At 40.2% G+C, this 287699-nt stretch overlaps 16 protein-coding genes and 2 long non-coding RNA genes across 30 annotated transcripts in view; 9 read left to right on the forward strand and 9 right to left on the reverse strand.

Annotated features, from left to right (window-relative positions):
• The window catches only part of LOC113162343 (vasorin-like), a 23203-nt gene extending 15206 nt beyond the window's left edge, over positions 1–7997 (reverse strand). Inside the window, 1 exon segment of the mRNA XM_026360422.1 lies at positions 7754–7997. The gene's annotated coding sequence lies outside the window, so the exon portion shown is untranslated.
• An 8505-nt stretch (positions 7998–16502) lies between these two features.
• LOC113161659 (beta-1,3-galactosyltransferase 5-like) lies at positions 16503–29378 on the reverse strand. Of its 3 annotated transcripts, XM_026359404.1 has the most exons (3): positions 25118–25294; positions 24699–24746; positions 16503–19589 (listed from the first exon to the last, which is right to left on the reverse strand). In XM_026359404.1, exon 3 carries the CDS (start codon positions 19582–19584, stop codon positions 18580–18582), a length of 1005 nt encoding a protein of 334 aa, XP_026215189.1. In that variant the 5' UTR covers positions 19585–19589; positions 24699–24746; positions 25118–25294; the 3' UTR covers positions 16503–18579. The 3 variants fall into 3 exon arrangements, with proteins under 3 accessions (XP_026215189.1, XP_026215188.1, XP_026215186.1); XM_026359403.1 differs by lacking the exons at positions 24699–24746; positions 25118–25294 and adding an exon at positions 29196–29378; XM_026359401.1 differs by lacking the exon at positions 24699–24746 and having other exon boundaries at positions 25118–25292.
• A 4132-nt stretch (positions 29379–33510) lies between these two features.
• On the forward strand, positions 33511–38480 carry LOC113161660. Of its 2 annotated transcripts, none has more exons than XR_003298765.1 (3): positions 33511–33650; positions 35385–36858; positions 38051–38480. It is a non-coding gene; the product is annotated as an uncharacterized LOC113161660 (long non-coding RNA). The 2 variants fall into 2 exon arrangements; XR_003298764.1 differs by having other exon boundaries at positions 35385–35443; positions 38051–38478.
• A 2605-nt stretch (positions 38481–41085) lies between these two features.
• Positions 41086–47210, reverse strand: LOC113161278 (beta-1,3-galactosyltransferase 2-like). The gene is made up of 2 exons (XM_026358769.1): positions 47027–47210; positions 41086–42860 (listed from the first exon to the last, which is right to left on the reverse strand). The coding sequence occupies exons 1-2, from the start codon at positions 47068–47070 to the stop codon at positions 41729–41731; spliced, it is 1176 nt and encodes a 391-aa protein (XP_026214554.1). The 5' UTR covers positions 47071–47210; the 3' UTR covers positions 41086–41728.
• Positions 47211–50882: 3672 nt separating this feature from the next.
• Positions 50883–72399, reverse strand: LOC113162120 (zinc finger protein GLIS2-like). The gene is made up of 7 exons (XM_026360135.1): positions 71929–72399; positions 60309–60498; positions 59253–59446; positions 58450–58635; positions 57722–57855; positions 56739–56857; positions 50883–54042 (listed from the first exon to the last, which is right to left on the reverse strand). The coding sequence occupies exons 2-7, from the start codon at positions 60472–60474 to the stop codon at positions 53369–53371; spliced, it is 1473 nt and encodes a 490-aa protein (XP_026215920.1). The 5' UTR covers positions 60475–60498; positions 71929–72399; the 3' UTR covers positions 50883–53368.
• Positions 72400–79198: 6799 nt separating this feature from the next.
• Positions 79199–90186, forward strand: LOC113161360 (B-cell receptor CD22-like). Its single transcript, XM_026358898.1, has 10 exons — positions 79199–79433; positions 79612–79926; positions 80005–80238; positions 87606–87710; positions 88067–88285; positions 88621–88938; positions 89174–89431; positions 89571–89664; positions 89758–89823; positions 89910–90186. Exons 1-9 carry the CDS (start codon positions 79382–79384, stop codon positions 89777–89779), a joined length of 1617 nt encoding a protein of 538 aa, XP_026214683.1. The 5' UTR covers positions 79199–79381; the 3' UTR covers positions 89780–89823; positions 89910–90186.
• Positions 83088–85387, forward strand: LOC113161361 (sialoadhesin-like). Its single transcript, XM_026358899.1, has 5 exons — positions 83088–83561; positions 83836–84093; positions 84420–84513; positions 84605–84670; positions 84757–85387. Exons 1-4 carry the CDS (start codon positions 83423–83425, stop codon positions 84624–84626), a joined length of 513 nt encoding a protein of 170 aa, XP_026214684.1. The 5' UTR covers positions 83088–83422; the 3' UTR covers positions 84627–84670; positions 84757–85387.
• A 1463-nt stretch (positions 90187–91649) lies between the features above and the next one.
• On the forward strand, positions 91650–99384 carry akap8l (A kinase (PRKA) anchor protein 8-like). The gene is made up of 13 exons (XM_026360073.1): positions 91650–91768; positions 92589–92627; positions 92955–93195; positions 94560–95163; positions 95711–95825; positions 95937–95986; positions 96298–96328; positions 96448–96553; positions 96838–96979; positions 97238–97343; positions 97434–97564; positions 97816–97911; positions 98141–99384. The coding sequence occupies exons 1-13, from the start codon at positions 91744–91746 to the stop codon at positions 98555–98557; spliced, it is 2103 nt and encodes a 700-aa protein (XP_026215858.1). The 5' UTR covers positions 91650–91743; the 3' UTR covers positions 98558–99384.
• Positions 99385–100911: 1527 nt separating this feature from the next.
• Positions 100912–114813, forward strand: LOC113161889 (bromodomain-containing protein 4-like). Its single transcript, XM_026359703.1, is given in 23 exon segments — positions 100912–100986; positions 105225–105296; positions 106472–106712; positions 106796–106888; positions 107309–107446; positions 107611–107743; positions 107918–108237; positions 108345–108713; positions 108962–109090; positions 109474–109695; positions 109869–110074; positions 110154–110254; positions 110356–110607; positions 110837–110929; positions 111052–111429; positions 112000–112611; positions 113072–113089; positions 113092–113171; positions 113347–113467; positions 113769–113902; positions 114048–114232; positions 114415–114658; positions 114740–114813. Coding segments are annotated over 21 exon segments (4026 nt in total). The 5' UTR covers positions 100912–100986; positions 105225–105296; positions 106472–106583; the 3' UTR covers positions 114809–114813.
• Positions 114814–123321: 8508 nt separating this feature from the next.
• On the forward strand, positions 123322–138158 carry lpar2b (lysophosphatidic acid receptor 2b). 5 transcript variants are annotated; one of them, XM_026360730.1, is made up of 7 exons: positions 123322–123471; positions 123650–123757; positions 124071–124149; positions 129768–130237; positions 131081–131575; positions 133193–133452; positions 135964–138158. In XM_026360730.1, the coding sequence occupies exons 4-7, from the start codon at positions 129991–129993 to the stop codon at positions 136054–136056; spliced, it is 1095 nt and encodes a 364-aa protein (XP_026216515.1). In that variant the 5' UTR covers positions 123322–123471; positions 123650–123757; positions 124071–124149; positions 129768–129990; the 3' UTR covers positions 136057–138158. The 5 variants fall into 5 exon arrangements, with proteins under 5 accessions (XP_026216515.1, XP_026216512.1, XP_026216514.1 ...); XM_026360727.1 differs by lacking the exon at positions 124071–124149; XM_026360729.1 differs by having other exon boundaries at positions 123325–123757.
• Positions 136707–139558, reverse strand: LOC113162547. The gene is made up of 2 exons (XR_003298825.1): positions 139422–139558; positions 136707–138745 (listed from the first exon to the last, which is right to left on the reverse strand). It is a non-coding gene; the product is annotated as an uncharacterized LOC113162547 (long non-coding RNA).
• On the forward strand, positions 138784–155147 carry LOC113162545 (calmodulin-regulated spectrin-associated protein 3-like). 4 transcript variants are annotated; one of them, XM_026360722.2, is made up of 20 exons: positions 138784–138817; positions 140845–141435; positions 144501–144778; positions 144884–145024; positions 145121–145207; positions 145339–145374; positions 145906–145953; positions 146996–147134; positions 147452–147591; positions 148049–148142; positions 148261–148312; positions 148799–148860; positions 148952–148982; positions 149154–151632; positions 151709–151830; positions 151932–152218; positions 152310–152409; positions 152914–153026; positions 153113–153231; positions 153372–155147. In XM_026360722.2, the coding sequence occupies exons 2-20, from the start codon at positions 141306–141308 to the stop codon at positions 153708–153710; spliced, it is 4797 nt and encodes a 1598-aa protein (XP_026216507.1). In that variant the 5' UTR covers positions 138784–138817; positions 140845–141305; the 3' UTR covers positions 153711–155147. The 4 variants fall into 4 exon arrangements, with proteins under 4 accessions (XP_026216507.1, XP_026216508.1, XP_026216511.1 ...); XM_026360723.1 differs by lacking the exons at positions 138784–138817; positions 145906–145953 and having other exon boundaries at positions 140388–141435; XM_026360725.1 differs by lacking the exons at positions 138784–138817; positions 140845–141435; positions 144501–144778; ... (1 more) ...; positions 145906–145953; positions 146996–147134 and having other exon boundaries at positions 145162–145207.
• Positions 155148–155714: 567 nt separating this feature from the next.
• On the reverse strand, positions 155715–160268 carry soul5l (heme-binding protein soul5, like). Of its 2 annotated transcripts, none has more exons than XM_026359256.1 (7): positions 160099–160268; positions 159294–159353; positions 158670–158751; positions 158467–158587; positions 158235–158374; positions 157657–157820; positions 155715–157249 (listed from the first exon to the last, which is right to left on the reverse strand). In XM_026359256.1, coding segments are annotated over exons 1-7 (1056 nt in total). In that variant the 5' UTR covers positions 160101–160268; the 3' UTR covers positions 155715–156762. The 2 variants fall into 2 exon arrangements, with proteins under 2 accessions (XP_026215041.1, XP_026215040.1); XM_026359255.1 differs by lacking the exon at positions 160099–160268 and adding an exon at positions 159966–160092.
• A 1282-nt stretch (positions 160269–161550) lies between these two features.
• Positions 161551–171817, reverse strand: LOC113161583 (protein GPR108). Of its 2 annotated transcripts, XM_026359258.1 has the most exons (18): positions 171274–171815; positions 170177–170296; positions 167637–167687; positions 167410–167501; positions 167258–167319; positions 166918–167111; positions 166785–166847; positions 166589–166690; positions 166379–166512; positions 165836–165911; positions 165664–165737; positions 165463–165580; positions 165241–165371; positions 164778–164821; positions 164650–164699; positions 164193–164276; positions 163591–163712; positions 161551–163172 (listed from the first exon to the last, which is right to left on the reverse strand). In XM_026359258.1, exons 1-18 carry the CDS (start codon positions 171367–171369, stop codon positions 163085–163087), a joined length of 1701 nt encoding a protein of 566 aa, XP_026215043.1. In that variant the 5' UTR covers positions 171370–171815; the 3' UTR covers positions 161551–163084. The 2 variants fall into 2 exon arrangements, with proteins under 2 accessions (XP_026215043.1, XP_026215042.1); XM_026359257.1 differs by having other exon boundaries at positions 164650–164821; positions 171274–171817.
• Positions 171818–175374: 3557 nt separating this feature from the next.
• LOC113161584 (NACHT, LRR and PYD domains-containing protein 3-like) lies at positions 175375–181105 on the reverse strand. The gene is made up of 3 exons (XM_026359259.1): positions 181049–181105; positions 175929–176208; positions 175375–175822 (listed from the first exon to the last, which is right to left on the reverse strand). The coding sequence occupies exons 2-3, from the start codon at positions 176197–176199 to the stop codon at positions 175668–175670; spliced, it is 426 nt and encodes a 141-aa protein (XP_026215044.1). The 5' UTR covers positions 176200–176208; positions 181049–181105; the 3' UTR covers positions 175375–175667.
• Positions 181106–181931: 826 nt separating this feature from the next.
• On the forward strand, positions 181932–185792 carry LOC113161410 (hemicentin-2-like). The gene is made up of 7 exons (XM_026358982.1): positions 181932–182069; positions 183361–183574; positions 183958–184033; positions 184283–184421; positions 184504–184833; positions 184926–185156; positions 185352–185792. Exons 1-7 carry the CDS (start codon positions 182015–182017, stop codon positions 185420–185422), a joined length of 1116 nt encoding a protein of 371 aa, XP_026214767.1. The 5' UTR covers positions 181932–182014; the 3' UTR covers positions 185423–185792.
• A 1242-nt stretch (positions 185793–187034) lies between these two features.
• ubn1 (ubinuclein 1) lies at positions 187035–191632 on the reverse strand. Its single transcript, XM_026359004.1, has 13 exons — positions 191347–191632; positions 190793–190897; positions 190543–190638; positions 190110–190256; positions 189872–189963; positions 189251–189803; positions 189083–189153; positions 188621–188750; positions 188397–188521; positions 188124–188234; positions 187841–187984; positions 187683–187733; positions 187035–187587 (listed from the first exon to the last, which is right to left on the reverse strand). The coding sequence occupies exons 1-13, from the start codon at positions 191572–191574 to the stop codon at positions 187050–187052; spliced, it is 2391 nt and encodes a 796-aa protein (XP_026214789.1). The 5' UTR covers positions 191575–191632; the 3' UTR covers positions 187035–187049.
• A 13391-nt stretch (positions 191633–205023) lies between these two features.
• Positions 205024–210004, forward strand: uncx4.1 (Unc4.1 homeobox (C. elegans)). Its single transcript, XM_026360343.1, has 3 exons — positions 205024–205377; positions 205932–206107; positions 208538–210004. The coding sequence occupies exons 1-3, from the start codon at positions 205116–205118 to the stop codon at positions 209696–209698; spliced, it is 1599 nt and encodes a 532-aa protein (XP_026216128.1). The 5' UTR covers positions 205024–205115; the 3' UTR covers positions 209699–210004.
• The last annotated feature ends 77695 nt before the right edge of the window (positions 210005–287699 follow it).

The following is a 287699-nucleotide window of genomic DNA, read 5'->3' on the forward strand; positions in this document are numbered from 1 at the left end:
ATGTAATGTTCAAAACTCAGTTTTCGCACTGCAAGTCATGTAAAGTTTGAGCTTGTGCAGTACTGTAAATCGTTGTTAATAAACCCACCAAATACATAAATAACTGATTTCAAAAAGTGATAGTTTGATGCTGAGGTCATCGTTGATGTTTACCTAAAGTGACAAAGCAAAGTGGCATCAGACAACTGATGACAACACACACAGACACATCTGAACACACAGAGTGGTTATCTCTTCGACAGACCAGTCATGGAGACAGAACCCAGGCTCTCTCTCCGTTTGCACTCCCCCTGGCTGTCTATAGTGATGATATCAAACTTGTGAATGTCCGTTCCCAAATAAGAGACGATGTATTAAGGTCCTGATTAAAAACATTCTTATTTCAATTCACTGTGTTATGTTGTGACTGTAACACTGCAGGAAAACAGCTCGTGTTACCCTACAAGTGATTTAGTTGAATAGGGTCAAAGGTCGTGTTAAAACACTGTCTTGCTCCTACTGCTTGTTTGGTTTTAAGAGTCGTGTTTTTTATTCGGCTCATGCCATGTTGTTTTCCCCTCCTTCTTTATGGTTTTTCACAAATAGCAACTGAATATATTTACTCGTGACTTATATATCTATTTGATTGAACAATACACACTAGTATTTGTCACTGAAATTAGAAATTTTCAACAACAAATCCATTTTGAGTGACACCAAAGAGCAGCCACAGTCAGTTATTTAACTGCGCCCTGCTGTTGTGTGGAAAATAACTTATGAGTAAGTTCTGTAGCATTAAATTAGTCATTAGTTTCAATTACCTGTGTTTGGCTGCACTGTAAGACAAACTTCTATTGTATTTTTGAAAGTAAGTGTTTGCTGTAGTATTAAACCACACTTGCTGTTATTAAAGTAATTACAGGTGGTGCAACCTGGAGGATTATAACTTTAAACTCGATGGTGAGTTCACAGAAAACCTGCAGAACAACATTTTCTAAGATAATGATCAAAGTTCTAAAAATCAAAGTTGTATTATGTCCTACAGAAACAAATCAAGCAGAAATTACGCACAGCATAACCACTTACATGACTTTGCAGCAACAGATGCTGTGCATAGTTCTAATATAAGTTTCTGAAAGCTTAGTTGTGCAGCTTCTGTGAACCTCACTGCACCCTGCATGTGGTGTAACTGGACTCTGAGGCAGAGAAATGTGAGGGAGCGGCGACGACATGCTTCACTGCAGACCGGGCGCTGACACACGACTCTGACAAAAGCTCTGAGGCTTGTAGATCTTTGGGGAGGGAACAGGGAGAAAAAAATGATGTTATTGTGTTTGTGTGGATTAGATGGAGTGCCTTTACACGCAAAACACACAAACACACATGCACAGACTCCCCCAGGAGCTACAAATGACCTCATTAGACTGAGCATCGATTTAAATTTTCATTTTATAAGAATTGACACAAGCAACAGATTCATCATTAAAAAGTCATATGTTTGTACGACTATATATATTTTTTTTTTATATTTTCATCTTTGTGATAGACACAACCTGATGCTCAATACTTATCAGTGCATGTATATCACACTTCCACTGTTCACTCCTCTGGCCTTAAAGCTGCTGCGGCGTATCTTTTGATCTGCTCGCCATCTCTTTGAAGTGGCTTTTGGTTCTCATCTGTGAACAACATGACCAAATTAAAAATACCACGGGCTGACCCGAAGTCACAGTTCGCTATGCCGGGTTCAGTGGCCACAGGATGTGTAAAGTGCAGAGTCAAGTGCAAAGCAACTTGGACTAATGCTTCATCTGAGAGAGCAGTGACTCCAACAAACAACTGGTTGGAAAGCTGGACGGAATTAGGATCAACTGTCATGAGCATATTTCCACCAGATAAACTTAATTTATTTGTGAGGGTCTCTTTTGTGCTTAGAACACAACCACACTAAAGCTGTCTTATTCCTGAAAAGCTCACATTTTGCTAAAGAGAGCACATGTGGGAATGATGGAAATAATATGGGCCGTGTCGACTCAACAACAACAACTCGTGTTCATACTAAAGAGCCATTTGAACTTGATGGCAGTTTTTTGTTTTGTTTTTTTGCCCGGTATAATGATTCTCAGCTTTCGACACATTTTAATATTTGCATTCCTGTTTTACAGCAAAGCAAACATTGCAATGTCACCCACAAACAGTAAAATTCAGAGCTTTGTTGTTGCAGTAGGAGGGAAGAGAGACAGCACTTTAATACACTAATCTTTGTTACATCTATGACACTACAAGCCACCCGTTGAAGTCATGATCTTATCTTGACTTATCCTATCTGCTCTCATTAAGATAAACAACCAGTTGAGAATCTTCCACTAGCTCCAACGTGCCGGTTTGATTTGCTTGTCTTTCTTTGGTGGTCCCAGCATCTTTACACTCAGCTGTGAGCCAAGTGGAAACATGGTGAACCACAGAACATGCTCCACTGAGGTACTCACTCAGCAGGGTCGATTTCTTCTTATTTGGATAATCTGGAGCTACATTCTCTGATTCAGGGCTCTCTTTGTATGGCACCTTCTTTCAGTGTGTGTTTCTCTTCTGCTTTGTCAGCTTCTTGTTGCGGCCTGTGGCTTGACTGGTCCCCCCTTTGACTCATGACCTTTTAATCTCATGCCAGGTGCAGCGAGGCCTCAAAGGACGACTCTGTGGGAGTGTGTGTGTGTGTGTGTGTGTGTGTGTGTGTGCCATATGACAGAAAGAAGAGAAACAGTCTGTGTACGAATTCACATGTGCAGGTACTGTATACAGTTTGTAACTGTACTATTTAGGTGCTATAAGTTTTATTCTAGTCACATGTAAATTAGCGTATCTCTACATTAGCGTGGGTCAGTGGTGAGTGTGCACTGACCCTCTGCAGGATTGTATGAAAAACTGTGTCTGCAAATCCACTTGAGGCTGTTATATAACAACAGAGGAGTGATAATTCCTGTTGTGCGCAAACACTGAGCGTCTGGCTTGAGGCTAAATTAAAAATTAAGTCAATAACAATTGTCCTACTTAGTTTTGTTGAGGAACAAGCAAATCAAGGCTGCAATTCAGTTGTTCAAAGTCAGCAGGCTTGTCAGCTTGGAGAGCTGGATTTTCTTCAACGCGGTTTCCATTGTGTTAGCAATTACTCTAGCTCACCAGTTAAGTGTGTGGTTTGACAAAGCCTTTATAGAGGTCAGTGTGCAAACTTACATGTGAAATCCTTGTGAATGGTTTTCCATTATATCGATTAATAAAGCAGTTCACTATATATAATAATGTGTAACAGCAGAAGAACTCTCTTACATTTTAAAATGGCATTTAATAATGTTGTTGGCTAGATTTCCTGAGGAAAAATCACACAAATTCTCTTTGTTCCTGAAGAGAAATTTGCACAAAGAAGATTTGCACTTGCACAAAAGCAGGGCTTAAATGTCAATTGTACAACAAAATGTCAGTAAAAGGAAACATGACACTACATGTACACCTGAATGCAGACACACAGAAGGACAAACCACACTGCCCTGAACTTACACCTGAGGCAACTTCAATCTTTCACACATCCTGACACATACACCGTGCTTTGCATAAGCGGACACTTCAGCACACGCGTTCATGGTAACCAACACGGCTGGTTACCTTCGATTTGTAAAACGGCATCTCTCTTCACCTTTTGCGGCTTTCAGTCATTCAGAGTATCACAGGTCAGGACTTCAGTCCTTTTAAGTTCCTTTGTGAGGCCCCAGACCTGTGTGTGTGTGTGTAGGGGAATGAGGGCCGCTGAATGGGGATGAAAGAGTATGGGTATGTGCACAGCCAGATTATGTGCCCTCAGGAAAAAAAAAAAAAAAAAAAAGAGGGACTCAGAAGAAGGGAGCTGGAAGGCGGGGTTCCTCTAATCTACCACACAACCCCCACCCTAACACTCACCACCCCTGCCCTCAGGTAGTGGTGAGGTTGTTATTGGGGAAAGAAGCGGCAACGATGTGTTATCTTAAAAACCTGAGACAGATGAGGTGTCAAGTGTGAATATGAAGGTTTCAGCAAGTACAGACGCTGCCTTTCTGGGTCCAACAACAAGAAAAAAATGACCTTAGTGCAAATTTGTTGACTGAACTAATTTTCATATAAAACTTTTTTTTACCAATAGATTTTTAATAATGTGTTTTTATGTAATGCATGACATGTTTACATTGTGGAAACAGAATTATCAGTCAGTAGTATATCATCCGAGGAGCTTGAATATATGTAGCACCTGTGTTTTAAAGGCACCATGAACCCAATGCAATACCACCGTGGTTGTGTGCATAAATAAATGAAAACAGACTTGAAGTTCAAATATAACATATTAACATGTGTTTAGCAAAAGCTCTCCAGCAGGCTGTATTATTTTTTCTTTTTGTTGTTAGATCAAACTGCAGATACCAGAATTCAAAAGTTTAATCTTTGGCATAATCTCAGCCTGATATTTCCACATTAGGTAATCTGACCGCTGGTCTGTTATTGGAGGCATCCTTCTCTGCCAGTACATCCTGGTACCACAGAGGAATGTTACGAGGAGTCTATAAGTGTCACACTCTTTACCTACCTACTGAACCACTGTGTTTATACAACACACTGTGAGGATGAGGGGGGAAGGTACTTAGAGACACGCTTCATGGGTTAGTAAAGGAGTAGCAATCCCCCAGCATTTCCTCGAGGTGGAGGGGCTAGAGATAGGGATTGAGTTCTATGAGAGTAGAGGTTCCCCTCTGGTGAGCATGTTAAGTCTCAGGCTGTTGTAGGTTTAAGTGTAGGATTCCTCTGGTGTCAAGGATGCTTGTAAAGATGTAACGTGAACCTTTTTATGTGACTGAAAACAGAAACCAAATTTAGCAAAGAACTGAATGTTCACCGAGATTTGGCCGAACATTTGGCTTAATAATGGTTTGGTGTCTGTCACCTACATATCTTGGAAAATGTGATTTTCAATCACTCATTAATCAATAATGATAGTGATCACAGTTGCACCTCTAAACACTTCCAAGATTCCCTGATTTAGATTTCTAGTCCTGGATAATTTGGAAAAATGCGTCTGCCAAGTGTATCAGCAAAAGTAGAGCAAACCTTCTGTCAGCATATATTAAAGCAGCTTGTTACAGTAAATGGTTTCAGTATGTCTGCCCTGAGCAGAATAATTACGGAGCCGAGAAGAATGATTTATCAGCACTCAGGGGCCTGATGCTGGTCGTCCACTCCGTCTGCATGGTCCCCGCTTCCTTAAACGTTCCCAAATGAGCTGACAAGCTGCATGGCCCACTTTACCGATGCATCTGCAGCGCGACACGAGGAGGGAAAGAGATTTTCTGTTCTTATGTCCAATTTGATTTGAGACCTAATGACTGAGGAATAGCTGGGGCTAAAAATGCCAAATCGATAAAGAGCAAATGTTTTTACTGTATCTTTGCAGTTTGCTTATATTGATTCAGGGCGCTTCTAGAAATGGTCTATCTACCACAAACAACCTTTTTAACCATAGTTTATTTTCTATAAGTGGTTACTTGTTGGTTATTGCAGAACTTTAAGTGAAAGTGAGTCTGGCACTTTGTTCTACATAAAAATAAAAATAAATTAGGGCAGCAGCAGAAAACCAAGGAAAGGTGTTCGAACAGAAAGCAGAACTAGAGATCAGAAGGGTGAGGAAAGAAACGAGCCTCTCTGCAGTGGTAAAAAGGTCACATGTGCACGGTTCATGTAGAGAACAGGAAAATCTAACAATTTGCAAAAGTGGTTGAGACAACAGCAGCAATGAGAAACATTTTTGTCTCTGAAAGTCATGAAAAACATCACAGTCAGCACTTATTCCTCATTCAGTTACAACCGGTTGTGTCATTGATTTTATTTGCCTATAAAAAAAACTCTGCAGCTAGTGGTACAGTGACCGGAATCTGACCTGAAGGGAGGGTGTGTGTGTGTGTGTGTGTGTGTGTGTGTGTGTGTGTGTGTGTGTGTGTGTGTGTGTGTGTGTGTGTGTGTGTGTGTGTGTGTGCACACACACACACACACACACACACACACACACACACACACACACACACACACACATCTCAATCCCCTTCACCTTGTACCTCTTAACTTCTTTCATGGGGTTATTAACTCCTTGATTGGGGCAGCTTTCCTTTGGGTTCCCCCCTATTTAGTTGTCATGGTGGCATGACACGAACACTTATTAGCTGACCCTTGGGATTAGTCCAAGCTGGAATTGTGGGGAGCCGAGGGTTAAGCCTTCACCTCGAGGTGCTCACTGCAGCATCTCACAAAAACTTTAATTAAATTGCTAAGACACTGAGTCAGGAATGTTTGCTTTGCTCTGCCTCTCTCCCGTTCATACTTCGGTCCATCCTTCTGTCTGCACCTTTCTTTGATTTTCCCATACTCATGCACCATGTTGGGTTTGTCTTTCTGCCCACTCACCAACCAATATTGACTTTGAAAGGCTTTATTGCTCTCATATTCTTCTTGGAACTCCAATATTAGGTAAATAGAGCAGATCATGGTCAGTATATCACTCGCTGCGTTTATTAGATTTCTCTGAACAGCTCATCCCTGTATAAAAAACTCTCCCTAACATGTTGCTAATGTTAATACCTATAAATGAGTGTGGTGTGCAGGTCTGTCTGTTTGAAGTCTACACATCATCTCAGTACTATATGTGCATTTGCTCATGCACTTGCAAACATAACATCTTGTCCAGCTACTTATTATTTTCATTGCTGATTAATCGCTGTTATTTTTGAGGATATCTGGTGAATTGTTCATTCTTAAAAATGTGAAGCAGTGAAGAATGTTCAACAGAATTTCATGGTAAGTCATATGTAATATCTTCCATCTCAACTCAAACCAGCTCAAAAGCAGTACTGTTACAAACCTTTCTAAATGATTCATTATGCAAAAGTTGATTAGACAACACACTAATTACATCACTTGATCAAGGGTTTGGAATTGCAATGTCACAGAACCTCACATATAAAATTAAAAACACTTAAAATGACACACGATGAGTCTGTAATTAAAACATTTATGGACTGTTTGGGTTTTTGTCCATTGACTAAATCACTAATCAATCAATCGTTTCAGCTCCAGCGGATGGAAGTGAACATCAATTGCGGTTCCCACTAACGCACTCTGTAGTATGTTCACGCCTTTATGTCCCCAAACACCACATTAACCCCACAGACAGCCGGTGTGTCCAGTGGTAACTCATGGCTCTGTCTTTGGGTGATGACCTGATTATAGTGTCCCACATGAGGCGACAACAAACAGAAAGTGGAGAGAAAGCAGGCTTCTAATACGATCCTGAAGCAATGCCAAGGATAAGACCAAATCTTTCCACAGATCTGTGGGGGTCGGAAACCTGTCCGTGCCTCCCCCCCTGAGCGCGTCTGGCCGGCAGATCCTGAGCCGAGATAGTGATCCGTGCGCCGGGAAAGGAATGCAACGATACGCTGACACAGTCACTGACCACAAGGCTTTCACATGTGGACCAGTCTGGTTAATGGCACTTCAGGGAGCTGAGGCTGAATCAATTATCATACTCTGCAAGTTTACAGTCAGGATCACAACATGTGAAAACTTCATACACGAAGGGGGTGTCTCTGGTGTAAAGGGTGGTCAAATCTCAGCTGACGACTACGACTATTGCCGCTCGGTTACTGTGCACCAAACGCACAATTCAAGTTTAAAAGTTACAGTTAAAGTCAGTGAGAGAGAAGCTTACCTTGGCAAAGTAATCCAAAATCCGCAGGAATGCGCTGGTGCTGATTTTCCCAGACGTTTTTATCCACTTTGTCGCCGCGTCTCTCGATGCAAAGTCCAGAGCTTTTTCATGTAACGCAGCAAGTTTAAGAGTCCACACATGGAGTTGAAACCAAAAGGTGTATCACTGCAGCGCACTCCCTGTGCACCCAGACCGAGGTCCGCCAGCGTTCAGGCTCGCTCAGACTTTTTAACAATAGCGCTCATTGAAGCGAAGGAGGCGAGAACTTAAACAAGCTGGGGAAGTGGGAGGTGCTGCGTAAAGCCGGAGCGCGGAGCTGTGCGCGTCGCCGAACCTGAGTGCACCTGCAAAACACATCCACAGCAGGAAAAGCTGTTCATTCTCCAACCGTGAAACATGACTGCGGACTGCTGACATTTTTGCAGATTGCAATTAGTCGTTCGTGCTGCTTAATTAGGACTTTATTTATTCACGTTGGATGCTATTAAATGATCTCTTCTCTGTTTTGGATCTGTTTGAGAACTGCAGGACTGCATGAGCGACTGTGAAGAGGTGCGTTTCTGCAGCAATGTATTAAAGCACAATCTGGAAAAGTGTTTTATAAGTTTATTTTGTTAATATTTTTTAGTTTTGGCCACTTGAGGGCAGTGCGTTGATGAGAACTGCGTTAGGTTGGTGTTGTTTTGCCAGATGACAGCACTGCTTTGAAACTCAAGTGGCACCACTTTAATGATTTCTGCATGTGATTCAGTTTCCCCCCAAGTTAACAAAGAGATTTATTGGAAGTGAGAATGAAATCTCTAATCAACTGCAGGAAATTGCCTAACAACCCAAAAGTGAAAAAGCAGACAGATGCTGATGTATGACAGTTATTACACTTGGAGGCCTCAACAAAGCAAACAAATGTGATCCTGAAAGGAAGAAATAACACAGACACTCGCTGCGTTTAGCTCATGAACCAGAAAAGGACCCAGTATAGTTTCCACTACTGCAGCTATGGCTACGTTTTTAAATGAATCCACTAATTAATCTACTTGTATAATTTATCAAAAATGATTATTATTATTATGATAAACCACTAGGCACACAGGGCCAGTTCCCATACTGAGCAGGTGTTTCTTGTGTAGGTGAGAGGAATTGCACTGGACATGCTCACTCATCAAAAGCAGCTCTAATACCATTTAAATGTATAAACATATGCAGACCATGCATTGTAAATATCATGGAAAACAACTGCAGACAAAAAGATCATGAAGGTGTCAGAAGAATTTAGCCACATAGACCTTTCATTTACACTTTAGTCTGCACATTGTTTGTGTTTCCATTTTAAGACTGTGTATTTATACACAGTCTTGGGAAAGTTTCTATAGTTGCACCACTAACCAACTACATCCATTTGTCACCTCAGCTGTGAACGAGCCGTGGATAGTGAAACTGGCACTGAGACCTATGGCCTGACAGGTATAACAACATCGCTGAGCAGTGACAGTGAATCGTATGTGCTGGTGTCAGTCACATGTGCACACAGATTTAGAAAGATATTAATAATCCACCAAAAGGGGGAATGCAAAGCACCCATATACTGTATATAGAAAATGTAAATATAGTGTTTAAATATATATAATATATGTATAAACATGTGTAGCTGTATCATCCAAAACACAGATGCCCACACACGCATTAACACACTGACATCTGAGAGTCTAAAATGAGGTGGTCAGTGGGACGAGCCACAACATGCATAAGGACTGTCCAGATGGGATCCTGTTTCCATCCACATGACTCACACACAATAAAAACACAAAGTAAGGTCACAGTTAGCCAAAGCTGATTTTGTTTTAAAACTAGATCTGTAAAAAAACAAATCTATTTAAATATTCCACCTGGAAAGCAACAAATAGATTCAGTTAGGACCCTTTAATGCATTTGAAACATTTAATATTATAATGATTTGAATGTGAGTTGACAACAATGTGATCATTTGATGTTCAAAGTAGAAAGTAGCTCCTGGGTCGTGGCACAGTTGTTTAGTATGGGTCTAACTTATAGAGTGGTCTAACATGTTAATAATTACCACGAACTATCAAAAATCTTTTATTTTATTACTTTCCAAAATGTTCCAAATATGAAACATGTGCAGAATACGTTTAGAGGAAGACGCTGGTCTAGTAGGTGAAAAGCGTGAGAAGTCACTCTGTATTGGAATCAACTCGTTTGTTTACTGTAAGCTTTGCAGTCATCGGTTCATTTAAAGCCGTGCAGGTAATAAACACCCCGTCACATACATGCTGATTATCCAGACAGTGTATCACAGATTGCTTATGTGCTATGTTTGGTGTTCTCTAGAAGTTGATTTGAGGCTAGTGGTTAAACTTTTGACTCAAAATCCAGATAACTTCCCTAAGAAGGGCTAGTCTTTCTTTCCGTCACCTCACATGGAAGAGCGCTAATTGAGTTATGCTCTGTTATCAACTATGAGCCACGAGTTAAAATATTAGGGAGACATTATGTTTATTGGCATCCATTCTTCATCTACTGTATGTACAGTAGCCACCATCAGTGGACTTAACTCCCTTAGCAAGACCAGCTGGGCTGCGGGATCAGTCAAAGGGCTGCTTTGTGTTATGTGTGTTTGTTTGCTTCTGTGCGTGTATGTTTGTGTTCTTGCAAGGTTGAGAAAGAGGAACAAATTTTGACAGCGGTGCGAGAAAACAAACACAAGACCCCGATCCTCCACACTCATGTTTGATCTGCTGCTTTACAGTGAAACACTAAAGTGGGATTTTCTCATGGGAAGAAATCTGTACTCCACCTGATGGGCTGCTTAGAGTATAGAATAAAGTAGGGCAGATCATTAAATTTTATTTTGAAATTGGGACATTTAAGCAGTACAGGTTAAGACTACTGTAAATTACAGGGGTTCTGTTAGTATTTTTGATTGGCCCTTTTTAGATTTTTTTAGAGATTAAATATTAAAAACAATAAAAGCAATATTCAATTTTAGGACACTCCACCACTTTAAAACGTAGATTTATTGAGACTTTAATTATTCTGTATTATAGTGTTTGAAGGAGAAGCTCTTTTACAAATAAAGGTCAAAGAGTGGGGTTGTACTGTGGAAATATGACTGTCTCTTCTATTTATCTTTATATCCATAAAAGGTCCAAAAACATTTCCAAAACAGTCTAATACTTAAGTATAAAATGTTTTGTAAATGTGTGGCTGGGGGGGTGGCTGTGTTCGGGTAAAGAGTGGGAGTGTTTCAGTCCAAGTGTTTATGTGATTCACACAGTCGAGGCTGAGGAAGGCTTGACCTTTCACAGACCTTCCCAACACAGCGGAAATGACTTGTGTCCATGTAAGACCCTTGCTTTTCCCCGTCAGTTCCTCCCAAACTTGTCAACTTGCAGATTTAGAGGAATGTAAATAAGACAGGAAAACAACGAGGGATGAAGCAGTGGGAGTGTCAGTAGTGTGTCTGTGTATTGGAGGTTTTCACAGCAGGCACTTTCCCTGTGTGTGCTTTTGTGTGCATGCCTATGTTCTCTTTCATGCTACCTACACAGTGTTTTACAACACTGCAAACATTGGCAAAACCCTTTTAATGAGGCTAGGAACACAGACTGTGTTTCATGCATACAATGATGGCGCAAAGAGGAAAACATGAAATAACACAAAGGAATTTAGGCCTGCAGTTAGTCTCCCCAGGGGAGGCAATCAGACTCCCCTGTGTGTGCTTCCCACAGCGTTTGGTCTTCATCCAGGAACTCTAAAGAAAGACAAGCACAGCATCCATGTCAGCTATTTTTAATGCCTGTCTCTGTCTTTGCTTGAATTTGAGACACTGGGTAACATTTCTCTTTGTTTAGTCATAGGAATGTGTTCCTTTCTCTCACTCTGTTGTATATTAATAGAGCCTTTCTCCACTGATGATAAGAAAGTTGCCACCTGTACCCTGTCACAGCCACCAGACCAGCAGTACAGGTTTGACAGTAGTACTACAGTGGAACAGAAGATGGAAATTCAATATTCAAATAAAAAAAAACTGATTAAAACAGGTTTAGACACGTAAATGTCAATATACAAGGGGAGTTGCAAAAGTCCCGTCACTTTAATACATGTAGAAGAGATATCCACCAATTCCTCAGAAGCCATCTGTAGATCCATTTGTCCAAACATGAAATATTTTATCAGCTGGAAAGTCCTTTATTCACTGCCTTCAATCCTTGTAGCGTTTTCTGTGCAAGTTGGCAGTGATTTTGAAAAACAAACCAAAAATCACAAGGAGCCTGATCAGGTGAGTAAGTTGGGGTATTCAAAGGGTGGATCTCAGACACTATAAAAAAAAAACAACTATAAAATAAATAAAACCAAGAAAAAGCTTTGTACAGCAAATATGTACATAGATACATACAATAGATGCATACTAATATTACACATACATACTACCTACTGTGCACATATTCTTTAACATGTTGCATTCAATGCCTGTAGCACAGACTAGTTGCACAAAGTAGTACAGTAGCTCTGACTTGCCAGTGTGAGCAAACTGTTGTTTTTCAACTTCAGGGTTGAGCACTGACATGATGCTGCTGTGGTCCACTTCGGGATACACAGTGTCTTGTTCATAGGCACATCTGCCTGTTGATGTCTGAGGAAAGGTCTCTTTCTTATTTTGTCCGTCTCCTGTTGGAATAACCCATATCTTATCTCTGACACAGAGAACAGTTATGCTTTGAATGGAGAAGGAGGGGGAGGAGAAGCAGAGAGGAGAAGATGCAGAGCAAGTGAGGACAGCATGAGACCAGATGTAAGAAACAGGAACAGAGGCATAGAGGAATAAGGAGGCCTAGAGGAGAGCTAATAGGGAAAGGGAGGCAGGACAGAAAACAAAGCACAGTAGAGAGATGTGCAGAGAGAAAGTAAAAGGAAGCAAGTAAAGATGAAGAAAGGGTGAGATTTAAACATGGACAGTGAGTGGGAAGAAGAGATGAGGAAAAACAGAGGGGAGAGGGGGTGACACATCCATGGGAACCACATTCTACAGTTGTTATCCTTGTCAGTGTCATTGTTTTGTTTTCACATGGCCTTCAACCTCGCCGTGTGGACCGCAGGCAGATGTTAATGACGTTTCTCACAGCAGTTTCTGCTCACATCCATCAGCTCTGCTAATGAACTACGGTGAGAAACCATTTGAGGACAGACACTATTGCAGAAGTAACAAAACTGTAGCTGCAGAAATATTGAAATTACAAAAACAAACAGAGAAACGGCTCCAGTGGTGGTAGCGGGAGTACAGCATGTGTATCATAACTAACACACACACTGATCAAAACCTGGTTTGCCAGACCCAAAAAGTGGCACTTGAACACGTCACAGAGAATACAACCAACAGTCAACGAACACACACACTGTATCTGCACGAGATGAACTATATCTCCCCACAGCAGCAGCCAGTGGTAGTGTATTCATCATTCAAATAGGAAAAGCAGATCTGAGACTGCGGATGCAAACAGAGCAGTGTTCACGTACACACATTATACTTTAACTCCATATTCTTGTATGAAAATGTGTAGATGAGATAAACATAATGTGTATGACCACATCATTTTCTTGATTTAGTTATTTCTGTTTCTCTTCTCGTGCAGTCATTTGCTAAGCTGATGGGGATCTAACTAGGCCAACAACAAACACGATACTGTCTAGAAGTTTGATGATGAAGGTGGTGACTGTGTGGTGTCTGTTTTCACCACAACATCACTGTCATCCTGATGAAACAACTGTGAGCATATGAAAGTTCTTACATACATTTATAATATTTTTTCCACTCCAAAACATTAAAACTACAATTACCACATTGGGGTTGTAAGCCTCCATTAATCAGTGATGTTGTAGTTTATACGCATGTCTATCCAGACTCGTATCCAAATAAGTTAATGCAAGCGGGCGCTCCCTCCAGGAGTTTTTGAGATGCATTCATTAGGTTACAGTGACTTTTACCTTTGACCACCAAAAGTGGACGTATGAGTCAAATCTGAAGGTGAAAGTGTTCCTCAGATATCAAGTTCACAAGAATTGGGTAACGGTGGGTGCGGAAGCATAAAAATAACGCACTATGCTAACAGCGGAGATTAGCAACATGTGGAGTTGCATAATCTCTGTCTGGCCTCAATTGACTGCTTGTGTTTCTCCAAAGCAGATTTACAGTAAAGACAACATCAAGGGAAGTTCAAGAAAGGCTCCAGGCTCCTCTTCTTTTCAGTGACACCATGTCCACATTGAGTTCTCATGTTTATAACTCTCTATTAGAGTAAATAAAATTATGTAAACACAGCGTTTGTTGATTCTCATAATATTTTTATATTACATAAGAAAAATCCATTCCTACACTGGTGTCAGGGACCGAGCTGGAAGACACATAAGACACATAAGTTTAAATTCACCTTTACTATCACTAATGTTGCTGTTACTCCAGTTACAGTACAACTAACACCATTCCTGCAAAGATTACAGTATCACAACTGTGAGTATATACATTATAACTACAATTGCTATCGCAACAGCAGGATTCAGATTATGTGTGATGCCGGTTTGCATTAAAAAAATATAACATTCTCAAACATTCTAAAACATATAAATCTGTTGCTTCAACTCCACTTCCCATATAAAATTTCTCTGTATCGCCAGTACATGAAACGGCACACATTCACCAACACAGCACACAGATTTTTTTTTCACAAAGGGTAAATGTCTGTCTGAACATGCCCTTAGAGTATCAACAGTCCTACAACTACTTTATGACGTTATCAAAAATAACAAATGATTCCAGTTACTCAAATGCTGATTGACAGGATGAACAAGAGTACTTTGTCATTTTTAGTATCTGCAGCAGAGAGGCCTCAACAGCTGGGTTTGTTTTAAAGAAACACAGGAGAGAGGAGTGAAAGCAGGAAGAAGAGACCATGTTTGCCATTGTGGACGCTTGTCTGATTCTGTGTATATACAACATATGTCGACTTGTGACATGTTTGTGTGTGTTTTTGTTTGTGTCTGTGTGCTCGCGTCAAGGGAGCGGATCGCAGCATGAAGCCTCCGGCAGTCGGGAACACCGGTAGTTCTCACAGCCCACAGAGTGACTCTCTGACAGGGATCGTGAGAACCTGAGTGGCAGGGGTCCTTGCGTATAAGGGGAACTTGGCAAAATGTAAAGAGCAGGAAAAAACAGCATTGTTCATGGGTGTCATCGGTGGGACATAGTGGAAGAGAAGACTGGACACCTCTTTTGACAGCTATTACAGTCATTGCCAGTGGAGCATCCTCGTGTTTTTACTTCTGGATTTAATGTCTGAGAAGTTTTTCCCCTGTTTTTACGTCACGTTACAGTACATATACAATATTACCAGATTCAGTGTTTTATCTAGGTTTAAATTTCAAAACCAGAACTGGAACAAGCAGGGCATCTGTATTACTTTTTTCATCCCCCCACACGTCTTCTTTCTTTCATCACGCTGTTCTGGTCTCTCTCTCGGTTAATCAAACGATACCTCTCCCTCTTTCTCCTTCTGTCCTTTATCTCTAACTGCAGCTTCCCTCATGTGATTATTTATGGCCTGGTGAATGCACAGACACAGTATGAAACGCAGAGCTTGGCCTCTAGCCTGTGTCTGCTAACCTTAAATCACCACTTTGTCTGGCTTACTTTCACATTAATGGTTTGTTCATGGTGTGTGTGTGATGGAGAAAGTGTCCACGTATAAAACAGTTCTTCTTTGTTCTGAAGATAGTGAATCACTCCAAAATAAAAGTTTTGAATTAGTGTCTTTGAAAACAAATTAAAATTTAGTTTACTGAAATAGGTTTCAGTGAACTTCAACCTTGACCGTAACTTTAAACCCCTCCTTTACAACCCTGGTAAAATTATCCACACCACATTACTTGACATTTACCATGCACCTCGAGAGCCTTTCAGTTTAGGAACCAGCCATGAACCCGAAGCACCAAGATGTTTGCAATATCAGAAAATATGTCGAACAAGTACTTTGACATGACAACGAGGAGTTTGACATGCCTGTATCTAAAGTCCGTAGAATCTAAAATGTTCAGGCCCTCACTCCTCTTTGAAAAACAAAATTGAGTGTCCATCTTTTGTTTTAGGTTAAAACAAGAGTTAAATGTCTGCTACATGCTCCACTATATTTTCTTGACCAGTTGTGGCCAAAACATCAATCACATTGTGGAAACTTAGTGTGGGTTCATCGTTCTGACAGAATATTACAGGATGAGACTGTTGATGCAAAAGATAATCTGTGTCTTTGTTCTTATGTTAGCAATTTTATTGATAAATATGAAAAAATGTCAAAACATTGCAAGGTACCATTGACCAAACCACACCAAATCTACACCAAGGAGAAATACACACTTGTTAACTTACATTTTCATACATCAACCAAAACAATAAAATCCCCACCAGTCCGGGTCAGACACCTGCCTTCCAGAACCTAGAGTCCAGATGTGGATATTCCACCAAGCAGGATTATTGGATCACTTCCCAAATAGCACACAACAACTCATCTGAACATTTATTCATACACAGCAATAATCAGTACTTAGGACTTATTGACCCAGATTACATTCACTGTTAGTTTTACAAATTCAAACGTTAAAAACTATAACTAAACATCTCTCACACATGACCTGAGGATCCAGCTTCCTAGAATATTCCTGAGAAACCTGTGTTTCTAAATAAATATCCAATCACTTGGATTGTATATTCAGTAGATAACCCCCACACAAAAAGGCACAGAGGTCATTTAAATATACAAATATAAATGTTGCTGAGCTACCAGCAAACTGCTGCAATTAGAGTTCAGCTGCTTGTTTAATTATATGTTCACCATTCCTCTGGAGGCAAATGACAGGTACTACATGAGTAAAAAATATATTGTCTTGACCAACAAAGTAGCAGAATCACCTAATGCAGTTCATCGCACATTCAATCATCCTGTTTATGACATTTAATTTGTGGGGGACTTCATCTGTGCAAGCTGCTTCAAATTGCTTTACAATCCCAGTCAATTTCTCAATAATAAAACATTAGATCATACATATTTTTGCACAATGTCCATCATGTTACAACTTCAGATTTCTAATATGAATGGTAAGATGGTATAATTGTATAATTTGTCCTATTCTTCCCCTATGAATAAATTATACTGAAAGTTTTATTTCAGTAATGTTCAAGTATATTTCCCAAGTATACTGTACTTCATGTACTTCACTTCAAGTATACTAGTGGGCTTTGACATTTGCCATTAGTTGACAAATGATATATATTACTAGCCTCTTTTTAGTTGATTACAGCATAGGTTTGAGTACAGTAGTGTTGCTTAATTTTCCATACTTTTAATTTTTTGTCTTACCACTGTGATGTAGCTTAGCTGTGAGTATCATAACTATGTGTTGACTTCTTACCCTTCTTACTAATGGTTTAAAATAGATAACAAAACAATTAATTACCTACACCTAATATTTCACAAATTATTGTCAAAGTCAAGCCAATGTCCACATACTGTACATACCCATAGGCACATGTTGTACACACTTATGGTTCTTGTTGCTTTAATGTATTATTCCTCTTAGTATTTTTATTATTTTTAATTTCTTATTTATCTTAAATCTTTGCTACTTTTAGCATTCGGATATGTACTTGTACTTTACTGTTGCACCAATGCGTGGACAAATAAAGTTTTTTTTATCTTATCTTAAAGTATACATTTGTTCGAAGATAAGATAAGTGCGTAAAAAGTAAACTGAAAATTTACTTACTTATCTTTAGTGCAAAAAAAGTAGGCTATTCTAATTTTACAATTAAATATCTTTATTTTTCATAGGGGTTCTCTTCATGACGACGTCTATAATCAGGTTTCAGAATGAAACAGACTCCTATTACGGCCGGATACTGTCATTAAATCACATTATCAACTGGTTGTAGATTTAACTATAGAGACAGTGGCTCAGTTAACTGCAGTAGTGAATTACACTGTTTACACGTTCTAACCTGAGGTCTACAAGAAGGGGGAAATATGTTTTACCAACACCATCTATAATACAATTAAGGCTCAAGATTAAAAAAAAAAAACTTTTTTTAAGACGCCAAAGCATGAAACAACTTCTATCCAGCACCTCAGATTTGACTGTGATGGAGCTGCTCATAATTTTTCTGAATGAAGAGGACAATTTCAGAGGTTTTTCTACATAAGAGGCCAATTATAATTATATATTGGTTTTTGTTCGGTGGTTCTGGTCATTCACTTATCTCTATGGCGAGCAGAGGATTCTGGAAATTGTGGTGACTGTTGTTGAATCAGATCAGATGCTTTAATGACTATCAGAGGAGATCAGCATTACTCAACTGTACTAATTAAATGAGTATTGAGTTATAAAAGAACCCACCCTTGCTTTTGTGCTTTACTAGCAAGTGAATCTGGCAAATGTTTTTATTCCTGCCAACATGGCAGGGTTTCTATAGGAGCATGTTATGTGTTCATTTATGTAACATTTTGTTTTCTAGTTATATGTATTATAGCTTAGACACATTATAGCGTTACTGTCTATTGTACCACAGAACTCCACATGTATAAAATCACTATTCAAGTTTATTATAAAAGTTTATTATATCATCCATTTAACCTAACTGTGTGTGAGCTGATGCAGCTCAGAGAGTTTACCTAAGCTAATTTAAAAGCACATTTGATAGCAAAAAGGTTTTGAGTTAAAACATTTGCTGTTGTCAGACACATATTAACCTGATTAAAACCTGATGAATCTCAGCATTTAGCGTCTGGCTGTCTGCTCCTTTCCCAGTAACTCGTCATCTGTGGGATGCTTGTTGTAGTCACAGCGATCACTTTTGAAAGGCTGCAGCTGCTCAGAGGATGTTTGGGGTCAACAATAAACATGGTGTCTTCAGGAGGGTCGGTGGGGGAAACGCCCAGGCGTTTTAGGCACATACCCAGGTAGGCATCTTCAATGTAGAGGGGTTTAATCTGAGGTGAGATTTTTATAATCTTTGCAGGCAGGTCCAGGGACATGACGTAGGACATGCCAAGAGGATAGGGTGGGTACTCTGGCTCAGCAAACACATGAGTTGGAATGTAGAACTTGTTGAGGGGGTTTCTTAAAACTGGGCTGTGCCACCACACCAAACCGGTCATGTAGTTTTGCTTGGCCGTGCTGGGATCCAGCAACAGTTTGACCAAATTCGGGACATGGAGCAGCATATCTGAATCAATCTTTATGACGTAGGAAGCCTTAACACAGTGAAGAGCTAGCCACTCTAGCATGACCATAGTCTTAATTGTCAAATTGCGGTAGCTGTCCCGGAAGTTACTCTGTATCAGGTCGTGGTGCTGCTGGTTTTCCTGTTTAAGCTTCTCCTGCTGCTGCTCAGCATCAGCTCCTCCAGGTAGGCCCACAATGAAAACAGTTTCGACCATCTGACCCAGAACCGATTTCTCATTGCCCCACGTCTTCCGGATGGAGTCTCTTGCTGCTGCGTTACTGGGTGCAACCGGAACCATCAGAATCAGAAAAGGAGTCGTGGTCCTACATGTTGGTGTGTCATCCATAATGAATTTGTAGTTTCGTGGATATGCCACATGATACGGTCCAGGATCCTCCCATTGTGGTTCTGATTTGGATAATAATAACACTGCTTTTTGACCTGAAGCATACCAGCTACTCAATCTCCAGTGAAAGTTGAGATACAGGAAGAAGGCCACCACTACTCCCACGACGCAGAAAAAGATGAGTCTGATGTGCATGTTCTCCATTAAAACTGCACAGAAGAGAGACATATCAACATGTTGTCAACATATATCATATGTTACAATAACTGTTTTTGTTACTCAGCAGGCATATGTTCTAAAACCCTGCGGGCCTTCCAGACATAGTATTGTGCCCAACTCAAACAAGCCTAACATTCCTACATATTAGAATGCATGTTGGCACAGGTTTTATTCTATGCTTTAAAAATGTTTTCATACTAGGTCCAACACAATCCCCTTATTTGGATTTACTATTTTACTAACCACTTTGAGAGACCTGCTTGGACAGCAGTAAATGATGGCGGTACCACAGGTTTTCACTGTGTTATCCGAGGACAGCTTGACACATGGCCAGGAGGAACACGGAAGCAAACCACCAGTCTTGAGATAAACAACAGCCACCCTATTATTAATACGGATAATGCACCAAAAAAAAAAAAAAACGTCACCTGGATAAGTAAGATAACTACTGCATGGATAATTATTTTTCCACTGGCAACAAGTTATTTAACCCTAACTGATACAACCATGTCTGAAGACACATCCTATGGTTGTGGAAAAGTTTCAGAAGGGTCAAATATGTCTATGTTAGAATAAAGCAAAGAAAACATCTAAGGACATTGATGAAACTACTAAAACTGGGTTAAGAACTGTCCAATGGAAGAAGGTCATGTGGTCTGATGAGTCCAGATTTAGCCTGTTCCAGAGTGATGGCACATCAGGGTAAGAGGAGAGGTGGGCGAAGAGATGCACCCATCATGCCTATTGCATACTGTACAAGCCTGTGTAGGCAGTGCTATGATCTGGGGTTGCTGCAGTTGATCAAGTCTAGGTTCAGCAAAGTTATGTGTCTAAAGAATGAGGTCAGCCGACGACCTGAATATACTGAATGAACCGGTTATTACATCATTGTTTTTTTCTTCCCTGATGACACAGGCTCTAATTGTAAAAGAGTGGTTCCGGAAGCATAATACATCATTTTCCCACATGGATTGGCCACCACAGAGTCCAGAACTTAACCCCATTTGGGAATATGGATCGTTTTTTTCATGTACACTTTACTCCATAAGAGAGTTTTTCAGTAAGAAAAACAGAACTTTTGAAATGTTAACTCAAAACACAAGTAGTTGTAAAACAAATATAAGCGCCTACAGAGCATTTCATACCCAGCCTAACCTGCAAATGGCAATATAACATCGAACAAGTGGATGTCAAGAGCTAAATGCCAAGCTTGTCACACCTTAAATACTGAAGCACTCAGCAAGTATCTCATCTCTCTACAATTGTTGTTCTTTTTTCAGTCAGAAGAAGTACCTAATTGGAGTAGTTCATACTGAGTAAATGAGCGATGGTAAAAATAAATGTAAAACCATCATGTTCTGTCAATAAAAACTCTAAATTTTAAGTTGAATTAGCTTTAGAGTATAAAACATAGAAACAAGAATAAGACATTTAATACTTGCTGATTCCACAGAATCCCTGAATGAGAATTTACAGTGTTTTGTTAATTAACTGAATCAGCCCCCAGATGAACTTAAACTACTCCTTTAAAATACAAAATGTACCTAAATCATCTCAGATATGTCAAAGTATATGATTTTCCTGATGTAGCAAACGTCAGTTTCTTGCTACATCTTAGAATGTAGATTTGTTTATACAGAGGTTTGGCACAGGCCACCTGTTGCATATACATATACTAAATATATACCATGAGTTATGAGTTAGTTTTATAGTATTTTTTTATATTTAAGCATGTCAAGTTCAAGAATTTACCTAAAATGGAACAAATGTAAGTTGCAAAGATGCAGATGTTAAAACAAGTTACTGAGAAATAATGTACATGTCAGTTATTAAAACAACTGATTCTCTTCAGTAATCAAGTCATGAGTTAACTTTATGCTTTCCTAGAGTAATGGAAGTAAATTAAGTAGCTACAAAATGTAGTTCAACTGCTGGTTTATTTATACAGTATGTTCACCCCTGCCCTGTTTCTTATAAGGTGAGGGTTTAACTAGCTGAAATATTTATATCTTGACTAACAACACAATCTACGCCTCCCATCTACCCATTAGCCACAAAACCATTCAATAAAGGTTGTGCAACCACAGGTTGCATAACCAGGTTCAGTGGTACCTACGTGAACTTATTCACGTAGGTATAAGTTACAGTTATTAGTCACCGTCACACTAAACCTGAATGAGAAAAAAAATTTCTTATGGACCTTGCTACATTTTATTCTCTATCATTATTATTGCTATAATTGTAACTAGGGGACCACAGACATGACCTATACTGTGTTTTGGAGTGTGTCATGAAAATTACCTTACATTGCATGCAAATATTACAGGTCATCTTCCTTTGCTCAAATAAATAGTATATTCAGTTGGTGTTAATGTCTGTTTTACCTGATTACTTTTAGGGTCATAATAACACAAATTGTATTGCAATAATTTAATAATTTAATCCAGTGTATAATAAAAATAAATACATCAAGACACTTTATATAGGAAGATTAAGACCATATAATTATACACAAAACCCAACAAATTCCCAAAATATATGGGGACTGTTGGGTTTTCTCATAAATGTAACTTTTAGGAAGCTTTGTAACACAACAATAACCCCACCTTTTGCCCCCAGATAAACTTAAACTAATTATTTGAAATGCAAAATATATCCTAATCATCAAGTATATTATTTACCTGTCATGGCAAATGTTTTTATATATTTCTTTTTTTTTTTTTTTTTTTACTTACGCATGTAAAGTTCAATAATTTACCTAAAATGGAACAAATGTATGTTGCAAGGTGCCAGATGTAAAAAAAAGAGAAATAATTAAATATTAATTAAAGTTATTAAAAGAACTGATTCTCCTCAGTAATCAAATTATGAGTTAACCTTTTGCTTTCCTAGAGTAAGGAAAGTAAATTAAGCTTTGAATGGCTCCTACAGAGGTCATGACTTGAGATTTGTCTGTATGAAAGCAGTGTTAGTTTAGACTGTGCTACCTCACCCTCTTTGTAAACAGTAGTGCACTACAGGAATTAGTGCAATAAAATAAAGTCAAGAAAGTCAGTGAACAAAGGTGGAGCAACAGTTTTTGGAAGTTTACCACTTATTTTGTTTCTTTTCAGGTCATTCACTGCACTTCACAGCAATATGGTGCTTGACCTTCAACAACCCAGAACAATGGGGGTGTTTTAAGACTTTTGATTAGTAGTGTACAAGCATGTAAAGACATTTTACAGCTTTACAGTTTATCACAACTCTGACTGGCCACATACAGTAAATCCTTATTAAAAAAGTTTTTTTTTAACATCTGCATCTTTTTTTCTGACCGTAACAGTGTTTGAAATATCAAAAGATTAAAGCAAATGCAGTTTTCATTTATCGAGTGTCTGAAATGCAAGTTTGAGTTGAAAGAAAGTCAAGATACATCATAATTTGACCAATTAACTGTGACATTTAATATGATTATCTTGTCATATTAAGGGAAATTTGTCCGCAGGAGCGCGCACAGCTTATCAAGCATATGACAAGGTAGGGAATCTTAACAAACATAAAGACACAATAATGTGTCGTCTTCGTGTCTTGAAGAACACATCACAGTTAAGATCGAGGACTGCTTAAAGGCCTTTTTTTCATGACATTGCGTACCTGTGACTGTTACTAGGAACCATCAAATTTTACATAGAAATACCATCCACAGGGATATATTTAATGTACAGTGTTTGCACTTTATGACTGTTTGAGACAGTGTTTTTTGATTTTTCATTTTAAATTGCAAAACAAATAAACAAAAGATTCACGGATTTAACTGAACTACAATCATCCTTATCTTCTTCTTGCTTGCATACATTAAACTAAACACGTATAACCAGCCAAAGGACTCAGAACACTCCAACTTTCTAGTGCTGTTCATATTTAAGCACACAAAGCGCATGTCATATACATGAAATAATACACTATTCAAATAAATACTGTATTATAAATATGGTCAGGACAACTATAGGTGAACAACTGCTGTGACTGAGACTGTATTTCACACAAAGACGTCACCGACAAGGATGAACAGTAACCTGGTAATGTTTAAATACAGATACACTTGATGTTTATTTATTATTCCATTTGTTCACTTATTGAATTATTTTTATGTTTCCATCTGGGTATAGGATAAATTATATAATTATCACACTTGATGATGACACAATTAATCCCTAATTCACACCACAAAGAAGGTTATATATGCTCCCATGACCTTTTTAGACTGCATTCTTTGTAAACAAACCACTATAAAGTAAATATTGATGTTATAAATTAAGAATTTGACATCTGTTTTGTGTTTTAAAGACATTAGGTTTAGTAGGTAATTAATTGTTATAAGTACATTATAGTCAGAAAGAGAAGCAGTCAGTAAGCAGAGCCCTTCAGTGGCTTGTTAATGTGACATATTATATAATAACTGTGCTATCGTCAAGTACATGTCTGGTTTTTATCAGCAGAAACCAAGACTGGTCAGACGGTACCCCTCAGGATATTTTCTAAATTAAATGTGTTGCTTAGTTATTTGTAAGGCAACCACTGTGGTCACATGAGACGTTTTACGCATGTCAAATCTAAACAGACATTTAAACCCTAAATACATTTTAATAAACTAAAAAGTGGGCCAATTCAGTCCCAAAAAGTGATCAAAATCTACGTTTATAAATATACTACAAGTGCATTGCCATTGGTGTGTTTGCTAGTAGGCTGCATGTTAATATAATGTTTGTAATAAAAAGTGTCGTCTGCTAATTGATTTCTTAAAATATTCACATTGCTTCTTCATAAACAGCTTCCTGCTTTCTTATTCCCACCTTAAAAAATTTAAATATCCTGTTGGTAATTAAGAACATTTGAAATACAGTTTTCACCGAATCAGCATAATTTAAATAAGAAGAAAACAGGAAAAGCAGGTTGAGTGTTTGAGCTTCACGACCACCACCGAAGAATGAGGAACCAGTAGGCCTAAGACTCTTATTTCTGTTCTCACATTAACCTCAAATTGGTTACTATAAGGTGAAATGATCCATTCAAACTTAAAAGGGAAATCCAAATAGAAAATTAAATAATGATAATACCGTGTCATATGTTTAACGCTGCGTCCTCACACCGACTTCTACTGCTGTCTGTCAGAAAAGCTCAAATTAAATATGATCCAGGTTCAAAACACCGTTTAAAAGCACTTATGAACAGACTGCATGGTCAGGTAACCCCAGTAAAGATGATTATGTCTCTTTATTAACTCTCTGGTTAACGGATTAGTGAAGCGCTGCAGTTGGCGGAAGTGGACACAAATGACACGCAGATAAAACCTCTGAAATTTAATCTTTGCAGATCATTTGCTTCAGGTGTCGACGTCTTATCGTCCCCTGAACTAAATAATGTGCTGATTTCCCTCAGCCTTTATGAAGAGCGGTAGTATTTAAACGACTGTGAGGTCACTATGTCTCCAAACACACGTCGCCCTCTGCCCCAGAGTTTTTCCTTCTTAACTCACCTTCGACTTGTTCTCGTCCTAAAACTCCAGACAAACCAGTGGCCACATTACCACAGGTATGATCCCCGACGCATCCCAGATAAGTTGGCAGCTTCTGATCAGCTCACCTTCACATCACACTGAACACCGCCCACATAAACCTGTCAACACCTCTGTGCTCAGCCAATCCGCCGTGCTCCTGGGTCACCAAGCAAATGAACGTATGGTCCATAGATCGTTTATTTAGATCCAAAACAATCAACCAACATCAAAACACGACATCGGAAGATGTTAACTTGGGCTGAGCAAAAATAATATGAAGGTTAATATTTCAGAAAACAATCAACAGAGGTTAGTCGCAGACCTAACTGCTTTAATTGTCACCATTGTACACACATATAGAGACAAAGTAAAGTTCTCATTTGGACCATAAATAACTGCTTTATAAATTCTAGTTATAAGACATTTGGTTGCTTACAGCCTGAAGTTAGTGGTATTGTTGTTAGTTGGCCTTTTCAAGGCTCCGCTTGGACATTGCAAAACCTTTGCCACATATTTCCATAAATGAAAGTAATCATTTGGATTTATGACATCTGACCTTCAGTATGTCCTTCACATTAGATCTCCAATTTCCAACCCAGTCTCAAACCATTACACAGAATGTAGTCTATTAATTGGTGCGCACTGACACAAGTTTTTTGGTGACTGACTCATTTATTTCAGTTGGATTTGTCTTTCACCCAACCCAATTACACGATAATATTAATAGAGAGGTTTCTAGAAATAGCTTATTAAATTACTACTTAAGAGTTAAAAGTCTGTCGATTTTAAAAGAAAGGCATTTTATGGCTACATGAGACCATCTGCTGCTCCATATATAAGACATCTTTGGACGTTTTTACTGTTGTGGGATGTTTTCCCCACTAGATGTCACACTGTGTTCAAAGTAAACTACTTCCTACAAATTACCACAGGATAATTAATTCTAACATAAATAAACACAATTGGTGCCATTGGTGTGTTTGCTAGTAGGCTGCATGTTAATATAATGTTTGTAATAAAAAGTGTCGTCTGCTAATTGATTTCTTAAAATGTTCTCGTTGCTTCTTCATAAACAGCTTCCTGCTTTCTTATTCCCAACTTAAAAAATTAAAAATCATTTATCCTGTTGGTTATTTTAGAACATTTTAAATGACATGCAGGTAAAACCTCTGAAATTGAAGCTTTGCAGAAGATTTGCTTCAGGTTTCGACGTCTTATCATCCCCTGAACTAAATAATGTGCTGATTTCTAAAAAATAGTTTTCAACTGAAATGACCCAACTTCCAACTAAACTATGTCTGATAAGAAAACAAACTTCATAACAATTATTGTTGAACCTGGTTGCTATACTACTCCCAACCCCAAATATATTCAATGACAAATTAAACTGCCACAAGAAATTAAATATAAGCATTTAATAAAACAGAGGCAAATAAAGTTTTAATAAAAATTTAAAAAAAAAAAGCTGCTTTAACACCTTTAAAAACTGAGTTTTTCCTGATATTTAACAGGTGAACATACTGTATGTGTATAAAGTTCTGCTGATTGTTGATTCCTGCTACTAAATATTCACGTTGGCAGCAGCTGCACTCTTGTTGTGCACTGGTTAAAAAAAATACAGTATTCAAAGAAATATTGCAGCTTTTATAAAATGTGTAAAGACTGAGACGTGTGACCTTGCGATGTCACAGACACAGACAAACAGTAAGGTGATCGTGTTTGAATCACTATAGTAGCAGCCTAGTAGCAGAACTAGGTCAACATTTCTTTGAAATGTATTTTTACACTGTTCTGAGTCGTTGTGCTCTAATGTCTAGAAGTTACTTACTTTTCTGTGCTGTCAGTTGTTTATTAGTCTATTGTGTAGTACTACTGAGTAAGTACTCCATATCTGAACTGCTGCTTATTTTACAATGTTGTACTTTTTATAATCTGTGAAATACTAGTTTTCCTTTTTTAGATTTTTATGGTACTTATTGTACTTTTGTTACCTTTTATACCGACTGAAGAGGCCGTTCCACATTGTGTAGGTACAGTACCTTGCAACAGAGTTTATGCTGTGCTGACTGTGTTTTTTGTGGTGCACCTCTCTTGCAGTAAGCCAAAGATCATGTATGCGTACAGAAGCATCAATCTGGACAATCACACTGATCTGTTGTGGGTTTGACACCTTGCAGCCCGTGACCCTATTTAAAACCTGCATTCTCACAACACGAGGGGGACATTTTCCTCTAGAGATCATCACAGACTAATATAACAAAGTTTACTGGAGCTATCGTTTTCTTCTTCAGGTCCTTCTGGCTAGGCCTGCAGATACAGATCTCATATGTGCAAATACTAGTGTGCGCGGCTCACAAGCATCCACATTATATGCTCACATCTACATATTCAATTGGTAAAGGGACCTCCTACTTCCCTGTTCCTACATCTTGTAATAACATTTAAAAATTCTAATAAAGTAGTGTTGTTGGAAGTCATGTAACAGGCCAGTCACATGTCAAATCTAAACATTTAAACCCTAAATACATTTTAATAAACTAAAAAGTGGGCCAATTCAGTCCCAACAAGTGATCAAAATCTACATTTATAAATATACTACAAGTGCATTGCCATTGGTGTGTTTGCTAGTAGGCTGTATGTTAATATAATGTTTGTAATAAAAAGTGTCGTCTGCTAATTGATTTCTTAAAATATTCACATTGCTTCTTCATAAACAGCTTCCTGCTTTCTTATTCCCAACTTAAAAAAATTTAAATATCCTGTTGGTAATGAAGAACATTTGAAATACAGTTTTCACCGAAACGCAGCATAATTTAAATAAGAAGAAAACAGGAAAAGCAGGTTGAGTGTTTGAGCTTCACGACCACCACCGAAGGAATGAGGAACCAGTAGGCCTAAGACTCTTATTTCTGTTCTCACATTAACCTCAAATTGGTTACTATAAGGTGAAATGATCCATTCAAACTTAAAAGGGAAATCCAAATAGAAAATTAAATAATGATAATACCGTGTCATATGTTTAACGCTGCGTCCTCACACCGACTTCTACTGCTGTCTGTCAGAAAAGCTCAAATTAAATATGATCCAGGTTCAAAACACCGTTTAAAAGCACTTATGAACAGACTGCATGGTCAGGTAACCACAGTAAAGATGATTATGTCTCTTTATTAACTCTCTGGTTTAGTACGGATTAGTGAAGCGCTGCAGTTGGCGGAAGTGGACACAAATGACACGCAGATAAAACCTCTGAAATTTAATCTTTGCAGATCATTTGCTTCAGGTGTCGACGTCTTATCGTCCCCTGAACTAAATAATGTGCTGATTTCCCTCAGCCTTTATGAAGAGCGGTAGTATTTAAACGACTGTGAGGTCACTATGTCTCCAAACACACGTCGCCCTCTGCCCCAGAGTTTTTCCTTCTTAACTGTCATGGTTTCAGCCTGGCATCAGGCCAAGCTGAGGATTTCCCTCACTGCTCCACCTCACTCTCCCTCTGCTCTTGCCAATCAGCGGCATATTGGACTCACCTGTGTTCCCCTCACACTACTTAAACTCTCCTCAGACCTTCCTCCCCTGTCAGATCGTCGTCATTTCCCCCCTCTTGTTTCCAGCGTCGTTTTCCCCAACCTGTCTCCAGCCTGTGGTTCCTTGCCTGTGTTCCTGCCTGTTGCTTTCCCTGACTGTTGCCCAACCTTGCCTGCTCCTGCTCACTCCTCCTCAGCCCTGTCTGCCTTCCCCCCTGGACTCTGGATTTTGGACTCTCTTGACTTGTTTTCCCCTCCTGAATCTTTGGACTTTGTTACCCTGTTTCAGTGAGTGTTTTCCTGCCATCGTGCAGTGGTTTTTGGTTTTGTACTTTGGAGTCTTGTTTTGTTACTTTGTTCCCAGTCGCACTGATGGTTTTCTGTTGTTACTTTGTCCTCGTGTTTTCCCTGTTTTTGTAGTGTCTGTTGACACCCACCTTAGTTTCCCTTGTTTTGGTACTTTTTGCTAATAAATCCTGTTTAAGTTAATTCCTGCCTCGTCCCCCTCCCCTTAAACCGTGACATTAACTCACCTTCGACTTGTTCTCGTCCTAAAACTCCAGACAAACCAGTGGCCACATTACTACAGGTATGATCCCCGACGCATCCCAGGTAAGTTGGCAGCTTCTGATCAGCTCACCTTCACATCACACTGAACACCGCCCACATAAACCTGTCAACACCTCTGTGCTCAGCCAATCCGCCGTGCTCCTGGGTCACCAAGCAAATTAACGTATGGTCCATAGATCGTTTATTTAGATCCAAAACAATCAACCAACATCAAAACACGACATCGGAAGATGTTAACTTGGGCTGAGCAAAAATAATATGAAGGTTAATATTTCAGAAAACAATCAACAGAGGTTAGTCGCAGACCTAACTGCTTTAATTGTCACCATTGTACACACATATAGAGACAAAGTAAAGTTCTCATTTGGACCAAAAATAACTGCTTTATAAATTCTAGTTATAAGACATTTGGTTGCTTACAGCCTGAAGTTAGTGGTATTGTTGTTAGTTGGCCTTTTCAAGGCTCTGCTTGGACATTGCAAAACCTTTGCCACATATTTCCATAAATGAAAGTAATTATTTGGATTTATGACATCTGACCTTCAGTATGTCCTTCACATTAGATCTCCAATTTCCAACCCAGTCTCAAACCATTACACAAAATGTAGTCTATTAATTGGTGCGCACTGACACAAGTTTTTTGGTGACTGACTCATTTATTTCAGTTGGATTTGTCTTTCACCCAACCCAATTTCACGATAATATTAATAGAGAGGTTTCTAGAAATAGCTTATTAAATTACTACTTAAGAGTTAATAGTCTGTCGATTTTAAAAGAAAGGCATTTTATGGCTACATGAGACCATCTGCTGCTCCATATATAAGACATCTTTGGACGTTTTTACTGTTGTGGGATGTTTTCCCCACTAGATGTCACACTGTGTTCAAAGTAAACTACTTCCTACAAATTACCACAGGATAATTAATTCTAACATAAATAAACACAATTGGTGCCATTGGTGTGTTTGCTAGTAGGCTGCATGTTAATATAATGTTTGTAATAAAAAGTGTCGTCTGCTAATTGATTTCTTAAAATGTTCTCATTGCTTCTTCATAAACAGCTTCCTGCTTTCTTATTCCCAACTTAAAAAATTAAAAATCATTTATCCTGTTGGTTATTTTAGAACATTTTAAATGACATGTAGGTAAAACCTCTGAAATTGAAGCTTTGCAGAAGATTTGCTTCAGGTTTCGACGTCTTATCATCCCCTGAACTAAATAATGTGCTGATTTCTAAAGATAGTTTTCAACTGAAATGACGCAACTTCCAACTAAACTATGTCTGATAAGAAAACAAACTTCATAACAATTATTGTTGAACCTGGTTGCTATACTACTCCCAACCCCAAATATATTCAATGACAAATTAAACTGCCACAAGAAATTAAATATAAGCATTTAATAAAACAGAGGCAAATAAGGTTTTAATAAAAAAAAAAAAAAAAAAAGCTGCTTTAACACCTTTAAAAACTGAGTTTTTCCTGATATTTAACAGGTGAACATACTGTATGTGTATAAAGTTCTGCTGATTGTTGATTCCTGCTACTAAATATTCACGTTGGCAGCAGCTACACTCTTGTTGTGCACTGGTTAAAAAAAATACAGTATTCAAAGAAATATTGCAGCTTTTATAAAATGTGTAAAGACTGAGACGTGTGACCTTGCGATGTCACAGACACAGACAAACAGTAAGGTGATCGTGTTTGAATCACCATAGTAGCAGCCTAGTAGCAGAACTAGGTCAACATTTCTTTGAAATGCATTTTTACACTGTTCTGCGTCGTTGTGCTCTAATGTCTAGAAGTTACTTACTTTTCTGTGCTGTCAGTTGTTTATTAGTCTATTGTGTAGTACTACTGAGTAAGTACTCCATATCTGGACTGCTGCTTATTTTACAATGTTGTACTTTTTATAATCTGTGAAATACTAGTTTTCCTTTTTTAGATTTTTATGGTACTTATTGTACTTTTGTTACCTTTTATACTGACTGAAGAGGCCGTTCCACATTGTGTAGGTACAGTACCTTGCAATAGAGTTTATGCTGTGCTGACTGTGTTTTTTGTGGTGCACCTCTCTTGCAGTAAGCCAAAGATCATGAATGCTTACAGAAGCATCAATCTGGACAATCACACTGATCTGTTGTGGGTTTGACACCTTGCAGCCCGTGAGCCTATTTAAAACCTGCATTCTCACAACACGAGGGGGACATTTTCCTCTAGAGATCATCACAGACTAATATAACAAAGTTTACTGGAGCTATCGTTTTCTTCTTCAGGTCCTTCTGGCTAGGCCTGCAGATACAGATCTCATATGTGCAAATACTAGTGTGCGCGGCTCACAAGCATCCACATTATATGCTCACATCTACATATTCAATTGGTAAAGGGACCAATAAACAGCCTCCTACTTCCCTGTTCCTACATCTTGTAATAACATTTAAAAATTCTAATAAAGTAGTGTTGTTGGAAGTCATGTAACAGGCCAGTCACATGTCAAATCTAAACATTTAAACCCTAAATACATTTTAATAAACTAAAAAGTGGGCCAATTCAGTCCCAACAAGTGATCAAAATCTACATTTATAAATATACTACAAGTGCATTGCCATTGGTGTGTTTGCTAGTAGGCTGTATGTTAATATAATGTTTGTAATAAAAGTGTCGTCTGCTAATTGATTTCTTAAAATATTCACATTGCTTCTTCATAAACAGCTTCCTGCTTTCTTATTCCCAACTTAAAAAAATGTAAATATCCTGTTGGTAATTAAGAACATTTGAAATACAGTTTTTAGACTGAAGTCTAAAACCACTATAAAGTAAATATTGATGTTATAAATTAAGAATTTGACATCTGTTTTGTGTTTTAGAGACATTAGGTTTAGCAGGTAATTAATTGTTTTAAGTACATTATAGTCAGAAAGAGAAGCAGTCAGTAAGCAGAGCCCTTCAGTGGCTTGTTAATGTGACATATTATATAATAACTGTGCTATCATCAAGTACATGTCTGGTTTTTATCAGCAGAAACCAAGACTGGTCAGACGGTACCCCTCAGGATATTTTCTAAATTAAATGTGTTGCTTAGTTATTTGTAAGGCAACCACTGTGGTCACATGAGACGTTTTACGCATGTCAAATCTAAACAGACATTTAAACCCTAAATACATTTTAATAAACTAAAAAGTGGGCCAATTCAGTCCCAACAAGTGATCAAAATCTACATTTATAAATATACTACAAGTGCATTGCCATTGGTGTGTTTGCTAGTAGGCTGCATGTTAATATAATGTTTGTAATAAAAAGTGTCGTCTGCTAATTGATTTCTTAAAATATTCACATTGCTTCTTCATAAACAGCTTCCTGCTTTCTTATTCCCAACTTAAAAAAATTTAAATATCCTGTTGGTAATTAAGAACATTTGAAATACAGTTTTCACCGAAACGCAGCATAATTTAAATAAGAAGAAAACAGGAAAAGCAGGTTGAGTGTTTGAGCTTCACGACCACCACCGAAGAATGAGGAACCAGTAGGCCTAAGACTCTTATTTCTGTTCTCACATTAACCTCAAATTGGTTACTATAAGGTGAAATGACCCATTCAAACTTAAAAGGGAAATCCAAATAGAAAATTAAATAATGATAATACCGTGTCATATGTTTAACGCTGCGTCCTCACACCGACTTCTACTGCTGTCTGTCAGAAAAGCTCAAATTAAATATGATCCAGGTTCAAAACACCGTTTAAAAGCACTTATGAACAGACTGCATGGTCAGGTAACCCCAGTAAAGATGATTATGTCTCTTTATTAACTCTCTGGTTAACGGATTAGTGAAGCGCTGCAGTTGGCGGAAGTGGACACAAATGACACGCAGATAAAACCTCTGAAATTTAATCTTTGCAGATCATTTGCTTCAGGTGTCGACGTCTTATCGTCCCCTGAACTAAATAATGTGCTGATTTCCCTCAGCCTTTATGAAGAGGGGTAGTATTTAAACGACTGTGAGGTCACTATGTCTCCAAACACACGTCGCCCTCTGCCCCAGAGTTTTTCCTTCTTAACTCACCTTCGACTTGTTCTCGTCCTAAAACTCCAGACAAACCAGTGGCCACATTACCACAGGTATGATCCCCGACGCATCCCAAATAAATTGGCAGCTTCTGATCAGCTCACCTTCACATCACACTGAACACCGCCCACATAAACCTGTCAACACCTCTGTGCTCAGCCAATCCGCCGTGCTCCTGGGTCACCAAGATCACTGTAAACAAATTCATTAGAGGAGGGGTAGGATGGTTGAAAGAAGGGGATGGTTGTATTATCGCTTTCACTGTGAATTGATGAGCCAAGAATCAACTCTACCATTATGTTCCTCATCTTCAAGGCTGTGTACAGAGATGTTATAACCAAACACAAATTTTACAGGTAAGAAAGAAATTTCCTCCACTAAAACTAGAATTGGAAAGATAAAATAGAGAAACTTGAATTATATTAGAGTGTAGTCACTAGGGATAAACATGAGGCATTTCATGTCTCACAGTTTAATTTTCCTCAATCTCACACAGTGAATTGTGTAAATCAGATGAGGGATCTTTATGTATGTGTCTGTGAATGTTCTTGTCCTGCCCCAAACTTCATATCATATCAGGGATACTATTTCAGGTTGTCTTCTTGCTTCGATGGCTCCAAAAGAGTCCCAGTAGTGCCTGACCCAGCAGACCGTACTGTTTGAAGTTGTGTTAGCTAAAAGGATTATACTGCCAGACCAACCGGCTACCCCTCCTTGTTTTGAGCACTGCCTTAACAACACAATTGAGTGCTTTTATTTGAGGAGGTTAGATCCTTTTTGTCTGACTCACACAACAAGCATGCAGTCTATTTGTTCATGCACCACAGGCAGACCTGGATGTCTTTGCATAAGCATCATGGGCAGTACTAGCGCTTTATGGCATGAATAGCAAGGTTTCTTGTTAACTATGCCAATTCAGATTGTTGTTGTTTGTGTGTTGTATCTCAATTTGTATTTATAATTTACTCCATATGGAAAACACTGAGCATCCAACAGGTGCAGATCAGGGGGTTAGATGCAATGGGCATTGGTTAGTATGTATTAGTAATTTATCGCTGCGTATTCTGATACTCTTGGTACTTCCTTTTATGTCAGGATGTTTGTACATCAACTTGCAGTGACGTATAACACATAATGCAGTGTGCGCAGATTCATATGGCAGGTCCTGACAGGTTTTTCAGCCTTCATGAAAAGCCATCCTGTTTTATTGTTCCAAATTAGCTCAGCTGGTTGTGGCACAACTTAATCTAGTTGTGGGGCAAGTTGTAGTTAGTAACAAAAGTCACTTAAATTTAGGTAGGTCATAATGTAATTAGGGATGTAACAAAAAAGGCTTTTGATTAGTTAAAACATAACTAACTGAAATATAAGTAACTTAAATATACATGAGTGGCACATCCTCATGAACTGGTGAAAAATAAATGGGTACACATTGCTAATACCTACTGTTTTTGGAAGAGGACGAGGTCATGGTGGCAGTTTTCAGGCTCAGCAGTTTTCTGTGTCTCCAATATCTGCTTCTGGTTTCAGCAGAAAGCTTAAAACGTACCACCATGAAACGTTTCAACCTAACAAAGTAAGTCCAGTTACCAAGACTCAACTTGCATATAACTTTTACTGGACAACTGAGAATCTTCACCGACACCATGCTTTTGTCCTCGTGGAGTAATTTTACTTCTTTTCTATATACTAACGATTCTAAAGCCAGTTCTTTTGGGGTTAAAGTGTAATAAACTACCTATGAAAAACTAAAACAAAAAAGCAACCCCCACACAGTTATACTGTTTATTGCACCTGTGTTTCTGGCCTTTGTTAGTTTCTAAATGGTGCAGAATAGGGGAACTTTGTGGTTTCTAAATTCACACAAAGAGGAAACAGTTAACCGACCTCTACTGAAAAATAGTCGCTACTGAGACACACTTTCAGACTTAAATACTCACAACACATTTCAACTAAATCCAATCTTAATTATGTATATTTAGATTCTTAAATAATGTACCTTTTTTTTTTTATTTATAATTATATGTAAATCTGATAATGTGGAAGAGAGAGTGTGCATTTCAGCTATTTTCTTTTTTTTTTCTTTTCAGTGTCAACAGCCAGAGGTCCTACCATCAGAGAGAGTTAAGTACAGCCTTTGAAATTTATGGTAAGTGACTAACTAGTTGATTAGTTTATGGCCCTGCACTGCTGCTACTCTGATTTTATTTTATTTTTTAAATAAATAAAAAATAAAATGTTGTATCCCAACAAGAAATGTTCAACAAGAAAAAGCTTTTTATGAGAAAGGTATCCAGTAGAAATATTTTAATGGCATGCTGAGCCGAATCTGTTTTGTCTGGGTGGCAGGAATACAGTTCCATATGTCTCAGCAGTCTGTGTCTGTACGCAGCCAAAGATTATCTTGCATGATTTAATTGCAGTTTGTGTATAATGACAGTAATGTCAGCCAGGCTTTTTTTCGCCGTGCTACAGTTACAAGAAAAAGAAGCGGAAATGCGTCATGCGTCATGCGCTGAGACGGTTGAAAGACAGTGACACCAAGTGGACTTATATATTACACAGCCACAAACGTGTCTTTTTCAAAGCCTCTTTGTTGAGCACGACGTGTCTTATTTGCACAGAAAAAGTTGCGGTGCACAAGGAATACAATTTGAAACGTCATTACACAACTGGACATGCTGAGGAGTATGCAAAATACCAGGGAGGTGAGATGGCCAACCCGGTTGGCAATCTTAAAACATGTCTGCTGAGGCAACAATTCATTGGAATAACAACCATTCCAACAGTGCCATCAGGGGAGGAAAAATAGACTGGTGGGACCTGTTAAAAAAAAATGGAAGAGGAAGGTGTGGAGGAGGCCATTGATCTGCACTGCATTATCCATCAGCAGGCCCTTTGCAGAAAATGCCTGAAGTTTGACAATGTGATGTCTGCCGTTGTGAAATGCATCAACCAAATCAGATCCAAGGGCTTAAAGCTCCAAAGGTTCCGTACTTTTTTAGAGGAAATGAAGTCAGAATATGGGGATATGCTCTACTTCACCGAGGCACGTTAGCTCAGCAGGTGAAACGTATTGAAAAGATTTTTTGAGTTAAGATCAGAATTGAAAGCCTTCATGGAGAATGATGGAGTGGCTGTTCCTGTGCTAAGTGATCGCAAATGACTCATGGACTTAGCTTTTCTTGTTGATATCACACATGAGCTTAATGTACTGAACAAGAAGTTACAAGGCCAGGGGCAACTTGTCAGTGCTGCTTATGACAATGTGAGAGCATTCTCCACAAAACTTGTTTTATGGAAAGCCCAGCTCTCTCAGACAAACCTTTGCCATTTCCCAGCATGCAAGGCACTCGTGGATGCAGACATACCATTCAGTGGTGAGAAGTATGTTGAAGCTACAGGAGGAAATGTGGTCACAGATTTGGAAACTCCATCTTATTTTGTGTTAAATAATAATAATAAAGAGATTTGAGAAGAGTGGAATTTTTTTAATAAAGTTTTTTTTGTGGAAAACCTGATGCGGCCCAGCCTCACCCAGACTCTGCCTCCAGCAGCCCCCAGGTAAATTGAGTTTGAGACCCCTGCTCTAGAGGATCCCGTCCCGTTTTTTCATATGTAAAAATAAGCTTTTAAACTTATTATTCTTTATCCAAAATGTTCAGTATTTAGATCAAGTAGCTTTTGAAAAATAAGCGGTGTCAGGATAAGACAAATACAACTGATATTCCGATGTGTGAGTAAAGAATGTGTGTGCCACCTCTTTATCTAACTTCTAATACAGCTTTCATTAAAATATTTAGTAGATAAAGTATGATCATCTGGAAGATGTTAAACTAGACAACTTATCAATTTTCACTTTCTAAACAGGTAAATTAAATTATTTTCTTTACAGCTGATTGAGATGGCAATAACAAAACACACCACATGAGGGCAACAAAACACAAAACATTGGGACTGATGGACACAAAAGAATAGTTAAATATAAAATCTAATTTGAAAATAGTTGTAAATAGTAGAACGCAATATTAGCTCGGCTCTAAGTAACCAGATAACATTTTCCTAACTAGTAGCATTTGTTAATGATGATTTGGAGCTTGCTTTTTGTAATAGAGGCCTAGTTGCTTTGCATAGCAACTTTATGATGGCACAGGAATAATAAAAACACAGTTACACAATGTTTATCTGGTTTAGAGTGTTATATACTTGATACTGCACCCAGCTCAGACTTTTCAACTAAATTATGCAAGAGTGTCTGCAGAGTGCATTTACAGCTAAGACAGTGTGGCTTGCCTTATCATCTCACATTTATTTTGTATGTCTTCATGACAATTAAATCCCTAACCCATGACACAAGTTTTTATTAACATCACCAGTAGCTGCACTTTACAGTGTTACCATTTTGTGTCCTAACCAAATAACAAATACCAGGGTTTTTAAAACCTGATCCTCAAGGAGCCCCTGCCCTGCTTGTTGCTCTGCCCACAGCTCATTACCTAGACGTGCCTTGATTGCACACACCTGATCCAGATAATAAGCTGTGGGGAGTTCAGAGATAGAAGGAAAACTAGGGGAGCAGGGGGTCCTTGAGGACCGGCATTGAAATCCCTCAACATAGACAGTGCTTAAATCACTAATTGTACTAAACCAAAAACAGTAAAGAGCTGGAGACTAAAAGAGTTGACACAGTTTTGATAGATCTTTACATGACCTAAAATAAAAACATTTTTAACCATATTTAATTTGTTTTTCTCAGGTTTCCGATGATACAGAGTCCTGTGGTCCTGGTGCCTCCCTTGATGTATGAAAAAAGCTGTTATTCCAGTCAGTGTGGTTTGTGGATTCACAACAAGCAAGATTACCCCCACTGAACCAGGAAACTCACTCTGCTCGTCTTGTTGCTCATGTTGTGCACTCAGATCCTCTGGTGACAGGTTTACAAAACATTTCTTAAAGATGATCCATGATCCACACACTCTCTGTAATCTGAGACACACACAAATAACTGGTTGGTATTTTTAATTCTCTTTATGTGCTTCATAAATCAAATAATGATTGTATGTAAAATTTACATTTATTTTTTTATTTATTATTTCAGACTAATTTATATATTTTTTAGATGTTTTTCAGTTGTTCTGAAGTTACAGTAAACACCACATGTACATTACAAAGATGTTGTTTATTAAAAATAAAGGAATATAAAACTCAGCTCAGCATTCTTCCTTCCTAGTCTCCAGCTGATTTTGCTTGTGGTCAGTGAACATTGCCACTGTAATCGAGAGTGGACCAGGGAGTCATGAAGGTTTGATTTCACTTCATTGCTGGCCTGAATAGGCTCGTTAGGTAAAACAATGGAAGGGGAGGATTTGAAGGATGTAACAGTCACACCCCTGCCTGCCCCTCTAAACATTTGAAATGGGTCGTTAGGTGTGTCCAACCTAGTGCAGATGTGAATTGAGCCTGATCGTTCCTAAATGGATGAAAGGACAGCATGACAAATCGAAGACAGGTTGTGGCTAAGACCTTCATCTCTGTTGAGTGAGGGCCTGTTGATTTGCACATGGAAGGCTTCCCTCACCCCTCTCTCAAACCACTTGTCGTCTTTGTCCAATAAGTGAATTTGACACTTTGACACAGGATTATAATTTTAAGAACTGTGGCTAAGATTTCAACTATAATTTACTATAATTTATTAACAAATAAGCAAGTCAATCACACCATTTTGAAATTACCTCCCACATTTATTTTGCATTTCTGCAGTCTGTCACAGATCTATGAGAAAAGCTTGGCTCAGCTTACAGTAGATGGTAGAAATATATATACATACATTGGAAAATATAAAATATAATTTTGCAATAGTCTTTCCTTTTGAAGGTTTGACAAACAAACATGGACTAGATTTGCACATTTACCTTTGCACATGTAGTTCATCTAATTCAATCCAGTTTAAAATGCATTGTTTTATTAGTGGAATGCTTGTGCTTTGGTACTTTTTAGGTTTTACTCGAGTAATGACTCGTCTTTTATCTAAACTCTAAACTTGAGTTTTTCAACTTTATTTGTCTTATTATTTATTAACACTGAAGCTCTGTTTTAAGTTGGTGCCGCTTGTTACTTAGTTTTTACCTTTTCATCCTGGTAACACAGGCGACAGTTTCCAGAACCCCCATGCATGCAGGCCCTCGGATTCTTCCGTAACTTATTTGCTTCGTTCCAGCCTAGAAACTCAAGTTAAAGTAAAAAAATCTTGAACTAACTGACTAACACGTCAATCATTCTCCTATACTGATCACAGCAACAAGACATGTCAGGGTCATGAGTGAGGGAGTAGAGGGGGAGGGAGAGATGGAACTCAATCACCTGGTTTCATGTCAAAATGAGCATTAACATAAAGGAAACATGGAGACAGTGGTGTTTGCACTAAATTAAACAATCACACAGAGGAATCAGCAAACTTAATCTTTCATGTGTTTCGGCAAGGGGGACATACCCCACCCCCTACCCCCACCCACAATTGACTAAAACTGACAACATGGTTTATATAGGGTGTGATTAGCTGCATCCTTACTGCATCCAAGTATAAAGTACAGAGTATGTTGTTGTTGTTGTTTTCTATAACTATTGAGGGTTGCCCACAAAAGTTTTTTCAGACACTAGTGGTGAGACACTAGTGCTACATCTAATCTAATTTTTGATCAGCCAGAAAGGCAACACGTTACACCACTTAGTTCCTATAGCTGCCCACATCAGGTTCAAGGGCCTGATCACCTACAAAGTGGTCAAACCAACAGCACCAGCCTACCTGAACTCCCTTATCCTGCCTACAATCCCTCCCATTTACTGCCCTCTGCCAGCGAACAAGGTCTTGTGGTTCCTTCAACTCACCTCAGAAAATCTCAGGCTAAACTTTTCAGGTTAGTGGTTCCATGATGGTGGAATAATCTACCCACCTCTGCATTGCTCACTGATAACGTCTTGGCCTTCACCTGGCAGAAAAGCGTAGCATTTCCACTAAGGCACTGGGATATTAGCATGATAAAGTATGTAGGAACACAACACACATGTTCCACATTACACATGATCATTTACTGAAAGCAATACAGGCGTAACACTGTTTTAAATTAAGCCTGAAAAAAATAACAAACTCATTTCGTTAAAATTAATTATAGACAAAATGAATGCAATTTATGTGCAAATTTCAGCACCAGGGCTAAAATTAGCTTACCGCTCAAACCTAGGGGTGTGGTCATATTATCCTTTGCAGACTGGACGATCTGTGGTCTGTGACCTCATCACAAAGCATTGCCAATAAACCTGGAGGTCTGAGCTAAAAATTTTTACGTTTAAAGATTTTCGATTAGTCACTGAGTCATCAGCCAAAATTAAATTTAGTTAAAATACCCATAAATGGATGTGTTCGATTTATTTAGAATAAGTAAATAAAGAGCATGTAATTGATTAAAAAGTTTAATTGACCCTCTTGACAGTCTTCTTTTAGTAATTTAATCTAAACTTTATAGCAAATATGTAATAATAATACTAAAACATGTGACTCTGACATCAAATTGCACTTACTGCAGCTTCCTTCAGTTTGTTTTGAGAGGTCTCCCTTCAGTCATCCTCTTAGCAGGTCAGATGTTTGTTATACTAAGTTAATTTGTCCGTCTATACTTGTCTTTAGAAAGGAAGGTTAATCTCTATGTCACAAAAGGTGAACACTATAGTCTTCAAAACCTGTATTTCATATTCAGATTTCTATAATATTCACTATCTTAAGTCTGGAATCCAGGTATGACAAAACCAGATTGTGATTACGAGGGAGAGACATTTTGCACAGTAAGTGAAAAGGTGGCTTCAGTAGTTTGGTTTCTTTGTTTAATTTTTAAAATCAAATTTCAAAATAAACCATGAAACAGACAATGATAGCTCATACAGTAATATATGACCCGTTTGCTGTGCTGTTATAAAGATACCCTGAGTAAAAGTAATAGTCATGGAAAGTTAGCATTCCTCAAAATGTATTGTGCAACATGCTAAAGATTTTCTTACATCTGAGTGTGGTCTTCATCTTTGTTTTTACTCAAAATTTTACTCAAAAATTCTACAAATTCTGCCTCAGATTGTCATACTGTCATTCATACTGTCATTTTAATGGAAAAGACATTCAAGATAAAAAACATTCTTTTTCAAAGTTATCTTGGTAAGAGTTTTAAATACTTAACATGCAACACTATAAAACAGTTTCATTTTCTAAAATGAGGAATGTATATAATATTTACTGTATATACATATGCGTACATAAAAAAATACATACTGTCCTAGTGCAAAAGAAAGAAAATATAAATAAATAAATAACCCCCTAAAACCCTGCCACCCATTCCCTGATACCTTCACACCCAAGTCATTTTAAAGTGCAACTGTAGTAGTTATTGTTTTAACAAGGGGGTCCTGGCTTCTTCAAGTCTGTCCAGTATTTCACCAGCTCCTGTGAAGACCCAAGAATGTAGGTTATGACTTTGGAGTATTCGCAGCGATTATACCCCGTGTTATAGGCCCTGAACTGGGAGGGATCTGGGGGCGACGTGACCTCGAGTCCTAGCTTTTTCATGCACATTCCAATGTAAGCATCCTCTATGTTAAAGGGCTTGATCGATTTTGAGATTTCCACATATTTTCCTGGGAGGTCATTGGAGAAGACATATCCCATGCCCAGAGTGTAGGTTGGATATGTGGAGTCTGGGTACAGCTCCTCAGAGACATACCACTTAGAGTTCTTTGAGCGTACGACTGGCCTGTTCCACATAAGCATTCCTGTGAGGTAGTTAGTCTTGGGGATGCCAGGCTTCTGCAGCATTATCAACAGATTGTCAATATTCAGGAACATGTCTGAATCAATCTTCATGGCGTAGGCTGCTGTAGGGCAGCGGGTGGCCAGCCAATCCATGATCACCATGGTTTTAATGGTCAGGTTTAAATAAGTGTCCCTGAAGTCACTCTGGATCAGATCATGATGCTGCAGATTCTCCTGTTTGAGCCTCTCCTGCAGCTGCTCAACATCAGCTCCACTGGAGAGTCCCAACATGAACAGAGTAAGCACTACTTTGCCCTGAACCAGGCTGTTGTTGCCCCATGTCTGCCTGATGGCGTCCCTAGCTGCCACATTATGTGGTGCTACTGGGACCATCAGGACCAGAAAAGGGTTCATGGTCTTGCACACTTCTGTGTTTTCCATAGTAAAGTGGTAGTTGCGCGCATAGGCTTGGTGGTAATAAGCATCTGTAGGTGCTACAGTAGGTAGTACAGTGGATGGAGGTGATGTAGTCTGTTGGATTTCATTTAGTATTACTTTGTGCTTTGGATGAACTTTATATGCAGGAGGTAGATTAATTTGATTGGTCCGACTGAACCACCTCTGATAGTGCTTATGGAGGGAAAAACTCTCCCACCTTGACGAAGATGACAGAGTGTAAAACAAGACAAAGAGAACCAGACAAAGCAGGAGCAGGAACTGGAACCAGAAGTGGAAGAAAGACTTCTTCTGATGAATCGACTTGTCAACGAGTTGTCTGAAAAGACAAGAAAGAAGGAAGAAAATTAAAACGGTGAATAGACCTGCCCCACATGAGACACTATCATGCTTTGCTTAGAAAATAAACAGATACTGTAAATGTATTATAACTGAGCAATGGCTGCCTGGTGGCTCAATGGGTAAACCATTGGCCTTAGATGCAGAAGGTTCAAACCCTGTCACCGACACCAGGTGTGTCCTTGAGCAAGACACTCCCCGGGTGCTGTGTGTGACTGCCCACTGCTCTTCCCAGGGGGATGGGTTAAATGCAGAGGACCAATTTCATTGTAACATGTAAATGTGACATATGAGATGAGTTTTCAAAACGATCCAGACTCACTGAACTCTCACTGACTCCTCCTGGCAGCAGTGCAGAGATTTGTTTTGTTTTTGATCGAGGAAACCAAAGACAGGTTTTTCCCGATTGACTGGTTTTGTAGCTGCATTATTTATTTTGGTGAAAATTCTCAGTCTCCCAGGTGAAGTTATCTGGAAGTTGAGTTATGGCAACTACTTGAAACATTTCGCTACTCATCCAAGTAGCTTCTTCAGTCTGAAGATAGTTGGTTAGAGTATCCTGGGGAAGCCACTCCTTGCCTCTATGGCCTTCTCAAGATACACAAAGAACAAGCCCCTCTCAGACCCATAGTCAGCAGTATTAACTCGGTCACATACAACATTGCCAAATACCTGGCCACAGTATTAGCTCCACTAGTTGGACACACGGACCACCACATACATAACTCAAGAGGATTTTACGGCAAAGGTCAGGGACCTGATATTGGATACTGATGAAACCATGGTATCCTTTTATGTCACGTCTCTCTTCACCAGCATCCCCACTACGGATGCATTAACATCGGTGAAGAGAAGACTGGAAGAAGACAGTTCCCTCAGCACCAGAACCTACCTCAGCCCCGACCGGATCTGTTTGCTCCTGGACCTGTGTCTCCACACCACATACTTCACATACGGAGGTGACTTCTACAAACAGAGACACGGCTGTGCCATGGGTTCACCCGTGTCACCCATTGTAGCAAACTTGGAACAAACATGGAAGAGGTAGAGAAGAAAGCCCTCAACTCCTTCCCAGGGATGACATCGACCCACTGGTTCAGATATGTGGATGACACCTGGGTGAAGATCAAGATCCAGGAGGTACAGACTTTCACAGACCACATTAACTCAGTGGACACCAACATCCGTTTCACTAGAGAGGACACCAAAGATAACCGTTTGGCCTTCCTGGACTGTGCAGTCATCATTGGGACAGGCAGAAGACTGGAAATAGAGGTTTACAGGAAACCCAGGACTTTGAACCAAAAAGTGCAATTGGTTTGAGAGAGGGGTGAGGGAAGCCTTGCATGTGCAAATCAACACTCCCTCTCTCAACAGAGGGGGAGGACTTAGATATACAATCTGTCTTCTATTTATCATGCTGCCCTTTCATGTATCCCCAATAATGCCAGAACCAGTTCACACCTGCACCAGGTTGGACGTACTTATTGACCCATTTAGGTGTAAAGAGGGGGTGGGTAGAGGTGTGACCATTACATCCTTCACATCCCCCCCATCCTTTGTTTCACCTAACAAGCCTATTCAGGCCAAGGGGTGGAGTGAAACCAGTCCTGGAGCATAAATTTGTGGTCTTAGATGCAGAAGGTTCAAATCCTGTCACCGATACCAGGTGTGTCCTCGAGCAAGACACTTCCCGGGTAGATGTGACATATGACAATTAAAGGCTTTCTTTCAATATACTATACAAATCAAGTCCAACTCCACACATACAGAATAAAACCGTTATATTGGTCTCTAACCAACTATCTTCAGACTGAAGAATCTACTTAGATGAGTAGCGAAATGTTTCAACTAACTAAAGGAAGTCCAGTTATTTATTGTGATTTCATAGTCTAATACCTGAGGGACTGGTCATAGTGTGGCACAGTGTGGCAGAACTGGAAGAAGGATGACTGTAGGGCAGGCTGGGTGGATTTTGAGTCACTAGCTTAACACCCTAAGTGTTCAATTTGGACCCCCAGAAAAATCAGTTTCACATGCAGGACATAAACAAGAGTTTGACACAATTGTGTTTATTCATTCAGCTGCTTTAACAGCTCTTTTTAATTTATGGATTTGTACACTGCGCACATGTTGATCTCGCTTCCTTCTGTTTGATGGCGTTGCTTAATTTGACTTTTTGCCTAGTAATAATCCTGTACCTCTGCTTTGGTCTCAGTATATTGACACAGACTAGCTCAAAATACTAGTCATTAGTAGGTTTTCTTTCTAGCCACCGGGCGTTTCTGTAAACTTAGACAGAAAGAATGGTCAGACTTGAGAAACCAGTATTTAGTTGTTATTTCTATCTAATAAGGTCTGGTTTTTTTTACAACTTGCTGCTTGTCTAGTTTATTTTTGCCCCAATGAAAACCTGTTTTATTTGGCACCAAAGCTTTACAGATATCATTTTCCAGTATGTGGACAATGAGCCACCATGGGAACTTTCTTCTGACCAGCATCTGTTGTTTCACACAGGTAGGAAGAACTATCATAACTACAGTTTAACATTCAGGACAAACTGTAGTGAACCGAACACAAAATAGACTAGTGTGTAAGAGACTCTCAGTATGGATGCATTGTCCCCAGTGGAAGTTATGGTTTTTTGGTTTTTCAGAACTGATGATAACGACATATTTTGTTGATCACCTTGGGTAAAATTGTGGTTACACTACTTCCAGAGAGCACAGCACAGCTGAAGTTGACGTGACAGTTCTTATACATTTCACAGTGGTAGCTACACTAAACAACACATGGTAATGTTAGTATGCGTATTGTCAGAACCATTAAAAGCGAGTTCCAGTTACAGTGGAGACCTGTATAGTGATTCTTTGGTAACGTTACATCTTTACGGCCTAAGAAATTTATTCTGATCTAATGTGCAGTTTAATACTTTTTGTCTGGCCAATCATTAAACAGCTATTTGGTGGTTTAAGCAATCTGTTATTTGAATTTTTGAACTGTTAATAATCAACATACCTGTTACTTACTAACGTGTATTAACGAGTATCCATAAAGGAAAAGGCATGTCTCACCATATGACACCAAAAAATCACATGTCGTGATAAAAATCATTCCACAAAATTTCCCAATGTATTTTTTTTTACGTTTCTCTAAAACCTGGTTTTAGTGGTTAATGGCCCACGTACTTTTGGATGACTGAAGTAAAGCACCTTATTTTTAATTTTGTTAGGACTTACCTATGAAGTGTTCTGAGTATTGACTTTGGCTACCAAGCCTGTGAATTTCCTAAACCTTTTTAAAGGTTGCCCTTCTCTTCTTTAATTTGTTCTAAAACATTATTTTTCCCTGCTTGTCTCACCTTTGCCTGCACCTCTGTGTTAAAATATGATGATGATTTTTTAGGCTTTGCAATAAATGAACGGGACCACTTAATCAATAACAGAGATAAAAAATTTACCCCATAACAGATAAACATTTTTCTATGTTTTTAACTGTATTAGTGGAATTATAAGGGCCACAGTTGTATTGTTTTATGACTTACTACCTCTTTTCATCTGTCTGGTACAGTCATCATAATTTATGCCATAAACCAAAACAATCCTCTCCTAAGACCAACCTCTCATTATGTGTATTTAACTTCTCTTCTCTTCTCTTCTCTTCTCTTATGTAAGAACATCTCTTCTTACATTAGCACAAACTCCTGCTCTATTAAGATTTTTGATTCATCTTCAGTCTCAGGGTGATTAATGCTGGAATTGAGCCAGGTTTCACAGAGACAAACCATTCAGACTTTGGTTTTGTGTAGAAACGGGCAAACATCGCTGGTTATTCAGTAACAGGCTCTTCACAGTCAGGTGCATGAAGTGAGGACCTTTTCAATTAAAAACATCCAACATCCTGTCAGGGTCCATTCAACAGTTGTCTGTTGTCTTTACTGTTGTCTCCGCTGCAGTTTTTACAGTTCTAGTAGTATTTTTATCCTTTTTTTAACCAAGTCTCTGCAGTGACATATCTGTTTCATATTTTTCTCAGTTATTATAAATGTTATTTATTCATTTTCACTTTTTATCTTAATTTCAGATTCGCCCGTTTGTAGCAATGAACTATTCAGTCCTGTCTAAAGCTGATGACACTTGTCCTTACCTTTTGAACCATTTAACACGTACGACAGTTTCAGGATCCACCATGACTGCAACGACCCTAAATTGTTCCTTAACTCCTTCGCTGCGCTCCAAGCAGTTCAAATAGAAAAGAATCACCAACTAATTGTCTCTCCAGCGCCTCACACTCTGTCATCCTGATCAGAAAAAAGCCATTAGGGAGGTTCTACGTGAGAGAGAGGTGGAGCTGTCCCGGTTAAGCTTTGGGGAGAGGCCACTCCAGCGCTCACCTGGTTTTCTCACATTCGCAAATGCGCACGAATGCAGGAAACAGAGACCAGGACGTTAACATGGTGACAGTGAAACCCTGCTTTGGTATTTTCTCCAAATTAAAACCAGCTCATCCTTCCAACACAGCTAAACTGTAAAATTTATTACATGGGGTCTTGCTCTTAATTTCTGTGTCTGTTAAAATAGAGAAGGAATGAGCTTCGCCACAGCAATTGAGAACAGGGTGGGGGCGCATTCCAGATGATATCATGGCTGTAAGAAGACCACAGAAAGATTCAAATCAACAAACCCACTCCTATGTGTGTTTGCAGGTTGCACAATATACTGTACTGTTCCAGCACTTTAATGTTAGCTATGATGATCCAATGTTTGCAGTTGGCAGTTTGACTGTGCGCTGAATAAAATCGCTTCTTCCTCATTTTCCACAGTAAGTTTAGGAAGTTTTCCGTCATGCTACACCGCAGTGTGGAGACAGCTGTTAGTAATGCAAGGATTTGTATCCTAGTTTAAGGTTCTAACCTTACTGACAGTGAGGAGGAATTTACACACTATATCTGTATGACAAATATTAGGTGAAAGTCGGTTGGCTCAGTTTAACATAAACACTAAAAGGGGAAGCATATTATTTGTTAATAGGAAATAAAATTCACCTACAGATCAGTTTCCCGAAAAGATTAAAGAGTCCATAGAGTTACTGTAATTCTCAATAAAATGTAGAACTGCTTCAACTGCAGCAGTAGCTCTAATATGTGAAAGGCTGGGATGTTTCTGTATAGTCTGTAGCAATATGGGTTTCTCTGTAACTACATCTACAATTACTCTGTCATTGAGTCTTGTCTCTGCCATAGCTGTGCTTCCTCCTCTCTCTCCCTCTTTCTCTCTGTACATTTCTGCTAGTATCCTCTATATCCAGTTGTATATCTCCAGAGTTCAGTTGACCTGCCCAAATGTTTTTTCTGCTTGTTGTTGTTCTTTGTTCCCCACGCTGAGCCTGGTTCTGCTGGAAGTTTCTTCCTCTAAGGGGAGTTCTTTCTTAGTTCCTAGTGAGCCGTTTTTTCTAGTGCTGCTCAAGTGGGGTTGTTGGGTTTTCTATATAATAATAATAATAATAATAATAATAATAATAAAATAATAATAATAATAATAATAACAAACACTGTAAAGGGCGTTGAGATGACATTTGTTGTGATTTGGTGCAATATGAATAAACTGAATTAAATTGAAAACAGATGTCTCCACAAGTTGTGGCCCCTCAGAACAGTAATGCTTAATGGCATGAAGTAAAACGCTGCCTACCTAGCTAAACACGAGCCTGCTGTTTTTTTTCTACACAAATGAATTAAAGGCTGATGAATAATGTTAATGTTATGGCTACAAAATCCAACAACAACTCAGGAAGACGTTTGAAATGAACAAACCCGTTCTTTTATGTGAGCAGGTTACACAATGGAGCTGTGCTAGAATGCCAAGTGTCAAACCCCAGCTCTTTCAAATGCTATAATTTCATATGATTGATCTCTATTGTATCCAGGTTGAAGTAATGGGAATGTACACTATACAGTCATTCCTCTAATTCTCCATACCACAGAGACAGATTTATTGTCATCACTGACTACAGGTGCATAACTTTCTATTTTGGTTCTTCTTTTTCTTTCTTTTATAGTATTTAAACATGTCCTAATCCAGAACGTATGAACTCGACATCTCTTTTTAGGATATTTTGTAGAAGGATGAGTCAGTTTCTGTTATCATCCAAAGCATTTGATTAACTGACAGTCAATCACACCAGTGTGACTGTCTGTTAAATGGAATATTTGGCGTCTTGTTTTAAAACAGCTGTGGGCAATAAGGCTACAAGACAGAGAAGCTGAGATGCTCTGTTAGCTTTCAGTATGTCTAAAGCAGCTAAACAAGAAGATGTTATTGCATAACCCTTAGATATCAATCATTAAGTATGTCGTTTGGCATCTACATTCATTCTTTGAATGTTTTAATTTATGCAGCACCTAGGTGTGTGCTTTGCATACATACATTTAGGCTTACTGGTTTAAGGATGACGTTACATGACTTTCCTTTTGCATTGCAGTTCTGTTAGTCACGTCATTTTCTCTAGGGGACAGCACAGGTGAATCCTCTGGAAGTCGAGTCATGGCAACTGGACTTCCAGTGAAATTGAAATGTGTCACTACTCATGCATGCAGTCTCGTCAGGCTGAGGAAACCCTCCATGTTAGTTTCACCTTAAACATGTCCTGAATAGACTTGTTAGACGGAGAGAAGGATGACGGGCTCACAATAGGGGACACAAAGTAAACAAATTGGTGTAGAATCATAAAGAGACAGGTCTTCAAATGCCTTCACACCTAAACAGGTTTCTGTTGTAGACTTTACTACAGCTACAGAATCCATCAGCCCTCAGCAGGGACGAAACAATCACCATACTGCCTGTGGACAGAGGACGATGTCCTGAACGCTGCAGATTACCATAAAAAAATAATCTCACCTTCTCACTGTTGTCACAACTCAACCTGCAGATCACTATGATTATAACAGAGTTAGAAAATATTGTTTGTAATGCCTTTTTGTTGTGAGGTCACCATGAAACTCTAAAAATGTAGCTCACCAGCCTCCATTTCTATCACGATTTAGGACCAACATCAAATTAAGGGAATATCTTTTGGACGAATGAGGTTCCATCTGTCCAGCAGACAGCAACAGTGGAACTGCTGCTCTGCTGTTGTTCTTCTCTCCCTCAACAACCAGGAAGAGAATCTGTTTAACCTGCTAAAAAGTATTTATCTTTGCAGTGTTTCTTATTTGCACACAAAGATAAAGAGTTATGCCACTTTAGTTAGTTTATACTATACAAAAGAGTGCAACATGGAGTACTGGATGCCTTATTGTGCTCAACAGTTTTCAAGTGACTATATTGTGACAGCAGGTAGCAGGGTTGTTTTTCCTAAGAGGCTCTCCCATGTACTCTGGAGGAGTAACAGCATTTACAACATTGTGTACAACTTGTTAATGATTCAACACTATTCTAGGGAGACTCACAAAGAATTGACAAGGTGTTCAAGAGGTTGGATTGTTAAAAAAGGCTTTAATGACAGGTCATATATTACGATGCTTAACCAAAGTCCAGTCTTACTTCAACCGTTTACAGCTGTACTTGTCTTGTCTTGTCTTGTCTAGCGGTCTTCAAGAGTGGATTGCTGGAAAATAGGTGGGAACATAATAATTTACGTTGATGTTACACTGGATGCATATCAACTGTGTTTGAGTCAGAATCATGTCTTCAATAAAGCAATGTGCAATGTATTTACAATAAAATAGAAAATGTTTTTTTTTTGTGTAGTACATTTACACTTGATAAGTGTCTAATATACTTTAGATGCCGCTGTGCTTTAATATAGACTACTCAGAATTACTATTGCAAACAATTCAGTTATTTCAAGTAAAATATAATTTGTGTAGAAGTAGACATTGTTGTTAACTAAAGCCAAATACAAAATGTAGTCAGCTAAGCTAAGCTGTACAGTGTTTGTTTCTACAGTCAAAATTAAAGAAGTAGTAAGTTCAAATGTAAAGAAATGTCACTGACACAGGAAGGTAGATTTTCATTTTAAATGTGTTTATTGACATAGAGTCATTGTCACAGTAATCAAAGCTTGTGACATCCTTGGGGGGGGGAAGTATTGCAGTGGCACTGATGTACCAAACACCTCAGTGGTCAAATTCTCTTAAAATTCAGTTTTCCAAAATGTAATTAAAAAAAAAAAAGTACATTTATACATTTGCGTAAATATTTTCATATATTGTGTAATATATTTCAGTTGAAACACAAGGCACTTGAACACATTCAGAATACTGATTAGGCTAAATCAATGTGCAAACGAAAGTACAGGACAAAACAACACAGATACTGGCTACATGTGGCCATTGTCAAACACTTCTCCTTAAAAAAATACTTGAGCGATTGCTTTAAACCATTATTTAGCTTTTTTTGTGTACGTGTACCTTTTTATGTTTTAACATCGACCTGACTGGAGCAAATGTGTACCCACTATCGCCTTATACACACCTTTGTCTACCTTGTTCCCAGTTGAATGCATTCTTCAGTTGGTCTCGCCTAAAAGGCAGGGCTGATCCTGTTATGGACCATTGTCAAGATTAGTTGAGCACAGAATTAGCTAAGATAAACTGCAAGCAAAGGTATTATTAACCGCAAACCTACATTCAGTTACGTCAACACAGTTTTTTGTTTTTCATTCACTTGCGACTTGAATAGAAAATCACATGGTCAACAAATCTGTGTGATTAGAAACCTTTGCCACCACAGCATAAACAAATTCTGAGCTAAGGCATCTCTGAATAAAACAAACAGAACAGTCACACATAGATAAATTAGCATGTGTGGCAGGTTCTTATGTTCTTTTATTTGCTGTGGACCTGGAATTAAAGCAAATACGGGGTCATCTCGAGTGCTCATTGCGTCTCGTGATAACAAAACTATGAGTCAGAGCTTGAAGGCCTGATTCCAAGCCACCTCAAACCTATTCTGTAATCTGGTGATTGTGCAAAAGCTGTTTTAGAAATATTTCTATTTTAAAATAAACTTTTAATATCAGCAACCATTTAATTTCAGTAAGTAAGTGTCCATCAATTTATTGCTATATTATTTTAAAAGGTAACTCTTTAACTGCACCCACTATGAACTTTGCCTGAAAGACAAATATAGATGGGTGTGACATAAGCAGGTCTTAAAGAAGTCCACAATGCAGATTCTTTAAGGTTACATTAAATTATGATATATGGACTGTTTCCCATTGCACCCCATAGTCCTGCTGCAAGTCCCCGACTTTTATTTACAAGTATACTTTATGGGTCAGTGGAGGCAGTTGGTAGGGATTGTCATAAACTACAACACAGTTAGTGCACCTGCTATTTTCTCATGACCCACAACAGGTTCACTGCACAATGCTTTTTCCATCAAGGTATAAAATAATGGGAGGGTATGGGATTATTAAAGGGTCAGTTCACCCAAATTACATGCTGATGGTAAAAAGATGTATCAGTTATCTTTTTAACCATCTTAGCTGAGCATGTGGGAGGCCATGGTTCTCTGTCAGAGAATGGTGTCTGGCTTTGTTTGGCTTCAGAGTGAGTTTCTGCCTGACTGTAAGGTGTTAGTATTTTGATTCTTCTTCATCAGTGAGGGTAAAATGAAGCATGAGGCTGACAGGCAGATGGGTGTGGCATTACCAGTAATGCAGACATTGGACCAGACTGGGATAGTGATGGTGATAAGGGACCTGAGTTGGAAGGTAAAGCATTTGATCTATGTTCAGAACACAGTGGAGAGACTATATATGACTTTTAATCTGGTAACACAGTCAAGATCCTGACCCTGCTGCCTCCACAACCCAGATAAATGGCAGAAAATGGATAGACACGTGGAAAAAGAATAGCTGAATGGGTATTGCAGGGGATGTTGTTAAATTGCAATTGATATTAGCTTGGGGAATACCAAAGTCATTAGGATTAATTGTTTTTTTAATGTCAACCAATTAAATACTTGTTACCTGAGTCTGGACTATAGTGGTTTATCAGTTATCCAACCAGCGTATGAAAATCTCATTGCAGAGGTGTTCCAATAAGGAGACTCTTCACAGTAACAGGTGTTGATTATCTATTTGCTGCAGATTTTTTTAAATGTTCAGGTATAATAGCTCTAGACAACTAGGTAATTGATGTTTTTGGTTATTTGGATGAGACAGCTGAAACAGCTGCATGCTGCAAAAACCGTACACGCACAGTTTGTTTGTTTAGGTTGTGTTTGTCCAAGGCAAAGACTTGTATCCTTTTTCAGTCTGCTTGGTATTGTTTCTGGGCTGGGACAACAAGTGCTTTATTAGCTCTGCTGTGAAAAAGATCCCTTTCATCCTTCACATGCACAAACACTCTTTCAACCAGTCTGTCATTACATGCACCCATATATACATGTATGCAAATACTGACACAGTAAACACACAAACACACACACATACATACAAATTTCCACACTACATAGTTCTATTCTTCATTGTGTACACATCCTAGCTGACAATAGCTGGTTTAAGGAGGAACGGCCTAGAGGGAACAACCACCCAGGACAATGGGTCACTTTTTCTGTAACCTACCCCCGCAGAAAGGTTGAGCACCTCTCCTTCCTCTTCTTCCTCCTCTTCCACTTCGCCTCCTGCCCTTTTCCCTGCTATTTGCCCTAGACCTCCCAGACCTCCCAGACCCAACACTGACGCAGCTGAAAGACCAAAGTGTAATAGAGGGGAGTCCGTGAGGCTGAGTGGTCCAATGGTGCTGCTTCCTCCAACGGAGAACAGTGGGGTCCCATGGTGGCCTAACGCTCGGGCATGGCAGAAGGCAGAGAGAGGCAAAGAGGCCCCAAGACTGCCAAGAAGAGCTGCAGTAGCCCCTGGTAGGATGATGTGGGCTCCGCCTACAGAGGGTAGATCAGCAGGGCTGTGGTGCCCGGCGGGACTAAGCCCTGTCCCCAGCCTGCTCGGAGCCCCGTGTTCCTGGGCAACAAAGTGCCCATGGGCTTTGATGTGCTTGCGTAGTGAGCTGGGATCTGTGTAGCGCTTCAGACAGCCTGTCATCTTGCAGTAGTAAGGCTTGTCAACATAGTGGGTGCGGGTGTGCTTGAAGCGGTCACTAGAGTTGGAGTAACGTTTGCTGCAGCCTTCATATGGACAGATGTAGGGTTTTTCTCCTAGAGAAGGTGGGGAACAACAAAGGACAAGAGAAACAAGAGAACCTATGTGAGTCTTTAGTACGATGTAAACTGATTATATTTGGTTAGTAGCTCTCAGTTGAAAATTGCTTGTTACCCAATGCTTCTTTTGGATCCTGAATGGCTTTACAAGGACTTTAAACTGTCAGCATCAAGGATAAGAACAGAGAATATCTACCAAGTCCTCAATCCCACAGTTCTCACTTTTCAAGGCTTTATTAAACTCTCTAATATGGGTGAAACATTACCTACGTCTTTTCAAAAGGGAGGCAAAATATTTTTTTCAACTAAAGTCTGTGCCCTTTACACACTGTAAAAAGAAAGAAAGAATAAAAACTATTAGAAAACAGGATATTAACCACTGCATAAACCTGTAACTCTTTCCTTAAGAAAACAAGAAGTTTATCAAAGTCTGCATGCAACACCCTGACAAACAGAGCACAGACATGAACAGAAACCACAAAGTCACTGAGGCTAATCATCCTACCAATTGTCAGTATTGCACAATTTTACAAGGCTGTATTGTTCTCTGGGTGCAGAAATACGATAAGAAAACCTCATTCCCAGGAAGCACCATTAGTACTTGCATGTCCTGTTCATGCAGCACTTGTGCACTTATCATCTTATTCAAAATTCAACTTTTATGGTCTTAGGAACCATCTGCTCACCTGGAATAACTCATATCTTAGAACTGGTAATAAACATCAAGTGACACATTTAACTATATGGCCAGTAATAGTTTTCTGTAAAGGATTCATTCATTCATTTTCACAAAGTATGTTTTATCTTTTCATGCTCTGTCTCTCTGTTGTCTTGTGTTTAGCTACTCAGACCCTGCAGGCACGGTTTTGGTTTTCTTTGATAATCCCCAACCATGGTTATCTTTAATAATAATTGATTAACAGAGGGTGGAAGTGTTTATCTTTGTGTTTAGCAGAGATACAAACAAGGTGAAAGAAATAGGAAATGACGTGATGTTGTGATGATGATTCTTCTTGAAAACACTCATGGTAGAAACTATAGTACATACATTAGGCCATGGTGGTTTATTTTTAATTCTAGTAAAAGCGATGTGACCCTCGAGGAAGGTTGCATTCAGTCCCTCCCAGCATACACCTCATCTGAAAGCAGCAGAATGGTTTGCACTGACTCTAGTCATCATGTTATAATATTAACTGCAGAACTCTTTTCTGCAGTTTGAAGAACTAGCTGTTCAAACATTCATTTTTATGGGTGGGGTTGGTCATTGTGTATAGTGTGCAGAAAGCATGACATGACGCAAAAAGTACACCAGGAAAATCAGTTGTGTTTTCTTTACAGGCCATCAGTAGAGCAAATCTCATTATGAAATGACTATAACAACATAAAGCCTGGTTTATATCTCCTATATTTGCTGATGATGTGCTGTGCAAGTCAACTTCAAGGAGGGGCTCACAAAGACATTATGCAGGCTCACAGGATAAAGTCCGGGTAATCGATGAGAGAGAGAGTGTTCAGTGAATGTGTGAAAGAGTTTAGTTGACATGATGCGCAATATTTAAATAAGATAACATTTATTTGTATTAGAAAAACAAATAGGAGTTTTTGTCGTGACGTAAAATTTTACGTCAAGTCAGATTTTACAGGCAGCCTCTTGACTCATATTTCCCAAAAGGGATCCATTAAGTTTGTCATACATTGTGAAATTAAAACAAGTTATATTTTACTGTGTACATTTGAACCTTCATGGCAAAAAGCATAATATTCTCATGAAGTGAGAATTAGTATTTCATCAGCCCAGGTATAGAATCTGACAACTCCTACACCACATGAACTCACCACCCAGCAACGATATGTGTTACAGAGTCACAGGTCAGTTTAACATAAATCAATAAAAGTGATTAACTGTTCATAAAGCTGATAAGCAGCACTGAAATAGTGTATGGGTCCTGGTTCAGATTACTGATTAATAAGAAAAAAAATAAACAACACCAACAAAAGAGTGATGACAGTTGTGTTAGAGTTAAGAAATACCACACCTTACACCCTCTAAGTTGTGTCATGACATGCAGGAACATTTAAATCTCCACCAGCTGAATCTACTAAGATCAGTTTGCTGACCAGGGAGCACTAGCCAGCCCGTGAAAACATCTGAATAATGTTGGTGGCTCTGGATTAGCATTTATAAAACCTGAGGAAATAACCCTGGTGTCATACCTGTCCTGTCATAAACATACAATAGAAAGCATAGGTTAGGTTGCTTTTCAGTTGCATTGTGGGAAATTATATGTAAAATCTGATCTACACACCTGTCAGTTACCACGTTAACACCACCGTGTGGTTCTAATGTGCATCTCAGCTTCTTGTGTTTGGGGCTCTGTGCCCAGTATTAAAGTAGTATTAAAACTCTGTCCACCACAAAATTAAAACCAACACAAGTTAAATGTTGTGGCTGAGCTCAGCTTCAGCTTCTTTAGTTTGTACAGATCATTTTGAAATGTGAAATATCAAAGTTACTTTTACATACTGCCATGAATGACAACAGAGAGTATGGGGATACATTTGAACACTATTATACTATTTTAATTTAAATGTGAGAGCTAAAAAAGAGAATGTGAAAAGTAAACACTTTGTTTAAAATAGAACAAAAGGAACATTTAAAATAAAAATTACACTGCTCCACTTTGTGAACTCACCTGTGTGTGAGCGGGTGTGTATCTTTAGGTTCTCCAGACGGGAGAAGCTCTTGTTACAGGTGGGACAGTGGTGCGGCTTCTCATTTGTATGTGTGCGGATGTGAATCAACATTTTATACCTATGGAAAACAACAAATCACATGAACTTGTTGTATAAAATACCTGTGCACATACACATATACATTAAAATGCTCTGTTTTCAGTGATATTTTAATCAGAACTCATTTTAGTGGAGTGTCTGAAATCACTGAAATGCCATATTATAGCACAATAGACCGAAGCTGATAATGGTCTTGTTTGTGTCTGTGACATGGTATTTCAGGTATTTGCTGTTTACATTGCTGCTGTAGTTTAAGTGTTGACACTTTACACGTGTGTGCTTGAGCAATCAGATGGCAACAAGACAATCTTCATATTGCCTTGAAAACTTTCACAAAAAGCACAACTGATTAAAATTAATTCATCCAAATGAATAGATTTAGATTAAAACTGATGGCTCAGTCTGTACAATCTCCTGTTGTGCGGCCAAACATTGTCATCGAAGCACTTTGTAACCTCTAGTAAATGCTATATACAGAAAATGAAGTTATTATAGCTGCTTAAATAATTTAGATGTACAGTAGATACTCACAGTTTGACATGTTGCTTAAGATATTTGACAATACAAACCACAGTCCACCCCTAAGCAGGATATCTTAGTTTTATTTGTCCTTCCAATTAAACCAAATATTTACATAGTTTGTATGTTTAAGTTATAAGATTTCCTACTGATGAAGTGGTGAAGTCAGCAAGTGTTGGGTTTAATAGTTAACTCCATCATGAAAAAGGGGATACAGTGCAGTAAGTAACGCCTTCAGACAGTGTGGAATAAGATGAATTTAACAACACAAAACCTCCTTAAGCAGATAAACACTAAGTCTGGAAAAGTACATGTTAAACACTTTAGTCTGAGTTATAGCCATGTTTCATCCATTCAAACTCACCTGGCATTGAAGCCCCTACCATTTCGCGCACAGCCCTCCCACTGGCAGCAGTATCCAGAATCTTTTTCAGGCTTGACGTGGAAGTCGTTGATGTGATCCACCAAGTCCTGGAGCGTGTCGAACAGCAGGTGGCACTGCAGGTTAGAGAAGGAGGGAGATGAACTAACTACTAACAGAACCAACGGATCAATAACGAAACAGCATCTGTTGTAAGTGAAGCACCATTTGACCATGTTCATCCTCCAGAAGTAATAAGGAACTAATATATTTACTCAAGTACAAAGATTATAACTAGATTTATTTGACAGTTTTGGTAACTTTGCAGATTGAAATCCTTAGAACAAAATAGAGTCAACAATGTATTTTTATTATTATTATTACTGTTATTGTCCACCATCAATGTCTGCAACCAGGTCCCCTAGACTTCTTCCACCTCTCTTCTCTTTTTGACTATAAACTTTTATTACATTCTCAACACTACCTAGTGGTCAGAGTAACAACTTCAATCTTTCATCTTTCTAGGATGCCTGCAGAATCCGAACATTGCTGTTATTAAATGACACCTGAATTGAACTGGTTGTTCTTTTATATGAGTCCATTGTAAAGCATATTTAATGAAGCCTGTGGTAAAATTCATTTTCAGCAGAGCTGCACTTGTAATTAATTTGTTTAGGGTATTAATGCATGCCCCTCACTGTGCACAGTTTTGTTCTTGTTGTTATATTTACATTCATCCAACGACAGGCCAGCTGACCATCCAGTGAGGGCTCTGGCGACACTTGCTTTTCTCTGTTCTGACTAGTAAACATGGAGGAGGGGAAGCTGTAGCCCCTCGGTGGACTTCCAATCGGCAGGTAAAATGGATAACCCTGTGGTGAAGTACCGGCCTCCACACCTCGATGACGAGCTGCTTCCTGAAAGAAAGGGAGGAAAATGTCACCAAGGTCAAAACCGACTGGATTTGGTTTAGCAAGAAATGCAGTAAATCAATATGCTGTCTTATTGATATGTTCAGGGACAAGACACTATCAGTAATAGTTTTAAGTATCTAATATGAACTGGGAGAAATAATACATTCTTCCAATTATCCACTTTAAATGTTTAAGACAATTGTAAAAAGTTATTTTTTGAGGTAAAACATCAATCAGGACCAACAGGGGAGCTCTGATGTCCTAAAAAAGAAGCTGTGTGTTTGATGTTTTACCATTCAAGCATGGGTAAAATTTGATTTAGGCAGAGCCACTGTGTGGTTGTGTGCTGGGCGCAGACACAAATTAGATTCACTCCCTGGATCCCAGTTCAATTCAATTCTGTTGTAGAAGAGTGAAGCACATTCAGCCCAATCAGTCGCTGGCAGGATTATACTGAATAGACTGGTCATTGCTGTGGATACGCTCAACTGATCACATTAACGTGGCCACTGTACATGGAACAGTTTTCACTGATATGTACAGCTCCTTCATAAAACAGCAGGCTTTCATAAGCGCAGCACACTCACTCAGGCCACATATTTGCAGAAACCTGAACTCACCCGAGAGAAACGATGTGGCTGAGGGCTGCTGCTGCTGTGAGGGGACCCCAGCGGAGAGCAAGGGGAGGGACAGGAGGGGGAGGAAGGAGACGGAGATAGCGAGGAGGCATGGCGAGAGGAAGGTGACAGGCTGAGGTCCATGGCTGGAGGAGTGAAGCAGGACCCGGGTCGTTCTTGAGAGGAAGACAGGGAATCTAGATGGGAGATGAGAGTTAAAATGTGACTGATACAGCACAGTCTAACTTGGATTTAATGAAATATATCAGGACAGTTTCCCACTCTGTTTTGTCCTGGCTTGGTGAACAATAAACTGAACATGTTGGCTTTTAGGTGATAGAGTGATATTAAAGAATAACACAGTTTACCAGCCAGTTGCTAACTTTATCTACTGTGTGCTGTTAAGCAGCTAGAATACAGCAGGTTGTGAATAAAAGCATCTGACAACTGACTAAATGTGAGACACAAAACCTGCTCTTTCACTGGCACCTTCTCATTTTCCCTGACATTGTTGACTTTTAATATAAAGAATATTCATTATTCTTGCTCTAATGCCATTATTTTCTGGCACAGCCCGTCTTGCAGCTCTTGTTATCCCCGTGCAATCAATTGTGAAAATTCACAGAGCCACATTTCACTACATAGAACACAGGAAGCACTCAAATGAGAGGTGGTGATTAAACAACAAGAAGAGTAGACAATGGCAGCCATACACTCATGTTATACATTATGCACGTTATTAAGCACTTTGGCAGTTTAAGGAAGATGTTGTACGGTCCATTCAGACTGTCACAGAGGACATGTTGTGGCTTTCTTCGAGTCACTGTCATGCTCCTCTAGTTATGAGCCACACTGACAAATTTGGGGACAATATGTGTCTATGAGGACTGAAGAGAGCCATTGGATTCACAATATTAAGTTAGCGAGAGAGTGAGAACCGGAGCAGAGAGTCCAATTATTATACTACTACATTAACACAGCAAATGTGAGAGCCTGAGAAGAAGAAGTGGGAGATGTACAGTAGGAGTCAAGTATAAGTTAGGTGAAGTTATTTCTCACCTGGAGAGGAGGGTGGTGAAGGAAAGGTGGTGCATAGCAGGCGTGGCCGTGTGATACTGAGGGGGGCACAGATAGAGGAAGAGCAGGCCCTCTTTCCTAATCTCACTGGACCGCCAATTCGTCCTGAGGGAAGCTTCAAGTCCAGCGGCTCGTCCAATGACACCATGGCTGCTGGTTTAGTGCTGCCCTCCTGGTGAGAGAAAAACAGGTTCATCTGCCTCGTCAAATGCATCAGACACTGAGCAACGCTGCTGTTGTCAAAGTTGTGGGTCTGACTACCTGATAAATTCAACTCTTGAAGGAGATATCTGGTTGCTAAATACTGTAAGAGTGAATCAAAACAGTAAAGGTGTGTGCCATAAAACTAAAATAAATGTCAACGCTGGTACTTTAAAAGCACAGACTGGTGATTGGCGCCTAAAGTTGATGCTTCACTATTGCTAAACTAGCCTGTGGCTGGAGCTTTACTTGCAATACTAGCTTTTCTGTTTCTGTAAAGCATCTTTTATCTGCAGTGTAATTTGTTACAATGAAACATGCCATTAGGCCATTAGAACAACACTAATAGTGCAAAGACATCTCCAAAAACCACTAGCCACAGAATAGTTTCAACCAGTGGTTCATGAATATATTTCACAAAGAAAATTTAACTTTTTGGAAGGTTTATAATGCAAATGTCTGCTTACTATTAGAACTTTACAGAAGCCCTCGATAACCGTAACCGCTGCATTTTCTGTTTCTCTCTCTTTCACAACCACAAGTCTCTTGTGGTTGTTGACCTCTACAGGAAGTCCCTTTCTGCACTAGTCAATACATGTCTTCCACCAGGTAATCAGAACAACCACATGAATAGTCTCTCACACAGACCAGTCGGGTAAATAAAATCATTTTGCACCAATCTGCCACTGACATCAATGTAAAACAAATAAATATTTGAGATGACCCAGCTCCAATCCGTTCTTTGCAGACGCTGTTCAGTCATAATTACCTGCTAAATACTACATATGCGCTGCTGTTGCTTGCTTACTACGGCTCTTTGGGAGGACGTCACAGGGCACATCTTTCGTAATGTCACCCAGTAAAATGGTGTCTCATTGTTTTTAATAATTTTTTGGACAATGGTGGGGGTCTACAGCTAAATTATTGTTATTAACAGATTATTCTTGTTTCAGACGGACACATGTTAACTGGGGTAGATTCATTGTCTTTTTAATCTCTGTATGAGGATTGGTATTCTATATATAAAACATATAGTATACAAATGTTACAGTTAAATATAAAGATACATGTCATAGTAGGAAAAGCACAGGTGTGAATGATACCGTTAATGATGGCTGAATTTGTTTTAGTTGGGTTCCTGGTATTGTTCTTGCAGCCCTGTTGTTGATGTTTGGAGAAGAATAGTCATTAATACTATTATTGTTTTCTACTTTGGCAAGTCCAAATGTCTGCTGTGACAGAGACAGAGACAGAACGACGGATGTATCTGTTCACAATTGGAACCATTTACTGCTACTTAAATTCAGCTGTAGTCGAGTTTTAGTCAAAAACCACTGAAGCAATTTCAGAATGATACCAAGATCAAATCCTGAGCTATGATTTTTAGTTGTTACTCTGTTCCTGAGGGGAAAAACCTCTGCGATGCATGGTTATGTGGGTTTGTTATTGTGCGGTTCGCCTTCGCTGAGGGGCTGAATAAAATTTGCAGTAGTTTTCTACCCACAGTGGTATGATACTCTGGATGAAGCTCCATGACTCAACTCAAACTTTCTTGTTTGAGTAAATGACTCAAGATCCAGATATCTGCTTCAAAGCAAAAATCTCACAGGAGGAAACCATCGGGTGGGGGGAGCTCTGCTGTGAAGTGGACCGAACCTGCAGGCAAATGCTTGACAGCTGCTGGGAAAGTTTACATAGCGCATGCATTCTGTATTTCAGCAACACTCACACCTGAAAGCTGCCTGGCACACTCTCCATGTTCTAATAAATCTAGTGTTTTTGACTAACAGAACCAGAGCCACCCTTAAAATAATGGAGAGCGCTCTTCTGTACACATCTGGGAATACGGTGCTGTCGTTGCCTGGCCTCACCACGATAATGCTTAAACACATACTGTAATTCCCATTAAATCACACTCACTTTTACATATCTGGCTATATTTTGTTAATTTTGGAGTTTTGGAGGTTTGTGTAGGCATATTTTTAAAAAACCTGGACATAGCCAAGCTAGCTGTTTCCCCTTGTTTCAAGTCTTGTTTCTAACTTAAATGTGCTGCACAGACCAAACAAAGTTGTGGAAAAAAACTATCTGGCAGACTTTTCACCTTCACTTGAAACAACACAGGCACAGCACAGCCACTTTTCCAAGGTATCTGTTTTTGTTTTTTAAGTTAGTAGTTATATATGTAGTCAGTGTTTGCCTCCAGTGGACCTTCTAAACGGCGCCAGACGTATGACACAACTGTAAAACCCCTATTGGGTGTCTCACTGTATGGCTATTTAATGATAGCTGGCAGCGAGAGCATTCTTAATTTACTTTCACTGGCTGCATTCAAACCAACAACTTTCCAGCTACATGTACACCTCTTTAACGTCTAAACTCGCTGTCGCCACAAATTCTTCCACAATCACCGTTAGGATCCCCGACTTAACATAAGGCAGAGGCTAAACCACAATGAAGTCAGTGTTTAGGTCCTTCTGCCGGCCTGCCAGCTACGTCGCCACGCTGGTTTCACATTCCACAGCAAACTCATTGACTTGTCTTTCACATGCACGTATACATAGTGTGCAACGATTGTGATGGCACGCTCATACAGTACCATATGCTTTCAGGCACACATGCAGGCTGACGTCACACCAGCAGACATGCGCAGGACTCGTAACCACACGTGAGCCCCCAACCTCCAGCAGGTCCTCCCCCACTTTTCCCTCAGTGACCTGCGTTTGGGCACCATGCCCGGACCCTCTTATGGATCCCTTTTGCCTAGCAAAACACACACAATTCACACACTTGCACATAAGTATGCATGCACGCACATATATATTCTCAACACATATAAGGAATACTACTTTTTTAGATACAGCCACACTCGCAAACACTATTTGTGAGGAGTCTCGTTGACTTTTTATTCTGTAGCCAGCCCCTAATCTTCACCTTAACCATCAGCCAACTAGCACCCTGCCCTGCACACTCACAAACGCAGTACAGTAGGTGCATGCCTGTGTACAGTACACAGGTATATGCACATTTCAACTACTTCTGTTTTTTATGTAAAAGATTTGTGGTAAATGTCGCCGTACCTACAGTCACATGCATATTCTGAGCACTGGAACTGTACAAACATGCAAATACCAATCTCACATTTTCTAGTTTCCACTTTTCCACAGTTCTGTTATAAAACAGATGCACAGAGTGAATGCCCCCTAAGGTATACAGTAATCTATGTAGAGTACACCAGTTCACATATAAGAGTCTTTCCTTCGGTCTGCTTCTACGGTACCCTGATCCGGCCTCTCCCTCCCTGTTTTTTTTTTTTACTTCTGTCTCTCTACTGTATGCCCCCCACCCCCTCACCCAACACTCTTTCCTGTGGTTTCTCTCTTCCAGTCTTCCAGCAGAACATACCTCTCCTTTTCTCCTCCCCTCTTCCCTGCACCTCCCACTCCCTTTTCTTCTCTCTCATTTTTTAGTCTCCAGCGTGCTCCATTTTTCCTCCTTGTCACTCTGTCACAACAGAAATAAATCCTCTCACCGTTATCGCGCTTCACAAGATTATTAATTCATGCTTTGACATGCATGTATACATTCTGCTGTATTCTTCCTACTCTGATCAGAGAATAAATCATCTTTAAATTGACAAAACATTAAAGAAAAGTGGATCAGCTATTTCTCAAATCTTGAGTAGGGTTGTAGAAGTTGGTATTTATTTATTTATTAATTTCAAAGAGGAGCATTTTTTGTGAAAGCTTTAGAGCGAAGGAGGATGATCCATCACTCCACAGACGATGTCAGCTCTTGTTTGTTAGTGGTTGTATCCTTTTGATCTTTCCACCCCACGCCTTATAAGGTATTACGCAATGCCACTGCAACAGCGAGGATGACGGGAGGCTTTGTTTTTGTGATTTGGAGAAATACAAGAAGACAAGAAGGGGGTGGGATGAGGGGGTTGACAGTAAATGCTGGTGAGCATTCATGGGAAATAGCTGAAACTGGCTGAAAGTGGACACCTGTTTGAACGCCAGTTGACAAAAACAAGAAAATAGACTGGTTTGCATTGAGCAGAAAAGGGATTTTAAGGACACAGACATGGAATGATAGGCACGGAGAAAATCGCAGGGGCTTCCTCTTACCACACAAGCTGTCGTGAGATGAAGACAACAAGCAAAACATAGCTGTTGGGGGCAACTGGGGGTTTGTTTTTCTAAAGACTGAAGACAAACAAGAGTTCATGTCTTCTTGGTGATGTCCAAGCATTTTTCAGATTACACAAGATGTTTTTGACAGTTTTCAAGAACTCACGCAGCATCCAAAACACTAATGACCATATCAAGTTTCAAGCTCCAGTCCCAAAAAAAAACCCACTGCCACTGCATTTAGGTGGTTTCTGCCGCCACAGCAGCAAAAAGGGAAATTTACTGTCAGTGTTCACAACTTGTTAATGTGTCAGACTACTATTTTATGTGATGTCAACTCTGATTCACAGCATGTTTTCTATGCCCACGTTCAGGAGAGTGAATTTCCCTCAGGATGAGAAAAATGGTATCGCCTGAGAGTGAGTAGGCGGTGAGAACGACGAAAAGAAAAACGGAGAGAGGGGAATGGGTGGAGTGAAAGAAAGTGTGGGAGTCAGACGTGGGCTCCCACCCTTTCCTCCACTCACACTTTTCCCATTATTTGTCTCAGTATTATCCCCCTCCTCTCCCTCTGTGTCTCTCTCTTGCATCTCAACAGCAGTAAGTGATGCAACTCTGCAGAGCAAGTCTGCAATCGCCACCAGTGGAGCCTGCAGTGTCTCTCGCATTGACGCTGGCGTCTTAACCACTTAAGCGGGGAGTGGTGGCGGCTGTCAGGGAAGAAGACAGCTCTGTGTACTACTTTTTTAATTATGTTGAGGCTCTTTAAACTTTAAATGCATTAAAACAAAATGTAAGCAGATTTTTTAACAGTATGAAAGTTGTCATTACTTTAAGATTATGACAAAACAGCAGAGCTTGTTTACAGCTGCACGTTGGACTGGACTAGGGCTGAATATGGAACTGATATCTTTTAGTTTATTAGGTTTGTCTAAAATAGGCCCAAGAAGAGAGTCGCTGCTAAACACATGATTCTCAATAAACGAGGTTGGTTGACAGCAATGGTTGGATGTTTTTATTGATTTAAATCATAACTCAGGTAACTAACTGGTCCTATTAAATGAGAAATTACCTTTTCAGAAGCACTGAATAAGGTTCCTAGAAGGATATTGCTAGAGTTCATTCTTAAACAAACAGAAGACAAATAGCTGGAGTTAGATGGCAGCCGCACAAATGGAAAGGAGATCAGTTGGCTCCCTAATAAAAGATAAACCCGGTTTATCCCTTTGCAGCTCAAAGATGAACTTAACCATGTATAGTCATAGTCAAACTTCAAGATGATACCAGCTCGCAGTGAGAGTTTGTCCTTATTCTTCCTTGGCTACAGTGTTAGCCGCTTTCTTTATAGAGGTTAATGAAGGTTACTGCTCTCAATCAGTTTAAAAACTGAGAACATTTTTATTGTTTAGCACAGGTGCACATCCTACTTTTTAACAAATTTTAAATTTGCACTAATCAATACATTTATGTGGACTAGCCAAGGTGCATGTGGATCATTTACTATCTTTAGTGAGGGATCACGCACTGTGATAAACTTTAAGACGTTTCTCCATGTTAAAAACAAGTCCATATGTAATTTACAACTAACAGTAACATGTTATAGTTCGACTACATTAGACTATATAAAGTTTGTCTAACTAAAAGACATGTGAGGGCCATGATACCAATCCTGACACAAGAGCAAGTTAGATGACAAGTTATAGAGCGAGAAACCTTCAAGTCGAGGTGGATGATTGTGTAGGTTACTGGGCTCTGTGCCAATACACAGATAACCTACACTCTGTACTGCCACTGAACACACAACACACAGAGTATCAGAGCTGCTACATACACCTTCTAGTGTTAGATAAAGCAAATGCACAAAGGCAACTGCACTGATAAGTCCACTTACAGCATGAAGTAAATATCCTATTTCCACTATGTTGTGTATAATTTGGAGGCATCAGGGAGCCATTATAAATATAGAGGAGACTCCCAGAACGTCAGGGAGAAGCTGCGTGTCTGGAAATTATGTATACAGCTGGATTCATACATCTTGGGCATGGCTTCATTGAGGGAGTTTGGGAAGGACAAAAATCTAAACACTAGTTCTGAGTTGTTCTGAAGAACAGGAAGAAAGAAAAACACCAGATTGCAGTAATTACACTACAGGAGTTACGCAATGTACGAAGACTGCATGCATGTGTTGTTGTATATTCATTTTGTACCTTGAATCTGATCTTATTAGAATTAGTTTGAGATACCGAATAAAGACATGTTACTAGTTTAATCCTTCCATAATAGTCTCCTCTCGTTCTCTCGTCACTTATGTCTCTCTTTTCCTCACTCATAACCCCCACCCATAATCCCTTGCACCACCACCATCTCCATTTGGCAGCAAGACAAGGTCAACACAGAAGCCTCTTCACTTCTCCTTTTCGCTTTCCCTCCCTGTAATTCCTCGCCATCAGCAGAGCAACAGATATCCCCACACACACACACACAAACATTCACACACACACATACGTACATCCCCCCCAACATCCTTTCATCTATGCCTACCCCTTAGGAAAGAGGAAAAGCGAAGGTCCAGTGATGTCGCAATTCTGGTTTGTGTTGTAAAAGACAGGATGAAAGAAGAGTTACAGAAAGACTGAAGGAGAAAAGTGTTTTTAACCTTAGTTGTCAGGCAAGACAGACGAGGCCAAGAGTAGTCTGCATCCCAGAAACCTTTTTATTTTTTTTTTGTTTCTCTACGTCCCCGTTTCATTGCCTCAGTTCTGTCATCCAGACCTAAAACACACAAACACATGCGCCTCACATTCCTACGTGCAGAGCAGATTCACCCAATTTGTTTCCACTGTGCGCTTGTGTGTGTGTGTGTGTGTGTGTGTGTGCGTGTCTGTGTGCCAAGCCAGTAAATAATAACCAATCCCAGCTGTACTGTGGGCCATTCTTCTCCGTGGGGAAGCAAAGAGGGAGAGAAAGGAAAAAGGCTACATCAAATAACAGAGTAATGAGCTGGAAAGAAAGTCAGCAGAGAGTCAGGCAGGAAGGCAGAGTAATGTATTAATGTTAACAGAAGTTATGAGTCCTGTGCTAGTCAGTGGTCTCTATGTAGCAGTTAAATGCCATTTGACACTAAATGCAATCTGTACATTGAACGGGTGGTTGTAAAGTCAAACCACCTTTTTTATTCTGCCTGCAAGTGAAACCATCTTCACAGGTAAATACATAAAAGCCAGCTTCATCTAAATTTCTGTATCTGTGAAGTAGCCCGGCCTAACTGAGGTTGATTCTTAAAGTTACCATATGTACATTTGGATATTTTTAGTCGACAAATGCCCCAAAACTATGTGAAAAGGCTCAGTGAACACACTGGCAGCAGTGCAATGATATTCACCTGCAAAGTTCAGTGCAGATCAACAATTTCTGCCTCACACGTTAATCTTTGTAGTATTTAATTTGCCATTATTTCAAGACTCATACCTGAAGGGCTGGGTGAATCACAGATTCAGTGCCATGATACTGCAAACATGATTCTCAAAAGTGGCTTTTTGTAGCTTTAATTTTAACCAGGTGTTTTGTTGCCTCACTATAACCACGACACCTACAGCCATGTCCAAACTTGTCCAATTCCACCTTTCTCAACATTAATAATCAAAATTAACTTACGACTATTTACGTATTCATTCACATTGATGCAAACATTTGTGCCATGTATGTTGACATTTCTGACTAACCAGGAAATAACCATCCCACTCTATTAATTTACATCTATATTAATATGCTATAGTAGAGGCTGACAGCAAAGTTTAATCATCCAATCAGCCATGAGAGACTGATGTCCCATGTGTGGACCACTGGAACACAGACTAATGACATTTCAGATCCCACCCCTCTGACACCTCATCTCTTTAACATCATTATTCCCAATTTTTCCAACACATATTTTGGTCTTTATCACTGTTCCTCTGTATCTCTGCTCGTGGATTACTCCCTCTCTGTGTCAGGACGCTTTCGTTTGCCTCCTTCCTCAAATTCAGGCTTTAAAAGAAGGAGAGAAAGGCACGAAGTGCGAGGGTGGGGAGAGCAGAATAAGAAGGGGGAGAGAGGGTGATGGGGGGAGGGATGGAGGGGAGGTGTCGGGTGGGGTTTTCGGAATTTAGTCTATGTTTGGTTTGGACAGGAAGGCCCCAGCATTGGGCTCTCAGGAGGATAATGGAAAAGAGAGGGAGAAGAAAGGGAGGTTTATGGATGTGTGTTTACCCTCACAGGTGGTCGGCACATACTAATGGTGGGCGGGGGGCTTTGTGTGTGTCATAACGTGCGCTTGTGTACGTCTGTGTATTTACTGAATTGTGTCAGCAAGTTGGTAAAGTTAATGCTATCTATGCTCAAAGCATGTGCGCAGACTAGCTCTGTCTGTTTGTTTATCTAGAGAGATGCTGGCACAAAGGCATGTGAGCTTTTAGCGTGTCGGAATCAGAGAAGGAAAACAGAGAGGAGGTGAATAAGACATTCCTAAGATGGAGGAAGAGGGGGATATAGGGAGCCAGTGGTTAGTTAGTGGTTAGAAACTAAGAGGAGAAAAATGAATGTCTGGTCCAGGGCTGGGTCCAAAAACGATACCACAACCAGTCAACGAGCCAAGCCAGAGACGAGGAGAGGAGAGGATAAAGTCCAAAAAGTTACACAGAAGAGGAGAGGAAGAGGAGAACCTCCTCCTCCTCCTCCTCCTCCTCCTCCTCCACCAACACCAGCTCCCACCCTCCTCCCATATGAGGCATGCTAACTCCTGCCTGTGCCGCAGGGGAGAAAGAGGGGGGGAGTGGTGCCGTTATAGCTGAGCTGAACCCACTGAACCCATCATGTACTAACAGCAGGGAAAAAAGTATGGAGACAACGGAGGACGGAGGCCAGCAACCACACAGGGAGCTTCAGAGGGTGGAGGGGGGGGGGTTCAGGTTGGGGAGTGCAGGACAAATGGAGGTACGAGGAGGAGGAGGAGAGTGATGGAGGAGGAAGAGGAGAGTTATCACAGGTCTTACTCCCTTTAACGCTGCGCACCATGGATTTATTTTAACCTTCCACTTCTTAATTTGATTTCTTTACTTCTGCACAGTTCTCCACGTTCTCTCTTTAGCTATCACTCATTCATTCTTTCCTTCTCCTTCTTCTCTTTCGTCTCTTTCCTACCTTCTGGCGTTCCTGACGTTTTCTGCTAAAATCCCTTTTTTTTTTTTGGCTTTTCCCTTTTGGCACCACCTTCTTCAAATTCTTTTATTTTCTCTTTCTGTAGTTTTTTTGCTTTCTGCTTTTGCCTCCTTCACGTCTTTCCTTCTTTTTTCTTTTTTTGCTTGTTTTTCCATTCAACCCCAAGCTTCCTTCCTTCCTTCCTTCCTTCCTTCAGTCAATCCTACTTTCTGCTATCTGTGTCCTTTCCTTTGCACGTGTTCTTTTTCCTAGACTTTTTATTCTATTCCTCCGGTGTCCTTCATCCTTTTTAAATTGTGATTTTGATATTTGATGCCTTTGTCAGCACGTGTACAGTAGAAATATTATTGGAAATAACCTACATCTGACCAGCTTGAACTTGGGACATTGTATTTGGCTGACCACATCCATTGGCTGCTCGAGTGCTGTTTTTTTTTGCTTAGTCCATTTCTTGCCATACTTGTCTCTCTTTCTTCCTTCTTTGCCTAAGTTTCTTTTTGCCTTCTTAAGCCTCATTTGCCTTCTTTTGGCTTCAGTTTCTTCACACTTTATTAATTCCATTTTTACTTCCTTCTATTTCCTTCACTCTTTATTAGCTTTCCTCCGTTCCTCCTTCCTTCCTTTTCTACATACACACAATTTTAACACTAACACATGCACTGTGTGGGTGGAAGGGGGCTGTAAAGTAGACGCACCCAACAACAACAGGAAAGGAGTTTTTTCGTTGGCTCCGGACCTTTTTGACAACCCCTTCATGAACGCCTTACCAACCTTTAGAGAATAATATGATGCAATGAGCCTGCAACCTCCACATGAAAAACCTCACATTCTCAAAGACATTTCACCAGGACCATCATGATGCATCAAAGAAGAGGGGGTCGAGTGGAGCTGACTCATGCACGGGTCACTCCCTAATCTGTGTCCTGCCACTTGGGACTGTGGAGAGTTTTAGTTTAAGTGAAAGCATGAAAATCAGTGCAGCTGGAGTTGTGTTGAAGCTTTCTTGATGCAGAGGAAGATCGTTCTGTAGGGAGGATGAGGAGTCATGATTGGTGTCGGGGGGGTGGAGGACTTATGGGATTTGATGACCCAAACTGATGGGAGGAAAGCAAGGTCTCGTCTCCACCCTGGCCCAGTTGGAAGTCTGTACAGTGGGGGTGTGTATGGAAGCATGTGGTGTCTATGTCTCAATGAGATATTGAACAATAACAACAAAGTGGATGTGATTTCCCTGGTAAAACAGTTGGTAACTAAGTGGCCTCGTGGTCAGAAGGATGATCTGAAATACATGATCCAACTTTGGATCAGAGCGAGATCCAAAGACAGATCCCCCACCCGAAACAATGTGCAACACTTCCAATTACAGGTGAAGAGAAAGGGTTAAAGTTACAGAAAGACTTGGGTTAAGAATAAAATCAACAAACATTAGCCCTTTCTTAGGCAGTATACGACTTTCTGATACTGAACAACCAGACGAGTATCTGCACATCACACAGTGAGTGTCCAGGAAACGAGGTCAGACTTTCAGAAAAAGGGAACGTTACTTTCTGACAACTACATCTCGTGTTGTATGCAACCAAGTGCAACACCATTAAAGTCTTTGTGTGTGTTATTAGTGAGATTCGATTCATTACATCTCAGTCTTCAAATAAACAAAATAAGACACTGTACAAACTAGTTTATGTGAAGCACGCTGATAGTCACGCTACTCTCCAGTTCATTAATGTTCATACACATTGTTTCCAGACATATATATGTACAGTATAATACATAACACTGCTGTTTTCCTTCTTAGGGCAACAGACAGTGCAGGCTATAAAGGTATGTATAATAAAAATCAACACACATCTACTGACATACCGCTTGTCATGTTTGGACTGTGTTATTACTCACTATTCATTAATGACATAGACACATTGTGTGTGTGTGTGTGTGTGTGTGTGTGTGTGTGTGTGTGTGTGTGTGTGTGTGTGTGTGTGTGTGTACAGTATATTGTAGAAATGTTGAAGAGACTGAGGAGCTAAGGGATAACTAGACTGATCATTTTATGAGGATAAAGTTGAGTCTTTTACCTTAGAACAGCTTGTAGACAGTGAAACAGCCTCCTCTGCTCCCTGTGGTCTCAAGATGCTTTGGAGCCTCCGACAGACACGAACTGAGGACACCAATTACCCCAAAATCAAGCGAGTTTGTCCGGTGCTTCCCGTACCATCTTCGATTAAGTTATCAGCTGTCTGTGGTTAGTTTCAAAATAAAAGAACTCTAATTCTCCCAAAGGGGATCGTTCAAGAGGAAAAATGTCTCTTGCGAGTGGTCAGTTTTCAGATGTGCAATCGAAAGCTTCGCCTTTCTCTCTGTTTTATTCCTCAAAATTAGACTGAGCCTAGCTGAATACCTCTCAGACAACTAAATGTCACTCAGATGTGAGGATGGATGCTGCGATGTCAAAGTCAAATCCGTCGCGCAAAGCTGGAGGCTCTCCCGAAGGCGCATCGCTCGGTTGCGACGCTGGTCAACTGAGCTCCCAGCGGCGGAGAGGAGGGAAGAGGCCGCCTGGGTGGTGGGGGAGAGGGGGAGACAGGGGTGGAGAGACAGAGGGGGAGACAGGGGTGGAGAGACAGAGGGGGAGAGAGAGAGAGAGAGAGGGGTGGAGAGACAGAGGGGGAGAGAGAGAGAGAGAGAGAGAGAGAGAGAGAGACACAGGGGGAGAGAGAGAGAGAGTGAGAGATGCCGGAGCAGAGATCCAGCTGTTAACCCTGTGTGTGTGTGTGTGTGTGTGTGTGTGTGTGTGTGTGTGTGTGTGTGTGTGTGTGTGTGTGTGTGTGTGTGTGTGTGTGACTGAAATAAAGTGAAAAACAATAATAATAATAATAATAATAATAATAATAATAATAATAATAATAATAATAATAATAGTTTATTAGACTGTAAATATGTGTTGTCAAAAATCCAGCTAGTTGTAATAAATTGTAAATATAATGTATTTGATGGTGATTATAAGAAAGTTCTAGTTCTGTATTATGAATTACATCAGTGAATATGCCCCCAACTTCAAATATGTCTGTGTATTTACATCTTGACTATTATTATTATTCCTGTGTTGTCATAACTATAAAAGGTCATTCCATATTAGCTTACGGTTTGAGTAAAGGGTTAAATGTTCAGCTGTTATATTTGAGGTCAGGTTGAGGGCCAGGGAATTCATAATCATGTGTGTGTGTGTCATCTTCTGTTATCTTCTCTGGCCTCCAGATGTTATGGTCATGAATTGTGCAGCATGGAGAGAAAACCAGCAGAGCAGCAAGAGGACAGTGTCTCCAGCTGGAAATGAGTCTCTGGGCATGGTAAATTAGTACAACTTCATAATCAGGCTGGTATGTAATAGAATGTATGTGAAAATCTGCTGTATGATATTGTAGCACAGTGTTTAAATGTGTGTTTATTTGATCGTTCTTTCTAATAGTTCAACTGCAAAGATAAGACAAGAGGCAGTTTTCAAAGTCCTCTACACACAGGATACAAATTCAGCAAAGGTGCAATTGCTGAAAATAGTTTATTGTTAAGGAAGTTATGATGACATCTGCTGGTCACTAACCTACTTGGTATAATAAAAAAACACAGCTTGACCAAATGTGCACCAAAATCTAGAGTTTGTCCGTGACCACAAGCCTTCATTTATTAACCTGACCGTTGTTTCTACCACATATCAGCTTCTTCAGTTAATATTAAACTCTTAAAAAGAGCTCATCATGAAAGTACTGACATGACAAATTGTTAATCACAAGAATTTTTAAAGTTACAATGAAAATGTGAAAACATATTAAATAGATCATCATATAATCAGTGTAGATCAGTAATAATAATATATATTATATATTATTATAACAATAATAATAATAATAAGTAACAGTAATAAGCGACTTAATTTTGACTTTGTTAATAATTTACTCACTGCTTAATTAGATTTAAACAAAGCAATATGAATGTTACATTATGTCCTATGGAGAAAATTTGATAAACTGCTTTCTTTCCTTCGCGGTCATTCAGACAAACAGTCCAAGGTTTATTACCAAGGTTGACCCGCCCCATATATGTCATTTTTCACGTCTCCTCGTTGGCAACAGCTTTCAAGGTTCATGACCTGTACGAAGTCTGTACAGGTCACTTTCAGAGCCAACAGAGACACTTTATGATGACACATTATTATTAGGAGAAGTAGAAATATTTTATTCAGTCGAATTTATCTTGAATAGACTCAATGTGTGTGTGAGTTTGTGTAATATTCACACCTCTTACAACTCCTCCTATACCTGCATTAAATGGAGGAAAGGGCGTTAAGTTAGATGCATCACCTGATAAATACTTAAAGATACAGCAGCTGGCACCAGATTAAAATGCAAAGACATCAGTTAGGGTTAAGTAACGTGTACTATGTGTTTAAACAAGACTCTGTTAGTGGTACGGTTTTGATTCTTCACCTCCAGCAGCCATGGCCGGAGGCGTTACTATGCTTTCAGGTCGAGAGTCTCATTCTTGTGAATGTGGACTTTCAGGAATGCCTTGAGAATAATTCTACAAATTTGACACAAACATCTACTTGGAGATGAGGACAAACTAGTTTGGAGAGAAATGCAACTGCAATGCAGTAATTGCTGTTTGAGTACATTCTTCTAAGTGTGTGAGTGTCATGAAAGCTAAGCTGCTCAGCTACACATCACACTGCAAGCAAATAATGGTTCTCTGTGCCCTTTGATAATTACAGGTATATTCAGAGTAAAGTCTCAGGAGATGGGTTTCGTACAAAGCACAACATATCTGACGGTGGTGAATTCACTCTAACAATCTATGATATGAGGAAAAGTGATGAAGTTCTACTGTGCAACTGGCCTGTACAGCTGAACATTGTGTATTAAACAAGTAAGACCTTGTCCAGGATAAACTTGTCATGGTTCCAGCCTCCTTGCTGCCTGGCTTTTCCCAAAGCACTTATTGGGCAACTTCCTGTTTCCTCCTCCCAGCCTGATTACTTCCACTCACCTGATTGATTGCACCTGGTTTCCCCCAGACTACATAAACAGACCTGTTAACCTTTCTCAGTGGTCAGATAGTCTAACCTTGACTACTGAACATTATCCAGCGTTTCATTGCGACTGACTTATTTCGGACTCTGCCTGCCCTGGACACTGTCTCTAAGCTGACCTACTGGTGCTGTGAGTTCTGCTTACTCCCCGTCATTCCCCCTGCTCAGAGTACCATACCTGAACCTGTCTCTGTGCGATTCCTTTCAGACCTACTTAACCTGAACCGGCTTCCCATCTACCGTTCTTTCACTTGAGTTTTGTCCCCTGATCTGTTCTCTCCCTGACAGATCCTTTGTTATTCATGGACTGTCTATTCTGTTGTGGATTTTGCCTGCTGAACTTCCCTTTAACCCTTCTCTCTGTGTATGACCTGGATCGTCTTACAACCTTTGTTATTAGCCTCACTGACTCAAATGTTGCAACTCTCTCCCTGCATTTGAATTTGGCCTACTCTTGTCTGAACTGCCTAATTGTTTATGACACTAAACTTCCCATATCAATCTGTTTTTGAACTCTGTTAAGAATCTGACTTATCTCTGGCCATGGGGTCCTTCATCCAGCTTATGACAAAACTCTTATCAGATGGACGTTGCCTGACATAACACGTCTGAAGACAGTCAACCCACTTTAATAATTAATGTTCTAAAAGAGAGTTTTGCAAACTGCTGCAGAGAGAATTCAGATGTCAATCCAGTGGAACTAAGCTCCAGGTTGCAGGTACATTGGCTGCCGGGTATTTATTATGTTGACGATAACCAGTGTTGGGGAGTTTTTAATTACAGAATTAAACCAGTAGTTTTGTTGGGCTGGGGACTTTTTTTGCCTATATTTCCTGTCTGCCTCTCCACTGTCAAAACTGTAAAGACAGAAAATGTTTATTCAAAGAAAAGTTTAAAGTAAATTTCACATTTACTTTATTAACTTGATTATTTTATTACAAAATGATTAGTAATTATTTTAGTAGTTTTAACCCTATACAGGCCACTCGTTTAAATACTTGGAAATTCAAAGTTTGAACCCTAAACCATTATTAGAGGATATTCCAAAACTTTATTTTACTTTTATAACGTTTATCAACATGTGCAAAATTATTTATTTTCTCCAAATGTGTTCTTTCTTGAGCTACTGATACTGGTGCTTCTAAATATCACACACAAATCAAAGTCTAGTTTATCTAGAACAAATTTGAAGCTTTTTTTTTTTACTTTGCATAAAAATGACCAGTGTCAGACATCGTAGTGTACTATGATGTCTGATGCCTTCCTATTCAAACAGCAGGCCGCTCTGGCGACCCCATTTGGTGACAATTATTATGACACAGAAGTTACCAAACATGGTTTCCTGTCCGATGGGATAGGGTTAAGTAGATTTCTAGGAGAGCGTTGCTCTCTCTCTCAACTTCTTTCAGTGTGAAGTAGTAGCTTTCAAAGCTGTGCTTTCAAAGTAGCTTCCCCAGCAGTAGTAATATCATACTGCAAGTACTGTACTCAGACTCTGCAGCCTACATCTGGTACAGGAACAGAGAGTTTCTGTATGAGGACTGGTCTCCCTGGTACCAAGAGCTGGTCAGCAGTGATAAAGCAGTCACATACTCCTGTGCTTTCACAAGCTCAATCTCAGTGGATAAGTGATGATACGATGCTGCCAAACCTCAGGCTGAATTTATAAACCTAAGAAAAACGGAGAGTTTCCAATTAGAAAATACTAAAATCAGTTAAATGACATTTGGCACCTGTTGATCAGTCTCTCTCGTCCAGCAAGAACAGCTAGTTTTATATTTTAGGTAGTCATCACTGCTGCCACTGTATGTTATAGTAAAATAAGCTCTCACTGGGCCTTGATGCTGTACCTTAGGTTTAGTATTTTCCTGCAGGTTAGTTTACTCAGACAAAGAGAAGTTTCAAACTTCATATAACGTGTTTTTTTTCCAACTATCTTTCAAGACTGAAAGTGACTGAAAAGTTATTCCTTCTGCAGCAATGATAAAGGGTCAGCGAGTCACACTGACCTGCAGCACCAGCTGTCCACTGACAAACAACACAAACTACGCTTGGTGCTTGAACTGTCAACCTCAATCACATTATTATGACTCATACACATTCACTGTTCATGTACTGTTCTTTGGTTGTGTAAAGCTGCTTTGTGACAATGTCAATTGTAAAAAGCGCTCTACAAATAAAATTGAATTGAATTGAATTGAACCTCTGACCCTGCCACAGAGCCAAGGAAACACCTGGTTCTTGACCCAGTCAGCATGCAGGAAGATAGTCCTGTTCAGTCAAAACCCACAACATCAGCTCTTCCAAGGGCACTCACACTGTCCAAGAGGAGTATAGCTTTTTAATTAAACTAAACTTTTTTTTTTTTGTCATCTAGGACCTGTCTTTTGTCATATTCTTTTACCATTTGCCTGTTAACCTATATCCATCTATCTCTGGTTCTAGAAAAGATAAAATCAGTGTGATCGGATTAAAAGGAAGACCCTGGGTTTCGACAATAATCTTTAGAAAGGAACCGTGATGTGCAGTTTATGGTGAACCATGATATAAGATGATACAGAGCTTTGGTCATCCAACTCACTTTTTGACCTAACAGTCAAGGCCTGAAAGCTTTAAAACAAATGTCTACAACAAATTGGCTTGACCGGTTGAAAAGCTGTTTGTAACTTGAATGTTGTATTTACAAATCATCAGAAACATACATTTCAATGCTGTAAATAAAGGAACATCATTTGGTATCTGATGGCAGATGTTTGGAATAAACTTGATGACATGGCTGTACGTGCAGTCGCATTTCTTAAAACCCCAAGTGGTTAAAAAATGCAACTGTCATGTTTTACTATTCTTTCCATTTAATTTTTTGTGTGTTGCTACTGTATTAGCTCTGCAGTAAAAATGTCAAATATTCTAGTACAATTTTCTGTTTAAGGGTTGTACAGTCTGTGCTCTTTGACACCCTACAAAGGCTATAAGAGCTAAACTTTCAACTTTGATTTAAGGAAGCAGAACTGATTTACAACAATCAGTAAAGGGGGTGAACTGAACCCTGGAAATCTGCGGTGTATGGTGTCCAGTACACCATGCAGCTGTCTTCCCTGAGAGAGAGAGAACTTAAATTTTAGTTAAAGTTGCTGCTTACACAGTAAATAAACACTCATTTTAAATGGGTTTGAAATGTCCATAATTCAATTCAATTCAATTTTATTTGTATAGCGCTTTTTACAATTGACATTGTCACAAAGCAGCTTTACACAACCAAAGAACAGTACAAGAACAGTGAATGTGTATGAATCTACTGTTCTACTGCCAAAAAACACTGACACAGTTGATGTTGCATAGCTGTTAGGCACCTCAGTTTTTATCATTTTCTTGGAATGAGCTCCCAGACCACAACACGTATCAACACACTGAAGTACAAATTTATATCTCATTTCATCTTCACTTGTTGATAAAATGAAACCACAAATTACTTATCTGGAAGTTGAGTCATGGCAACTGGACTTCCTTTAGTTAGTTGAAACGTTTCGCTACTCATCCAAGTAGCTTCTTCAGTCTGAACATAGTTGGTTAGAGACCACAAATATGTGCTCCAAGACTGGTTTCACTCCACCCCTTGCCCTGAATAGGCTCGTTAGGTGAAACAAAAGATGGGGGAGATGTGAAGGATGTGATGGTCACACCTCTGCCCACCCCCTCTTAACACTTAAGTGGGTCGTTAACTGGTTCTAGCCTTTTTCAGGATAGATGAAAAAGCAGCATGATAAATAGAAGACAGGTTGTGTCTAAGTCCTCCACCTGTGTTGAGAGAGGGAGTGTTGATTTGCTCATGCAAGGCTCCCCTCACCTGTCCTCTTTGTCCAATATTTGAACGTTAAAATATTGGACAAAGAGGACAAGTGACTCAACTTCCAGATAACTTAATATATTATATATATTAATATTTATTAATTCACAACATTTCAGTCTCTTTGACTTTCCTCAAGTCTCCAGAAAAGGAATAACATTGTTTCTAGAGACACACAATAATCAAGCTAGTGACCACAATGACCTTAAGTTTGAAATTTACAGAGAAATGTCACGTACTGCAGATGTATAATCATATATATCATATCATATATCTGTTGAAAGATTGTAAAAATGTGACATTCAATAAATATTTTCAAACACGCTTATCGTACACTTCAGAATAAGCTGATCACTGAAAGAGGAAGGAAGAGACTTGTTGATGTCAGATCTGCATGCTTTTTGTCCACAACCCTCTCTTTGCCTGTTCTGTCATTTGCCTAGGCTTTCTTCAAAGATTGCTGTTGCCTTTAAGCGGTGAGACAGTTTTTCCATATTTTATAAATAGTTTAGTTATAAATCCATTTGCTGTTGTTGAAAAAACCCGACACGATCAATCAGTCAATTTTCTAAGTAGAGACTGAAGGACTGTAACAGCTGAGATGTTTGCAGAAGCCGGATACGTGTTCATGGGTTTCATCCTGTACAGCTCAGGTATGAATAACTGTTGATCTCTAGAAAGATAATGACTGTTGGTACTGATGTTGACAAAGATTGGACACAACTGAAGACATTATGAAAATTAAATAAATAATTATATAATTAATTAAGTGTCATAATCATACTCTAAATATATCTCTCAGGATTTTTTCTAATAAAATCTTCTGTTTAGTTCCTGTTAATAAGGTTTATGGACGTGTGAACAGCATCGCTGTCTTAAGAGGTTCATCAGTGGAGCTACCGTGCTCAGCTGAACATCCCACTTCAAGTATGAAATGGTACACTGTTTACGAGAATAACTCTGTCTATGTCCCGAATGAGTTATCTGCAGATGGATATAATGCAACGTACAAAGTAAGTGAAGACAGTAACTTCACTCTAACGATCAACAATCTAGAAGAGAGTGATGCAAAGTTTTACTGCTGCAGAGAGAATATAGATGAACCAAAGCTCTGCTGGCTCAACAGGACTGAGCTCTATGTTGCAGGTACAGAGACTGCCGTGTGTTAATTGTTTGTGAGTAGTATCTGTATTTAAATTCCTCTCTCATACACCATCACCTCAGACCTGCAGGTAAAAGTGATTCCTGCCACAGAGGGACAGTCAGTAACATTGATGTGCCGCACCAGTTATCCTCTGACTGAAACCCCTGCAGCCTACATCTGGTACAGGAACAGAGAGTTTCTCTATGAGGACTGGTCTCCCTGGTACCAAGAGCTGGTCAACAGTGATGAAACAGTCACTTACTCCTGTGCTATCAAAGGCTACGTGGATCTCAGAGCCCCTGAAGTCTCAGTGGGTGAGTGATCACATCACAGAATCCTTGGCTTGATGGCAAACTGGAAATTGACTTGTTTTATTTTTTCAACAATATAATTACTCAATGTGATGTGTTTCTATCTAGATAATGTCACAGTCTGCCTGCTTTAAAGTGACATATTCTAAAGGGCGGATGTGTTCGTACCAAAAGAAACCAGTGGATGAGCCCTGCTCCATCACATATCCCAGAGGTTCAGGTTTCCATAAATATACAGACACACTAATGACATGAAACATAAATGATATTCAAATGTTTGGGGTCACTTTGTTTTTTTTCTTGTTTTCCATGATAACATCATGTTTTTAGCTGTGCTAACATAACTACAAAAGGGTTTCGTAATGATCGATTGGCTTTTTAAATTGATAAACACAATTTGCCCCAAAGAACACAGGCTTCTGTTCGACCATGTAGAAAATGTATTAAATGCATTTCTGTCAAAAACAAATAAATCTCTGAGTGACTCCAAACGTTTGATGGTACTGTTTGAATTAAAATAAGAATAAAATTAATTAAAATGATCAAACAAGTGTTTTCCCTCTTCCAACAGATTTACACGTTCACATATCTCAATCACGCAGAATGTATTTCACGCTGGAGTGTAACAGCAGCTGTCTCCTGTCTGACCCTCAAATGTCCTATAAATGGTACTGGAACAAAGAATTATACGATTACTGTAAAAGTAAAGACATTATGGCTTTCAAGGTTAATCAGGATGTTGTCTTTTGTGCTATAAGAGGTCATGAAGATCTACTCTCAGCTGAAGTCTGTGAGTATGAACCAGGTCTTAGCCCTTTTTTACTTAAATAGGGTATTTGTATTGTTTTAATGTCTAGTTTTTTTTTTTTATTATAAAACAAATTATTGAACATCATAATTTGAATTATATTCATACACTAATGGAAGTGGCTACCAGAAAAAAAACATGTATGTGATAGCTCCAGTATAAACATTCATTCATTCATTCATTTTCTTCTGCTTATCCGGGGGGGGGGGGGTCGTGGGGGGGGAGCAGCTTAAGCAGAGATGCCCAGACTTCCCTCTCCCTATACACCTCCTCCAGTTTTTCCGGGGGAATACAGAGGCGTTCCCAGGCCAGCCGAGAGACATAGTCCCTCTGACGGGCCTCCGCCCGGTGGGGACATGTCCAGAAAACCTCCCCTGCGAGGCATCCCGGAGCCATCTGAAACAGATGCCCAAGCCACCTCAACTGGCCCCTCTTGATGTAGAGGAGCAGCGGCTCTACTCCGAGCTCCTCCCAGATGACTGAGCTCTTCACCCTATCACTAAGGGTGCGCCCAGCCACTCTACGGAGGAAACTCATTTCGGCCGCTTGTATCCCTCGGGACCTGATTGTAGCTCTCCCGGAGGTGGGAGTTGAGAGAGGGTTCCACCAGACGTTCCCAACAGAACCTCACAATACGTTTGGGTTTGCCAAGTCTATCCAGCTTCCACCTCCGCCACCAGATCCAACTTACCACCAGGTGGTGATCAGTTGACAGCTCAGCCCCTCTCTTCACCCAAGTGTCCAAGACATATGGTCGCAGGTCAGATGACACAACCACAAAGTCGATCATAGACCTCCAACCTAGGGTGTCCTGGTGCCACGTGCACTGATGGACACTCTTATGCTTGAACATGGTGTTCGTTATGGACAAACTGTGACTAGCACAGAAGTCCAATAACAAAACACCACTCAGGTTCAGATCAGGGAGGCCGTTCCTCCTAATCACGCTCCTCAAGGTATCACTGTCATTGCCCACGTGGGCATTGAAAGGTGCTCCCAGTTGGAGCACCTTCCAGTACCCCTTCCAGAGACCCTATGAAAGCCGGGTACTCTACACTCCAATTTGGCACATATGGGCACAAACAACAGTGAGAGACCTATCCCCCTATCCGAAGGAGCAGGGAAACAACTCTCTCGTCCACCGGGGAGAACTCCAACACATGGCAGCTGAGCTGGGGGGCTATAAGCAAGCCCACCCCTGCCCGCCGCCCCTCACCATGGGCAAATCCAGAGTAGAAGAGAGTCCAACCTCTCTCAAGGAGTTGTGTTCCAGAGCCCAGACTGTGTGTGGAAGTGAGCCCGACTATCTCTAGCCGGTACCGCTCAACCTCCAGCACAAGTTCAGGCTCCTTTCCACCCAGTCAGGTGACATTCCATGTCCCAATTGCCAGATTCCTTGTCCAGGGATTGGGTTATCGAGGCACCTCCACAAGGCTGCCACCCAATCCACACTGCACCGACCCCCTATGCTCCTTCCTGCGGGTGGTGGGCCTACAGGAAGTCGGTCCCACATCGCTCCTTCGGGTTGAGCCTGGCCGGGTCCCATGGGAAAGATCCCGGCCACCAAGCGCTCGCCTACGTGCCCCAACCCCGGGCCTAGCTCCAGGGTGGGGCCAATCCGGGCAAAGTAACAGTCCTTGATTTTGTGTTCATCATAAGGGGTTTGTGAACTGCTCTTAGTCTGGCCCGTCGCCTAGGACCTGTTTGCCTTGGGAGACCCTACCAGGGGATTAAGCCCTCGGCAACATAGCTCCTAGGGTCATTCGGACACGCAAACCCCTCCACCACAGTAAGGTGGCAGTTAAAGGAGGGGCCAGTATAAACACCAGAGACAAAAAAAAGTATTATTAACCTAACTATTTATGTTTATTTGGATAGTACATAGAGAAGTTTTAGAAAATGAACGGAGGGAGGCAGGAGATGGGATGTTACAAGCTCCTGGACCACCAGAGGTCTCCAAAACTTAAACCTTTGTAAAGAATTATAATAATATCCCTATCTGCAATAACTTGATTCAATTTGACTTACAATTTGTCTAGGCTTATTTCTCCAGAGCCATTTGTGTAAAAACACATCTCTGAGTCTGCTTTTAGACTAAGTTTGATACTAAAGAGTTATTTTATAAAAAGTTTATACTGGTTCAACTTTAGCCATTAACTAAAGTTTTTAATCTACATTTCAGGCACTGACAAAGACAATTGTTGCAGTGTGAATTATGTCAGCAGGAGAATCTGCGCCCTGGAAGGTTCTTCAGTGAACATTTCAAGTAAATACTCATCCAATCAGTGCCGGCTTCAATACTCTAACACTCTGACATGGCATACAATAAACAGACATATTGAAATCGATGCTGAGGTTTTGACAGAGCAAACTGGTCGGATGGAGTTCTATGACAACATAAAAGATCAGCACACGCTGAGAATATATGACGTGAAGAAGAATGACTCAGCAGAATATGCATTCACAGACACCACATCAAGACAGTTTGTTTTGCCGGGAGTGATTTTAATTGTCACAGGTAATACTCAACTTAAGTACATATACTTTGTGTCTTTTTTCTAACAAAGGATCTATTGTAATGTAAAACATTTGACCTTTCCTAATCTTTTTTTTTTTTTCTACATCAAATTAAAATTTCAAATTTTGCCTGGAGCTTCAGTCACAGGTCAAACATTTTGAATAGTTTTCTTCAAAATGTCTTGTAAAACAGATGTTTTGATGATTGCATGATGTTCTTCATGATGATGTGCTTCATAACAGTGTCTCACAATAATTTACCAACTATCTCTCAGGTCTGAAAGTGACTATGACTCCTTCTGCGGTGGTGACAGAGGGCCAGACAGTCACATTGAGCTGCACTACCAGCTGTCCTCTGACAGATGACACAATCTACACTTGGTATATGAATGGTCGACCTCTGACCCTGACAGAGAGCCAAACCAAACACTTGATTTTAGACCCAGTCAGCACTGAACATGAAGGCAGTTACTTCTGTACTGTCATGAATTCCCAAAACATCAGCTCATCTGAAGAGAATCTCACAGTGAAAGGTGAGTGTGCCTTCAGATTTAAAACTGATTTACTTCTTCTACAACTGTCTCAAAGAGTATGAACTAACATCAATTTCCATAATTCACTCACTGTATGAACTGTGAGTTCTACAGTAGAAAAATGGTCCAATGGTGCTATTAAAGCAGCAGGTTGCTATAACCTTTTCTATTCACTAGGGATATTTCATTTACATATGACAGAAGGTAAATAAAGTCTCAGTAAATACAACAGACAGACACTTTAATCTGAAGACGATATATGATTCTATTTTCAGTTAATTTTATGTTGCACTAGTAACTTGCATGGCACATGAATCTTTCCCCAGCTCGGGATAAATCAATTATGATCCTGAATTCAGTAAAAGTGGCTCTGCTATCAATATTAGTGCTGACTGTTGCATCTCTGCTCTGTCTGAATAGGTAAGTTTTTTTGTGTGTACGTGTTTTCATTCCTTGTATTCAAAGTCTTATTGATAAATCGTATGCATCACTACTTACCTCTAACATCCAGGAAGAAGGAAACGATGACCTAAACCACCAAGCTGGTTGACAAGTGACAACGTATAAAAATGGATGCGTGAGTACAAAGGTCTATGCCAAGAAAGTGTTTGTTGTGTGTCCATGTGCTTCCCTTCTCATTCATCTGATTTCTTTGTGCTTAAGGTGGACTCACTGTGTGAGAGCATCACACTCAGAAAGCTGCAGCACAGGGAGAATCTGCTGAGCTGCAGCAATATGCTTTGTAAGGATAATGAAATAAACCTACAAAAAATGGAAGAAACCTTGGGAATATATTTTATACATATTTATGATAAGGGAAAATGTTGAGAGGCAAATAGCACTGCAAAGGAAGATAAAAATATTTACCCCCAATCTTTTGGGATTTCTACTGCAGCTGGATGCAAGGCTGTTATCTTCAGTTTAGTCCCACATCTGTGCTTTAAGGTCTACTACACAAAGGTCTAATGTTTAGAATAATCTTTTGTTTCTGTTGTTTGTCATACTTTGCTCAGGCCTTTCTGTTTATAGCTTGCATCTTCTCTATGTAGGTTCACTGGAGACCAAAGTGCTCTTTGTCTACATCTATGTGTCAGCCTTGTAATAGACTGGAAATTTGTTCTGGGTGTACCCCACCTCCCACCCAATATTAGTTAACATTAATGTCTGATATGCATGGTCAGATATCTATATTATAATGCCTAAAGGATTATAAGACTGCTAATGTGCTTGTGTTTTAATTGTCTTGTGTATTATAGTCTTATTTTTTACATGTAATTCTGTGAATCAATTCTAAATAAACCATTTTACTGCAGACATGAGATTTTAAATGTCAATCTGTTTAAGTTTGGCTTTCTTCCTACTGAGCATGAAAACATTAACATGTTAGCAACCTGTGACTAAAAGTATTATCAGCTGCGACTTGCATCACTCTTGCACCACAAACTGTATCTGTATCACAATCTATAACATGAGCGACAGAAAAAAGGTTGAGACAGTGCAACTTCAGTTTGCAGCTCAAATGAGGTGTTGTTTACCACTGATGGTCCCAAATACTTAGGTCTTGTTTTCCTTATTATTTTTTGCACATTATGTTTATACTTTTCTTTTCATGCCAGATTTAAAGTGCACTAGAAGATAAAGAAGTCTTATCTAATAAAATGTGCCTGGAACACGTCCCTAATGATGTATAAACATTCAGAAAGGGAAAAATACTTTCCACCTTTACTTGCTTCAGTAGCACTTTTTTACTGATAACTATATTTACTGTTAACTATATTGAGTTACTTCAAAGAGTATTCTTCTCTACACACTCATGATGAAGATTATTTCTGTCAGTTCTTTTCGGTATTCTGATGAACATTTTGAGATCGTGGACAGTACACAACACTGTTTTGCCACAGTTAAGTACTTTTGCAAGCTGTACAAATGCTGGCAAACCGGGATTTTTGGTAATTGTGAGGAGAGAATGTGTATCAAATGTATTTCGCCTGACAAAGAAATGTAAAGAAACTCCTGTACACTGTCTCATTTAAGCTGTAATACTTATTAATTCACAACATTTCAGTTTCTTTGACCTTCCTCAAGCTTTAAGAAAAGGAATTCAATTGACCTGTATAACCTCAATCAATTAGAGACACACAATAATCAACCTGGTGAACAGAATCACCTTCAGTTTGAAATTCACAGAGAAATATCACGTACTGCTGATGTATAATCATAAGACAAATATCCGTTGAAAGATTGTAAAAATGTGGCATTCAATAAATATTTTCAAACACGCTTATCGTACCTTTGAGAATGAGCTGATCACTGATAGAGGAAGGAAGAGACCTGTTGATGTCAGATCTGCATGCCACAACCCTCTCTTTGCCTGTTCTGTCATTTGCCTAGGCTTTCTTCAAAGATTGCTGTTGCCTTTAAGCGGTGAAATAGAGTTTCCATATTTTATAAATGGTTTTATTTATACATTCATTTGCTGTTGTTGAAAAAACCCGACACGATCAATCAGTCAATTTTCTAAGTAGAGACTGAAGGACTGTGACAGCTGAGATGTTTGCAGAAGCCGGATACGTGTTCATGGGATTCATCCTGTGCATCTCAGGTATGAATAACTGTTGATCTCTACAAAGATGATGACTGTTGGTACTGATGTTGACAAAGATTGGACACAACTGAAGACATTATGAAAATTAAATAAATAATTATATAATTAATTAAGTGTCATAATCATACTCTAAATATATCTCTCAGGATTTTTTCTAATAAAATCTTCTGTTTAGTTCCTGTTAATAAGGTTTATGGACGTGTGAACAGCATCGCTGTCTTAAGAGGTTCATCTGTGGAGCTACCGTGCTCAGCTGAACATCCCACTTCAAGTATGAAATGGTACACTGTTTACGAGAATAACTCCGTCTATATCCCGAATGAGTTATCTGCAGATGGATATAATGCAACGTACAAAGTAAGTGAAGACAGTAACTTCACTCTAACGATCAACAATCTAGAAGAGAGTGATGCAAAGTTTTACTGCTGCAGAGAGAATATAGATGAACCAAAGCTCTGCTGGCTCAACAGGACTGAGCTCTATGTTGCAGGTACAGAGACTGCCATGCGTAAATTGTTTGTGAGTAGTATCTGTATTTAAATTGCTCTCTCATACACCATCACCTCAGACCTGCAGGTAAAAGTAATTCCTGCCACAGAGGGACAGTCAGTAACATTGATGTGCCGCACCAGTTATCCTCTGACTGAAACCCCTGCAGCCTACATCTGGTACAGGAACAGAGAGTTTCTCTATGAGGACTGGTCTCCCTGGTACCAAGAGCTGGTCAACAGTGATGAAACAGTCACTTACTCCTGTGCTATCAAAGGCTACGAAGATCTCAGAGCCCCTGAAGTCTCAGTGGGTGAGTGATCACATCACAGAATCCTTGGCTTGATGGCAAACTGGAAATTGACTTGTTTTATTTTTTCAACAATATAATTACTCAATGTGATGTATTTCTATCTAGATAATGTCACATCTGCCTGCTTTAAAGTGACATATTCTAAAGGGCGGATGTGTTCGTACCAAAAGAAACCAGTGGATGAGCCCTGCTCCATCACATATCCCAGAGGTTCAGGTTTCCATAAATATACAGACACACTAATGACATGAAACATAAATGCTATTCAAATGTTTGGGGTCACTTTGTTTTTTTCTTGTTTTCCATGATAACATGATGTTTTTAGCTGTGCTAACACAACTACAAAAGGGTTTCGTAATGATCGATTGGCTTTTTAAATTGATAAACACAATTTGCCCCAAAGAACACAGGCTTCTCTTTGACCATGTAGAAAATGTATTAAATGCATTTCTTTCAAAAACAAACAAATCTCTGAGTGACTCCAAACGTTTGATGGTAGTGTTTGAATTAAAATAAGAATAAAATTAATTAAAATTATCAAATAAGTGTTTTCCCTCTTCCAACAGATTTACACGTTCACATATCTCAGTCACGCAGAACGTATTTCACACTGGAGTGTAACAGCAGCTGTCTCCTGTCTGACCCTCAAACGTCCTATAAATGGTACTGGAACAAAGAATTATACGATTACTGTGACAGTCAAGGCATTATGGCTTCTGGGGCTTGTCATGAAGTTGTCTCCTGTGCTATAAGAGGTCATGAAGATCTGCTCTCAGCTGAAGTCTGTGAGTATGAACCAGCTTTTAGCCCTGTTTTACTAAAGTAGGACATTTGTATTGTATACAAATATATATATATTAATGTCTGGGTGCTGAAAAATCATATTTTGAATAATATTCATACACTAATGGAGGTGGCTAACAGAAAAAAACATGTATGTGATAGCTCCAGCATAAACATACTAATAATAATATCCACAATAACTTCATCCATAATCAATTTAGCTTTATTGTCTAGGCTCATTTCTCTATTAAGTTTGATACTAAAGCATTATTTAAAAAAAAAACTTTAGACTGGTTCAACTTTAGCTGTTATTTAAAGTTTTTAATCTACATTTCAGGCACTGACAAAGACAATTGTTGCAGTGTGAATTATGTCAGCAGAAGAATCTGCGCCCTGGAAGGTTCTTCAGTGAACATTTCAAGTAAATACTCATCCTCTAAATGCTTTCTGATATGGCAAAAAATAAAGAGACATATTGAAATCGATGCTGAAGTTTTGACAGAGCAAACTGGTCGGATGGAGTTCTATGACAACATAAAAGACCAGCACATGCTGAGAATATATGACGTGAAGAAGAATGACTCAGCAGAATATGCATTCACAGACACCACATCAAGACAGTTTGTTTTGCCGGGAGTGATTTTAATTGTCACAGGTAATACTCAACTTAAGTACATAATCTTTGTGTCTTTTTTTCTAACAAAGGATCTATTGTAATGTAAAACATTCAAATTTCAAATTTTGCCTGGAGCTTCAGTCACAGGTCAAACCTTTTTAAATAGTTTTCTTCTAAATGTCTTGCAAAACAGATGTTTTGATGATTGCATGATGTTCTTCATGATGATGTGCTTCATAACAGTGTCTCACAATAATTAACAACTATCTCTCAGGTCTGAAAGTGACTATGACTCCTTCTGCGGTGGTGACAGAGGGCCAGACAGTCACATTGAGCTGCACTACCAGCTGTCCTCTGACAGATGACACAATCTACACTTGGTATATGAATGGTCGACCTCTGACCCTGACAGAAAACCAAACCAAACACCTGATTTTAGACCCAGTCAGCACTGAACATGAAGGCAGTTACTTCTGTACTGTCATGAATTCCCAAAACATCAGCTCATCTGAAGAGAATCTCACAGTGAAAGGTGAGTGTGCCTTCAGATTTAAAACAGTTTTACTTCTTCTTCAGACAGACACTTTAATCCTAAAGACAGTGTGTGATTCTATTTTCAGTTCATTTTATGTTGCACTAGTAACTTGCATGGCACATGAATCTTTCCCCAGCTCGGGATAAATCAATTATGATCCTGAATTCAGTAAAAGTGGCTCTGCTATCAATATTAGTGCTGACTGTTCCATCTCTGATCTGTCTGAATAGGTAAGTTTTTGTTTGTGTGTACTTGTTTTCATTCCTTGTATTCAAAGTCTTATTGATAAATCGTATGCATCACTACTTACCTCTAACATCCAGGAAGAAGGAAACGATGACCTAAACCACCAAGCTGGTTGACAAGTGACAACGTATAAAAATGGACGCGTGAGTACAAAGATCTATGCCAAGAAAGTGTTTGTTGTGTGTCCATGTGCTTCTCTTCTCATTCATCTGATTTCTTTGTGCTTAAGGTGGACTCACTGTGTGAGAGCATCACACTCAGACCCATGAAAGCTGCAGCACAGGGAGAACCAGTTTAGTCACACATCTGTGCTTCAAGGTCTACTACACAAAGGTCTAATGTTTAGAAGAATCTTTTGTTTCTGTTGTTTTTCATACTCTGCTCAGGCCTTTCTGTTTATAGCTTGCATCTTCTCTATGTAGGTTCACTGGAGACTAAAGTGCTCTTTGTCTACATCTATGTGTCAGCCTTGTAATAGACTGGAAATTTGTTCTGGGTGTACCCCACCTCCCACCCAATATTAGTTAACACGAATGTCTGATATGCATGGTCAATAAACCATTTTACTGCAAACATGAGATTTTAAATGTCAAGCTGTTTAAGTTTGGCTTTCTTCCTACTGAGCATGGAAACATTTACTTGTTAGCAACCTGTGACTAAAAGTATTATTAGCTGTGACTTGCATCACTCTTGCACCACAAACTGTATCTGTATCACAATCTATAACATGAGCGACTGCACCTTCAGTTTGCAGCTCATATGAAGTGTTGTTTACCACTGATGGTCACAAATATTTAGGTCTGTTTTCCTTATTATTTGTCACACATCATATTTATTCTTTTCTTTTCATGCTAGATGGAATATCTCTATCAAACAGACCATTTCTACTCACACTGAGTCATTCCAAGTGTTCCCCTGCAGATGTCAGGTTTGCTTCCAAATCTTAGTTGCTTGAAAGCTTAGTTGTCCTTATCTGCACACACTGAATATATACTTTATTAAGTATGTGGTGATTAAGTTCCTCTTTTCTCTGATTGTCAAAAGTTTCTAATGTTTCTTTATAGACGTACATTTAGTCCCTTCTAAGTAGTAGTACTTCTTTGTGCCCAAAATATTTAGGTCACACTAAACAATACTGAGTGTAAAGTAATTGATCCATAAAACTTTTTTGTGCATTATCTAATGTTTCTTTTAGTATGTATACTTTTTAACTCTGCTCTATTTATTCTGTAAACATAGGGCATTAGGCTACTCATATTTTAACTAGAATTGACTAGTAGTTGTGCATCAATAGTTAGAGTTAAATAGAAATAGTAAAAGAAACAAAGCTGTAGGCTTTTTAAATTAAGTGTGCTATGTAGGGTACTTGTGTAGAGCTCACAATATATACAATACCGCTCAAAAGTTTGGGCATGGGTGACCCCAAGTGGGCATGGGTTCTTTAAAGGATAGGTTCACAATTTTTCGAATGTCTTAAAAAGCTGTCAGGTGCCCGGTGAACACTGAAATGGGTTGTGCTTTGTGTAATCATCCACTGTGATAGGACAGGCCATAAATACATCCTTGCTAATAGATGCTTTCAGTGAAATTGATGTGGGACAGAATCCACAGTCTTCCCTGTGTAATGCTCTCATTGGATTTCCATACTTCCATTGCAGCTCCTCTCAATGTGATTAACTCAGACAGCTGAAATCTAATTTTAGCTTTAAATGCACACTTGAAAACATTTTGTAACAATCACTATTTTATTCCTACAGAGCTTTAGGAAATGAACTATCCATAACTAGGATGAGGAGGGTGCATTATTACAGCAAGCAAACCCACTACGGTCTATATGAGCCTTGGACTTATTTAAAGATAGATATAAAAAACGGTGAACCTTTCCTTTAATCCATCTACGTCCCTCGTACGTGTGACGTCACGAGGCCTCGGTGGTCACATGACTTGCGTCCTCTCGGATCCAGTCGTTACGTCGCAGCTGCCTCGACACTCGAGGCGTCTCCTCCGCTGGAGCTGCTCCTGTCTGTGTGCATCGGGGCTTCGGAACAGCGCAGTAAAATATCATGGACGGCAGAGGCTACGGTTCTGGTGAGTGCTCACGGACTGTCGGCATCTATAATTGGTGTTGTGTGGCCTAAGCTGTGGTGCAGGTACCTTTAGCTTGGCCGCAGTTATTCATTAGGTTTTCGCTTAGCCACATGCTTTGTGTTAGCTCGTAGCTAGCTAGTTAACGCTAGCCCTGATTTTTTTCTTGTCAGCTTTCGAGCAACAATAACCGACCACAGCGGGTTGTAGGGTAAAACAAATAAGTGTTAACTTAGTTACTTCTTTATATATTCTTATATGATGTGGTAATAAATTACGAAAATACGAGAAAAATCTTGCATAATTTAGAGGCATTTAAGGCCCATTTGGTAACGTTGATAGAACAGCTAGCTGTGTTAGCCTCTTTACCATTTAGCTGTTTATTTGCTTAAATGCTAACACAGAGGCTTTGTGGCCCATTGTCGGGTTGTTGTATGGCCTGTTAGATACTTTACTACAACATTTGGCTAATTGTGTTAAAATGGAGTCAGTGTGTGAATAATTGACTTTTCAAGGCTAGTTAATAAAATGGCTTCCTCTGCAACCATGCTTGCAAAACAGAAGTTTACCATTGCCATCACTAATACTTTTATTTTCTCTCCAGCCATCAGAGAGTAAACCAGCAACGCTCCTAAACAGAAAGCCATCTCATTCATTGTCTAATTTTTTAATAACTATGGGGTTGGGTCCAGTTCAATAACTACTCTACTAACTATAATCTCTAAAGGGTTGTGACTGAATTTATTAGCAAATTTAATTTAAAAAAAAAAAAAGATATAAAGTTGTCTGTTTGCTTATACCAGTCTATTCCCTTCTTTTGTAGGTTACTCCAGTTGGGGAGGCGGAGGATCAGGCAGCAGAGGTAAATAAGGAAATGAGTGAATACATTGCTGCATCAGTGGCACAGGGTCCTGTATACACATATACTCTGGTGCAGGGCTGCAGTCAGAACACACACAAACTCTTGCATTATAATAGAAGCTTCCTGACTCCCTAACACATGTAAATTATATAAAATCTCATAAGATATTGCTTCCCTTGAAAGTGGAACTAATATGCTCAGGAGTACACTGGGTAGCATAAGAACATTTGAAATAATTAAAATATTGTTCTGCTGCCGATTTATTACTATAGTAATATATAGTGATGACCTTTCTTAAATAATGTTTTTAATTTCTAACTATACTAGGTTCTGGTGGCTTTGACCTGTATGGGGGAGGTTACAAGGACTCAATGTCTGGGCTTGGGGGCTACGGTGGAGGAGGAGGTGGTGGTGGCGGCGGCGGCGGCCACATGAAGAGGGGTCTGTCTGGAGCATCCCTGCTCTCCTCCACAGGCACACATGCAGATGCAGTCATTGCTAAGATTAACCAGCGCCTGGATATGCTCACTCAGTTGGAGGGGGGTTTGAAAGGGGCTAGAGGTGACAGGTAATGACTATTTGTTGTTGTTTTTTTTCGTTGCTCCATACTGTCCTCATCAGATACAGCTACCACACATCCACTCCGTATGAGTATTACATTTCAATGTGGTGTCTTCCATGTTTCAAATTAAACACTGTAGTACATGTAGTAATGTGGCATCTTACTGGTTGAGAACATTGTTACTTGAATGTTACTTGCATGGGCTATAGCCACCAAGCCAAATGTTGCTTGTTTTTAGATTAAACCAAGAAGATTCGCATTTTGCTGTGACATAAAAAGATGGTCATTTATAAGACAAACAGGTCTTGTCTAAATTTGGCTTTCTGAAGCGGCCTTGTTGTGGAGAGAACAAGTGTACCCCAAATGCAAAGAATCAAAAATAAGGCCATGTCAGGCCATGCAGTTGGAAAATGTGTAGTATGCTGATGTTGCTCCACTAAACACTTACTTTACACTCAATGGTAAAAATACTGTGCCTCATTTCCTGTTTGCGATGAAGAGTTAGAGGTGCTCACACGCTGCATTTGAATGGCTCAGCACTGGAGGAACCTTAGATTGCGTTCCATTCGCTAAGTTGTGGTTTGTCTGATTGCTGGGAAGAAAACGTTGTCACTCAGAACCTTTGTGAAAGACGTTGCATGGCCCCTCATTGCTGTAGACCGTTTCCATTTGTAACACATTGACATTCTTGCACACTAAGCCAGTCCATCTTTACAAAGCACTCCTTGAACATTGCTTTTGTCTTGACTTTGTGTTTATTTGTTCATACACTTCTTTCTCATCCTTCATGTGACCTAACCATGTGTTCTGGCTTTAGGTTGCACAGAAGAGATGAGTTTTCAGTTACTAGCTTGATATTACTTTGTCAAGCTGAAATGTTTCTAAAGGTTGTCTGCTCTATTTTCAAAAACCCCTTTACCCGAGGAAAATAAGACGAGTTTATATTTCACCCCCTTCCCTCCAGTATCCAGTCACTTTCCAGGATATTTCCTATCATGCACCTGTCTCAGGGCATCACTGGTTGTAATGGGCCACATTTAGGTCTGTTCAAGGTTTCACAGCCTATCCTTTAACAAGTGATAGGGATTATTCTGGGCCTTCCACAGAAAATGTGGTTGGATGAGTTTCTGTAAACTTAGAAAGAATAATTGTTATGAAAGAGCACAAGCAGAACATTAACTTGTTTTGGGTCATCAATTTCTGCTCTAATGTGGTTTATGAAATAAAGCTGGGAGTGACAAGAAAAACAACTGGAGAAAGCGAGACCATGGAGGAGAAGGAATAGCAGGTGGAGAAATCCAAACCTGACACCCTCCCTGCCTACCTTGCTCTCTGCTTTTCTCTATCAATCCTCTCCCTCCCTCCCGCAGGTTTGACCAGTATGAGTCATTCGACTCGCGCACCTCCGCTTTCACCTCCTCCCGAGATCTCTACAGATCTGGCGGCAGTAGCTATGGTTATGGCGATGGCCGTGGGGACAACCTGCTGTTGGGTCAGCGAGGAGGCTCGGGCTTCGGAGGGGGAATTGGGCTAGGAGGAGGAGGAGGCTTTGATAGTCCTTCCTCTTCCTATGGAGTCGCAAAAATGCGACAGAATATGAGGGAGTCCTTCAGCAGTGGACAGGGAGGAGGTTCTGGAGGTGGAGGATGGGCTGGAGCAGGCCGACGTTCCCCCAGAAGGGGTGGAAGTGCTGGGGGTCGAGGAACTGGAGGAGGGTTTGGAAACCGCAGGTCTGACCCCACTCCATTAGGCGGAAGTGGACGGGGAAGTGGTAGTGGTGGCCAGTCCCACCGCGGCCATTCTCCAGGAGGTGGTAGAGGCAAGCTCCCATCCCTCCTGTCCAACCGCATGTACCCTGAGAGTGGGGGCTTCCACCAGGGTTCCACTCAAGGGCCTCACGACTTTCCTGGGAGGCATTTTGGAGGGGGCCCACGAGCTGGCCGCCAGCGAGGCCGCAAGAGACCCCTCAACAAAGTAAGTACCTCCAGCCAAATAAGACCTCCTCAGACACAGGGCAAAAGTTAAGCCCTTTCTGATTACCTCCTTTTGTGTCCTCAACCAACTGGCAAGTCAGCCTAAAGTGGTAGTACCTGCTATGTGCAATCTACAGCAGTTTGTCACAAATAATTCCTTACACACATTTGACATGCCACTTGCTCTTCATACTCCACACTGCCCTTTTTAATGTGGTCAGAAATGCCTCATGGAGCTGCCCTTTTTGAACTGTAAAGCCAAGTGACACTTCTCGCTTCCCCAATCTTTGCCTTGTTTACACCTCGGAGTTCACATTGTGGATTTTATTTGTTTTTTCCTTTTTTGTTGCCCCTACACCTGGATAGTCTTTAGATGAGGCTCACTATTTGAGGAAATGCCCAGCGAAAGAAGACATTAAGTGTGCTAATTGACCTTGATATGCATTAAGTCTAGAATTAATTGCGATGGTGATGATGAGGTGTGGATTTTTGTTTGTTTGCTTTTTAAAGTGTATTTGTGAATGCACATTCATTTTTGTTAACTGTAGCAGGTGAAGCCACAGCGTGATGTCCAAAAGAAGAGAAAACAGACACTTACTGCAGCTGATGAGCCGGAGTCAAAGATGAACAAGACGGAGAGTGCAGGCGCAGAGGATACTCAAGGTGCTTCCCGATATAAATTTATGACATTCTGAAAGTAAACAGCTTAAATACTTGGCAGATAAGGTTTCTATATCTTCCTTTGTGTGATGTTTCTGTGCTCTGTTTTCATAGAACAAGCTGAGAAAAATGGTGATGACGGTGAACCAAAGACTCCAGCTGCAGTAAGTGGATTCAGGTTATTTGACAGAAACTCTAATGAGGACTTGGCAACATGAACACTTCAGACATGTAATAAAGCACTTGCTTTATTATTCTTATTTCATATTTTCATTTTCTTGTGTTCAGGTACCCACTTGTAACTACCTTCTTTTAATGACAGAATATTTCTAAGTTGGAATATTAAATAGGCAATGAAGCCAGGGCAGAATTCAAACACTAACAAAAACATGCTGTTTCTAAACCAGTCACAAAAATGAAACATCTTACAAAGTATCAGTGCCTTTAATGAGCAGTGGGATTCTTGTCTTTTCAGGAAACAACACCTGCTGAAGATGGAGATAAAGGTAAGCTCCACTACAGCTTCTCATCACAGTCTTCATTTGTTTATGGTGCTCATTGTCAGTCACCGTTCCAAGTCACCAATCCTGACATAGCTAACTTTTGTTATTGTTCTCATGCTTAGCTGCAGCCAAACAGGAGGAAAAGAAGCAGCCACAGGGCAAACAGACCCCAGCCCAAGGTCAGGACAAGCACCCAAAAATGAGAAAGAGAAAGGGCTTCCTGGAAAGGTGAGAGGTCAAATTAAATGCTCTTAATTCCTGAGTTGCTTGTATCTAAATGTCATTATTCCTTACATTAAAAGGGTTTCACTGTATAATTTAATTTGATCCTGTTCTAAAGAAGGGGTTTCTCAGAACCCATGATGATGGCACATTCTTAATTTACATCTTTTTTTGCAATATTAAGATAGTTTGTCATTGAAACTGGGTTTAATCTACTTTTCCATCTCATTGTGCTAATTTCTAAAGGAGTATGGCTTTCAGACTGACTTACCTTTCCCCCTCTCTCTCAGGGTGATGTTTGCATGCTCTGTGTGCAAGTTTCGTTCATTCTACAAGGAGGAAATGGAAACCCATCTCGAGAGCCGCTTCCACAAGGATCATTTTAAGTTCCTTTCAAGCCAGCTGTCCAAGCCTACTACAGACTTCCTCCAGGTGAGATTTGTTACCTCTCAAATTCACAGCCACTCCCACACTGAAATGGACATAAAAACAAATTAATTATTTTCATTGCTGGAATATTTTGTTTTACATATAATTATATTTAAGTGTATATTTTATATTTATGTGTGTGTGTTGGTTTGAGCAGTTTATGCATGCAGAGTTTGACAGGAATATCGGAAAACATTTTGTGCATGTTGTAGAGTGAACATGCAGTTACATTCGAACGTGTACTGCTTTTGTTTTTTGTAGGAGTACTTGCAGAACAAGTTCAAAAAGACAGAGCAGAGGGTCAGCCAGTTGGAAAACCACACTGCTGCCATCTGCCAGGTGTATAAAGAGCAGGACCTCACCAGAGGTAAGCATTAAAAGATGTTTTCATGTGTTTATGTGCTAAACATAGAAAAGAGGAAGTGGTTGCTCATTGCACACATTCTCACATGTGTAGATCTTGGTATGGAGCACTTCATGAGGAAGGTGGAGGCTGCTCACTGTGCAGCGTGTGACCTCTTCATTCCCATGCAGCCTCACCTCATACAGAAACACATCAAATCTCCTGACCATAACTACAACCGCAAGGTACAGTAGATCATCCCCAGATGGTTAATAGTTTATTTTTAAAATAAATAAGTAGTATCTTCTTACACTAACAAACGTAGAAGCACATGGGTAATTTTGTCACACATTTTTGATTATGCCCATACTTTTTTCTTGGTCAACTACTTTAATGTTTAAAAGCTAATGTTTATTCTCCAAAACGAGCTGGTATGAAACTTTTTTTCTTAAAAAGTAATGTGATGTTTTGCATGTTTTTCTTTCTGTGATTCCAGGGTATGATGGAGCAGTCCAAAAGGGCCTGTTTGTCAGTTGCACGTAGCATCCTTAACCACAAACTCATTGGCAAGAAACTGGAGAGTTACCTCAAGGTATACAGACAAGAGTTAGAGGTCATAGTGTTAATGCCTGTTTTTAAGTACAGTATACATCCATCACTAGTTTTATGATGTCATGTTTTCTTTGCTCTTATTTGTGATTTAAGCTTTGATTATAAATGTATTTATGTTCTTAATGGCAAGTATGATAAAATATGATATACCATGATAAAATGGTAAAAAAGTGCACAAACATTACTAATTAATACTTTGTCATTTTCAGGGCGAAAATCCTTTCACTGGTAACCAGGATGACCAGGACCCAGACGACTCCATGGTGATGGATGTGTCAGAGGTTGAGTTGACTAATGAGACAGCAGACAGCCAAGCAGAAGCAGCACCAGCTCAGGATGAGCTTGTGGCTGAGGGAGAGACGGGCCAAGAGGTGGCTGAGGCTGAAGCAACAACAGCAGCAGCAGCAGAGGAGGAAAAGATGGAGGAGACGCATGCAATGGAAGCCGAGGAGGAGCAGGGGAACCCAGAAGAGGAGGAAGGTTTTGAAGTAGGAGAAGAGGAGGAGGAAGAGGGATATGTGGTACATGATGAAATTGGTGAAGAAGGATTACAGGGTGACCTGGGAGAGGGTGAGGAAGGAGCAGAAACAGCAGAGGTCGAGGGGGAAGCCAAGGATAATGAATGACTTTTGCACCCTGTGTGCAACCTCTAAACCTCTTTCTGGGCCTGTCTGTGACTCCCACAGTCCAGTTACACAATTTCATTGACAGACATAGTAAGAAATATACATCCCTGGTCCCAACATTTTCACTGAGCTTCAATATATATATATTTTTTTCTTTTTTTTTTCGTTAAAGTAAATGTTTGTTTAAATGTGTTTCGTTAAAGGAAAACGTTTTGGGAAATACTTTTATTCACTTTCTTGCCTGGAGTTAGATGAGACAATTGTCAAACAGAATAATTAAATGGTAAGCTGTCTTGTTTGTTTATAACTGTTTTTAGAGGTGTTGGGCTTATTTTTGCATTATGTTGTGGGCTTTTTATGTTACCAGTTTTGACACTAGTTTAATTGCCTTCATGCACTAGAAACATAGTAAGACAGCTATTAATTTTTCATTTAAAATTTGGTAACAAAGCAAATAAATGTATTTCCTAATATGTTAAACACTCCCAATATTTTTTGTGCCTTTTGTTATGACTGTTAATTTAGATTAAGTTGTTTAGAAGTTGTCATAAGTATCGTAAAGCTGAGATTTTATGTCCTTTTTCTTTCTTAGAGGTCAAGGCCATAGCTTTTTGTCTATTGCCAGTATTCATGAAGGTGAACAGATGATCTCCCATGGTTTTGGTAAAATTGATGATGGGGTGAGCTTTTTATTCTACAGCTGGGGTGACATGATTGAGGGACCTGCATCTATAGAATAAGCATGAGGTATTCAGAATGGATATCAATCATGTAAAAGTTTTGTTTCACCCTGAAGAAAAAAATAAACTTATTGAATAAGTCTTTCACTGTTTTGTGTTCAATGTTGTAAATGTAATTTATTTGATGAAGTCAAGGAAAGAGAGGTTTAAACAGCAGCCAGATTGATGCTCTATGAAGATTTATACTCGTATGTGAGATTCGTAAGATACCACAACAGTTCAATGCCAAATGTAGACAACACCTTAGAGTTTGACTGGTCAGCTTGTTAAAAGTCGAAACACCAAAGCTTTCATAATATCTGAGCTTGCAGTTGATAGTAATCGTATTTTTACATTCGAGGTGAAAGTTTCTGAGTTAAGTTGCTTTTTAGATGCAATGCAACTCATTAATTTGACAGCTTATGATTTGGGAAACTTTGTCGTACTTCATGATCAGCTAATTTTCCCTCTATGCTTTCTTTATGACAAGTTCATATTGACTTCATGCTTCTTTGGATTTAACAGTATCTCACCACAAGGCTGTCTATTAATTCAAAACATTGATAATGGGATTTAATTGTTGAATGAAGGTTTGACTATAAAAAATATACACTGCCCGTGCACAAAATGTCACCACCTGGATCTAACCAAGCAAACAGGAAAGAGCCTCCCATACTGCTTGGATTTTTTAGCTGGCGACAACTTATTTAATCCTAACTGATGCAGTGAGTAGCTTCTCATTTCTTAAACAACCATGTCTGAAGACACATCCTGTGGTTGTGGAAAAGAGTGATGGGAGCATCAGGGGAAGAAGAGACTCGGGAGAAGTGATGCACCATCATGCCTAGTGTCTACTGTACAAGCCTGTGGTGGCAGTGCTATGATTTGGGGTTGGGTTCAGGTTCAGCAACGTTATGTGACTAAAGAATGAGGTCATCTGACTACCTGAATATACTGAATGACCAGGTTATTCCATTAATGGAGTTTTTTCTTTCCTGATAGGTCGGACATATTCCAATTCAAATTGGATTCAAATTGGACTGACGGACGGTAAGGGGGTCTGTTATAAAACAAACAATAATAAACAACAATAAAACAAACTGTGTGACTTTTGGTCACTGATTCTACATTAGGTTTTAGTTTTTTTACTTATTATTTTTAACTAACCAACAACAAGCATACATTTCCATCCTTATGATAATATGTAAAAAGCATTTGACAAGTGTCACATTTTGCCGTTCTTGTAGTGAAACCCTGTAAACAAAAGCCAACATAAAACATGCAAAACGACTAAACACAGACATATAACTACCACAAAGAGAAGCAAAGTCGCAAAAATTATGCACAAGATAACAAAGAACCAGTGCAAGTGCAAAACATGTGTCAGACGCTCCCATTGAAATGGCAAAATAAAAACATGCGCAATGACTGCTGTCGATTTGCTCATTAATTTCCTTACGACATTCGTATTTAAGAATGTGTATCAAAGACATCATTAGTGTAATAAACACCGACCTGTAATGGCTGAAATGATTACACACTATTGCATGATGTGACCCGGGGGGGAGGGGGCGGAGTCCGGGGCGACACTTCGACTGACAAGCGTTCGGCCCGCCCCCGTGCGTCTGACGTCATCGACGTCAAACGGGACTGTTTGTTCTGGATTTGGGGCGAGGAAGGTCTGAGAGCGCTGACAACCGACCGAACAAGGTGAGAAACGGCATTTTGTGCCTTTTTATAGACAACACAGTTATATCAAACCAAAGCGCACAACTCCAGGGATCCACTAAAATGTCTACAGCGGGCATCGGTGACGTATTTCGCGCGCTGTCAGTGTGCTCCTCGGTAAGCGGAGCATGAGCTGTCTTCGCAGGCCTTGCACCGGTTCGAGCACACGAGCTAAATGAATTTCTGTCTTCCATGTTAGCGCCATTTGGTGTAAACGTGCATATTCTGTGTTGTGCCTTTCTCCCTATAATGCTCGTGTTGAGGTTGTTTTCGTGGCACTGGACACTCCGTGCTGTCAGTGTGCATGTTAGCTGCAGGTCGGTATCATGCTAGCTAGTTAGCTGCTAGGCTGTTTGTTTGTAGCCCCGTAGGCCGTATTCGTGACATAAGTTACGTCCTCCCGACGGCGTAGTTTACGCTCGATGGCGCAGAAGCGCACTCGAAGTACGGCGTACGTCATTTCGAGAATAGCACTCCTGTCCAAGTGGTATTCTGAAAGTCCGCTTGCGTGCGGAGCTGTCACTTTTTCACGGGGGACATGGCGATGCACATCATGAAAGGTTAGCAAGTCGAAGGTGTCGATTTTAGAATAAATTGCGTGTTTGTGTGTGTGTGTGTGTTTATTGTTGGTGATCAGTAAAGTAATTCATGTCTCTCAGGTTCGTTGGGTTCTTTGCTTTCCTGGATAGTGTCACCAGGAATATGCGTAATGCGAAATAGTAACGTTAGCAAAATGGCTGATACAATTTGCGGAATGTTTATTTAAAATATCAGTTTCTTAGTCGCTTTCACTTTCTTGATGTCAGCCGATTAGTTTAATGGACACTATACATTATGTGAGTGCAATTACACACTGGCTTTAAGTAGACTATGAGAATATGGCTGAATTTATCTCAAGCACCAGCCACAGTCTGTTGGTCAGGCAGAAATGACATTATTCTATGTTGATACTAACCTAGATGGTTTTCAGTTTTAAAATGGCAACGTAATAAGAACAGGTAAGAGATATACTTTAGATTCTGGTTGTCTAGATTAATGTGTGGAAACCTGTGACAGCCACAGTGTATTTACAGTGTTGGTTTTATTTGTGAAAGAGCCCTGCTCCTAACATCATACAGCTGAAAAGCTTTCAACATGTAAGAGAGTGAAAATGAGGCTTTGTTTTTCAGTATATGCAAACATTTAATATACCGTAGTTATTAAACTTGTTTAAGCTTGGATAAAATAATACTTTTTTATATGAACATTTAGGTTTATGGTGAAGAAATTCAGCAGTAGTCAAGGAACTAAATGTCAGCCAACACTCAACTGAAGAAGTGGTTGTTAGTTGTAGCAGATTGTCTCAGAGAGAAATCCCAAAACAAGATTGGTGTGTGATTACAGGTTATCTAGAAACTGTCACTGGGTATGCATCCAAATTTTACTATTTACATTTTTGACATATATTTTGGACAAATGAGAAAAAACTATAAAGTGGAATCAAATTATTTATGTTCATGAGGAAACGTGCAGCCAAAAAAAAAAAACAATAAAGCAATTATCACAGTACTGAGAATCATGATCGTCCTTAAACCACTCATTGTACTGCCAGTTCCCTGGGAAATACAAAGTATAGCTATGGAAATACTTTACATGGTTCTGTAATGTGTGTGTGTATAGTTCTCTTTGTGCGTAACTTTGAAGAATGTCTTGGAAGATACAGATAATGATGTTTGATAGTCTTTTGATTGCACAGCACATTAATAGTTGTATAAAATAGGTGTTGAAATGTCAAACAGGAAATAAGTTGAAGAGTATATACATTTTAGACGTCTTTATTAAGGTGTCAGTTCTGTGCTAGTAGGTGGTCATGAGCTGAGCTGAAGGACAGGTTATCTGGACAGTTTCAGTTTGATGTTGTAAGAGAAAGAGCAGGTTTGAATGAATTGGCCAGAAAATGTTTTGCAGGTGACATAACATTTTCAACATTATAGCTGCTTTCAGACATAAACTGGAACCCTGAATGTATCTAGTCTACCTTGGTTCTAGATACTTGGTTGAACTACATGTGAGAACACAAATGTCCAAGACAGACAGCTCAGAGATTACCTGAACTTTATCCTGAGAGTCCAAAGTACAAAGTCCAGATAATGTTAGAATGTGATCTCTGTGATGTCATGTCATGCCTCCTGCACATTGTACATCAGTTCTCCCGCTCCTCACTGAAATCACACAGCATTTCTCCAACTCTGACAATTTATATGGAAACATCTTATGTGAGAAAACACAGCACTTGTTTGTGCCATTCGTTTGAATTGAATTGAAAGGGCTATCTCTACCAAACAGGCATATGAAGATAATTATAGTAAAACACGATGATCACAGTATTGTTAAAATGAGCAAAAAATTTTTATATAAATATAAAACCGTCCTTCCTAGAGCAGTGAAATCAATCTCCCCACCTTTACTTCATACACACACCTCCCCTCCTGAACACATACTTGAAGTCGCCTATGGCCAACTACATCTCTATTGCTGCTACTCATTGTAAATATTATTTGCACAATTTTTTTTTACAGTATTATTGTTTATTTCTGTTTTTATGTGTGTTTTTAATTCCCTTTGACAAGAGCTACTAATGTCATTATGTGTTTGCATAATGACAATAAAGAATTCTTATTTTATCTCTTATACACAATCCTTCTCTAGCGTTGCATTTGAGTACATTAATATTAATCGGTCTTTAAAAGAAAGTAAAAGGAGTTTTTACAACCAACCTGATGACTGCAAACCTTTTAATTAAAAAAATATATTCGTTGAGTGACAATACTGCTTGTGTCAGGTACATAACACATACAGAAGCAGGACAAATAAGCATTTTACAGGGATTAGTAACCCTTTTATTTAGAAATACTTGAAAGATTTCAAATATTTTCATATTTTAACTCATTTAAATTCAGCATTTGTGTCTCGTTTACCGTTATTAAATAGTTTTGTCTGGAAAAAATGACATATTGGTATTCTATATCCACCATCGGTCTCCCTATTCTCTATAGATTGAAAAACCCATACTGCTCGGTCACTTCTCTAAGTAACTGTAGTGGTTGGTGTTCACAAAGATGAGTTGTAAAATCTTGTAAAATTTGAAGTGCTGCCCCTTTTTGCAATGCTTTCCATTCCTTCAGTATTCCTATAACAACCAAAATATGACTACACTGCTACAGACTTTTTAAGAGTCAGCTGAAAAATCTTAAGATCGCTGTTTCCACTGATGCCAAATAAAACCATGCTGCACCTGTGTCTAGGAAACTTACTAACTTTGGTTGATGCTGGGCAGTATTTAACCCTTCAGCTAGGTAGTTTATCGAAGCATGGTATCGACCTAAGCTTTAATGACAAAAATTTGAAACAGTAATACTAACCATCTGGAATTTCTACTGTGGTTTGCTGCCAGTAGCCATTTAAGCTCAAGTGACAACAAAACCACAAGTGTGCGTCACAGATTTCACTGGTGTGAACAGATGCACATTGGTGGATTTATCACTGGACAGGATGGCATTAATAGACTGCAAGAAACTAAGGGCAGTCAGCTGCAGGAGTCCCAGCAGTCTTTTTCTTTTTGCCCAGTTTTAAAATCCAATGTTGAGAACCAAATGAATTAATAGACTTAAAAAAACAAAAATTGAACTAGCTGTAAAATTGAGTAAATAAATGAAATGAAAAATGTACTTCACAATATCTTGTTCCTTGTGTATTTAATCATCAGCCTCATCAGTTTGGAGTTGGCATTGTGTCTATGACTAAATGGAAACTTCTGCCTCCATCAGTTGGTTCCAGTGTTTATAGCAGATGTTACACCAAGAATGACACAAAAACTTGTTTAAATCAGATGTAATTGGCCAGTGATACAATAAAACTGGACTGATGCTTCATCAGATGTTTGGATCCAAGCGATGAACATACAGTGCAGAGCTCATGAATAGAGAATAACAGTTTTCAAACACTTCATCTCCCAAGTAAATCCTCAATGTCACAGGATGACAAATTGTTATTGTATGGAGGTATTATACTGGTAAATCGTGGATGATGTTATATAACCCAGTCCTACCCAGTAGAATATTTTAGTGTTAGCTGGAAATATCCCATGAGCAATAAAAGGTCTGTCATTGTGCCTTCTTTAAGTGTTTTGAGGTTTCCTTCCCCCTATTTTTGTCACTGACAAACCTCTTGTGTTCTTTCAGGAAATCGCTGCATCACCAACTGAGATATGATCACACAATTTGATTAGACCACAGCTGCACAGCAACAAACATGTAAGTCCAAACATGTAAGAGTTGCTCTTCTTGATAATGGAAATGTTGACCTCACAAGTGACAAATTTTGTCCTTTCTGTCCTGTTCTTAACAGATTCAAATGTAAAAATGTTGTAATTTGTAGAAAAGGTTATTATTATCACCATACATGTGCTCACACCATATGAGGTCAAAATAAAAGCCCACTTAGACACTAATTACATTATCAGACCCAATACCTTATTATAATTCAATATATGGCAATGCCATATATATAAAATAAATAACCAAACCCCCATATGCATAAAATCTATGTGAAAAGTTATTTTTTTTGGAGTGAGATCTGAATTTGTATAAATTATAACACCGACATCTAGTGGTCGAGGGTTTAAATGTAATACAAACATGCAAAAATGGACATTTTACATTTCAATACAAACTGTGAAATCAAAATCAATACAGCGTTATTGAGAGTCAGTGCAGTATCTGTCAAACCATATTCCTTATTTCAATTTTAAAGACAATATCTGAGTGTTGCTTAAGTTATGATTATTGTATTTATTTGTGAATAACCATAAAAAAACATTGTATGTTCAGTGCAAGGGAATGTCAACTAATATAGCTCATTATTACATGGCTGTCAGAAATGCAAATGATGTGATGGTGTGAGTTTCTTCTCACACCATCACCACCAATAAAATATAATGGATAACAATATAGTATACTATACATACTATACTTTTCACCTCAGAACGGAACAGTTTGAACAGAAATTGTGACCTTGACTGTACAGTCTGTTGACAGCACAAGTACGAGAAAGCTGCACAGGAAACAGCAACAGACATCCCTAATGCTTTAAATCCATTACTTAAGCATTGGGAGTTCTTGTAATGACAGACATGCTGTATGTCAGCATATTATTAAAGTGCCTGAGCTACACACATTATAATGATCCATCTCGCTAGCAAAAAAGCACACACTTTTATCAAAAGACATGATCAGGAATTGACACAGAAAAGTCCAACCTAGCCTACATACAGTAAGTCTGTTACTTTAGTCAGACAGCATGTTGAAAGTGACCGGATTGAAGGTGTGAAAACGATGCTGACTGGGAAAGTTGAGTCAGAGTTGGTTTCACTAACGAGTGCAGTAGAGATAGCAGCAGCAACAGTTTCTTTTGTTGATCCTCCTTCCAGAGAGTCGAGTAAGGAGTGTAATGGCCTGAGGGGGATCCCCCCGGTCCCACCTGCTCTTGCCAGGTCCAATCTGCCTAAACTGTCTGCACAGCCACTGCAACCCACCTCTGCAATGGGAGACGGACTGGAGGCTGGCAGCAGCCAGAACCCACCTTCTGCACCACCGCCCCTTCCCTTCAACCCTCCGCCCCCTGAAACATGGAACCCCTCCAGACCCAAACGACAGACAAACCAGCTGCAGGTACAGACCTTTCTTTTTGTTTGCTTTAAACTTCCTTTCACTATTTTCTATATGGATGAATATGGGTTTTTCTCTATTTTCAGTACCTGCTAAAAGTGGTGTTGAAAACATTATGGAAGCACCACTTTGCATGGCCCTTTCAAGCTCCTGTGGATGCTATCAAGCTCAATCTGCCTGTAAGTTGTTTGTGTGTGTGTTTGTGTTTGCATGCCTTTGAATAAATAAATATTCTAAAGCACACTGGCATTGTGACAGTCACTACACAATGGTGCAGGTGGACAAACTGCCCAGTATTGACCTATGAAATAAACAGTTTCTTTCTTGAGTTCATTATAGATTTATCTGCCACACATTTTCTTAGTTGTGTAATAGTTTTGTCTAAATCATTAGAAGACAATGAAATGCAGCCCTCCAAGGACATGGCTCCCCAGACCATTACTGACCCACCACCAAACCGGCCATGCTTGATGATATTGGTTTACCTATTTATGTAGTGCACTGAGGCAGCAGTGTGTTTTAGACTGAAAAAAAGAGGCAGGTTTTTCCCCAAAAGTATCTAATCTCATACTTCCTACCTGCTCTCTGTTTCTCTCAAGGACTACTATAAAATCATCAAGACTCCTATGGACATGGGCACGATAAAAAAACGCCTGGAGAACAACTACTACTGGAATGCCCAGGAGTGTATCCAAGACTTTAATACAATGTTCACAAACTGCTACATCTACAACAAGGTCAGCCACTGACCACAAAAGTCCTTGTCACATGTGACTGCCATGAACTTGTAGGTGTAGTGATAAAGATATTGTCCTACTCATTATTTCGTTACTTAATTAGAAAGGGAAGGCCTGTGCACACAGGGCTTATTCTTTCTAAACATGTGTATGTGTTTATTTAGTCTGGGGATGATATAGTCCTCATGGCGGAGGCTTTGGAAAAGCTCTTTCTCCAGAAGATCACAGAAATGCCACAGGAGGAAACGGAGATCCCTGTGCTAACCAAGGGACGCCGTGGTGGCAGGCGCGACTCAGGTATTTACTTACAATGTTAGTCTGTTAAAAAAGTAATTACTGTAAGTTTTCATTGCTTCGTGTATGTTTTTCTTTACCATCACTAAACGTGATAATGGATCCATCAGCTGTAAAATAAAAGTGCATTTATCCTTTCTTTTTTCTGTCCTTTTATATGTACATTCTGCCTTCTAGCTCTGATAACAAAGTCAGACTCGGGCCAAGACTCATCCTCCCCCTCCACTACCCCACATACACGAGGGTTCTCATCCCCATCAACTACCCCACAGACTCGTACTGCACCTGCCCCTCCTGCTCATCCCCTAAGTCAGCCCCAGCCTCCCCCACGTGTGCCTCCTACACCCACCTCCCATGCACCCCATTTGGGATCCCCATACCCTCTCTCAACTCCAGATGTCCTGACCCAAGGCATGACCTCTGTTCCCCTTCCAACCCCAACACACCAAGGTCTCCATCCTGCCCCAATGCTGCAGAGCTCCCCTGCTCTCATCAAGGTAAGGAAATGGAAGTACAAGGAAGAATAGTAAACTGCCATTTTTACAATACACAAGCAGATTATCATTATATATTTTTAACTTCTTATGTCTGATGCTCCCAACAGCAAAGAAAAAGCCAGAAGAGGAAAGCAGATACCACCACACCCACAGCCAACGACCAGCTCAGTGAGTCATCTCCTGTCTCTGCCGAGGCTCTGCCACGGCGAGAGAATCGCCCATTAAAGCAACCCAAAAGAGATGCGTCACAGCCGGACTCTCAGCATCACCTGGGAGGCAGCTTGGAGACGGAAGGGATGGCAACGCCGAAACGCCAGGAGCAGTTGCGTTCCTGTGCACGCCTTGTCAAAGAGATGCTGTCCAAGAAACACGTAGCATACGCCTGGCCTTTTTACAAGCCTGTTGATGCAAAAGCTCTTGGCCTCCATGACTACCATGACATCATTAAGCACCCCATGGATCTCAGCACCATCAAGGTTAGTTAGTGTTTTCATGTGGGTTTTTATAGTTTATAGTGGTGGTCTCCAATACCTGGGCAACCATATAGATGCCTAAATTGGTATGGTAGTTTTCAGATTTCACTACTAAGGTTTGTGGATAGTAGCCATGTGGACATCAGTAGCCAACCTTGCCCTACTAAACCACAGATTTTACTGGGTCTCATTATTAAAGGATGATATAGACAAATGAATCTGGTAATGACAGTCTCTTATGTCTCTTATAGAAAAAGCTGGACACAAGACAGTACAGAGATGCTCAAGAATTTGCAGCAGATATCAGGTTGATGTTCTCCAACTGTTACAAGTACAATCCTCCAGACCATGATGTGGTTTCCATGGCACACAAATTGCAGGTATGCAATCCCAAAATATCATCTTTTGATTTTGGTATCCCAAAATCAAAAGATGATAATGCTCACCTGTCCAACAAGGCGTTGAGCTGAAGCTATGGGGGCATGTATAGATCTTCATTCATTTAGCAGTCATACAATAACAAATGTCAGAGCAACACATTTCAGTTAGCAGCTTCTTCACACTACAGGCTCATTACATGGATCTACTACATGTGCATTTTTAAAGCATTCTCCAAATGCATCATGTAATTTTTTCATTAAGTACAAGTTCAGTAGTATTGTTTAGTCAGCAGATACTGAGCCATGTTAAAACCGTCTGTATAGATGCAGTGTTTCACCTGTCTCATAATAATAATCTATCTTTGTGTTGTCTCTTCTAACAGGATGTGTTTGAGATGCGTTTTGCCAAAATGCCTGATGACCCAGAGGAGCTCACCCCTGTTCCCACTCCCTCACTGCCCTCCCACCCTTCTCCCTCCACTCGACAAGCTCCGCCTCCTTCTGTTGTGTCCGAAGACGAGAGTTCCAGTTTATCCGAATCAGAGTCCTCGGGAGGAGACTCAGAACAAGAAAGAAAACAGCGACTGGCTGAGTTACAGGAACAGGTTAGAGGATGAAAAATGAAGGGGGAGGGAGGCTTATGAGACACAGCTGGTGGGTGGGCTATGCAGAACAGCTTTACTGAACACGGGTAATTGCTAAAACACAGAGAAATCACTGCACAAGCCAACGTCTTTTCATCTCTTAAAACCTCAACTTGTGTGTTTGTGTCTTCCAGCTTAAAGCTGTTCATGAGCAGCTGGCCGCGCTCTCTCAGCCACAAGCAAGCAAGCCCAAGAAAAAGGAGAAGAAGAAGGAAAAGCACAAGAAGAAGATGGGAGCAGAGGAACCTATCGATGCCCCTCCCCCTGCAATGCTTCAAACTTCCAAGAAAATTAAGAGCAAGGAGCCGATCATTGCAAAGAAAGAGAGGAAAAGGCCTGGGTGGGTTTTACAGATGAGAATAACGGATGTTATTATATATGTGTTATCTGGAGCTAATTAAAATATTTGTTCATCATAGTAAGAAAGAAGGAGTTAAAAACAGCCGCCCAGCTGTGCCCCCTCCGCCTGGACCAACCCCTCTCGTGCCCTCGGCCTCTCTTGAAGCAGAGGATGACATGGGTATGAAAAAGCGGGATGCTGAGCATGATTTTATTCCTTTAAGTGTTTGTGTCTTTGCCAGTGACAAAGTATCGATCTACTGTTAATGCTTTTCTCCCTAGGCGTAGCTGAGGACACAGACAGATGCAAGCCCATGTCTTATGAGGAGAAGCGTCAACTGAGCCTGGACATTAACAAGTTGCCTGGTGACAAACTGGGCCGTGTTGTGCACATAATCCAAACGCGTGAGCCGTCACTGAAGAACTCCAACCCAGATGAAATCGAGATAGACTTTGAAACGCTGAAACCCTCCACACTGAGAGAGCTGGAGAAATATGTCTCCAGCTGCCTCAGGAAGAAGAAGAAGCTGTCAGGTAGGCCGGTTTATGTTTAAAAAGACGCACAGGTTTGTAATTCTGGTGACTCTCTTGTGTGTATGTTGTAAGTACTTGAGGATCTGGTTTTAGTTACATGCTTTGTAACCTTGAAAAGGTTGTTAGAAGCTACTCAGTAGAAAACCGCTCATTGCATTGAACATCATTTTGTTTACACTGTGTTAATTAGTGCACTGATGTCTGAATGTTTTGGGTGTGTTTGTTGCAGTAGAAAAGCCTCAGGAAATGACAAATGTGACAAAGGTGAAGACAGGATCTTCATCTTCAGGCAGCAGTGACTCCTCTGACAGTGAAGACAATGGTACCAAACACACTCTGCCATGCTTCAACATATCATATTTGAATAACTGGTAGCAGAAATGTAACATACTATCTTTCCTAGTGTAATATTCCTCTCTGGTTCCCCTCATGTTATGCCTACAGGGCAGGTTCCCAAGCAGCAGAAGACCTCAGCTAACAAAGACAACAAGAGACTCCACCATCAGTCCCTCAGTAGCGGAGCTGGCCCAGTCTTGCCACAGGCCCTGCCTCAAGTGGTCCAGTCCAAACCACCGTTTGTCCCCTCTGTCCCAGCCCATGTCCCTGGCCCCGCTCTGGAAGCTTCCCAGCTGTTGACCTCAGGATTTGATCCTCTGGCCCACTTCATGAACCCACACATGACCCAGTCGAACACAGAGTCCAATCCAGCCATTACTACTGCTGGTGCCCCTGTCGCCTCTTGCCTCCTCAACACAAACCCACCCATTAGCCAGACTCTCACTGACACACACCCTTTCCTAAACCAACATCCACTCATGCCAGGTGCGTACACTTCAGTAACACTTGCTATTGATTAATTTAGTATTCACATGGTAAAATACTTGAAATGCAATAATGTTTTATTGTCCTGCAGTGTGTTCATTAGTTTCTGGTTAATATAATAATTGTTTAGTCCAATATACTACATAACATTGTGAAATGTTATTCTCAGTCCCAAGGTCCTGAAAAGATATTAAAAAAATACATTTCTTTAAAAGGCAAGAGCCCATTACTGTGAGATACATTTTTGTTAACATTGAAGTTTTTAGTATGGACATTGAACATTTTTAAAGAAGTTTGCTGAACAGTTTGGGGAATGTGAAATGGAGTAGCCATTTAGTGTCATTGACATAAACATAGAGGCCCAATCTCATTAAACCTTTGTCACCCTAATACCTGACCATCAGCTTTGTTTGTTTACTTGTAGGAGGTCTCTTAGATAGAGCGGTTAAATATTACCCATCAGATTATCTTAGTTAATATTGTTTCAATATTATATATTTTTATATTTTTTATATTTTTGGGGTGTTTTTTCATTTCTTCTCATTATTCGCTTCTCTTCCCTGTTTGCAGCGATTCACAATGCTCTTCCCCAGCAACCATCAAGACTTAGCAACCGTGCAGTACCGTTTCCTCCCAAACCTCCACAGCCTCCCCCATCTTCACTTCCCTCCCTGCCTCCATCCTCCTCACCCCAGCTTCAGCCCTCGCTGCCCCTCAACCTCCCCCAGCCTGTCCCACGCCCTCGTGTCCCCTCACCCACGTCCCATGGTATCTTGGGTACCCTCTCGGCACAACCTCCCCAGGCGCTGCTGGAGGACGATGAGGAGCCAACGCCCACCAGTTCTGAAACCCCACCCCTTACTCAGGTCCACACCTTCCTGCAGTCGCTGCAGCCTCGACCCACCATGCAGACACAGCCGCTGCATGCGCACATGCATTCGCCGGTGCAGAGCGCCTCTCAGCTGATGCCATCAATGCTCATGCAGACTACTACAACATCCACCCCCCCTATTACGCAGAGACATAGCTCAAGCCATGCGCACATGCAGCATCCGTTCCCACATATGCACACGTCAACGTCACAGCAGCAAAAGGGAGTGGCCCTGCAGCAGAAGGTACAGCAGATGCAGCAACATCAACAGCATCCATCACCACAAAGTAAAACAGAGCCTTTCTCAACAGGTAAGATAGTATTTATAGACAGTGATTACCAAAGCCAGTGGTCCTAAAATAAAAACACTAGGTCACATGGTCAAGGACCAAAAAAGAAAGATTCATAATTCTGTTAAATTTTCTGACTTTAGTTTTGTGTGTGTGTGTGTGTGTGTGTGTGTGTGTGTGTGTGTGTGTGTGTGTGTATAATACCTCATGTTTTCACTTTTTTGAGGGCTATAGAAATGTAAGAATTTACAAATTTGTAGAACAGCAAAAATATCATCTTGTGCCAATACTTTAATTATTAAACCACACGTGCTCTTCGTTATCCATACATGTGGCCACCTTGGGGTGCTAATTAGCTTGCAAATTCAAGTACAACTTGAAAAACACAGCTGAAGAAGAGTGCTCTTTTTGGGATACTTGCTACTTAGACAGTGGCTTACATAACGGAGGTAATTCCAAATTTTATCTCCTGTTTATCTAGGCTGCCTGCAGGATAGTCCTCTCCTCTGATGATGAATTCTCCTCAGATCCCTCAATTCCACACAGTGGGACAGCAGTCACCCTCCCAGACCAAGAAACATGTGAGTGATCGACTTCTAACCTTAGCCTTGTACCTTGTAAGTCACTTTGGATTAAAGTGTTTGCCGAATGAATGTAAATGTAAAACAACAAAATTTAGCCATGTTGAAAATGTTTTGGTTTTGATCGTTGAAAATAGTTATTTTTATGTCAATGTATGGTTTTGTCTTTCTTTAGGAGCAGAGGTCCAACTTGGTGGCAGTCAAAGAGGAGAAGCCTTCCCAGTCGCCAGTTCTGCCCCCGTCACCTTTTAGCCCTGTCATGCGTCAGGACACACACAAACCAGACAGCAAACACAGTAAGTTCAAGAGCTCCTTATGTTTGAAGATCTACATTACCAAACATCATAGTTAAAGCTAAAGATGGAAACGTTTACATTTAAGTGGTGATTGTAAAGTAATTTTTTTAGCTTTTTTTTATATTTATTTGTGCACAATAAATACATCTCACTAATGTTATCTTTATTTTACTTGATCGTCACATTGATATTACAAACCAAAAGTCTTCCTCCTCTTTCCTCTGTACCTGCAAAATGTTCTGAGGTTCTGTTCAGTAGTTTTAGGTGCATATTTATAGCTGTTTACCATTTGTGTCTACAGGATTAGATCCGAAGCCACTGGATGGCTCTCACACTGGTTCCCGACTCCCAGACTCCCCAGCCCCACCCATCTTGCAGCAAGACAGCAAAATCAAGCAAGAACCCAAAACTCCTATCGCCTCTAAGAAAACACAGGTGTGTATGAGTGTTTGAGATGAGTAAGTAATGTCATAAGTCTCTTTAAAGTAGACGCTCCACCTGCTCTGATTTCTTTCCCTCCAGTTAACCTTTTATCTCTTTCTACCTTCACCTTCCTGGTCTTTTTCTTCTCTTCTCCCAGGATGTGAAGTTAAGGATTATGGGCTCTTGGGCTAGCCTGGCTCAGAGGTCCCACTCTACGCCAGCATCCTCCGTGCGTTCTTCCAGCGACAGCTTTGAACAGTTCAGAAGGGCAGCAAGGGAGAAAGAGGAGAGAGAGAGGCAGCTGAAGGCTGAACAGGCGAGAAGAGAGCAAGAAAAATTACGGTAGGCAGGCGGAAGATGGAAGTGTCTACCACGAAAATATATACAGTGTCTTCCACACAGACACTGTTTTCGTTTTTAAATCTGTCCAACAGAACAACGGCATCTGTGATCCACATGTGGAAATCTTCGACTACAGCTGATGCACAGCTAACACTGTTTTGTTTTTTATGTATATTTTATAGCCGTGATGACGACGACACCATGGAACAAGCTCGTCGAGCACAAGAAGATGCCCGCCGTCGCCAGGAGCAACAGTCACCACTTGCTCCCACACCTCCAGCTTCTACCCCACCCACGCACTCCCCACAGGCTCCACCCCCACAACCACCAGCCCCACCCCCAGCCTCTTCAGCTGCACAGAATGCTCTCGACCAGCAGAGGGAGATGGCACGCCGCCGCGAGCAGGAGAGGCGCAGGAGAGAGGCGGTATGTGCAAAGAGTATTCAAAAAAAGAAGCACAGGTTTATTTCAGCTACAACACTTATCGTTCCTTCTTCCCCTCTGCAGATGGCAGACACCATTGACATCAACTTCCAGAGCGACCTGATGGCCATTTTTGAAGAGAACCTGTTTTGAGAGGGGAAAAAAAAGAGGATGATGGGAGACGAGAGACACACATAAACAATTTACAAATTGCTTATAATGCTCTGACACACATGGTTGCTGCTCACACAAATGCACACAAGCACCCACATACACACAAACTTAATATTAGGTGTCCTTTTCTCTCAGTAGTTGAAACAGCTGGCTTGTGTCATGTGAACGAGAGCAGGGGGGAAGTGAAATTGAAAAAGTAACCCTCTTTTCCTCCAGCTCCAGATACGTTTTGGTGTCTGGCTTTGTGTTTATGGTTGTTGTCTTCCTGCTCTCCAGGGGCAACAGGTTGAAAATGAACACTGAAGTGATCAGATGGTCGGCTCCCTGAAGGAAAACACGAAAGGCAGAATGAAGAGGATGGGACATAACTTTATGAAAAAAATTATAATAATGGCGGTGATGAGATTTAATTTAAGAAATTATTGAAAATTCAGAAAACATTATTCTATAAATATGTGACAGGAGAGAAGCAGGTTTATTAGGAACAGGTGAACAAATGACAAGCGGACAGATCACTTTGTTTTTCTTTTTCCTCTATCTCCTCTTCTCTTTATTGTTTTATTTGAACTGCGAGCGGTGAGCCGGTGTGCTCATTTGTCAGGTTCAGCAGTCATCTGAGAGTCGGTTGTTTTCTCAGGACACAATGGGAACGAAACATCCCGGCCACATTCACACACTTTTCTAAGATATCCTTCCTCCCTTCACTTCCTGCTACTTCTCTCTCTCCTGTCACGAATCGAAGAGGTGGAGATCTGAGCGACCCTCAGTGTGTGTACAAAATCAAGAGAAGGCGACAAGGAAGAAACGATGCTTTGTAAAAGTTTCAGTGTGTCCTTTGCCTTAGCGCTCTGGCCTGTAAACTAACAATCAGCACCCTACAAATTATACATATTATATATAACTAAATACGTGAATATATATTATATACGACAAACGTCAAAGAAAAAGAAGGAGAGGGGTTTGGATTGCGGGGAGCAAAGCTCGTCTGTGTTCATCTCTGAGCTCTGGTTTTGATTTTGTAGAATTTACTGTAAAGAAGAAAACTTTTTTATGATTCTATTGAGAGGATTGTTTTGGTCTGTCTTCTCTCTCATACCTTTTCTGTTCTGTTCTGTTTTGTTTGTTTGTTTTCTCTATGCCAAAATCAATCTTTTTGAGTGCTGAAAGTTCATTCACATTATTATTTTTTTTTTTTTACATGTAAAATGCATTTTCTTTTCACTTTATATTAAAGGCTGTTTTTATTGCTATTTAATTTTCCTTTATCCCCTTTTAAATCTGAAATTATGCAGCAGTTTGCTCTGTAATAGTTTGAAGAAGTTGTTCCGAAACCATTGTATGTCACTACTTCACTAGACCTGTCTGTAGTTGTTCACAACCTGCACTTAACTGTTTTCATTACTTATATCTTTTTTTTTTTTCTCTCTCTCGTTACGTCTTCATGTTCATATCTTCGGTCTTTCGTAGCCGTCTCGTCCATCGCTGTCCTCTTCAGTCTCTTTAATAGGCTTTTGTTTGTTGTTTTGTTTTATTTCTGCAACATTTTCATCGTCCACAGTAACCGTTTTGGGATGTCGTGTGCCATTGTGTTTTTTCTGAAAGTGGGAGGTTTTCCAGGTTTCAGTAGATTGGCCCAGAGATCCATGAGTGTTTTCAATTTTGTAATCACTTTTTTTTTAAATGTTTAGCTTTGTTTCTCTTTTCATATTTGATTGTTTTGAGTTTATTTTCTTTTTCTCTCTGCTTTCTTTGATTTAGTTTACCCAGAACAACCTGTTGGTATGTCGGTGAGTGAGGCATTGAGGTCAATAGATTCATCTTGTTCAGATTATGGAGTAAAACATCTTTTTTTAAGAAAAGTATTAAAATAATATTTAAAAACATATTTCATTGCCTATGTTTTTTTTTGCCTCATCATTTTTCACACATCAGAACTATGTTGTTGATACAGCGGGTTCTGATTGGGGAGTTCAGAGATGAGGTCGGATACACTTTTGTTTCTTATTCACAGTCATTTGACTTTAGGGCTAAAACTGTGACACACCGTGTTCTCAGCAACTTTGTGGCAGGAAAGGCCCTTTCCTCTTTCAGCATGACAATACCCCACGTGCACAAAGCAGGTCCATAAAGAAAAGGTTTTCTCAGTTTAGCATTGGCGACCTTGACGAGACGAATCCCTGAGCTCGGCGTCTTTGGGAACTGGAACACAAACCATGCACCGAGCCTTATCTCTCCGCATGAATGCTGAATGAGAGCAAAATCTCTGGATGCAGGTTCCAACATTTAGCAGAAAGGCTTCCTAGAGGACTGGGCGGGGGCTTTATACCGTCTGATTAATGCCTGTGGTTTTTGAATGAGAAGTTCCAACATTCATGAGGATGTGAGGTCCTAGTGTCCACATAGTTTTTTATCTGGTGTCCTTCAGAAACTAATCTACAATTTATAGTAATTTTAAGTTTTTCTCTCTTGTTCTCTTTAACATAAGCAACAACGATAGTGGTTTCATTCCAGACAAAGTCTTATATAGCGTGTGTGAGAGAACTATATAATGAAACAGGAAATAAATACATTACGCAAAAATAGTAGAGGAGACATGGGTCATGACACTTAGAGAGGTTCTTAAACTGTAAGTGGACCAGTGTGCAGGATGTAGCTTTACAGCTGAGAATCAGAGGATGTTGTGGTTGAGACCAGTTTAAACCAGCCACAGGTTGAAAAGAAGCAGAAGCATTTAAACATTGTCAGTCACGTGACTCTTGCTGACCCAAAGTTTAGACACCACTGCATTCTAAGACGAGCAGTGACCCTCAAGTATCGCACGTCTGAAGCCTTGGCGCACACACTGCTAACGATTCTGCACACTGTGTTACTTCCCTGTATCCTAAACTGTCTCCCGTGACCTTGAGCAGCGTGATAATGCACTTTGTACACTGAGTAACCTGCTGCGGTGAGGATATGTTCTGTTCAACTTTTTCTTTTTTAATTTTATTCAGCAAGTAGAAAGCTTTTCCTGTCTGTCGTCTTTGACTTTCAAATGAGGGCCTTTGTGGTTTTGCATAGTATTTAACTTGTTAAAATCACATCCAGGGCGTGACAGAAACCATACGGCATTTCCAAATCCCCTGCTTGGAAAGGAGGCCGGTAAAACTAAATGTGGGGAAGTTGCCAAGCAGGGTTCTGAATTTATCAGGTGCGACGATGAAAAGAAGACCAACATAAAGATAAAGGATTCTGGTGATATACTACATTTACTTCTCCAGATAAGAGTGAAAATACACAGGAGACAGAGAGGGAGAGCACAAAGAAAAAGCCTGGGAGCATGAGTTTGAGGCAAAGCCTGTTGGCCACTACAGCACCTGGAAGTGCGATTTAGCAACGTAGCAGAAAAAAGAAACCAGTAGAATTAGTAATGGTCTGAATGAAGAAGTGAAAAATGTGTCACGACACTGAAAAAGTACAACAATCCCAGCAGAATAGCAGAAAAGGAATGAGAAACTTTAGTTACTGCTGCATGTGGCAACAGATACGAGAGAGTCGGCTCTGTGTGAGTTCTTGAAACGGTCATGTGATCCTCTTATAGAAGCAGAGGAGCACAGCTCTTTGCATTCTTGACCTCCTTCGTTCAGGTCCAGCTTGTTCCGTCACAAATCTGCCTTCATAGGAGAAGTGTACGTTTATGTGTTTCACATCTGATTTTCGTTTGTTTCTATTTTATGAGAGTTAATCAGTGGTGGAAAGTGATAGTGTGCATTTATACAAATAAACTTTTAGTAGGAAGCTGCTCCAAAATGGATGTGGAGAGGTGTTGTTCAAGCCCCCTGTGAGCCAGACTCGTTGAACAGCACTGTCAGCGATCAGTCATGTTAAGCATTTCTGCTTGAGTAGTAGGTTTTTGAGTTTCTTAACAAATAGCTATATTCTAGTTCCTCGTAACATTTTTTTATATCAAGGTTTTTTACGTGACATTTTAAGCATAAGACTTGGTAATGCAAGATGATGCAAGATGCAACACATTGATGAACTGTGAAACCAGAGTTCCAGTATACGGTGACTTTCATTAGACTTTTCAAAAGTTAAACAGTACAAAGATGATTTTTTCTACTTAATTAATTATATCACAGTTTGCCTTGAGACCCTTAAGAGACATTTGCCCCTTTTAAAACCATCTTTACCTTGATCAGCTCCAACAATAAAATGCTTTGTGTCAATAATCGAACTAAGTCAACGTCTTTTGTAGAGAAGGTTCTTTTACTGAAGGTTCTTTTGCAAAATGCACTTTTTACAGCAAAGTACATTTTTCTGATAAGACGTACTCAAGTAGGACTTTGAATGCGGTACTTCTACTTGCAATGCAGAATTCTGAAACTGTAGTTTTCAGTGCTGGATCTGAGACCGACTCCCCTTCGCTCCCCACGCACATCAGAGAGCCTTGGGCACCCATGACCCTGTGGCCAGTTCACCAGATGTCCTTGCTTGGACCACTTACTGACTGACCACTGCATACCAGCAACAGCCCACAAGTCCTGCAGTTTTGGAGATGTGCTTGTGCTTTAATGGATATCATGTTCTACGCAATAGATAGAAAAGACACTGGAGAAAGTGAAAATGAACTGTTTTTCTACATCATTATTTCTTTAACGTGTGAATTGTTGACCATTCAACATTACAGAACATTTCGTAGTATTTTTAGAGCCGTGGTTCCCAACGTTTTTTTGTTTTTGGCCTTTTACAACAAGCTCCAGTTTGTCTGTTTCCAACCTCTCATCACATCTTGCATTATACGGTATCTGCAGTTCAACCTCAGAGGGATCCCCCCTTCTCGAATGCTTTCAGTAAGTATGTTGTAAAAAGCAGTCAGAAAACATTGCCATGTGTAGCAGATGTGAGTTCTTTCCTATCACACTGAAATCCCCTGATGCTTTTTATGAAACCTTGAAAGGTTCCTGAACTTGTGTGTACATTTACAGTAATGTTTTATTTCAGGCGAATACATCATTAACAATCTAATTCAGCACTGACAGATCAGTATATTTGTACTGCTAATACAATAGCTCAAACCTGCATTCACTTGCTGACAAGGAAACGCGCTCTAAAATCAACACTGACATTATCGCCTTTGCTGTAAATAGCTGATAAGGTCATCTAATGAGTAAATATAGCTGATTGACACAGAGCAGCATTAGAAGCCAAGTTTAGTAGTCACGCTCCTTTTAGCTGCGTTTGGGGAAAACGCAGAAGTTCATGAGAGGAAATTCCGTTTTTTTAGCTCCTACATGCTCCAGTATCTTCACCAGCTAGTTGCTGACTTTGTCTGCCTGCAGTTTGGTGATGATGTTTAGTGTTCAGCCGCCTGCTGTGTCTACAAACAACTAAACAGTGATGACACTAAAACCAAAAACATTCTTCTGACTTCTATCACTCCACACAGAGCTCGTCTTTCTTTTGTAATGGAAATAATAACTCCTCCTGAGTTACAGAACCACTTGTATCCAATATATATATATATGAGACCTTTTGTCTCTGCTGCAGCCACTAAAATCCACACATTCACATTTTCATGTGTTACAGCATCTGCTCAGAGTTACTTTTTTTGGGAAGTGTGATGTCATCCTGTAAGAGGAAAATATTTGTGAATTTGTCAGTGGGGATGGGGGGGGGGGGGTGGATGTACAGTACCACATACCAACAACTCACACTGCACATATACAGTACTGCTTCCTCTCCACAGATTGAGTAAGAGCCGCTGCTGCCTTCCCGTTAAGGCAGTAAAAGCAGCTGGGGGTGGGTTTATGGAAATGGGTGATGAGGACAAACACTGGGACATCAAGGCCCCAACAAAATCGATGCCAGATGACAATAAGCAACTCCATATGTGATTTATGCACACACAAACACATACAGTCACAATTTAGACTTGAATGCATTGTGCAAGACCCCATATAATTCTGCTGAAAACACGTTCTGCTGCTCACATGCAACCCGCTCACATGCTCTGGGCCTCGCTGTTTTATGATGCACATGTTGCTTGTGGGAAGCGACCTGGCTGTCATTCAGCTGTTGACTGGGCCTTCCCTATCTGTCTCCGCTGTTTCACCACACTACTTGAAACTGTTTACTCCCTCCTCAGTAAATCACCCTGAAGCACTTCTGCTTTTCCTACATTATTGTCTCGGGGTCCATGCAAGCTTTCCGTTTCTAGCTTGCGCCTTTCCTGCTTTAAAATATAACTTCCTTTCATGTTGTGACTTTTTTAGTAATGGTGACTCTCTTTTGAAAGATTCCTTTGACTTTGTTTTGGCATTGTTGATTCAGAACTTCTTCCCGAACCCTCGGTTTCGCACTGTAAATAGCACGAGGGGCAATATTTAGTCACTATTCACGTTTCAGATGCTGTTGGGAGTTTAGACGCACACTTCACATTTATTAGCTTTCCTGCTGGGAGCTAGATGCCATTCTTATGTCTGCACATTTGACGTCAACGGCCAGTTAGCTTAGATTGGCAAGAACAGGATTGGCAGGCACAATATGTCCCCAACATGCTGCTCTTTTATCCATCTCCAGACCACTTCACACATCCACCACGGAGGTCACTGGAGAACTTTAATATTTTATCTCATCTCATTTATCTCACAAATCTTTTCAAACAAAAATGAAATCATTTGACTTATTGCATGACCGGAGCTACATCTGCAACCTGCAGAAAGAAATTATATTAGGATTGAGAATGAATGGACAGAGTTAATGTAAGATTTCATTTTTTTAAATACTCATGCTTCTCTTTTAAAAGCTGCAGCTTGGACCGTTAGTCACCACTAACTGTGGTCATTTACTACCTCTGTTAAATTTAGCTTCAGATTCATGTTACTCAGCAGTCAGTTATCTACACTGCTTAGATGGAAATAGAAATATTGCTCTTACTGTCTTCTCTGTTTTCACCTGATGAGTCCATTCAGGTTGAGACACAAAGATCACACTGGAGGATTAATCTGAGCTCCCAGTTACTCAACTTTACCCGAACTGAAGAAGCCAGAATGGTAAAAAGTATCAAACGAAGACAAAAAGTCCAGTTGACATGATTCAACTTCCAGATTACTCATGTGTTCTTGTGTGAGAACCTTCACACAGTCACCGTGTGAGGTCACGATGGACACTCTGGTCTGTAGCAAGCTGTGATTCATTGTGTTATAACACCTGTAGATCTTGGTCAGCAGTCAGTTTTTTTCCCGTGCTGCCCCCTGATTTAATATTGTAGCTGATGAGTGTATTTTTGGAGCTTGGCACCCCTTTGCCCCTGTACCTTTACAGCTCCTATTATTGTCTTTCATGCTATTTTCTCCTCCTGCCTCTACTGTCCTGTCCTTAATGCTGTAGTTTCATTTCGCCAGCCTTTCACCTAACCTTATTGACCTATGCATAAGACAAATCCTGCTCTCTTGTCACTGTTTAATGTTCACACATACAAAGAAAACGGCCACAAGATATAATTCATTGTGCAATAATATCAAATTTTAAAACTTAAATGCAATCGTAGGCTGCTCTGGCCTGCTGGTAACCCTGACCTTGTCAGTATTACGCTCTAACATGAAGAATATGTTTGGTCATGGAGAGCATCAAACGGGTGTGGAGGGCACGGAGGGCAGTCAGCATCCTCATCGCCATGGCAGCAGCATACACAGCCCCGGGGCAGCTGTCTGCGGAGGGGGCTGATACAACAAAATGGAAACTATGACAGCTGGAAGACTCGGGTCGGCTCCGCACAGCGACACGCAACCTGCCCAATAAGGAAAGCAGATTGTAAATGTTGAACAAACACGACTGTCACATCTCTCACACACGAACCCGCACGCACTCAAACATTCATGTAAACAGGAAGCAGTATCCACCTTTTCCTCAGTCTGCCTCCTTCATTCTTGCTAAATGTGTGTGTGTGCCATGCAATCTCCTTGTTATTTCCTCCTTATCGTTTCCCACTTCTGTTATTCGCTCATTTCTTTATACAGTCTGACTTCTCAGAGGCCTATTTAGTCATGCAAAGCAGCAGATTCACTGTCTGTCATCCTCTACTAAACAGTGGAACAATAACAAACACATCCAAATGCAGCATGGCTTTAATTTGTTATGTTATTTCTGTCAGCCTCCTCACTGAGGTGCTGGACTGGACAGCCTGTAAATTGAAGATGAATACATTTTATATGATTTGGCAGTGCTTATGTTAATGATAATGCACCTCGACAACAGATCTTAAATAAATAGAAAGTCGTTTCAGTATCTTATGTCATCATATGAAGTCACTGAAATGTTGGCCATAAAGCTCCTTTACTCCCTCAACACAGCCCACAGAAGAATGAAGGTGAACTTTGACAAACGCTAATTTACCAATCACAATAATTTAAATTCTTTCCAGTCAATCACTCCCAACTCCGCTGTCATTGGCTGTTAGGCCTCCTCGTCAGCCAACAGGGGGGCAGCCGGGGCGGATACCGAGCGCTCAGGTTGGCAGAAGCAGCAGAGTAAAAGAGCTCGAAGCAGCTCCTTTGTGACTGAAAGGCGGCAGAAGCCAGAGCAGAGGTGGAGGAGGGACGTGCCGCACCCTTTTTCTTTGCTCCATCTGGGACTCACACGGCACGGGTCAGTGCGCACAGGTAACAACCGCTCCAAGTACCGGAAGCAAGACAACAGTTGAAACACAATAAGGTGACGGAGAGTTGGAGTCTGTGGAAGTGGGAGACAAAGCAGGAGCAGATCATCGATAGACAAACAAACTTTTGCTTTTTTCTTATTTTTCTCCGTCTGTTTCATTTTGTTTCACTTTGTGCGCAGAGGGCGTTGAAAGGTTGGACTCAGGTAGGACAGCGCGTCACTGCTCAACGCGGCGAGGACGCGGATCTGGAGTTACTTGATAAACGAGTTCATCCACACAAAGACGAGGTGAGTCCATATGTTCCCCTGTTGTGCATCTGGCTTTGTGTGTGAAGCCTGTGTCGATAAATAAAAAAAAAAAGGAAGCGGATTTGTAGCGTTGTTGCGTTAATGTTCCTCTGGTTGGAGGTCGGGGCGCACATCAGCATGCAAAGGCATCTGCACAATCTCACATTGCATGAGGAGGGAGTGTTGAGTTCATTACAGCCTGGACATCCTCAACACGATCCATTCTGGGGAAAAAAAGAGCCTGTCCTGTAATGCAAGCACCAACCTTTGCCCTATCATTTTCAAAAGCAGTGTTATCTCTGTTGCTTTTCAGCCTGTTGCTGGGTGTAACCTCGACTTATACCCTGAGTAAGCTGTCACACAGAAGGTATATGAAGTCTACATGTTAACAGGTTAGTCAGCCAGTAAAGCAGCCCTGCAATTAATCTGTCAGTGTGAAGGTTACACTGCTCCACTTTTGTTGACACTGAGCTCTGAGGTGCTGTGCACTGAGCTGCAATAAAAAAGAAGGGGTTAAAACTTCTTCTAGTATCATTTACATTCACAATGGTGACAGATCAGTAAAATGTTCAGAGCTGCACGAAGCAGTTGAATGTTTTTATAGATTAGACTGAGTGAGTTATGAGCTAAACAATAATTTAACCATTAAAATGGTTTAGTTAAGTTAAATTTTCTGTCCGTCAACAATTGAAACAATCATTGTTTCTGCTCTAAATCTCTTTTGAGGTATATAACTTCAAAATCTGCCTGGAGTTGGCTTTGAATGTCCAGTCATATCTAGTTTGGTTGACTTTGTCTTTTGATTATTTAATTTGTGATTTTGAGTCAAAGCTTGCAGAAAACAAATGATTTATATCTACATCCAGATGAAGACGTGGTGATGAGTCAAATAGAAAGTAAAAAGATGAGTTGCCTGTTGGTTAAAGGGGGGGGAATATTGATGGTTTTCCCTCTCTGAAAACCAGTTGTAACTTTGTCTTAACAAATCAGAGTCACTTGAGGAAAACCTGTAGTAAACATGCATGTTGTGTCATACTGAGAAACGGGGAGAGAAACAACCGTCACTGCAGAACAGCTGCAGAACTTTCATGTACATACAGTCAACAGTTGTGTAATACTTTCACACCTTGTGTTCAAGGGGTTAGGGTTAATTATGTAAAATCATCCCTAGCAGGTCATTTATGGTTCATTATAGCTACACACTCCATGTTGACTATTTATAAGAAATTGTCTTCTTAACGTGCCCAGTGTGCTGTTTGCTGCTTTGGGTGCAATTAGGTTTCCTGTTTTTAGATCAGACTTCTTATAGATCAGCCACATTGGTTTCCCTGTGTTATAAGAGAGGAGGTGTCTTTGCATGTAGCTGTGTGATTAAGTTTCTAAAGGTAATCATTATGCAAATGACGCCCACTCGATCCCACTTGTTGCCTGTCCATGCTCCGCAGCTGGAAAGATACGTTTTAGGGAGATGGTTAATTAGAACAACTGCACACAGAGGGAAGACCCCTGTGGAGATGAGCAGAATATCAGTTTTTACTTGGAATTTGAGGTCACAGACATAATTGATTGATTCTCTCAGACTCTCACCACCTCTGGTGCAGTCCATGATCTGCGTGTGTGTGTGTGTGTGTGTGTGTGTGTGTGTGTGTTTTTAAATGTTTCCTGTTCCAAAGAAGTGCTTGGTGAAGTCACTGAGCTACGGGGAGGAGGGAGAAGAAACTCAGGCGTGGCTGCTCTGGTAAAGAAGGGTTTGCATTCAAACTGGTGTTTTACTGATTCAGTCCATTCGCACACAAACGCAGGCACGTGATGCATGAAAACACATATTCGAGCAAGTGCAGTCGCTAAGAGCCGCACATAGTGGAAGTACCGCAGTGCCTGGAGCAAATGTTTGTAATTTTTTGTAAACTAAAAAGTTTTTGCGAAGAATAAACAGGTTAAGCTGTTTGCAGCTAACTAGCGTCTGACAAAAGCTTTAAAGTGAAGTTCATGGACAGATATGAGAGCTCTTTCTCGAAATGCTGTGCTTTAGTTTGACAGTTGAATCAACTCTGGTATTAAAAACATACTCAAATAATCTGTGTTCGGATGTATGTGTGTTATTGAGCAAAACAGTCACCTGAATGTTTTGTACTTTGAAAGCTTCACAGATAGATTTGTGTTACAACACTGACTTATTGTGACTGAAAACAGCGACTTACTCGCTGTAAGTCGCTGTTTTCAGTGTTATTGCTGAGCTGTGTGGCCGCTGAGGCTTGTGGCGTCATATTTACCACGGTATGAGACTTCTCATCCAACTCTTGCAAACACATTAGGAAGGTTCTTTTAATGTTTTGTCTGAACATCTGAAAGTTGGTGTAATATTCACTGTTTAGCTCAGACTTTTGAGAATCTGACAGTTTGGAAACATTAAGAAAAAATATCACGGTTTTGCAATATTGCTTTAGGCAACTAGTCTATGGTGTAGATGTAAACTCAGATATTTGAAGTATCGCCTGGTCTGGCTGTCACTTTTCTGCAGTGCAACTTGCACGTCGGATGACCTCCTTCTCTGTAGCTAAAAATGTGTTATTATACATCTCACACAACTGGGGGGGGGTCAGCGTAAGTGTCTGTGACGACCTATAAAAAACAGTTGACACCACAGAAACTGTCTGATGGAAATTTTTATTGGTGGTGAAGCTGACTTCATCCCCAGGTATAGCTGTTTCTCATCAACTCTTGAAGGAAGAGTTTCATTTGCTGTTAACTGCTTCTCTGCGTTCACCAGCTAGTTACTAAACTTAGCCGGTTTGTGTGGGTTTATCGTAACCTTTCAGCTCTTGTCTGCTGGGGCTGGAAACAGGTGTTTCTGTGGGTATTTCTATGCTGCTAGTTTAGTTTTGGTGGTTTTCTATCCTGTTTGCAGATGAGAATTTCTGCAACTTGTAGCCACGTTATCTTTGCCTGGTTTAATGTTTCTGAGAAGATTAAGTGTGTCAAAATGCAATTGTTAAACTGCACATCCATGAGGGCCAAGGGCATGTTTTTATTGTACCAACATAATAAAAATAGGTTGCAAAAGTATTTAGTCTTTCCAAACTGACATGAAGTTGGACGTTTTCCCGCTCTTGTATTGGATTACCTTTTGTGCAGCACCAAAATCATAAAAAATACAGCTCCAGATGTTGATCTTTATATACCCTAAAGAGGAGCAGTTTGAACTTAGCTGCAGTCCTGTGAGCAAGAGGTTTGTGCTTTGTAACCTTTGGCACAGACTTTACAGATTCAGATTCACTTGATTGCCTTGCTTTGATGGGCCCTATGCAAAATTCATCAGACGTCCCACTTATGGTACAAGCATATATTTCTTTTATTTAAATCAGTGCATTGTAGGGTTGTTTGAATTTCTCCTGGGTTTTCAAAGCTCGGCTATAGTTGAAGTGTTTGACAGCTCAATTCCGTGGTGCAGGTAGAAGTGTTCAAGCTTTTCAGTACTAAAAAAGTGCTTTTCCATTTTCTCTTTGCACCACATGGATCAGAACATATGTGCATTGTCAGTTGTTTATACAGTTTGTACACACACGCCACAAACATTTTGTTATTATATGTCCTGTTCACACACAAATGAATCTCGTTTTGACAATGGTTTTACATTGTTGCCTTAATCAGACCCTTTTCTTGCAGTTGTCTCATCCATCATTTTATTCTCTCCACATTTTTCAGTTTTTGCATTTCTCCTCACACACCCTTGGTAGGATAGTGGGTCACTGAGATTTCCTCTGTGTGTGTGTGTGTGTGTGTGTTTGGATTGAGATTGAGTTACATAGCTGGATTGTGTAATTGTGAGGTGTGTCTCTGCAGTAATGGAGCTGCTCTGCTGTTTTCATTGTTGAGAGTTGAACTCGCAGTCGACGGCTTTGTTTGTGTCATTGTGCTGTGCTGCCTTTCATAGCACAAGTGTGAGGGAGCCGTACTGACTCAAAATGCTCCGTGCAGCCTGTAAAGGTTTACTGTAAACAGAAGATTAAAGCCTTTTGTTGTTGCCCACATTTTGAGTGCGTGTCTTGAAGTGAAGGCTAAGTTCTGCTCTGAGCTGTGGTTGGTTTTAATTACAGCATTAGTCGCATGTCATTGCATGTTCCGGTTAGGACTTGTCAGAGGGTGGAGATGCCTGTCAATGATAATGAAAACAGCTGATTCTAATCAATATTTTCTACTTATTGTGGATCAGAATTCTTTATCACATCAGCTTCAGGCAGATAGATTAGACTTCCTGTTTGAACTAGTGGATGTTGTGTTGAGTTACACAACTGCATAAACAGCAGAGTAATATCTGTATGTAGGTCTGTGGCGCGGAAGCACCAGTACTACCGCTGCACTGCCTGTTGTGGTGATGTTACTTAAAACCTCAGGAACCAGGCTATAACCTGTATCTAATTTGTATATCTTTATTATGCGGCATATAAAACAAATGCCGCCATACCACTGTCTGGTAGCAAGTGCACAGTGAGGAAGGCAAAACAGACGTTTCCAGGTCTCTGCACACAGGTTCTGGAGCTTGTTGGGCCGCTGACGGTCAAAAACCACTCTAACATATTGGCTTGATTGATGGAGTATCTAATACAAACTAGATATTTGTTCTACCATCTCTGCAGAGGACCTCTGTTAGAGTGACCAGTGCTTCCTGGTCCCTTGACTAAGACCCTACTTGTGCAGTTACTTGGTTCCAAACTTCTTCCATTTCACGATTGTTGATGCTTGTGTGTTCCTGAGAACCGGTCCTGAGAAAACCGGTTTTTGCAAAAATGGTGCCTTGGTGTATTCCACGCCACAAAATCTTACTGTGGAGATCGACACAGCGTCCCCTAAACTTTGTGGCTTGGTTTTTGTCCCAACATACAGTGCGAATTGTGGGACAGTGTTTCCCTCAGAAATAGATTCTATTTGTGGTGGCAGCTGACCACATGGAGGGAGGGCAGGCTGTGTGTGGTAAATCCAAGCCTTAAATTGAGGCATTTTCAGCCGTTCTGGATTAAATGCAGTGCATCTGTTTGCTACTTACTGATGTCCTGTCTACAAGTCATGACAAAATAGAAACAAGGCCCCTCTTTGTGAGTAATCTTCTCTTCTGACCTGTCTCACCCACCTCATCACGTTGGCTGCTGTCGGTGTCATCATACATCACTCTCTATATTAACTACAACCGTCTTCTGAATTACAAATGTATTTAATACTTAAATCTGACTTCGCTTGGATCAGTTTATCACTGTCTTGGTGTGTGAGAGGGAGAGCAGCGCAAGCAAAGGCTCAGTGAATGAAATAATATTTGACTATTTTTAATAGTAAAAAACAATGGCAACATCGGACCTTACCTTATGTTCAGTTTTCCACAGTGACATTGTCGACATGAAAATTTAAGAGAGAAGAGAGAAGCTTAAATGAGTTTTACTACATTTGAAAGTTCATGTATTTGTTTTATTCATGTGACTTTTATCCATTCAAAAATTAGATCTACAACTAAACAGGGTCTGAATATTTTCTGATCCGTTGTATTTAGCATATGTTGTTTATATATGTTGTTTTTGTTGAGTCATTGAGAGTTTAAATCCACTTACATAATACTTCACTATTCAGTAATACACTGAATATGACTCCCATCACCTAATGAGAAGGTAACCTGTGTGTACAGTTGCAAGAAAAGGTATGTGAACCCTTTGGGATTACATGGAGTTTTGCATGAATTAGATGAAGATCGGAGCACATTTTATGACCAATTCATGCAAAACTCCACGTAATCCCAAAGGGTTCACATACTTTTTCTTACAACTGTACGTGAGGTTAAACACATAGACTGAAGGAGTTTCCTACAGCATTAAATGTTTATATGAACACTGATTTTAGTAAAAGCAGCTCAGTATTTTAGCATAGCCTGTACTTTTATGTATTGCATAAACCACTAACAACAAGATATGAAATAAAAACAAATCGATTGTTTGTTTTCTTAAACTAACAGTTAATTTCTCCACAGATTGAAGACATGTGTTGCTAACGGCTGCACAGGCCTTCAACTTGAACCTGGATCTCTGTGGTCTTCACCTGTCCACCTCATGGCATGCTGATCACTAATCCGCTATCAAGGGCGTCTCTCGGTGGTGCCCCAGTCCTCCCCCCCTGCTCCCAGTCTGCAACGCCGCTGTGTTCTCCGTCCTCTTCACCTCTTCTCTAATCTCACATCCACAAGATATCCCAACATGGCGACTGGCAAAGGGAATTGCTACTGCAACTATAGTGTCAAGTATTTTTATGAGGCAAGTGGCAAGAACATCAGCGAACAGTGGAGCGCGCGGGACTATGTGATCGTCACCATGGGCTTGACGGTCTGCTTCATTGTCATCTTTTCCAACGTTTTGGTCATAATGGCCATTTTAAAAAATAGACGTTTTCACTACCCCATCTACTACCTGCTTGGAAATCTGGCTCTGGCAGACCTCTTTGCAGGTAAAGTTGTTTTACTTGATGTGCAACATCAATATTGTAATTTGCAGTGTTAAAAACTATATTAATGTGCAGTAAACCCTATTTAAAATGAACTATAACATCTGATTTTAACAGACAATTATTCAATTCTACATATTCTACTGGTCAAAATGTGTTGGTGCTCTCAACACTTTCTGAATACAGTCCAAAAGCAGTAACTGATTAACAGGTTGAGTCACATTGTGTTACATAATTCACTGGGCGCGTCAGGCAGGACCGACATAAGTAGCAGTCAGTGTAAAGTAGCCAGGATGTACCTTCATAAATGAGATTCAAGTGCATTAAAACAGTCACTTTTCTAGGAAGTTGATAAAGATAGATGCTGGGAAATGCCACAGTGGTGTGTGCTGTTACACTGTTGCTGGTAAATCTACTGCGTTGCATGTTAAGATGCTGCTGATTTGAAGAATTTACATACGGGTAGTTGTGGGTGCAGACATTAGCATGTGGTATTTTTTTCATACTTTTTAAAGCTGGTATTTATGATATCAAAGTAAGCGCATTGTCTGTTTCTGCAGCCATACCTGTGTTTTCATACTGATCTAAGTGTTTCTTAGTTTCTTAGTTAGACAATCTATTTTTGCACTTTAAGTGAGTATTATTTTTAGTTGAGCATGTGCTACTGGTCAAATCTCTAGTCTCAATCTCATACCTACATGTTGCTGGAAAAAACATGAAAATACCCTTGTGGGTTTGTTCCAGCCGTAGGTAGAAACTGACCTAATTCCCAAACAACAAATGTGTAAATGTGTGAAGTATCTTTTTCTCTATTTTGAATTTATCTGTAAAATCTCATCCTCCCAGGTCTCTCCTACCTCCACTTGATGTTTCATACTGGTCCGTGGACCATTAAGCTGTCTAGGGAGCAGTGGTTTGTGCGGCAGGGGTTGATTGATACCAGCCTGACGGCCTCGGTGCTCAACCTCCTGGCTGTGGCCGTTGAACGTCACCAAACCATCTTTAACATGCAGCTGCACAGTAACATGAGCACCCGGCGTGTTTTCATCATCATATTGTTCATCTGGGTGGTAGCAGTGATCATGGGCCTAATTCCCACCATGGGCTGGAGCTGCCTGTGTGACCTGCAGAGCTGCTCCACCATGGCGCCGCTGTACAGCCGCAGCTACCTGGTGTTCTGGGCTGTCCTCAATCTGCTGACCTTCTCCATTATGGTGGCTGTCTACACCCGCATCTTCATCTATGTGAAGCGCAAGAGCAAGCAGATGTCGCAGCACACCACCCAGATGAGACACAGAGAGACTGTGTTCAACCTGATGAAGACTGTCTCCATGATCCTGGGTGAGGAAACAAACACACTACAAAAACATGGACAGGATTGGGCAACAAACCAGTTAGTTAGTCACTAACCTCTATTGGCTAGAAACACAATAACCTTCAGGTGTTTGAGGTAATTAAATTCTGTGCTGTGCCCTTTTTTCAGAAGAATTGTGAAGAGGTGTGCACAGTCGGCCTTAAAGCACATTTCTTTCTAATAGTGAGTAATTGTGATTGAAGAAGGAATAATCAAACTTAACATGAGGAAAGAAATCATAAACGAATGCTAATAAAGCTCTAATTTGTTTTGTCAGGACCTTGTGGATGTAGTTTGGTTAGGTTGAATGATGCATGGAAATATCTGAAGTCATCTTTTTCCACTTTTATTCCCCGCAAGGAAATCAAAGAGGGAGGCTCACACTGAAATGTCTCATCTAGTAAGACGCAAACTGTTAGGGCCGTTCAGGGGAAAAGCAACATCACCTTAAGTGCAAAAACTCTTTTACCACACGTGCATATTACTCATATAATTCACCGAGGTACATGCTGACCTGAATTTTCACACACTAAAGTGAGACAACCACAACACACACATCCTAAACTAATGACACTCACAAGCTGCCATCCAGCTTCCTTTCTCTGCTCACTCTCAGCTTGTCTGTACTCGCCGCAGCAGACTTGCCGCCCCCATCCACTCCTTCGTCCGATTCCTCTTGTTTTCTGCTGAACTCGCTACGCTCCCTTCACTTTTTTTTTGCTCTTACATTTTTTTTTTTCTCCTCTCTAACCTCCCCTGCTTCAGCTCTCACATTTTGAACTTTTGATTAAATTCCTTAAAGTTTTAGAAAATGTTGCGCGTCTTTTTCCCGTCGCTCAGCACCCAGGATTCAGCACCTCTGGCATTTGAGGAGGGTGAGGAAACCCCTGAACATGCCCTGACAGGGAGCGGCATAGTTGAGTTACTGTGACAAAACAACCTCTTTCATAAGACACTACTGAGAGTGTGGATGTGGTTGTTTTAACCTTCTACTTCTTAGAGGACTGATTTTACTTTTCACCTTGAGACTTCTTGCTCAGTGGTGACACGTTGTCATGTCAAAGTCAGTCTTGTATGTTAAGTTGAGCATGTGGTTGAGGTCAAGGTGAGGGGCTGAGGAATGCAGTAAACCCTGTGCATGTATGACCACATTAATTTCACATTTGCTGTAGCTCGTGCTGTATGTGTGCATATATTAGTGCTGAACGTGCTGCAAAAGTGTGTACATAATGAATTCCTGAGCTGCATAATCAAGTATTATGATAATGAAATCTGAGCATACAGACTAAACCCAGTCAGTCCACATGCTGAAAGTGTGTGTGTGTGTGTGTGTGTGTGTGTGCGCGTGTGTGTGTGCGCGTGTGTGTGTGTACGTGTGTGTGTACACATTGTCTCCAGTGGAATGTACAGTGCATTCCCTTTCTTCCTTATCTACCCCCTACTTTGTCACATTCTTCACAACTCTCTGTTCATTTTCTTTCCACTAAGTAATTCCTTTTCTTTATCTGTGACTGTAACGCTGATTTCCACTGTTATTGCAAATCTTCTAATGACCCCACAAACCCTTGATCTCTCTCACTCGCCTCTCGATCCTCCCCCTGCAGGCTGTTTTGTGATCTGCTGGACGCCTGGCCTGGTCTTGCTGCTGCTCGACGGTGTGGGCTGTAAAAAGTGTATGGTGCTGCTCTACGAGAAGTACTTCCTGGTGCTGGCCGAGTGCAACTCCTTCTTCAACCCGATCATCTACTCGTTCAGGGACAATGACATGAGGAGGACCTTCAAGCAGATCCTGTGCTACCCATGCAAGAGGGGCAGCGAGCAAAAGGGCAATTCTGGAGTTCAGTTTAGCACCCTGGAACACGAGGTACAGTCTGAGAGCAACGGAGACAGCAACCGTGATAAAACACAAAACAACCACACTTTATAAGGACTGTTGGTTTTAAAGTGCTGAAATGATGCTTCCTGTAGACAGCTGATGATCTTCGCACCACATGTAGTTTGAAAATGACAACCCCCACTCTTTAAAAACTGTGCAAAACAAATTAGGACCTGGTGGACGTGACTATTTGTCTAATATAATTCGTTGTGTTAGGTTTTGATTTATCTCAAAAAAAAAATCTCAAAATTAAGTGTGAACATTAGAGAAATTAACCTGTTTTAGAACATAATGATAAAAGCATCCAGCTACAGCAAATACAATTTTTTTAAAATGTGTTGTTTTGTTTTATCACTTTAATTAAAGCAGCTATATTCAATGTTTTTACAATGTCAATATATCAAATTAAATGGTGAAAACAATTTGACGCTAGAGGATTAGCACCTGAATCTGCAGCTCCATTAGCCTTTAGGGAGATTTATGACGGGTTTCAGGTCACCGTTTAGGTGTGATGTCTGTTAAAATGTACTTTTTGTAGTTAAATTATCCTGCGTCTATGTTAGCGAAGCAGGCAGCTGAGCATATGCTGAGCAACGAGCAGAGCTAAAAGAGCTAAAAGAGCAGAGTTAATATTAAAGTTACATTCATCAGGAGGCTGCAAACAAACCACTCTAAATGAATGAAGTTTCTTTTACCTGCTCGATGTTTAAATGAACACCTGCTGTTAGGCGTTGTTGTTGCGGGTGTAAAGAGTGCGTTGTAAAAGCAAACTTTGGTTTTTCTTCTTGAATGTCAATCGTTAGATAATTGGTTAAGGGTTTTGTGGCCAGTGGTCATTACCTCAGTCACTCCTAACTGCAGTAGTTGTGATTACCATCACTGACTAGAAGCACAGTAACTTACGGCGCCCATGTGGTTTGTTAAAGTTTTTGATTTTTGCTTTTTGTTTGCTCTGTTGCTTCACGTTTGAGCTTCTCAGTGAGTGTACATGAACATGAAACCTCTAACTCCTAACGCTGTTGTCCTGCAGTGTTTGTGTTTCTTTGTGCAAAAAGAATAATGCTGCAGTGCGTCAAGTTGCAGTGTGCTTGCTGGAGCTTATTTGAACTACTTGACAGTGCTGCATTGAGTATGAAATTGCATTGTTGAGATGTGTCCTGCCTAAGGTGTGTGACAGACTGCACTGCTGCAAAAAGCCAGTGCTGTATGTGAATTAGTCAACGCACAAAAGCAGAGAACGTGCAGCTCTCATCCGGGTCAGTAAAATGAACTTGTGGTTTCACATACAAAAGAGAACAGTGACACTTTCACAACGACAGCTGATAGAGATTTCTGCTGTGTTGTTCTGTGTGATTGTTTCCGTTTCTCCCACAGAGTTACTTGACAGTATGTGTAGTAACTCCCCAATCAAATGAATAAAATAAGTTTAAATGTTCAGGCACCTACGTAGCTGCAGATCTATTCCCTTTTAAACAATTTAGCAGTTTTAAATTAAAAATATAAAGGTGGTCAGATCTCAGCAGGTGTGATGGATATGGACTGTACCTACAGACACTTGTACATGTGTTAAATTGTGTACATGTGTGTTGTGTCTTAAGCCCGTCGAGATGTGCGCTGATGGTTATAGTGGGTCATGCTCCTTGCCACATTTCCTCTGACTTGTTAATCTGGCATGTGTGATGTTAGAGGCACGTACTCCCACATATTCTCTCCAGCACAAATGCGGTCATGAGCATGTGGTCTTGTGTTTGTGCACACACATACCGGTGTGTACACTGATCGGCAGACATGTCCTCACACACTTAAATAGCAGAAAGTAGGAGCAGAAATAAGAGGGTTGGTCTAAATGTACATTTACCTGCTCAGTGTTGAGTAAAATATACAGTTCCTTATGCAGTTAAAAGGAATTTGGGGCATTTATACATTTATAGATAATTGCTAATCGTACAAGTACTCGAACTATAAGGGAGTTGCATTACAAGAAGCTATTAAAGGAATAATCATATATTCAAACAATGTTTTTGTCTTCAGATTTCAGATAAATTAATTTCTACTGATACTTATTTTCATCATGGCCGAACTGTAATTATTGTTTTTGCAGCTCATAATCCTTTTTTGAGTTTATTTTTGTACAAACTTTGTTACAACTAATTTGAATAAAAGCATACTGTACTTTTTGCCTATCTGTGATTTGTTGCTCATGTTCGTCTGCTGCACGCTTTGCTTTTCAGCACAGTTGCTACCTTGAGATTTACATTTGGAATCATGTCAAACTGTGTAGAAACAAGTCTCTGGGCTAAACATGTTTTTCATACATTCTTCTCTCAGGTGGTTTAGTACTTTTTTGCTAGTTTAGAACATGACTAACCCATTTTCTTCTCCTGTGTTTTTCCACTTCCTGTTCCTTTCTGCTGCACCTAATCCCCATTCTTTACTGTGTTTCTCCTCTCCTGATTCTTCACCTCATACTTTTATCTGTCTCTCTACATCTGTCTGTAGAATTGTAAGTCCCGTACTGGTGCGCTGACAGAGAAGAGCAACGGGACGCTTCTCATCCGTGGAGGCCCGGAGCACATGCCTGCCTTAACTTGATGATCCACCCACAGAAGACCTGTGTGTACACACTGTTAAAGTGAAATCTACCGATCTGTGTATGCATGTATAAACGGCTCGTAAAACCTGCTCCTCTTCAGTTGGGGGACCGAAACTGTTCATTCTTTAAAAATAACATTGGATTGAGACCTCTTCTGCCAGCGGTCACATTGGTGTCTGAAACTAAGTTGATCATGGGGTGAAGAAGAACAAGTTGGCCGACATAATGGCCATACCGTCCTATTCTAAGTGGAAGCAACTGGCTCATTTGTGCTTCGTCTCCATCAACAGACACGAGGATGCAAACCCTCCAATTGCTGGACTGTTTAAACATCCAGGCGGAGGACATTGGAGAGCTCATTTCCTGTTTGGATACAGATGGTGGTAGCTCAGGCAACACTCTGAATGGCCTCTGAACAACTGGAGCATGTTAGCAGTGGAAGAAATGACTGAAAGCTCGCGGACAGATGCAGAAGTATGTGCGCTCTGTGGAATACAGCCTGCCACAAGTGGTTTTAGTTGAGTCTAAACGATGGATTAGTGTGTGTGTGTGTGTGTGTGCGTGTATGTGTGTGCTCCTGAAACTAATGCGCTATAATACAATAGTTCTCTCCTGTCATGAATGCGATACTTGTGAGTTTCTGTTCATATTTTTTTTTTTTTTTTTTTTTTTAGAGAAGTGTTGATTCAACTGTGTGATCATTGTAGAGGCTGTAGCCTGTGCTGCTGTTCAGCTGTACTGCATCATACAGAGAGGTGTTTGTTATTCACGCTGCCCTCAATCATTTACATAAAGGTATTAAAGTATCTTACATTAGAGCTGTGGGTATAACGCAAAGCAGTTTCACAGCACCACAAACTACATCGACCAAAAATGAACATAAAGTTGAATGTGCACTTGTCGAAAGCAAAACCAAAACATTTATTGCCTTCGTGAACAGAGGTTTTATCTCAGGGTTGTTGTATTAGACGGATTTAGTTTTGTGTGTATTGGTGTATTCAATAAACTGGCAACTGAGTGTAAACGTTACCACTGGAAATTTGATGTCACCTGAGTTCATTTGGAGCCAGTCAAGGAACTCGAAACTGCCTCAGATTGGACTTAATAAAGGGGTAGGTTGGAAGTAATGGGCTTATTATTAGTTAGTGAATAATAAAGTACTAGTGTTTTAGTGATCAGTTGCCAGGTTGTGAAAACTGTATAACTTGCTCAGTGTTTTAACAAATTCTATAACTCGTGCAGGAAAAACCTTTTATGGCCACAAACCAAACCTGCTGCTGCTTCTTTTTACTCGGCTTGTTTAAGCGACTTTTAAAAGTGACGTGAATGTTGTTGCATTTATTGGACTATTTGGTTTTTATAATTAAAGTGATTAAACTGAAGAGCTGATGGATTATTGCACTGAATTAGACCCGTTGTCAAGGATTTACAACATGTGTAACCTTGAGTCACACTGAGATTCAATAAACCGACAAACAAATGTTACTTTAATTAACGGCTTATTAACTGATGTACTGACATAAATAAAGTCTTAGAATTTATAGCCCCATTTTTTGATGTATATTAACAGTTTTAAACCAAAAATAGACGACTCACGAATTATTAACATAAACAAATTTAGTTTTAAAAGTTTGAAACGTCAGTGGTTGAAAATCATCAAACATATTTTCATGCTGTAAGATTTTCCGTCCTCAGATCTTATTTTTTATTTGTACATTTTTTTTTTTTATGGTCACTGCCTGTAAACTGCGCTGAAATGACTTTGTAAATGGCTTGATATAATATGATATAACACTTTATTTATGCTTACATTATGCTAGTACTCATGTACAGTGTTTAGTGCACTGCAGTAGCATCAGGAGTAACTCTGAGAAGACCATAAAGGGAATTCAAGCTTGTCATTTGTTGTTTCGATTTTTAAATGACAGCTTTGAGATAAGTGATGTGAAGCTTTATGATACATATATTGCAGCTGATTAATGTAACCAGTGAGTAAAACTGACATCGACATGTTGATTGGAAATGAGCTTTGTGGCTTTTTTTTTTTTTGTTTCCTGTGACTCAGAAACTGACAGTGACGCCATTAAAACTTTGAAGACTCTTCTGTGGCCTGTTTACTGTTGATTTCCAGTCAGATTCACTGTTCTTTCTCTCCGGGTTCTGCGTTTGCCTTGGATCCTGCTGGACGAATGGATTTCATGATGTCCTTCAGTTTCTTTTTATGCGCTTTTTCCTCATTTTTTGGGCTGTTTGCCTCATTTGCTTCCTTCGTTTCCTCCTGATTCACAGTAAGAGGAACATCCTCTTGTTTAGTGCTGAGCCTTTTCTTAGATCCTTGAGAGATTTTCCCTTTTATCTGATCTCTAATTTTTCCCAGTGCTCCTCCTTCATCCTTTGCTGGTGAAGCAGTCTCTGTCGACTCCTTCTTTATGTTACCAAAAAAGGATCTTTTCACCGATGTCGACTCTTTATCGTCTGTTTTTTGTGACAGTTTCTTCTGGGAATGCTTCTTCTTCTTCTTCCCTTTATCCAGGTTCAGTTTACTCAGTAAGGGAATATTCTTCTTCTTCTTGTTGTGTTTGTCGGGCAGCGCCCTTCTCATTTGTTTCCAGGCTTTTTTCAGAGGCGACTTCTTCTTCTTTTTCCAAAAGAAGATCCTTTTGCTGGACCCACCCATAGCAGCTTGACCTATAGGAGGAGGAAGAACGTGATGAACTTTGTTCTGAAGCCCCGCTCGACTTTCAAGGCAGAAGTGCTCAAGTAAGAGAATAATGGAAGATACAGGAGTTCCTGTTCCTGGAGCTCCTTTTTTAATTTTTGAAGCAGAAAATGAGTTGCATGAGATAAACCAGAGCGACTAAGGAACAAAATAGGAGTTTGTGCTGTATACACATGGCAAAGCTAATTTAATGCAACAAATTGAGCAGTAAAAATGTCTTGTAGGTATTTACGGAAATTCAACTGCCCTTGTAAATCAGATAATGGCTCTTGCAGCACTGTACTGAGTCAGGGTTGTTTAACAGTGGTGAAAAATACTGTCAACACCGAAATACGCTCAAGCCATTATGTGGAGTAAGGTTTACACTGACTTGCATAAATATTTCCTCGAACTTTGAGTCTTTAAAAAGGAACTGTGTAACTGGTAATCTGTGAAAATAACCCTCCCAACACTATAAGACACTATGTTTAACTTTGAATAGAAGATGATGGAAGTCAAATCTAACACAGCTGTTAAATAGCATTAAGACAGATGTGTTTTTACTTCAAATCGATATGAAACTCTAAAAACTAAGACTTTAAAAAGTCTTTTTCCTCTTCATTTACACACACACACCTACATATGCAGATAAAAGTACACACTCACCTTGTTTTCTCAGTCACTCAGAAGTTAATTGGTGGCGTCGTCTTTGCTGAGCTCTAGTCTAGAGTTGTCGTCATCGTGTAATGTGTCCGATCGCTCCACCGTCTGTTCCCACATCAGCTGAAGAAAAGACCAAGAAAGAGACCTGTAATCAGTTCCGTGATTTTCTTGTAAAAGTCAGTCACCAGACGGGGAAGAACAACAAACTGGTTCTGTTACATTCTTACTGGGTGGCACCGTTTGGTTTCTGCTGTGGGAGAGGAAACGTGATTCTTATGTCTGTGGACATTTAGGAATATTTTTTTATTCATGTATATCTGTGTTTTATTTCATTTTATTTCAGAGACCTTCCTCCTTTACCTAACATCATAGCACAAGCTCAGGTGTTGCAGGAGGTCAGGACAGGACTCGTTATCTGTAATCTGCACCTGTGTCACTAATAGTTTCCTTCATCTGCTTCTGTCTCATCTGTTTAACTAAACTGTAATGGACACATAATTGTCCTTCTCACTCCTTTTAAATATTCTCTAAGCTTTCGTCTTTTTTTTTTCATGCAATAGAGCTGCAGTCATGAGTTTCTTCTTTCTTGCATGTTGTCTGAAAAGCAAGTGCTTTTATGTTGTTGTCATGGATTTCCTGTTTCCTGAGGTTTTTTGTTTTGACGTGCACTGAACAGACCTGAACAGGATGCTACAACACCTACATACTACTACTCACACTATTATTCTGTTCTATACTGACATGTTCACCAGTGTAAAGAAATCAACATAGCTAAAGATAATAGGTTATTTGAATATTAATTTGGTTTCTCATTGATGAATATTAGCAGGTCTTAACATATAGACATTCAGACACTGAGGTTACATTTTGTGTACCTCTGGGCATAATTCACATTCACAGACATAATTCATCTTGTTTTTACTTAAATCTCCGGCAGAAACTGAGAATTTTGCTTTACATAATAAATGCTGTTGAACTGCTTTCCAGAGCTTCCTGCATGTGCTAATGTTGTAAACATAAATATCAAACTTTTAGTTAAGTTAAGTTACGAATGATTTAAATTCTGAGTCGACTTAAGTTTTTAATTTAACTTTTTAGTTTTTAGAGAAACAACATGAGTAGACTTCCCATCATGTGCTGTTTGACACTTTAGTACCTGAAACATGATGTAAACTTTTTAGTTAATGGTTTTATTCACAATAATCATAAGGATTATAAGAAGGTTAGTGTAGAATTCAGAGCTCTGGACTTTAACAAGGTGTTGGGAGCAACCTGAGATTGTGGCTTTGCGCAGATGTTGGTAGAAAAAATGGCTCCAACACAACAACTGTAAGTTCTTTATACCAAATAAACAACTAATAAATGTAAAAGATAACCTGCTGATTGTGATGCACTGTATATGTGATTATAATCTTAATTAATTCAGAGCCAGATGACGTTAAAGTGAGTCCACAGATGAGCTCAGCTGGTCGGTGCCTTGCTCACGGGCACCTCTACTTGGCGAAAGAGGACACTGACTTTTCTGGTGTGTGGTGTGTTACTGCTGCTGTTTTTAATTCACACAAACACAAACATGAAGACTCACAAAAGCCCAAAGTCGGTGACATCCCCGTTGGTGGACATGTGACGATCACGGGGGGGCGTGGAGCCGGTTCATGACAAGTGAGGTGATTTGTTCTAGTCTAATATCGAGCTACATCTTCCTCAGCATCCATCCTCATCTGCATCCCTCGTTTCAGGCTGTCTGCATCACAGGGTCCTCCTCCATCTCTCCTCCTCCATCTCTCCTCCTCCATCCCTCCTCCTCCTCCTCCATCCCTCCTCCTCACTCTTGCCCGGTGCTGTGCTGCTGCTGTCTCCGTGTGCTCCGTGCGGCACGGCGCGGCCATGGTAGACTCTCCCGTGAAGAAGACCTTCTCGGTGCCGGAGATCAAACCGCTGGACCAGTACGACTTCAACCGGGCCAAGATCTGCGCCAGCGTCCGGTGGCTGCTGTCGAAGTCGTACGGCTCTGCAGGTAGGCTCCAGTGTTTGCAGCCGCTGCTGCTGCCCGCGTCACGGTGGCGCTGCTTGGGTGGGGCGCTTAATAATTCAACCGTCTGTATGTGGAGGGGGACGCTTCTCGTTTTATTTGGTGTTCAAGGGAACCTCCAGCATCCTTCTTACAGGATGCTGGAGGGGAGAATCTCTCCTTACAAACCGCTGCCAGCTCATATGGTTACCCTGCCCGTTCCTCCGCGGCAGCTCTAACACTGCATGTAGGCTGCCATATTACTGAGGAGGCTTTTCAGCCAGTTATTGACATGAATATGAGGCTGGTCAGGAGGGATCTCCTCAATGGTACGTGATGCATGAAGGAACTGGAGGCTGTCATCGCTGCAGTGCAACAAAGCCTTTTGTCAGAGCCGCTACTTCGGGCCTGTGCAGGGATTCGCCTGCTAAAACACAACCAGGAGCCAAGAGAGGGGTTTAAGATCTATAATTTAACACTGCTCAGTCCAAACGGATCCAGACTGTATCTATAGCTTATGTGTGAGCAGGCTGGAAATGGGTCAAGACCGCATAATATTTGTGTCAGTGTTACGCACGCACGTTGGGCTATAACGCATGGCACGGTGTAGTGAAGGTGACACAGGAGGTTTCTTTTTGTGGCAACTGCTGCAGATAAACCAGATTCAATGAGAATAAACTATGATTTGTGCATGCAGGCTGAATAATATCCAATCAAGAACTGTAGCACCTGCTCATTCTGATCCCATGGTCATGGATGTTAAAATGCTGGTTCGATGTGTCAGCAGTGTTGATTCAGATCTGCTCTTTCTAGTTTGTGTTGTAGTGGATGACATCATACTGTAAGGTGGTCCTAGCTGGGACTTTAACGGGTGATGAGAGACAAAGCTGCAAATCCCTTTTTTAAATTCCTATTTTATCAACTCCAGCTCATGCAGCAGTAAAAAGCATCAGCAGTGTGTAGGTTCAGGCTCTGGTCACCGACACACTGATGTCACACTCAGACTAAAACTACAGTAAACTCACATAGTGATCCTTTATGTAACAATCCAGGGTTTGTTTGCTGTAGTAATGGATGTAGACGGGATTTCATGTTGTATTCGTCCAGTCTACGCGTCAGTGGGACGGGGAGAGAAGAGATGAGCTGGAAACCTCAGCGGGGAGGCTTCATTGTTGTCTGTCAACTAGAAAATGCCCAGTGGGTGGTTCATAGAATTTTAATGGAAGCCCAGAAGGAGATAGCACTAATAAAACCACACACACACACACACACACACACACACACACACACACACACACACACACGTATCTGATGCTGATTTAAAGGATCTGACATGGTCAAACAATCACAGCTACACGGAATAACTTTGTCCGTGACATTACTTCCTGCTACTTTTGATTTTTACATAGAAATAAACAACAAAACTGGCCTGAACAGACAGAAGCATACAGACTATAACAGACATCTAATAACTTACATGAGATCAGATGAATAATGTGCAGTACTAAATGTATGATAAGAAGCAATGTGAGAACAGATTTAACAGACCTCTAACATGATACTGTGCATTTCTGGTGAGTTTGTGTCTGAGGACGTTCGTCACAGTCCAATGAAGGGCTGTTTCTGTTCCTGATTAAATTAGTACAGTGTTAAATGGGTTAACTGGGTCCTGCTCTGTAGTCCAGTCTCATTCCCTCTGCTGAGTTGGGGACAAATTGGCCACTTTCCATTTCCACCGTTCCCATAGTGACGAGAGTCCTATTTCCTCCGAATGCTGCAGAGTGTGGAGGCCGAAGGTTTAGCCCCAAACAGAGCATGTGTGTCGCACGGTTGTTTATTTACTGAAACGGATAGATTCATTCTTCTCTTCTCGAGAGTTACGTTAGGAAACTTTACAACAGAGTTGTAGTCTCATTACGAGTCGAGGTTAGATGTGTGTGGGTGGATGAAGGAGTAGAAAAGCCGACGTGGTAAAAGCTTGGAAGAAAAGAGGATTGACTGAGAGAGGAAATCGGAGAGATGTAGGCTCTGATATTCCCTTTGAGTCCCATCCCATTTTCAAGATTATCCCGACTCCTTCAGACATCCAGAGGCTGCGGAGTTGGAATATAGGTCAGTCAGGAAAGTGCGTGTCTCTGTTTCTCTCTCTGGTGTGTGTGTAGTGTCTATGAAATGACCCACTCATCACGGTCTGAGCTTCTTGCACATCATAGATAACTTGATGTGGACAGACGCCCACTCTTGTCTGGGTACCCCAGCTGAGCTGCTCATGCAGACGATGACATTATTCTCTCCTGCCGTCAGATACTGTCTCTTGCTGTCACATGATTTCCCTTTCGGGGAAACGTCTCTACTTTTATCCAGTAGCTATTTCATTGTCTCCTCCACAACAGATAACATAGTGGAGTCAGACTCTTGGCAGGGTCCTTCTTGGCCTTTGTGACTTCTTCCACATGGGACAATGTGTTGGCAAAGTGATTCTCTGCAATAGCGTTACAACAGGCGTCTCCCTCTTTTTCAAAGAACAATGCAGGGATGCTGACTCATTTTATTGCCATCTCTTATATCAGGGAGGCAAGAAATCATATAAACTGCACCATAATTTTCATGGTTCTGTTTCTCCTCACTCGCAGCTCAGCGAATATCTTTTCAAGAACAGATAATATTTTAGTAATTATCTTGAGGAGACTACTTCAACTCGCACCATTCACTGAAATATTAAGTCTGAGGTTTCATAAGCACGTTTGTTTCTTTTTCTTTTACAGCCATGGGTGCAACTCTTAACATCTGGGATCACATGTTATTAGGATACATCCTTTGTGAAACATATTGTCTTTTCTGTGAGTCTATCAGTATAAGAGAACAGTTAAATAACTAGTCATCCAATAGCCGTCTAGACATTTCGCTGAAATCCAGGAAAGTCGACCTGCTGCTAAATGTCAGAGCATCCAATGTAGAATTCATCCTGTGGGTACTATAAATGTCTATAAAGTCATTTAGAGAGTTCACCAGAACAACCAACCGTAGCCATGTTGTTATTAAAAATCTCACAGAATATTCTTCTCTTTTAGAAAATGTTCCTGTAGAGTTGCGGGAGCCACTTTACAAGGACCAGTATGACCAAGAGCACCTCAAGCCGGCTGTGTCGAAGCTGCTCCTCTCCCCGGAGATCTACTGCCGCGTTCAAGCTCTGCTGGCCGAGGCACACAGGGTCTCTGTGCCGGCATCGCAGGAGTCTCCGGCTGACAACTCGGCCTTGCTGCAGTTCCTCATTAAAAAAGGGTTTGCGCCCAAAGTCCAGGGTGCAGATGTCACCGAGGAGGACCTTAGCAACGTCTCCATCAAGACGGTTCGTACAACTCTGTGTGTGTTTGTTGTTTCACTTTTGTAATGTTCTGGCATCTATAGAATTCATACTTCATTAAGCTGTCCCTCTTCTCCCGGACTCGTGCAGAAGTCCCACCTCGCTTTGATTGATGCGCTGATGTCGCTGGCTGCCAAAGAGACCGTGGGCAGAGTGAAGATGGCGGTGGAGGCAGAGCAGATGGGCGTCGGGGCCCCATGGGAAAACGCGCTGCTCTTCTGGGTTAACAGGGTGAGACCTCGAGCTGATGAACTCATAGACACACTACCCATAATGCTCTGCTGCAGCGTCTCACTTGCTTTTATTGTTGTTGTCTTGTGCTTACAGCTGAACCAGATGTTGAGAGAAAGCACAGAAGAAGAGGAGCCCCCCAAGTCGCAGACGTGTACCGACCTGCAGCCTGCTCAGGAAATGGTAAAAACACAACGTTTGCCACTGATTCTCACACTGTAGCTGTGCTACTGAAGCTTCTAACATCAACCTTGCTCTGCTTTCTCTGTTTCCTCCCATTGGTGCATCCCATGTCATGCCGCGCTGTCCGACAGTCCCAATCCACACGCTGGTACTGGAAGCTAGTTCCCGTAAGTGTATTCTTCTCCTGTCTGTCTTTATCTTGGAGTCTGTCCATCTGCTATGGCTGATGTTATTGTGCCCGCTGGAAATGCCACACTCTCCTCTTATCTGACCTGTTAGAAGAAGTATCTTTGTGTATGACGGCATTGTCTTGGTATATCTGCGGACCTTTTTAACCAGCCCAATACTGCCACTAAAATGTCCTGTAACTACCTGTTATTAATAACTGCTGAGGGTGTTTCCGACTTACATCTAGCCATCAGTTCCATCTCAAACTGCCCAGATTTATTGAGCCGAGGGGGAGAAGGAGATGTTGGAGAGGAGGGAGAGAGGTGACGTTACTCTGCAGCTAATTTTTAAAACAACCTCTGCACCGCTTTGTTTGTCCCCTTCCTCTCCTCCTCCTCCTCCTCCTCCTCCCTCCGTTGCTCCTCTCTCCCTGAGTAGTGCCATGTGACTGTGGTGTGGCGGTTCCCATGATGACCGGGCCCCTTGTCATTTATGCTTGTTTCCCTCTCTCTGCCATCCCCCCCATCCAGCATGCTATCGCTTTTTGTTTGAAGGAGTCGGGGAATAAACCACCAGTGGTAACGTATAACACCTCGCTCTTGTCTCATCCTCATCCCCCACATCTCCCGTAGCAACTCACTCGACTGACGGACTGAACGACCAATCGCCACACCTCTTACATGCTTTTGACCAACTACTGACTGACTGTGAACTAATCACCGTTCCAACCCCGAGGTTGGATGAATCAATTTAAACTCATCACCTTGTGACACTATATATCCATATTTGTTTATGTTTCTCCGACTTTCTTTCACACAGCCATGTTGTAGGAGGTGTAGTTGGACCATTTGGTCCTCCTGCAACAAGGCTACACAACGTACAATGGATGCACTTAGACATGCAGCATTTGGTTTTGGTTTCTGGGCTGTAATATTCACCATTTTAAAAAGTTCATCTTAGTCATATTATATCATTCTAAAGTTATCTGATAGAAGTAAAGGCTCACAATGCCTTCAGTGCCTGTTTATGCTGCATGGCCAATGGAGGAAAAACATCCTTTCTTTCTTTGACACCAGTCACTTAAAGCCATCTGGTGGTTTTTTAATGTTGTGGTGGACTGGTGTCAACATCAGAACAGTCTGCAGCTATGATGACCACCACAACATTAAGACACCGGGTGGTGTTAAAGCAGTGACTGATTGGTGCACAGTCATGTTTTCCAGCCACAGTTTTCTGTTCATTGTACATATGTTCAGTTTTTGTAATGCCTTTTTAGGCTTTGCACTGCACCTTTTGGTTGGTGTGTATGTGTGCTTTTTTATTTAACTGAGGCATCACTGGTCTTGCTGTGTTTCTGTGGGTTTTCTTCTCTTTGCAATTTTCCTGAGGTTTGGATGGCTTCACAGATTGAGTTGATTGTTATAGTTATTACTTCTTTTCTCACTTTTCTACATCTCTTAAACATACCATAAACCTTACGTTTTCATATATATTTCTTTTTTTCTGTATCTACCTCCCTCCTCTTTCCCACACTTTCCCATTTGTTGTTTCAATTTCTTACTGGTCTTGGTGCAACTCTTCCTCTCTTTACCCTCTTCCTCCCCTCTTTCTCTCCACCAGATCCGTTATAGGAAGGACAAAGTGCAGTCTAAGCTGACTCCTACTTTCCCTCTGGTCTCTGCGGTCAAAGATCTGTCTAATGGCTGTGCTATAGCTGCTGTGTTGCACTACTACTGCCCCAGCTTGCTACCTCTAGAGGGTACACACATGAGCTCAGCTGCTAACACACATTCACACATAAAGATTTAGCTAATGCATGCTTCCAGACACTCAACAACTTAAATGATGGACCCAAGATGTGTTTACTGAGCATTGAAAGGTTGCATATTAATAGATTAGTATCATTTTTACATTATATTATGGAGTTCACAATACATTAGAGAGGTCTAGTTGTTTTTTTTTTTCCATTTTGCTGCAAGATTTCAATATTAAAATATTTTTAAATTTAGGTTTAAATGCTGTATTTCTGATTCAGATTACTACATATTAATATACTTCTGTTTCTGCTCTTTCCAGATGTGTGTCTGAAGGACACTATGTCGGTCGCTGACAGTCTCTACAACCTGCAGCTGATTAAGGAGTTTTCTGACAGCAACTTACAGAGTTGCTGCCCTCTCGCTGTGGAGGACCTGCTCTACGCACCACCTGTTCTCCATGTAAGAATATACATCTGTACATGACCTTTCACATATTAGCTTGAGTGAAGTTTTTAGGTTTTCTTATAGTTTTAGATTATTTGTGACAACTATTGATTTTTAAACAAAGCCCTACTTTAAACCTTTGCAAAAAGCACAGTGCATCAACACCAGCCACTAAAACCTTTTAGTATATGTGTGTATACCCCCACATTAATAGTATGTGCATCTGAGTTACTTTCAGGAAATAATCTTTTTAGGATTATAACTAATTACATGTATAAGTAGAATTAAAGAGATGCACACAGCTGCTCACTGTCGTGATAGTTCAGTATCTTTGCATTATTCATTTGCACTTTGTGATACTTTTGTGTTATGTACCCTGCAGCATTAACATACTGATTTAAAGAAAATCTAAAACAGGCCCAAAGATTGAATCTTTCATCTTCTTAGAAATCTAATATGCTGTTTTCCTTAGCTGAACATCATGAGCTTCATAGCAGAGCTGCTGGAGTGGTTTGAGGTTAAGAAGCCGGATTTTGTCCAACCCATACAACCCATCGACCTCACAGGTCTGTGATGTAGTTTGTAACTAATACATGCCTCTATTATTTCAGCATTAGCCGTTTCTGTTTGATAAATTAATCTTAATTGATTAGCAGCATCAGAAAGCGCTTTGTTCTCTTTCAGATGTCTCGGTGTTACTGAACTGTACGAGTCCTGTCAGTCGGAACAGCAACAGGTATTTAAAACATCCTGTCATCAACTCTTTCTTTGTTTCAGCTCTCACAGCCGCCCATATGTTTTACCATTTTTCTAACCAGATCACTGTGGTGAATTTGGAGAAAGTTCCTAAGGATTTATCACGTTAGCCAAGAGTGATGGAGACACCATATTGTTGTATACTCCAACAAGACAGTATTAATCAAAAATTACATATATCTCAAGATTATAGTAATTTATTTATTTTATTAACAGTTTAAGTTTCTAAATAGTGTCGACAGAACAGTAGGCAATAAAAAGTTTGATAACCACGGCAGCATGCGATTTCAACCCAACTAAAATAATAAAAACAAAACAAAAACAAAACAAAAACAATAGAATAGGACCTGTTAAAGTTGAGAAGAAATAAGATCAATCAGATGTGGAGACACATTTGTTTGAGTTCAGAATCAAAGACATTTTAAGTTGTGACTGAATATCATTTTACTGTTTTGCCCTGTTCCAGTGGTTCCCCTTCCTTCATCTTCAAACAACCCTTTGTGCCAATCTCCTCACCAGTGTCACCAGGTAAGAGAGACTGCATACAGAAATGTTTCTTTGAAAGGAAATAACCATTATACAAGTGTAGAGACTGATTTATTGGTTTCTGTCTTTTCAGAAAATAAAAGTTGGACAAAGAAACAAATCAGGTAAATAAACTTAAAACTGATTTCTTTACTCGCTGTGGTGTTGTACTCATATTTTATCTTGATTTTTTTAAAATCTTCTTACTTTGGCTACTGTGGTCTCTGCTTTTCCATACGTGTCTGGCACAACCCATCCATTTGTCCATCCTGGCATCATCCCCCACCTCTCTGCAGTCGTCCTCTGTCAGCAGTGACTTTCAGCATCCCATTTGGGCTGGACAGTGATGTTGACATTGTCATGGGAAACCCAATAGATTCTGTGTTTCGCTCTGTCAGCACTGACAGCCTCGGCACCGGCATCCCTGCAATGACCTCATCTGTGACCTCGACAGCGATGACTCGCGTCCCATATAGCCCACCAGAGGATCTCAGTCACCTGGTCAGCGCTTCAGCTCCGTCGCAGCGCTCCTCCTGGGGCCCTTATGCACACACAGCACCGATGGGAGAGTTGCCGACCATTGAGGAGGCGCTCCAGGCGGTCCATACACCCAGCAGCAAAGATCGGAAAAAGGGAAGGATAGCAGAGAAGAGTGGAAGAGGAGTGTTGAGTGAAAGACCAGAGGCCAGGTTAAGACCCGAGGGAGCTCCTGCTGGTTTCTTCCTGCACTGCCCTCAGGAGGATAATCCTCTGCTGAGCAGCTCTGCTCCCACTCACTCTGGCATCCTCCACCGGCCTGTTGGAGGAGAAGTGGGTGATACTCAAAGGCAAGGAAGAGGAGAGAGGAGGGAGAGATCAGGAAGGACATCTGATATGTCACGTGATGATGACTCTGTGCTAAGAGATGGCAGTGTTGACTCCTCCGAAGCATCAGATGATACCCCCAGAAATGCCCCTGGTAATATTCGACCCAGCAACGGTCGCCAGGGAAACAGCAACAACAACGGCACCAGCAACAGTCCGCGGATGACGAGCTTTGCTGAGCGGCGAGACAACAGAAGAAGACATTCTGCAGCTCCAGGGGAAGAGTCAGCCTCTGCCCCTACCCCAAATACCCCAGGAACTCCACATACACCCTCCACCCCAGCAGGGACACCTGGTTGCCAGGGCAGCCCAGGCCCCAGAGGCCCTGAACCAGGCTCCGAAGCCTGGGAGTTAGGGGCTCGTCTAGAGGAAAAACGCAAAAGCATTGAAGCACAGAAAAGACGCATTGAAGCCATCTTTGCCAAACATAGACAGAGACTTGGAAAAACTGCTTTCCTCCAGCTGAAAAGAGAGCAAGGAGAAGGAGGAGGGGAGGGAGTAGAGGAGGATAATCTTAGCCTAGATGAGCGCCTCACTCGCATGGAGGAGCAATTAAATCAGGAGGAAGAGAAAGACAAGGAAAAAGAAAAAGATGTAGATAAGGAGAAAGAGAAGCCGTCTGTTTCGAATCCTCCTCGTTTAGAGAAGCAGGTCACATTCTCTATTGAAAGTAAGAAAGCAGCAGAAAAAGAGAAGCCAAGTGAAACTGCCTTTGTGGAGTACAACGAAGTGGTGCAAAAGCTGAGTGAAGCTCTGCAGTCACTGCAGAAGGACATGCAGAAACTTACAGAACAGCAACAGCAGCTCATGAACAGCCAAAGACCCAGAAATGCACCCAAGAACACTACAAAATTAACACATAGAAGTAACACTAGAACGCCACCAAGAACCCCTCCTCACACCCCAACAAAGACACCACCAAGAACCCCAACAAAGGCTGCAACGAGGAGCACTAGCAAGGCCTGGGTGATTCCTTCTGGGCCCAGTACTTCCTCTGCCTCCTCGCCGTCACGGCGGTCTCACGTTCTCTCTTCGTCCACCTCCCCAAAAACGATCATCTCCTCCTCCTGCCCTGCTCCTCGCACTAAGATCCACGCCGCCGCAACTCCCCGGAGCCCCAAACACCAAACACGCCCTCAACATCAGCCTCACCCACGGCCATCCGAACTCAAGTTCCCTCCGCTCAATCGTGTCCTGACACCAACCCAGAATGTGGACACCCTCCCTCACCTGCGACGTGTGTCCCCCAGCAAGTGTCAGGTACAGACGTCCTCCACCTTCCGCATTGGTGGGCCTCGGACCCCTCAGGAGACTCTACAGCTGACCCAGCCACCACAGCCTGATGAGAGCACCTCAGACACAGGCTCTAGCGAGACGCCAACCCAGTTCAGTTTGGAGCTGGAACAGGAGAATGCAGAGGCTGTCGGAGGGCTGCCGGTCTTGATGCAGCCCAGACAAGATCATGCCAGGGCAGCTGGTGGCAGCAGCTCTGGGGCTCCCTCAGAGTGCTCATTCGAGAGCGAGACTTTGTCCCTGTCTGCTGCTTACAGCGCAGGAGGTGAAGGAGGAAGAGGTGGAGATGCAGGTGCAGGGGCAGGAAATCACTGCAGGCTGATTGCGGTCTCATTGTCATCTCTTGGAGGGCCAGAGGGGGGCAGTGATGAACCCACCGATGAAGGGCAGGAGTTTTCATCTGATTCCATGAGTGACCACACAGAATCTGCGGCAGAACCTGCCAGAACACTCACTGCAGAACCCTTAGGTCCTATAGAGCAGCTGCATCTAGCCATGGAAGCCGGGGATTTGCCAGAGCAACAAACTGAATCGAAAGAAGAACAGACAGAAACTCTGGAAGCGAGTGGAGAACAGAATGAGCTGGAAACTCGAGGAGGAGTAGGATTTTTCTTTAAGGTGAGGAGAAATTTGTTAATGCATGCATATGAATTGTGTCACGATTTGTATTTACTGTATGATCTTGTGGTTGTAGGAGGAGGTACATAGTGAGGGAGAGATGGCCCAACGTAGAGCTCTCCTGTTGGAACGACAGCAGAAGAGAACGGAGGAGTTGAAGAAGAGGAGACAGTGGCATGAGCAAGAAAGGGAAAACAGGTAATACTCACATTTACACACAAAGTGGATCCCTAATCATACTTAATTAGATTTGTCTGCTCATCCAAACCTGTGTAAAAGTAAGTTCCTCCTGGTTTCAGACCAGCGTCCACAGACAAAAGAGGGGCTTCTCCCTCCAACACTCCACCTGCAGGCACCACCTCCACTTCCCCCACGCCTCCTGCTACTCCGGCTCGTCGTGGTGATTTCACACGAGGGGAGTACGCACGCCGGCAGCAGCTTAGGATCATGGAGGACTTGGACAAAGTGTTGAAGCAGAAATCGTCCAATCAAGGACGATCTTCGGCTAAGAAAACACGCTCTCGGCCTCGCAGCATGACCAGGGAGGAAACGCAGCTGTCTCTGAGCCCAGCCAAGGGAACAACCGGTAAAATCACACATAGACAAGTTAACAAGTGAAGTACCTCAAGTAGAGTGGTCGACTAACTAACGTTTATGATTTCATTTTGTTTCTCTAGGATCCAAGTTGACCAAAGTCTACTCTCACTCTTCCCTCAACCTGGCTGCTACAGATGAGCCAGGAAACAATAGTAGTGGCCCCACTAAGAAGTTGCACAGGTACTATTTTTGCATCCTATGTTAAATATTTCACCAACCAATGGATTCTCACAACATTACATAACAGATTTTTCACTTGTGTAGCACCTCGAGTCAGACTAGCGCCTCGACAACACGCAACCACATTACTCTAAATTAAATACTAATGCTGTTATCATATCACAGTAGCATGAGAGCTGAGAGTTCTTTGGGTTAAAAAATATTAAGAAAAAGACAAGAAATGCACTTTATGGAGTTATGGCAGGTGTATAAGGAGGTTAATGTCATAAGGAAAACTTAGAAAGTGTTGGACTGACACTTTCTAAAATGAAAACATTTAAAGCTTCGAGGCTTCTACTAATGAAAATTACACCTGGTGGCCTGTTAGAATTACTGCACTGTGTAATTAGGGACTGATTTTATATGTCATATATCTGACATACTTGTATCTATATTGATATATCATATTTATGTCCTTCTATTATATTGCTACTCTTTGTTTATTGTTTGACCATTTTGCTGCAGCCGTCCTGATTCACCTTCAGGATGCGTGACACCAAGTAGGCTGGCCAATCAGAATGGAGATAAGGATTGGGAGAATAGCTCCACTGGGACGTCACCTGCCCCTGAATACACAGGTGTCTAATATCACTCAGTTTCTAAATACTTTTATGTATTGGCAAATTGTTTACAGCTGTGCACGTTATCATGTTTGTGTTTGTAGGTCCAAAGCTCTTCAAAGAGCCGAGCTTCAAGTCCAACAAATTTATCATTCACAACGCTCTCTCTCGCTGCTGCCTGGCTGGAAAAGTCAACGAGGCACAGAAAAGCAAGATAGTTGAGGTAGATAGTCTTGTTTTTTATCAAAATGGATGGCACTAATTCATTTATCATGTTATGAATTCTGTTACTGCTTCCAGATTATAGTAAGTAGAGTGAAACAGAAACACTAAAATGATCCTTCCTCTGTCTACCAACCTCAGGAGATGGAGAAGAGTCCTGCCAACCACTTCCTCATCCTCTTCCGCGATTCCAGCTGCCAGTTCAGGGGCGTTTACACCATGAACCCCGAATCCCAGGAGCTCGTGCGATTGGTTGGCGTGGGCCCACGGACAATTAGCTCCACCCAGGTGGAGTCGATCTACAAATACAGCTCAGACAGGAAACAGTTCAGCGCCATCCCCTCGAAAACTATGGGCATGAGCGTGGACGCCTTCACCATTCCTAGTCAACTCTGGCAAGGTGGGGGAGGAGGAGGAGCTGCAGGAGGAGGAGGAAGCAGGAGAGGAAGCATAACAAAGAAAGCAGTTATTTCCAAGTGAGGAACATAACATCACATTTACATGTCGTTAAAGAAAACACTATAATCACACTGTAGCTACAGTGAAACCTGCAGTCAGAAATGAAAAAAACCTTATTTACATGCACACACGTGCAGTTTTAGGCGTGTGTGTGCTTACAGATACTTTACCGGTCTTGATCTTGGATTTTACTAGAAATACAAAATATAAAAATGTATTCATACTCCCCCTTTACATGTGCATGGAAACATGAGCGGCACAATTTTATTGCCCTGAAAACACAGAGACACTCATATTTAGAGTTTATCGAAGAAGGTTTTGTAAAATGTTAGGCTGATTGCACAAAGAAGAATCACTTTGAAAAAGTCTCATACCTTCATTGTCTGAAGTACAGACTCAAAAATGAATTTTCTTTCAGTAGAAAAGAACAATTCACCACGTTGTTTATTGAGAAACACCAACTTTCGTAAGACGTTCAGTTACTGTTTGATCCCGACTGACGTCGTAGTAGAAAGCTTAGAAAGCTTTTCTCTTTTCTTTTGTTTTTTTACATTAAGCCAAAAAAGAAAACTTAACAAATGCCTTCTCATGTCAGAGCTACTGGCAGGACTTTTATTTTGTACGACAGTCTCAAGTTTAACAGGTGGCTTAAAGCACACTCGTTCTGTGACATTAAGATAGCCATAACCGTATGATGCAGAGACAAACTGTGTTTACTGACAGAGTCAAAAATCTCTAAACATGTCCGAGGTTCTCAGAGATGAGATTACCACAGCTCGAATGGTTATTTACTGTATGTGATAAATACTTTTTTTAAAATAATATCACAGTGAAAACTTGTGGTTTGATGAAACTATGTTATAATAAGATGCCAATTCAAACAACTTTTATACACTGAACTAATAGCAAACTGAGGACGACTTGTTTTACCAAGCTTACATTTAGAACCTGAATGGTTGTGCTCTTACTGAGGGAGGGCTTCTGATACCTGGTTCCATGGTGGGAAAATACCAGATCTGTTAAGATCTGCAGCCAGTGAATCGTTTATCAAATGGGTCACGTCAACAAGGCGGAAACAGCTGGAAAATGTAATGTTGGCAGGAAGGCAGGTATTTTCTGTAAGTTGACTTTTGACAGTGAGGCGTTTGTTACACCATCTTCTGTGACCTGTAGCAGAGCAACTATGAATTCACCATGTGTTAACGTCAAGTGCAACATGTCTTTAGAGAAATCTGTGACTTAGTTAGGGATGATGGGTAGTTAAGAAATAAAACCAGTAAACATTTTTAACTTTGATGTTTTTGTTTATCTAAAAACAAAACTAACAAGATTTGATAAGCGAATCCGGAACCAGAATCAGATTTGGCCAAATGCCATCAAGCGCCATCCCTACTCAACCCTACCAGAGTGCACACAGTTACATTGGTGTGTTTCAGACCAGCATTCATGTATGAGATAACAGACTGGATTAAAGTCTACTAATCCAAATGTCTCCCTCTGTCTTTTTTCTCCGCTGAAGCTCGTCTTCTCTCTCTCTGTAATTATTTCTAACCTTGAGAACAGTCCACAACATTTGACATTGATTCGGTTTAACAACAACATTAAGAAATTAGTGATTCATTTGAATCTCACCTGTAAACAGCAGCTTCTCTGTGAGTTTTCACAGAGAAAAGGATGGCAGCAATCCATCCTTTTGCAGATACAGTTAAAAGATTTCCATGAATATATTTTTTGGTCACTTGGGGGCAGCATTACAGGCTAAAACAACACAGACTTATTAGTTTCTGAGTTATACATAAAGTGCGTACCTGGTGCAGGTGCAGATCCTGGTGCCACCAACGAAGAACTGGGAACAAAACGGAGTCACCGTAGTTTGGTGCAACAAACAGTTAAAGGTGAAAGAGCACCATCAGTGTTTTCCCTCTTACCACAACACCAAAGTGAGGATTCTTCAAATTTAAAACAAGTTAAAAGTGAAAAATTGGCTCCAGTCACCAACAATACGAGTCCAACAACCGTTTATGTTTTGTTTTTTTATTGCATCTCCCTCAGCACATACAGTATGTAGCTAAGAGACATAGAGCATGTAATTAACAGATAACTCTTATTGCATTGGTTTGATCAGATGTGATTCTTTGGGGTCTTTGGGGCGGACTTAGCACTAGATCAGACTCAGACAGTGACGTAGCAAATAGTTTGCAGAATAGAAGGTTAGGTCAATTTTAAGTATTATACAAATCGAACATAACACCAATGTCTCAGGACTTTTTTTTTTTTTTAAATCTATCAGATAAACCTGACTTCTCTCCATGTACAGTACAGGTAGGTGGATAGTAGTAGGTCACCTTGTTCGTTAGTGAAACGTGATCTAATTCAGAGCACGGTAATTAATTCAGACATTGGGGAAGAAGAGTTTTTAACAGGGAAATTGAAAAATTTTATATTATTATAATAACTGACAAAGGCTTGATCGAAGGTTAAATAAAATAATTTAGGTAATTTCATAAACTATATTATTGTACAGTATAAAACCATTAGTACGTAGGTTTAAGGCTGCACCAAAGATCCCAATGAAGTGCCCACTGACTTTACAGTATACTGATTCACCAATATATTGTCACGCACAGGCCCAGCTTACATTTTATTTATCAGTTACACACAGATTTCCACTGACGTCCTAGGTTGCTTTGCTAGTTTTTTGGGTTAAATTGACATTAAAAGGCATTTCTCTCTCTCTCTCAACACAATGACACTGAATCCTAACTAATACATACATCTTACTTAATTATGTGATGCCGCTGTGTAATAACCTCAGAATGACAAAGTGCACAAACGGGTTCGCTGAAGCAGGAAGCAGTAGGTGCAAAGCCGTGATAGAACATATAGTTAAATACTAAGTGCTGTAAGAAGGAGTTGGTGTCATTCACAGGAATAAAGAGATAAGGAGGAAGATAACAGCCTGGCCATCTAACACACACATTCACTCGACTCTCTGCCATAGCTCCACTGATTCTTAACTTTTTAGATTCCATTTTATACCTGGAACTGCTGCTTGAAGCAAATGTGAAGGTTGTTAATGATCATCTGGCTTCACCACAGGGTTACTGTCAGCTTGTGTGTCCACAGAGCTGTGTGCCGTGCTGTTCCACAGTGCAGCTTCAGAGTGGGGCTCGAGGGACGGACTCGCAGAGATGGGATCGGAGGAGTTGCTTGTTGGGTCCAGCAGGATATGGGCGGCGGTGATGGGCTGGCTGAATGCGTCTTCAGCGGGGATGTGGGATGAAGTACTAGGCGGAGCGTTAGATGTGGGAAGAGCGGGGGTGTCAGAGGGCGTTTCTGAAGAGGAGTTGATTGTTGTGTATGAGGACATGTTGGAGGGAGTGAGCGAGGGTGAATCGGAGAGCGTGTGTGGGAGAGGCTCAGACGGGGAGGCTGTCGGCGAGTCGGTCAAAACCTGCCTGGGTGTGTGTGCAGGGGTCGGCTCCCGTGGATCTGTGCAAACTGGCTCCCCCTCGGCCACGTACCACACCTCATTGTGTCTGTTCAACAGCTTTAAGGGACTGCAAAAAAAAAAAACACAAGGAAAGAGTGAGAAAGACCATGGTAGTTAGAGAAGTGAAATAGTGTAAGAATCAAGCATCAAGAAAGAAAATGAGTTTAAATAAGTTAGAAATTAAGGTGGAACGTTTCTGATGCTTCTCTTTTTCTAGAAACTAAAGCCCAGGAACCTTCCCTGGGGAAAAGGTCTCTTTGAATGAATTGTGATTTGGACAATTAAGCAAATTTGCTCACTGCCACTTTTTTGGGGTAAAACTAGGAACTAGTTTCAGGAACTAGTCCTCATAATTATAGACCCTAGTTCTTGCAACCGACACGCAGATACAGGAACACAGTTTCTCAAAAGGTTCCTGGCCCCCGGGAAAAGCACCTGGAGTGGGAAAAGGCCCTTTAATGGATTGGGTAATACCTGTCATAGCCGACTGCATAGTGGTAGCTGTGGTTGTAGGAAGCTCGAACTCGATCCAGTTCGTTAGTCAGCAGGTGGGCATGAAGCCTGGAGGTGACTGACAGCATCCAGCCTCCATAACTCCTCACATACATGTCCACCTCTGGCATCTCAGTGAAATACAGCTACGACAGAGACACATTATACATGCATTAAAACAAGTTAAATCAACTAGTAATACAAGGATAAGTCTGGAGAGAGATGTTGGAATTTATTTTAAATAAATTCAGTAAAAAAAAAAAAAAAAAGAAGCTTTTATGTCATTAGCAAGAAGAACTGGAAGATCTATTTTTTAAACTGTTTAGTTTTGGTTAATTATCAATTTGTGTTCTTTTTATGGACGTGTCCTCATCAACAAACTAGATCATGAGGCAGCACTATGTCTATTTTGCTGAGTGAGAGCAGCACCGGAGCCTACTGCACTAAACGCTGCACATCCATCAGTGCTTTCTATTGATCAGAAAGAAAACATCAATGATCAAATTACACACGGATACTGGAAGGATAAGAGCACCTCATCACCTGTCACTGAACCTCACCTTGTCGTTGGTGGGTGCAGGTGGTTTGTCCTGATAGGCTGCTGGCAGCAGGAAGTTAAGTGTGTAGATAGCTGGCTCCCACATCGTTGTCTCCTCAGGGATCTTTACTAGGACGGGGGCGCTCATCTCCATCTGGACGCCTGCGCATGAGACACACACACATTTATGATTAACACAAACAAACTCCATCAAGACTATAAAGGCTGATTTCCTGCCTCTGTCCTTTCCTGACCTCCTTGATTGGCTCCATTGATGTACTGGAATAGTCTTCTGAAGGCCAGGGCTGCACCCACTCCCATGAAATAGGCTTCTGCATCAGTTGACACCCAGCGAGTGGGGCTGAAGTGTCGCACCTGAACGCGAAGAACAAAGCCGTGTGAGAAAAACCAGCTGTGCTGCCCTGTAATCTACGTCTATGTGCTGCTGTTCACTCACCTCATATTCATCGGTTTTGCAGACTAGTTCATACTCAAGACACTCCTTTGACTCTGTGCAGAAGCTGGTGTTGGTACTCACTCTGCAATAAAAAGGAAAAATGAATTAGTTTTAAATTTCTATCAACACTATGGGGCCATATGTAAATTATAGTGCCAATTTCTCAGCCTGTGATCTATTGATTTTTCCTTTCTGGCATTTTGCTGGAGGCTGCTCTAGAATCTCACAGCAGCAAAAAAAAAGTTTTGACCTTGGAGCTGACTGAAGTCTTTTATTTTGAAGGCCTGAGTGTCCTTGCAGTGGTCAGAGGACAGAAACACTTCTGTAAATACAGAGGGGCGAGCTTGCTCAAAGTAACATCTGTATTAGTGCCCAACATCTCTAATGCTCTTACAGTTGAATCTGTGACAAAATCCCTGCAGCAGGTTCCAAGATCTTGTTAAAAGCCTCCTTAAGACCATTGTTTTTGGTTCAACAATCGTAGCACGTGGTCATTAACTGAACCACCAGTGCTACACTTCACAGCTCACCCACAAACAACACTGATGTTGGTTGCTTTGGGCAAAAGTGTCTCCCATATTCATTTGTGAAAGGGTTACTAGGTCAACCTGAAGATGAACTTACCCAACACTTCCTTCAGCTGAGACCACAAGGGCCAAAAATGCAAAGGCGGAGATGAAAACCCTGGGAAAGAACACACACACATCACAAACCCTCATTATCATTAGTTGTTATAATATTTCATTCAGAGAGCGAATGCTATGTAAATCTGTTGTCACTGAGTGTAGGGACCAATAAGTGGGAACCAGGTGGATCTGGATTTGTGATCCACAGATTTTAAAAAGCTTTTTGAGTGCGTTTGTGCCAGTCTGCGCGTCATCGTGGTGCATTCTGGCGTTTGCACTGCAGAGATGAAATGAGACGCGTTTTCCTGCTCTTAAAGGAGACGCACAGAGGCAGGTGGGGGGGGGATGAGAGGGATCTGCTGCATCATCAGGCTCTTTTCAAAAAGCAAAGGCGTTTCGAGGTCACGGAGGATTATCGCTCTAACGCTTGTAACACCTTCCTGATCACAATCTTAACGACGTTTAAACTTAACTCCTGATTTAACACCGTTGTGGAGAAAATGTGAATAAAAAAAAAAAAACATGAGAAATACAATCACCGGTCCAGATTCACATCCATCTGTTCTAATGCTTTGCACAAGTGCTGCAGCAGCTTATCAAATGTGGAATAAACTAGTCAGATTTCCATGAACGCAGAGCCGATCGACGATGACGCACAGATCAACTTTACCTGTGCATGACGCCGCAGAAAAGTCGCTATAAATAATCATCAGCTGTGGTTTAAACACCTCAGAAAAACCCTCATGGTCCGTCTGTGCAGTAGGTTTATGTAGGAAGTCCAATAAGCAGGAGCTGATACTCACATTGTCCCGGCCCCGTCTGTGTCCTTTCCACCTGCCAGGGGAGCGCAGGGAGGAGGAGTGTGATGGACTGCAGTGTGCTGCACTCTGACGGGCGCCGGTGGATGTACTGCGGACTGCAGTGAGGACCAGTATCCGCCTGCAGCTCACAGGAGGGAGGGGCTGAGCTGGGACCAGACTGCAAACTACTGGAGCAACACTGGACAGATGATATGGGTCTGTCATTACCGAGAGTTCACCTCTAACGCTGCTGCGGGGAGGGGGGGTCCTGTTACTGCACAAACATGAAGAACTCCGAGATTTAACGCTCTCCCAATGAGAGCTGCTTATTTTATTATATTTCACGTTTGCACAGTTAAAATAAGGGGGATACAAACAGCACACTCTAGAGCTATGTGTGACATTTGTGCTTTTTTTAACATTTTGAATGGTATGTATGTTTTTAAATATGTTTTTTGCACTGCATTGACTATTTCAGACAGCCATTGATTTGGATTTATGGTTACTTCTAATCTGCATCAAGTTAGAATTAGACGATTAGAGCTGGAAGAATTGTTTATTATCTCAACCAATTATATTGGATTACGTTTCTAAATTCAGTCCCTCACAAACTCTGAGAGACCAAAGTCTGGACTGTAGTTGTCTTGTTTTGTTAGAGCAGTTTTAGCTCTTGATAAAACATAAATTAATAAACATTAAACATATATTAATCAATTTAGTTTGTGCAATCCAACATAGTGAACATAATGATAATGCATCAGCCCTGAAAACACAGTTTCAGATTATATATATATATCTGAAATATGACAAAATAAACAAAGTTGAAGGTGACGGTAAGATGAAAACAGACTTTCACGGATGAAAACACAAAACTTTCACAACACGTCTGTAGAGAATGAATTGCTTTTCAGCCCATGACTGTGCAGTATTGTAGAATCACTAAATAGACGCATGAAACGACTGATGGTCCTTTAGAGCTTGGTTAGGCTAAGTGCTGAACCTAGAGGTCTAATGCTCTCACATACAGAAATTAAATCTATGTATCTATCTATCTTGAATGAAGAATGACAGCATGTCAGGTGAGCTCTGGACTGCATGTGTTCCTCCATGTGGGACACAAACTACAGAATGTGAAATTATTGACATAGTGTCACAAATTGTACTCATCAATAACCACTGACAATGTGGAAAGTACATCTGTGCCAGTGAGGATCGGCTGTTTTTATTGTGGACTTCTAAAGCTTCATCAAGCCTGAGAATATAAATGATAATTTGGGTTTAATTTTTGTTGAAGTCTGTTACAAACTGTGCTGTGTTTGAAACACAAGGCCATTAACCACACAGAGTCTGGTTTAAGTTGAGATCATTTGGCCTCTGCATCAGGCTTGACTGCTCCTTCATATGTTATGTCCTCTTTTGTGGTGATGCAATAGTATATATATATAGACAACAGCGTCTTCTGAGACCTTTCCAGAACACAAGCTTTATTGTGAGAGTTCGCACAGATACCAAACAGCCATCTGTAACAAGCACAAAACCTTCTTTCAGCTGGTTACTGACACTCAGGCTGTAAACACTTTGGAGCTGTCAACTCTGAACAGGAGTGTCTGAGGTTAAATATCAGTAGCCGTTCACTGGTTGCTCACATTTATTTCCCCCCCTCTGTCTATTAAAAGAATCAAAAACTGATCTGTGTCATTACTCTCTGAGTTGCTGCTAATAAAGTCTCTATGCAGTTCTTATCAAATTGTTATGTGCCCCCCATTTTTTTTTTTGCATCAACAGTCATCTTCAATAAATTATGTACAATTGGCCATTTACCCTGTCCGGCTGAACACATATCCGATTTTCCAAAAACCAATAAATCAACACTAGTTATTAAAATAAGCTTCACATCAACAGCAAAAAGGTAAAACCAAAAGCAGATGACTTCAAAAATGATCAGTTAGGTCACTTCTCTGCCCAGATTGGCACAGCTTGGCCGAAAATGACAAAAAAACAAACAAAAAAGAAAATAAAGTAACGATGAACACAAGCTGGGTCACTGCTCTGGTTATTGGAGAGGCAAACAAAAACCGTTTTATCCCATTAGGGGACTATATGTTACCATCTGGGCTAAATTCACAGAGATGAGAGTCGACCTCAACTATTAAAGCACTAAATTACAGCAGCGGTCCAAATGACGGAATTGGAGGAACTCTTACATTTCCAACATAAATAATACTGAAATATAACATTTCAATATGTAGTACGTAAATATACTGAAATATACAATGTTACACATCCATATATTTCAATATAATACTTAAATGTGTAAGAAAAAAGTAACATACTTTACTGTATGATGGGCAATATGTATATTGACTGATGGGGCATTACTGACCCTGAATTGTGGGAAAGAGAAACAACATATTAAGATTGTTGCCTACATTTTAAATATATATCTTCATTAGCCTTTTTCCTGAGTGGGGGCTATTGTCTCCAAAGGGTGAAAAAAAAAAAAAAAAATCTGCATTGAAATATTGTTTCACATTCACACACATACACACTCACGCACGTCACACACCAAAAGGTACAGCTGAGAAGTTTGCAGAAGTACCGTTTTAAATAGCCAATATAAACACAGTCAAAAGAAAGTCTTTCTCTAGAATGATAATTATCTTTGGAGAGAGACAGAGAGAAATGAAAACTATGAAGAACATCAGAGCTCCTTTTCACGTCTCCACCCATCCGTGTGGCAGGAGCCAAGAACCTTTCAGAGTGTCTGGGTGGAGTGTTTTGAGAAAATGGTGAGCGTCCAACAAAGTTAGTCTATTTTTTTTTTCTTTTTTGCATAGCCAGACAGTGGGCACGGCCACCGCAATCACATAAAGAGTTTCAAAAGGAAAGCTTTCACTGGGGGTGGGGAGTCTTGGTCCATGTATACCCCGTTTATACCAGCTGGCCTGGGGATGTTTAGTGGGTCCCTCCTGAAGATGCTGCTCCCAACTCACAAAGTGGACTCTTTCTGGCGTTCACGTCCGTTCAACGTCTTCTTCACTTTGGAAATACCTTCCAGTGCACCGGACTCAGTCACTCTGGACACGGGGAGAAACACAGAGGAGGATTTTATTTAAAGAGAAATGGTGTATTATACGTTATCAGTCAGTGTGACTTACTCTTCTAGGGATAAGGAAACTATGATAGCATATAAAAGAAAAACAACCTTATAACTAAAATCTATCCTAATCATGTAGTATGTTTCCAAAAACTGAGACAACAAAAACAAAAACTCTCAAATACGGCAAAAAAAATGTAAACTTTGCTAAAGTGTTACAGATGAGTGTAATGGAACAGGTTGATTAAATACAGCATCATGTATATGCATCATGAATGCAGTGACCCAAACTCGTGTAAAAACAAATCATTTTGTTCTGTTTGCAAATGAAGGGAGTAAAAACTGAACTAAATCAGGAGAGAGTTAAAAGAGTTAATTTGAAAAGTGTGGGTTCTTACACTTCATCCATCTCTACGTCTTCCTCGTCCTGGGGGAGCTGAAGGTAAGGGTTATTGGACGCTGGTCGGAACTTGTAGCCCGTCATCACAAAAAAGATCAGAGTAGACACCTCCACCAGAAACTGAAGAAACATGATAGAAGTGGGTGTAAAATCAGAGAAAGAAAAATAATTATTAACATGTGCACCAACAATACTGCACAAAGTATTCAATAATAAAGACAAATACACAGTTGGCTTGTAGCGCTGCCAAAATCTTTTAGCAGGTAGTAGTTTGCAGCTATCTGCACATTTTTTGTTTAATAAGAATTTATTTTCAACCAGCTGCATGTAAATAAACTTCATATTGCTGCATGAACAAATTTAAACATAAAGTCAAATCCCAATACTGTTACTTTTTCTTAAAGTTGAGAGGTACATGTACAATTATATCTTCATTAACAACAATATAGGCGTAAAAACAGTATGGTTGCAAATGTACTTATTATGTACATGATTAAAGAAGGCCGTTCAGCCAATTGCAGTGTCGTACGACAAGTTTTTGAGCTTTACAAAGTGCTCTTTCAAGGCCAGATTTTTATTCAAGCATTATTGTCATCTTACCTCGTAGCACCACTGCCACTGGAACGGCATAGTAACCTTCAGCAGAATGGCTATGATCCTCGTAAAGTAGATGTAACACACGATCTAAAAAGAACAACACAAAATTTAATCTAAACTAAAATCTTTCCTTTATTATTTTACTCAAGGTCAGTAAAATGCGATTTGTTACAAAGAGTAGTGATCTCCATTATCAGAAAGGTTGAACAGTGTATGTGACTGCAAAACGTTTTTTCGACAACAGTGACTGTGCAGAATGACAAACCTGTAGTGGTTTCACTTAAACACTGTGAGTCAGTATAATTTACTCTTTTTTGCTTGATATCAGAGAATAAAACATGCTGAATTAAAACAAGCAAACAAAAAAACTAAACAACAAACTCAACAAATTCATTATTAAATGTTGTTGCAATCTAACATACAGGTGGATGGAAACATAAATAAATAAAATGCTCTTTACCATCACATAATAATGCCGGAACAGCTTGAGCTTCTCTAAATTCATGGCAGCTGAAAGAGACACAGAAAAAACATCCATTAAATCACTAAACGCTACAACCAATGAAGCATTTAGATCAGGATTCTCACCTTTGCCATCAGTGCTCGATGCCTCTTGGAGATGACGGATGGACCTGCAAGGACAGTTCGATGTGACAGTGATTAATACAACATATGCAGACTTGAGCTGAAGCAATTAAGTAGCTGACTGACATAAAATGAATCCTCTATTTGCTTTTACAAAAAATGCTTGAACTTAAAATCTTTACATGTAGACCATTTTCACTGGTGGATTTTATGTGTTTCTTGCTTACACAGGAATAAAATTAGTGGACTAAAAGAAAGATTTTACTTGATTTATTTCTTTTCATTTCAATTATTACGAAAAATAATCCACAGAAACTTTCAGAAATGTAGAACATCCCACTTCAGTCCATTTAGCCAGACAGCCAGCAGCTAACAGATGTAGCAAGAAAACTAGTCTTAGGTTCCCCTTCTGTTCATTTTTAAAACTCAAACTCTAGCTGTCACAGTCTAGCCAACCCACACTAACCAGACAACAGGGAAAAGGATGGCTCCGCAGCAGATCAGGTCTACCAGAAAGAGAATCTCCTTCCACAGATTGTATTCGCTTGATCCTTCCTCTGTAGACTCGATAATGATGTAGGCGACATTAGCCAGAACCTGGAGATCGAGATGCAAGTAGGTCATCAAAGTAACTGACTGAGTTTAAATAATGCACACATACTGTAACTACTGTTTGTTATGCACAAACCTGAAGAGGAATAACAATCATGAAGATCTTCTTTTCCTTGTCAGACAGGATGTACTTCACAAAAGCCCAGCCGGTGCCAATCAACGCCAGAGTGATGAACAGGAGAGCTCCCTTCAGCCTGGGAAGTACATAATCACAAACTACTGTAACTATTAAACACAAAATAGCCCAAAACTCATATCCTGTTGTAATTGCACTTACAGGTGTGTGATATAATACATGACAGCCCAGCCTTCAATAGGACGACCCTGAGTGTTGATGAAGTGATAGTTGATCTGAGAGATAAAAGGAGATTTCATCAACCAAAAAAATCCACGACACCACAAAATAAGATGTCAATGCAAACAGAAGAAATTAGAGAAGGAGCACTTACACTATGGAAAACCAGAGATATGGACTTAGTGAAGGCCAGTGCTGCCATCAGCCAGTGGATCTTAAACACACTGTACCTGCAAATAAGCAGACAGAGAACGTTTATTACACCAGTGGTTCCAAGAAAGTCACAAAAGGAGACTTATTTTCTTACATAGCTGTTCTTGTCCCAGTTTTCAACTCAAACTAGAATTTCACTACACAACAATTAAGAAGTGATCAAATCTGCATAAAACTGAGTAGAAAAAATAAATAGCGCTAATGGCACCAAGATGATCCATGCAAAACTTCTTGAGTGTGATACATGGTCAATATAATATACAATATGCTAAACTGATAATTAGGCCAAAACAACACTGAGCCTAACTACAGCCTGACAGAGCTGCTACCATCACTGTAGCCTATTATTATAATAATGTGGATTGCAAGAACGGGAACTGTCCAAAAACATGACACGCCCTAAATGCAAATAGTCTAAATATAATGAAGCTGTCCGATTCTACTATACAACGATGTAAACATTAATTTCATTGTCGATCTGTACCTGTGCTTCATGAGTGTGTACACCCAGACCAAGGCAGCAATGAAGAAGACTCCAGCCATACAAATGTACAGGCGAGACAAAGGAATTTCTGCTGCAGAAAGGTAGCTGCCTGGATTCGTCTCTGTCACGTTCACCTGTGGAGGACACACTGAGCTTAACACACGAACACATCTGAGCATTGATGTACCAATGTAAACCTGCTCAACTTACAGAGAAGGAGTATGATAGCTTTTCTGCAAACATCCCACTTTTACAGTAGTGGAACTTGAGGTTGTACAGACCCTCGGACCTCGGGCCGACGATCATATGGAACTATGAAGGACAAACAGAGAAGTTCAGACAACAGGAAACTAAATAAAATACTGCTTCCCAGCATACACATTATGGTTGAGAAAGCTGTACTTACACTAAAGTTGTAGGAACCATTAATTTTGTCCAAAGCTAAAGTCAGATTCTTGGTCTTCCCCAGCTAAAAGCAAAAACAGATTAGACATTGACCTCATGAGTAAATCACAAAAACACGAAGAAACACCTCTTACATCGAACTGCTTCTCCTCCAATTTATTAGCTTCTGCTGCAGGGATTTCCTTTCCCTCTGCCGGATCTCTCTTCTGATCCACAGACTCCTCTTCCACTTTAGTCTGTTTCAATTGATCTTGTGTGTTTTTCTTTCCATTTCCATTCTCTAATGGTTCAGCACCATTCTTGGCCGCCTCCCTGGTTTTCCTCGGAACTACAGGACACAAATACAGGTACAACACATATATCACTCAAAGTACAGTTAGTTTAATGTTACTTATACATTCATTGTGCTGTCTAAATATGATTGCAAAGGCAACAAAAACAGAGAATAATTTTATAACAAGTGCAAGCACTGACCTTTAGTCTTTAACGTTGCTATAATGATGTTGTCCTGATTACCCATAGCTCTCAAAGAGACACTGTATAAAAACACCACATATATGATACAGTCTTCAAATTAAGTAACACATTTCTAAACACTTTGTAAACTGGTGATGAACCATACACACCTGAGAGTGTCAATATGAATAACAAAAACAATAAGAGGTTCTTCGTTTGTTGAATTTTTGAGAGAGAGTGGGCATGTACCTGCCTCCTCTGTCTGGAGAAAAAAAAAAAACATTTACAAAGGTTTCTACACTAAACCTACCCTGCAATATTAATATGTTTATGTATTAGTAATTCAGATCACATTGTCATGTGTAATATTCAAAATATTTATGATTTATGTACTCACTGTGTAAGGAAAAACGCCATTCATACGTGACCTGGAGAGGGTGAAACCAACCTAGAAAGAGTGTTATAAATATAAATGGTCAATCATCAGGTCACATGATCTCCAGTGTCTCTATTTCAGTCTTAGGTTACACCTCTTTCTGTGGTTTTTAGGTTCAGTTGGGCCTCCTCAAACCCTGTAACCTTATGTCTGTTATTAGGGATCCTAATATTAAGAGTTAACAGGTGTAAACTATTAAACAGAATATATTTTATTGAAAACCTTCCTGTTGTTGACTTACTGACAACACCCTCCAAGTTTGTATATTTGTGACTGTAATAGGTTAGGAAGAGTTTAGGTGCTACTGCCCACAAAGCCTCTACCGCCTCCGTGCAGTAGTGGTTTATTTAAAAAACATGTTGGGTTGGGAGTTTCAATGTTTTCCAATAACTTCCAAAGGCCAAGATTTGGATTCATTATTCTCAAGAAGAAATCTAGGGATCATAACTGACAACTAAGCTTTACTCACCACAACCAGACATGTCAGGCATGCAAATATTAACAGAAACATCAGAATCTGCCCGTCTGAATATGATGTAAAACTCTGTGTGGGCACTTTTCACCTCTACTACTATTACTGCGATGCCTAAAGATAAAGCTTTAACTCAGCAGTCCCACAATGATGTAACAGGTTAGTACAAAACAAAACTCTTCTGCAACTTTCTATACATGGAGAAAAACAAAACAAGACAAAGCTGAAACATATTTGCTCATAGCACTTTACTTTGACTTAGATAATGTAGTTTTCACTTTGGACAAAGGTATCTGCCAAATAGCTACGTGTAATTTTACATTCATGGCGAGGAACCAAGCAAGTGAACATTCACATTTTGACTAAATTGTGAACACACCGACAAGACAAGCTATTAATAGCTCTCCCTAGCTTCCCACAGGCTGCGGTTAGATTCACAAACTGAGCTATGCACCTAAGCAGTGAACCTGCTAAAGTGATTGAACTCAAATACAAACAAGGAGAATATTTATAGCTGTCAGGCCAGAAGACAGAAGGAAGAAGGAGACAGCACCACTGTGCCTTACTCCACACTATAAACAAACTAACAATGAGACTATAATTTAGAATAGTTTCAATTAAATCCACCACCACCACAACTCTACTCTGTATTATTTAAGAAAGTGAGGCATAACAAACACTTAAGGTTACATTCTCGCATGTAAATTTGAAAATCGGTTCTGATTCCTCCCAGGATGTAGTCAGTTCTAACCAGTTAGCACAGACACTGTGTAGATAAGTTCCTTTTGCTGGAGGACTATTGCATCAGGTAAAAGTCGCCAACAGAACGCAGCAAAACATCTCAATTCATTATGATAAATAAAGTATGTTTTATGAATCAATGTATTTTTACTTAACTTTGGAAATTAACATTTACATTTAGTCATTTTGCACACGTTTTTATACAACGTATAAAAGTACAACTCAAAGGCAGGGTAAAAGTAAGAAGGTCTTGCCTAAGGACTGCTACTGGAGGTAGCCCACAGCTGGGATTTGAAACCCCAGTCCTCCGCATGGAGGGGGACAAACTTACTACTACACTATTCAGCCGTTTTCCAATTATCGAATGATGGACACAGGGTCAAATGAAAGGATCCAGAAGCACAGGACGACATAACTATGACACATTTGACTCTATCTTCACACTGACCATCTGCACATAGGACTAAAAGCTTTTCTATTAATTATTTCAATTTCTCTCTCTTTTTTTTTTTGTCTTTTTCTTTTTATTAAGTCCTGCTGCATACTAGGATGTTAACAGAACTGGAAAGTTAACTTCACAGTTATATCAACAAACCATATTCTTACATCCCTGTATTGATTCAACAAATCATTAATTTCATTTACTGATTAAACTGCTCATCATTATTTTCAGTACAGTTAAACTTGATTATGTTGATTTGTGGGAATTCTTGAAACTTGATGATTATCTTTTTCCCTGAATTCCCTAAATCTTGTAAACAGCAAATCCATGGCCTGAAACAAAACAAATGCAGATAACACAATACTGTGGCATTGCTTTAAACATATTGTTTTAAACGTAATTACTCAGTCCCAAGTATGTCCTGTTCAACATCTACAACGCAAAACTGTACTGGTTTGACAAAAAACAGCGCTGTTTAGCTTTGACTACTGTCTACAGAAGCTTTCTATGTGCTGCTGTAGAATATCAGAGAATAAAAACATGAACACGATTATGTGAGTGAACACTCCGACTGTATAGCACTCTCTCACTTTGGGACTTGCACAATCATCTTTAGGAAGCATTTTCAGCTCTTGGTTTGTCCACTAAGAGTTGCTCATTTTCTTATCTTTAGCCATGAGCCCCAAAATTACCAGTATGTGTTTCATTAATAAAAACAGCCCAGTACAACACCATCAAACCACAGTTTGATCACAGTACAACACCGTCCTCAGTTATAACTGTTGGGCCACTGAGGATAAATCCATTTCTTTATTTACATTAATAAATATTAAAAACACTTCTTACAGAGGGTGAGCTGTGGTCACCAGACTTATCTGGGAGGTGCAGAGAAAGCAGGTTGACATCAAGAGTCCCATTAGCGTAGAAACCAAAGTTGTTGAGGTCGACAGCAGTGCGAGTTTCATTCTGAAAGGAAAAGCAAATAGCTCAAGTTCATGAGCAGGACTGCAAACAAATATCAAATGAAAATTAACAATAGCATAAAATATATATAATAAAAATTGGAAAAGTGTATGGCAGTTCAGGCAGTCATAGTCAAATCAGACAGAGCTGGCTGTATGTGCTGATGCATCTCATTTGAAAATATTTTTAAAAATATATCTTAGAAAATGTACTTGTGTGGATAAAATTATTTTTAAAGTTACGACATAAGACTGTTTTATTAGAATCTGCACAACACATAAGACAATAAATATAGTCTGAGGATTTGTTCCAAAACATAACATGGTACAAGTCAGTGTTTCCAAAACACATGAGGTTGTTTCAACATCCACAGAAATGGCAATTAGTATGAGTATAATTTTATTTAATTACTTTCTTTTCAGAATAATTTTTTAGGCTAATTATTACAGTTTCTTGTCATTAGTCCTCGATACAACACTGAACTGAATCTAAAGTGAAACACACACAAGTCAAAACTTTCAGCTTTTATTCGAGTGTGGCATTATTGTACAAACCCCACAAAAATGTTTTATCCTCCCTAATACAAACACTTATAATAAATAATAAATAAAAAATAGTTAAGAGTTGAATCCATTAAACGCGAAATATAGTTCCAGTTGTATTTGAGCTTTAAGCATATCAATATTGAGGAATCTAGAGATTGTATCTTTCATCTTCAGTTTTAATTTTAGTCCACAAGCAAATAAGCTTCTAATCTTCCAATGAGCTGCGTTTTTATTGTTTAAATTAAAGTTCACACTGTCACAACACGACACGTCACGTTTGGATTATTAACAGTACCTGTCACAAAGCTAATTACAGCGCACTAGCTAACGGCTAGTTAACTGTTAGCTAACAAAACGCCGTCCTACAACCAGCGTAACTAATATTGTGTGTTAGCCCTTCTACACCAGCATTACTCGAGTTGAATGTCGTCTTACCTTCAGGGTCAGCGTGTGTTTCCTTGCGTTGCACCCAACCAGTAGTAATAGGAGAACACATCCAGCCACAACACAGCCTCTGTGTGCCGCAGCCATCGCCAGGCAGTGACCAACTTGCTAACGGCAACTAACTGCTAATGTTAGCCGGCTACACACTGCCAGATGGCACAAAATCGAGCTAGCCGGCACTCCTAACAGTAAATTAGTTCAGTTACAGCAATGTTAATCTTTGGATTTTGCGTGTCCCCTCTAAATTACTATCTAACAATGACGATTAACGATGTGTTTTTTTGATTATTTTGTGCTTTCATCGCGCAAATCAACAGCTAGCTTGTGGCAAGATCTCGCTTCCGGGTCTTGAGTCAAGAACAAAACGTTGCACAAGGAGCGGACAACAACGTCAGCGGCTACAGACTTCCGTCTGCTTCCGCCGCTCAGACAAACTGTGGCGCAGAAACTACGAACACAGAACAAATGTGAGCTCTTGAAAAGATTACTGATCTAAAATGGGAGGTTGGTTGTTCTTCAAGTGAGTGGAAATGTTTTTCACTTCCTTCCTTCTGACTACACCTTGTACTAGTGGGCCTAGATTTGGTCACATGTTTCACGTTCACGTGAAAGTCCTTCCACGTCAGACGAGCTCTCCGGGTTGCCAGGTCTGCTGAAATCAAGGCTGTTCAAGGTCCGTGACACGTGTAACGATATTTACTTTTTGTCTATTAAAGATTTAGCTCTGCTTTTATTTATAATGGCTTCTTTAGCATCGGTGGAAGATGTATTCAAATAATTTAGGGTACTCAAGTAAAAGCACACAAATAGTAGCTCAAAAATACTTTAGGGATACTGTATTTTGTGTTATTCGTACTTGTAACTAAAGTTATAAAATACACGTAGAGGAGGGAAAGTACTACATTTGTGTCTGAAACTGCAGGAGTAGCAGGAATTGGAAATCAAGTAGAAATCCTTGAGTGGGCTAAATGTACTACAACTATACAACTATTATTACATAGTGGTTACCATACCACTGACTGTATACAGTCTATGGTGGTCAGTGAATTATTTATTCTAACCATTAAGCACAACACATGGTCATTAGCCACAGATAAGATTAATTCACCTTAATTAACAGAAGCTTTAACTTAACAGAAAAGATATTATCATCATTTTTGTACATGAATTGATCCCAGATCAGATTGTTATCTGATCTTTGTCTATGTCATTTTTTCTTTTGATGGTTTCCCAGATTTGCACAAATGCTTCCTGCACATGAGGATCAGTGTGAGATGAGAGGTGCTGCTTCCAGTTGATTTTTTTAAAATGTCTGTTTTGTTTTTTGTTAGTGGAAATAAGCTTTAAACACAACACTGACACATTACCACCATAACAAACCAAGATGGTTTCCCAATGTATTTACGCACCATGACAGAGGAAGTATTGCAACAAATTTCAACATCATATTTATAGTCATATTACAGTACATGATACAGCTGGGTCCTTGGATGTTAAGTGTGACAGTAACACTTTTATCATTTTGTTCCATTTTAATGACACAGTTGTTTTAACCTTTACAGGAATGTTCTGGTGAACACTAATCAATCCTTTTATCAGTTCAGTGTTGTTGGTGATAGAGTCTGTAACCATAGTGTAAATTAAGCCTCACACTCAAATTAATAACAAAAGCTTTCTTCTTTCTGAATTCAGTTCACTGGCTCTGTGTATGCAGGCTCACTGTGACTCAATTAGTTTATAACTATGTACAAATGTAAAAAATGTAAATGCTCTGACACTGCTCGCTTTGTTGTCGTTCATTCAGAATAAAAACAGATTTAAGATTAGAACTCGTCTCAATTAGCTCATTTTTGGTATTGGACACTGACACATTGAGGCTTTTAGATTGGAATGATGAAATACCTGCTTCATATTTTATCATTAATAAACAGATCATGATTTGTTGATGGTTATATTCACTGATCCAGTACGGCTACCGGTGATATTTGGGGCGATGACCACAGCTCCATGCTGAGCTGATATCGTGGCAGGAGCAGTAGGAGGTGCTGAAGCAGAGGAGGAGGTGGAGGTGGCAGCTGTGTTTTCTTCTACAGATAAGACACAGATGCAAAGAATCAGTAAAGACACATGTAAACAAAGACAAGAATGAAACTGATTTTGGTGATTCTGACAGTTTAAAAAACTCATCACCTGCATATGTCTTCTGTAATTCTTCTGCAGCATTGTTCATGTTCATCTTCCTCAGGATCTCAACAGTGAGGTTCACTGCCGGCGCTTCCCTGTAGCTTTCTATCATCACATTCACAGTTCTTTGTTGGTTTGCCTCCTCTAGCTTGGAGGTAGGAATTGGCTTGCAGCCATCCACGATGCTCATGTTGAGGTACCATTTAAACTTCTCAAAGTCTGCACGGAGCAGGTCTTCCAGGGTCTTCAAGAGCAACTCTTTAACCAGCATTTCTGCTCACTGAAAAAACACAAAATTAGGTTAAAGCTGCCCGATTAATCTTTGTGTGATAGAACACATCAGATGAACTGTGATACAACACATCAGATGTGTTCTGGATATGATTTTTATTTGAGGACCGTTTTTTTGACTGGGTCTATAATGTCCAAAAATACAGACTAAAACCCATCACACCTTCCAAGAGGGCAAGTTGTGATATTAAAATATGTTGTGATCTGTGGTAAGGTAAGAGGTCCTGATAAACTGAAGGACCTTTATAAAGTTGCAGGGCTCAGCTGACTCAGTCATCCTGTCTGCAAGTCTGCGTGGACTGAGCTACATTTAGTTTCAAGCTCGGTAAAGTCAACAGAACAAACACAGAGGAAGTGACGCAACACGAGCAGCGCAGGAGCAGCGGGTCAGAACATCCTCGTACTGAACATTTAAAAAGCTCAAACCTTGTGCAGGCAACTCAAAACTCCCACATGATCAAGTTTACCAAATGATTCATTAACATTAGTGAAGCCGTCTAACGAGAAAGTGGCATCAAAAATACTAGAACACCAAATAAGACAGTGGACACACAACCAGGAAATGGCCACTTGTTAACTGGCCTGAGGCATAAACCTCCTCCTTTTAATTAAATCTTTATTATTATTATTATTACTAGTCAGATTGTCTGGTTAACTAACTAGTACTAACACAGCTGTGTGCTACAAACAGCACTTTTGAACCCATGGTTAATAAAACACCGACGGTCTGTGCGTATCGACACCGGGGACGAGCGTAAAACAGCGTCAACAAACATTTACAAACTTCTGCTGAAACTTTACTGATTGAATGAATCTACTGTGAAAGCAACAAACAGAACAGAACCAGACAACAGCGAATATATGTTCAATGTCGCAATAATCGGAAAAGACTCACCGCCTCTCACAGATGAAGCACCAACTAATCATGTAAAGGAAATTACGCAAACGTCCAATAAATTAGTTTCGATTTCGACATTCAGAAGTGGTGAAGGAGCCTCTATAGGTTTACACATTTAACAACCTATTAAGAAAACATGTAGGCCTACGAGTTGGAGTACATTGTTACTAAGTACAAATAACACACACATACAATTAAAACACACAATTATAAAAAAAAGATCAGCCAAATCAAAGTAGGCTACATAAGATGAAATATATCTTTACATCTACATTGCTCATTTGGTAACACACTGAAATCAAACACTGAATTTAGTGTCCTTTCTGGGGTTTTTTTTTTTTTCAGGTCCAGTCCAAAAAGGTTGGAAACATCACTGGCATCACTACCACTAGACGCTGTCAGATGGAAGAAAAAGACAGACAGTGAGATAAAAGTTACCAAAATGCTCTGTAGAGCTGAGATCGGCAGTGTCTTGTGATATTTCTCTGTATTTGTGTGAATTTGAAAACACATTTTATACAATCATTTCAATCCAGAAATGTGAATGAAATGTCTTTATATTCTGTAATTATCTCTATGTAGTGGTTTCACTGTTACTGGTGGGGGATAATTCCTACAGATTATATTTGTGCACATTATTTATTCTGTGTTCTCTTATCAATCTCTGTGAGGAATTCAATTAAAATGAATAACTATTGTGGTAAATAAAATGCAGGCTACAAGGTTGACTTGTTTATTTTGCATAAAATCGGCAATTCTTTGCAGCTTTTATCGATATAAATCTTTTAAAATATACAAAATTATGATACGTTTAAAGAAAACTGTACATTGTGCCAAACTTGGGTTCAAACATCACTGTAACAGTTCTGTTCATTAATTATTTCACTTGTCATGACACAGTTTCACATAATGATGAAAAACCTGATGAAATATCAGTTTTCCTAGCATTAATGTCTTGTTCATGGTAGTTTAATCAGTTTTAGTTTCTATCAATATTAGAATAATAAACAGATCATGATTTGTTGATGGTTATATTCACTGATCCAGTACTGCTACCGGTGATATTTGGGGCGATGACCACAGCTCCATGCTGAGCTGATATTGTGGCAGGAGCAGTAGGAGGTGCTGAAGCAGAAGGGGAGGTTTGAGTTGCAGCTGTATTTCCTTCTGCAGATGAAAATATAAAGATGCAGAGAATCAATAAAGACGCATGTAAACAAAGACAAGAATGAAACTAAACATGTCAGTTGAAGTGACTCATCATTTACTGCACCTGCATATGTCTTCTTTAACTTTTCTGCAGCATCGTTCATGTTCATCTTCCTCAGGATCTCAATAGTGAGGTTCACAGCCGATGCTTCTCCGTAGCTTTCTATAATCCTACTTACAGTGTCCTCCCGGGATAAATTCACCACCTGAGACTTAGCAATTCGTTTGCAGTTATCCAGGACGGGTGGTTTCAGCGTGAGGAACCACTGGAATGTTTTCAAGTCATCGTCGATCAGGTCTTCTAGAATCTTAAAGAGCATCCCTGGAACCGACATTTCTGCTCACTGAACATAAGATTAGGTGGTCAGTATTAAAGGAATAGACAAAAATGAAAAGTTAAGAGTGACAGTACTGTAATGTCTTAATTTGTTGTTTTACTGGAGTTTTACTCTATGTGCTTCATTCCAGCTGCAAGTAACTGTTTGTCTCTGATTGATCAAACACTCATCGCTATTTTCCACAGGTAACAAATGTAAGTAATTTGCTTTGTTTAAAGAACAGTTCAATTCAATTCAATTCAATTCAGTTTTATTTGTATAGCGCCAATTTACAACAGAAATTATCTCAAGGCACTTTACAGTGTAAGGTTTAAGACCTTACAGAAAATATTCATACAAAAAATTATAGAGAAAACCCAACAATCCCATTTGAGCAAGCTTTAGGCAACAGTGGAGAGAAAAAACTCCAGAAACCTCCAGCAGAACCAGGCTCATAGTGGGCGGCCATCTGCCTCGACCGGTTGGGGTGAGTGGAAAGAGAAGAGAGAAAAGAACAGCAGGCAAAAAGACAACAAACAAGCAGCAAGAACATTGGGCAGGTCAACTTACAGAGAAGAGGAAACACAACTACAGGAGAGAGAAGACACAATGTTAATGACATGTAATGGTGGAATTTGAATAGATACAGGAGGAAGGAAAGAGGAGAGGAGCTCAGTTTATCAGTAGAGGTCCCCCAGCAGACTAACCTATATCAGCCTAACTAAGATGGTTCAGAGTCACCTGATCCATCTCTAACTATAAGTTTTATATAAAAGGAAAGTTTTAAGTCTAGTCTTAAATGTGGAGACGGTGTCTGCCTCCCGAACCTGAACTGGGATCTGGTTCCACAGGACAGGGGCTTGATAGCTTTTCAGTTAAAAACTCAACTCAACTAAGAGTGAGGTTCTCAAATGAATTAAAACTATGTTTAGGTCTGGGGTTGATTAACAAACTTGAGTGGAAGATTGCTGCTACTCCTCCACCCCGACCTGTGCTTCTACGAACATGATAATTAACATGACTTGAGGGGGTCGACTCATTCAGAGAGACATATTCATCCTGCTGCAGCCAGGTTTCAGTAAGACAGAATAAGTCTATTTGATGGTCAATCATCAAATCATTTACTAACAGGGATTTAGACGAGAGAGATCTGATATTTAAAAGTCCACATTTGGTTGTTTTCTTGTTATTTTGTTCTAAGAGAGGAGTCGTCTTTATTTTTATTAGGTTTTTATGAATCACTCCTCTTGTGTTAGTTTTAGATATAAATAATTTAGGTACTCGGGGAGCAGACACTGTCTCTATGGGGTTATAGTAGTTTTGGGGGGTGACGGCTGTGAGGAAGCTGCAGAGAGGTGTGTAAGACTGCGTCTCTGCATCCTGGGCTCCACTCTGACATGTCAGGGTTTAGGTCTTCTAATAAACTCTGCCATATTCCTAGAGAGCTGAGACGCACCATCTAAAGTGGGATGGATGCCCTCTCTTCTAATCAGCCCAGGTTTTGTACATATAGCCCACGTTGTTGCAGGTGTTATGCCGAGTTTTGCATGCCTGCCGAGATCGGCAAACCCCCACTCTAATCAGGGAGGCGGATACAGATCTCGGCAACTCAGAGTTGCCAAATATTGCACCCCCTTTCCTTATTAACTGTAACACTCGTTATATTCATCTTTTAGATTATTTTAAGCTGACAGTGAAAATTCACATACGCAAAAGTGTGACAAAGTACACTACAGATCTTTTGGCCCAATAAAAATGTTCTAGCAGATTAGTAGTGTTGTGGTTAATGAAGGTTTTCATTGTGGTTCGTTGAATGTATGAATGTTATCAATGTGTCATACTTTGTCAAGGCAAGTTTAATGTAATAAAATATCTGCTAATAATAACAAGAATTGCAAACTTCGGTATGATTTGAGCCACTCACACTTTTGTGTATGTGAATTTTCACTGTCAACTTAAAATAATCTAAAATATGGACAAATGACAGCATTTGGTTATAACGTGTTAGGCTACAGTTAATAAGGGAGGGGGTGCAATATTTGGCAACTCGGAGTTGCCGAGATCTGCATCCTCCTCCCTGATTAGAGTGGGGGATGCAGATCTCGGCAGGCATGCAAAACTCGGCATAACACCTGACAGCTAACGGGAGCTAGGCTAGCTGGTTTATTTTCCACGGTGCGGAGCCGAGTCTCCAAATCACTCAGCCTCGCCTCCAATGCTGCAAATAAACTATATTTATTACAAATCCCCTTCTCACCAAAGGAGGCCGAGGAGAAACTAAACATATGACAAACTGAGCAAGAGAGAGCAAGAGGAGAAGCAGCCATGGCTAACAGAAGAGCTAACATACCTCACAACACAAGAGTATTTAAAGTATTATGAACGGTCCTTACGTAACACGGGTGATTGTTACAACTCTTACGCCAGTAGTGCTGTTCACTAAAACTATGAATTTAGTTTCAAGTTCGGTAAAGTTAGCAGAACAAACACCGAGCGACTGAATAGCGAGTCAAACAGGAAGTGACGCAATACGACCAGCGCAGGAGCAGCAGGTCAGAACATCCTCGTACTGAACATTTAAAAAGCTCAAGCTTTGTGCTGAAACACGATTTTCCACAACCAGGCAGCTCAAAACTCCCACATTATATAAACCTATAAACATCCTTCTTTTAATTAAATTTCTTTTTATTATTTTTGTACTAACACAGCTGTGTGTGCGACAGTGTGCTACAAACAGCACTTCTGAACACATGGTTATAAAACACCGACTCGGGACCGTGTGGAACAATTCCTATAGATTATACCTGTGCACTTTATTAATTCTGAGTTCTCTTATCAATCCTTGTAAGGATAAAATGAATTAAATTTAAATTAATAACCATTGTGGTAAATAAAATGCAGGCTACAAGGTTGACTCGTTTATTTTGCATAAAATTGACAATTCTTTGCAGCTTTTATCGATACAAATCTTTTAAAATATACAAAATTATTATACGTTTAAAGAAAAATGTACATTGTGCCAAAATTTGGTTTAAACGTCACTGTAACAGTTCTGTTCATTAATTATTTCACTTGTCATGAAACAGTTTCACATAATGATGAAAAACCTCATGAAATATAATTGTTCGTCTTCAAAGGACCTAGCATTAATGCCTGGTTCGTGGTAGTTTAATCAATTTTAGTTTCCATCAATATTAGAATAATAAACAGATCACGATTGGTTGATGGTTATATTCACTGATCCAGTACTGCTACCGGTGATATTTGGGGCGATGACCACAGCTCCATGCTGAGCTGATATTGTGGCAGGAGCAGTAGGAGGTGCTGAAGCAGAGGAGGAGGTGGGAGTTGCAGCTGCATTTCTTTCTACAGATAAAAGATACAGATGCAGAGAATCAGTAAAGACGCATGTAAACAAAGACAAGAATGAAACTAAACATGTCAGTTGAAGTGACTCATCATTTACTGCACCTGCATATGTCTTCTTTAACCTTTCTGCAGCATCATTCATGTTCATCGTGAGGTACCACTGGAATGTTAACAAGTCATCATAGGTCAGGCCTTCTAGAGTCTTCAAGAGCATCTCTCGAACCGACATTTCTGCTCACTGAACATAAGATTAGATGGTCAGTATTAAAGGAATATGCTGGAGGAGGTGGAGTACCCTGGCAAGCTGGTTTTACTTATGTGCAAACCAAATGAAAAGTTAAGATTGACAGTAGGCTGATCCACTCATGTCTAATTTTTGTTTTACTGTAGTTTTCCCTTTGTTTCATTTAAGCTATTCAATTACGGTCGTTTTACAAACACTTAACATATTAACACAGCAGCTAAAGATACTCATCTGCTAGAATTTTCCGAGGTTGTCAGCGACCGCAAAGTAGTAATTTGTTTGTTAAAGAACAGTTAATATAAGTTGATAGTCAGTTCAATTTAAGTCCGTCCTCATTCATGACATCTTAAATCTTAACAAGTATATTTACACAGAGGCAGTACAGACTGATGTCAGCTGGTGGTGTTCCATACATTGCTTTCTAGGAAGTGTTGTTGAACTCAGCTCTGGCACGAAGTACCGCTGGCTTCATAAACGAACATTAAACTTTCATATGAAGGCGGGGGCCACAAATTACTGTACCGCGGGCCGCGAGTTTGAGACCCCTGATCTAGACTGTGTCTGATAAGAAGTTGCAGGTGGAACTGGTGTTGTGAGAATGAATGAATTCTAAGAAACCGATAGTGAATTGAAATATAGGATCCATTCAGCCCTGAAAGTCCAGATCCATGACTTCAGCACAGCAGCTCATTGTCCAAAAAACATCCTCAGTCCTCCAGATCCCAGATCATGTGTTCTTGGATCCGACACGCACACATGCACAGGTTGCACTGATTCATTCAGCTGAGCAGCCAACAGGAGTAATTTCTCTTCCTGAAATGGTTCAGTGGCGATTTAACAGTCCCGAAAAGCTGCCACCAAGGGCCAAACAAATGAAAACGCGGAGGACACATCTCTATATCTAGAGTACTGCCCCAGGGCCAACAGTTGTTAACAGCTGTAAAACAGCTGTAAACAGCTGTAAACAGCTGTAAACAAGTGTAAACCGCTGTTAACAGCTGTTAACAACTGTAAAACGCTGTTAACAACTGTAAAACGCTGTTAACAATTCCTATTTTTAACAGCGCGTTTCACAAAAGCTCCTGATGATATTTGACTGACATTCAACAACCTCGATCAATAATCCGGGAACGACAGCTGCAGCAGTCTTTATATCAGCAGGTCCCGTCAGATTTGATTTCTAAACGTGGTCTCTAACTAAAATAAACCACCTTATTAGTGTGGAACCAGCCACAGTAATGTTGGAGCACTTACCGAGTCACCAACAGCCTGAAGATGATGGACAAGGAAACAGCGCGATTTATACTTTCGATTTCAACAACTATCAGGAAGTTTGGTAAATAGTCGAGTAAAGAAAGTAACATTCACTTTTACTCCTAAAGGTCCAAAATAAAAAAGGACGAATTTGACACAAAAACACAAAATAAATAAACAATGACCAAATAAATCAATATTTTATTTGTTAGAATAAATGTGGAGGAATACTTTTATCTATAGATCACAGTCCAGTCAAATACACTGAATGACCACTTTATTAGGTACCCCCCCCCCCCCCCTTTTTTTTTATTTGATTAAGACCCAGTATGACCTCGGTAGTAAACACATAATGATGTTTTATACACCGTATTTATATTAGGCTTGTCATCACACTTTTGTGCCAGTGTTTTTTTTATAATAATACTTTAATTCTGAAATGATCATTATGACCCTGAGCACAAGGGTCAATGTGGGATCATAGGGATCGGAGCATAAAGTGATATATATTTTTTTAAAATAGGGAAAGGTGTGTTTTTTAATGGGCAGAGACAGTTTGAATATTTTAGCAATACGATGGAAAACAAACACATTTTGATGTGACACTGTCATTGTCATGTAGGTCAGGTTGTGTTTTCTGTGATAACACACAGTAGGTGTGTGTAGGTGCTCACACACGCATGCACGTGTACATGCACACCCATTCTTGCCCTCTGTGCTGCAGCAATACATTTCATTATTCTTGACCCTCCCTTCCTTCCTGTCCAGAGAACGCCCATGGTGGGTTTCAGGAGGCCAAAGCAAAGGAATCGCCTGATCATCAACTTCAGACACACATGACCATACACTCAATCATGTATACATACACGCCCACATTCCCATAAAAACCCAGTGTAAACATCATTGACTCAGAAGTCTTCATCACACAGTCACTCACAGTGTTGGAAAGAGAGAAACCGATCGAGGATGTTTACTTCTAGATGGTCAGTGGTGTTTCTGCTGTTTCGCCTGTTCAGCTCAGGTAAGTGAAATGAAAGTCAGATGAGTTATGAGAATGGACAGGTAGAACGAGACAAAATACTACAATCAGAACTAATCGGATGTGGAAAGAGGTGATGCAGTCTGATAATGTAGTGTGAGCAGTTCAACTAGTGTCATTCTGCTCCACAAGAAGAAAACAGCATCATAGATACAACCTTAGCTTAAGAATTCAGCATCTATGTTACAGACAGAGGGTGGTGTGTGATGTAGAGTTTGAAATGCCCGCTTGTGCTGTATTTGTGAAACTGACCTGACATGAGACAAATCTGAAAATGAGTTTTTTAAAGAGCAGTAATCTATGTGTATTTGGCACCATCTCACAATATCTGATTTATCTTATTAATCCTGGGGGGTTCAATTGTAGCATTAATAAAATGCATTGCATTTAAAAATGGAATTTCATACCAATTAATATCTCAAATCCACTATATTTCAGTTATTGTGCTTTCTTTTACTCCACTGCTTTTATACAGTATAAACACTATAGTTACTTTACAACTCAAAACAAAAATCCAAACAGAAATCACCTCAGAAAGTCTGAATTGATGTTATAGATGAAAATTCCCAGTGCTGCATACAGTAAATAGAAATTTGAAGCAGTTCAACCAGCTAAAGCAGTAAAAAAATGGTTATATATCTATAATACATCAATAGTAATAAGTCAAAATTATACAGTATACACATTGTGATGAAAATAATTTAATTTAAACTGTATTTGATCTTCTTAGTCTATCTCAGTAGCCTGCTAGGTGTTTTCACTGTGAGATGTCGGAAAACATAACTACAAATTCTGACAGCTGGTATGCCAACACACAAACCAGCGAGCTACTGTGGGTGAGATCATCAGATAGACAGGAGAACCCCAGGATTCACTGGAACAATGGTCATAGAAAAGAAGTGCAAGTTTTTTTGACTTGGGCAGGGTGTCCTTCCTTCCTCAGAGGAACACATTGGGTGTATTCAGTGTGCTACGAAACAATGGTTCATAATAGATCAGCTAAAAAGAGTATTATTTCATGAGATGGCAAAACTCATTTGACCCTTGCCTGTATTATGTTAAGATCAGGGAAATGACTCAATAAGTTCAAACAGCTTATAGTTCAAAGGATTAAATTTAAAACTACCAGTACTTTAACAGCTACAGGAGTTGTACTACCTTCAATATTTATGGCAGATTAAACTAAACAAAAACATATAATTATTCATAAATACACGTATTTAAGTGGCTGTCTTCTTTTTCTTTCCCACTCCCTGACTACTCATGTCATCAGTTAATTCATCTCCTGTTCCCATTTACACACCTGCTCCAACTCATCCATTGCAAATTTCACCCCCCACTCCCTCTCCAACGATTCTCCCATCTCTACCTACTTCTTCTCCTCTCAGTACCCCACCCCCCAGTCCTCACTTCAGCAGTGACCCTGGAGAGTCAGCAAAAAGTGTCCTCTGCCCTCTGACAGTGTCACCCTCCATCCTGGTGGTCAGGTATGGCTGTAATGACCGATTATTAGAGGAAGGAGCTAGAGATGCGGTATAGGCACAAATCTTCATTGGTAACGTCTGTTTGAAGACACACAGAACGATGTATGTGAAGAAGTTTGCCATAAATAATTGGTTTATCTTTTAATGATCGATCTACGGTGACTTTGCTGTTTTAGCAGCTGTGAACTATTAATGAGGAAAAAAGGGAGCCAACAGCCACATGTCTTAAAAAGACTCGAACTAGCAGTTAGCCTTACAGACATTTGGTAATTATCTGTGTCTCTGCTTTCAACGGTACTTTTTGGTACTTGTTTGGAAAATGTACTGTGATATTTCCCAGTTTTATGTGAAGGAGCGACAACTGTGTGCAAGTTCTCCCTTCATAGGTTTAAAGATCCAGTCAAAGTTAACTGCTCTGTACCAGCGATGAGTTTTTCCGCCCTGGGTTGGGAAGTCTCACTGGTAGGAGTTTTTTTTTTTTTTTATTGTTATAAAAAGTATTAATTAGCCTAACAACCAATCTTGTGTTTGTTGACTTACAGTGTTAGATTCTTGTAGTAATGTACTTCTTGGCATCACTGTGTGGTTAAAAGTACAACAGAGGTTGCAAAGGTGTATTTAAAATTTGCACAGGACACAACATCTCTTCAAGTCCCAATTTAAGCAGGATTTATTTAACGTTTTAATATTTGTGCCCTTCTGTGACTCTAGGCAAAACCTGAACTCACTACTGAGCATTTTCTTGTCTGGAGTGTGGACAGTATGACGGACTGGAGTGTCAAACCTGCATGCTTCGCCCTAGTTGAACAAGGAGGACAATGCCAACTTGATCTTTCTCTGATAGTCTACAGTGAGTCAGACATTTAGTTTATCTGACAAATAGGCATCAAGCCTTTTTTCTGGGATATTTATCTGTCAACCTGTCTCCACAGAGCCTCCGGACAACGTGTCCATCAGTGTTGATAATCACACTGGGTCGATGATTGAGGGTCGTCAGTACACTCTGCTGTGTACAGTGTATAATGTTGCTCCTGTTGAAAATGTCACTGTGACCTTCTACAAAGAACAGACACCACTTGGACAAGTACAGTCCAGTAACACCACAAAGACACCAGTGACCGAGATCTTTAGTTGGAACATCTGTCCAAAGAAAGAAGATGATGGGGTCCGGTACTGGTGTGAAGCTAAACTAGAACTGGGACCAGAAGGACCACAGAATCCTCCAGTGGCAATATCACAAAACCTCTCTGCCAGGGTCCACTGTGAGTGCATCTCCTAACATTCATCATCACATTCATGAATGTAACATTCATCAAATGTGTTATTCTCCACTGTCTTTTTTTTTTTTACGCAGTCGGTCCACAGTTCGCTTGTCCCACAAGGATGTGGATAAGAGAGGGTGAGAGTCTCGGGTGTGAGGTGGGAGGAAACCCTCCACCACTTGTCATCTGGTACAAAGATGGAGAGGTGGTTGATTTACCCTCTCACTCGAACTTAACACATGCTGGAAAATACACGGTCTGGGCAGAAGGATTCCTTGGAAAGAAAAACTTCACAATGGAAGTGGAGGTCCTTCCTGGTAGTGGTAGGTTTGTTTTCTGCATTATAAAATGAGTTATTAATGTGGGCAAGTGGGAAACCTTCAAACTAGTTATTAAAGCTCTTTATAAATGATAGTTTCCATGTGGATATTTAACTTGGTTTTTGATAAACACCGATTTATGTTGCAATCTTGCATGATCAAAAGTTTGATGGAATGAATTTGTCTCTTTCTTTCTAGGAACTGCAAACAGCTTTAATAGACATTTCCTGTTTGGCGTCCTGCTGATTCAGACAACTTATTGGCTGTAAAATCCTACTAAAGCAACAATGAGATCTGTGATTCATCTTTTCTTGCCAGATGAACTCTTGCTGTTGTGAGAAAGGTTTGACAGTGCTCTCATGGCACTCCTCACCAAACTCACTGAATTAATGTATTTTTTGTGCATCTTCACTTGCAACTCTTGATTTTCATTTGAAGCAGATACAGATCTTTGAGAGCTTCTGCCCAGGTACATTTTCCTCTCTGTGTACTGTAATCTGCACAACTTGTAAATTTTATATCTTCCAGACTAAAAGCTGCTCCAGTCTTGTACAGCTTAGAAATCAACAATCATAATCAAATTGTTCTGTGACTGTGGTTTGCTTTTTTCCAAGCCAGTTAAAAAAAAAAAAAAAAAAACTAACAAGAAAACTAAATCTATAGACTCAACCTTTTACTACACGTCTTTGTTATGCAAGTGAATTCCTGTCCACAGCACCTAAAGGAATGATGATTTTACGTTTGCTATTGTTAATACCAGATACTAAAATACATCAGTGAATTGCATCCATTAACTGTTACGTCTGTGAATCCAGGTGATTCAGTGTATTCAGTTGCCACACGGTATCATTTTTGTTAAAACTATTAACACATCAGTGAGCTGTGTTGTTAAACTGGGTTACTCACGTTTCTTCAACACAAGAAATAACTAATTTATCTGAAAATGTCCACAAACCCAAAAAATGAACACTTGCAGAATGCTGCTGTACTTCATCTGAAGACAATAAAAAAAGTTCAAAAGGGTCTTCAGCATCTAATCTCTTTTATTCTTTTAAAGTAAACCACTGACATTTAAAAGACAAACTATTCAGATTTGGGTTGGGATGGCAGTTTACTTGCAGTCCTTTGTGTGTCAAAAACACAAGTGTTACCTGCTTTAGTTTCTTTCTATAGCTATGATGTACCATCCCAGATGACAGATACATAATTTATCCAAACACAAACATGACAAACAGCACATGGCCACAGCACACACTTTGGCTCTGGTCAGATCACCTTTCTACTAGCTTATTATTAACTTTGTTTCTGGCTGTGTTGGAATCGTGTCCAGAGTGTAGTCCAACTCCAAGGATATTGTTCCCATCTAGAAGAAAAAGAAAAGAAATGTGTGCAATGTTTAATATATCATCCACTTAAATGTCGTTTCTACTTCATGTCTCTGACCATCATACAGCTGTGTTACAAGCACTTAAACTATTCCACGTGGTCCTTTGCAACATTTCTATACAAGTATACGAGAATATGGTCTATACACATCAATAGTAATACTAAAGTCAGTTTACTCATAACGAATTGTAGTTTGTGAAAAACCTTGAGTTCAGGTCATTTTTCATTAAGGTTATTTTATGTAAAATGGGCTTGTGGAGATTGTCCAGCAGTTGTGGATTGAGAGCAGTCACTAACATCTCTAGTGGAATATGTCCTAAAGCAAAGGACACTAACCTCCGTGTCTCTTGTAGAACCCCTTACATCTGAAAATGAAATGAAAAATAAAAAAAATCAAAGTTTACCCTTAGTAACCCTTTAAACAATGTGTCAAATATTTTAATTTGTAAGATCAACAAGTTTTAGCAAAAATTAAATAAGTAAACTTACTGGGTATAAATTTGAGATCCATCATTGTATGGTTATGTCAGCATCATCGGAAATTATCTGCACATGACCAGCATCTATGTGCTTAGCAAAGTCCCCACCCTGTAGCAGATGGGGTAAAACCACATGACATATCCCGCTCATTGGGAAATTCACTGGGCTAGATTGAGGAGGCGGAGGAGGAAGAGGAGGACTTTTAGTGTCCACTCCAAAGCCCCACTGCTGAACTGAATGTCTGTATTTTGCAGCAGCTGCTGTTAGGAGCTCCTGGGGTTTCTGCTGGGCAAGTGCTTGGTCAGCAAGGAGATCCAGTAGTGACTGAGCTGATGTGACATTGACCAGAGATTTACCCAGCTCCACAGATAAAGAGGTACCAGGATCCACTGTCTCCCCTCCTTTTTTACACTCTCTTTTCAAGACACCAGCACCAAGTGATGTAGTATTAGAAATATCTGAGCCTTCGATGAAGACATCATCTGTTCCTTGGGGGAATTCTGCTTTCACAGGTGGAGTTCCCCGGAGAACATCTGAATGCATCTTATCAGATCTGGACTTCTTTACTCTGAGAACAAATGAGAGACAGGTTTAAGGATTATCTTCAATAATGGTAACATAACATGTTTTAGTGCACAGAACTGTCTTTTTATTTTAACTTACGGTAATGAAGTGAAGAGACCCAATAATTTCCTACTCTCCCTCATCAGCACCCTAAATATATAAAGAAAAACTATGTCTGCATGTACCCTTAAGTGGAAAACATTTAAAAGAATGAAGGACATTATAGGACTGATTTGCACCAACATTGTTTACAATACCTAGACTGCATCCACCCTTTTGGCCAAAGTGGTTTGACCTCATTGTCTAGCAAAGTCTTGAGGTACTCCTCCATCTCCTGGCTCCCCATTTTTTCTTTTGTATATGTTGCCATTTTTGGCTTTAAGACATGGCACAAACATTCCCTGCATGAGAGAAAGTATGATTTTTTACAACTTTACACAATAGATAATGGTATGTTCTCATTTACATAGGTCATTAATGGCTTGTTTGAAGAACAACATCCATTCAAAAAACCTAAAAAAATGTGATGTTTGTTCTGACCTGATCTCTTCATTCCATTTGAATAACTTCTTAGGACCTCCTCTTCTCCCACCTTTCTCCTCCACATTGTCCTCTGTAACAACGTTGTCCTCTTTTCCCTCCTCTGTTGCTCTGACATGAACAGAAACACAGTGGAAAGTTAGAAAAATGGAATACGTGACAAATATTTTTAGTGAAGTAAAAACTTAACAAGCATCTTAACAAAATGCAATTTGTCTCTGTTTTTATGCAGGATATCATTTGCCTCTGTGTGAATCATGTTGATAGACTTACTTTGAAACCTTGACTTGTTCATATGCTTGGCAGTTTTCATTGTAACATGCAATCTGCTCAGGCATAGCTCTGCCAATGGCCTCCTTAAGTTTCTGCATGGGATCTTCCAAATCAGGGGGCTCCGCCTTCCCAACGTCAGATTCAAGGAATAAGTCACATGCAAATATAAAACTTTAACTGTCAAGTCTGTAATAAAAATTCAACGGAACATCAAGCACACTCACTGTGTGTGCGATTAACAGTTTCTTTACACGTTTGACGAGTGTGTCTCTGCTGCAGGGCAGGAAAGAGGACAGGTGTGTGTACACCTTGGAGCGCACCTGTGCACCCTGTTCCCGACACTGCAACTCAATGCTGGAAAAGACAAGTGAGAGTTAAACTACAAATAAAGCTCAGGTTTATGTACAGTAGCTTAGAATCAGTACACTGCACTGAACTTGCTGCAAGATGTAAAAATGCAGCATGTGAGCAAAATATGGATGTAAAGGTGTAAAAATGTAAGATTTAGAACAGCTTTAAAAGATGTAAACATAAAAAGTTAGCCCTTTAGGACCTCAACACCAACATTGTACCTTTAACACCACACATAAAGTAGTAATTTTGTAGTTAAGATTTTAAAATTCCATTTGCTCCTGGCTTAAAACAATAAAACCTAGTATTTGCATTATCTGTGTTGGATCACTCACTCTAGCAGGATTGAGTTGATTTCTGGAGTGAAGAACTTGAGTTTTGACTCTCCCTCTGAAGTCTTGGCAGCCTAAAAAAGTAGTGCATGTGATTTATGGAGCCACCCTGCAGTTTGTCTACTCATGCTATTCACAGCACTTCAGCATATACAAGTAACCAAAGCTTACCACCACGAGTTTTCGAATGCTCTCCTCCAATCCTCGGGGAAGTCCCTCTGGCAAAGGGAAACACTGATGCAGAGAGGTGGCTCCTGTCAGGAGCTGCGTTTGTTCTGGATGAAATTTTGGCTGCAAATTGGTCTTTGTATTTTGACCTTTGGCTTTGACAGAACTGATCAACTGGTTCCGATCATCTGCTGGTTGGACAAGTTGTGTCTCTACAGTTGGTTGAGGAAGTGATGTCTCTTCACTTACATCTAATAAAGAGTCCAAATCAATATCAAAATCCACTGTACTGGCTGCTTGGATAAGAGTGTGATCATTGGTAGATCCAATTAAACTGAGGAGAGGGTCGGTGAATCCAGAGCCTCCACCGCCAGCTGCATCTGCCGGGCACAGAGACACTGAGGGTTCGCGCACGATCAAAGCTGCCTTCTTCATTTTCTGGCGTTCCTTCTCCTTCTCTCTTTGAAACTTTTTCAGCATGCTGGTGACGCTTAATGTGCCAACAGCCTTTTTCTTCTTTTTCTTCTTCAACTCGTCATTTGGTCCCATTCCAGCGCTACAAGATATAAATGGTTAGATCAAAAGATACAACGATCAGAGGCAAAATTACATTATCAGACTCACCTTTCCTTAGAATCCATATTATTTTTCTTCTCTTCACTTTCTCTGCAACGCTTTTTCTTAGGCTTATCAGATCCATCATTGAGTTTACGTTTCTAAAAAAAAAAAAAAAACACGTATGTTTAAGGTAGGTCAATTTAACCGTTTCAAATTTTATAGGATACAATGGTCTCAAGGAGCAGTCTAGTAGTTAATTTTAATGTTTAATGAAATTGCATGAAAAATGTCTAACTTGTCTTACTTTTGAGTGCTCAAGTCTTTTCTCTTCTGTTGTAAAGTCTTCAGTATCTGTTTCAGTCTCAGAAGCCTGACGGAACTGCAGCACGCCTGAATTCACGTAGAATCCACCAAATCTGGTTGTGATGGAGGCTGGCACAAACTCATCATACTACAGAGACCAGTTAAGAGATTAGAATGAATATAAAATCAATAAGGGAAAGATAAAATAAGCCTTACAAGAGGTCTAGGTAGAATTAGGGACCGATAACGATCAAATTGTGGAACTAGTCGCTGTTCAAAGAGGTCTATGTTAAGTGACAAACTACTAAAATGCCAAAATGTCAGATAATTGTAGTTAAAAACCCGTATACCAAAACTGTGTTGTTTGATGATGATAAATTTGATTTTCAAACAATTCTGGTTTAATTCAAAAGTGCACATCAACACTGACTCACAGCTTCAGAGTTATCGATGAAAGAATCCTCATCATCATAACCATATCCGATATCAATCAAATCCTGAATGCGGTCTTTTTTCTTAGGTTTTCCACCCTAGAAATGAAAGAAAAATACCTGAAGTATAAGACAATATACGATAGTCTAGCAAAACTATTCTTCAAATTCCAATACGGAGAGCCTCCTCTTCATTTAATGTCAAAAATCAGTCACATTGACAGCTGATTCATGTTTAAAGGAAATTACTTACATATTTTTCCTCGAGTTTCTTTGCAATGGCAGCAACCTCATCGTTCTCTCTCTTTTCTTCCTCTTCAAATCTGCTCAGTGTGACTTTATCGTTTGTGTGGTTGATCTACAAAACAGCCTCACATCATAGTTAACACAGAACCACCAGTGATCCAGTTCTCTGTCCTACAGTGACACGTTTAGCTCAGTTACTGAAAACTACTATTTGTGCAAACCATGAGGACATCATTGTAGTACGATTTGATATTTTAAAGACAGTTAAACAAGGATAAACCTATTAATACAGAGCACAAACAAAAGGCAAGAAAGTACATTCCTGTTTAACTTTTTACTTTACAGTCCTTTATAATATTGGTTTAACATGAAGGCCCACAATGGAGTCACTATTTCTTGTTATTGGGGGGAAAATAATCCAGCATTCACCCCTAAAAACACGTTTTGTACCAACAAGTTGCACAAATACACGTGGAGTTAATGCTGATTTCCGGTGTCGTATAGATGCAGCATATTAAATATAATATATACATATATATACATAAATATATAAACTCCCACCTTGTTGTCAATCAGTTCACTGTAGCTGAACTCAGGAAAACTCCGATCATCGGGCTCAAATAATGTGAGAACCAGTCGGACTGTGTCGGACTCAGCTGGAGGCTCGGGACAGTTTTCCTTCACCTGACAAACACCGGACGGAGTCTTGTGGGGTGAATGCTGCTTATCCGAGGGAGCAGGTACATCAGAGGACAAAGTGGTCAACGCAACTCTCCGAGGTTCAGCCATCGCCACAGGTAAGTTGTCTCCACACGAGCGGAGCGCGTCTGAAGGCGGCGTGGAGGTCATCAAGGTCAAGTACGTACAGGTGTGCGCGGCCACTGCGCAGCCGCAGTCGTGTCACCGGCCGGCAGCTAGTGAGCTTTAAAATGTGTTTAAATATAAAGTTAATGATAATAAAAAGGCTACGAAGGAACTATTTAATACATAGATGGAGATCAAAAGACGATATATTTATATATAATGTTAGCCACATCGTTACCTATAAGCTAAATGAACAGTCAATGGACAGTTACACAGGCTAACGTTAGCTAAGCTAACTAACCTTACAGACTACAAACCTTTAGCCCGTCAAACAGTAATAAAATCCACTTACCTTCACATCCGAAATGTCTCATCTAATGCAAAATCTTAAATGACTTTAGAAAAATATACATCTGGTAAAGAAAGTGTAAAATAACAAACCAGTGTTTGAATGATGTGCCACACATTTAGCAAAGTAGCTTAGCAACAGTCTCTAGTTTAATTGGCAGCAGCTTAAAAGCTGCAGATAAAATGAGTTGATGTAGTTTTACAACAAAATTTTACAACAGAATTAAAAGTGAATTAGTGAGAATTAAGGTGCTAGTTGGCAGATTTTGGCACCGTTGAACAGAACAAGATTAGCTGTTATTTATGCTAAGCTAGTTGATGAAAGTGAACTACTACATGCACATGGTTATTCAGATTATTTAGTTAGTAAATAATACTAAATATTGGCCTACTTAAAACATGGTGCATTCAAATTGACGTAAAAAGAACAGCAATATGTAGGTTAATGAAAGTGACTATGATATTTCTTTCTGAAACAGTGTTCAACTAAGCAGCACTGAAACCTTTAAGTTCAATTAGACTAAATCTCTGACACATCTTGTGAAACTAATGGTTCCTAAATGTTGACTTATTCCTTTAAACAATATGTGTGCAGTGGTATTTAAGTAAAGATACAAAAAATAACTAAGAGACAAACTCTTAGTCCAAAGTTTTAGCATGTCTCTCATTAGATGTCTTTTTACACATTAATCATTATCACAATTAAATATAAATAGAATATAAATCATACTGTGGGCAACATACATATCCAGCATAGCTGTTCTGAATCTCAGTGCATGTCGGTCCTGTGCTGATGAGGGGAGACACATCTGTTCTCCACAGTTGATGCTCAGTGACATTCATGCGTCAATGCTGGGGATGAAAATCACTTTAGTTTCTGGTTCTTAATTCATATTGTCCATTAGTGCAGTTATAGAGTTATACAGAGATCTGCAGACTGGTGAAAACCTTACAAAGACCTGCACTGAGCCTTGCTGACCACACTGAGGTGCTGGAGATCCACGAGGACCAGCAGGATGATTCTACATGACAAGACGTTTCAGGGTCATTTTGTCTTGGATGTACAATATAATCCTCACTTACACACTTACAGGCCACTTAGTTTGCTCAAATTTTCTTTGACAATGAATTCTTTTCAGACAGTATCATCATTTTGATGTCGCTTTTTGGGGTGTTGACTCACGATTTATTATAAATATTATTATAGAATTGAAACTTGCTTCACATTTTTCAGGCCTAATAGGAGCTTATCCAGACTCAGGTGAAATTTTTACCAGGTGATGAAACAATCTTGATCCATGTCCAGTTCACATTTAATTAAATTGAGATGTACAATATATTTAAGAGATAAATAGACAACCTTCAAATTAAGGCCAAATTTTTCTTTTAATTATGATTTGGGAGTAAATTTCGGATCTGTCATCATGTTATGATCTATGGCTGCTTTTTCATTAGAGGTGACCTGACCTGGCAGTTTGTTTGTCAAAGTTTATTTAGGGCGTCAAAAAGAGAATGATGTCTAGAAACCACGTGTAAGCCCATGGTCTTTTTCATGCAGCCTGCACTCAGTTTGCAGTGAATTGACTTTGACAATTACAATAACGAGATAATTGCAATCTGTCACCATACATTCTGTGTTAGCATATCACAAAATAACCAATCTGAGCGCAGTTCACTCCACACACATGTCCCTGATCTGCATAACACACACAGTTTCCCACTTTGTAATTATAAATGAATTTCACGGTGTGAGGCTTTTAATGCAAATAATATGGATCTTTTTTTTTTTTCCTCTTTCCTGACCAACAGGATAGAGAGTGTCAGTGTGTGTGTGGGGTGGGGAGGGGTGTATCGGGGGTCTGATTACAGCCAAGCTTTGTTTGACTAGCCTCTCCTCTCAAACAAGTTAATGGGATGGAAGATATTTGCCACCCAGAGCTGACGATGCAAGGTTGAACAGAAGAGTTGAATTTAGAAAAAAAAAAAAGCGTCAATAAAAGTGCTGTAGACAATGAACTAAAATACACAGGAGCAGGACAAAGGCAGACAGATGGAGCCGGCAGGGGTAGCCTCACTCTGTGTGTGTGTGTGTGTGTGTGTGTGTGTGTGTGTGTGTGGTGGTCTGGTTGGTGACAGGGACCCCATCAGTGCAGGATCAGAGTGGGGAAATTGGAGGACAATGTTGGAAGAGGGGTGTGGGGGATAATTTAAACCGATTGGGGAGGCGGTGTCCCAGAGGTGCATAATTCACCCATTCATTAACTAGACCAAACAAGAGCCAATATTAATTAACTCGTTCCTCGTGCCGAGGCGCCCCGAGAAGCGCGTGCTTTGTTGTCAATTGGCCACAAGAGTTCTTGGAAGTGAAACCTTTCAAAATCAGAGCTGACGGGCCAGAGGGTGAAGAAGGGTGTTAAACCCAGAGACAGTGTGTGCTAGAGAGCAGTTTATCATGCCATTGAATAGAAAAATAATAAATGATAGTAACAAAGTATCCTACAGTTTGGAGATGCTGCAGAAATTAAACCCATTTTCTGCTATGCCCCCTTTGTGCTGTACAGCAGATGTAGATAAATCAGTAAATTAATTTAAAAAAACTGCTGTAGCTCCGGTTTACTTGTTCTGTAAAACTGAGTGTAATCTACACCTTGACTATTTTTAGTTTTGATATTTAAAGTGCATTTTGCTGATAATTTTCCATTATATTAGATTTCATTACATGTTTGAATCACAGATCTTTACTTGTATTTTGAAGTCTTACTTTTGTGGAGCTTTTTTTTTTTCAGTAAAAGATCCAAGTCCGTACTTCTTTTCTATTCCTTCACCATCATCAGTGGATTGTACTCATAGTAATACAATACAATATGTCATTCTGAGTTATTTTACTCGAGCCTGGGTTACCAAAACACCAGACTGTGAATCCTAAATATGTTGTGTGGGAATTGATTTTTTATTATTTCATTAACTCTAACTTTTTGGAGAATGAATCTGATTTATGCAGCCACTGAACTGAAAAACTGTTTTGTGGTCCTTCATTCGAGCAACTCTACTTGATTCCACATTTTATAGTGAAATAGTGTTCTTTTTACAGTGCACTACAAATATTTGACAGTTAATCCCAGGACATATATGCCCCGGGGCTCCTAATCCAGCCATGCATGTATTGTGCTATTAGTATTTTCAGTTTGTACTACTTTTACTTTCATTTCCATACATTTTAGTTGCAAATTGACTTCTTACATTTTTGACTACTAAATAATTACGTTTCTGCCAAACAATAGAAATTAGTAGAGAAAAATCTCCACCTTCTTGCTTAAACAAGAATTCACCTGAATTAACCCACATATCCATTACATTACTATTGTACTTTTACTTGAGTAAAATTTCTCATGGAATTTTACTTTTGTAATAGTTTACTTCAGTAAACGATCTAAATAATAATTTTCCACTGACAACAATAATGCATTTTAAATAAAGCAAAAAGCCATACAAAACAATACTGTGAATAAAACTAAATAAATGAATCTCGCTCTTTTCCACTCACTCACTCAAACCCTGAGGGACCTCCTCCCTTATCGTCCACTGGGGGTCGCTCCTCCACTGAGCCACACTCTGCTGTCAGGCCCTGCTAACTTTGATTAAGGTTTAAATTGGCAGAATTTAATGAACGCTGCCTAATTAGGCAGGATAACAGCTTTAATTGATAAGTAATTATCTGCCACAAATTGTTATTAATTCTCCAGCTTTGTCTTATAGTGTACTGACTCCAAACCCTCCTCTTCATCCCCCTCCGCCGCTCCTCCCCTGCAGCACTTTGTATTTATGTAAACAAGCAGTGGTAAACAATTAGGCATATGTTGGGATGGGATATTCCGGAGGGTATCATCAGGCTGTGCTTTGTGAACTGGCAGTTTATGTGAAATTATTTGCTTTCACTGACTAATATCTTTAAGCATTAATTGCTTGAAAACTGTCCTGTCATTTTGGCTGTGTGCCACCGAATCCACACTGTCATTATGACTAGTAGAAAAAAAAAATACAGAGAATTACAGCAACAAAAGTGGGTGTTTCACTAATAAAGACAGATTTAATTATGTAATAAAAGAGAAGTGCTTTGATTAATGCTAAAATGTATTTAATATTTCCTACAGTGTCCTGCGGTGACAATGTAATAAATGTTAGATTTATCTGATTGCAGAGCACACCTGCCTGTAGCTAAGTGGATAACTGTAGAATGTGTGAGGCTGTTCAATTCAATTGTTGCAGGCTGAATTGTAAAATTAGTCATTTGAGCATTTCATAACTTAACAGTCATAGAAATCATGGGTTCTGCATGAGTCAAAAAGTCAGGTCGAAAATCTACACACTAATTCTTCTGTGATGGTTTGTTGGTCAGACATGATGTTGAATTAGGTTTAACACTCCAGACGTAAACATATGTGAGTCAGTGCACAACTAATTTAACAGTGATGGCAATGCCATCCATTCCCTCTGAGGACCACACAGTACACACTGAAAACTGTCTTTAAATAGGTTGGAATTTTTTTTGCACTCCTCTATTTGAGTACACTGACTAGCTCAGTACTTAAAGATGAACACAAACTGTATTTATTGCAGACTTTATTTTCCTTAAACCAGTTCTATGTTGGCACTGTAGCACTATATTATATGTCACAATGAAGAGTGCATATAAAAATGTTACTGTATCAACACGTCTCCCTCAGTAATGTACTTAAGGAAAGTAAGCACATTACCTAAATACTGTACATAAGCACAGTTTTGAGGGTTTCTATGTTACTTAAATATTTCAAGTAAAGTAAGATATACTTCATACTTTGAGTTCATTACATTTTAGAGGCTATATGACAGTTTTCCTTCACTACATGTATTTGATATAGTTAAGTTTTCATTCATACAAAAAATCAGTATAGTCATAAAACTCATAAAATTAGTGTTTATATAGTTGTTACAGTCCACTGATGCCAGCTGCAACATTAAATGCAATGCCATATTAATAAACTTGACTTTACTGTAAACTGCACTTTTACAGTAAATTACATTTGGATACAGGACTTTAACCTGTAAAGAAGTATTTTTAAAATGTAATAGATTAAGTGACCTGAGTACTTCTGTATGTGTTGCTGTAAGTGTTGAGGCCTAATATTTAGGGCCCATGTGTAATTCAAATACTAATATACCACATCATATACATTAGGAACATCAGTATTGTGAAATTGTAATAGTAATGGTGCTTACACAGTAAATTGAAATTCTCTGGGTTAGAGACTCTAGTAGATGAGGTGAGAAAACAAAACCTGACCAAATGAAACATCTTTGTTTCAGGCTGCATCAGATCTGTTATTCCAGTGCACACAGGTCGCTGTGACTGAGCCATTCATTAAAGTGATTTAAATTAGATCTGCATGAACTTGCTTCCTAATTAAAACATCTTTCCTCATTTACAGATTGACTTAAAAGCTGAGCTCTTTGGGATGGAGAGAGGGAGGGGAGGACTTTCTCCTCCTTCCTTTCACCATTTCTCCTCTGGCAGATGGTTTTGTTGGGCTCCAGTAGCCAGCCAGTGGCCGAATAGACTGATCCATTCTTCCTCTATGCCCATCAGTTCTGGACATTTGTTGTAACACTCCCCTCCTCCTGTCCGCAGACGTGTACACGCACGTACACGCTCCAAAAAAGATCAAGAGATGCTAACGACAGTATTGATAGGGCTGCTAAAATGTATATGCAAATACTTTGAGCCAGTGCTTGAAAAATTGGCGTCACCATTTCTCAAATTATATCATTACTATATTTTGAAAATGTTAATTTGCATAGTGGATTTCCCTGCGGGGTAGGGGGGTTAATTAGGTCTATTTCCGTACGGCTTGTGCCAAGACAGCCAAGGAAAAAAAGGGGGGAGGGCAGAATAAAGAAAGAAAGAGAGGGACAGAGAGGGGGGAGATTTAACTTGCTGATAACAATTAAAATGGTATTTTGGATTCTTTCAAGCATTGAAAATTTTTGGCATATTAAGTACGTTTTAGGAAAAGGTGATAAGTCAGTTTTAATTGAAATGGAATTATCGCTTCGGAGAAAGTTTGGCTTTGATTGCACTCATTTTAAATGTATGTACACACGTTTAATCTATCAAACAGGAGGTGAATTAAAGAAAATAACTTTACAATTAATCTCTATTTGCATTCCCTCCAAATATTCTGTCAGAGACACAATTCTGTCCATAATTAGATGGAAGAAAAGTTTCTAATTGTGTGGAGAGTAGAAGCTAAAATGCAATTGCCTGGAAATGGGTTCTTTCCTTCACTAAATTATCAAAGCTTCCATTATGTGTCAAGAAAAAGATTTGTGGGGGGGAAAAAAACATCAGTACATTAAATCCCTTCACTTTTAATTGGAGTCACATCTAGTTTCCGGCTTCACAAAGCTCACTGCAGGATCAAAAACCCAGAAGTCCCAACAATTAATTTAGATTAGACTCTTAATTATCAATCAATCAACTAAATAATGACTGACTTCATTTCAGATGGTTAAAAATTAACTTGCACACAGTAATTGAGTAATTAACTCACTACTGCTTCACCTTAGTTTGCTAATTAAAAAATAAATATGTCTTGATTTCTTCTCTCAAGAGGCATATTGAAGATTTTGGGACTCTTGTTCTTCTGGGTTAGGGGGGTTAAGGTTAGGGCTAGGTCATTTTTTACTTTTTCCATATAAACCAAAATATAATGGGGGATTTCCTTGTGAATGTTCAGGCATGGTGTTTTCATGCAATCCAGTGCAAATGAAAGCCCTACATTTGTTCCAACATACATCTCCACTGGACAGGTAAACACAGGGGAAGTGAAGTGTACCAAAAAATCTCTACATCCTGCTCCTGTGCAGGCTGAATGTTTTCAGGACACGTGCACAGGTTTGTCAAAATTTAATATATTTTTGTTAAAAATAAATGCAATAAAATTGGTTCTACTCAATATTTAATGTGTTTCCCAAGTCAAGGTTTTGTTTAAACTGCTACATCACAATGTTTGTATTTTGGAAACATATTTACTACTGGGTGATCACAGTGTTGGATAAATACAAGAGGTTTCTGGACTGACAGGAAAAATTGGTGACTAAGTAAAAGTCTTAAACATACCCTCTCTTCATTACTTTGGACCAAAGATTAACACCCACAACAACTCCAGAGCCGCTCAGAGCGCAGAGAGACTGTGGTTCTGCTGCACAGTCACCAACTATTTGTCTGAAGCCTATCCTGTTGGCCATAATTAGTAAATGATTGATAGGTGGCATGATGGATATTCCAACAAACCAAGAAACCAACCTAAAACAGTTGTAGTCAAGTAAACTGGTCCTTTCAGCTTAATGCTAAAATAAGTACGCTAACATGCAGATGTGTAAATTGTGCTAAATAGCACTAAAAACACAGCTAAGCCTGAAGGGAATACTTCTAGTTTCAGGTATCTAGTCAGAAACTAAGGCTTTTGAATGATTTGGACGTAATCGTCACTGACCTGATGAGCGTTCATGGGAAATTAAAGGACCGCTTCACTTGCATTCTATAGTTGTAGTTTGGGGAATACATTAATATGAACAGTATTACACTTCCATCAGCCTTCTCTGTATTGAAATAGATCTCAGATTCCAGGGGACATCTTGTGGAGGAGATTTTTAGTTTAGATGATGCCACTTGAAGGAGTTCCTGAGGAGCGGGCCCATCAAAAATTATAACCTCCATTATATAATTAGCTATAAGACATCAACTTCTCACAAAGGCGATCTCTCTCTGAAGGTTACTGACGTTACCGTGACACTTTTTCTCTGTATGCCTAAAAAAATCTAATGATACAAAACGCCCTATTGGAGCTAGATAACGGTATTGCATGTATATATATGTTTTGCCTGACAGGTAAATAATATTTATATAGTAATAACATGAACACAGGTTCAGGAGATGACTGATTTCATTCAGACACCAGCTCAAAAAAGTCATCTGTCCTTTATTTGGAGATTCCCTTCTGCTCTGCAGGGTTTCTCACATCTATTTTAACCAAAGTGTTTTCTGAAAGATAGGAAACCACAGTTCTTAGATGACAAGAGCTTACTTATCACAATGTTTTGTTTTTTCTCTATTCTTACTTATGTGTGGGTTTGGTTGTGTTGCCTGCACAAAGAAATGAGGGAGGGGAACGAGGCTGGAGGCAAGGCAGGCCAAACCATGGCCTGCATGTGAGTCGCCCATCTTATTATCAAGTTAATTAAAGCTAGCATCTGACAATGTCACTCGTGCCCAGCAAAAAAGGAGGAGGAAGGAAGAAAAGCGAATTTAAATGCTGCGGTCTCTTAGGACCTCATGTCAAGGGCTGCTTTTCATCGAGCACTGCATGTGTTTGGCTCGCTCAGCCACTGGGAAAGTGGAGGGAGGGGGAGGCTTTGAAAATAAAAAATAAAAAGAGCTTTTATAAGCAAATGACAAGAAGGCATTGTATTTTGATGTCCAAAAAAATGGCGTCAGGAAAATAAATATACATCAGAAAGAGCAGCAAAGAAATGAAAAGGGAATAGAGAGAGGAAAAGAGAGCTAGAGACGTGGTGACATCAAAAGCGCCTCTCAAGCCGTTCAAAGTTGCACTAAGATTGGGGAAAGGGGGTTTATAACAGCCAGACGACCAGCCAACATTAAAGAGTCCATTTAAAAACTAGACATTGAAATGCAGAAAGCCTGCTCGTGTGTGGACTCAGGGTCAAGTAACGGAGGGATTATATGGTTCTTCATAATAATATTAATTAAACAATTTACATGCTAATAAGGTAACAATTATCGGAGCTTCTGGTGAAAGATTCAGGTTATTACAACACGCCAATCCCAGGGCTACGGGTCACAGGCAGAACAGCAGAGAGAAATCTCAACTCAAATTAACATTCTGTCAGCTCCAGAAATTGGATAAATAAAGTCGAATTAATTCACAGTAATGGAAGAGGGAGGGGGAGGTACTTATTCAACCAGCTCTGATTACCATTCAGTATTCACCGGCACGCGGGTGGCTTTCTGTCAAGAAATTTAACACAAAATGAAGCAGTCACCACCTCGGGCAAGATTTGGCCCCTGCGACACCGTTTACAATTTATATGTATAATCTTTCTCTCTCTCTCCCCTTCGCTCCCTCCATCGCTTCCCCACAGATGTCCACCTGGACACTCACTTGCTTCTGGCCTCCGCCACGAGTGTAAATTTCAGACCTTTCATCATACAATGCAGTCCAATTAAACAAGACCCTCAACTCAACAAGATAACTTGAATTTTTAATTGCAGTCGTCTTCTGTTGTTATTTTTTATTTATTTATTTTTACCTCCAAACAGACACAGCATATTGCTAAAAAATGTTCTACATGTTTTATTCACATTTACTAAAAAGGGTTTATGGGTCATGGGGAAGATCAGCCCCTGTCTATTTAAAAACAGTATAAACAACAGTAGAAAGTCTCAACAGACATAAGCTTTATCCCAAATTTCTTCAGTTTGGTTTCTATTCATGCTGGCAGTGTGGCACTTAACATCTACTTAACATACTGGCACAACATATTGTGCAGGAATTCATGGTCCCCCGAGGATCAGTTCTGCCGAGTTTGGTGATACCCTGACTTGTCATGTTGCATCTACCCATATGTTGGTTTACCTTCAGACTCAGCTGTACTTGGTTTCATTTCATCAACTTGCTTGATCTACAAACTAACATATTACATTACAACTATGAAAAAAGTATCCAAGCAACGTCTGTGCATATTAAGCCTGTAGAGATGTTTTTCTAGCTTTAGCCTTCTAGACAGGACCCTTTAAGGTAAAAGACAGACATGCTTTGTTTATTTAAGTGTTCTGTACCTACTGATGATGACTGATACAAATGTTTTATCTAGTGACATATACACAGTTATAAAAGATTATATAAGGTAAGACACAGTGATTTGTGTTTCTTACTAAAATATCTTGATAAAAAAAAAAAAAAAGTCAACTGAAATTGTTGTTTTCAACCCTGTTAGACTAGTGACATATTTGCTTTTAACCGCTCTTTCATGGCAACCCCACGTCTGGATTTGAAGCATTTGTTGTGCATATTATCAGAAATTATGACGCATATGTGAGATGCAATCCAGTGTATGATGAGTGGAGGACGTATCGTAGCATTTCAGCATCCTGTAGCGAAGGAAGAGAAACCACTTTGAGCCACCTTTAAATCAACACAAAAACAATGACGATATCGTTGTTGCCATTTTCTTTGCTGCTCAACATCAACAGTCCTGTAACCTATTGGAGGATGATTAGTTCCTGGTCTGCCCTCCAGTGGATAACCTTAAATCTTCCACACATACAAAATGCAGCTAATTTCTGTGTATATGGACTAGTTAAAAAGTATAGTATATCCCTACCCTTACAAGAATGTCTGCAGTAGCTCAACTTACTTAGTACCTTTGGGTTTTCCCATCTAAAGGACTAATGGGTGCAAGTCCGTTGCCTGTTATTTTCTGAGCCACCAATAGCAGATGTTCTTCATAATCACTTTATTTTTGCTTGACTGGGTGGGGAGTGCTGGGTGTTTGAGGTTTGTGTTAGTTAATAATTAAGTTTCAAAGTTAATTCCTAATTCGTACTTTACAACAGAAACTCACCTCGAGGTCCATTTAGTAGTTGTTCTGGAGTTCATTTCATGTCACATAATCTTCATCAGCCATTGACGGATAAAGTTTGCCAAGCGGCTATGTGATATAGTCAAAAGCTCCAGAACAGACATTAGATGAATGTCAAATTGTTTTTGTCTCCCAGTTAGTTAACAATCTTATTTTATTTGATAACACTCTCTATTCGTCATCAATCGTCATTAACGTTGTGTCTTCTCGCTCCTGTGGTGGTGCTTCTTCCTCTGTACTTTTCTCAGGTATCCCCATTATCAGAGCTGTACGTTTCCCAGTGTTTCGTCAGCTGCCTGTTGTTGCCTTCCTTCTCTCCAACCGGTCGAGGCAGATGACCGCCCACCTCGAGTCTGGTTCTGCTGGAGGTCTCTTCTGTAAAAGGTAGTTTTTCCCCTGCTGTACTTGCTTTAGGGACATGTGTTGGGTTTTCTATTTAATTCTATCATATATAGCTGTGCATATTGTTTTTATAATTGTGTGAGCTCTTGACGTTACACTGAAGTGCCTCGGCTTTTGTTGTGACTTCAATTCAATTGATAATGTACATTTCTTTCATCTTTGTGTGTGTTGAAGTACTACATATCCTTTATGGAATCCAGCTAAAAAGCAGAATTCACAGAGGATTGCTGCTCAAATAGACTCCAGGGTGAACTCTTGTGGGCGAACTAATGCAAAAGGCCACCCAGTAATATCCTGTAACACTGCATGCACAGATCATGTAGACTGCAACCCGACAACTGTACAACTAAACATCGGTGTAAGCTGTTCAGGTGCAAAATCGAAATAATGGTGCAGAGTATGTGTGTGTATCTGTGTGTTTGAGGAGGGGGGGGGGGGGTGCCTAGGAGATGGAAAGAGGCTTGTAGTTTAAAATGCGATGTGACAGCTCAGGAAAAGGGGGATGATAAAGGGGCTGTTATTGGATCAATCTGGCCCTGAATGCCCCTGTAAAACACTTACACAGGAGCACACACACACACACACACACACAGAAGAGACAGAGGAAAGGTGGTCATTGCATCTTAAAGTCAATACGGTACCAATTATACCACCATTTCTAAAAAAGGAGTAATTAATTGATTTATGAATGTTAATAGATCATTTACTAATACTTTATGTATCAGCTGTAGATCAGTATTAACGAGTTGTCAAACATTATCTTCCAACATGGCACTTTGCTTGTCTTTTTAGCTCCATCTTTAATTCATGAGGACTTGAACGGTTTAATTATTTTACTTAAGTCTTCACACTTTCCAATAAGTTGTAAGTTATAGTTATAAATGTTAGTATGACATTAATAAAGGGTGCTAATGAGCTATTAGCCAAAGTCACTCACCTGCAGTTGTAAATGTTAATAAGCTGTTTACAGATGTGTTTCAGTGCAGATGTCCTGTAACCCTTATCCAGAATCTGGTCCACTGGAGAGGTCTCACTAATGAATTAAAACGAGTTAAATGATTTAATAATGTGTTGTAGTGGAAGCATGGACGGATCATGACACAACCCACACTGAAAGACCCCATGTAGAGATGTGGTCTGTGAATATTTTGTGTCTCTTTGTTTCCTTTTTGTGCCTCTATGGTGGTTTTGCACCATTTTGTTTTCACCCTGTGTCCATTCGTGGTACTTTTGCACCTCTTTGTGGGCATTTTATGTCTCTTTGTCATGGTTTGTGGTTGCTGTGTGTCTCTTTCTGACCCCATGGGACCCTGGGTCTCCATGGGTGCATAGTGATTTTCCACAACCTGGCAATCCAAAAAGTTGTTGACTTGGGCCGGTACCTGATCTGGAGAGGGTAAATAAATGGCGCACGAATCATTAATAAATCCCGTTAATTACATGTTTTAATCCTTTTATAAATTCTCTCTCATGTGAAGGGCGTTTCTCATCAGTCGTGGTTCATCTTTCTGAATTTACTGGAGTTCTTCTCAGTCACTTTGTTATTTCCACTCCCCAGCTCAGCCTCGTCCTCTGTGTTTAGAGACGTAAAGGACGCGTTCAGGTGTAATTAGCGATCGATCCAGTAAGAAAGAAAAACGCTCGTATTTTATTTATGTCTCTCTTTCTTTATTTATTTTTCCTCGTGCTCTGCCTTCCGTTACTCCATTAACAGCGCCTCTGACGTCACGGGGCGATTAACGTTTCTTATTGGTCCCGCGAGCAGATGGAGGAGCCCTAATGAGCTGGCTCGCTCAGAGCAGCGGGGCTGACATCTCGGCTGCACCGTGACCGTCAAATACCTCGAAGAGCCCGGACTCCGCAGCTCCTCTCTGCAGACCGTGCGCGGCCGTCTGCCCGGGTCTCCCTCCCTCCCTCCCTCCGTCTCTCGCCGCGCCGTCACCTCCTCCTCCTCCTCCTCCTCCTCCGTGCCTCCGCCGCTTCTTCCTGCGCTCCCCGACTTTCTTTGACTGCATGTTCAGCCACACCGCCTCCCTCTGCATCTTCACTTCGGCCCCGCCGCAGCCCGGGCGAGCATGGACAGTCGGGTCCTCGAGCATCCTCACGCCCAGTTCGGAGGCTCCTTGGGGGGGCTGGTGGGCTTCCCGTACCCGCTCGGTCCCCATCACCACCACCATCATCACCAGCATGTCTACGAGCTCGCCAGCGGACACCAGCTGCAGTCCGCGGCCGCAGTGCCGTTCTCTATAGACGGATTACTTAACGGCTCCTGCTCGGCCTCGGTGGTCGGCTCCAACCCGCTCCTGTCGTCCGACAGCCAGCAGTTCAAACTCTCAGGTAGGCCTGGTGGAAACAATGCACCGTGGCATGAAAGGAACAGGAGTAATGACATGTGAATGTTGGAGGAAAGTCAGTCTGCAGAGAAAACAATGCTGCTTTAAAGTTTTCAAGCCAGGTGAATTAGAAAATCTATGAAAAATGAGGTTATTATCGGGCTGGTTTAAAGATTTTTACTTTTATTGTATTATATAACTGGATGCTGCTAAAATAAAAGCAACTTGCCATTTAAAAAGGAGAAATGTATTATTTGCTGCCGGTTTGTGATAATAAAACTGTCGAAACCGGTCAAATAGTCTCTTAAATATAAAAATCAAATACGAATAAGGGCCCAAAATTATTGACATGAATTATCAGAGTTCAACAGCAACAACAAAATATCTAAAAAGACAAAGTAGGATTTAGAAGCAAGTTCTGCCATGACAGCATTTGTAGTATGAACCTCTGTCTCCTCTCTCTCTCACTCACACACACACACACAAACACACACACTAATAAACACACACGTAAACATAAACACACACACACACACACACACACCTCGACCACTGCAGATTCTGGGGACCCGGATAAGGACAGTCCCGGTTGTAAACGCAGACGGACGAGGACGAATTTCACCGGGTGGCAGCTGGAGGAGCTGGAGAAGGCTTTTAACGAGAGCCACTATCCGGACGTGTTCATGCGGGAGGCGCTGGCGCTCAGGCTCGACCTCGTGGAGTCCAGGGTTCAGGTAAAGACACCAACAAATATTTCATTTTTTTATTTTGAGAAACATAAAATCAGGTTACCTGTCAGAAGTTTGCTTTTCCCCTCAATCTTTCCCTGTAGTTCTGTAGCTCTGACCTTTTATTTTCAACCAATTACAATCTCGTGTCCATGTCGAAATATTCTACTATAAGAAAATGTCAAAGGCGGATTTGTTTTGTTGTGGTTCACGGAGGCCTGGTCCAGGTCCACACTGAGACAGCTATTAGTCAATTATCAAAGCATCAGCGAAGGCCTCTGTTGAATTATGCATGGAGGCGACCTATTGATTTACGGGTTAATAAAAACAAGGCTATTTACTGAGCGAAGCAAAGGGTGGAGAATTGTTTTCTTCCCATACCTCAAGTTTTAAATGTGTAATTATTTAAACAGTTAATTGTATGTAGCTGCTTTCAGGTGGTTTAATTTAGGGTGTACGATACAGTAAAATAAATCCGTGGATCTATTATTGTCTATCATAGGCGACGATCATTATTATTATTGAACACAATATTTAATTCTATTTCTATTAGTGGTAAAATAGACCTCAAAACAGTATTAATGTATAATTATTATTTTTAATATTATGTTAGCACGAAGAAGCAGAATAACAAATGGCATTTATACATAAAACATAATTTTCTTAAAGTGACTATGGTTCCTATTTCACCTTCACCAACAATAATAATAATAATTATTATTACGATTATAATTATAATAATAAATTGTTGGGTGGCCTATTATCTGCTTACTGTGTCGATGCAGCCCATCTATTTACTATATTCTGTGTCATTTTTACGGGTGTCCATGTATGTGTGAGTACTTCACTCCACTACAGTTTTCATGCTTGGCTGCATTGAGTGAAGCGGGACAGAGGCGCAGCTCGTCGTTGCTGTTGTTTGGGGATTTCGCTCCTAAACCTCAGATTATTGTTCCCTCAAGCTGCTTAACGCTCCTTTATCATCAGGTTTGCGTGGCAAAGATATCACCAACATTAACAATTCATAAGAAGCGCCATTGTCACACATGATGTTGGTGTCCCGTCCTTATTATGCAATGCTCGCGGATTGTGCACGCTAAACTCCTGGCGTTATCAGCGCCGAACACGCGGCCTTGAGCGCGCCCAGAGGCCGGGGAGTGAGCGCTCTCAGGCGGGGAAGGCTCCATCTCTTGGCTCGGTGCAGAGGCAGCTCAGCCGGGGACCTGCCGTGCGAGGACTAGGTGTGCAAGAATATACAGAGTCGGGATATGGGTAATTGAGCTATGTTACAATTATACGTAATTGGTGGAGTTGCCCATTACGCAGACTCGTTGGTAATTAACACGGGCACATCTGTGGATCTGCTGGCCCACCGCTGTGACCTATTAACCTAATGAAGCTACTCTTCAGCTGCAGTAAACAAAGAGGCACAGGACAAGGATTTCACTTGTCACAAGGCTTTGTAGGTTTTACCAGCAGTAGCTTGGACTGGTAGGCCATCTGGTTTGGTCCTCTTCATCTGATAAGGACTTTGACACTGACACGAAATACACCCGTGAAAACGACACAGCATGTCGTAAATAGATAGGCTGCTTTGACACAGTTAGCAAATAATAGGCCACCTAGCAATGCTTTATTATTATTATAAAGATTTTGACAGGTGCTATGTCGTCTAGACACAGTATAAATGAGTTTTTACCTTGTGCAGCATATTCCAGTGAATTTAAGTATTAATTTTGTGAACTTGTTGGACTTAATGTTTGCAAATCTTCCATCTAAATTCAGGAATATTGTTCAAAACAACAAACTAGTCCTTTAAATGACCACAGTTTAACTAGATCAGCTTGGACAGACTGTGAAAATTTTACATTATAGGTAAGTCTAATATTTATTGAAGCAGAATTTATTTTATTGAATTTGGATTACATTTAATTATAGAGGTTTTATGCACATGTCCAGTTCCAGCCCTGGGTGAACAAATAGTTTACTGAATATGTGTAATCATCGCAGTCTGCACTAGTGTCACAACAATTAATCAAATTTCCACTAATCAGTCTGAAATGTTAAAAAATAGTGTAAATGCTCACAGTACCTCGGAGCCCAGGTGACATCTTACTGCACAGCAGCACGTTCTCAAATTAGAGAAGCTAAAACAAGTCAGCTATTAGCATTTTTCTCCCATTAAATTACCAAAATGATTAATAAACTAGTGAAATCATTTTCTGATTTTCAGAATCATTTTCTGCCAGATGACAAATTCATTTCTTGACTAATCCCTTCAACAGTCGTCCCAACACAACTACACAAAGTAACGTGTTTGACAGATGCTGATGTGGTAAAAATATGTTTCTCCAGCAAAATTCACCTCATGTGCCAATTTACCTCGTGCATTTGTGTGTATTTCATGTGTTTGTTTATGTGTGTACGTGTGCTCAGGTTTGGTTCCAGAACCGACGTGCTAAATGGAGAAAAAAGGAGAACACAAAAAAAGGGCCGGGGCGGCCTGCTCACAACTCTCACCCGACCACATGCAGCGGGGAGCCCATGGACCCCGAGGAGATCGCACGCAGGGAACAGGAGCGGGCCGAGAAGAAGAAACGAAAACAGGAGAGGAAGCTACTGAAGTCGCAGAACAAACTTCTCCCAGGTGAAAGCTTCCACACACCTGGGGGTTCAGAGAGTGACAGCGGGGTCTCCCAGTTCACGGACAGCGAGCAGCAGCCTTCAAACGTTAATGGGACTATTCACATTGAACTGCCAGCAACGAAAAGCGCAGAAGGACACCAAACTGAATCCAGCTGTGACCAAACAAGACACAACTTCAGCCAACTACAAAACCATCAAAACCAAAGAACCACAGGAGAACCGGAGCAGGTTTCTCCAGGCAGCACACACAGCTCCAGTCCTGGAGGCCCGAGGTCCTCTGCCCTGCAGAAGAGAAACCCCTTCAGCGTGGAGAGCCTCCTCTCCGACGCCACACCTCGACGGAAATCTCAGCTGGACTTTACTTCACTGCCCAGTCAGAGGACACTGGTGGGTAAAGGTCACTTCTTGCTTTACCCCATTACCCATCAGCCCTTGGGGTTTCTAGTGCCCCAAACCGCCCTGAAGTCCACACCATGTCAGGACAACATGAACAGGCTTAGCCTGGGACAGAGGTGTGCAACAAGTGAAGGGAGTCCTGCTCCCTCTGACCTTTCCAGCTTTGTCACTAAGCCTCTAAACTCGGATCATATGGAGCATAACACGCAGCATCAACACAATCACATTAGCAATAGAGCGGACGGAACAGACGTGGAGGACTGCGGTGGTGACTGCAGTAATGGAAGATTTCCTGTTTCTCCTCCTCCAAACAGTGTGGCTCAGACGGCTCTGGCCAGGCTGATCTCCACGCAGACCAGAGACAGTAGCGAGGAGAGGAGTCTGAAAGTTCAAACGGAGGCAGCGACCAATGGCTGCCAAGCTGCCGAGCAGTGCGCAAAAGAGAAGGGTGCAAGAGAGGAGCGAGCGTCTCCAGACCTCTCCGAGTGTCTCAAGGCAAACACAGACTGTCAAGAAACACCCGGAACAGATGGAGAGGATGTCGATATGGACTAACACTTGCAAGGAGCAAACATAAACAAAGGACCAGGAACACTGCTCAGACTATTCAAACATTCCCAAAGCTCTGATGAGACACTCGAAAACATATCAGGAATCAGGAGACTTAATTCTCATCTATTTTTTAATCATAAAGTGTGATCAATCCAGATGGCCCCCCGAACGCTGTGGCTATCCTCATATTCAGGCTTTAGGCCTAAACATCTTTAGAAGCAGGATTTTTTCTCTCCTTTTGGTGACCAACTTGTAAAAGAAAAAAAAACAAAAAACTAGGCTACAATAAACATCTCACACAACGAAAATCCTCAGATATTGTAAAAACGAGAAAATGATATTTATATGTAAACATTTTGATAAATAAAGTTATTGTTTAAATTGAATTACTGTCTTTCCAGGGCCATGTTGAGAGGGTGACAAGGGGGGAGGTTGCTGTGTGGCAGAGCCTTGGATCATGGCGGCTGGAGTTTTGTCATGTTACAGCAGATGAATCCCCCTTTTTCTCTGTGTAGTGAGCCGGAGCTGGGGCTCAAGTCCGTCTGGCTGTTTGTATTTATTGCTTTAACAAATTTATTCATTTGAAAGGCCAAGCTGGAATGAGGTTAGTGGCCGCGGGCTATAGGACCCTGCGCCTCCTGCTGAGTTTTGATATGAAAGTAATTATTTTCCCACTGGCTGCTGCGGGTCTCGAGGCAGTTTTTTCTCCTCCTTTCAGCCCAAAGGGTTATTAGACATTACCGATTTCTAGTGATATAGAATCACATAAACTTCCTACAATAATAGAATTAGCATGAAAGGCAGGGGTGTCAAATTGAAATGGGAAAATAATAGCCGCGCCAGCTGCACCGTGTTGTGTGTGTGTGTGTGTGTGTGTGCGCGGGCGTGCGTGAGTGCGCATAGTCTATTGAGCGCGGGGAGGCGGAGGATGAGATGGTGGTAGATTCGTGGGGCGGAATTTTCATGAGCTGCCTCGGTTGTCAGACGGCCCTTGTAGTCGGCTATATTAAGATAGATGTTCGATGATATCCCTCATTGTTCTGTCGCTTATATTGATGTTGCTGCGTTATCGCCCTATTGATCATGTGTCGCACATAATAGGACAGGCGCGCGCCCGGCAGCCTGCGCTTTCTTTTCTCCCCCCCCCCCCCCCCACAAAAGCGCCTGGGCCCCTCGTCATTTGTTCTAATAGGACTGTGAGTCCCTCGGGGTGGGGGGAGACAGATAAAGATATAGGGGAGGAAGAGGGAGAGAGGAGGCGAGTGATGTGCCGGAGTCGCTTTCATATTTCTTTTTCCTTTTTTTTTTTTTTTGACCAATTGTTGGCTGAGCGCAGGAAAAGTAAGAAGAAAGGTGAAAGGAGAAAGTGAAGAATGGCTGAATTAGAGATGTTCAGGGACAGAGGAGAAGGTGTGCGCTGGACATGCGCGCCCCCGTTTAGGAAAGGAGTGTGTTTAGCTTATGAAGTGTAAACGCCACCAAGTCCCTGGAAACTGAAATCCCAATTATTAAAACCATTAATTCTGGCGAGCCAGTGCACCAAGGAGCCGTGTTGACAGCCCGGCTAAATATCCCTGATCCCTCCCGGTCACCTCGCCTTTATTTGCAAATAAATTGTGGGGGATCCGAGGGACAGAGCTTTACTTTGCTGCGCCGACCTAAAATGAATTTCCGTGCCTGAGTCCCTTTAATAATATTTACATAATTTTCGCTCAGTGAATCTGCTATTTGCGCTGTAGGAAGCTTATAGGAAAATAATTAGACAAGGGGACGAGGAGGGAGCGAGAGTGAAAAACAGCAGGAGGAGGATGGGTTAAGACCGAAGCTGAACACTAAATTCCCAGACAGCTAAAATCAATGAAAGTAATAACCCTATTATTTAATTCATAAGGACATTATTTTCCCATAAGGCCTGAGGAAACGTCCCCTTCGACCGAAACAATCACATTAAATCGTTCATTCCGCCTGTGCTGTGCAAATTTCTACACATTCTCTTTTTTTTGGAGGTGGAAACGCTTTATTATAATCGGTTCGTTTCAAGAGTACGATTAATTAGAAAATATAGGTTTGATCTCCCTTCAGCAAAGACCTTTAGTAGCTGTGTGTGTGTGTGTGTGTGTGCTGAGTTGGAGAAGAGCCAACGAGCCTTTAAAAGAGTCTTTAAGAGACACAGGCACAGCTTCAAATGATCAGAGAACTAAACTGGTGAAGACACATAGGCCTCATGTTGTTATCAGAAAATCTATCGACCTACAAAATCACCTGCCTCCATAATAATAGATGAACTGAGTGTGAGTGTGAAAGAAACAATATTTACCAAGACCAGGCTCATTATATCATAGTATATCTGAGCCTGTCGCTTTATTAAATGAGTTATAATAAGAAAGATATACACTGGTTAATATGTGTTTGTGGCTTAAATTACGTTTTAAATAGTCTAATGAAATCATATCCCCAAACAGTGAACAGATCAGTCCTCTGGGGCGGAGCACCTCGGAAATCAGCTTGATAATATTTGCCATTTGATTTAAGGAACTTTCGTGCGCTCTTCGGTTTTTTCCACTTTTAAGATGACTTTTCGTAATTGTAAATTAATGCTAATGAGCTGCAGTGTTACCTGTCACAACAAGAAAATCATCTATTCTAGGTGTTACAACATGAAACATAGGATATGAGAGAGAGAGAGAGAGAGAGAGAGAGAGAGAGAGAGAGAGAGAGAGAGAGAGGTGTTTTGGTGGCACCAACACAAACGACCAATCGATCAAGCCGAGCCCGGACCGAGCGGGGCCCTCCCGCTGTGTCCGTGCCGCTCATGCATCACACTTTATGAATTCAATTTCAACCGGGAGAAATTTTCAATTTGAACGCGCGATCATTACGGCGTGGGGGGATAGCGTAAATTGTTTTTGCTCTATTATGCATTCGGACGCCATCATTTTTCTTTCTAATTACCGAGGTGTCAGTGCGGCCTGTCACCCGGGCGCTGATTTTCAATTTAACTGATCATCATACATTCATTTTCCCATTTGATAAATCTGCTATCTAGACGCGCCCGCCATGCCCGGAATATTAAGCGGCGCCGGGGCGCAGTAATAGGGGGATGTGTATGCGGCAATGAGCGCGGATCAGCCAGCTAATTTAGCATCTTCCACATTCCCCGTCTCCATCCCCCCCATTTCCAATTCTCAAGAGGAGGCAAGAAAAAAAAAAAAAAAAAAAAAAAAAAAACAGGAGGAGAGAGGAAAGGAGAGAGTCCACTGGCTACCTAACCTCCAAGAGTGAAGAAAAAACCCTGAGGTTGGAAAGAAGAGCAGGAGAGAGGGTCCTCCAACCTGCGTTGTTTTTCATACGCAATTAAGGAGCAGGATTAATTAACACTAATTGAGTTCTTCAATACATATTATTTTTATTTAATGGAAACAAATTCGCGCAATTAATTATCGACGCACTTTCAAGAGCCTATTACAACCCGCCCCTGACTCTCCATCAGCACGAAGTAAATGAGCAGCTTTTATCATTAGACTCAGGCGTCTTTGATCCGGACTGGATGGGCCTTCAGCCAACAGCAGACATCAGGGATCCTCTGTGAGGCCACTTGACTCAGAAACCGGTGATATGATGATTAATATTAGTGCTAAAGCCAGTGTTAACTACCAAACAGCAGTTTTCAGAAACCTGTGTTATAAATATTAAAATAGGTCTGTGGTGCAGAAATACGCAAGTCTAATGCATATTAACACATAGGCTATCAAAGATATACACAAGGGTCCTAATGAAAAGAACCACTCTCCTGCACATTTCAGGGTCTTCACCACTACTTTAAAGTACTGTGTAACTTTGTTTTTAATACTTTTGTAGGCTACTACTATTACTCATCATGACAGAGCCTTAAAACCCTTTACAAGCAAAACTAAACTAAAGTATTAGAAAAACTTTAAGTTCAGAGTTTAGTCATGTGGTTTATTTCTAACCATAATATTCTGTGGGTTAGATATTTTTGCTTGCCTTGTACCTCACTTGTAAGTCGCTTTGGATAAACGCAGCTGCCAAATCACTAAATCTTAAATTCTCACATGATGTGTTTCAAACATTTACTACAGAAAAAGTTACAGTATTTGTTTTGGGGTCTCTGAGATCAGAGCTGTAGATCACAGTGTAATATAAATGTACTTTAAAATGATCTGTGATTGGCTTTAAGATTATAAGAGTGTGACTGGATAACACAGACCATGCACAACATCTTGTTTGGTGTCAGAACAAAGCTGTATGGTCATTTTTGCACATCACATTTATCAAACGTGTAAAGCTCAGACTGTGACAAAGGCAATTTGACATTTTTCTATTTAGCTGTAAGAGGATTAAAGGAAAAGCGAAATAGATTTTAATTCTGAACATGATGTGAGCACATGGGCTGCAGAAGGGGACAACGAGGGAGTGAAGCACCACGGTTCATTTGTACTTAAAGTATTTTTTAAGTACAAACCTTCTTTCTAGATGCTGCTGACCGAGAAACTCCCACCACAATAAGCCCACCTTGTTTAAGTGCCAATAGTCAGGAGAAGTGTGTGTTGTAGTGTGGATGTTGTGGTGTAATGAACGTTTATGGGCACAAAGCAGCTTTGGTTTTGTCGTGTTCTTTGTTTCATTAGCCCAGTGGTTGTAATAAATGCCAACGAGCCAACGGGATAGATTTTAATTAAGTCAGTGAGAGATGAGTGGAGTGACACAGAAAGCGGCGCAGGGCGGGGAGCTGGAAGTGTGAGTGTGTGGAGGACGGGTGGTGGTGGGTGGGGGGGGGGGGGTTGCTTTTCAATAAATCGGTTCGCTCAGGGGTTAGTCGGTGATTTCCTCGGCAAAGTGTTGGGGCCGAGCAGGACGCGCAGTAATTTGGTTGATAAATCAGCCACGTTAGGGGCATGAAGCTCGCTGCTCGGCCGGTTGGTTCTGCGTGTGATTTATGTGTTACCCGGGGGTCGTACACAAGCCCATGACAGTCCAGGATGAATTAACCAGGAGCCAGCAAGCTCCTAATGAGCGGGTATTATTTTGCACATACCCCTCCTTAGAAAAAAAGTGTGAAGAACGAGCCTGGCATCCGACCCTCCCCTCCCTCACCCCTGCCTCCTCCCCTCCACTGTGCCATCCCTGAGGTGTCGCATTGATTCAGCATCAGAGAGTTAAACACACGCACATGCAGAGATGGGGTGTTATTTATCTGAAGCGTATGGCAGACAAATTGTTCAATAGAGGCCTGGCACCAAATGATGGGGGTCAACTGAAGCATGGAGGTGACAGACAAAAGACTCAAACGGGCTCAGCACATATTGGTAATCAATAGGAACTTTATATTTCTCTTGGCTTCATATGGGATTGTGTGGCCGGAGCGTCCTGTCAACACAAACAGCCTGCACACTGCACACAGAGGACATGTTCAGGTTGTTTTCTGAAGTAAAAATAACACAACTACCCTGTAATCCATTAAACACTGATATGATCATTACAGTACAGGCCAACGGAACATTTACACAACAGAAGAAGAGTCCAGACAGCAGTGAAAGTGCTGCAGTTACAGAACAATAGTAATTGAAGTTGTCAGATACCTGTTATGAAGTAAAATCAAAGTAGAGTACACTAAATCTGTAGTACTTCAGTACAGGTAATGCATATTTACAGTACTTTGAAGGTCTGCATTATCCTAGTGAACTTTTAGCTAATGTAGCGAACAGTGGAACGTATTTTAGCTCTAATATGACGCATTATATTTTATTTCTTGATCATATTTAAGACAAAACAGTCTCCAAAGTGATCAGATAAATCTAATGTAATGTGCTGCAACAATTATAAAGTACTACAACACGTTTTACCACTGAATATATAATCTTATAGAAGTACATATCCAATAATTTACAAGCAGCGTGTTGCAAATATGTTGACGCCATGTTTCTGTCAGAGATGCATGTTATTCAGTTTTAAAGGTCCTGTAGACTATGAGCTAGAGAACGCAGTCACCTGTCATGGAAATATTAAAGATCAAAACATTTAAAGTTAAAAGTATCATAGGAAGTTTGATACATTTTAACTTTTTATTGATAATTATCTTTACAAGTGTTAACATGTCATTAAGAGGAGTAAACTGCACTTTAGTAGTAAAATTGGTGGAATGGCCCTTTAAAATGAAAATATGAACTTTTTTCCCTTCAGTACGTATTCCTCGAGTCACAGCAGTCATATCTGGCATAAAGGATGATTTATTCAGACCCAGTAAAAGTTTTCAAATGTATAATTGGTGAGCTGTACGTTTGCAGTCGTCTAAGTAAATCAAAAGCGAGCCGTCAATCAGTGCTGACTCAGTTGTTTTTAGCCCGTATGTTTATTAGCCTGTAGCTGAAATATGACCTGACTTGGAAATTGGATTAATAGTGATTGGATTTCTAAATTCATGACTTTTATGACTCACTTTCATCTACAATTGTAACACATTAAAATCTTTTATAAAGCTAAAGAAGCTGCATGTACGTCTATAACATCCTGTGGTTGGGTTTAGGTTCACTTTAAGGTTAGACAAAGATAATGGTCTGGCTTTAAAACAAAAAATGCTTTAAGTCATCTAAACATAACCACACACTGGACTCTGCAGTCAAACTCAGATCAGCAGTTTCACAAGCAAAAGTTGGGTCACAATAGAAAGCAGAAGATTATAATATATATAGATATATCTTCACTACGAAACAGCAGATGGTAAAGCTGAAAATGTGTTAGACGTCTTAAGACGACAAAAAGCATTATAAATGACAAATAAGGTATTCTTTTAGTTTACTTCCATCTACACCATAGTTTCCTCTTTAATGTCTTTAAAACTTAGCTCACTGCTTGCTACAAAACACAAGACAAAATACCAGCGAAGGGTTGAGACCACCGCCGACGGCGGCCAACTAATATGACCTTATCTATACGATTGCTAAGAGTTTACTTAGCCTTTTTCCCCAGGGTCAAATAAGCAAGGCCAATTACATCAACATAATACAAAACAGTACAAAAAACCAAACAAACTAACAAAACACAGCCGAAATGGCAAATCCACAGTAGTAGTAAAGACAGTAAATACAAAAACAAGCAGTGATTTCTGGTCTACACTGTGCTCACGCCTCCTCAAAACACACATTTACAGCTGCTCACAAATAAAACGTCTGTCCTGTGGAGCATGGCATTTCTTTTGGAACAGCAGCGTAATGGCTGAGAACATGTGTGTTTGTGGCTCCATGTTATTTAGGGTCACAAAAAAAACAAACACATTATTCTGTACATTGCATTTGTGCTTCAGCCACTCCTGTTTGTGTTTTACCTGTTGTATTAGTAGGTTATACAACGCGCTTTCGTGTGACCTTCTGCTGGTAGACCCTTTTAGGCAGCTCCACAAACCGTTTGCTTTCGAACAGTAATGGTTGACGTCCATGACTCCTCAAAGTCCCATAGCTCAGTGTACCAATGGGTCAACAAATGAGTGTGACAGTAGCCTAACCACGATCTGTACGATGTTCTTAACTCCAACCCTAAATTTAAATGTTGGTTTGTGGTGAAAATATTTATCTGTGTAACATTCAGTTCTCTCTTAGCACACAACTCCCAAACCGTTTATACCTGTTAAATCTGAGCAACTTTGCTCAGTGCCCCCTGCTGTGCTTGAAAATAGAAGGAGAACAAGTTGCTCATCTCAAAACATGTACAATCAACCAAGAAAGAATAATGTCACAGGATTCTTCGATATAGTTATTTGCTGAAATAAAGAGGTACAGTGTTTGTATTAGATAAAACAATGACAACATGCTCCTCAACATGTTAGATCACACCAAATGGCATGTTTGTTTGGTGGCTGTGTAGAGAGCTTCCAGCTGTCAATGTGAAGCTTCCTTAGATGAATCTTCTAAAGTGTTGGAAAAATTATTTTAATAATGACAATAAAACATCTGGAAACAACTGCTAATGCCCAGGAGGATCGAACCGTAACATCAGCTGCCCACACTGAGAACTCATTAATTCAGCCGTTTGTATCTGTTCACTTGAACCCGCAGCTGAACTCAACGCCATCGAGGCCTCAACATGCAGTGTGTTCTGAGGCTGGAAAACTCAGACAGAGGTTTGTTAGAGCTTTAAAATGCACCAGTGCCAGATTCCAATGCGCTCTTTTCTTCTTTAAATTGTGAGAGTACGTGAGGACTTAGACATTTTTAGAATTTGCAAAGATGGATGCAAACTCTGGTGTTACAAACAGCACAAGTGTGAAACTGTGGTGAAAACCTTACAGTTACAGAATCGTGAGACCTAAAGAAGTGTTTCTGGATTTGATACAGTGGTTGATTAAAATCTTTCGAACATACTTTTTTTTTTTTTTTTATTATTTGAGTCCAAATTAAAGTGAACTGATTATTTCAGCTGAATTAGAACTGGCCTTCTGTGAAGTCGCAGAGTTCAGATTCACTGTTCACTGCTCCTCACATTCACAACAGTGTGTTTGCAGACAATCCAAGAGTTGCCAGACAAAAGATCCGAGGTGGTGTGTTCCCATCTGATTCATTCAGGAAGCACTTGAAGTATCTCATCTCATTTAGTAGCTGCTGCTGTCTAACCTGCACTCCACAACAGTGGATGAGCTAATTTCAGCTGAAAGCCATTAAGCAACTAATTGACAAGATGATAAGAGGCCTTTCATTCAGCCTGCATTCAGAAGAGCAGTATGTATTGGTTACCACTAAACTCTATTTACACTTTATTTTAGAAGTAGTGCCACTTGTTTTTATGTTTGGTTTATTTAATACCGAATGGCTGGCGTGGTGCGTTGTTTTTTAACAGTATTTTATTAGCCGTTATGAAAGTTTTTACAGATAAAAAATGTTCTGTGAGCTTCAAATAGAACATGACCAACAGTAGAATCACACTTTATGATCTTAAATGTATTAATTTATTGAAAAGAAAGCAACATTTCTGCCAAAATGAGTTCTAAAGCATCCAATAAAACAAGATTTGTATACTGGTGATTAGTCCTACTATCGCAAACACCACTTGATTAACATTTATTGACACCGGGGTTTGATATGATATAAGCACATGTGATTTGACATCTGAAATGTGAGACGTGTGAAAACATCAGTATGTGTAAAACACTTTTTTACTTCATTATATTAACATTCACTTGTAATGTTAAACAGGCACAAGATGTTTGAACATTTCACATGTAAAAATATTCTCCTGGAAGGACATTTGTTAATGTTTTATACAGGCAAAATAAAATCAATACCATAGTTTAACAGTATATTCTAATTGTATAAAACTACTAAAGGTGTTAACATATATCATCATATTTATAGTTCATGACATCAATTACCAAATCTCCCCGATGCAGATGGTTTCACATGAATTTTCATTTTAATCATGATACAAAATATAAATATTCTAGATAAATATAGTCATTTCTGCACGCCGTAAGATCTGTAAGAACAGGAAAGCCATGTAACAAAATCCCAGAGGGCGGTAATCCTTACATTTCTAAGGGTTTTTCAACAGGCAGTTACAGCCACCCATAAGTAGAGTCTCCAGATGCTACTGTTTTGTAAATCTACTGGTTGGAAAACGTTGTGGATGTCTATAGTAATTACAACCACGACTCAAACGTCATAGACACAGAGCAGGACGAACAGAGAGATTTGCTTGAACCATGTGGAAAAGTGTGCATGTGCTGAAAGAGCAGGGACATTTGCATATTTTCAAAAAGGCAGAAAAATCTATTAAACCAAAGAATTAAATACTTCATCTGCCAGATCCCAGCGTGCACACGCCAGGAGTTTGTATTATAAACGCACCGGTAGCTGAAACTTTTGTTTTACTCGTGTGCGCTAATCTCCACCCGTTCCTGCTCCCACTATAATTTTCTTAGACTTCTTCATATTTATTTAATAAATGCCCAGAATGCAAATTGTAACTTTGTGTGTCGAGAATTAATGGGAAAAGCCCTAACTGTTAAATCGTAAAATTTGAATTACAAAGTTCCCATGTAATGCATATCAAACATTTATTAAAGCCACACAGAATAATTGAATTGTTCTGCTGGTCTAGGTCTGATTTGTTTAACTAAATTCTTTGGCTGTTCAAGTGTGATACAAGATTTCCTGCAAATTCCATTAAAAGGCACAGGTATCTTTTGTGTATTTGTGCATCTCCAATACATATCAAAAAAATTTTATCTTGCATTTCCACTCTTCTCCCTATCTAAGCCCCAGCTCTGTCACTGCTTATCCACATCTTCACTGCTTATCTGCATTGAGCCCCTCAGTGAGATTTCAACCACTGTGACACGCAGTGAAAGCAGAGGCTGTCAGTCAGCTGTGCCGAAAAGATTGAAATCAGAGAAGGAAAAGGGAAAGAACAAACCAAAGGGAGAGGGGGAAAAGGCAAAGTTAATATAATTTCATTTTTGACCCCTTGTGACTGGAAGCAGCCTTGATATACGGTAAGCTTATAGAAAGTGAAAGCATTAATTCAGCTTCTTCGGCTCATGTAAATGTCAGCTTGTGTATCCCTGCAAGAGAAAAATACAAACACATCTGGGAGAAGGTCTGCTCTCACTTATTGGGCTGGTTATTAAGCAAAGCTTATAATGTCAGCTACCCCTATGCACACTATGAAAAGTGTGTGTCCTGAACACACACACACACACACACACACACGAACACACACACACACACACACACGAACACACACACACACACGAACACACACACACACACACACACACACAAGCAGCCTGGGAGGAACTTTATGTTTTAGTAAGCTAAGTTTCACACATTGACTGGAAGTGTCCTTGCTTTCTACTGGTGTAATTATCACTCCAGGAAACGTGTTTCATTAAGAAAGCTCCTCTTTCAGACACATTACTCACAGAGGGTTGGACACAGAAACCCCGGACAACACACACACACTCACATGTGTGCACACACACACTTCAGTCTTTAATTCATCACCCCTCAGTTTTTCTGGACTTCTTCACACGTCACCTTCCACATTGTGCTCATCCTTTGACTTCCTAACTAAGACTTCAAACTATCTGGTGAATCAAGTACATTTTGGTGTCTAAATGTGGTAACTCCACTTTACCTGAACTTAACTGCTCAGTTTTCCTTAGTTTCAAACTATTCCTTCAAACCCTCTTTCCTCATCTCCATGTCCTTCAAGTATCCAACTCATCAGCCCCCTATCTGTCCTTCCTCCACCTCCTCCACCATTCACTTCCCCTGCTGCCCTCTGTCTTGCTCGGGAGGCCTGCAGGTTAATGAGTCGTGAAGTGTGAAAACTTCCTGAGACTCAACCAGAACGAAATGCTGTTTCCAGATGTGAGTACAAACGTCTGGATGTTCACTTGAAATGAGTTACTGTAGAGAGGCATGGGTGGAGCAGATTGAAGGGAGGAGAGGGGGAAAACGAGAACAGAGAGGCACGGGGGGTAGTGCATTAGAAAGATGGGGGAAATACAAATGATCTCAGATCAGAAAAAGTAAAAAGAAAGAAAATGGAACTTAAAAGAGTATAATTAACACTGCAGATCATCATACTAGTGTTAAATATCGGAGCACATACTGCCCTGAGTAACTAATGACAGTAAGTGTGATGTTGCCCCTGAGAATTTTATTCCTTTACCGTTCATTAAAATGTCATTTTTCTTTTGTCTCATAACATTTCAAAAACTAAACATTGTTTTAAGGAAAGAGAGGGAGAAGAAAGAATGCACATCTGTCGTATGTATTCTTTCTTCACGTCTGTTTCCCATGAGAGAGACACAAAAGTAAAAGACAAATGATTAGACTTTAACACAGAAATCACAAAACAATGTTAGGACTACGACTGACAGGTCTTGTGCTTAAAACATTTACTGATACGACTGCTCAACCACCCAAGTTTAAGATGCTTCTAAATTTACTTCACCATACTATTAAGTAGAATTGCTTCCTTCAACCAGTCCAGTTGCAGATTCCTAATCAGTTCATCCATGAGACAAGTTTACAACACTGTTCACATGAATAAGAAAGAAGCGAGGACACAGTGATCTTAACCTTTGATAATCTACTCTAATCAATTCATCCTCTATGTGATTGCTATTGTGCAATGTTGTTGTCCCATGTTATCCTTAGAAAGATTTTACTATTTTTACATTCTGAATTAAAGTGGTTGGACCAGCTGGTTAAAAGAAATCTCAATCACTAGAGCCACAACTTTAGCTTTTTACAAATGAAGGCAAAATTTCATAAGCAAGGCAAAAACTATATAAATCTAGCGTTTGGAATGTAAAATGGCATAAATCTGCATGTGGCCCCTTTAAAAAGGAACCTGCCAAATATAAAGCTGATCAACCGCTGCACATCTGCAAGAATGTGTGTGTCTACGCATGCATTTGAGAGTCAATGTGTGCATGTGTCCATAATCTGGCGTAAATAATGACATCTCTGTCCCCCGTCTTCTCCAGTGCCAACTCCACTAATTATTTATTCTTGGACGCTGTGAAGGTGTCAAAGCTCACACTCCTGCCTCTAAAAAACAGTGTTACCCTTCCAGCACTGATCCTTGCTGCATAAATGCCAGCCTGCAATACTGTTTGTGTGTACTGGATGTGTATAGTTTAAATATCATCTTAATCTATTGCACTCATTAAGATTTTCTGTTAATATCAGAGCGGATCTGTTCACCCAAATTATGTAGATGTATTTTAATTTATGCTGCTTTGATACTATAAATACTGTAGAAAAAAAAGTCTTTAGCAATATGTGTCTCTAGAAACAATGTTAGATCTCACCTCTATTATTGTAAAAACTATATGCATGGCTGGATACCACTGTGGAGAGAATACACACTAATCTAGTTGAGCCAACCCTTAAATCGAACAACAAAACCATTGTCATCTACAATGTGTGTGAGTGGTTGTCCATATAAATCTGGTTTGGATAGACTGGTCCAGGGTTTTCTGCCACCTCTTGCTCTTATGACGGCAAGAGAAGCAAACACTGTCTCCTAAAAATGATGTCTTTACACAGCTAAACTGGAAATGCCTACATTTTTGTAATGACTGTACTGTACTGTACTATAACCAGATCACGTTCTCTAAACTTATTAACATATGTTGACGATTAATATAAACGGCAAGTGCTCCCAGACAATCTATTCATTTATTGATTGCATAACTTCCACTTTTCTGACTAGATCATTAATAAACTTTATAAAGTTTTAGGCCCCCTGCTCAGTTTTAGGCCCCCTGCTTTTTTCCCTCTACATGCTTCCTCTGGGCAACATTATCCGTAAACATGGTATTAACTTTCATTGTTATGCTGACGACACACAGTTATATGTTTCATCAAAACCAGATGAGATCAAACTGCTTAATAAAGTTGAGCAATGTGTAAAGGATATACGAGACTGGATGCTAATTAACTTCCTTCTGCTAAATCCTGATAAGACAGAAGTACTAGTTATAGGATCATCTGCAGCTAGAAGCAAGATGTTAGACCACACCGTAACTCTAGATGGCCTTTCCGTTACATCTAGTGCAACAGTCAAAGACCTTGGTGTGATTCTAGATTCCAGTCTTTCATTTGAAGCTCATGTAGATAATGTCACCAGGACAGCTTTCTTTCACCTCAGAAATATTGCCAAGATAAGGAATATTTTGTCACTAAATGATGCAGAAAAATTAGTCCATGCTTTCATCACCTCTAGGTTGGACTACTGTAATGCCTTACTGTCTGGCTGTTCAACCAGGTGCATAAACAAGCTTCAGTTAGTTCAGAATGCAGCAGCGAGAGTCCTCACTCGAACCAGAAGATACGATCACATCACGCCTATCTTATCTACACTTCATTGGCTCCCCGTGAAATTTCGCATTGATTTTAAAATACTACTTTTGACATTTAAAGCATTAAATGGTCTTGCGCCGCATTATCTAAGTGAACTGCTAGTGTCTTATGATCCACCACGCCTACTTCGCTCAAAGGATGCTGGCTGCCTGTCAGTACCTCGTATCCTAAAAACTACAGCTGGGGGCAGAGCTTTTTCTTACAAAGCCCCAAAGTTATGGAATAGCCTTCCAAATAGCGTTCGGGACTCAGACACAGTCTCAGTGTTTAAGTCTAGGCTGAAAACCTACCTATTTAGTCAAGCATTTGAGTAAATAGATCTGGGAAGGACTCATGGACGTAGAGCATTATGGTGAACTGGTATGTTTAGATGCTGTCTTCCCAACTCTCACTGATCACTCGGGTTTGTTGATGGTGAAGTGTTTGGTTGCTCTACATCCCAGTGCGCCCTCATGTCTGTGTTTCCTTCTGGCCCACCCGTTTAGTTAGGCTGTCATAATTAGTCCTGCCGGAGTCCCTGCTGCACTATACTAAATATACATTCACCTCAAACTTTATCTGACTGTGAATACAACTAACTGCAATCTCTCCTCTTCTCTCTCTGTCCCTCTCCCTCTCTCTTTTCCCTCTTCCTGTCTCTCTGTCGAGCTACACGTCATTCCACCCTTTGCCCTCTGGACCTGTCTGACTCGTCCTGATGCCCAACTTCTGGCTGGAGATCTCGTCGCCTGGATCCACCGTTTGCCCTTTGGGATGCGTTTGGAGACTGGATTGGTCACAAGCTACTATGATGTCGGTCCCGGCCTCGGCGGACGTCGGAAGCTGTTTCTTGGAGCTCTCGACTCAACGCTCGATAGTCCAAGAATGGAACTAGTCTGCCTGCAATAACTAACTGGACTCCATATTAACTTAAAAGACTTTAACTGTTATACTGGACTGCTGCCTACACAGCATGTAATCACCCATATGAGGATGGGTTCCCTGTTGAGTCTGGTTCCTCTCAAGGTTTCTTCCTGTTGCCTTCTCAGGGAGTTTTTCCTTGCCACTGTCGCCCTCGGCTTGCTCATCAGGGACAATCACATTATTATGACTCATACACATACACTGTTCATGTACTGTTCTTTGGTTGTGTAAAGCTGCTTTGTGACAATGTCAATTGTAAAAAGCGCTCTACAAATAAAATTGAATTGAATTGAATTAAATGATTATGGTATGTTTAGACACTCACAGCACTTTTTTAAAGTTAGGGAAATGTTGTGGTCTGGTTTCATACAGAAACATAGTGACTTCAGACACATTCATTTAAATTTAAATAAAAAAATTAATAAACTTAAAAACTTGACTTTGAACTGAATCTAGCCCTTAACCATGTTACTACCTTAACGTAACAAAAACCTAGAAAACTTACTTAGCATCTGAATGTAACTGCATTGGCGATTAACAGATATAGAAGATAATTATTTTAAAAAAAAATTTAAAAACCTAATCAATTACATTAATCAAGCTTTCAGAGGATCATTCAGTGTCACCACTTAGTCCAGCACATACACACTACGTCGCACATCCTGTATGACCAGTCACACCTTTCAACTGATACATCACTGGTGTGGGTGGAATTCAGGCTGCTTCAAATTAAGCCCATTAAAACTATTTGACACGAACACTGATTGACTGAAAGCTAAAGACAACACATTGACTCTGGAAGAGTGGCTTTAAAAGTAAATCATTTGAGTTTGTGAAAAAATTTTCCATCATCCGTTTTTCATTTGGGTCAACGAATGGCATTTAGGACAGCACTTTGTCTCCCCGTTAGTGTTTTTGCACTTATGAATAAATGTGTTTGCATGTGGGTGTGATTTAAGAGACTCTCCATGTTCGTCAGTGATTGTGATTGAGCTCAGAGGGGTTATGAGAGAAAATAAGTTGAAAACAGGACAAAATCAATACCATTTACTCAACAGCCTCATAGTGTGTGTGCACACATGGTGTGTGTATCTGCAAGCAAAGCCAGTGCGTGTGTTTACCTCAAGTGTGACTGCATTTAACGTGTCAAGTTGGGGAAAAACAACCAATTGCCTCTTAGCACACGCTTTATTGACCAGTGGAACACACACACAAACACACACACATCCACATACTGCAGGCATATTGACTGGTTGAAGGGAGAAACAGGTTTAAGGCAATTAGAGTAGTGTACTTTCTGCCAGAAACCCACTATGATGCTCTCCACTGCAGTTAGCCAACTACCCCTAAAGTGTGACTAATATTACATCAGTGGAAGAAAGTAAAACAAGTCACTTTGTTGAACACAGCTGCTGTATCACTACTATTATCCCCAAAATTAATGGTTTACAAACTACTACATAATGAGCACATGTATTAACGCACTAATTTAATTAAAAAATGTTTTTCTACACAGGGAATGTCACTTAATTGCTTGGTGCTTGTGAAGACACATTGTGCGCTTGTGGGAACTGATTTACTATTTATCAAAGACAAGGTGTAAATTCACAGGTGACTTTGCTCTAATGTGACGAATCCATTCAGTAGCATGGTTGCATTATATCCAAACAGTGTTGACAGCGTTTGTCATTTTCTACCTAGTTGAATTAATTTTTTATCTAATGGTGGGTAAACATTGTTTTGAGTGGTTATTTTCCTCCAAGTGATATGACCAAGACTGACACCCTTCAAGAGAGGGAAGTATACTAATGATAAACTGTTCAACATCTTCCTCTAGGCAAATAATTTTTTAATACATATATTTTTCAACTCACTGGCCACTAGTTTTCTTTATTTTAACTCAACGTATAACACAACGGATAGGAGTTAAGTCCTGTATGTATGGTTAGCTTCAGAAAAATTGATCACTGTGGTTAGGGTTAGAAAAAGAATGTGGTTTTGTCTGAAGGTAAACATGTTCACAAGCTTTCATCACAATCATTTCCTAACCTTAACCAAGTGATGGGAGTCCCTAAGCACAACCATTTAACTGTGGTCACAAAACTGGATGATGTGCTGTAAGATTGGATATTTGGCAAAAAGAAATGAATCATCTGGGAACTTTTTATTGATATGTTCAGTATCAAATGCAGCTTGCCATTTACTTTGTCAACATACCTTCACAATGTTCATAAAAAACATTGTGATTGCAATTATATTATTCTATAGAGGGGAAAGCTAATAATAATAATGTTTAAGTTAATCTTTCATGGAGAATTGGAAATGGATCACAAGCCCAAAAGGTAATCTAAGATATGCAATAAGAAATTATATGCATATAAACAAATTAGTATAAAAACAATATAGTAATGTTACAATGGTTGTTGTGGGTTTTGTAACCCATACTGAACACCAAACTGTGTTTTCACAGAGACAGAGTGGATGATTGTTCACACTAATCAGATTTTAGTTTGACTGCTCACTGACATCTGCTTAAGGAAACTTGTCAGTTTCTCCCCCCCCCCCTCCCTCTGTTATAGCACTATATAATTACACAATTCTGTGTCAAGTCAATGACAAAAGCCTTCCCTGATTGGCTTCCTAACCTCATGTTAACACTGCAAACAAGAAGTCACTACAAGTCCATTAATTTCTGATTTAGCGGAGCAACTGATGCGTGGAAGGTCAGGAGGTTAACAAGCTTGTTGGCTGAGAAAAGTTTTGTAGTCGCTGGCCATCAACAGCCAATTCACCCTTCTCTGTTTTTAGGTTTTTATTCCTGCACATTTAAGTTATAAAGTTTTCATTTCTTTAATTTGAAACACTACAGGAATAAAAGTGTCATGAAACTGTCAGGAACAGACGCATGCATAAAAGTTAAACAGCATTTTGTCTAATTACAGCTTGCTAGTAAAAGCTGTATCATTGTGCTGCTGCTTTAAAAACGATCCTCGACCGCTACTCTGTTAAAATCAAAGCCTCTCACACCAGTTACAGCTGGTCAGAGCAGAACAACCCATCAACGACACGCACACATTGTGGATGTGGGGCAAGGACACAAACTTATCAAAAAGGGGGTCCGTGATCAAATACAGGACTATTTTGGGTGCTTGACATAAAACGGTCTGGGGGCTCTTCATGTGGAGTGCTGTGAGTGGCACACAATAATTTTTCATCCTCTTTCATTTTCATCTCGCCATCTGTCAAAGCGTTCAAGTAGCTGTATATTACTCAGCAATGTTAGAAACACTTTCCTGTGCACGCACACACACACACACAAACACACAGAGGGAGAGAGACGGACATAGAGGCAGTCATAGGCAGCAACATAAATACAAGCGCTTACTACTGTAATCCTATCAGACAGGCCTTGCTAGCTTCATGCAGTGAGTGAGAGGTCAAAATAAGCTGTGAATATGAAATGGGAAGAGGAGTGAAAACTCCTCAGACTGCAATGTTGAATTTCACCATACAATTTTGCACAGTGTGTGTTTTTTGAACCAGCCATCACTGTCTCATAGAAAAGAAAGTACTACATTGTTTTTCCAATTGCATTGTTGGGAATAGCATAAATGATAGGTGGTAGAGGTGCATGGTGACTGTAGGTGCAGGGCTTTGATTCAAATCATACAGCATCGGTTATGAATTAGAAAAGATCATGGTTATCACTACAGACTCAACCCTAAATAAAAAAAATAATAATCAGGAAACATCTGATTAAACACTGCATAAAAATTGATACTTCCTCACTAATTTCAGACAAATCAAATACTGTGAACTTCACAAAGCACATCCAAGATTTTTTTTTTGCATTGACAGGAGGCAGAATTTTCCAATGCTGACAAACCCTGGAGATTCACAGAAAATCAAATGATACATCGGTATTCGGTATCGGTATAATACATTCTGGTGTAGTTCACAGCATCTTTGTCAGATTATCTGCTCAACGTCATACAAACTATTTACTCATTTGGTCTATAACCAGTATGATGCAGAGGGCTGCAGCATAAAGGTTCAGGGTTTGCTGCATCAAAACGTAACATCACCTACCATAGCAACACTGAAACGAATCAATACACACAAGCACATATTACCTTGTAACACTAGCAGAGTAATTCTTTATCATACAGTTGCTTTAGAATCAACTGATTGTCACCACACAGTGAGTCAGATGTTGTGAAAACTATACTTTACTTACAGTGTATGTCAGTTTTTAATATTACAGATACATTTTGGTTATTGCTCGAAAAGTAGATTGATATTTAGCCCTACATATGAACCAACATGAAATCCGTCCATATGCACTTTACACGTGCACGGAGCTGTTGTGCATTCGCTGTTAACAAGTTAAATCTGAAAGAACAAGTAGAATGTGAATTCCCCTTCACGCCGTCTTTTCTCATCTCTGCCCGTCTCCTTCTTCTGTGTATAACGTGTGTTCCAGTGGGAGTACTTGGTTCAGTTTGTGTTTTATAAACATTTGAGAACGCCCACAGCTCCCATGTGTAGGCGGATCCCTGTGCCCTCACCGTGACTCTGTAGACATCTCTATATCAACACAGTGCAAACAACTCAATGAACACGCTCGCGCACGCACCAGCATGCATGACTGTCAGCTCCATCGGAAACTGCGCATGCATGCTAGCATAAACATGTTATTGTCACACATGTGCGCGCACACATGCACACACACACTAACCTGTCAGTCGTCAGGAGGAAAGAACAGCCAACTGAGACATGGAAGTGCAGGAAAACATTTCATCCTTATTACCCTGTTATTCTCTCTCCCTCTCTCTCTCACACACACACGCTGTATTTCTGTATTTAGGCATTATCATTCTCACCTTTTCTCATATTTCTTTCTCACAAGGGGCCTCTCCCTCCCTTCCTCCCTCCCTCCATCCTCAACTTAATCTCTCTCGGTCTCTCTCCCTTTTCTCTTCCTCAGTCTTTTCCCCCCTCAAGGTGTCTAAGCTGTGAGACATTTAATCGCCGCGGTAACGGTTTCATATCTGGAACAGAAATCAAATAATGCCAGATGATTTACTCCCCCTAGCAACCAGGGAGCACAGCCCTAGCAACCGACCCAGCCAGCAGGCCAGACCTAATCAGGTTGAAAATATTTCAATTATTGTGTTGATTCTAGGAGGTGTGTGTGTGTGTGTGGGCAAGTGTGTGTGTGTGTGTGTGTATGTATGTAAAGATCGGCCTGCTGCATTTGAATGATGTCAGCTCGCTATTGATCTGAATAGCAAAGCAGAATAGGGAGGATGGTAGCACAGAAAGGAAACAGTGTTGTGTCATAGCAATGATCAAGTGCTATTAGAGAGGCTGCTGTTATGATGGAGACATTAGAAGGATACAATAACACATGGTCAATCTGGCTTGGATAGTGTAACAGTTGGCATGCTCTGTGTGTGTGTGTGTGTGTGTGTGTGTGTGTGTGTGTGTGTGTGTGTAACACAGAACGTCGGAGTTGGCAAAGCAGAAATAGGAGAGGATAGCCAAAGAGCGAGAACAGGATCCAAACTCCAGGGTGCCAAAAGGACCAAATCGAGCTTTACTCCTCACTCTAACACATGTCTGCCACGCTTGTTTGTGGTTGTGTTGGAGCTTTAGAGGATGTGTATGTGTCTTTAGATATGTGTGTGTATATATTTGTGTGTGTGAGAATGGGGCACTTGTGGGTTTGTTGGATGTGGGCAAACAGCTGCAGAAGGGGGAGCTATATTGGAGGTTTGACCAGCGAGTCAACAGGAGTGTGTGCACACGTTTCTGAAATGACATAGATGCATAAAATGAAGTGTATTTAACTTTAATGCAAACTAGTGCTGCATTAATCAGTTCAGTTCACCAAAACAGAAAGTTTGGTTGTTGATCAAACGTTAGACAGACATGGAGCGAGAGTATCATTCAATTACAGTTTTAACTATTTAATCAAAGCTATTTTTGTTCCGATTTTGTTCTCCACCAACTCTGAAGCAAATTTTTAGCTAAATCCTTCAGTTCAACAGTTATCTGCAAAATGTTTAAACGAAAAAAATTAAACACACTTTAATTTAATCTGTTTTTTTAACCGTCTAATCCTCTGATGGTAATTACACCTGACAATTGGCCTTTAACGATGAGACCCCTTTATTGGCATTTGCTGTTTGGATGAAGGCAGACAGGAGAAGGTGACGGAGCAGAAAGACAGACGTACAAACCATGAGACGGAGGCAGAAGAAAGAGGGGGAAGCTCGACAGAATGAGAGAATGGAGACCATTTGAATGACAGACAGAAATGGATGTAAAAATGGGCTTTTGAGAGATTATGAATTTACATATCTTAATAGAGAAATGCATGCTATGGCTCTCCACCAAAAAAAAAAAAAAAAAAAAAAAAAAAAAAAAAAAAGGCTGCAAAACTCATCTTCAGAGTTACAAAATGAACGTGACGTGTGTGTGTGATTGTATTTGGTTTGTGTGAACCTAACCCGTCGTGTATTTTGAGCGTTGCTCTCCTCTCAGGTTATCTGATCGAAATTGTTTGAGTGATCTCTTACTAAATGTCATTTTTTTATACCTATTTTCAAGAGCTTTTCACTCCAAACTCAGAGGCCTCAGTGGAGGTGGGACACCAGTTCAGCACTGACCTGGCTTGTTTTCACTGACTGAGGACTTTTGTTCTGAAATATTCACAATGCTTCACATTTAAAAGGTGACACACGTAGCTCTGTTTTTAAAACACAAGAGATTTTGAAGAGAATTGTAGGTTACCTGGTTCCAGACCTCTTCAACAACACCCACAAGCTCAAACTTTGACCGTGATTCAGAAAGGTGGTGGTGCTGCTCTGATTAATGTCTGTTTCCATGTTGGCAGAAAAGAACCAGCAGAACCTACTGTGCATGAGGAGCCTGGTTCCATATTTCAGAATCACTATCCAATATGTTGAATGCAACAAGAAATATAACATTTTACATATATCATGTAGTTTTAGTGCAAAGTAGTACAGAGTCCAATCAACACCTCTAAACAGCACATTAACCTTCATGAAGGTAGACTGTTTTATATGACTGCTGTATCAGACTCAATTAGTTTTACCCAAACAAAAAGCCTTATCAGCCTAAACGTGCCACAATCCTGCATTCTTTGTAGCTAAAACATTACTTTGTATTTAACTCCCTTTTATTCCTGCACTGAACCTTTCAACACACTATTAATTTAACAAATGGCACAATCAAGGGTTATATAAATATATATATATATATATATATATATATTCAGACCAAGAGTTGAAGAAAGAGATAAAGGGCCGTGAAGAGATAGAGTTATATGTCAGGAGGTTTTCATTGGATAATGGAGAGGTCAAAAGGAGAATAAAGTGTTGATGAGAAGACAGAAAAAACTGAGAAAAGACTCTTCTGCCAATCAGTGCCATAATCACACTTTTCCAATTTCCTCTTTATGTTACAAAGACTACCACCCAGCCATAGGTAGGACTGCCTCAGTATTTAAGTGTGTGTGTGTGTGTCTATGAGAGAGAGCAGGAGTGTGTGTGTGTGTGTGTCAGTTGGAAGGGCAGCTAGGCGTAAAATTGAGTCCAGATTCATTAGGTTCTGTGAGCTGAGCTGCAGTTGGTTTAAGTGATACATTTCCTCTGGAAGTGGAGGTGTGGAGCTGTGTGGGTGGATGGGTGTTGTGAGGGGAGTCAGTCGTACGTTACGGGCCTCTCTCTGTCTCACACCTGTGCACAGACACACATACACGCACACATGTGCGCATGCACACACATAAGTATCAGACAATTTAGAGGCCTTTATTCTATTTTCTCCCTCCTCTGTCTCAATGGTGAGTGACACTGTAAATCTGAGCCAATTTCCTCCTCTAATCATCATTAAAAAGCGCAAATTACTCCACTCTCCATTAAACACTCCCACATGCCTGCTGCTATTACCGGCTCTGCAGCCTTTTCCATACGTGCCAGACTGGGACCGGCCTTCTGCGTAGCTTTTACTCTAACCTCACTATTCATGAGGTAAGCACAGACACCAGCGTGTCAACAAACAGAAAGCAACGCGCTGTATTGTGTGTTGCCGAACAGCAGGACGGAACATTTTAATGTTGCATCCCTTCCTCAAACAACCATCACCAAGGGTGACAAATTAAATATAAAAATATGAAATTATACACTTGCAAAAGCAGAATTCATGGCAGAGCTGCTGTAATGTATTGTTTACATTAGTGCTGTCAAAATTATTGTTGTCTAAATACCATACCTTCTCTGTAAACCAAAAACTAAGGACTAACTAAGCATCAAATGCTCATGAATGTTATTTAAACATAAAAAAGCTCAATTCTGACCCAACCAAATAAGCGAAAGACTTCACCACTCTACAAACAATTTCTTCAACTTGAGAAATTGTCGATAGCTGACTGGCATAGTTTTAGGGCTGGCCTGCAGTAGAGGATGATGGGATTTCGTTATTGAATATAGTATGTGTGACAGTCTCATTTCTTGCCCCCGGCCTGAGTACAGAGCAGCAATATTCTCAACCACGAATTTCATTTCAGACTGACGTTTTAGCCCCAAATATAGCCTCAGTATTTTATTGGAGATCCCAGACTGAAATATTAATATACTAGACGGTGGAGAGTTATACAACCAGCTCAGTTTATTTGCACTGATTTACACTTACAGAAAAACCCAAACACTGATGTGTCCTAATCAGCTCTGCTCCTCTCGCAGGTCTGAATATTAACACTGATTGGCTGCAGAGTTTGGTGCCAACAATGTACTATTTTATTAATCTTTCTTTATGCATTTTAGCTTGAATAAAAATAAAATGAGAAAATTGTTAAGATCTTGGAGAAAACATACAAAAAGATACTGTAAATGAAATAATTCAACTGTGTTAAAATGCACTTAACATTATGCTGACATACCTGTGTGCACTGATGTGCTTCTCAATCTTTCTCTGTGCTAAGCTAAGTGTGTTTATGTAGACCTCAGAGCAGATGGATAACTGACTCAGACGTGCTATATTGAACGCTAAGGTGTTAAAGACACACATCCACTCTCAGTCTCTGACACATTAACTCCTTAAGGGAAAGTCATAAAGAAGCATTTAACAGTTAATGGGGAGAACCCTGGTGAGCAGAGTGCAGCTGTCCCGTCATTAGCCCGAGTTTGTTTTCACAGTTAGTTTGTTTATCCGTGTGTTTTTGCACCTGCCGCAGACATGCAGGGTCATGAGAAAGGCCCAGGGAGAGGATATGGTCATGTCAAGGAACTCTCAAGGGAACCATGACTCTTCAAGGTTTGCTATGATCTGCACGGTGCAGGTCACATGACTGACAGGAGGACAAGGTGCTTAGGTTTTTACTTTAAATAAAGTTTTATAAAGTTAAATGTTGGTCGTGATTTATTTTTATCCTCAGTATCTGATATGATATTGATGATGAGCTTCGTTGAGAATATGACAAAGTGAAAAAAAACTGACAGCACTTTGCTTTGTCCTACTCACAGTCAATATTGCTTTGGATCACAAAGTGATTCATCCTGTGTTTTATATTGTAGATTTTTAAATGTGGTTTTCCAAATTCAAAAATGTTTAAAACTAAATGTGTGTTAAACTCTTATGTCCATGCACCAACATTTTTGCTGGTTGATGTCTGCAGCTTCACACAGAATTGTTCCATGTTCAAAGTCTAGACGTGCTTGAGGTTCTTTGGACCCATCTAAAAGACTTGTTCAGTTTAGAAACAACCTTTGTGTGAGAGGCAAAACATCTTTAAGACCCCCAAACAGGTCTAGATGCCAAAAAGAAACAGACAGTATTAAAAATAATGCACTACAGTTATTTGGTTCAACCTAGTAAAGAAGCATTAAACATTAAACTGCTCTCAGATTAATGGAAAGGTCTCAAATAGGGTTACAGAAACAAGCAGGTTAATTCACAAACCTAAATAAATATTCCTTTTGCTGTTGCTTTACGGATATTTCTAAGCTAATTCTTCCAAATCATCTTCTTACAGTAGTAAACAACCTAGTAAGACAAGAGGAAACTGCGCTGACACCTTCGCTCAGTCATGTGATGCCATGTGTCGCAGGCGGCAGCAGTCCTTCGAGAGTCTCCCATTAGGAACCGGCACGGTGCGTTTGAGTGTGTGTTTGTGCTACACAAGCCAGGCTGAGAGAAGATTAGGAAGTTCTAATCTGCTCCAGGTTGGTGGCAAGGCCCAGTGTGTGTTTGTGTGTTCTCAGTGCAATGATAACAGCCAATGCTAGATAAGCAGTAGCTGGTCTCTCCGGTGTGTCTAGATCGGCTGTTTTAAAACACTGCTGTGGTTCACTTTTCTGTGTGTGTTTGTGTGTGTGTGTGTGTGTGTGTGTGTGTGTGTGTGTGTGTGCGCATGCATAAGCACTACAGCAAACAGTGGGCACAACAGTTCAGCTTCTAAAGCTCCGAATGGGAGGCTGGTGATGTGAACAACATCACACACCCACTATAAGTGATGTGAGATGAATGAATTGTGTCTTCCCGTCTCTCTCACCATCTTACTCTTTACATCCTCCTCCCTCTTCTACCTGTAATCACTCCCCTCTGAATCCTCCGTATATAATTCAGTAGCAATTTTGCTCCTCTATTCCCTCTGTCCGCCCTGCTCACGTGGAGATACTATTAGATATGACATTTCATTTGAGTTTCTCGCCACCCGGCGCCCTCACTCAGAGAAATAAATAAATATTTCATTAGAGGAAGACAAACGAAAGATAGATGCTCCCAGAGCAGCACTGCACAAGAACACACAAGCATGCATGCTGCAAAGGCGGAAGGAAAAGCAATATAAAGCCATTTGCACATTCATGCTCATATAGGCCCCAGTCATTACACAAGCAGCCCCCAACACACACATGTAGGACTAGAGCAAACAGACTTCTATAGGGTGTGATAATGCAATCATAGGCTTAGAAGTAGACAAGATAGATAAGTAATGAAGATAATATATCTCCCTCTGTACCTACTATTATCCTGCATCTCTCATTAGACTTCTTTATCATCTCCCTCCCTCGCCTTCTCTCTCAGGTCTTACCTAGAGACTCCCGGCTTTATTGTCTTAATTAAAACAGAGCCTGTTTAATTATTTTAATCCACACTACTGCACAACAGGGACTCCTGAGGAGAGGGAGTGCGGCAGGAAAGAGGGAGGAGGTAGGTGGATTTGGGAAGAGGTGGGCTGACATTTCAAATTAAGCTCTTCAAGTTCAAAAGCAAGAGTTCTTATCGCTTTTCCTCTCATTCATTTTCCAATTTCTACCCTCTTCTCCCTCCATCTCCTCACAAGTCTAGTCTCCTTCTCACTGATCTCCTCGTCCATCTCCACTCTCCATCCTCCTCCTCTTTCTGTCTCCATGCCCTTCCTCCTGCCTCTACTCCTTTCTGTCTTTCTCCTGCCTCCCCTCTTCCTCTTCACTACCTTTGAGAGATTAGCAGTTTGAAGAACAGCCCTGTTGAGAGCCTTTTTCAAGTCCAGGACATCAAAAGAATGTGTGATTATTACAATACCACATACAGTCGAGTGTGCATCTTAAAAAGAAAAAAAACTTTAATATTTTCTTATCTTATACATCCACATGCATACAGATACCCTTACAGAACAGACCACAAGTTGTACTTGAGCGTGCAATCACACCATGCATGTTCTGAATGGCTCATTTGAGTGTTATATTAGTTGCATGTTGTGTCTGGTGAGAACAATGCAGCTTAAACTCGGGGTGAAGGAGCGACGGCACTGAGGTCAGCTCACGAGGTCAAACCTCACCTGTTTTTTCCTGTTGAACCGTAGCTCAACTGCTGCTTTCTGTCACAATCCCAGTCCCACTTCCTGTTTTGTGCTTTCATTTTGTTTCACTTCCAGGTTCTTTCTCGTCCTTCCAGTCTCCAGCTGTATTTAATCATGCCTGATTATTTTTACCTGGCCCTTCTTGTCCCTTTAGAAGCTCCCTCCAGTTCATTCTTCCATTGCCACATTGTCAGACCTAGTTCTGCTTTCCAGCCCTCACTTTTCTTGCCCTAAACCTAGCCGTGCGTTTCCTTTTGTGTTTTTTGGACCTATGCTCTGCCCCTCTAGACTCACCCTTCATTGCTTTTTTGTAGTTTTCTTTTTGTTTTCTTTCTTGCTTTCTACTTGCTACAACCTCTCCGGTGGCTTTCCTACTACCATGTGTTCCCAGAGTTCCCATGAGTTCCCAGAGTCCTCCTGGCTTCCGCAGTCTTGTCTCCTAGAATACCTGATTCCTAATATACTCACCCATAATGTAAGTGATCAACTTTCCGATCTATTCATTCTCTGTTTACAGGACAGACGGACTCCAGCCCACGTTCACCATCTATTATTCATTCTAAGTGTAACAACAAACTTTATCTTAATTCCCGGTGTCTGGCATTTTAATCAGGTCCACGCAAAAACTGAACCATTACATTTTCTGTCTACCTAAGAAGGGTGGTTCTCAAAAATAATTTCCACAGAAATTAACAGCTAGCCGTTCTCCAAATCTGTCAATAAGTCACTTTCTAGATCAAGATAGTCAACAGTGCACAAAATGCAGCTGTTGTGATTAACAAACCCTTTAGTTTAAACTGTTAGATGACTGCACCAAGCATTATTAACCTGTCCCTATCCTTTAAGGTAAGACTCTACACTAAAGGGGTGCTCTGTGCTCCACTATAGTGAAATCCACTTGAACAAATCTACATATATCTTCCAGAAACTAATTTGTTGTTGTTTTATGTATGCAATTTCCAGCTTATTAAGACAGTAGGCCCATTTAAAGTTGCCAATTGTTGGCCACTGTGCTAATAAACACAAAAACACAACATGATAAACTACTTTATGGCTCAGAAGTAAAACAAGTCCATATATGCAGCAGAGGCGGTTTTCTAGAGTGATGGCTAAATCTTCAATCACACTGAGGATAGTAGACACATACAGAGACACAAGTGTCATTCTGTAGAGCAGACTTTGTCAGTCTCCATCAGACAGAGAGGGAGACAGTCTGCAGTACGTTGTCCCCTGTGGACCCTGGCGCGAGGGAAATGTAGGGAGGAGTAGGCTGAGAGGAGCGGGGAGGGGAAGGGAGGGGACGAGGAGACAGATAGGAAATGGCAAAGATGGAGGTGCAAGAGCAGCAGAGAGGATACATTACATAATTTGTGTTCCCTCTTCTGTCTTTCTTCCTATTCGCTGCCTGATTAGTGTGACCTTGAATCAGCCGCAGCTCAACCCGCTCCTGTTGAACTCTGGGTAATGAAGCCGGCGTTTACAAATAGAGAAATAAACACCTGGCTCCCTGGGAATGGTAATAAGCTCTCTCCCTCTGTATCTTTATCTCTGCTCCATGCCCATTCACATTTGCTCTGCCCTCCTCCCCTTGTCGTCTACTATTTCGCTCACTTTCCTTCCCCCTTTCTCGGCCCTCCCCCTCCTCCGACTGTTTCAGCGGGGAGTCTAAACTCTCCAGATTTCCAGTTTACCTTCTGATTAAGGAGTGAGTTGAGTGTTTCTATTCCCACTGTCTCCCTCCTTCGTTCCATCCCTCATTCATGTGCTGCCACAGTAACTAGCCTATTATCTGACAGTTCCACTCCACTGACCTGCCCAATAACAGCTTTCACATCCCTGTAAATGCCCCGGAGAGAGTGAGAGAGAGAAAGACACAGGAAGGGGGGAAAAAAACAAGTGTGTGTGTGGACGACTGGATGTGCGTGTGTGCTTGTGCATCAACGTATAAACCCTGGAGATTTCCCCGTGTTATAAACATTTACGCCAGGCTAACAGATCATCTCCGAGATCCGGGATTGGCCTGACTCCCCGTCCCCCCGGCGAATTGAAAGCCCAAGATTAGCGAGATGATAGCTTTTCAGATTGGCGAGGAAACACAGAAATGAGTTTCACCGAGTGAGTTTATGGAGGTTAGATTGGAGCAGTTAAGCGGTGGATAAATTGATGGTTCTCTCATTGTCTCTTCACCAGAATAGTGGCTAAATCTATTAACCATCAACGACCCATTTCAGCTGCGACATAAGGGAGAGAGGACAGGTGAGGGTGAGAGAGATCGCATTTGAATGTAATACTATAATATAGATTGCCATCTCATGAAATACTTTAAAAAAGGACTTAAATACAGGCTATGGGATTTGAGCATCATCCAGACTCGAATGCTATCTGTCCTGTGAAGCTAGTTGCTTATAGCTGACTCCGGAAACACCTTCTCAATCTGTGAACCAATGTTTAGCAGGAATACGTTTGCCAATTAGCACTAATTGATGTATACCTGATTAGAGTTGAACCTCCAACACAATGTTAGATTATTATTACTTAAAGGACCATTGCAACATTTTTATGAAAATTATATTGTGAAATAAACAGATGCTGGCAGCAAACATATTAGCAAATTAGTTTGCAAGCACCTTCTTGACTAGTGTGAGGGGGGGGGGGGGAAATAGGCTAATCAGGAAAATCACCAGAGTATATTAAAGTTACATCCTCTTCAGTGTCTTGATAAAACACATTTAAAGAACTTCATTCAAGTCACCGACTTTGTGATCTGTTATTTAAAGATTACAAGTTTTTCTTGAACTTCATTTGATTATTAACAACAAAATGTGTTTTAGGTTGCAAAACATGCCATCCAAACTCCAACTGTGGCACATCCTTCTGCTCTGTGGTGTGTAACATTCAGTCTGCTAAAGGTTTAGGAAAAACATTCGTAAATCTATGGCTGCACACCGAAGGGACGCGGCCTTTTCATTTCAGCACTCTAGTACAAAACACACACCGAGTATATAAAATACACCCAGAGACACACAACTAATCCTTCTTGGAGAATTAACTGCATCACAAGTCCTTGTCGCATTAGAAAGTTGATAAATAACATTCGATAAAAGTCTCTTCAATAGACTGGGTCAGAGTGTGTTGAGTGTGTGTGCTCGCGTGTTGTGTGTGTATGTGTGTGCACAACCCATCAAAGCCACGGAGTTTGAAGAGAAACAGTTTAGAGGAGGAATTTAATGAGTCCATTTAGCAATGATTAAATAGAATGACAGTCAAATGAAGAGGACTCAGTTTTAATAAGAGCTATCTTCCTAATCCCTCAGTCTGTAAATATCTGCTCCAGCAGCTTCAGAAGTCCACACAGGCCTGGATTTAAAGTTTTACAATGATTCTGTGATTCTGCAGAAGGATGAAAGAAGGAAAAAGCCCTCTCAACACCGCCCTGCTGCCAAAAGCAGAAGAACAACACAAGCTCAAAAATGGTGAGGTAACAGTGTACAGGATGGATTTGTAGGTTGGAAACCTAAGCTAACCTCTGTTGAGAAACTATTTAGGCAGATATAAAACATTTTAGACTGAACAGTTCAGTTTCTGTTCAGCATTTTTTGTTACACTAGGTTAGTGATGCAATGCTTCAAGAGTTGAGTGAGTGTGTGCACATGTGCACAGAGTAGGAAGAGACGGAGAACAGAGAGTCTGGGATGTTTTTGAGACGCTCTGAGATGAAAAAGGTGAGAAGGGCCACAGGAATGGTTTCCCATGATCCCGCTTGACCTGACCTGGGCTGGGCTAGTCTCGGGTGGTGGTGAGTGCGTGTTGGGGGCTGTTCGTTTTTGGTCTGTCTCACTGCTGCAAACAGTGTTTCCCGTAGGCTAAAGTGACAAACCACCAGTTACACCTCCTCAAGCAGTTTGAAGCCAATTTACTAGAAATTGGCATCAGAGGTTCCTAAAGATTAGCAGATAAAAAGCACACAGAATTCAGTGCTGATTATAAGGAAGCTTGAGAGGGTGTTGGTAAAGTAGGAAAAGAAATAGGTGGTAGATAAAGGGAAAAGTTCATAAATATAAGAATAACTACCAACAAATGTGTTTCCAAATCTAATTGCTGTGGTTATGTGATCAGTTTGATTAGTGTTTCTAGGAATTTAGCAACTTTATTATAAGGAAAGTTAAGTAAATCATAAAAATACAGTGTTAAATAACATTATCCAGTATTGAATCAAACCATGTTTGGAATCACAGCAACACCATTTCATGTGCCAAGCAAACAAAACATCATCACAGTTTAAGAATATCAAATCTCATCGGTGAGCGTGTGTATCTGAGTGTGTTAAAGAGGCAATGATAGCACGGTGAGCATAATAAACCCTGAACCAATCACATATCAGTTTCATCAGGGGAGTTTCCAACATCCTTCACTCTAATTGGCTATCATGTAATCCGGTCTCCCTAAAGACCTCTGTCTATCTATTTATCCATTACTCAGTCATCATCTCTTCTTCTGCCTTGCTAATAATCCGGGGCCCCTTCGCTCCACTTCCCCAAACCTTCCTCCACTTTCTTCTTTCATTTCTGCTCCTTCTACTCTTTTGCCGTAATCGCTCCATCATTCAGAGGTCTGCTCCCCGTTTTTAAAATTACACATTTTCCTTTGTAAATGGAAAAACTTAACACCTTCCATCTATTCATTTTTTTCCTCCTCAGATCCCACACTTCTCCTGCACTGACCCACTCTTAGCCTCCTTACCTCTCTTTCTCCCCCAGCTCGTCCCTGTATCACTTTCCCCCTCTCACTTTTTTCTCCCCCATTTTCCCCTTCTCTCGCTCTCTCACACACTATCTCTCTCTTCAGGGGGAGTCATTGAGTGTGTAATCGCTTGGTTACGGTGTGTCAGTCTGCGTCTGAACCCACCATCTGTCCTCTGGGCTTCCGTCTGGGACTGCAGACACACTCACACAGTACAAATATACACACTCACGCAGTCAAGCCAAGCTCATTCACACCACAATATGATGACAGCTGTATCACCCACCTATTGACATGAGCTGTCAGAGGGGCAGTGACTAACATAACACATTATGACATATCCCACACACCCAGGTGGTGACTACAGTGCACATACTGTACATTGTTATAATTGTTCTACCATTATGCCTTAACCTCTTTTGATCTAAGAACTAGAACTTATACCCAAGACATTTATACTGCAAGTAGGACTGAGCTTTATATTTTTAATGAAAAGAACAGAGTATTCATTAGGAAATACACTTTTAGAATTGAACTTGCTAAATGATAAAAATTAATTAAAGGCAATGTTCATTAAAACAAAGACACACTTTTTACTTGCTTCTTCTCCAAACTCACCTATTACAGACTGATGAGTGTCATGTTTAGCTGCACATTCATTTGATCACTAGTGTTAATGAAATCACTAAAACACTGTATATTTAGCACATTGGATCAAAAACATACTGTATACATCTCAATGATGTGGAGCTGAGCCGAACCCTAAATTAAGTTTGTTATTCTGTATGTATTCTATTAAACTACTAGTATTCTCAGGTCAAAGAAGTGTATTTTGAAGTTTGCCTACTTTAAGGGCAATCACCGCAGGTCTGGACCAATCGTGAATTCTATTTAAACCCACAACAGCATTTTAAGTATTGGTCAGTCCCGCCAATTCGCAATCTGTGCGCTTCAAAGAGGTATGTGATACTGTCAACATTACAGAACAAGCAGTCTGGATTTGGGCCTGGATTTGTGAACTGTTCTTTAAAGCCTGTAAGTGTCATAACACTTACAGACTCATTCTGAAGAAATGTGTGTTGATAGAAACTCTAGAATTGATGCATATTGGATATTAATGAACTAGCAGTGAACTAGTCTAAAGAACTGACCACCTGAGAAAATGCTAGTCAATCAAAATAGCAAGCAGACTTGCTAACTGTCAATAGGTACTCAAACTGTTAGGTAGCATATTAGCTAACTTTAAGTTGTTCTTTTAAGTGACAAGCTAGACTTCAGGAGTAAAGTCACTTCAGAAAGAAAATGTACATTTGGCTAAACAATTTGTTAAGTTTCATCGATATCATCATCAGTAATGTGTCAACACATGCAGCATGTTTCTAAGTGTTAATGGTTTGGACTTCTATCAGTGACAGCACTCAGAAAAAACAGAGTCAGAAAAAAGGACAAAATAAACTGCTGCTAGATGTCGGTAGTTTAACCCCCCACACCGCCACCGTCTGTGTAGGGTCTTACCTGTTTCCTGGTCTGAAGGCAAAAGGTTCTGCCCAGAAATTCATGTGGACTTATACTTCCTGGTTCTACCATGTTTGAGGGTCAGAGGGGGAGTGGGTGTAGCAAAATGTGTTTTCCTGAAGCTAATGGTTATTTAGATATTTGATAAGATATTTTGTGTTGATTTGTGAACAAAATTATATAGAATAGAAACATTTATTTGATTAAACCAAGTATGAACATGAATTCTGTGTTCACAGTAAAACCCCTACTGGTGCTATAGGTCTGGTGGTCTTATTAGCTACCTGCAGAGAACTAAACACTGGAACCTCAAATGAAGGAACCTCATATTATTTTAGTGTATTTCAGTGTATACCATGAAATAGGGCATAACAATGGACCTGAGAGGCAAAATACTCCTAATCTGTGTCAGTACCCCCAAGTATGAATACAAGTAGAGTCAGTCTCATGATATTCATGTGGTTCCCAGTTCAGTCAGGTGACCCTGGAAATAAAAACTGACAAAACAAGTGATGAAAAATGTGATGATCAAAATTAATACCAAGCTTTCAAAGCAAGCTGTTATACAACAAAGATTAGGTCTCTGCCATTCAAAACATTAGAGCCTGATTTAATTAGATGAACATCCAATAATCATTCTCACACAGACACACAGACAAGCAGAGAACAAGGCAAAGACCAGGCTTTAGATGGTCACTGCAATTTTGACCTGCACCTTTGAAGATTTATTTAATACTTTCAGTAATTTCCTCCCAGCCTCTGTCTACCTTTTAACTGAGTGAGAAATTACCAGCTGACAGGTTCATCGACAGAAAACCAAATAGACATCATCTCACTGCACACGTGCATGTGTTGACTGGGTGTTTAAGATTAGAAGAGACAGCAGTTGTGCTTCAGTGGACAATCATCAGCGATCGTCACCGCTGCCACAAGTATTAACCTCGGGTGTGTGCGTGTGTGTCCGTGTGCGTCTGCATGTGTGTTTGAAGATATCACAAGAAAGAAGTAGGGCAACACCAGTGTTTCAACAAAAGTGAAGTACAAAAGAGAAGAAAAGGAAACAACACTATAAAATCCTGCCTGTGCAGAACAAACCAATTCTCCCTCATCACAGCTACATGGGAGTAAAAAGGCATCAGTGCATGAAATAGTCTATTATGATAAGAATTAAAATAGTCTACCAAGATCAGATCTAAAACAGTGTGTTGTGATAAGAACTAAAGAGTCAGAATGTGAATATGGTACACGATCACATCCTCTGATATGTCCTTCAGGTTTCACAGTAGAAGAAATGCCTGGCAGCGAGGCTTATTTAAAACAGTTAAAACACAGCTTTGATCACATTAGCTAAGAACAAAGGCATAACTTCTACTGTTTAGTTAGTTTGCACTACTTTCACCACACCACAAAGAGAAACAGAAACAAGAGGAAGTGGAAAAAAAAACACGTCTTTATAGGTATTCTTGTGACAGTTAGGCAATTTAAGGTACTTTGTTAAGATTAGGACATAATTATAGTCATATGACACCATCACCTGGAGGAAAAGATGGAAAAGAGTTTATTGAGGAGAAATTCATTGGAAATGTATAATCGTGTTTGCTGTGATAACAACAGATGAAGAACTCCACAGACACGATCTTCATAAGCTCGTATATTTAATGTAAGCCCATTAGGATAGAAGCCAGATCAGGACACCTCTAGAATCCAAATGCTGGTGTTTGTGGACTAGAGAAAAAAAAAACTAAATCTCCTGGAGATGAACTGATGACAGGATCGCACATTTACATTGAGCCTAAAGAAGCTGTCCTGTGTTAATATACACAAGTACCGGCACCTGATATTAGCGGCATGACGTTTAACATGACGTTCAATGTGCTTCAAAACATTATCTGTAGATGCTTTTACTGGTTTCTTAAATTTAAGACTTTGACTCAAACACAGTTGATGCAGATTAAAAAACAGCACAAAGGATTATGGTCACAGATTCTGTTTCCTGCTGCAACCTGTGGTTGATGAGAAGCTGGGGGAGAAACAGAGACTAAGACTTACAACATGCATCTCTGAAGAAGGAAGAAGTTAATGGATAAAGTTGGAGTTACACTGTGGTCTGATTAAACATAGAATTACATGACTGGCTGAGCTATTTCACCAAGAAGAATTATCAGAAAACCTTCTTCTGCTGCCTTTCTTTAACTGCTTGCATGGCGTATAACAGTGCTTTGCAAGTCTACCTAATTCTCCATCTCTTATGTCTTATCTCTTAAACACTTTGCTCAAACGAAGCTGAAATAATACTACACACACTGTAAGACTACTGTTCTTGGATCATGTTGGCAATATTATTTCTCCTCTTGGAGAATATCCCAAAAGAAACAACCTCAGTAGCTGATCTCGAAACAAAACATCCATAAAATGGAGAAGTTTTGTTTGCATTTCATTCTTTAGTGATGTTAGCAGTTTCATCACATACAGTATCTATCCTGTAAACAAGAAAATATTGAACTTTTAGGTCATTAGCTTTTATGTATTTTAATATATTAACTCTATATTAAGGTATCAACAATTACATTCCAACAATATATAAATCTGAAAATGATTTTCTGCATTTTTGATTAAACCTATAGATTTTTTAGACTGTGTAATTACAAATTTTACTTACTACTTCTACCACCGCTGGAGGTTTCCTCCATTGAAGTGTGGTTTTACCTCTCCACTGTCGCCTATTGCTGCTCAAGTAGTTGTTTGGTTTTCTATATAATTCAGTATACAGTTATATTTTGTAAGGTCTTACACTGTAAAGTGCGTTGACATGACTGTGATTTGGTGCTATATAAATAAACTGAATTGAACCATCAGCCCCTATCTTTTCTCCCTAAAATGTTTTCTGCACTATAACAACTACTTCTTGCTTTGGCACACAGAGGAGCATCTGAAATAGAAGGAGAGAGAAGGAGGCATGCAGACGTATATGGGTTGCTGGGTAATTTATGCTGACATCGAATCCGTGTTATACTAAAGATTTGTGTGAGAGACACATTAGATGCGAGAGGGCCTGTTTGTGTGCGCACGTGTGATAGATGGCCTCTCTAGCTCTGACAGATGCTGTAGAATCAGTCAGCCACGCCAGCCCGGCTGGTTACCGGGGGCAACCCTGTAAATCTGACATTATGGGCTGTTGACAGGAGAAACGGTTGTTATCATAACCCGCAGTGAGTTACAGGAAACGCGCACAAACACATCTCTCAAGTTTGCGGTGTGACAGGAATATAGCGTTACACGTACACACACAGAGTGAAGGCGACAGTATGAATGAGGTATTTGGAGATAATTTGGATTTACAGCTCCGCAGCATATGAAGGCATAGGAACGATGTCTATATGTTATATATTTCTGCACAAAGGATGTGATAGAGTGAAGTGATGAGTGTGGGAAACCTCCCGATGAGCAGGTCACAGGAAACAAGATATCTTACCTGGTCCTCTCTAATCCTCACCATGAAATGATCTATACACCCTCTCACACACACACACACACCCATGCATCATACGTATATGCTGTTATGCTTCCAGTTTCATTTCACAACTTTTTTTTTTTAGCAAAACAATCCCTCTTTCCATCTGTCTCTGTTCTTTTTTTGGTCTTTTCCTCTCTTCCCTTCTCCATCTGGGTGTTCCAGTAGTAATGGTGTGTGCTGTGGGAGCAGCAGGAATGACCATTACCATCCATGGATCACTGACAGACGACTGCACACAGTGGACTCTGATGAGAGAGGGAGAGGAAAAGATTGAGGAGAGGAGGTCAAAAAGGTTCCAAAGAGAAAAAGAAACCCAAAGGGGAGAACAGAGAAGAGATTGAAGAGGAAAAAAATGGCAGCAGGAGAGAGGTATTATTTCATGCAGTTATTACAATGAAGTAATTGCAGAGTATTTGTGACGATGGAGGATTTCTAAGTAGTAGCTCTGTTAAACCGCTTGATGGATTTGATGCAAATATAATCACATGCACACTCACTGCATTTTTTTTTTTTTTTTTTTTTTTTATACAAGGATCTGGATGGAAACATGTCTAAACATTGCCCAAAACCATAGAATTCTAGGTACTAAAATAGAGAAAGATTTGTAGATGTGGCTTCATTTGGAAATTCAACTTGACGTCAAATGGTTCCGATTTTATCTATTCAGCTTCTTACTGGCGAGATGGATGAAGGAGACGTTTATAACAGCAGTGCTATTAGAAGGAACGTCATTAATAAAGAGTCATTTTCACTTTATAATGAGTCAATGGACCTGTAGTGAAGAATGTAAGTAAATGCAATATTTCATCACATCCAATTTTTTGTAACATAACAATGACACATTTGTATTGAACTTCAGCATTTGCACTTTCTGGATCTTATTTCATGCAGGTCCTGTACATCACAAACCTTAAACCTTAAATCTTAACATACATCAAACTCTGGTGAGAGAGTCATGTTTGACAGAACCATGAAGACTTGACAATGTTCAGAAAACTGCTGCATGAAAAACTGCACCTCATTCATTAGTTTCAGTGAAACCTCTGTTATGATTCTGGCAAAAAAAATGAGGCTGGATCATTTCTACTGTTTACCATCTTCCAAATGGTAAATTGATTGTCGCCGTGATTTACCTGACTCAACACAGTTGTAACATTTTGTCTCATAGTTGTTTAAACCACATTTAGACTAATACATTTATTACCCACCCACCCTTCATGAATCGTACTTAATTTTCCTCTGTTGCATTTTTTTATTCCTATGCACCAGACACAGCAACATCATGATCACAATATGTCAAGAATATCTTTAGTGATTTTATTAAAATTTAGCACAATTGTCCAGTTGGGTTAAAGGATGAACTGATTAGACTGTAGTGATCTAAGGTGAAAGGTCAATGATATTGTGATCTCCTGTCTTCCTATTCCAGTCAGTGAAGTAATGCTAAGATAGTAGGGGTGTCATTGTTTATGACTTGGAAAACTGATTTAAAGTTTTGAAGCTATGACTGCATCAGTTAAAATCACAGATACAAACCAAATTCTGGTACTACTACTACTACTACTAGTACTAATACTACTACTACTAGTACTAATACTACTACTACTGACTCACTAAATCTGGTGCAAACGTTCACTTATGGACAAATGAGCATATAATTCAAAGAAAAAAAGCAAATAAAACAAGGTAAACACCATCCAATGGGTTTTAAACTACCCATTTAAGTCCTTATTAATTGTATGTAATGATGTATAAAGCAATAATAATTTTCTATTTACCATTAATAATTAGTTACAACCTCATAAAGAAAGGAAGTGAATCTGTGCACAAAACAATAGAAAAGACAAACTTACAACACACCTCCTCCCTGTAATGAGGAGACTGTGCAATTGTTGTCATTCAGTGTCTTGTGCGAGTAGTGGCAGTATGGCGGGTTGTACCGGCGCTGACCTTTCTGTTGTAACACCCACAGTATAAAGGGAAGTGCCACACAAAGAGCTCTATTAACAGAGAAACCAGATATAATGGGGAAACAAGATGGGCCTTTAATAGGGACAGGCAGGGCTGTCAGCATGCATAATGTAACAGTCGTGTTAAAACAACACGGGGCTCTATGTGCTCCCCCTTCAAACACACACACACACACACACACAGAAACAAGCCTATATGAGAGACCCAAGTTATTAATTCACACACTGGTCTTCATCTATGAAATATTCTCCATGCACAGCGCACATTTCTCTTGCAAGGATGGGAATCATTGTTGTGTGTAATTATGAAGACAATGTTCGGAGGGATTATCAAAGAAGTAAGGGGGGAAGATAAGAAAGCAGCAGATGAAGAGGGTGCGGGGACAAGAAGAAAGGAAAGTAGAGGGGGATAGAGAGAACGGAGGAGGTGGTAAGAAGAAAGAGGCGAGGACGGAGAGAGGAGGGGAAAGATTACGCCTTCTCTCTGTTTGTCGAGCTATCATTCCCTCTCCCTTCCCTCTCCTCCCCTCTCCCTCCTCCCTCGTTCCTCCTTCCTCTGTATTAGCATGATAAAGATGTGGTGGAATAGGGCAGCCGGCAGGTCTTTGGACATGGAGACAATGCTATCGCCAGAGCAGGCGTCTACAGCAGGGGAACAGTCACCGAGGGACCATACACCAACAACACACACACACACACACGGTTGTACACACGCTCATGTAGCCACTGATACAAACCCACGTAGACAGACAAACATGCTAACAAACACAATGGATTATGGTGCCCGAGAGGATTTAAACAACACGAGGTAACATGCAATCAAAGAGAGCAGAGTCTCCAAACTGTGAGACAGATACTGACAGTAAAGACGTGAAGTGGGAACGTCTCTTTAATACTGTCCAGCTTCTTTTTCCTGATCACACTCTCATTTTGCTGACACACGTCTTGTGTGTGTTATTGTTTTTGTTTAAAAGTGACTAAAACAATGAACTGATCATCACATTTGTTGCCAATGAATTATCTGTGGATCAGTTTGAGTAACTGACTTATTGTTAGAACTAAAACCTCAGTCAGCTAACAGTCGTAGACTGTAGCTAAGTACATTTACTGAGACACTTTGCGATAATGCAATAAAATAATATATAACAAAATAATGTAACATCAGGACAAATTCTTGCATAATCAGCGCTTTCACCTTTGCTAGGAGAATAATTTGTTATAATAACTTTATATGCATTCATTTTTTATTACAATTTTTTTGGATATTTTTAGTTGTATTTAAATAAAGGATTTTGCCAAAGAGGTACATTTTATTATTAACATCTTTATTATTAATTTTAGGCTAATATAATATCAATATTCATATATTCATATATGTGCATATTGCAAATTTATTATTCTGTATCAATATGATTTTCTTTATCTTTCACAGTTGTTTTACATGAAAATCCCAAAACTAATAAGTGAATTCACGGATTCATGGGCACTAATAGTAATAAAAGGTTTGTTTCATGGGTTACATTTAGATTTTTGTCAAAGCAGGAAAAGCAGAGCTGGAACTAATGAAACTAATGAAACAATGGCTTAGTTCCATTAAAGTGTCTTAATAAACCGTGGTGAGCCAGTGTGTTCACCATGGTTTATTTTGAACCTTTCTAAAATATTCTGACATTCATGATGAGATTCTGAAATATATCTGTGTGTATATTGGAAATATTTAGTTGTCTTGTTGAAACCTTATAAAAGTCTAAAACAGATAGTAGAACACCACAAGAGGATCATTAACCAAAGGATTGTAGTGAAAAACACCAGCGTGCAAGTCTCATTTAGTTCTGAACTGCATATTGTATGATTTATTTTTACCTGACCTTTAATCTTTTATTTTAAAAAGTGTTTTTTGTTTACCTTACATGTGAAAGTTTTATTTATGGGCTAACAGAAAAGAAAGATGAATAACGAAAAAACAAAATCACCTTTAATTAATATAAATCTGGGCAGTGTTGAAAATGTTATTTGACATGTTAAGTGTTAGATCTGAACTCTGCACCGTAACAATTAAAGGTAGAAGCTCGTAATTACAAATGTTGTGGTCAGTTGAAACTAAGACGTTCAAACAAAACATGTCTGTGCTCTTTCACAAACATCCTGTCTGCGTGTGTCATTCTGGGAGCATCATTAACCAGTAAATCCATAAGCTCATTGTCAAGCTAATCAGAGTTATGTGGACACACACACACACACACACATAATATATTACCTATTTTCTATGGATGGTCACAGATCTGAAATGTTCTCCATGTCTGACCCCGAGTCACCGGCCCTGCGTGAGGCCTGGCCACCCCACGAGTGAAGCTTCAAACTCGCCCCTCGTTTTCTACAGAAAAAAACAGCATTATGGGTCATGGTGAATACACACACACATTTACACTAACGCAGACACACACTGTACGATGTATAAACATACTATATGCACCAGCATGGATCACGGCCAGTTCATGAGCCTGTGACGGTCGTCCAACCGTAACACACACACAGGCCACACGCGACACACACACGGACTTTCTGTGAAAACATACAGAACTGTACAAACACGGCAAACACATGAGCGGGAACGGACACACACAAGAAAATTCCATCGGACGGTTTCAAAGGCCCCATTCAGTTATGATCGGTAGTGGAAATAAATCAAAACAACAAAAAAGCTGTGAGAAAGTAAATCTGATGGTAGAACAGTTTAAATTTAAAGCACCTAATATCCACTGCTGTTCCAGTGTAAAGACACACAACTGCTGCAGACTGAAAGTCAGACAACAGCTTTACATTTATAGATTCATAACACTATTTAAAACCACTACACACAGTGCGCCTGTTGGCATGTTGGCATGTTGGCACACACACACACCTGTCACTTCTGTCCGTCTGTCACAGCTGCAGATAAACACACTCTCCTACAGGGCGGTGATGATGATTGACAGGCACAGGATAGTGTCAGTCACTCCACAGTGTCTCCATTAGATGATGTCACAGTGCTGCCCAGCACCTTGCTGATGCAGCAGATACAGAGTGATCAAAGGAGGAAGGGAAGGAAAGTGAAAGGCAGCTCCAATGTGTCCTGTCAGAGGCGAATGGAAGGTTTTCAAAGGAGGAAGATGATGACAAGAGAGCAGCAGTACATGAGGCCGTCAGCAGTACATGAGGCCGTCAGCAGTAAATGGCTGAGAGGATTGACTCTGCATCCTTCTGCTGGGACAGTCATCCTCAAGAAGATGCAAAAGTGAACCGGGCAGGAAGTCAGGAACAGGTGCCAGGGCATAAGCATCAGGAACAGGCCTGTGTACTGGCAAGACATTGACTGGTGAATTGCTATAACTAGGTAAAGCATATCGTGCACCTTGGCAGGGGAACTGAAAAGTGCAGTATATGTATTGGGAGGTGAACAGGGAAAGGATGAGTTGACGTGACTGAGCGAGTAAAGTGAGAGTAAATCTGGAAAAATCAGGACAGGTGTGCAGGTGGGTGGAGCAGATGAAGGTGACTGGGAACAGAGGGGAACGTTCAGGGACATCAGGTGAGTGGAGGGGAAATGACAGACGAAAAGACCAAACTGCGACACTAAAACACAACAGAGGAGGTGAAACACACAAGTACAACATTATTTCTTCCTTCACCTCTCACTTGAGTCCATTATTTTCAAAGACGTAGGCTCTTCTTGGTTCTGCTCAGCTCTTATTTTAAATCAATTAAACAGTTTTAGTAGTTTTATACAGGACTTCTATGGATCTATTTAGAGTCAGGTTGTATTTCAGTGCCTGGTTTTATTTTGGAAATTACATTAGAGCACTGATACAAAGTCCCTCATCCTTATTTTTTGGACTCTTTAATCTCAACACATTTTCGCTCTTTCCAGGATCGGCCCCTGCACTCCACACGGAGGTGTGTGTTCATGTGCGAACAGGAAAAAAGGTATTAAAGTGTGATAATTGGAGATCTCACCCCCAACACCTGTCATAGACCATTCATCACACAGTAGTGTTCCCCCTGCGCACAGACACACACGTTTCAGATTATCCCTCTCTGATAGGCTCCTGTGTCCTCAATAAAGAGCTTTTAAAAGTGTGTGTGTTTCAGGTGCACATACACAAACACGCACACAGTCACACAAACATACAAACATGCAACTGGAGTCCCAGAGCTGAGTAGATATCAGACAGGCATTACAGCTGTCATTATCACATGTAAGGGGGTTTGCATGCACACACACACACACACACACACACTCAATCAAGGATAAGGATGTTGGGTAAGACGGCTTTTTCCTTCTGAGACATGAGGAATGGCAGGCTGGTGAAAATACACTAACAAATAAAGTCGCACATCTCTCAGCTTACTGTTCACACTAAGTACATGCACGTTAAACACACACATGCAGCACATACAAACCGCTCTTGCCAATCTGAAACACAACCTTAATCCATCTTTTATCCTTCCACCCATCTCCCCCTTTTCCTTCAATCCTCCTCTCAGGATCTCCTCCAACCCCTGTCTCCCTCTTCTCTCTCTTCCTCTCGCTCTCGCTCGACTCGTTTTGTGTGGACGTATCTATTTCACATGGATTTTAGAAATGGGTTTGTTGCCTCAGTCTGATGTGGTTTGTGTGTGAAGCGAGGCCACCTATTTCATCTGCGGCAGAATCTTGTTAATGCAGAATCTTCAGCAGCGCAGGACGTTCAAGCGAATGAATAATACTGAAATGTACCAAATTCCAAACACGAGTGAAGCTTATTGGTAATATGAAAGAAATGTGTTTTCAGATGATCTGTGAAGTTTAATTTCCAGTTGAAATTATGTTGTACTTAATGCATCAAAGCTATTCCAATATGCATACAGTGGCCTTTATTATAAGGTAAATTTGTCATTTATTGCACGTTTCATGCACAGAAAAGTCTGCCCTAATTAAACTACACTTAGCTGAAGGTTTAACAGCAGTAGAGCTAACCTACCTCTGAATCCTCAGCCAGCCTCATATTGTACAGTATACAAATAATTCTGCAGGATGAGAGACAATAAAAAGGGAGAGGCATGTTCTTACTGCTAAGATGATAATTTCACATGCAGTTTCAAGTTTCTCGTCTAATAACCGTTTTCTCTCGCTCTTTCCCTGTTTCTCTCCTGGGATGAGGCCCTTCTGACAACTATTTATCTGACCTCTGAACTTTCCGTTCCTGGTAGGGAGACCATGTAAGCTGCTCCTGCAGCAGACACATTTGAAAATGAATGAATGAATGAATGAAAATGAGCTACCTTGAAAGCTAAGAACAGTTTCTATGTAGAGGATATGTGGAGAACAGAGAGGGGCTAGAAGACAGATTGGTGGGAAAGGAGAAAGATAAAGGAACAGCTGTTCTTTAGTGTCCCTGTGAGGACAGAATCAGTTGTTTTCATCTGGGGAGCAATAAGTCAGTGTCTCTCAGTAAATAATGGCAAATTGTGTTTCCCAAAAAATAATATGATCTGATATGATACAATATTGTAGACAGATACGGTTCTATGTAATATAAAATAGTTTAAATCCAAATTTACTTTTAAGAAAAAACTACTTAGTGGTTGGTGAAACTGTGAAACTTGCTGCTTTTCTTTTTAAATTTCTTTAAAATATTTTTAGTGGGAGTTATCATGTACAGAATCACACAGAACCACTGTTGTATGATCATTCATCACATAATGTTGGACTTTAATAAAAGTTAAAATATGATTTGTCAGTTGAATTTCCACTGACCAACTTAATTTTTTATACGTATTTTGTAAATATAAGCACATTTAGAATATGACACCTGTGCAACACATGCCAAACGAATTTAGGGCCAGAGAAAATAAGACCAAAATGTATTCAAGAAGAAACATCTGCCAGAGGTTTAGCTGTTGTAACCAGTGCCCAGTACTAAATTTCATGAGAGAGGTGTCAGTCACTACAAAAAGAATATTTCTCAACAGGAGAAGGCAATGATTTGAGGTCTTTCACCATTTACAGTACATAATATTGTGAAAAGATGCAGGGACTCCGGGGAAATTTCAGTACGTAAAGGCCAAGGGCAGAAACTACTGATGACTGTGCTTGACCTTCAAGCCCTGAGGCTGCATTGCATGACAAACCATCATGCTACGTGATAAATATAGCCCCATGGGCTCTGGAGTATTTTGGAAAACCACTGTCACTTAACACCATCAACTACTGCATCCAGAAGTACGACCTGAAAATCTGTCGCACAAAGAGGAAGTCATACATCTATTCTGTTCGGGGTTTGCTGGACCTGAGCTCAGGTCAGATGGACCTAAAGATGGTCCAATGTTTTATGGTCCAGGTCCATGTTTCAGCTTGTTTTTAGGAGAAACAGACGTCCAGGATGAAGAGAAGAACGACTTCCTAGACAGTAACAAGGCTGCATCAGTGCTTTGACCAGGTTGACTTGCATATGAATGAAGGTAATATCAATACAGGGGTGTATATTAGAATAAAAACAATAAATTATATCAAGGCAATGTCTTTTCCCAGGAAGAACATTTCAGCAGGACAAAGAACCTCATTATTGCTAATGTTGTCGTTCTTATGTTCCATATAACACTAACTAAAGAACAGGATCCAGTAAACAACAACCTTAAATTCCTTCACAGGGAAATAACTGTCTTCAGTACTTTGGGTTACGTTAATTTGCATTACATTACATTTTGTTAGCAAAAGATATAATGGAGAGTAGAGTTCTCTTCGACATTTACTCGAACACTACGTGAACCACTACTGCTGCTGGATGCCACCAACTGAGCCCAAAGTGATTTCCTATGTCCTGCGCTAAGCTGCCATGTCAGGGCAGCAGGGTCCTCCTATTGCTTCCCCCCCATCTCCTCTGCTTCCCCTCATCTCTCATCCTCAGCGCTGAAGGTGAAAGGTCACCAAGTCTTCGGAAGCATCCTGTGTGGTGATGTTAGAGGCCAGCTTTACACTCCCCAGCGGGACAACACCACACACACATATATCTGCGCACACATTTCCTAACATCACTGGTTGGTCAGTCTGCTTGGGGGAACTAATTGTTTTTAGATGAGGCAACTTGAGAAGAGGCTCCGGAAGGGAGGACAGGAGCACAGGACTGAGGGAGAAGAGTAGGAAAGCAGAGGGCTATAAATTAACGGTGTGCCGGATATTCGTTTCCACATGGGTTCTGGTGAGAAAACTGTAGCTGCTTTATCTCTTTTGTGTCTCTGGGTGCCTCTTAACTGGGCCACACACACACTTCAGCCCAAAATGTATTGTGATGCATTTTCTAAAGTGTCCAGTTGTCCATCTAGTGAAATTTCAATGATACCCACCTCTAAGAGCCACTCTGCAAAACAAACCACTCAATAAGCTGGTGGTAATGGAGACTGTAGGTCAGACTTCGCAGCAATATCATTACAATACACACACTCACTCACACAGACACACAGTCCCATTGTCTGGGCAGTACTTATTAGTGCCCATGCTAACAGAGTTTGTCCATAAGTGACCTTAATTAAGTGGCTAGCACCATTAGCTGCAGAGCTAAGAGGCTAAGAGCAATCCATCTGCATGTGAATGTGTGTTTTTATGATAATGGCTTTGTTGAGGTGTGTACTGGAATACTAACGACCGGCTGCACACAACCCAAAATGGATAAATAGGCAACCGAAGTTGTGCATTGAAGAGGGGATGGTTTAGATAAGTTACTCATTGTGAAAAAGACAAAAACAGGGAGCAATGCCAAGGGCTGCTTTAAATGCAGGTTAGACCCATTTACAAGCACAAATTCACTTAAACACATGCACACACGCAGCACTCAGCATTTTAAGCGCTATTCAGTTTGCCCTATCATTGTTCATTAGTTATCAAAACAAGGATGTGTCTCTGAAATATTAATAATGACAAAAGGTTTGTGTTGTATGTATGTGTTCATTCATGTGTGACAAAAAAACTGTCTAATTATTTTCCATTGTTGGTCTTCAAGTAAAATTATTATGAAGTGAACATTGTGTTTATTTTAAATATGGTTTCCTTGATTTAGATTGATCTTCAACAGCGCCTTAGATCCAGCTTCATCATCATTAGTTTTGTTGATGATGTTGCTGTAGCTAATGGATTCTCGCCCTGCTCACTCGTAAAGCTGCTAAACTGGGGTCGCAGGGCCAAAGGTCACCGCTTTTGCTTTGATGTGACCCTGACATCCTGGGAGGAAGAGGAAACGGAGGAGGAAGAGGATTCTTCATGCATTAGTGGTAAAACACTGCAAACATGCACACATTCATATCTGTGGACAAACATGTTTAAATAATTAACCACAACACACACTCACTCAAAGACCTATGACTTTAATAGACACGTACAAATGTCATTTTAGATCACGTCTGGTGTAATTAAATATTAGTAGGATATGTAATATTTTCAAATTTGAAAGAAAATACAATACATAGTGATAATTATCAGACAACACCAAGCTCACATCTGTTCTTATAGTGCAGTGTGCATTATAATTCAAATGTACGGTACTTGTAAATACAGCAGGTAACATTTTAAAGAATTCAGAGCAAGCGAGGGGCTGTTCCCTCAACACAACACCAGGAAGTGGTGGGACGGGAAAAATTTAACATGCTTGCTGATGTTGTATCCACAGTCTCCGTTTAGCATGTTAGCATGTTAAAGTGAATCTACCTGATAATCTGTTAAAGTAGTTAATCAACTGTAGTAGGTATACTGCAGTTAGCTGCTGATCAAGCTGAGATCACAGTGGTTTGGTCAAAAAATGTACAAATGTACATTGAAAACAAAGCTTCCTAACTTATAAACTTATATATTCACGGGAAGAAAGCAAGAGAGCATGAACTTTATGTCAGAGGAGGAAGAGGGGCCGAGGTTGAAAGGTGTGCAATGTGTTTTTCTCATCACGCAGCTCCTCTCAGCAGGAGCCTCTAAACACAGGCACACTGTTGCTATAACTGCTTAAACAACCTCTCTGCAGCACTTAACACACGTTCACGTCTCACCTCTCACCTTCTTCTTAAAACTAATTCAACATATTTAAATTCATTAGTGGAGCAACAGAGGAAAGAAAAAAAAAACCTCCAAGTGCTTTACATTACACAGAAACAGATGCACAGGGGTTCACACACAGAAGCCTTCAAACACACACACACTAAGTGGGGCAGATTACATTCTCTCCAGGACTTGACTTGCATTAAAGTTTAAATGTGTTCAATTTGGACGGTCCCAATATTAGAGTGGAGTATCATTACCCACCTTATTGGATGAGTCTGAGCAGAATAGATTTCTACTGATGAGATGAAGAGGCCTCGGGCACACAGTGCACACACACACTCCTGCTCTCTCTCACACACACACACACACACGGACATGTGAACAGATGAGCTAAATTGTGTTCTTTGTTGTTTCTATTTTTGTCTTCTGCAAAAATCGACCAATTTTGGCATCATGATTTTGACTTAAAATAATATTACGCACTATATAAACTCTTACGGGATGAAAACAGATTAATGCGTAAAACTTTTTGATAAGTATCCTTATTTAGCGTTTATAGGTAGCAAATTCATCAATAAACACTTTGATCTGCTTACAACTACATTAAAATGTGTTACAAACCATATATTACAGCCACATAACTAATATTATATACATTTATTTTATAGAAAACAAGCTGTTGTAGTTAATTTATGTTTCATTTAGGCCTTCTGTTGTTAGTCCATTGAGGCTGGACCGTTGTTACTGTTACGGTTTGCGAACCCACCCCTATGCAATGGTGCAAATTCTCATTTCAAACGAATGCACGAGCAAGTCACGCTCCAACCCACTGCAGCCACACACCACATCTCTTGGAATAGACAGACCTGAGACTTGACTGAGACTCGTGAACATCTCTTTTGTCTTCTCTATAGTGAACGATGATATCTGCCCTCATTTTTCCTATAATCCCTGTCAAGGTTCTGTGTTTTATTTTCACAGATTTGGTAGTTGTGGGTTTAATGAGGTGAAGTGTTGCACTATAGTGTCACTGTTTCTGTAAGTGCGTTCACAGGCAGCTTTCTTTGGTTGACTTGTTACTTGTTGCTGCTCCACTAATTAAAAGGGCAACAAGAGTTTATTGTAGTACCATGTACTCAACTAATCAATTATTCAGCAAAGCTTTCGTGCATATGACATTTTACTTTTCATCTTGAAGACTAGTCTTAATTTAAAGTTATATTTACATTAAAAATAGGTTTAGGGTTGAGGCTATGGTCACGACTGCAGGAATAAGTTTCAATTCAAACAGCGTTACCACAAGTAAAGAAATATAAAGGTGAACCAGACCAGAGAAATTTGAGAAACAGTCTGGCTTTATGCTATTTTTACTTTTTGTTTAGTTTTAGTTTTTAGTTTCACTGGACAAAAATCTAAAGTGTATAAATGTCTTAATTCACACATCACTCCTCAGTTTATGGTAGATGTTCACAGCAGCAGCAGCAGGTGCCATTTCTCCAAGAACTAGTACTCTTGTCGGCGTGAAAGAAGTGAAACTTTAACAGCCGTCTCTAATGGTCATATAAAATAAAAACACAAAGTAATTTGCACTAAAAAGGTTCAAAGGTAACAACTAAATTGATGAAACAAACACAGGCCCTAGGAGGTGGTCAACAGTCTGTTATTGAACCTCTCAGACATAAAACAGTGGACACTGTAAAGTTGAGTGCAAAGTCAATACAGTGGAGCATTATATGAATGTTAAGTGCACGTTTGTGTGTTTACACCACCTTGAAATTTCACTCCTCTCACCGTCAGTGACACTTAGGTGTTTGACAGTAGAGGTGCTGAGCAGCAACATCGAGAAGAAATGATGAAGTGGAGGAAGCTGCTGCTGAAGACGACGTTAAAGATCTTAGCAGTCAGTGAAAAGTGTCCAGTTACCAAGTCCACCTTTAACATTCATATAATGTGATTGAACGGCATCAGTCAGCTAATGTCAGCCTGAACTCAAGTTAAAGTGTATACTGTAGTTCCACAGCAATGTAAATGATGTCGATGTAGCACCAAATTGTTTTCCAGTTATGTTGTGGTATCAGATTTAACAGCTGACTAGATTATGTTCAGAGAAGAAGTGCTTTTGACTGAATGAAATGCTACGTTTATCACCCGCACAGCAGTCACAGGGCTTTGACTACATCTTTTACTGCACCTTTCATGGGTTTGGTGTTTCAGCTTCTTTTTTCAATGATTTCTATGCACAATAAAATGCTAAAAATGAGTATAAGTAGACGACAGCCACAGAGTTTACACATTAAGATGCAGCAATGTGGATTTCGTCTTTACAGGTGTCAACATATTACATTAGTATCACATTTTGTTGCTTCAAATGCAGTGTAACAACAACTATATAACTTTAACATTGATTGCCATTTAGTCCTTCTATTCAAGTCATACAATTTGTGGATGTCTGGATTTTTATTATTTAAAAAACACAGATTATATAGATGTATATTATACGGTTCCATGTGATATCCATGCATGCATGTATACAGATTTATTTAAAATAGTACTATAGGCTTGGAGATGGGAGACGCTATCACATTTAGAGATCACAGAAACAGAAACACACAGTGACAGATCAGTGGGGACTGCATAATACAGGGAGGAGGACTTTACTAGGACAGAAACATGAATCGTTCTCAGCAGTCGCTTTTTATCCACTTAGGACGATAGTGAAGCCTCTTCACCCTCCACCACTGGTTTTGTCCTTCCCTCCTCCACTGTCTCACAATCCACCTTTTAAAATATCTTCTTCCTTTTTCTGTTTGTTCCTCCCTGTACTCTCTCCTGCTCCTCCTCCCCCTCGCCATTATCTTTTAGTCTCCCGTTCCCCGCTCCTTCTCCTCCTACTCCGTCTTTCTTCTCTCTTTCATTTGTTCTCCACTCTTTCGTCCCCTCTCCTCACTTTGAGCGAAATAGATTTTCAATTACGTGCTGAGTGCCTGGAAGCTTCTATATTTCCCAACCTGACCCCAATACAGCTGAAGTGACACCCCACGCACTAGAAACACACACACACACACACACATACGTATCAACACAACACACACACACACATCTGATACACTTCCATCTCCACTTACAGCCTAATGGAGTGGAGGAGAGGCTGGAGAATGTCTTCTGTGTCCCGGACAAACCAGTAAACTACCTGACACACACAACTCTCAAAGACACACAGAAAAATGAAACACTGCAGAAGACAAATCATCACTGATAAGACAAGACTTTGTTTATCATCATAAAGGATTTTTGGAGAGGGAAATACCACAACTCACAGTGTGTATAGACAGTATTATGTGTGTTTTGTATTTAGTGCATTTAATAGTCAAGTTTGTTTTGTGGACAACAGAGTTTAAACCTTCAATGTCATCTACAAAATAAGGTTATGTTTGTCGACCCAAATATAACATATAGCTCGTACTGCAGTAACATGTTTGCAGACAGTGTATTTCTTTTAAAACTACATCCATGCCTCTCTCTTTGACAGACATGGATGAGGGTACACATTTTATGATGTTGCACTCGTTTGTACTATTGTAAAAAGTCTTGGACAGTTTCTCACTCTCACAAGTGACCCTTATTCTGAACAGCCAGTTGTTCACATGGAAAAACTATATTCAATTTTTTTTTTCATTCTAGTTAACATTTTCTTTTGTTAGTTTTCTAGAATTTTTGTTAATTTTGATGGAAACTCACCAAGGAAGTATTTAAGCTAATGGGTTAAAATTACTGGAAGACCCGTGGGTTGTGTTCCTCATTAATGACTGGTAGGTTGTAAAAGTAGAATAATAAATATACAGAATCATTCTGTTACCTTTACTTTAGGTTTAACATCCTTCGTTTCCTCTATTATGTGTTAAATATGTGTTTGAACATAGTTAATGTCAACATGGATCCTCGTCGAACCGTTAAAGCTAAAGAGCTGTAAACACAGACTAACCAACAAATGTGACAGTTTTCTTTTATTAGATGCAACAAATTAAAATCATCCAATGCGACATCGTGTCAAGTGCTACAGCTGCTGAGAAGTGGCAACAATAAGTGACAGCTGACATTTTTTTTTCTACTATTAAGAAAACTTGATTTAATCATCTTCAGACACCTCCGTTATTAAAGCTAATTCGAAATGCAAGACAACACTTTAAACACAGCTGCTTTCTAAAGCTGGCTCGATTACCACACACACACCCTCTCTCTCTCTCTCTCACACACACACACACGCGTGTGCAGATTTCATTAAGCAGTTTGCGCCTCTTAAACATGGCCTCTCCTGGGTGTTAGTGAATGGTTTTCCGTATTAAACAGAGGCAGGGGTCAGAGGTCAACAGCCTAATGCCTTATCTCTGATGCACCATGGCCAACCTTATTACTGGAGGCTTAGAGAACAAATACACACACACACACATAGAAGCTGGCATAAATGCATATATTGTTGAACACACACACACACACACACACACACAGCGAGCGTTCCACATTAAGAGTGCTGGAGGTGAGATGATGGCCTCAGGGCATGTTCAGCATGTGGAGCGGCACACGCCAGCCACGTACATCACACACACACACACACACACACACACACACACACACACACACACACACACACACACACACACACACACATACGCATACACACACAGTGAGTTTCCCTTCTTCATACTAGCAGATAGTCACTGTAAACTGGGGTGGAAGCCTGCATGGGTACCACATAAAAAGCCTCAGTTACGGGTAGTGAGAGTCTATTAAAACCGCTTGTTCCTTTAACAGAGCTCTGACTTGACCTTTACAACTAAAATGAGAAAAAAATGAACGTCTAAAGAATCGCCTGAGGGTAATAGCACATCTAGATGTTCTCTTAATTTTGGAAATTTGGAAATTATTCTGAAATAAACGTAACAATGAACATACAAAAACTGAGCTGATAGTGGTTGTTGACAGGTGAATCTCACAAGTCAAGTTCAAAAACACACCATAAGCATGTTTCAAAAGGATTTTTGCAAACGTCGCTAAGGCTTTGTAACATTTTCCATATGTTCATGTTTTCTGTGTTATTAAAAATGATCACATGCTTGGCAAATGCAAGCACTGGATTATAACGTTTATATATTTGACTTTGTGGGTTTTTTATGAAACAGAGATTAATGCTTTAAAAATGACACAGCGATAAAACTGAAAATCAAACTTAAGGATATGTCTCTGTCACTGGGGAAATTGTTTTCAAATGATTCCGATGTGGGAACAAATCTAAACCAGCGTTAACTGCGTGTGTGTGTGTGTGTGTGTGTGTGTGTGTGTGTGTGTGTGTGTGTGTGTGTGGTGTGTGGGTAGGCGTGGTGCTGCTTTGTTAAGGCCTGAATGAGTTGTTGATGGGTACAGCAGCTTGGGTCTCTCAGGGGACAGAGGGGGAGATGAGGAGGGGCGAGAATGGGTAAGTTGATAATTGCAGGGGAACTTGGACTCAGTCTGTCCATGTGTAACCCTCCCAGCCTGCCCCCAACACACACTCACATGCACACACACACACACAAACACACCAGCTCTCCCTTTGAAGGGGAGGTCCCTTGATTAGGCCACTTAAACAGTGTCCCCCCTCTCTTTGTCTGTCTGGCTCTCTGCACGTCTGTCACCCATAACTCTCCCTCTCCGTGTCCAGCTCCCTGACTTCCTTTCTGCAGACTTTTATTTTCAACAATTTCTCTCCTTCCCACCTCTTATTTCCTCTTGTCCACTTAGGCTTCGGTGTGTACGTGTGTTGGGGGTTGGAGGGGGATCCTCCCAGGTCTCAGCTGCTGTTGTGTATGAGGGTGAATTACACGCTGTAGCAGAGTGTTGACAGGAGCAGCTGGACATCAGGGGCCGTAACACCCGGCTTTGTATGTATGTGTGTGTGTGTGCATGCGTGTGTTTGTGTGCACACAGACCGCTACCCAACACAGAGCTGACACCTTCTGGCCAGCAAAGGCAAAAACAGGCCACAGACACAGCAGGACATGTTCCTTTTTCTTATCTTCTTTTAAATATTGTTACTTAAAATGTAATAAATACATCCAAAATCTGTATTAATAAAACAAATTCTCATTATTTAGGATCTTATTTTATTATTTCATAATAAATTGTGCCTTAATGCTAATGTCCATTGCTTTTTGGAACATTATGCTGAGATCTACATGGCTTGAAATATTTAAAATTAGGCTGAATAGATTGATGTGATTGTGACAGAGATGAGTTCAGTACAGAGGGAATTTATGAAACTAAAATTTGCGGGTAGATGGAGGAGGAGGAAACAGTGAGAGAGAACAAAAAAGGTGAATAAAAAAGGAGAGGAGAGGTGGAGTAATGAGTGTGGAGGAGCGCGCTGGTCTCTGGCTGGTCGTGAGGCCAGAGACAGAGTTTTGTCACTGCAATCTCACACTCTGCTTCTGTAATGACTCGCCTGCAGGCACAAATGATTTCCTCCACTGGTGTTACTATTGCTGGAGTCACCACAAATTCAGGAGAGAAAGGTTTTGGCGGGGCGGGCATGGCGGGACATGTGGGTGGAGGTCTGAGGAGGAGAAATGGGAGAAAACTGGAAAAAAAGCGACATATTAATGAATCTCTACCTTTATTTTATTTAGTTTGAATATGTTTTATCGATTAAAGTACATTAGAATTTAGTTTTTATTTAATGTTCAATTTGTCCAGTTGGGTTTGCCATAGGCATGGTCCAACTGTCGTCAACGTGTCACAATTTTCCATCCACAAACCTTAAAAATAGCTCCTCACTCTAACTACCTCTCTTTCCACCCGCCTTTCCTTGGCTCCATCACTTCCTTCCCTTCGCCTGCCCAGGGAATTGCCATAAAGACATCATCATCGTCATCATCATCATCATCACTGTTTGAGGGCAGATGCAGAAAAGCAGCAGCGACACGATGATCTATCTGCTGGCGACTTCGCTTTGAATCACAGACAAACAGACAAAATATGAAGGATGATGAAGAGCAAACCAAACAGTGACTTCACCTCTGGCTTGTTTACACCTATTTGTTTCAGGTCAGGACACAGCTTGTATTCAAATCAGCTAGTATTCCTCTACCTGCCTTTTGCTGATGCATTACTTTTTTCTTTCGTTGCATTAACACCACCAGTTGTCAATCAAAAGAAAAAGCACAGTTTTCACGCACTATAAATTTGCACAACCAGCCTCTGTGTAAGGCAGGAGTGTGTCTTGTCTGTTTATGATCGTAGACACAAAGTACAAAATCCAAGCAGACCAACCCATAAAGCGCTGCTGCACAGTGACGCGAGTTGTCATGACTTAAGATAAAACTTGCAATATAGTCATTTTGATATAATTAAGTTCTCCCGCTGCCTTGAAAATGTTAGTTAACTGAACTTAATAAGTTCAGAGTTTTAAAGTGTTAAATCAGTTAAGTTAACTGAGCTTAAGAGAAGGAATTCAATAAATGCAAGATATTAAGTTGTTCAGTCAAGCTGACAAAAGCAAATTTGGTTTAATCCTTTGTTTTTTACCAGAATTGGTGCACAGACAGAGAGAGATAGGTGCTCCCAGTGACTCCCATAGTTTTTATTATAATGAGAAGAAATAATCATGGTGTATTTTAATATGTATTAAAGATAAACTACCAGTTTCCATCATGAATGTTTTTTGAACTACAAAACAGAAGGGATCTCCAAAAGTTTTTACTTTGAAAAAAGAAAATTCATGTTGGGAAATCTGCTAATAATATCTCGAGTCGAGTGAACTCTCTGTGGCACAATCATTCAATCCACTATTTCAAGTCAACAGACCTCAAGTGAAATAAAAGTGAAAATCTGGAAAGAAAACTAAAAACCTTTAGGTGAAATTAGCATAAATTAATAAAAGGGCATTCCAATGAATTCCAGCATAATGTTTTACTGTGAAGACTAACTAACATGAGCATTATCTGGATTCCTGCTCACCAATCATCCATGCATTTCTATAAAAATATATATATACTTCGGATCGGAGGCTTATCCTGTATTATATCGTGAACTAGCTTGAACCATTATATCCCTAACCATGCATACTTAAGGTATAGATGTACCACTTTGAAAAAAGATGAGTGAACCATGTGGTAAATACAACATCTGACGCTGATGTCCTCACGTTTAGGTTGGATATTTATTGTCTATAACTCCAGCATATAATGTGGCAGGTTGGCCAGGAGGAAAGGAGACAGAGAGGAAGGAGGGGGGGAGCATATACATCACTTCATCCTTAATTAGCTGTCATCAGCTTTTCTCCTCAGAGGAACCAGAGACTAATAATTAATGATCAAACTCGTAGTAGAGTCACTCTCGTCCTCCCTCTCTCTTCTTCTATCACAGGGAAATAATTAAAGAAAAAAAAAGATAACAGTTGATTTGGTTAGAGAGTAATGAAATCTGACTAGAGGAAAAGTAGTGCTGGTTTCACAGTAAGCCAACAAGGGATTCTTGTAGATTAAATAAATGACTCATCGAAAACCAACAGAAATGAAGTAAGAGGCATTTCTCCACGCTCAGGTTACCACGGTAACCTGCACTCCCTGCCCTCCAGATGATTATTGCTTGTTTGGTGTAAAAGAGCCCCAAGCATCCTCTTTATTAGCCCAGCCTGCGACACACAAGGCCAGGATTAACATCCCCGCCGCCGTCGTCTGATGTGACGTGAGGAAGATTCGTTTTTACAAGATGAGAACATGCCAGCGAAGGCATAGCAATGTTTTAACAAAGCCTGTGTGCTTGCATAGACAAGAGTAGCTAATTAGAGAGGAACACAGTGTAAGTGGGCATATGTGCACTGGGGGACCAGTCAGCCAACACACGACAGGAAAGCGCTGCAGGGGGATGCAGGCAGGCAGGCGACTGACCAGCTCCACAGCCAACACAGAGCCGCCATGGAGGCATGTTATGGTCTCAGCGCTCCAAGCCCCTGGCACGCTTTGCTGAAGCCCTGTTTGTAGAAAGGGGGAGGGGTGGAAAGTGCAGGCTTTACAGACCCTACCACAACCTGTCCCCTCTCCAAGACTGGACCCACTGTGAGATGTGTTTGCTGTGTGTATGCTTCTTCTTAAGCTGCTCTTAAGTGCTTTAATTGGATTATCCTTAATGAGTAAACAAACAACTACAGCAGCAAGATAATAAGCAAATGAATAAACATGTCAGGGAGAAGCACTTTGCTGTTTTGCCTCCTCATTTATTTTTTCACTCCTTTTTCACCCCTTTTTATCCAACTCTTCACTCATTTAGTTCCTCTCATGTGTAATTATCCAGATTAAGAATGAATCAAAAACTGCTGCTGGAGAGGAGTGTGTATGTCTGTGTCTGTGTGTGTGTGTGTGTCACACTCGAGTGAGACAGGCAGTCTTAAGTGGATGCTTTGAAGTCTGTGATGAACCCGTGATTAGTGCAGTGATTCATTGACAAGAGAACGAACAGGAGGCAAAAAAAAAAAAAAAACAACAAAAAAAAAATGACACAGCTCCGAGGAGACGGAGAGCAAAAATAAACAAATGAAGAATTTTGAGAAGACATCTGTGAATATTATTAGAACATTCATCTGCACTGATGACACAGATGCTTAAGCCATCTCCTTCTGTTATTATAGGAAGAAGAGAGGAGAGGACAGGATGGGAGAGGAAAAATGAAAGGAGATTAGAGGGAAGCAGAGGAGAAAGGAGTAGAGGTGGAAGGAATGAAGAAGAGAAAGGAGGAAGGAGAGGAAAGGAGGAGAGAAAAGGCTGGAAGAGTGATGGAGGAGAGTAGGAAGAAGAGAGCACAAGGGGTGGATGGAGAAACAGATTGGAGAAGGAGCAGAGATGCAGAGACAAGAGGAGGCAGGAGGAAAGACAGGAAGGAGATGAGGAGAAAGAGGGAGGAGAAAAATAACAGGGGGAAAAAGGGAACAAAAAGGAAAGGAAATGAGGAAGAAAGGAGGTAATGAGAGCAGACATAACCAGAGAGGAGCAAAGGGAAGAGGAGTAGAGAGTAAAGGAGAAACAGAGGCTAAGGCACTTTACTCTTTTAATTCCAATTTATGGCACTATAAAAAGGGCCATTTCCTAAAAAATCTATACAGAAAAAGTCTAAGCCAAATCATTTAATCACTTTCTCTGCTCTAATTGCAGCCATATGCAATTTTAAAGGCTATTCTACCTTCAAATGGTTCCCCAGAGGAACAAGGGGTTAATTGCTGCAGCTGGTGATGTAACTCTTCGGTGCTAAAGAGGTGAGGTTTCTCTCTCTGTCGATCACTTCCTCTCTTTCCCCCGTCCTCTGGGAATAACTGTCTAATACAGTGTTAAGGAGACAGACTATGACTTCTTTAAAAGGATCTTTTCTGGTTTATTCCAACTTCTGTCTAAAATCAGGGAGAGCAGCAACATCTGTGAGAGGGGTGAGACAGATGAGCAGACGGGTTTTAAACAAACTCCCAGGTAAGTTTAATTTATTTGAAAGTGAAAACTAAGACAAAATGTAAACACACGATGCACAGACGTCTGCACATCATGAATTACTTGCTGAATGAATTCTCTTTGTCCTGTTCATTCAGAGTCACCGACTGACGCTCAGCACTCTTCCACGTTCTGTACAGTACAAACCAAGGCCTATAAAACCATTACACATAAGGTTAACAGCTTATTAGATGGAACAGGTGTTTCTGCTGCAGTTAAATGCAGCTGGGTGCTCTGCATTAAACTGTCTCCTCTGTGTTCTCCAGAACAAAGTCCGGGAAAAAGGCAGTTTGTTAAAAAAAAACACCCTATGGATCAATCAGACAACACACATGCACTGAGCACGGACTTATATGTCTGTAAATTAACTTTTACAAATAGAATTTTTTGCTGGGTTGGGATCAGTCCCACCATTAACAGCATTATCCATGGTGTCTTTTTTTCCCAACTTATCCTATAATATATTGTCCCAGTCAGGAATAGTGAGGTACATTTGCTAACGTGTAATGGTGAGACTCAGATCACCCTTTGTTTGTTTGTTTGAATAAAGATGTTGATCTAGAACTGGACTCACATATTTCTTGCCCCACTAGACTTTGCCACAACAAAAATTTAATTGAAATTACTACAAAATAAGACAGATCTGTAAATAGAATTTAAACTGCTTACTGACAAGACGATAGGTGCAGCAGATATCATGTCTTAAAACTGTTATCAGTACATTAAGAAATGCAAAAATGAGGCTAACGTTTGATCCAGTGGTCTAAGTTTGGCCGGACAGATCCAAACAGGTGGGTAGTACAGAGGGGGGGTTGTGAAAAAACAGGAAGCAGGGATACAGTGAACAGAAGGGGGGAGAAGGCTTGTGTGGTTTGTGAAGGTCAATGAAAGTCACGCAGCAGAGAAGACAAGCCGAGGACGGAGCAGCTCTTCAAGGTGGAGGTCTTGGATGCTGAGGCCTCCATTCCCCCGACTGATTACAAGACAAACAGAGACAGATGAAGCAGAGGGGGCAGCGGTGGCGAGGACAGACAGCGGCGAAAATAGAGAGAGATTACACAGATAGACTGAGGGTGAACAAAGAGCAGGAAGGAGCAGGAAGTACAATGTCAGCGAGAGGGAGCGAGAGAGAGCGAGACCAAGGGTTGAACCCGACTCAGCTGTGAGGGGCACCTGTTCACGGTGGGACAACCTCCTCCCGCCAGCCTTAATCAAATTTACCACAGAGACAGACTGTGACGACGCCCCCCTCTAACAAGAAACCCACTGTGTGTTACATCCAAATAATCCCTACCTCTAGCCAGGCTCACACCGCGCGCCACTTCCAAAGGTGTCCCACCTCTAACTACACACCCATGCCAGGTTCCACTGAAATAATCCGCTCTCCAAACTCTAATTAACTGGCTGAAAATCTTCGGGTATTCTTGAACCGAGAGGTTTGTACTGAACGAACATACTTAATATTTCATTACCCATCACAACAACACGCTTCAGCTTCAGCTTCAGCGCGGTTTCTATAACTCTGTGAATGTGGAGAGAATAAAACAGCTGCTTCTCTTAAAGTGATTCTGAAAACAGACACAACCTTAGTTTTAAGGTTGTGTTTGTGCCCATTTGGAGCTACATTCACCCTTTTTCTCTATTTAGTTTGATTGTTCAGCTGTAAATAAACTCTTCTGGTGTTAATCTACTGTTTACACTCTAGTTCTTCTATTATTTCTAAACCAGTTTTTCACTAAAAAAGTGGCAGAAATACAGAACCGCCTGTCTGATTTAGTTTGGAAGCTTTCTTGTACTTTGATTGTATAGAAAAACAAGAATTAAATGTTCCAAAAAGAAGTAATGTCTCATTATTTTGTCTACAGCATCATACCTTAGTAGTTGTTCTCCTAAATATGGTCTCATATCTAAAATTTCTGCAATAAAACACAAGAGAATAAAGATTTCTCTGTCTTTCACAGCCGTTATCTCTACCTCGTCGGTCCCCTTCATTCCTTTTCCTTATTTGCTGCATAACAGATTGACTACTCGCTGCGACTGACAAAATGTATTAATAGCATTTTTCTTGTAAATATGATTCAATCCATCTTCCCCTCTCCTCTCCTCTCCTATCTGCGTTTCTCATTCAATCTGTCGCTCCCTCTCCTCCTCTTATAAGAGAGAGAGGTGTCAGTTTCAGCGAAACAACTTAATTCTGATGTCAATGAATTAATTAGATGTGTTAATGAGCTAGCGACAGCTAACCCAAATTAAATTAATACCGTAATGGCCTCAGACAGTGAGAATTAGCTCCCATTTCAGTAAACGCTTTCTGGAGTGTACACAGACGCCAAGGATACACACACACACACACACACACACACACACACACACACACAGCTCAAACAACATCCATCCCCTCGAGCAGATCACCATCCAGATGTAATTAACTGACTAATTACAGGAGCTCTCACTGATTCCCCCTCCCTTTGCTGTATCTCTCCTCTCTTTCTAACACTTCAGCTGTCTGCCTTTCTCCATCTACTTTCTCGTGCTTTGTAATTTGACCCTTCGGAGACGCGGGCCCGTCTTATTTTCTTTACAGTTTAGTTACTTCTCTCGTGTTTGTTTTGCTTTGCTTGTTCACCACCTACACTCAGCTCTAAAAAAGGGAGTAAGTGGCGTTTTTCACGTGTAGTTGTCAGTGTAGCTGCGCCCTTGCTTCCTCTCGCTCGTATTGTCATCACACTTAAAGTCTCATTACACACAACAGGCCCGACTTAAAGGCTGTTTAGTCTGCCATTAGCTCTAATAGTGACTCCTCCACAGATGCCACGCTCCAGCGGACCTGCTGATGGGAAGCGGTGCCACCAGACTACTAATATGATCTCAGAGGCACAAAATGGCTGCTGTCGCTGCGTGGTCGACCAGTCAGGGAGGAGAACGGTGTCACGAGTTGGAGGGTTTCAATTTTGGTTTTATGCAACTTTCTAATTTACTCTTTGTTTCTGTTGGCACCACAGTGGCTGAATGCTCAAAGAGTTTTGTACAAAGTTATAATCTTGTTATTAATAGATGATAAATAGGCTGCATCTTTTTGTTTGACCAGACCTGCAACTGATTTATGAACCACATGGTCAAAGAGCTAGGTTTTTCAATACATTGATCCTGATAATAGCTTTCTGTATATCACCTACTGTGCCTGTTTGTTGGAGGTAAACCCTGGTTTCTACACCTACTTTTACACTGTGAACTCATGTGACCAAACGTTGCAACATATGAACATGTCAGGACACTTACTGCTGCCTGAGCTCACACACAGCATTAGCTGCAGGTTAGAGATGCCTATTATGTACCAATGCTGTGTGTTGACCTTTAATGTTGAAAATTATGGTAGAAAAAGTGTTCCCGTCACAAGAGTCTGACCTTACTTTGCATACTGATGCAGTACTTCTCCCATCGTTCACAGGCTTAATTGTATTTTGCAGACGTGGCATTAATTTCTGAGGTCATGAGGTGCAATCAACGTCCCAAGGTCGCACTGTATATACAAGGTCGATGCACAGATGATGATGTAATTACAAGGAAGCCTCGTTTGTCAGAAGCTTTGTGTGGTTTGTTACCGATCTGTAAAAAATCGATAAATTATATTTTCATCCAACATATAGTTACCTACAATATATAAATGTAAAAGCCTTATAATGTTTACCTCATCACTAGGGGCAATAAAAGTAGTATTTTGATCATTCCTTAACGAGGTGGTGGTCATAACTCTTCCTACTCAGTTTTCTGTCTCAGTATTTGTTTCTCTCCTTTCCTTTGCAGTCTCTCTCACCTGGTTGTGCTGTGAACTGGCTGTGAGCAACACAAATTGAACAGGTTATAATCCACTCAGAGACCTCATGACGGTGTGTTTCTGCTCTATGTAAGTACAAGGAGAGCGTGTGTGTGTGTGTGTGTGTGTGTGTGTACAGTGGGCCTATCTGCCGTAGCATGAGCGTTTTCCTGGGGTGAGACTCTGCAGGGAGTGAGCTTCTCTCACAAACACCATCTGTCAACAACAGGCTCACCTGCTAGCAAACATTTAGCTCAGGAACCATCTCGCCCGCTCTCTCTCTCATACACCCCCCCCCCCCCCCCCCCCCTCCCACACACACACACTATACAATTCAGCAATGTCAAAACAGAAGATAATGTAATTTCCCACTTAGGCAACTTGACAATCTCACCTGCTTTGCAGCCTCACCAATCTCTAAAGAATATACCTGAGTGTGTATGTGTGTGTGTGTTTGTTTTTGTGTGTGTGTGTGTGTGTTTGTGTGTGTGTGTGTTTGAAAAACAGAAGCATAGAAACATACTAAAAGAGATTTTTAAAAAAACACAAAACGAAGGTTTGACACCATGTCTGAATATGAAAATTGTTGGCAATATGCATAGTGGGAGAGGAGAAGTGAGAAAGAGGGAGACGAAGAAAGGAGGGGGGAGACTATTACCTGAGGTGTCTGACTAAATTAACTTCTCATCATCACTAATTAGCCCCTTGTTCCTCTGTTCCCTCCAGGTGAGTGTTACCTATATTATTGTGTTTGGACCAGTGTAATGTGTGTGAATGGGTGTGTGTCTCATGTTCGTTGTTCAACTTGGGAACAGGCTTCTAAGAAAGGAACACTCTGTTTGTGTCTTTGTGCTAATATCACTTCACAAAATCAGCATAAAAACAATATTTAGACCTAATTTTATTTATTAATTTTACAATTTAAAGTGCAAATTATCATCATACACAAACAGAGTAGGATGAAAACACTTTTTCCTAAATTTAACATCAAGTGTGGTCTGATCAACTTGTCTTCATGTTTTATTAAATTAAAATTTGCTTTGTTGTGACTTATAAAGTGTGTTTTCGAGTGAAGAAAAAATGTGTTGCTTGATGTTTTATTCTGTGTTGATATAAGAGATTGTACCAATAAACAGAGATATACACAAGTCTCAAAATGTAAAACTGGAGGGGTTGATGCCATGTCCTTTTGAGTTGTCACAGTCCATCAAACTTAATCAAAATATGGAAACTTAGTCAAATTAAAGATACTATAGGCAGCAGTACAGAACCTTTAGATGTGATTTTCGATTGCACAAATAACCACATGCCAGAGAAGTCTATGTTTCCTCTAACAGACACGCTTTGTGTTGATTGTCTTTGAATGCAAATCAAGTCTATGTACGCAGGGCTCGAGTACGCTTCATAAGCTCCAGAACCTCAGTCAAATACAATGTGCAAACTTTTTAACATCTACTTCAGGTCAAAGGTTTTCTCAAAGATACGTCGACACAAGACGAGCTTAAAGTAATATCAGAAATAAAGAAATAGTAAAGCTGTATTAGAAAGAAATGCAATGCTGAATGTAAACCTGAACGTCACTGCAGTCCTTTTAGAATTCATGCAGAACGGTTTACAAAATCAAGAGAAAGACACACAGGAGATGAAAATTCACCAATGTGAGGTTGATGAAACCTCACATTGGGCTTTGCAGATGTCTCTACTGCATGTTCACCCTGACACAAGCATGAATGTTTTTATTCAGTTTAATGGCAATTTATCTGGTAGTTGTTGAAAAATGACACAAAATGTCAACCTCATGATGATGCCATAAAAAAAAAGTCATTATGATTCATTTTCCGGGGACCATGGATGTTAAACAATGACACTAGTGTAGCTAAAAATCAGAAACACATGAAGCAAATTAGTTCCATTAGTAAATAACAATAAAATAATATGTATTATACATAAGTATGTAAAGGCTGTGACTGAAATCTGCACAAACCAAGTCTTTACAGCAAATTTCTGAGCTGTAAAATCATCCGGGTTTAAACCCCTAATTATGTTGCCACATCTTTCTGAATATAAGGGGTTTAACGTAAGTATTTTCACATATTACAGACAAAGGACATATTTAGGCTACATATTCCTGCATCAAGAATGTAGAAAAGTCTGATTATTCAAATAGATGTTAATTAAAGCCATTTCTTCCAAAGATGGCATTATTCGGCTGGATAAAAGCGAGTCATCTCTGAAGATTGCTCTTACGCCACAATAGAGCCTACGTGGACATAAAAAGAACAGCTCTGTTTGTTTTTGTTACATTTTTGTTTGCACCCGTTTTCTTTTGTCTTCCCGCACTGTTCTTCTGGTGGGACATAATTTGAAGGGGAACAAAGACGACGGATGAATAACCTGATATAATACATATTCATGGCATTTGAGAAGCAGTTAAGTTGATCCACTTGTTCGAGACGTAACAAAGGTAGCTTCCGCTCCTCTGTTATCCTCTCTGCTCCCAATCCCTGCATCGTGCCTCCTTCAGTAGTTGCCTGTTCGTTCCTCCTTAATTATCTTTTGAAATCCCCCCTCTGTTTAAACCTTTGTCCTTTTCCCATGTGGAGCCTATAAACAGACAGAGGCAGCAGCTTTCTGGAGGGAAATAAACAGAGGGGGACAGACATTTCTCAGGTTAATCTTTCTCCCGCTCATAGAGAAGACGCATCTCTATTGCTTTGTAGCAATATGGTGTCTGTACAGTGCATTTTCACTGAGACATGCTAACAATGTTAATATCACACATTTACCACAAGAAGGTCTCCTGGACATGTAAACATGATACTGTGGTTCTCAGAGCAAACACTAGCTGCTATATTAGCCATGCAGTGTAAAATAACAACACACACAAATAGCTCTAATGCTCCCATTGCTAGAACAATTGTAATTACAATAACATTGTCTGGTAATCCTTCTAAATAGGAGCCAGAAACTAAATCGGTTTGATGACGGTGGTGCTCTGCTTAGTTGCCTTTCACCGGTTTGTACGGTAATCCTCATTAACAAAACACTAATCCTGCCTCCGTGTTGCCATGTTCTGTCCCACCCCCCCACGCTTTTGCCATAAAAACTTCACCAAACTTCTCGTCCCACTTTGGCAGAGAGACTTTAATCAATCCAGTCGAATCAAAATCCTGTTAGCTCTTAACACGGTGTGTTTGGTCTTCGTGCAGACGCGGGAAGGATTCAGCGAAGTTTGCTCAGTTGTTAACAACAGGCTCACAGATGTCCAATCAGTTTCTCGCACAGACTGCTCTGTAAATGTTTGTACATTCATGGTAAATTATGATTTATGGCTCTTACGATGCTAAATTCTGTCTAAAAATCTGTGTTGAACAAAGGATTGAGGAAGCTCTCGTGCTCTCACTTGGCTTTCAGCGGTGGAAGGAAAAACTAAGTGAATTTGAATGTACAGTATTTGGTCGTATGTTTTTTGGTTACTACTACTTCATGTACTTTGAGAGACTTGAGAAGAAATCACTAGTACTCACTTTATTTAATTGTAACTTGAGTCAGAAGATTTTTTTTTCAATAGATGAACGACACTAAGAACATTTTTTCTGAATCAGCTTCTTATCTGACTGATTCTGGTCCTCACATGAACCAACAATTTCCTGCCAAAGTTGGAAGAGCCTGCAGACACATTTTTTAAAAATCATGCCCAGAAGTTCCTGTTGTCATCTTTGTGTGTTGAACCTTGTAAAAGTTCCTCTCTTGGTTTTCCTAAACATAAAAATCAATACCAACACCCCTGTAGCAGCCAGTGTTTGGGAAGAAGAAGCTTCTCTAACACAAACTGCCTGTGACCCAACTAAAGCTGCAGCCTCGTCACCCACAATCCTTTGCTTTTCTAATTATTCAAATTACAGACAGGATGGGAGCTGTGATTCGCCAGCCCTCTTCAATTAGTGTTGTGTTAATTAAAGAGCATCATCAGGTTCTCGTTAGAAATTAAACACCCGAGTGTGATTACTTAACTCAGCAGGACTCCTGACAAATCATCTGCCCCCTGATCCCTCAGATGACTGGGTGTGTGTGTGTGTGTGTAGTTGTGCGCGCATTCAAAATTTTGCAATGCTAAGGCGCTAGCAATGGGAACAGATTCTCCCGCTCACGCTGCATATCAATGCTGCAATGAACACTGCATATGCAAAGCTGCAAGAACGTGTGTGTGCGCGTTTGCGTGTCCGATTAAAGGGGGATTTTTGTTCACTTGCTGATGAGGTGTCTGAAGTAAGTTAATTGCCTATCAAGAGAGCAAGCCAGCTCTGCCTGGTGTGTGTGTGTGATTCTATTTGTGTGTATTTGTCAGAGCTTCTGCGTGCTCGTCTGTGTCATTTTGTGAGCTAATTGCCTATCAGAGGACTGCTCATGTCTGTGTCTTATGCTTGAATCAAGTCTGGCAAATGCATGAGTTCATACCCAAAAATATGAATGTAACTAACATAATAACATTATAACATATCTGAGTCAAATACTAAAAAAAGCACTTCCTATCCCTGCTCTGCTGTGCTTCACTCAAAAAAATCTGCTCGTTAATACAAACAAAAGGCAAAGAGCACATGGACACAGTCTTGCAGTTTCATGATTATTCAACACTTTTCTTTAACACATCATCTAACAGAAGTTTCCAAGACAGAAGAACGACCTGTAAAAGTCTGACTGTCCAGCCAGAGCGGAGCTGACATGTGAATTTCAGGCTCAGCACAAAACTCCCACAGCTACTGCTGCAACTACTTTGTGTGAACTCACACGTAGGATTTAAAATGCCGACCATGAACCACGAGGTCCCTGTTTAATTCCAGCTGGGGACTGTTTCTGTATTTCTCTCTGGTTCTCTCATTTGCTGCCATCTCTTTATTGTAATAACAGATGTAAACAGACATAAAACATGTCCCAAAAATACCTTTTAAAAAGTAAAACAGAACCAGCAACACTGACGTCTCTCAACAACACCTGTGGAAGTTTGTCTACTGTAAACGTGGAGCCGCCGTGACTTTCTGAGTGACTGTGTATGATGCAATCACAAGCTCTATCAGGCTCTTATCCTGTAAATAATTCTGAGTTAATACACATAAAGTTAATCTTTATGCTCAACTATATTTTTACTCCACTGCAACTCATCAGAATTAAGTACTTAAGTGTGGTACTGATGCTTTTGCTTAGTAAAACAATGAAAGTACAGTGTTTTTCCCAACATCACCTATGTTAGTGTGTGTGTGTGTGTGTGTGTAATCCCAGCATGTATTTTACCTCCAGGGGACCGAGATGCTAATTAAGATGAATCTACCTCCAGTCTCTCCTGGCCCCGCCCCTCCCTGACATTCATCAGTGTTATGCAAATGAGCGTGTGCAAAATCACATCTCAGGCCACACAGATTACAGCTAGCACCATCCCATCTGACTCATAGTAATATATAGCATTTAATAACACCAAACACACACACACACACATGCACGCACACAGAAAAATCAATATCCATGATTTAATAATGCAGTGTACTGATCCAACTGGTTTCACAGGCCTTATTCCTGGCCACAAGAGCATCACCACGACAACAGGCACCAGAATAACAGATCTTCTGCGAGTGTGCTAATTGAATGCATGCACATGTGTGTGTGAGAGTGTTTGTGTGTGCACATCCACTGAACAAACGGGTAGGACATTTTTCATTTCTGGGATGATGAAGTAGGATTTAATAAACTAGCAAAAGCACACACATTCACACTCCCCTCAGCAGGTGAGCGAAGCTGAGTTGACACTTTGTCAGCACAGTGTAATTTGACATAATGAATGCAAGCATCGTTACTGCTGTTAATTGGCCAGACTAATTATACTCCGAGGACGTCATTAGAGAGAACCTGCCGCTCCAACTGTGTGCGTTCATGTATGCGTGTATTTGTGTGTGATCGCATGTGAATGAGTGTGTTTGTGTGTGAGGTCGAGGGGCAGACGGAGCGAAGAGTGTTGGAGAATCACTGGGACTGGAGGTGGGTTGGGCTCAGGAAGGGGTGAAGAAGGGTGAAGAGGAGCGGTGCAGGTGGTCAGGACTGATGGAGTGGGAGGAGAAGGGGGTGGAGGCGTGAGGAAGGGTCTAGTTTAGGCACCGTGCAGGGAGGTGAGTTCAGCTTTTGAGCCAGGACGAGACGACGGGGCAAAGCAGGATGTTTGAGGAGTGAGAGCAGGATAAGGTGAGATGTCAAAACAGTCAGCATCATGAAAAGTTTGTTAAACTGTTCTCCCGAAGTCAGCTTATGTACACACTGTACAACAAACACTGCATTCAAAATCCTACTTTTATTTGTTTTGTAAAAACTATATTTATTCAGTTAGAGTTACATCACGTACACGTTATTGTGAGTAGGTTCTGGTGCAGATGTACATTTTCTTTCACTGCTTCATTAAGGCCCATTTATCACCAAACCAAAATGAAGCAGATTTAAACTTAGAAAAATGTCTAAAAATGCATGTTCACATTAAATTAGGTGCAAACTTATCAAGTTGCTTTAATGAAAAATTCTAAAATAATGGTGAGAATTACTCAACGTTTCAGAAAGTGATAAAGATTGCTCAACTACTAGTTGCAGAACAATAACACTGAGACATACAACCATTTATATCAGGCTATGTAGAGGAAGAAATCATCCTAACAAGATACCAGTGACTTAGAGCAATGCAATTGCATGTTAATGGTCATTCTCACTACATTCATCATTGTGTAATAGTAAAGTAAAGCTAAATGCTAAATCGTTACTTATATTATTTAATGAAGCAGGTGTTTGGTGCATTTAATGACTTACATCAAGAATATTTTGATGGGAAAAAGGTGATTCTATAATAGTTCACTTGCTCTGAGAACTGAAAGTACAAATGTATATAATTTCAATTTAAAGTCGGGCTGATACACTTCATTTAGTGCTTGTGAACCCCCAGATGTTTTTATCTGGGGGTTTTTCTTTGGATGACCTAGATTATACAGTTCCATTTAACACAATTTATTTGTTTCTGCAAACAGCAGGATAAATAAGGTTTTCGCCAGGTTTCCATGTAAATCTACTTCATGTGCAGCCTTCTCCAGTTGCAAAATTGCATTCACTGTTTTACTCCAACTTTGCTTCAAAATTGCTTCACCTCACCACACATCTGATGATTTTATCTATCAGACTTTTGTCTGTTCCACCGTGTCTGTCCAGGGAGCAGACGCTTCATGGGATGTTTAAGAGTCTTTGTGTATTTCATGTATTTATTTGCCAAGTTTGTTTCCATTGCACTTTGTTGCAGCTTCAGTTTTTTCAGCCCAAATTGAAAATGCAAATAGAAGAGTTGGATGGAAACCCACTTAAAGTTAAACTGAACATGTAAAATATGATGATGTTATATTACAAAAAGACAGAGACATGCTGGAGTTTCAATTCCTGGGGTTAAAGCATGTGTCTTTATCCAAAACAAGTTGAAACCAAATTGGGATTGTCGGCATGCTTCCAGTTCTTCAAGACGGTTCTCAGAACCTCTCCAGTGAGAGAACTTTCTGTGGATCAAATGTCAACCGCAAAGCAGTTCCTGAAAAGCCAAAAATGTGTCTTCCACATAATACAGCAATATTTATGAATGATGTTTAAAGAAAAAAAACCCACAATGGCGAAACAACAGGCTCACAGTGAATGTGTGGATGCATTATGGCTGAAACAGCATCAGTGGAGTGTTTACTTATTGGCCATTACAGCCGAGCAATTTCAGCGAATTCTGAGAAACAATATCGGCTCGAAGTCTGCCGACAGAAAGGAGGGGTGTGAGTGTGTGAACGGGTAAAGCGTGTAATTTCCTAATTCTGATCTTGCAAGACAATCCGTCCTTATCAGTGTCTGATTCCCACATTGGAAGAAAAGTAGACGGAGAAGCTGGAGGCCATCACACACACACACACAGACTACACAGAAGACAGAGGCATGAAATCACATAAAGGAAAGGGATACAGATAGAAAGACTGAGAGACTAGTGAGAGAACAAACAGCCCTATCAAACGACCACAGACCCAGATAACAAGATAAGGCCTAATCAATCAATCCTTGTACACGGAGAGAGATTGTGCTAAGTGGCTCATGAGTCCTGCTGTAAATTAAATCTGCACACTCCTTCAAGTAAGACCGAATGGAGGGAGTGAGAGTTGGAGAGAAAAAAGAGAAAGAGAGAGAGGGGATAATAGGGGGTAATTTCATCAGCATGGCCCATGATGAAGCTTTTACACGGTGGTTTGAGAGGCCAAACTAAAAGGCTGGAGGTTTGGTGATATTGAATATGAGTGGTGTGTCCTGATTAGATTTGTAAAAGGATAGCCAGGAATTAGATTATAGGGTCTAATGCAAATATCTAAAAGGGTGTCAGATCTTAAGAGTTTGGTGTGTGTGTCTAGAAATTTTCTTCCTGCAGGGCGGAAGCCAACAGACGAGGCTAACACACAGTGATTCACTATAATTCACTCACTCCAGCATTATCCATCCTTGTCACAGCTGTGCGTCCACTGTGTGTGTGTTGTTATGTCTCATGTAGACTAACCATCACCAGAATACTATAAAAACTATGTGGTACACAGCAGAACCAGAAATAAAAAAGGTGGAAGGCAAAAATAGACATGAGTGCAGATCTGCGTTCGGTGAAACAGAGGTGCCAGTGTTCCTCCAAATGATAAATCATGTTCTTGGTTCTCTGTCCTGAAGCCTCAGTGCAAAAAGAGTGTGTTTCATTTGGCTTAGCTTCATTTGTAGGTCACTGGAAAAATGTCTTCATAAGGCAATAATTAAGACTATTCAAATGTTTACTCTAAGATATACTCAGCATCAGCCAACTCCAACTCAGAGTATTTATCCAGGGAAAATAGCAAGTCAGCATAACACAGCTCTGAACATTAGTAGAGACAGATGGTCCTGATGATGGACACATTAAGCTCGTGTGCTCCTTAGCTGAATCCTGCTCTCGACTTGTCCAGTTTACTCACATATGCAGTTATACAGCTACACATATACTCCCTCACACATAAAGTAAGGAGTAAGCATACATGTTATAAAAACGTGTTGCTCGTTTCACTAGTTTTAAGGTGTAATGGGTCAAGATGCCAAATTACACAAAAAAATATGCATTCTCACTACGCTTGTCTTTTACATTTAGTAGTTCCTGTTTTACCTGCTGAGATAAGTTGTAAAAAATCCAGTCCTTATTAAATATTTTATAAATTGTGGCTTAATAATCTCTGGATGTGTTTCTCCTTTGATTTGTAATCAGTGCAGTTAGAAATGTTGAAATGAAATCAGGGAGCCTAATGGTTCATCTGCACGTAACCACAATGTCCGAGTCCAGCTGGGGACCTTTACTGCATGTCACACCCTCACTCTCTCTTTCTATACTTCCTGCCTGTATCCTTACTTTCAAAAATGATCAGATAAAGGCTAAAATGCCCATAACGTGACCTTAAAAAGAGACATGTTCCATTAAATCCATTAAATAAATGTTCATACATGGTTAATAAATGGATTCCAGATGGTGCAGACTCGCTGCATCAGTCATTTGCTTCAATAAGTCACAACGAGGTAACCCAAATGTTGTTCTTACTGTATTATGATCTTATATTTGGTAAATGCACTGCACATACAGTATAAAACGCTCTTCTACCCTGTTGGTTACGAAAGAGGTTTACACTGCTTCTCATTCGCCCATTTACACACACACACACAAACACACACATTGATAGTGGAGCTGCTATTCAAGGGGGTGGCCTGACCCAAAAAGAGCAACTTGGGGTTCGGTCTCTTGCTTAAGGACACTGGAATATAGGACAAGGGCCAAACCACCAACCCTGTGATCAGTCAATGAGCCACAGCTGCCCCCTAAATTTAATATTTAAATTGTTACGAGGTGTATTATTGGTGATATGAAACAGGTAATGAAATAAAACAGCATACACTGCAATGAGTGTTCTTAACTATCCAGTCTTTGAAAACAATGCACTTCCCATTATAACCCATTTGTCACTCATTCAGAACTTCTGTTTAAAAAAGCAATCTCTCTAATAAATGATGGGAAACGATTCCTCTGAATAGCTGCCCTGTGCAGACCAGTATCCTTAAACCAATAGCTCAAGGTTAATGGCTTAATGTGCAAACATCAATGACTGCAGCCATTAGGTAAATATAGTTGAGCTGAAATGGACTGTGCAGTAGAAGAAGACAGTCTCTCAAAATAAAAAGATTGTTCATGTACCAGTACCTGAAGCTCAGTTCTGTTTCTTACTAACAACATGACCTCATGGCCACACACACACACACAACACAACACAACACAAACACAACATGAGCACATCCAGCATCTGCACAACCAACAAATCTGAATTATAAAAAGGGAACAGCGACGCGAAGCAAAGGCATCATAACCAAAAATGGATGAACACACACATACACACACACACACACACACACACACACATACATACACACACCCCAATAAAGTGTTGTTTGGCAGGGAGGGCGGGAGGAAGATTCATGAGTTTTAATATGCAGAGCAACTGAAAAGTGGAAAACCAGACACCCCTACACTCAGACATCAGTTTCAGAGCTCCACACTCACATTCACACACTCACACACACACACACACACACACAAATGAAGACGCACACAACTGTGAAGATGTTTTTCTATTCGTATGGTGACAGACAGCAGCTAACACACAACACATCGCTCCCAGCAGAGACCACAGAGCCCTCGCATCATTAACACCTCCTGCTGCGTACCGCTGTGCTTCAACTGTCCGGGGACACAAAGCCAAGAGAGGGAAGGAACAAGAGACGAACACTTAGAACACAGACGAAAAGGTGCTATAAATGTGTGTGTTAATGCCTCGGTGTATGTGCCTTCACATCTGTGTGTGTGTGTGTGTGTGTGTGTGTGTGTGTGTGTGTGTGCTCTCCATCTCCCAAATGCCTCGACTCATCTGCTAATTAGTCAGGAGCAATTAAGTACGCTTAAACTAACCGCACGCAGAGGCAGCCCAAACACACAGGCAGGTAAACAAATAATCACAAACAGAGCAAATAACTCGCTTTAACTGTATCATTTAATAAAAGCAAAAAAAAAAAAAAAAAAAAGAGTCCTCAAAAAGAAGCGTAAGAAAGGAATAATTATCTGTGAAGAGAGGGTGAAAGAAAGGAAGAAAAGAGTAATAAGCAGTGCAGAAAAAAAGGAGAAGAAAGAGATAATCATAGGTCCCAATGGACAGATTGAAACAGAGTGGATTCTATCACATGCCATCTCTCATTTATATGCTAATTTACACTATTAGCAGAGAGAAGGAACTAGAGAAGGAGAGGGAAGAGCGTCTAATAAATACCTACTGATTGCTGTTTGTTCATTAGTGGCTTTGTGTTTTTAAAGAAATATCGTCAGGCAGCCAGCTGCTACCTCTCCAACCAAAGACAAACTGTGTCTCATATCGTCACGAGCGCAAGTAGCAACAACACGTACAGTGGATGTGCGAAATGAAATGAGAAGAATAAATAAAGTAAAGGCAGAAAGAGAGATGTTATCAGCGTAATTCAATTTGGATTAATGCTGCAAATCATCTCCTTTCATCCCTCCTCCCTCCCTGCCCTCGTTCACTTTTGCTCCTTTACGATACTGATAGCCACTTGAGTGCTTCTCTCATTTTCTTCTTTAAGCTTTTGGTGGTGGTGGTTCTGCTGCTGATGCACAATAAACACAGTGCACACACACACACACGTGCACACAGTGTCACCTGACCTATACAGTACAGATCATATTAAGATGCCAAAAGAGGACAAACACATTTTATTTTTATACAGAAGTCTAACTTACATCATTAGTAGCTGGACTATTTTAGACCGAATTACCATGGAGGTTCCTCAGTGTGCGAGTCAGCGAGTGGTGTGGAGGCGTTCAGGGACCATACAGAGGAATACACCTGAGGAGCTGCTGTTTTGAAAATGCTCTGACTCAGTCATGAAGCCGTCACGATTCAGCTCATGTCAAAGTCGCTCAGATTGTAACACATCAATGACAAGAACAGACTGTTCGCTTGCCTTCTAATATATCCTGTACCTTGATGGGTGCCACTGTGACAAGATAATTTGCAGCTGGACAGTGTAGTGGCAAGATCGCCGCCCGCTGTGGCCTACCTCCAGTTGGGGTCCTTAGACAAGACCCCCTTATGCTTTACCTAACTTGTAAGCTCCTTTGAATTAAAGCGTCTGTCAAATGACTAAATGTAAATAATCGGCGTCATTTACCTGTAATCAACTATGTTACAATAATTATTAGTTTGCAGCTTTACTGTTTTGGTTCACTCATTAAATCCATGGTAATGCCTGTGCCACTTTTATAACTCAGTCCAACCTCTCATTCAGCATTTCTTTAATCTGTTTACTTTCCACTCCAATACAGCAGACGCTATAAGAAACTAGAACCTCCCTCATTTTAACAAAGTTAAAGAACAGAAAACACAGAAAGAAACATACATACAGTAACACCCATGAACTAAAATAATCATGTGTGATCATCATTAAATCTTCATTTCAAATCTTCCACAATGTTCATTCATCTGAGTTCTGTTGTTTTGAAAACACAAATACTGAATATCATTGCACAATGTAACCTGTAGTAGCACAGCAGTCCTCAGCTGAATATAACAACATTCAAAAACATCCAAAAGGAGAATAAATGTGCGACTTACATTCATCAGGAGGCAGAAACACAACTCAGAGGGATGATAATGTTGCTCTGCAGCTGGTTGGTGTGTAAAAAAAGGGGGCATTCGTTTTTAATTCAATTTAAATTTGATAAGGTGTCACTGTGTTTAAAGCTGGTTTCTTTGCCAAACGTTATTCAGTGAAGGTTCATTCTGTCTTACCAGAGTATCATGGAGTTTGAAATCAGCTTTCTTTCCATACTATGGAGAACAAGCTGTGGTCAGTGTTGCCAGCTTGGAGCAGTAGAGTGGAGGTTTAAAGGACATCAGCTGTTTCTAATGAAGAACTAAGTGGACTCTCGTTAGCTCTGTTAACTTCCACAAACTCTGTCATGTAAACGTTTCATTAAAGAATGAATATCTACGTCTGTAAACAGATGTAAGCATTTAGAACAACAGATAATATAACATTGCAGTGGATTCAGTGAGTAATGTTGGATTTAAGCCTTTATTAGTTCACATTTTTGAAAATCAATTAAGCTGAATTCTCTATTAGTAGTTTATGTTTGCTCTGCACCATAGGATGTACTGACAACTGTCACTGAGTTACTTTGATATAGAAGAAAACTTAGAAATGCAATAATTTTCAGGCAAGTTCTGCCATTACAGTTTTATATGCTGCAGGGCAATTTAATCTTAAACAATAAATATTCTATGAACTGGCATCATATGTTTTACACATGATATCTTAAACTTTAATGTAGCTACAGTCGTTAACTGTTAACTGTAAAAATGCAGTATTAAACAGTGATATATAGAACAAAGTAACTAGAAACATAGTAATACATATGAAGCACAGTTTTTCACATGATATATGTTTTTGCACTTTTAATTTAATTAGTGCTCTTTTGTAGCATTTGTTTAATCTGTTTTAATATATAAATAACATGGCTCTACTTGACAATCTCTAGGCCTAGTACAGTTCTGACTTTAAATTACAAGTGAAAAATCAGGGCTTTTTACATTTTAAACTAAATAAATAGAAGTATTTTTTTGTCTTTTAAAAAGTCTTGGCTAGAAAATGGGAGTGGAAATATTTACCCTGATAGATGGTGTTTGTGATTCATTGCGCACATCTCCTTTCTGTCTTTCACATTACTCATTCGCAAAAGCATAGAGGAGCTTAATCTGTCTGCGCACACACACACACACACACACACACACACACACACACATACACTGATCATTGCCCCCCTGCCTTGTCACAGACACTTAGAGAAACACAAAGAGGGAGACCTCAACTAAAATCCTGAAATGATTTTCCCGTCTGTCACCATCACTAAGGTGTGTGTTCGCTCTACTGTGTGTGTGTGTGTGTGTGTGTGTGTGTACATGTGCAGAGACCACATGCAAAGGTTTTCCACGGGCGACATCCAGAGGTTCTTGAGGAGGTCCCCGGGCTGTGATCGCTTTTCCAGTGCCGTTGTCACAAAGACACACTTGTACTCAAACACCGCTCAGTGTCAAAACATAGTGATGGAGGCACAGACACATAAAATAACAAAAACAAATCAGAACGCAGCAGTTCAGTCCCAACCATTTTGTTCCACTGTGTGTTTGCATGCACGCAGCGATGCATCATACCAACACCAAAAATCACTTTGCTATGGATTCCACACGCATCCCACCCTCCTCCCCTCCTTCTCCTTCAAAATCTGTCTTCACTCTTAAATCTGTCATCACGTTTACACATTATTCTCACTGTTTTGCCAAAGCAGAACATATTGTGCTGCTGTGTGTGAATACAAAGAATTTTACCCAACCACAGACTAAACATCTGCAGATGGATTTTTTTCAATAAAGCAGTTTGCTGAACAAAACAAGATTACAGCACTTTAAACTTCCTCATGTGGTCCGTTTTATGACCTCTTGCTGGTTTATAATAACCTCGTGAAATCCATCAAAAACACACTAAGGGAGAGGAAGACAAACTCCCTCATAATCACACAAAAAACCCTTTATAGGGATAACTCTCAATAAACGCCATGTTAACAGTCATTATTGTCTATTATTGTATTTATTACATTGAATGTTTCTTTTTAAAAACAATTCAGAGATTGTAGCACCATTTATTAAATATTAAATAATATTACAACATGCTATAAACTGGGTTTAAAAAAGTTTAATTGTACTTTATATCGATTTTTATATTTTATTAGTTTAAAAAAATAGATTAAATACAAATGGAAGTTTTTATGGCTAAAAGTATGGGAACACCTGATGGACACCAACCTTTTAGCAGCAGATTTTGAGCGTTAACACCTGGCTCACAGCTGCTGTTGCACTTCATCCTCAAAAGTGTTGTATGGGCATGTGGGTCGGGGCAAGTCAAGTTCTACCCCAGCAAACTGGGAAAACAGTTTCTTTATGGAGCTCACGTTGTCATGTTGAAATATTTAACTGTTGATACCGAGGTTTAACTTGGACAGGTGTCTCTCCTCAACACACTATTGGTCTTATTAGCTTTCAATGCTCAAAATGCTCCTGTTAGCGCCTCAGAGGCAAGAATCAAGTGGAAAAATATTTAGTTTAATGCTGCTGCGGGTAAAACAAATATGATGTAAAAGCTGCAGTTAGCAACAAGCTGATGAAGATAAAGAAGCATTTAGCGGCTGCAGATGTAAAAATGTTCTTTGGGAATTAGTAGAAACTAGAAACAGAGAAAGAAAAGAGAGTTAATATTACTGAACATAAAAATGAATCCTAATAAATGATTAAACTGTTGCTGGATGAGTAAAAATGCATCTGTTTGCTAAAAAGTTGATGATTATATTGCATATTAATGTTGTCTTTACAGCTTTTTGTGCAGCCAAAATATATATATATATATATACATTCCTGGTTTACTATAAGTAAACCCCTTTAGGCTGATCAGTATCTCATAGACTTCTATGTCCATTCCAGTTTCAAATGGACATGCTAAACACAGTCCCATGTTACAGCACACAACTGTTCATAAAATCTGTGGTGTTTGTCAGGAAAAAGTTATAAAAGGATAAGTAAATATGTATTCAGCATGTCAAATTATGAACACAGCTTCTCTTTTAATCTTTTAAGGATAAAAAGAAAAACAGAAAAGCATGTGAAACAACAATACCAACAGGTTTTTGTTATTGTTACTACTTTTTTATGTGCATCACATCATGAATGGTTGAATCAAATTAAGCGGAAACAGATTTGAGCTTCACCGAAACTCACTAAAAGTCTGTGTGAATAATACGTGAGGTCCCGCTGTGTTATGCAAATATATATATATATATATATACAGGCAGCACTGAAACCCCCAGTGTCCCGCTTCTTAAATGTACCTTATTGAGTCGACTTAAAGGAACATTTTCACCCCAAAGATAAAAATGTTCTGAAGTTAAGTGGAGACATGACTGATTCAGACAAACGGCGGTGCAGGGAAGGAACATTTTATCATGGTCTGAGGAAGGAATCAACAAACGCTTCCACACATAAC

The sequence above is a fragment of the Anabas testudineus genome, chromosome 1, assembly GCF_900324465.2.
Source record: "Anabas testudineus chromosome 1, fAnaTes1.2, whole genome shotgun sequence".
NCBI lineage: Eukaryota > Metazoa > Chordata > Actinopteri > Anabantiformes > Anabantidae > Anabas > Anabas testudineus.

What these genes read in the sequence shown, in the direction of transcription:
- LOC113162545 (XM_026360722.2), top strand. Translation starts at nt 141,306, where the DNA reads ATGGTAGACTCTCCCGTGAAGAAGACCTTCTCGGTGCCGGAGATCAAA. An exon ending in CCCAGCCAAGGGAACAACCG is followed by an intron (nt 152,219 to 152,309) that starts GTAAAATCACAC and finishes TTGTTTCTCTAG; the next exon opens with GATCCAAGTTGACCAAAGTC. An exon ending in AGAAAAGCAAGATAGTTGAG is followed by an intron (nt 153,232 to 153,371) that starts GTAGATAGTCTT and finishes TACCAACCTCAG; the next exon opens with GAGATGGAGAAGAGTCCTGC.
- lpar2b (XM_026360730.1), top strand. Translation starts at nt 129,991, where the DNA reads ATGGCGACTGGCAAAGGGAATTGCTACTGCAACTATAGTGTCAAGTAT. An exon ending in TCTGGCAGACCTCTTTGCAG is followed by an intron (nt 130,238 to 131,080) that starts GTAAAGTTGTTT and finishes TCATCCTCCCAG; the next exon opens with GTCTCTCCTACCTCCACTTG. An exon ending in GACTGTCTCCATGATCCTGG is followed by an intron (nt 131,576 to 133,192) that starts GTGAGGAAACAA and finishes CTCCCCCTGCAG; the next exon opens with GCTGTTTTGTGATCTGCTGG.
- LOC113161583 (XM_026359257.1), bottom strand. Translation starts at nt 171,369, where the DNA reads ATGGCTGCGGCACACAGAGGCTGTGTTGTGGCTGGATGTGTTCTCCTA. An exon ending in ATGGCGTTTTTCCTTACACA is followed by an intron (nt 167,502 to 167,636) that starts GTGAGTACATAA and finishes TTTTTTCTCCAG; the next exon opens with ACAGAGGAGGCAGGTACATG. An exon ending in ATGTATTATATCACACACCT is followed by an intron (nt 165,581 to 165,663) that starts GTAAGTGCAATT and finishes TGTACTTCCCAG; the next exon opens with GCTGAAGGGAGCTCTCCTGT.
- LOC113161278 (XM_026358769.1), bottom strand. Translation starts at nt 47,070, where the DNA reads ATGGTGGATCCTGAAACTGTCGTACGTGTTAAATGGTTCAAAAG. An exon ending in CGTGTTAAATGGTTCAAAAG is followed by an intron (nt 42,861 to 47,026) that starts GTAAGGACAAGT and finishes TTGTCTTTTCAG; the next exon opens with ACAACTCGTTGACAAGTCGA.
- akap8l (XM_026360073.1), top strand. Translation starts at nt 91,744, where the DNA reads ATGGACGGCAGAGGCTACGGTTCTG. An exon ending in AACCAAAGACTCCAGCTGCA is followed by an intron (nt 95,987 to 96,297) that starts GTAAGTGGATTC and finishes TTGTCTTTTCAG; the next exon opens with GAAACAACACCTGCTGAAGA. An exon ending in TGCTGAAGATGGAGATAAAG is followed by an intron (nt 96,329 to 96,447) that starts GTAAGCTCCACT and finishes TCTCATGCTTAG; the next exon opens with CTGCAGCCAAACAGGAGGAA.
- LOC113161361 (XM_026358899.1), top strand. Translation starts at nt 83,423, where the DNA reads ATGGAGTTCTATGACAACATAAAAGATCAGCACACGCTGAGAATATAT. An exon ending in AGTGATTTTAATTGTCACAG is followed by an intron (nt 83,562 to 83,835) that starts GTAATACTCAAC and finishes ACTATCTCTCAG; the next exon opens with GTCTGAAAGTGACTATGACT. An exon ending in AGAGAATCTCACAGTGAAAG is followed by an intron (nt 84,094 to 84,419) that starts GTGAGTGTGCCT and finishes ATCTTTCCCCAG; the next exon opens with CTCGGGATAAATCAATTATG.
- LOC113161360 (XM_026358898.1), top strand. Translation starts at nt 79,382, where the DNA reads ATGTTTGCAGAAGCCGGATACGTGTTCATGGGTTTCATCCTGTACAGC. An exon ending in AGCCCCTGAAGTCTCAGTGG is followed by an intron (nt 80,239 to 87,605) that starts GTGAGTGATCAC and finishes ATTTCTATCTAG; the next exon opens with ATAATGTCACATCTGCCTGC. An exon ending in TCTCTGATCTGTCTGAATAG is followed by an intron (nt 89,665 to 89,757) that starts GTAAGTTTTTGT and finishes TCTAACATCCAG; the next exon opens with GAAGAAGGAAACGATGACCT.
- ubn1 (XM_026359004.1), bottom strand. Translation starts at nt 191,574, where the DNA reads ATGGCTGAACCTCGGAGAGTTGCGTTGACCACTTTGTCCTCTGATGTA. An exon ending in GTGAACTGATTGACAACAAG is followed by an intron (nt 190,898 to 191,346) that starts GTGGGAGTTTAT and finishes GCTGTTTTGTAG; the next exon opens with ATCAACCACACAAACGATAA. An exon ending in GGTCTCTTCACTTCATTACC is followed by an intron (nt 187,588 to 187,682) that starts GTAAGTTAAAAT and finishes ATTTGTTCTCAG; the next exon opens with AGTAAAGAAGTCCAGATCTG.
- LOC113161584 (XM_026359259.1), bottom strand. Translation starts at nt 176,199, where the DNA reads ATGTCGGTTCCAGGGATGCTCTTTAAGATTCTAGAAGACCTGATCGAC. An exon ending in GTTAAAGAAGACATATGCAG is followed by an intron (nt 175,823 to 175,928) that starts GTGCAGTAAATG and finishes TTTCATCTGCAG; the next exon opens with AAGGAAATACAGCTGCAACT.
- soul5l (XM_026359255.1), bottom strand. An exon ending in CAATGGAGCCAATCAAGGAG is followed by an intron (nt 158,375 to 158,466) that starts GTCAGGAAAGGA and finishes TCTCATGCGCAG; the next exon opens with GCGTCCAGATGGAGATGAGC. An exon ending in CTGCACCCACCAACGACAAG is followed by an intron (nt 157,821 to 158,234) that starts GTGAGGTTCAGT and finishes TCTCTGTCGTAG; the next exon opens with CTGTATTTCACTGAGATGCC.
- uncx4.1 (XM_026360343.1), top strand. Translation starts at nt 205,116, where the DNA reads ATGGACAGTCGGGTCCTCGAGCATCCTCACGCCCAGTTCGGAGGCTCC. An exon ending in CCAGCAGTTCAAACTCTCAG is followed by an intron (nt 205,378 to 205,931) that starts GTAGGCCTGGTG and finishes CGACCACTGCAG; the next exon opens with ATTCTGGGGACCCGGATAAG. An exon ending in TCGTGGAGTCCAGGGTTCAG is followed by an intron (nt 206,108 to 208,537) that starts GTAAAGACACCA and finishes ACGTGTGCTCAG; the next exon opens with GTTTGGTTCCAGAACCGACG.
- LOC113162120 (XM_026360135.1), bottom strand. Translation starts at nt 60,474, where the DNA reads ATGGTGTCATTGGACGAGCCGCTGGACTTGAAGCTTCCCTCAGGACGA. An exon ending in AGCCACATCGTTTCTCTCGG is followed by an intron (nt 58,636 to 59,252) that starts GTGAGTTCAGGT and finishes CCTTTCTTTCAG; the next exon opens with GAAGCAGCTCGTCATCGAGG. An exon ending in GGTAGGGGCTTCAATGCCAG is followed by an intron (nt 56,858 to 57,721) that starts GTGAGTTTGAAT and finishes TGTTTTCCATAG; the next exon opens with GTATAAAATGTTGATTCACA.
- LOC113161659 (XM_026359403.1), bottom strand. Translation starts at nt 19,584, where the DNA reads ATGGAGAACATGCACATCAGACTCATCTTTTTCTGCGTCGTGGGAGTA.
- LOC113161410 (XM_026358982.1), top strand. Translation starts at nt 182,015, where the DNA reads ATGTTTACTTCTAGATGGTCAGTGGTGTTTCTGCTGTTTCGCCTGTTC. An exon ending in GTTTCGCCTGTTCAGCTCAG is followed by an intron (nt 182,070 to 183,360) that starts GTAAGTGAAATG and finishes TCATGTCATCAG; the next exon opens with TTAATTCATCTCCTGTTCCC. An exon ending in CCTCTCTGCCAGGGTCCACT is followed by an intron (nt 184,834 to 184,925) that starts GTGAGTGCATCT and finishes TTTTTTACGCAG; the next exon opens with TCGGTCCACAGTTCGCTTGT.